The sequence below is a fragment of the Protomyctophum parallelum genome (assembly GCF_964188405.1).
Source record: "Protomyctophum parallelum genome assembly, chromosome: 4".
Lineage (NCBI taxonomy): Eukaryota > Metazoa > Chordata > Actinopteri > Myctophiformes > Myctophidae > Protomyctophum > Protomyctophum parallelum.
Window position 1 is genome coordinate 53,568,067 of NC_139700.1, and position 288,358 is coordinate 53,856,424.

General features: G+C 43.1%; 5 protein-coding genes across 5 annotated transcripts in view; 1 reads left to right on the forward strand and 4 right to left on the reverse strand.

The window, feature by feature from the left end:
* The window catches only part of LOC310857558 (cytosolic 5'-nucleotidase 1A), a 17,096-nt gene extending 13,192 nt beyond the window's left edge, over positions 1-3,904 (reverse strand). Inside the window, exons 1-4 of the mRNA XM_083763271.1 lie at positions 3,654-3,904; positions 3,439-3,555; positions 3,047-3,176; positions 2,168-2,290 (exon numbers count right to left, since the gene is read on the reverse strand). Of these exons, the coding sequence (XP_083619397.1) occupies positions 2,168-2,290; positions 3,047-3,176; positions 3,439-3,555; positions 3,654-3,695 (412 nt within the window). The 5' untranslated portion in view covers positions 3,696-3,904. The remainder of the gene's footprint in view (positions 1-2,167; positions 2,291-3,046; positions 3,177-3,438; positions 3,556-3,653) is intronic.
* A 98,958-nt stretch (positions 3,905-102,862) lies between these two features.
* On the reverse strand, positions 102,863-147,162 carry lamb1a (laminin, beta 1a). The gene is made up of 33 exons (XM_083763275.1): positions 147,005-147,162; positions 146,261-146,430; positions 144,245-144,383; positions 141,419-141,492; positions 139,532-139,720; positions 139,324-139,387; positions 138,558-138,757; positions 136,059-136,179; positions 134,531-134,719; positions 131,993-132,169; positions 131,439-131,551; positions 129,843-129,922; positions 129,302-129,437; positions 128,040-128,198; positions 127,253-127,380; positions 126,413-126,533; positions 125,689-125,887; positions 122,005-122,148; positions 120,716-120,947; positions 119,957-120,132; positions 117,610-117,834; positions 116,522-116,739; positions 115,767-115,863; positions 110,998-111,367; positions 110,237-110,421; positions 109,350-109,591; positions 108,800-109,006; positions 108,173-108,317; positions 107,293-107,500; positions 106,130-106,271; positions 105,311-105,487; positions 104,640-104,799; positions 102,863-103,977 (listed from the first exon to the last, which is right to left on the reverse strand). The coding sequence occupies exons 1-33, from the start codon at positions 147,030-147,032 to the stop codon at positions 103,838-103,840; spliced, it is 5,355 nt and encodes a 1,784-aa protein (XP_083619401.1). The 5' UTR covers positions 147,033-147,162; the 3' UTR covers positions 102,863-103,837.
* A 5,164-nt stretch (positions 147,163-152,326) lies between these two features.
* lamb4 (laminin, beta 4) lies at positions 152,327-204,213 on the reverse strand. Its single transcript, XM_083763274.1, has 36 exons — positions 204,118-204,213; positions 199,055-199,105; positions 196,513-196,682; positions 194,202-194,337; positions 191,737-191,810; positions 190,412-190,600; positions 190,126-190,189; positions 189,263-189,477; positions 187,000-187,123; positions 185,753-185,941; positions 183,889-184,044; positions 180,918-181,030; positions 179,939-180,018; positions 178,859-179,647; positions 178,201-178,294; positions 176,654-176,788; positions 175,131-175,316; positions 173,900-174,012; positions 172,067-172,187; positions 170,989-171,169; positions 170,040-170,183; positions 168,770-169,001; positions 164,256-164,413; positions 163,366-163,593; positions 162,307-162,524; positions 161,675-161,771; positions 159,934-160,303; positions 159,012-159,172; positions 158,183-158,388; positions 156,889-157,092; positions 156,527-156,671; positions 154,988-155,195; positions 154,562-154,697; positions 154,107-154,277; positions 153,814-153,967; positions 152,327-153,185 (listed from the first exon to the last, which is right to left on the reverse strand). Exons 2-36 carry the CDS (start codon positions 199,089-199,091, stop codon positions 153,049-153,051), a joined length of 6,135 nt encoding a protein of 2,044 aa, XP_083619400.1. The 5' UTR covers positions 199,092-199,105; positions 204,118-204,213; the 3' UTR covers positions 152,327-153,048.
* Positions 204,214-208,611: 4,398 nt separating this feature from the next.
* Positions 208,612-209,448, forward strand: LOC310857269 (fructose-2,6-bisphosphatase TIGAR B-like; the record flags this gene model as incomplete). The annotated part of the gene is made up of 1 exon (XM_083762880.1): positions 208,612-209,448. The coding sequence occupies one exon, from the start codon at positions 208,612-208,614 to the stop codon at positions 209,446-209,448; it is 837 nt and encodes a 278-aa protein (XP_083619006.1).
* Positions 209,449-210,078: 630 nt separating this feature from the next.
* irx5b (iroquois homeobox 5b) lies at positions 210,079-222,912 on the reverse strand (the record flags this gene model as incomplete). The annotated part of the gene is made up of 7 exons (XM_083762881.1): positions 210,079-210,102; positions 211,130-211,374; positions 215,340-215,419; positions 217,477-217,484; positions 220,651-221,342; positions 221,597-221,984; positions 222,661-222,912. The coding sequence occupies 7 exons, from the start codon at positions 222,910-222,912 to the stop codon at positions 210,079-210,081; spliced, it is 1,689 nt and encodes a 562-aa protein (XP_083619007.1).
* Between the last annotated feature and the right edge of the window lie 65,446 nt (positions 222,913-288,358).

The following is a 288,358-nucleotide window of genomic DNA, read 5'->3' on the forward strand; positions in this document are numbered from 1 at the left end:
AAGTGGGAGGACGCCGCTGGACTAAAGAACTGCAGGCCTTTTGTCGTACATACAGACCTACAATGAAAGAAGTACTTGACATCTGTGCCAAGAATATGGAACCTTCAAAAATGCAAGCAGTCCTAGATGTCGCCCAAACGTATCAAGATGAGAGGCCTGTCCTTGTACAATTTGAGGACAATCGCAGATACATGACTGCTGTGGATGCAGTGTGTGAGAAGATTATTACACTCTTCCCAACGATATTAAATCTGACTGAAGTGCAGAACTGTAAACAGGGCAAAGATGAAACGATCAGTCAGTTCCGCCACCGCCTGGAGGAATCCATACTCATCCACGGAGGAGGAAAAGACCAGAACGACCCGTTTGCCAAAGCCTTCCTGGTCAGCCAGCTAATAAACAACATGCATGAAAAACTCTCTAAGCGAGTGAAACAATCTCTCATTGGCTACAGAACAGCTGATCCGGCCGACATCATCAAGCATGCAACTCATGCAGAGGACGTCGAAAACGAGATGAACGAAAAAGAGAAGAAACAGGATAAAAACAAGGCCGAAGTCCTTCAGCTTGCAATGATGAGCGCTGTCACTATGCTGTCAAAAGACAAAGAAGAAGACTGCGACAAGAACGAAAACAGAAGACATCTGCAGAGAGAGGACAGTAGGGGCTATTATGACCAACGCAGACAAGTCTACCATTCATCATCCGAGGGAGACCACAGGGATGAAGAAGATTTTGGACACTGGGGGTAGTGGACAGGAAGGGACTACGCTTCCAGACAAGACTACAACCGCCGGTCCAGGTTATGCCCCCATTACAACCCCCCCTGGAGGACTGTCCTACCTGTCATTTGCTCCACTAACCACACACACACACACACACACACACACACACACACACCTCCCCCTACAAAAAAAAAAAAAAAAAAAAAAAAGTGTGGGTATCACTCGACCACCTGGAAAGAAAATATTGTTTGAATATATGATGTTTTCTGTTTATTTGTTATGTTGCTGTGCTAAATACAGGTCAAATTGATTCAACAGGGTACTGTATTAGTATCATTTTTAGGGATTTCTTGGTTTATTTGATTGCCTAGCCACGATTGTTAAACCCATGTGTCATTATTTTGCTTAGCTCAAATATGTTACAAGTACTCCTATTTTTTATGTATTTTCTTCAAATGTATTATGATGTATTATTTTGATATTGATGGAAAATTCACAATTATTGTTTAATTAAGCTGTTGTTTAATTAACAAGAGGAAGGATTTGACGAGGAATTTCCATATTCTAGACTCATTTGAAGATCATTTGAATACATTTAAATTAGTCTATACAGACCGAGCTTTGAAGCTCTGAACCATGCTGTGAGAACGACAGAACTCAACACTTGACTCTGTTGTCCTGGAACAGAGTCCTTTTCACCTGTTCCCCCCCCCCCTTCCCCTCTCACCTCACTCCTTCTCATCCTGTCCCTCCCCCCCCCCTTCCCCTCTCACCTCCCACCCCCCATCTTCCTGTATCTGCAAGCAAATGGTCAATTCATCGATTCTGTGTTCTGCCTCTGGGTCCACCTTGTGGGTGGGACTAAACTGCTATATAAACTGTAACTCTGTGCTTGTATGGTTATGCTTGCCTGGGAGACCTGCCTGCGTGCTGCAGCATCCGTGTATACTGGTGTGCACGTTAAATAAAGATCAACAAAGGGAACTTGCTTTCCTCCTGATTCCTCTTGACAGACCTTCAAGCCTGGTGATTCCTCACGCGTTTAGAGTGTGTAAAACTGCCATTTCACTATACTAACAAAAAAGCAAAAATAGCCTCACAACACACGCAGCAACATTGTGAGCTTGTAGATCAGCCATTTCCATTGCATGGCAAAAGAAGACAGCATGTCTTCTATCTATGGAATCCAAATGACTGAAATCGGTCGTGGCGACTGAGAACTTTAATCCATGAATTCATAATGCACTTTTGCCACTTATTCACTTCCTAGAAATGTCAGCAAAGTACAATATGTCTTTGAAATGTAGTATCCAAAAAATACAAATACTCAAGTAAAATACAGACCCTCAAAACATGTACAGTACTTGGGTAAACATACTTTGGTACTGTCCTCCACTGATGAATTTCATTTCATTATGGATAAATACCACATCCATACACACCTCTTTGTAATGCCGTCGACACATCCGCCGTGTCTGTCGACAGGAACAGGTCGACCCGATTTGATAGCAGAGTGTCCATGGTGTCCTCTCTGCCGCAGAAACAAAATCTGCCAATCTCAAGACCTGTGAGTGAGAGATGTGTTGGACACTATGCAACGCATTGAGCGCATCCTATGGTAGCCATGGTTCACATGATGCTCGTACTTCACGAGCGTCATGGCGCAACTGCCTCCTGTTTTGCGCGATCGCTACATTTACAGTCCAAACGTGTATATAAACATATAACATATATAAAGTACTCGCCACATGTGCCACGGGTGTTGGTGGTACAGCGATTAGCATTGCTGCATCCCGCGTTGTTTAATAAAAAGCATTTTTATCCGAGCTGTTATTTTGCCATTGGCTTTCAACTACGTGCCCCTATCGGTCGGGAGAAGGGTGGCACTCGGTGTGTTCGATATAGGCACGCTGACCGCACTGCCAATACAGACTAATAGGCGAGTGCGCTCCCGGTGTGCAACTGTGGATTTCCCAAACGAACCCTGTTTGAGAAAAGTAGCCGGGTGTTTGGATAAAAATGCTTTTTATTAAACAACGCGGGATGCAGCAATGCTAATCTCCGTACCAGCAAATGTCTAACACCTGTGGCACATGTGGCGAGGACTTTATATTTTAAATCGGAATGTTTATATACACGTTTGGACTGTAAATGTAGCGATCGCGGCTGCAGTTGTGTCATGATTCAGGGCTAATCCTATGGTAACTTTATAATCCAGCATTCAGCCATTCTTCTTTGACGAGTAAATGTACAGTACGCACCCATGATATGGACGTGCTAAAAGTTCTTTATACAACTGACTGGTCTGAACTCTGGCCTACCATAATGCTTGGTGCTGGCAATGATCCGTGATTGATTCTCCTCACTGTCACTGGAAAGCATGATGACATCAAACAGCTGTGTTTCCTGAGGATTCTTGTCCAACAGTTTCTTATTTACATTCTGTATTGCCTTCGGAAAGAAAGTTGGAAAGAAATATGAATTCAGCCTTTCTCAGTCTAGTGTACATATAGTGGTGTCGAAATCACGTATGCTAATTATAATAAATGCATGCTTATCAAATGCAAACTCTCAGATTAAACTGAAAAATGTATGAGCTATCGTCTACATTCATCAGTCACACAGCAATGCATGGGTTCCTTTGGTTTAAGATGATGTATTCACTGTCTGTAAAGGTGGCAAAACAGGTTCTGAAACAGAAAAACAGGCTCACTTGAATGAGAGGGAAGGCAGCACCCCTTCCAAAAGGTTCACTGCTGCTCTGAATATTTTGGTTTGACCAGACTGCGTGTGTAGTCACTGCAATAACCACAGCATTATCCGCATCTCTCTGTAGAAGAGAAGGGTTTGTTAGACAGGTGATCGTGTGTGTTGTGTTGACCAAGCATATCGTCCTAAGCAGGGCAGTTGAATTTGGCTCAATCTTACCTGGTCTACATCCGTATTTCGCACCATTGAAACCATGTTCATATTGCAGTCAGGAAGGCAGCTGCTCAAAATAACCGGTAACAAAAAAATAATAATTACACAATACGATTAGAGGCTGACCTGAACTTTATCAAAATACATGATCTGTGCTTAGTTTGCTTAAAGACATCGCTATTCGCTATATGGTTAGAACTGTCTCTCTAACAAAGTAAGAAACTATTCATAATTCATTTATTTCTAGCCGAGCTCCTCCTAAAGCCTACTTGCCAACGGACTAACGGAGGCGTTTTGTTTGTTTTTGCAAATCTGAAAACACACATCGAATTCCGGTTCAACCGACGTGTCACGAACCGGAAGTCGATGTGTGACAATGTCTCACCGAGTATGCGCCGCTGTCTCTCTGCTGCCACCTGGTGGAGGAGGTTTGTAGCCGTTACTGAATACATGATGTAAGGATGAATGATGGACTGCCTTCGACTAGCTTCAGGAATAACATGAATGTTAAACAATGTTACTGAATACACGGATAGTGATTGATGATTGACATTCTTTATTTTAAATGTATAGGAATAATAAACCCTTATCTCGTTTAAAGAGCACACCACCAATAAGCCATGAAACAACAGGTAACACAGAGTCTCTTACTTTCTCATCAATAAGCCATGAAATGTTGTACTTTTTATGACGAGATGTGAACTGCCTCTCCACGTTTCCTTTCTTTGCAAAGACGCTGACTTTGCATATAAGGCAAACGAAGTTGGAATGCGACATTGTGAAAATATAATCTTCCCACTCTGCATGGAAGTGATATGTTTTAGGCTTCTTGCCGCGCACATCTTGATATATTTGATATCCTTTTAATTTGTTTAATCGTTAACAACACAACAGACCATCTAGGAAAGTTAACCCAAGGACCTTAAAATCAAGCACCTAGTACCTACCCCATCTTCTTCCAACGAGGGACCCACTTCTGATATGAAGGCCAGCCCGCCTCCCCCCTCCTCCAAACAGGGGGACACTGCCTCCACTCTCGTACTGCACTACTGGTACAACTTACTGCTAGCCAGCAGAGACAAGAGACTAACCTTCTTGCTGGGAATCGACCCCTTATGCACCGTTCTATTAGGAACAGACACCGTAGGAACCGTTCTGACTCTTTTGCTTCATGCTTTCCCGTTTAGCTGGGGTCGTCCTATCGTATCACATGCTGCCGTGTTGTTCGCTGCCATATTATTGTTTACTGACAGATGATAGGTAGGGAGTGCCGGGGCGGAGTGGGCAATATTGTTCCATTTATAATATCCGTAATTTAAAAAATAAAACGGTAGGCCTACAGTCGTGACTATAATCTAGTTGATTATAGATTAGTTTGATATCTTGTAGGCCTACAAATAATAATACAATAAAATAAACACTATTCCACTAGTTAGTAGCCTACAACCCACAGCGCCTGGAGCCTCCTATTGTCACCAACATCTCCTCAGCCATCTTCCCCGACTGTCTGTCTGAACCTGAATTGGGATTTGGGGGCATTGGAAACATCAGTCATGAATGTCATAGATGTCAGGATAGTAGGCTATGCAGTATATTTATATTAGTGATTATAGTGATTAAAAAGGTTAACCGTTAAATTAAGGATGAAAATTAAATCAATTAGATGTGATATTGTGCAATAGAATTAGCCTGGCCAGACTATTATCACTGACCAGGGCTTCTTCCTCTGGTCCAGAGACCACCAGTGGTCCTTGAGGGGGTTCCAGGTGGTCCAGGGACCACCAGTCCGTGAGGGGGTTCCAGGTGGTCCAGAGACCACCAGTGGTCCTTGAGGGGGTTCCAGGTGGTCCAGTGACCACCAGTGGTCCTTGAGGGGGTTCCAGGTGGTCCAGAGACCACCACCTTGAGGGGGTTCCAGGTGGTTCAGAGACCACCAGTGGTCCTTGAGGGGGTTACAGTTGGTCCAGAGACCACCAGTGGTCCTTGAGGGGGTTCCAGGTGGTCCAGGGACCACCAGTGTAGAGCCATATGAAATCCGTTTTATTATTTTCCCAATTCCGTTTTATTTTTTCCCAAATTCAGTTTTTTCCGTTTTAATATTTCTGAATTCGGTTTTTTGCTTTTTATGCAATTTCTTTACCGGGAAAAAAAAATTAGTGATCGACCGATATGGTTTTTGGCCGATATTTCCGATTACCGATTAGTGGAGAATCAAAAAGCCCGATATAACCAATATTAATTTAAGTAAAACTTTTTTTTTTACAGTAACATAAATTCTAACACAATAATTCCTTTAAATGCATTGGAGAACATTTATTGCTTATAAAAAGTTAGTGCAAGAAGCACCAACATCGTTTTCAGTAACAACCCCCCCCCCCCCTATCAAATGCAGCTTTAATTTAATTAAAGTGCAAACATGTACTGTGGCAGAATATGGAACATAGTGCTGTATGAGGTGCAGGCACAGGCTTAAAACATTTTTTTTTTAGACAAATACTGACAATGCTACTGATTGGTTCATTCTTCATTGGCTTGCAGTTAGTTATTGCACACAGCCAAAATGCAATAATAATAATAGGCTGGTCAGGATGGGGGAAAAAAAGTTGTCCTTTAGAAAACATTCAGAGTTGACTCGTATGCATGCGCGCGCACACACACACACACACACACACACACACACACACACACACACACACACACACACACACACACTGCTGTAAGTTTGCAGCGTTAGCATAGGAGCTAGCGTTGGCTAATGCAGCCTTGTAGGTCTACCACTTACACCTTCTGTCCCTCTCAGTGTGGATTTTATTTTTGTTAATGCAAGATGAAAACAGCAATGCTTATGGTTACAAGGTTAGTATTACTCCTAGACCTGGTCCTCTACTCCTCTCTCTCTTTACATGCAGTCTCCGTGTGTGTGGAACTGGGAGGGAGCCGAGGAGCAGGCAGAGAGAGCGCTGTGCTCTCTGTCTACTCCTCCTCGGCGTTACAGACACGCAGCTAAGCTATACATCCCCTTACAACCGTACTCTACCGGATTTTCAATGAGAGTAGAGTGGTTGTTGTACTTTTTTGCGCATTTATGACAAAATATAATAATCGGCCGTCTTCACTTGATTTCTGAACAAACCTGACCACTGAATCATGTTCTATTTTCTCCCGAAAACTGAATTTCAGCCCAGATTAGGGCCAATTCCGCAATATTCCGCGTTTTATTCCAATTCCGTTTTTATTGGTCATTTCCGCGATTCCGTCCGCGATTCCGTTAACACGGATTCCATATGGCTCTACACCAGTGGTCCGTGAGGGGGTTCCAGGTGGTCCCTGGTTCAGTTTATGCTCTGAAGAGTTACAATATTTTAATATACCGGTAATTGTTATTTTGATCATGTTCCTGTTATCGCTCCTTTGGTACACATCAATACAGCATGGAATTGTGGACAGAATCATATCCAACAACAAACAAAGTATTCTTTAGTTTTGTGTCTGAGGCTTAATGTCGTCAAATGGTGGTCTGTGGCTCAAATGCTGAATACCTTGATAATGAACAGGGTTGAAAACCACTAGTCTAAACTTAATGAGACCTAGGGTGATCACTGGCACAGGGGAGGGTGATCACTGGCACAGGGGTGGGTGATCACTGGCATAAGTGTGAGAGAGGACATGTATTTTAAAATAAAATAGTTAATTCAATTAAGTGAGCTTAAGTGAGCTTTTGCATCATCTAAAAAAGGAAGTGGTTCACATTGTTATCTTCATTCAGGTGTAGATATAATAATTAATCAACTTATTAAAACCTTCAGCAGTTTTCAAAAATAATAGATCTACAAGCTCACACTGTGTGTGTGCACGCGTGCATGCACTTGTTCAGATTTCCCCCGATGCTGACTGGACCAACAGTCACCGCTAGTCATGGCTCCAAGCGGTAACAAAAACAACAACCACCACGACTCTAATAATATGAATATTCATAAAATGTGTAAAAATTGTGTAAAATGAATACTTACTCATGTAACCTGTAGTAACATCTTAAGCACATGGTATACAGGCTGTAAATTGACTATTGTTCACAGTAGTTATGGGGTAAAAACAACACATCTTTGTCTGATACCATTTCTGTAATGATAAAAAACACACAGTGTAGTGTTGAAACCTTTATTAAACCAAGAAAGCTAAAACATCAATATTTCCATCATCCTAACCCAGGTATAAAAGGATTTCTTTAAAGGGACACTTGTGTGTAATATGCACACATAAAGACCCCCAGGAAAGTGTTCTAAATCTTCTAAACGTCATTTAGTTATTAAACCCGTTAAATTTAGAAAAACCCTCAATGAAGACACTAATTTCTGTAGACTATAAACAATCAAAGTAATAAAAAACTAACTCAACCGTCTCTGGAATCGACCATATTATGTACTATGATAATGTAATAATGTAATATTTATACCATAGTATGTACTATGATTATGTAACAATGTAAACAGCACACGTCAACACACAGTGAACAGCTACACAAACCCAGCAGCTTGTCAGCACTTTAATGCACCATCATGCAAATATTTATTGCATGAATATGACTTGTTAAAATCCTGACCAATGTGGACACACACAATGATGCTCATATTGTACTACCAGTAACCTATGAGCTGGAGGGAATAATGCAAGATGAAATGAACATGAAATTCCACAATGTTGAATAGAAAATAAGATCCATACACAAGATAAAACAAAAATACATCACAAGGAACTATTAACGTGTGTTTTATTCAGTCATGTTTGTCAGATAATGTAATTCCTCTGCTTTTGAATCATTGTCATCCTGGATTAGACTGACTGATCATGTCTTAAACTAAAGGCTTTCCCCTGTATGAGTCCTCATGTGTACTTTTAGACTACCCTTCTCAGTAAAGCCTTTACCACATACTGTACAAGATTAGGGCTTTTCACCTGTATGAGTCATCATGTGTTTTTTTAGATGACCAGTCTTAGTAAAGCCTTTACCACAAACTGTACAAGTATAGGGTTTTTCGCCCGTATGAGTCCTCATGTGTCTTTTTAGATCACTCGTATTAGTAAAGCCTTTACCACATACTGAACAAGAGAAGGGCTTTTCACCTGTATGAGTCCTCATGTGTACTTTTAGATGACCCGTCATAGTAAAGCCTTTACCACAAACTGTACAAGTATAGGGTTTTTCACCTGTATGAGTCATCATGTGTACTTTTAGACTTCTCGTCTCAGTAAAGCCTTTACCACATACTGTACAAGGACATGGTTTTTCGCCTGTATGAGTCCTCATGTGTACTTTTAGACCACCCGTATTAGTAAAGCCTTTACCACATACTGTACAAGAGAAGGGCTTTACACCTGTATGAGTCCTCATGTGTCCTTTTAGATTACCCTTCTCAGTAAAGTATTTACCACATACTGTACAAGAGAAGGGCTTTTCACCTGTATGAGTCATCATGTGTTTTTTTAGATCACTCGCCATAGTAAAGCCTTTACCACAAAATGTACAAGGAAAGGGCTTTTCACCTGTATGAGTCCTCATGTGTCGAATTAGATTACTCCTATCAGTAAAGCCTTTACCACAAACTGTACAAGTATAGGGTTTTTCACCCGTATGAGTCCTCATGTGTAATTTTAGACTACCCGTCTCAGTAAAGCCTGTACCACATACTGTACAAGAGAAGGGCTTTTCACCTGTATGAGTCATCATGTGTTTTTTTAGATTACCCGTCGTAGTAAAGCCTTTACCACATACTGTACAAGAGAAGGGCTTTTCACCTGTATGAGTCCTCATGTGTACTTTTAGACGATCCGCCAGAGTAAAGCCTTTACCACAAACTGTACAAGGAAAGGGCTTTTCGCCTGTATGAGTCCTCTTGTGTACTTTTAGAAAATGCCCCGTAGTAAAGCCTTTACCACATACTGTACAAGTATAGGGCTTTTCACCTGTATGAGTCATCATGTGTACTTTTAGATTACTTATATTAGTAAAGCCTTTACCACATACTGTACAAGAGAAGGGCTTTTCACCCGTATGAGTCCTCATGTGTACTTTTAGACTACCCTTGTCAGTAAAGCCTTTACCACAAACTGTACAAGTATAGGGTTTTTCGCCTGTATGAGTCCTCATGTGTACTTTTAGATTACCCGTAATAGTAAAGCCTTTACCACATACTGAACAAGAGAATGGCTTTTCACCTGTATGAGTCATCATGTGTTTTTTTAGATGACCGGTCAAAATAAAGCCTGTACCACATACTGTACAAGGAAATGGTTTTTCGCCTGTATGAGTCCTCATGTGTACTTTTAGATCACTCGTATTAGTAAAGCCTTTACCACATACTGTACAAGAGAAGGGCTTTTCACCTGTATGAGTCATCATGTGTTTTTTTAGATCAGTCGCCAGAGTAAAGCCTTTACCACACACTGTACAAGGAAATGGCTTTTCGCCTGTATGAGTCCTCATGTGTGCTTTTAGACTACCCTTCTTAGTAATGTGTTCAGTTGAGGTGCCGGCTACAGGCTCTGTCTCTCTGTTTTCATCATCATCTTCACTTTTCACTGCTAGTAATGTCAACGTTGACCCACCAGCCTCTTCTGGTCTTTGAAGTAGCTCCTCCTGTTCCTCTTTAATGTGTGGAGGTTGTGGTTCCTCCTGGACCAGACTGGAGCTTCTCTCCTCTTCAGGTGGAGCCTCCTCATTACACACAGGGACGTGCAGAAAGTCTAGGAAACATAGAACATTGAAATGTGACGGTGAACTGACTGCGCTCTGTGCTGTAAATAGTGTGGCCGTTGTTTGTTTACATTGCAGCGCTCTCATTGAAGATGTGAGACGAGCTGAATGAGAGGTAGTCAGAGAAAGGCTAGATGTGGAGGGTAGATGACTTGCCCCCGCTGCTGGCCAATGGAGAGTGACGTTATAGAAAGGCTAGATGACTCACACCCGCTGCTGGCCAATGGAGAGTGACGTCGCCGCATGGCGGCCATCGTCCTAAAGGTAGCTCGCCCACTCACAGCATTGTGTCTGTGTAGCATGTACATTTTTAATAACCATAACTTGCTCAATTCTCAACTTATTTTTAAACAGTTTGGTTTGTAATAAACGTCAGATGATGATGCATACTTATAATGGACTTTCATATAAAAAGGATTTAAGCAGATAAGCATCCTGAATCATAGCCATGTTGATGACGTTTGTAATAAACCAACCCGTTTGTAAATCTGTCAAGATTAGTGTGTGTGTGTGCATGCATGCATACATTTTGTGTGTGTGCGTGCATGCAGGGCTGTGTGATGCGTAGTGCAGTAGAACTGTAGTGGTAGTGCTTGTAGTTAGTGCATGCTGCATGCTGCTTCTGCTTGCTACTCTGCTTTCAGCTACTGCCGCCGGCTAGCCCTCCTCGCGGGGGGTGAAAAGAGGAGCTGAGTTGCGTAAGCCTCCTCCTGCCGGTACACAGCCTCTCCACCGCCAAGACTTCTGCAGTGCCTCCTCGTGGCCACACACGGTAACTGGGTACTTTGCGGTCCCAGGCCAAACTGTAGGGGATCTCGGAGCAGCAGTGGGCCCCAGAGGTAAGGCGCGCAGGCCCACCGGTGTGTGGACACGCCCTGGCGCCTGCCAACCACTGTCCCAGCTATGGGCAAATAGCATGGGCAGATGGGGCTCATAGCCGTGGAAGGCAAGGCAACCCATCTAGGAGAAGGACACTCTGAATTAAAACCAGGACTGTGAGGAGTTGCGCCCCACAGTCCTTAATTAGCATCGTAAAGCCAACCATGGAGTACAAAGTCATTTCAAATCCTATACTTCCAGCGGCGGGAGTCCGCAGGAACATCGCAGTGGATGGTGGTGCTGGTCCTCCTCCCGGAGGACACCATGACGATAGGACCTTAAACCCGCAAGGGAGGGCCCTGTCCGATCACAGCACCCCGTCCAAAGCACTCTTGCGTTGTCGGAGACCATTTGTAATGGGAACCTTCAATGCATGCACAGTGAGAGAAGAAGCTAGACTAGTGGAGCTAGCACACTGTGCTGAGAAGCATGGGGTGGAGATTCTGGGGATCCAGGAACACAGGAGAGTGCACACTGAAGACCGGATCGTTTACCGCAGAGTGGAGAGATGCACGCTCATCACTTCATCTGCGTGGCGAAACGAGGCCCAGGCTGCAACAGGGGGCGTAGGGCTAATGCTGGGTTCTCTGGCACGTAAGGCTCTCCGTCGGGTTTACCACCATACCGATAGGATCCTCATCGCAGAGTTCTCAGGCAACCCAGTAACAACAGTCATAGTCGTGTACTCACCCACCAACGTGGCACCATCTGAGGAAGTGGAGAAGTTCTATGAGGACCTTGCAACAGCGGTCCGAGACGTCCCAGCACACAACTTCCTAGCAATCCTGGGGGACTTCAATGCAATGCAAGGCTCGGCCCAGAGGACGTACCCTTCCCATACCACGACTCTACCAACCGAAATGGCACACACCTCACCGCCCTCCTCATGGAACATCAGCTCCTGGCAGCGAACACCATGTTCCAGAAAAGAACAGGCAAGAGATGGACCTTCCGAGACCGAGCCACAGGTACTGTACGTCAGCTGGACTACATACTTGTGAGGCGAAAGTGGAGGAGCTCCATCTTAAATGCTGAACCGTTCAGCACTTTCAGCTCTGTGGGCTCTGACCACCGCGTGGTCTCCATGAGGGTGCGACTTAGCCTCAGGGTCCCCAAGCCAAGCCCCAAGATCCGGCACGACTGGAAGGCATTCGCAGCCGACCCAGGCCTGCAAGCCAGGTACACGGAGGAGGTTAGGAAGCGCTTTCGGCAGCTGGACAGGGGAGCTGAGCCCAGCATCGAATATGAGAGATTCGTTGTTGCGAATGAGGAGGCGACCAGGCTGTGCGTGCCAATGCTGGACAAAGCCAGAGTGTCCATGCGGTCCAGACATCCGGAGGTTGTAGCTGCACGCAGCAGGGTGGAGGAAGCACGGCTCAACTTTGAGCGCGAACCAACTGTGGAGAGACGTGTTGTACTGAATGAAGCCAAGCAGTTTCTCTTCAGCACATACGACACCATAAAAGGAGAGGAACTGATGGAGAGTGTACAAAGAGTGCAGGCAGCGCATGGTGAACGGCAATATGGGGAGGCCTGGAAAGTCATCAATGAGATGACTGGGCGGAAAAGAGCTAAGGAGGGACAGGTGGAGGGACACAGCCCAGAGGACAGGGTGACTACCTGGTTCGGCCACTTCCAGGGGCTCCTGGGTACAGCAGAGGATGGAGCTGAGGAGGATGTGCCGGCAATCCTCCAGGGCCTGGACATCGAAGATGGTCCCTTTACGACCAGTGAGCTTGCCAAGGCGAAATCCACAGTGAGGGAGGGCAAGAGTGCTGGGCCAGATGGCATACCCCCAGAGGTCCTAAAGAACTGTGACCTTGATGACCTCACCCTGGAGTTTTGCAACCTGTCACTAATGAACAACAAACAGCCTGAAATATGGTCTCTGTCCAACATCATTCCAGTGCCTAAGGCTGGGGACCTCTCAAAGCCAGACAACTACCGAGGCATCAGCCTGACTTGTATCACTGCAAAGATTTACAACAGAATGATACTAAACAGGATACGGCATGCCATCGACCCTCTCCTGAAAGAGAACCAAAATGGCTTCAGAGAGGGGAGAACTACCGTAGCACAGATCTTGGCACTGAGGAGAATGATTGAGGAGGTGAAGAAGGATAACTTGACTGCTGTACTCTGCTTCATCGACTTCAAAAAGGCGTTTGACTCGATTCACAGAGGCACAATGGTGAAGATCCTTCAGGCCTACGGTGTCCCCTCCAACTTGCTCCGCGCAATAGAGTCCATGTATGCAAAAACAAGGGCCAAGGTGGTGACCCCAGATGGTAACAGTGAGGAGTTTGATATCCGGGCCGGGGTAATGCAGGGGGATACCCTAGCCCCTTTCCTCTTCATCATAGTCCTGGACTATGCACTCAGGAAAGCCATCAGTGGACGAGAGCAGGATCTTGGCTTCACCCTAACACCAAGGAGGTCAAGACGACATCCCAAGGTAGTCCTGACAGATCTGGACTATGCGGATGACATCGGCCTGCTCTCTGACAGCGTGGAACAAGCTCAGGAACTCCTGAACAGAGTGGAACTGGAGTGTGCCAAAGTTGGCCTTAGGCTAAATGCCAAGAAAACTGAGGTTATCACCTACAACATCTCACCGGAACATCCACCTCTCACAACAACAGGAGGCACGGTGCTGAAGGAAGTCAAGGACTTCAAGTACCTGGGCTCATGGGTCAACTCAACCGAGCAAGATCTGAAAGTGAGGAAGGCACTTGCATGGAGGGCCCTGAATGGCATGACCAGTGTATGGAACTCCAATCTCCCCCGACAAATCAAACTCAGCTTCTTCTACGCAACAGTGGAGTCTGTTCTCCTATACGGCAGTGAATGCTGGACCCTGAAGCCAACCCTGCAGAAGTCCCTTGACGGGTGCTACACCAGAATGCTGCGTGCAGTGCTTAACATCAGCATGAATGTACATGTCACTAACAAGACTCTGTATGAGGGATTACCAAGGGTGAGCCAGAAAATAGCAGCCAGGAGAATGAGACTAGCAGGACACTGCCAAAGGTGTCAAGAACTGCCAGCCAGCAAACTGGTGCTCTGGGAACCAACACACGGGCATCGATCACGAGGACGCCCCACGCTAACATACGTGGATGTACTCAAGAGCGATGCAGGAGTGCAAAGTACCAACGAACTGGCCGGATGTATGGAGAATCGGGATGACTGGAAACGACGATGGAGGGCTCGTCTGAGGACGACCTAGAGAAGATTTCAGCGAGTTAAGATTATTTTTGTTTGGGCTGATTACCAGCTATGATAGAACATACCAGAAAAGTTCACTGTAGCAAGATGGCCGACTGGTGAACGATGCCTTTTTTCTCACCGGTACCCGTTCCAGAGACCATATTACACCAGTCCTCCGTGACCTTCACTGGCTCCCGGTCAAACAAATAATCCATTTCAAAACACTCCTGACCAACAACAAAGCACTTGACAACCTGGCTCCCCCATACCTCTGTGACCTCCTCAAATGTCATGTCCCCTCCCACTACCTCAGGTCTGGTGATGCAAACATCCTTGACGTCCCCAAGACCAAACTCCGTACCTGGGGCGACAGAGCATTCGCCTTTGATGCCCCAACCCTGTGGAATGCCCTCCCTAAAACACTCAGAGATGCCCCCACCCTCCAAACCTTCAAAACCGGCCTCAAAACACACCTCTTCAACAATTTGCTTTCCCCAGCTAACCCTTTTCACTGTTTTAATGTTTTTAGCTCTTAGTGTTTATTTCTTTTTCCTAATAAAGTTGTTTTCATTTTTGTTGTTACCCCTGCCCCCCATGTAAAGCATATTTGGGTACTCAGAAAAGCGCTATATAAGTTTGAGATATTATTATTATTATATGTCTATGGTCATTATTATTTATTCCATCTAGCCTTTATGTCTATGGTCATTATTATTTAGAAAGTAAAAGTAGTAGTAAAAGTTAATAGTAAGTAAGCCTTGCCGAGCCATGAGGCCTATGGGCAGTTTTCCTGTTTCTGTAGTGTGATGTACAAGTACACCCCCTGGACATGACGCTAGTATATCGCAGGGAGACTCACCCCAAATCCAACCCTTGATGCAGAGTGCCAAGGAGGGAGGCACTGGGTCCCATTTTTATAGTGGTGTGACCCGGCCAGGGATAGTTAATAGTATACTGAAGTAGAATTAACTGCAAAGCTTCAGTGAACACATTAATACATTTACAACCAAACCATCGTCCCATTCAAAATACATTTAGATCAACGCATCGATGTAGTCACATTGTTAATGCTTAAGTCGATAATCGATTCATATTGGTTCATATTGGTGTATATTTACACCCTCAGTACCGACCCACTTTCACCAATAAAATAAATAAAGACATCTTTACACCCTCAGTACCGACCCACTTTCACCAATAACATAAATAAAGACATCTTTACACCCTCAGTACCGACCCACTTTCACCAATAACATAAATAAAGACATCTTTACACCCTCAGTACCGACCCACTTTCACCAATAAAATAAATAAAGACATCTTTACACCCTCAGTACCGACCCACTTTCACCAATAACATCAATAAAGACATCTTTACACCCTCAGTACCGACCCACTTTCACCAATAACATAAATAAAGACATCTTTACACCCTCAGTACCGACCCACTTTCACCAATAACATAAATAAAGACATCTTTACACCCTCAGTACCGACCCACTTTCACCAATAACATCAATAAAGACATCTTTACACCCTCAGTACCGACCCACTTTCACCAATAACATCAATAAAGACATCTTTACACCCTCAGTACCGACCCACTTTCACCAATAACATCAATAAAGACATCTTTACACCCTCAGTACCGACCCACTTTCACCAATAACATCAATAAAGACATCTTTACACCCTCAGTACCGACCCACTTTCACCAATAACATAAATAAAGACATCTTTACACCCTCAGTACCGACCCACTTTCACCAATAACATCAATAAAGACATCTTTACACCCTCAGTACCGACCCACTTTCACCAATAACATAAATAAAGACATCTTTACACCCTCAGTACCGACCCACTTTCACCAATAACATAAATAAAGACATCTTTACATCCTCAGTACCGACCCACTTTCACCAATAACATAAATAAAGACATCTTTACACCCTCAGTACCGACCCACTTTCACCAATAACATAAATAAAGACATCTTTACACCCTCAGTACCGACCCACTTTCACCAATAACATAAATAAAGACATCTTTACACCCTCAGTACCGACCCACTTTCACCAATAACATAAATAAAGACATCTTTACACCCTCAGTACCGACCCACTTTCACCAATAACATAAATAAAGACATCTTTACACCCTCAGTACCGACCCACTTTCACCAATAACATAAATAAAGACATCTTTACACCCTCAGTACCGACCCACTTTCACCAATAACATAAATAAAGACATCTTTACACCCTCAGTACCGACCCACTTTCACCAATAAAATAAATAAAGATAGAGTGCTTTAAACTTACTGGGATCCATATGGTCTTCAGGTTCATGTTTAAGGTAGTCTTCAGGTTCCTGTTTAAGGTGGTATTCAGGTTCCTGTTCAAGGTAGTCTTCAGGTTCCTGTTTAAGGTGGTCTTCAGGTTCCTGTTTAAGGTGGTCTTCAGGTTCATGTTTAAGGTGGTCTTCAGGTTCCTGTTTAAGGTGGTCTTCAGGTTCATGTTTAAGGTGGTCTTCAGGTTCCTGTTTAAGGTGGTCTTCAGGTTCCTGTTCAAGGTGGTCTTCAGGTTCCTGTTCAAGGTGGTCTTCAGGTTCCTGTTTAAGGTGGTCTTCAGGTTCATGTTTAAGGTGGTCTTCAGGTTCCTGTTCAAGGTGGTCTTCAGGTTCATTTTTAAGGTAGTCTTCAGGTTCCTGTTTAAGGTGGTCTTCAGGTTCCTGTGTAAGGTGGTCTTCAGGTTCCTGTTTAAGGTAGTCTTCAGGTTCATGTTTAAGGTGGTCTTCAGGTTCCTGTTTAAGGTGGTCTTCAGGTTCCTGTTCAAGGTAGTCTTCAGGTTCCTGTTTAAGGTGGTCTTCAGGTTCCTGTTCAAGGTAGTCTTCAGGTTCCTGTTCAAGGTAGTCTTCAGGTTCCTGTTCAAGGTAGTCTTCAGGTTCCTGTTTAAGGTAGTCTTCAGGTTCCTGTTCAAGGTAGTCTTCAGGTTCCTGTTCAAGGTAGTCTTCAGGTTCCTGTTCAAGGTGGTCTTCAGGTTCCTGTTTAAGGTGGTCTTCAGGTTCCTGTTTAAGGTAGTCTTCAGGTTCCTGTTTAAGGTGGTCTTCACGTTCCTGTTTATGGTGGTCTTCAGGTTTAATAGAACCAGTCGTGGCTGGAGAACTGATCTTCACCTGCAGACTGGACTCCACACACTGCTCTAGAATGAAGGAATACAATAAATACTTTAAAAATTTGTATTTTTCCAGTTTGTATGTGTCTATGAGGTGACAGTACTTTATTAGACCCCCTGGTGTGTTTTTTATGTGCAATGGTGTATTCCCTTTGAATTTAGGATTTCTTCCTGGAGGCTGGAACCCTTGACAGTCAATGAAATAAACACTGATGTGTGTCGTAAGTGTGACATATAATTAGCGCACGCACCTCCCCCTATATTTTTTATACAACAACCTCTGTGGGTGGAGCTATCACATACACACGTGTGCATTTTGAACATGGCGGTGGCAGGGTGCTCTGAGTCTGTACCAAAGTGTGTGACAGCTGTCAGTCATTTGATTTTGACACATTACCAGCCGACAGCAAGCTTGAGCAATGGCTGAATTAAGCAATATTACACGAGAGGGTGTTCTTTATGTACGCCTGCGGTGCCGTAGGAACTCGCCAGAAATGTTGTTATATACCTGCGAGAGTGTCACAGCTCATCTCCCAGTCTAGTAAGGTCAATGATGACACATCAGCCTCCTCCTCCCGTCTCTCGTTAATGTGTGGAGGTTGTGGTTCCTCCTGGACCAGACTGGATCTCCTCTGATGTTGTGGAGGTTGTGGTTCCTCCTGGACCAGACTGGATCTCCACTTCTCATATTCAGATGAAACCTCTTTACACACAGACAGAAGGAGGAGAGAAGGTGTTAGCATCAGCTCAACAACTCAAATGCTTTTTTATCATTAGATGCCATGGCATTTATTCTCATTTATTTGCTTGACAGGATGACCATTGTTTAAAGAACACAAGTAGAGGCTCCTGGAATAGGCAAGCCGTCGCCTTCATCTGAACATGAACAGGTATTTTAATCCCGTTTGTGAACAAGCGCCATTTCCCCCTCGTTTACTTCCTGTTAACATTGTGCGTAATTCACTAACACCATTGGGAACTTCAGACAGAATCAGCCATAAAATACCTCTTTATTGAAAACTACAGACTAACATTTGGGGCATCAGGGGAACCTTATATTTTACATTCATACATGTTCGGAGCTCTAAGGGCCGATTCATACTCCTATTTTACAGCTGTTTCGGCGCTGTAGTGCCGAAATGATTTCGGCTCGTCAAACATTTTCAGTAGCACCGAAGAGCCGACTTTAGGACGGTACCCGCCCCCCCCCCCGAACCTAAAATGACGTCACATTGTAGGCTCTACAGAGCCCAACCGACTTTTATTCGGCTCTAAAATAGGAGTATGAATCGGCCCTAAGGGCTCAGCTGGTGTCTCTGCAGTGACCACAGGGCAAAGAGCACTTGATAGTCTAAATCTTAGGCTACCCCATACACACGCACACACACAGCTTGGTCCAAATCGGTATCAACCTCAGGTGAAATGCTTGGCTACGGTGTGTAGTACCAGCATTCAAATCCGAGGGGGGTGAAAAAATGTCTGGCCTTCTTTGGCCAGACATTTCCGAATAAAATTGGCTTTGAAAGTTGCCTTGAGAAGTTTCAAAAGGATCATCTTAGATGTACAGTCCAACATCTGCACAAGTTTGGATATGTACTAGCCTATGTTCGAGCCTACATATTTATTATTTCGGTTTAGATTTTGTATATTGTGTATTTTGCCCTGCTACTATAAGATTAGGACTTTGGTGATCTGTTGTATTTATTTCAAAGGTACTTTGAGGTGTATTATGGATGTTTTATTTATTTGCTGTTCCAAAATGGGGCATTTATGATGTGGTATTGAAGTGTCATTTTATTTCTGCCTCTTGGCCAGTTCCCACTTGTAAAAGAGAAGCAGTCTCAATGTGTCTTTACTGGTTAAATAAAGGTTAAATAAAAATGATACCAAAAAAGAAAACACACACACACACAGTTTTTGTGGCGAATATAGCAGATCTACAAGCTCGTAGCGCAGCTTGCAGATCTGCTAGTTTTACTCTTATGTAAGATATAACAAACAACTTTATTTTTATCCCATGATTTTGCAATCAATTTTTTCACCCAGTGTCAATTATCTAATGCAGCGGTTCCCAAACCTTTTTGGCCATGCACCCCCTGTTACCTCCTGACCTAGCTGACGCACCGCCCCCCACATGGAAATATACATTGCATAAGTTATATAGGGACATACATTTCCTATGTATCCACATATAAGCACATATATTAACCTGAATATATGGCTTATATATGCAGCTATATTCTGCATACTTGCCATATATTGGCATAATATTTTAATATATTATTTAAAATAAAACCATAGCACCACCATTAGCCTTTTCATGTTGCGCACCCTAGCACCACAGTTTGGGAACCACTGATCTAATGTAATCCTGGGCGCTACAGTCCAAGCTGCTTCTTTTCACATGAGAGGGGGTTTCCCCGGTGGGACGTAGCACGTGGAAGGAACACGTTATTCCAACCAGTTCCTTTCCCCTCCATCAAGGCCTATTTATAGTCTGGATTTTCGGTGGTGAGGTGACCACCGGAAAGGCCTATTCATAGTCTGGATTTTCGGTGGTGAGGTGACCACCTGTGTGACGTCATGTTGTAGTTCGGTGGTCACCCCACCACCGTAAATCCAGACTATGTATGAGCCTTCAGGCTGGGCAACAAACAACTTAAGCCACTGGGAAATGAAGTTCAGCCAGATTAACGCTACCTGTAGCGGAGCTAGTGTTGTTCAGAGTTTACTAACCTGCAGTGTGTGTACACAGTGTACACAGTGCACACACACACACACACACACACACACACACACACACACACACACACACACACACACACACACACACACACACACACACACACACACACACACACACACACACAGTAATCCATTATCCATAGCTCTAATGCGTTGCATAATTGCATTTAGAGCTATGTTACTCTCGACTTCCGAGGCTCGCATGAATGCAGACCAGCCTCTCGTCTTTAGCGTAAATACAAATTTTAACTAGAACTAAGATGAGAGAACATATTACTCCAGTTTTGGCATCAATGCACTGGCTCCTGGTTGTTTTTAGGATTGATTTTAAAATTATTTTACTCGTCTATAAAGCTCTCAATGGTCTCGCACCTTCCTACCTACATGACTGCCTGCCTAAATATGTCCCAAACCGCCCCCTAAGGTCTTCCACTGCTGGCCTGCTCGCTTTGCCTAAAAAAATGGCAACTAAAAAATACGGGGAAGCAGCTTTTTGCTTCTACGGGCCGTCGGCATGGAACAAGCTCCCACTGTACCTTCATCAGGCAGCCTCTGTAGACATTTTTAAAGCTCAGCTCAAGACCCACTTCTACAACATTGCTTTTAATTGATCTTTTATTTTGTATTTTTTGTTATTCATGTCCTCACTGTATTGCATTACTGCTTGTTTTTTAATGTCGTTGCCTTGCTTTTCTTTTATTCTCCATTATTCTGTAAAGCACTTTGAGCTGCATTTCATGTCATGAAAGGTGCTATACAAATAAAGTTTTATTATTATTATTATTATTATTATTATTGTTGTTATTACCTCTGTTGACAAATGTAGACTTTCATATGGCCCATATAGTCTTACACTGTCATTGTTATTACCTCTGTTGACAAATGTAGACTTTCATATCGTCACCTTATTAAACTAATTGCCTAAGTCATTTTTTGCCAAATTTTGTTTTGGGCCTAAATCACCACCTGGTGATGCTGGCCACCTCTGGTAAAATCGCCCGAGCCCTAATGTAAAAGGCCTTCCTGTTACACCCTATTAAAACAAGAGGGAGACTTAGGCCATATTATTTTGCCTAAGTCATAATAAAATGTGCCATTTTAACACACCTTTCAAAATGGGAGTGAATGGGACTGAATGGGAGGTACTGTTACTATGGGACTGATAGAATGGGAGTGAATGGGACTGAATGGGAGTGAAAGGGAGGTACTGTTACTATGGGACTGATACTATGGGAGTGCATGGGAGTGAATGGGAGGTACTGTTACTATGGGACTGATATAATGGGACTGAATGGGAGTGAAAGGGAGGTACTGTTACTATGGGACTGATACTATGGGAGTGCATGGGAGTGAATGGGAGGTATTGTTACTATGAGACTGATATTATGGGAGTGAATGGGAGGGAATGTGACTGAATGGGAGGTACTGTTACTATGGGATTGACACGATAGGAGTGAATGGGATTGAATAGGGTGTACTGTTACTATGTGACTGAATGGGAGTGAATAAAAGTGAATGGGAGTGAATGGGGGAGTGAATGGGACTGAATCGGAGTGAATGGGAGGTACTGTTACTATGGGACTGTCACTCCCATTCACTCCCATTCAGAGTGAGAGGGAGTGAATGGGAGTGAATGGTAGGTACTGTTACTATGGGACTGTCACTCCCATTCACTCCCATTCAGAGTGAAAGGGAGTGAATGGGAGTGAGGGAGTGAATGGGAGGTACTGTTACTATGGGACTGTCACTCCCATTCAGTCCCATTCACTCCCATAGTATCAGTCCCATAGTAACAGTACCTCCCATTCAGTCCCATTCAGTCCCATTCAGTCCCAATCACTCCCATTCAGTTCCATAGTATCAGTCCCATAGTAACAGTACCTCCCATTCACTCCCATTCAGTCCCATTCAGTACCATTCACTCCCATTCAGTCCCATAGTAACAGTACCTCTCATTCAGTCCCATTCACTCCCATTCACTCCCCTTCAGTGTCAAATGTCTTTGTTCTCTGATATTATTTTAAACCCTCTGTGGCTGACCCTAAACCATGGTTCATTAAAAATAATTGGAATAAAACATTTTGCCTAAGTCACTTACTGCAGAAGTAATTTGGCCTAAATAACGTTTATAATTGCCTAAGTTAAAATGGCATGTTCAGATATTGGCCCAAGTCATTTTATCCTTACATGTTACATGATTGACATTTTTCATATTTTTAATTTAATTAGTTTAATAAGGTGACGATATGAAAGTCTACATTTGTCAACAGAGGTAATAACAATGACAGTGTAAGACTATATGGGCCATATGAAAGTCTACATTTGTCAACAGAGGTAATAACAATGACAGTGTAAGACTATATGGGCCATATGGAAGTCTACATTTGTCAACAGAGGTAATAACAATGACAGTGTAAGACTATATGGGCCATATGAAAGTCTACATTTGTCAACAGAGGTAATAACAATGACAGTGTAAGACTATATGGGCCATATGAAAGTCTACATTTGTCAACAGAGGTAATAACAATGACAGTGTAAGACTTTTCTCACCAATATGGGCCATTATTACATTATGAACTTTTATTACATTATGAGCTGCCTATTAAGGCAACTCATAATGTAACACGTCTTTTTTTGAAAAATCTGTTATTACGTTATGCGCTCATGATTTTATTACATTATGAGCTGATTATTACATTATGAGTTTTTATTACATTTAACTTATTACATTATGAGCCTCTTTGAGCCCTTATTACATTATGAGTTGCTATTACATTATGAGTTGCTACAAGGCCTACCATGTTTTGTGCTCGTGTGTGTGTGTGTGTGTGTGTGTGTGTGTGTGTGTGTGTGTGTGTGTGTGTGTGTGTGTGTGTGTGTGTGTGTGTGTGTGTGTGTGTGTGTGTGTGTGTGTGTGTATACCTGTTGTGTCTAACACATACCTGCAGTGTATTGATCGATGTCCATATCAAAATCAATGTCCAGCAGTTTGTTTTGTTTCTCCAGCTGAGTTTCTAGTGTCTCCATCTCTCTCTGGAAGAGGCTGCACATCCACCCCGCGGCCACACGGAGGCGCTCCAACACAAACACTCTGAAATGATCATCAAGCTTCACACAACAAACATCAGCACCACGCTGCTGTTTGTCCAAAACACACAATATGTCCTCTCCCACCACTGACGTCATATGTTCATGTATCTTCAGCCGTACAGACTCCATTTGACTCGTTTTACCTCCTTTAGGAGACATTTACAAAACCAAAGAGACTCTCTTCCAAACTACCGTTGTTTCCTTGGGTTCAACGCCGACAAATTGAACTCGATGCTGGGCTGAATGAAGGAGAAAATACCGCTGGAGTGCCAAGAGTTGATTTCGGGTCGTCACGTTTCAGTGGCACAGAATAACCGAATGTGTATTAAATATATACTTATAACTTATAGGCTAGTGTGTAAAATGTCCTCCATTTGACTCGTTTTACCCCCTTTCGGAGAGATTAACACCAAAGAGACTCTCTTCCAAACTACCGCTGTTTCCTTGGCTTCAACGCCGACAAATGGAACTCGAAGCTGGGCTGAATGAAGGAGGAATTAAACACCGCTGGAGTCCCGAGACCGAGATGGCTTCAGTTGTTAAGACCCGGCCGTATCATGTAAATGTAATTCACAGACAAAGGAAAGAACTGCACCCCCTTTTCCTCTCCCCTCGCTTACCCCATTCCTCCCTCCTCCTCCATCTCTCCAAGTCCCCTTCCTCTCCCCTTCTGCCATGTAACGATGTTCAAATATATCTTACAATAAAGTACTCATGTTAAACCTTGCTGGGCTGTCTGAATTGTCCTATAGTCCCTCGACGGTTGGCATTCTGACCATAACAGATACAACAGGGTGATAAACGTTACGCTGTTAAATATACTTAGAACTTATAGAATGTGGAAAATGTCTCTTTTCTCTAGATGAGGATCAACAGCTGTCTCCGATTAGGCGAGGGGGGCTGAAAACTCAAAACAGGCACTGTTTTTCTGGCAAATCTAAACTATCAAATTTAGATCTCTTCAAAATAAGAGTATGCCTAGTCTAGAATATTGAAAGAAATATTAATTTGCACATTAAACTATAAACTAAGAATTTAAACGATGCTATAAGACACATTATGTAAAAATAAGTAATGTTTCTGTGTAAAGATAAGTAATTAAAAAGTTATCTAAATGGATAAATGCTATTCACTGGAGTGCATGGACTTTATGAAGTAGACTGGGGGGGGGGTGATTGTTGGTTTCTGGGGAGGTGGTGGTAGGAGTGCGTCATGAGTTGCCTGTGAGGGGTTGATATAATCCTTGGCAATGACCTTGCAGGTGATAAAGTGTGGGCTGAGGCTCAATCACCTGTGGGCACACAGGGTCCTTAATCGCAACCTTTACGTTCAGAAAGGTTGAAAATAGGGGTGTCTGAGCCTTTAAAGTGCACAATGAGTCCTAGGAAAGCGTGTGGTCAACAGGTGAAAGCTGATGCCAAAACCTTTTCAATACCTGTGCCTCTTAAGTCCATTTCCAGGATTGACTTAGTTCAAGAACAAAGGTCGGATCCATCTGTCTGTTCCTGCTGCAATTTGTGTAAAAATAGAATTGGTGTTGACAGCTGCATGGGAGCATATGGTTGATCAAGGGGTCTTCAGAGGAACAGTGAACACGCCTAAATTCTCACCTCAGTTTGTGAAACTGTACTTAATTCCATGACATTCAATGTAACTGGTCATTCTCCCCGACGGCGGAAGGCCGTCGGACCTATGCTGTTTGCTTTGCGGTGTACTCTGAAATAAACAGGAAGGGACATCATCTCGTCGTCTGTCTGCCGTGCACATTTACTCTCCTGTATGGTATTTTAATATACTACACTTGCACCTCCCAGTTTTTTTGGATGTGCAGGAGTCCCTTTTTTGTGTGGAGAGAGAGAGAGAGAGAGAGAGAGAGAGAGAGAGAGAGAGAGAGAGGATAACAATTATGGCAGATTATTTTAGATTTCTTGTCCTAATTAATTCCAACAAAGCTTAAACTGTGCTTAGTATCTAAATGTAATAGCACAGTGACATGCTACACAATGTGCTGTGCAGAAGCCTCAACCTTTACCTGTCAGTACATTACATTCACAAAATGAAGTCATCCATAACCTAGGTGATGAGTGCACAGTATATTTTGGTTACTTATATCAAACGCATTGTACTTGAAAGACTTGAAAGATGGAGCAAAAGAAAAATAAATAACAGAAGCTGTGTCACAAATTCTTCCATGGGCAAACTTTATTAAATATCAATTGAGTTTCAAGTTCGTTTGTGTTTGGTCTAATCGGCTGCACAAGATGGCATAGAAAAATACAAAAAGTAAAAAATGAGGTAAACAGCTTTGCAGTTGTAACCCTTGTTCACCTGTGAGTCATCTATACCATCAATATCTGGGGTTCTATGCATCAAATTCTCTAGGTTCAATAAGGAGATTGGTAGTAGCAACTCTGTATAGAGCAGTAAGACCCCCAGCACACAAAACACACACACACACACACACACACACACACACACACACACACACACACACACACACACACACACACACACACACACACACACACACGCACTCTTCCACTACAGTGAACGGCAGAGTGACTGATGTTAGTTTGCCTCAAACTTTACTCCTTTACCTGCTTTTTTACTAACACTAACATTACAAAGATGCCCAGAACATCGATATGAACCTGTGTAGTTTATGGCTGCTCCAACAGTAGTGGCAACATAAAAATAAAATAAAAACGGAATGTCTAATATCCACCGCGGTGGCGGAGACCAGAGCCATTGAGCAATGGTTGAGACAAAGCAGTGAAAGATACATAACGCCAGTCTTACCCAATACCAAATATTTCTGTTTTATTAACACAAGGCTGCTGTACTTTATACCTCATACTTTAAATGCTTAGTATGAGGTATAAAATACAGCAGCCTTGTGTTCATAAAACAGAAAGATTGGGTATTGGGTAAGACTGAAATTATGTATCTTGCAGGATTCTTCACTGCTTTGTCTCAACCATTACTCAATGGCTCTGGTCTCAGCCATCGCGGTGGATATTAGACATTCCGTTTTTATTTTATTTGTTATGTTGCCACTACTGTTGGAGCAGCCATAAACTACACAGGTTCATCTCGACGTTCTGGGCATCTTTGTAATGTTAGTGTTAGTAAAAAAGCAGGTAAAGGAGTAAAGTTTGAGGCAAACTAACATCAGTCACTCTGCCGTTCACTGTAGTGGAAGAGGTGCGCCTGGTGAGGGTTTTACCCCCGCAGCTACGTCGAGTCCGCCTACAGGAAATACGTAGGCTGCGACCATGAAACCGGTACGGAATCGGTCTATAGGGACCGTCTCTGCTGTGGGAGCTCAGGGAGCGTCTACAAAGGTCTACATTTATAGGGACCGTCTGTAAATTAGTTTGAATGGTCAGGCTCCTACTTGGCCTCACCCCCCGAACCCACCTCACCCCTGCCCACTTTGACAGGCTGGGATGGCTTAGGGTCGACGACAGAGTACAGCATCTTTCAATGGGTCTGGTCCACAAGATTCGATACACCACCAAGATACCCATGTACCTGTCTAAATACTTCCTTAATGTAAACAAAGTCCACACCCACAACACCAGAGGGAGTGCAACAAACCATGTACAACCCAGATTCGGCACAAACAAGGGACTAAATTATTTTCGCTCCTATGCCACCAAAATGTGGAACGCCCTACTAACAGTCATTAAGACATGTGAATCCCTTGACTCCTTCAAAACCGCTCTCAAAGGGCACCTACGGAGGGCTGCAATTCAAAACTGGCCTCTGTAAAATCTGAATCCCCCCCACCCTCCCCCATTTTCCCTCACTGTATATTGTATCTTTTCCCTTTTTTGCTTCCCATATGATGAATTCCTGTTCTGTACTTTAGCTACATAGAAATGTCTATTTGTATGTCTCTAAATGTTTGTATGTCTTTAAATGTTTTGATGAATTGAACAATGTGGACCCTGTTGTAAACAAGTGTAATGCTTAATTGGGTCGTCCACTCACAGTTGACAGTCTTTGTATTGAGTTTGTGCTTAAAATGTACTGTAAATTCTACAAACTGTTAATAAATATTTCAATCAATCAATCAAAATGAATAACTAGGGTTACACACAGTCTCATGGTTAATAAAACATAGGTTAAACCTTATACATTCACGCTTTCAGCCCTTTTAAAACTTTGGTTTAAAAGCTTGGAAAACAAAAACAAATGACATCAAAGGACATTCTTAGTTGAATGTGATGGGGTGGGGTTGGCTGTTATACTGTATACAACATTGAAATACATTTATAACAACTTTTCTTTTAGAGATTAAATGGAATGTGTATGTTTTTTCACTTGTTTTTTCACTTATGTAGACCACCCTTTTTTTTTACTTGAGAGCTACTTTCAAAATGTGGCAATTTATAATGCTACCAATGTTTGTGCACAGCAACACTGAAAACAAAATGTTGCATTGTGGATTTGAGGTGACAGGCGCTTTTTGATGTCAATCAATCAAGTCACCTTTAATTCAAGTGGCAGATGCCAAGAATGTCTTTTATATATTTAATTTAAATATTCTTTAGGGGCATGCCATGTGATCTACCTGCACAGCCGTTGTGATCTACTGGTAGATCGCTATCTACCTTTTGGGCACCCCTGATGTAGACAGAGCACAGAGGCCATTGGTTGAAACTTCTCAAGTTCTCAAGTTAGCTTGTTTTCATGATAGATCTATGACTGGTTGGTTCAGCTCAGTAGGCTATATGTAATGAATGATAATTCATAATTAATATAATTAATAATCAGCCATGATCATTTTGGGTCTCTTTAAAATTTCCATGACCTTTTCCAAAGCGATAGATTGTCCAGGAGTTTATTGTCTGCAGTGGGAACCCTAAACACTTCATAATTCATAACTTTTGATTTGATGCTACAAATTATCTCTCTCTCCCATAGAGCGAATATCTGGCACAACAGTGTTCTAGAAGAGACAGGTGCTATATATGGTGACTTTCTGGCTGATTTCCTCCAGCAGTTCCTTCACGGCCTTCTCCAACTCCACGAGCTGGTTAGCCTTATCCAACATGGTCCTTTGGTTGTCCTCATAGGACTGCTCTAGATCTGAACCAAACAGAACAGAACACAGAGTGCCGGGGGCGGCGGTGGCTCAGGGGTAGAGTGCCTGGATGGTAACCGTAAGGTTGCCAGTTCGAACCCGGGCTCCCCCAGAGTTACTGTCGAAGTGTCCTTGAGCAAGACACTGAACCCCTAATTGCTCCCGATGTGCTAGTTGGTGCCTTGCATGGTTTCCGCTGCCATCGGTGTATGAATGGGTGAATGTAATGCACAATCTCTGTAAAGCGCCTTGGATAAAGGCGCTATATAAATGCACCATTTAGAATCAAATCAAACTTTATTTATATAGCACAACCGAAGCTGACCAAAGTGCTGTTCACGTTAAAACAAACATAACATCAACAGCGCCAGCGCCCATCGGCGCACAGACAAATGATCCATCCATCCATCTTCAACCGCTTATCCGTAGTCGGGTCGCGGGGGCAACAGCTCCACCAGAGTGCTCCAGACTTCCCTCTCCAGAGCAACATTAGTTACTTCCTCCTGGGGGATTCCGAGACGTTCCAAGGCCAGTGAGTCGATGTGTTTCCTTCAACTGTGCCTTGGTCTGCCCCGGGGTCTCCTCCCAGTGGGACGTGCATCGAGGACCTCCTTAGAGAGGCGCCCGAGAGGCATCCTAACCAGATGACCGAACCACCTCAGCTGACTCCTTTCCAGGCGAAGGAGCAGCGGTTCTACTCCGAGTCTCTTTTGTGTGACTGAACTTCTCACCCTATCTCTAAGGGAGATGCCGCAGCCACCCGTCGAAGAAAACTCATTTTGGCCGCTTGTATTCGCGACATGTATGCGAGTGCATACATGTGTAATTATATCTGTGACCTCTTGTATAATGTAGTGTATAACGCTTCAGTCTCCTCTCTGTTCTCACAGACGTGTGGCAGTCCAGCGGGCCTGGAGGCCTGCTCTGACTCTCCGTGCGGAGGTCTGAGCTGTGTGGACTCCGAGGGGAAGAGGCAGTGCGGCGGCGAGGGATGCGACGGCCTGGTCACTCTGGCCCACACCGTGTGGCAGAAGGCCACGGACTTTGACCAGGAGATCGTCTCTGCCATGGAGGAGGTGGAGAAGCTCTCAAAGATGGTGAGGAAGTGAACACAACCTCTGACGCATCATCACAGTGTTTTACCCTTTGTTTTCTCTGTTTTATCTGAAAGTTATTTTTAGTTTCATTCATGTATATAATATGAGGAAAACAACAGCCCCTGCGTCAACATCAATTTCTATATTTTATATTGTTAATTTTTGCTGTTCAAGGCAAGCTAGCTAATTTGTTTGCTCAGTTTTTTAAATAGTTAGCATAGTTTTACTGAGGTTAGGAACTGTCAATCACAGCGACTACTGGCCCCAATCATAGCGGGGCTTTCCTAGAACTGCGGTGGGATCCATAATAACGCGCCAACCCCACCATGCTTTGTGTGTGCACAGGTGTCCGAGGCCAAGGTGAAGGCGGACGAGGCCAAGCTGAGTGCCCAGGAGGTGCTGCTGAAGACCAACCAGACCAAGCATGCTGCTCCATCCACATGCTGCTGTGTTGTTCGCTGCCATATTATTGTTTACTGACAGATGATAGGTAGGGAGTGCCGGGGCGGAGTGGGCAATATTGTTCCATTTATAATATCCGTAATTGAACCCCTTTTGACCTGGGAACAATTATATAAATGTCTTCTAAATCCTGACAGTTTTCTGAAAAAGCTATCTTTCTATGTCAGTCATTCTTCGATTTTTCAAAAATAGCAGATCTACAAGCTCATAGCGCGCCACCGAGTGGCGCGCTATGAGCTTGTAGATCTGCTATTTTTCAATAGCTAAAGCATAACATGATGCGAACACCAAAAGGGGTTTCCGCCCAAAATGGGGTAAAAAATAAAACGGTACAGTCGTGACTATAATCTAGTTGAGATTATTTTGATATCTTGTAGGCCTACAAAAATAATAATACAATAAAATAAACACTATTCCACTAGTTAGTAGCCTACAACCCACAGCGCCTGGAGCCTCCTATTGTCACCAACATCTCCTCAGCCATCTTCCCCACTGACTGTCTGTCTGAACCTGGATTGGGGGCATTGGAAACATCAGTCATGAATGTCATAGATGTCAGGATAGTATGCAGTATATTTATATTAGTGATTATAGTGATTAAAAAAGGTTAACCGTTAAATTAAATCAATTAGATGTGATATTGTGCAATAGAATTAGCCTGGCCAGACTATTATCACTGACCAGGGCTTCTTCCTCTGGTCCAGAGACCACCAGTGGTCCTTGAGGGGGTTCCAGGTGGTCCAGGGACCAGCAGTGGTCCTTGAGGGGGTTCCAGGTGGTCCCTGGTTCAGTTTATGCTCTGAAGAGTTACAATATTTTAATATAATTGTTATTTTGATCATGTTCCTGTTATCGCTCCTTTGGTACACATCAATACAGCATGGAATTGTGGACAGAATCATATCCAACAACAAACAAAGTATTCTTTAGTTTTGTGTCTGAGAGGCTTAATGTCGTCAAATGGTGGTCTGTGGCTCAAATGCTGAATACCTTGATAATGAACAGGGTTGAAAACCACTAGTCTAAACTTAATGAGACCTAGGGTGATCACTGGAACAGGGGAGGGTGATCACTGGCACAGGGGAGGGTGATCACTGGCACACTGGCATAAGTGTGAGAGAGGATATTTTAAATAAAATAGTTAATTAAATTAAGTGAGCTTAAGTGAGCTTTTGCATCATCTAAAAAAGGAAGTGGTTCACATTGTTATCTTCATTCAGGTGTAGATATAATAATTAATCAACTTATTAAAACCTTCAGCAGTTTTCAAAAATAATAGATCTACAAGCTCACACTGTGTGTGTGCACGCGTGCATACGCTTGTTCAGATTTCCCCCGATGCTGACTGGACCAACAGTCACCGCTAGTCATGGCTCCAAGCGGTAACAAAAACAACAACCACCACGACTCTAATAATATGAATATTCATAAAATGTGTAAAAAGAGTGTAAAATGAATACTTACTCATGTAACCTGTAGTAACAGCTTAAGCACATGGTATACAAGCTGTAAATTGATTGTATTGTTCACAGTAGTTATGGGGTAAAAACAACACATCTTTGATACTGTAAGGGCCAAATGTGTACCAAGGTCAAGCACATTCATGTAACCTTGGGGTGGCGCTGTTGGTTACTTGAGTGTCAAGTTCACGGGTATGGTGAGAGGGAGGATTGACCCGGAAGGGGCAAATGGTTTCGACCGCAGGTATGCTACCACTGTCAAATGCTGTGTGGAGAAATGCCTGTCAGAGAATATTCGTTAATTGTTTGTGTTTATACTGATTTATTGTTTCATTTTGAAATCGCAGATACTGATGCCATGCTTGGAAATAAATGTGTCAAAGGCAAGAGCTGCCTGCCTGTGTGTTTATTACCGCATTGTGGGGCTGACACACAGAGCAAACAGTATGGCATTTAAACAGCGCGTCGACCAGTTCAACTACGGGATCAACTCCTCGAGAGCTAAGACGGGGCTCTCACATTAGTCGAAACCACAGCACCAGTTGGACCTTCGATTCAAATCGTTTGTGCTGCGGGGGCTTGGCTGCGTTCACGACGGGCAGAGGCGACGCGAGAGGACGAACGAGCCAACGAGTGGATCGAGCTGCGGTGGCTGTCAGAGTTTTTAAGTTTCTACTGTTCACTGCTACGCCGGCCGCCGGGGGAACACGAACCGTATGCAGCCGTTCATGGTGGTAAAGAGGGGCTGCGGGGATGATCCGACGTTTTGGCTGTGAGGCTGGAGCACTGAGCAGTATCAGCAAGGACGGGAGGTATGTGTAGCTACACGGTATATGGCCATTTAGTTTGTGCGCGCACATTATTATAACTTGGGGGAGGATAGCATAAATCCATGGTTGCTGAACATAATTGACATTGACTTTTATCGTTGCGGGCTGATTTTGCACTGACTTTGTTGTGCGAGCTGCGAACTATCTCTCGACTGAATTGACTCACACTGACTATTTATCATGAGGAAGGGCAGTGTGGCGTCGTGCGTTGCCGTGGATACGGCTGCGCGCTCCGCCGTTAGTGGTGATGTCACGAGAAGTATTGCGCCACAGGCACAAAGTGATATTGGAAAACGGGTGGTGAAACCAACTGCAAAAGCACTTGCATTAAAATGTGAAAAGTATCAAATGGGCAGAAAGGCTAAGCTGAATATAGCAGCCAAATTAAGAGATGCTATTCAAGGTTTCATGGTCAAAAACGAAGTCACAAATGTACAAAATGCTCTCACAGAACTGATGCAAGTGTGTAATGAGGCAAAGTTCATGCATATCAATCTGTTGGGGTTTATGCCACCTGAGGAAAAGGATAAGCATGAAATATGGTTTAAAGCCAAAATGTTATCCAACAATGAGTGCATTTCAGAAGCAGGTATGTGGGTTTCAAACAATGAGGTTGATGATGATGATGATGATGATGATGGTAATGGTATGCACAATGAAAATGGTACAAATGAAATTTATGCAAATGAAATTAATGGTACAACAAATGAAGGTGTTTGTCATTTGATTGATGATGGTATTGGTCCTGATGATAGTGTGTCCAATATTGTCAGTGGACATTCAAAGGGGAGTGCAAAAAGTGGGCGTTCAAGTACAGCCTCTGCAAAGCTAATTGCAGCTGCTGATAGAGCTGCACTTGTTACCCGCGCTGCGGCACTTAAGGAGCAACATGCCCTGGAGGAGGAGGAACAAAAGCTGAGAAGGAAAAGAGAGCAGCTGGCTGTGGACGCAGAATTGGCTGCAAACTATGCAAGGATGACTGTTTTGCACTCAGAAAGTAAAGGTTCCTCCCATGCATCCTCAAAGGGTTCAAAATCAAATGCCATGAATTCCTATTTGGAGAAAGCTATAGGGAAAAGAGAAAATGTCCATGTACTGAATCCACAAGCAAAACAATTTCAACCTGGAACATCAATGCAACCAAATAAACCAATGCAATCAAATAAACCAATGCAATTTTCAATGCCATCAATTAACCAATCAGACGCAAGGCCAAAGGAATGTGGCCAATGGAACACTGCTGCTGCTAACCATATACCTCATCACAACCACAAGAAACAACAGGGAAGTAAAATGGGAACACCACAGCATGTGAAAGGTCAATCAGCAAATCAAATGAATCATGTTCAAACCAATCAACCTGCAACCCTACTAACCATTATGGAAAAACAGAATGAAATAACCTCTGCCTTGGTGCAACAGCAACAGTTAAGATCTCTACCACCAAGAGACATTCCAACATTTCAAGGTGACCCTCTCCAATACAGGGCATTCATTAGAGCTTTTGAGCAGGGAGTGGAAGAAAAGGTGACAGAGGCAGATGCTTTGTACTACTTGGAGCAGTTCACAAGAGGACAACCACAGGAATTGGTGCGTAGCTGCCAACACATGGCTCCTGAGCATGGCTACACCGTGGCAAAGGCTCTTCTAAGTGAACATTTTGGAAACCAGTATAAAGTAGCAAATGCTTATATGCAAAAGGCCTTGGAGTGGCCAACAATTAAATCGGAGGATGTTAATGCACTCCAGGCCTACGCTTTATTCCTGCGTGGCTGTTGTAACGTCATGGAGGAGCTTCAGTACGTGCAGGAAATGGACATGCCTGTCCATATGCGAGCCATAATTGCAAAGCTGCCATTCAGGATGAGGGAGCAATGGAGGACAGTGGCTCATGACATCATGAGGAACACCGATGGAAGAGCCCACTTTTGGGACCTTGTGGTATTTATGGAGCGGCGTGTCAGTATCCTTTCTGACCCCCTGTTTGGGAACATTCAGGATCCCATATCCGGTGTGGTTGGCACAAAGGCTCCCACCAAGTTTTCATCATATCCATCAAACAGGGTGAAGGAAAATATTGTCGCAACAACAATAACTTCTGACAGAGATAAGGAGCTGACGTCGGTAACATCAGATTCGGTGGCCTGCCTTTGCTGTACTCGCAGTCACTCACTGGAGGAGTGCAAACAGTTTAAGGAGAAGACGCACAAGGAGAAAATACAGGTCCTGAGAGAGAGGGGCGTTTGCTTTGCTTGTTTATGCGTCGGCCATGTCAGCCGTTTTTGTGAAAGGCGCTTGACCTGCAAAGTCTGTGGTCAAACTCACCCCACTGTACTGCACATCAAAAGGCAACCACCAGCTTCAGAACAGGAACCATCCAATGAACAGCGGACTTCACAAACATGTGGACATACAGGGGCCGGTAAGGACCGGTGTGTCTTATCTATTCTCCCTGTATGTGTGAAAGCAGTTAAAGGAAACCATGTAATCCGAATCCAACAGCCACGGGAATGGCCCGTATGCGAGTAGGACGGTGCTAGGATGGGTCGTTAACGGTCCACTGAAAGGAAGGAATGGCGTAGAGGAAGAAGAGTTTCCCTCCGTTACGGTGAACAGAATCTCTGTGTCCAGATTGGAAGAAATGCTGGCCAATCAGTACAATCACGACTTCAACGAAGTTGCGGGGAAGGAGAATGAAATGTCCAGAGAAGACCTACAGTTTCTGGAAATTGCGGAGAGTTCAGCGGTACTTCATGAGGGGAGGTACTGTCTGAAGCTGCCCTTTAAGAACAAGGAAGTCTGTCTGCCCAACAACTTTGCAGTGGCTAGGCAAAGGATCCAGGGTTTGAAGAAAAGGTTCCTCAATAACAACAGCTTGCAACAGGAGTATTCAGCATACATGAATAAGCTCATAACAAACAACTATGCAGAGCCAGTACAGCCACAATTGCAGGGTCAGAAGGGGAAAGTGTGGTACATACCGCACCATGGTGTCCACCATCCCAGGAAAGGAAACCTCCGTGTGGTGTTTGACTGCGCAGCCACGTTTCAAGGAGCATCTCTGAACAGTGAACTTCTGCAGGGTCCGAACCTTACCAGCTTACTGCTTGGAGTTCTAACTCGCTTCAGGGAGGAACCAGTGGCGTTCATGGGTGACATTCAAGCCATGTTCCACCAGGTGAAGGTTGCAGAGGAGGACAGGGATTTTCTGCGCTTTCTCTGGTGGCCAGATGGAGACGTCACTAAGGACCTTGTGGAATACAGGATGACTGTGCACCTGTTCGGTGCTGCATCATCTCCTAGTTGTGCGAGCTACGCCTTGAGGAAAACTGCTGAAGATAACCAGTCTGAGTTCTCGGATGAAGTCACACAATCTGTTAAGCACAATTTTTATGTGGACGACTGTCTGAAGAGCTCGGCCACTGAAGGAGAAGCTATCCAGACGATAACTGAGCTTATTGCACTGTGTCGCAAAGGGGGCTTCATTCTGGAAAAGTGGATCAGTAACAGCCGTGGTGTTTTGCAGTCCATCGTAGCAGAGCAAAGGGCCAAGGATCTAAAGGAGTTGGATTTGGACAGAGACAAACTTCCTATGGAAAGGGCTCTGGGCCTACTATGGTGTGTGGAGACGGACTCTTTCAGATTCAAGTTGGAGTTGAAACAACAGTCTCTTACCAGGCGTGGTATGCTGTCCATTGCCAGCTCAGTATACGATCCGCTAGGGTTCCTGGCACCAGTCACTTTGCGTGCAAAAATAATGCAGCAGGAACTATGTAGAAGAGGATGCGGGTGGGATGACAACCTACCACAGGACATCCTACACCAGTGGAAAGGATGGTTGGAAGAGCTGGAGCAGCTGGCTGCCTTTCAGGCAAGTAGGTGCATCAAACCAGTGGCCTTTGGAAAGGTTAGACAGGCCCAACTACATCATTTTGCTGATGCTAGTGAAGATGGATATGGAACCGTATCATACATGCGGATGTCAAATGAGGAAAACCACATCCAGGTCACCTTTCTGCTTGGCAAATCCAGAGTAACACCACTGAAGGCTGTAACTGCTCCTGCTCCTCGTACAGTGAGGACGCTTCGCCGCTCTCGCCTGTGCTTGCATTCCTCAACTGATATCGCTGTTTTATTTTATTTTTTTATCTCTACAAATGGATCCTAGATACTTGTAAACCGATGGGACTGTTTTTGTTCTTTAGATAGAAGTTTTTGCCTACTTCAAAATACCCTTTTTTTACCTTCTGTGACTGGGCACATAGCTAGCTACATTGCTAACTAGCTCTGGACATTTGGCTAATAGCCAGCCATGCCCCCAACAATCTCCTCAGAGGACATTCAGAAGCTGCTTCAAAAGATTGCTTTGTTGGAAACGGAATTACACCTATTAAAAGTGAACCTGGGAGTAAAACACGGGAAGGAAAATCTCACGCAGAATGACGCATCCGTCTGGTTTACTCGCGGCGCAAGGCCAAAGGAAAAAACTGTGAGTAACGGGCAGGCGGTGAGAACCCCACCACCTGCAATAACAATAACACCAACTATCTCTACAGTGATTTCTAACAGAGATAACATGATAGGACGGCTAAGTGGGAGGACTCGGAGCCCTGATAAGACCAGGCCTGGGCCCCCAGCCCGACCCAAAACCACCCCTCCGCAGTGGAAAAATGCGAAAGGAAAATCAAAATACACACCTCCCCAAAGTGAGAATTTACGGCTTACCAATAGGTTTAACCCACTGCTGACTCAGCCGCTGAATGCGGCCGAGTCTAGTGGCTCTATGCGGCTGACAAACAGGTTTAGCCCTCTGCTGAATGTTGCTGACTCTAATGGTCAATCAGATAACCGTGTTAACGCCACTCCGAGCAGGGTAGCTAATGGAGAGCAAATGATTGAATGTCTGATTGTCGGCGACCAGGCTGTAAAATATGTTAAAAGCAACAAAAAGCGAAAAGCTACAGTATTATGCTTTCCCAATGACACTATCTCTGATATGGTGGAGAGAATCGATAAGATTATTGAGGCACACCCCATGGTAAAAACGCTGATATTGCACATCGGTGCACGTGATGCAGAAAAACGAGAAGAAGGCAACCTAAAAAAGGATTTCAAAGCCCTACTGTTCACTCTGAGTGAACATGGTGATATTGACTTCTGGATTTCCGGGCCTCTACCTCCGATGGCAGGGTGTGAGCGTTTTAGTAGGCTGTTTGCATTCAACGAATGGCTCTCAAAGACATGCACAGAAGAAACACCCTTGCAAAAATCATTCAATTTTATTGACAATTTAAAAATTTTCTGGGACAGAAGGCATCTTTTTGTAGACGCAACACACCTAAACAAGTTGGGTGTTAAATTATTTTTCACCAACCTCTTTCATAACATGGAGCGTGGAGCCACAGCGCCCCCTGGTGGAGAGAAACGCACAGAGCGTGGAGCCACAGCGCCCCCTGGTGGAGACACAGCGCCTCCTGGTGGAGAAAAACTCACAGAGCGTGAAGTCACAGCGCCCCCTGGAGGAGAAAAGATCACAGCGCATGCCACAGCGCCCCCTGGTGGAGAAAAGATCACAGCGCATGAAGCCACAGCGCCCCCTGGAGGAGAAAAGATCACAGCGCATGCCACAGCGCCCCCTGGTGGAGAAAAGATCACAGCGCATGCCACAGCGCCCCCTGGTGGAGAAAAGATCACAGCGCATGAAGCCACAGCGCCCCCTGGAGGAGAAAAGATCACAGCGCATGAAGCCACAGCGTCCCCTGGTGAAGAAAAGATCACAGCGCATGAAGCCACAGCGTCCCCTGATGGAGAAAAGATCACAGCGCATGAAGCCACAGCGTCCCCTGGTAGAGAAGAAATCTCAGAGCATAAAGTCACAGCGTCCCCTGGTGGAGAAGAAATCTCAGAGCATAAAGTCACAGCGTCCCCTGGTGGAGAAAAAACCACAGAGCATGAAGAAATCTCAGAGTCACAGCTTCCCCTGGTGGAGAAAAGACCACAGCGCAGGAAGCCTCAGCATCCCCTGGTGAAGAAAAGACCACTGCACTCGAAGCCACAGTGTCCCCCGGTGGAGAGAAGATTACTGCGCTTGAAGCCACATCGTCTCCTGGTGGAGAAGAAATCTCAGAGCATGAAGCATCCCCTGGTGGAGAAGAAATCGCATGAAGCTACAGCGTCCCCTGGTGGAGTAAAAATCTCAAAGCATGAAGTCACAGCGCCCCCTGGTGGAGAAAAGATCACAGACCATGAAGCCACAACATCCATCAATTGGATCGGAGAAAAATTGGAAGTAGTTCGACAGGCGATGGAAGCACTGTTGATGAGGCCCCTCACCAAGGAAGATGCTCAACGGTCGATTGAATCTTTGTTGCTGAATCAAAGTGATGATGATGACTGTGTGACTGATGAAGAATTTCTAACACCCTCACCAGTACATCTCTCTTTCACCCCGGACATGGTGGAACGGATGAACATTGGATTAAAGTCGACCCCCCATACCAGACGTTGCCTCCAACTGTCACCAAACCCAGCTACCGATTTTCAGATTTCTGATTATCAATTTACACTTGACAACTGATATGAACAGGGTCCATTATGCGCAGCAACAATCATGTATGGACCCCATGCTTCTAGAAAGCCTGGTGTTTCAATCACTGTACAGGTTGAGGTGCACAACATTCCTACTGTTATTTCAAATAGATTGTCCAACACAAGGAGTGGTCTGAAGAGAGAATGCTGTTTGGTTAATGTACCTCTCAGGCATCACAGCCCCCAAAAATGTGATAACAAGCTTAATCTTGCCTTGTTTAACATCAGGTCACTAACAAATAAGTCCTCCTCTGTAAAAGATATAATCTGTAAAGAGAAGCTAGATATAATCTTTCTAACAGAGACATGGCTGGGCTCAGATGGAGCTGTTCTCCTAGCGCCAGCCTGTCCCGCAAACTACAGTTTCATTCACTCTGTTCGCGAGGCTAAGAAAGGAGGTGGACTGGCAATAATTTTTTCAGACACGTTAAAATTCAAGGCTCTGACCCTTGGCAGCTTTACATCCTTTGAATACCAGGCCACTATACTACATGGTGCCTCCATGCCAATGATTAGCATTTATCGCCCGCCAAAATGCAGTAAAGCAATATTTCTAACAGAAATATCAGAACTTCTATCTATCTGCTCCACTAACTATGACAGAACTCTTATCTCAGGTGATCTTAATCTTCACCTGGATGATGCTACAGATGCTATGGCTATGGGTTTCCTAGAGTTATTGCACTCCTTTGATTTTATCCAACATGTTGTTGGGCCTACACATAAACATGGGCACACTCTGGACCTGGTGATTTCTAGAGGGCTGAACATCACTGTGGAAAGGACTATTGAAAGGCCCGAGCTGTCAGACCACTTTCTGCTGTGTTTTAATATGACTGTCTCTGATCTAGAGAAAAACATCACTGAATATACCATAAAAAAGCGTTTTTTTAGCTCTTCTGCTGCCGACGAGTTCTCTCGTCACCTGGGTCCCCCATTGCCCGATACCCCCCCAGTGAATGATATGGTTCAAATTTTTAATCTTAAACTAGAGTCAGCTCTTGATATAGTGGCTCCCTTGAAAACAAAAAAGAAACATAATACCAGAGTAACACCCTGGATAAATGAGCTTTCACGCTCACTGAAGCAAGAATGTCGAAGAGCTGAGCGAGCTTGGAGAAAAAACAAACTCACCATCCACCTAGAGATTCTTAAAAAGTCAACAGTCGCCTATAACAAAGCCTTGCGTTTAGCAAGGCAGGCATATTTCTCTGGCATTATTAACGAGAACAAGAAAAATGCTAGAGTCCTATTCTCTACCATTGATCGACTTGTAAACCCCCCCCAGTCCTACAAGCAGTCATTCCCGGCCTCTAAAGCTAAGTGTAATGAGTTTGCATGCTTTTTTGACAACAAAATTTCAAACATTAGAGCCGATATTATGAATGGTGCTGCTGCTAGCGCAAACCGTCAAACAGCAGCAAATGGTCCCAGGGTAGATCTCTCCAGGGGGAGCCTATCATCGTTCTGCGAAATTGAGGAAGACGAACTCCGCAAAACTATATCACAGATGACATCATCCTCCTGTTCATTAGATACAATTCCCACCAACTTTCTCAAAGAAGTCTTAGACAGTGTGATTGGAGATATCCTAAAAATTGTAAACAGCTCTCTACAATCAGGCGTCTTCCCAGACTCACTGAAGACTGCTGTAGTTAAGCCCCTTCTCAAGAAACACAATCTTGATCCCTCTGTTTTGGGTAACTATCGACCCATTTCAAATCTACCCTTTCTGGGCAAGGTTTTAGAAAAATGTATCTTTCATCAATTGGATGTGTTTCTACAGAACAATAATGTACACAACAAATTCCAATCTGGCTTTAGGAAAGGCCACAGCACAGAAACAGCACTTGTAAAAGTAATGAATGATCTGAGGGTGTCTGCTGACAAGAAACATGTATCCGTTCTCTTACTTCTAGATTTAACGGCTGCATTTGACACGATTGATCACTCAATTTTAATACAGCGTCTGGAGCACTGGATAGGCCTGTCTGGTACGGCCCTGTCCTGGTTTTCCTCCTACCTATCAAACAGAAGTTACTTTGTCAATCTAGCCGAGTTTGACTCAGACAAACACGACATCAGTTCTGGTATTCCACAGGGCTCGATTCTTGGCCCTCTGCTTTTCTCCTTGTACATACTGCCACTGGGCGAACTCATTGCCAATCACGGAGTCAATTTTCATTTCTATGCTGATGATACCCAATTATATCTATCTGTGGCTCCAGATGATCCCTGTGCTTTAGACCCGCTGCTTACCTGTCTGTCTAGCATCAAATGTTGGATGAGTGAGAACTTTCTCAAGCTAAATGAGGACAAGACAGAAGTTCTCATAATCGGCTCTAGTGAGCAGAAAGAATCAATATTAAGCAGACTTGGCAACCTGACTGTAGACAGTAACAGTACAGTAAAGAACCTGGGGGTTATTATTGATTCCGAATTGAATTTTAATTCACACATTAATCATGTTACCAAGATTGCCTTTTTTCACCTTAGAAATATTGCACGAATCAGAGCCTATGTGTCCTTGGACGATGCAAAAACGCTAATCCACGCCTTTGTTTTCTCTCGGCTTGATTACTGCAATGCACTTTTTTCAGGACTGCCTAAGAAAACAACTGACAGATTACAACTTGTCCAAAATGCAGCAGCCAGAGTTTTAACTAGAACTAAGATGAGAGAACATATTACTCCAGTTTTGGCATCACTGCACTGGCTTGTTTTTAGGATTGATTTTAAAATTCTTTTACTTGTCTATAAAGCCCTCAATGGTCTCGCACCTTCCTACCTACATGACTGCTTGCCTAAATATGTCCCAAACCGCCCGCTAAGGTCTTCCACTGCTGGCCTGCTCGCTTTGCCTAAAAAAATGGCAACTAAAAAATACGGGGAAGCAGCTTTTTGCTTCGGCATGGAACAAGCTCCCTCTGTACCTTCGTCAGGCAGCCTCTGTAGACATTTTTAAAGCTCAGCTCAAGACCCACTTCTACAACATTGCCTTTAAGTGATCTTATATTTTGTGTTATTCATGTCCTCACTGTATTGCATTACTGCTTGTTTTTTAATGTCGTTGCCTTGCTTTTCTTTTATGCTTTGCTTTTATTTTATTCTCCATTGTTCTGTAAAGCACTTTGAGCTGCATTTGATGTCATGAAAGGTGCTATACAAATAAAGTTTTATTATTATTATTATTATTATTATTATTATTATTATTTATTATTTATTATTATTCCTCGGCTGGAGTTAACCGCTGCCGTCCTTGCTGTCAAAGTGGACGTGCTGTTGAAGGCGGAGCTGAAGTTCCAGTTGGAGGAGTCAGTATTTTGGACTGACAGCACTTCAGTGTTGAAGTATCTGAGCAATGAAGACAGGCGTTTCCACACATTTGTGGCCAATAGGATCTCAACCATCAGAGAAACATCTGAACCCTCACAGTGGAGACACGTCGGTTCCAAAGACAATCCAGCTGACGATGCGTCAAGAGGAGTGAGGGTCTCAGACTTCCTGAATTGCAGCAGGTGGCTTGAAGCTCCTGCATTTCTTTGGAAGCCAGAGGAGGATTGGCCCAAAACTGTGCTGGACGTCTCAGTGGACTCAAGTGACCAGGAAGTCAGAAAGGAGGCAACAGTAAATGCCATAAATATAGGTGACATGTCTAGTCCTACATGCCAACTTATGACCTACTTCTCAGACTGGAAGAGGCTGCAGAAAGCCGTTGCCTGGTTCCTCAGGTTGAAGGCCAGGTTGTTGGAGAGGGGCCGTCTAAGAAAGCAGGCTGAAGGTCAAAGGCCCACGTCAACATCCTGCAGTGGTACTTTGACGCTGGATGACCTGCAGGGGGCGGAGGTTGCCATCATTCACTACTGTCAGCTGCAGAGATTCAGTGAAGAGATTGCTGCTTTAACATCCGGGAAGGAAGAAGTGAGTCGACAGAGTCCCATATATAGGCTGGATCCAGTCCTTGAAGATGGGCTCTTGAGAGTTGGAGGACGATTGAGCAGAGGAGCAATGCCAGAGGAAGCTAAACATCCACTCATTCTCTCAAAGGACCAGCACGTTTCTACACTCATTCTCAAGCATGTACACCAGAATTTGGGACATGGTGGAAGGACGCACACACTGTCCAAAGTGAGGAAGAGATTTTGGATCACCAAGGCCCATGCGGCTGTCAGGAAGATCATTACTGAGTGCAGTTTTTGCAAACGTTATAACGGCAGAGCAGTGGAGCAAAAGATGGCGGATCTTCCAGCAGACAGAATCCTTCCTGACCTACCACCTTTCACCAACACAGGGGTAGATTACTTTGGTCCAGTGGAAGTGAAGAAAGGAAGATCAACCTGTAAGAGGTACGGAGTCATATTTACTTGTATGGCAAGCAGGGCCATCCACCTGGAGGTCGCCGTTTCATTGGACACCGACGCATGCATTAATGCTATAAGGCGTTTTATCAGCAGGAGAGGACAAGTGGCGCATCTACGGTCCGATAATGGTACCAATTTTGTTGGGACAGAAAGAGAACTGAAGGAGGCTCTGGCAGCTTGGAATCAGGACAAGATTCATGGAATTCTGTCACAGGCTGGCATTTGTTGGAGCTTTAATCCACCAGCAGGATCACATCATGGTGGTGTCTGGGAACGGATGATCCGTCTGGTGAGAAGGGTTCTCAGTTCTGTCCTACATCAGCAGAGGTTGGACGATGATGGACTTCATACAGTGCTCTGTGAAGTGGAGGCCATTTTGAATGACCGTCCAATAACCAAACTATCAGATGACCCCAACGACCTGGAGCCACTTACACCAAACCATCTTCTTCTCTTGAAGGGTAAACCAGCCTTACCACCTGGAGTGTTCGACTCAAATGACCAGTACGTGAGAAGACGATGGAGGCAAGTACAGTATCTCTCAGATCTTTTCTGGAAAAGATGGGTACGGGAATACTTGCCCTTGCTCCAAGAGAGGCAAAAGTGGAATCAGAAGAAAAGGACTTTGGCAGCTGGAGATATTGTGGTCATCATGGACCCTGCAGCCCCCCGTGGGTCCTGGCCACTTGGCAAGGTTCTCGAGGTCTTTCCAGACAAACACGGTCTGGTGCGCTCTGTGAAACTGCAGACTAAAAGCAGCACTATTGAAAGGCCAGTGACAAAATTGTGTTTAGTTCATGAAACCTAACATGTTTGGCCCTTGTTTTTTCTTTTGTTTTGTTTACTGTTTGAATTGTTATACCCGCCTTAACAATTAGGGGCCGGTGTGTAAGGGCCAAATGTGTACCAAGGTCAAGCACATTCATGTAACCTTGGGGTGGCGCTGTTGGTTACTTGAGTGTCAAGTTCACGGGTATGGTGAGAGGGAGGATTGACCCGGAAGGGGCAAATGGTTTCGACCGCAGGTATGCTACCACTGTCAAATGCTGTGTGGAGAAATGCCTGTCAGAGAATATTCGTTAATTGTTTGTGTTTATACTGATTTATTGTTTCATTTTGAAATCGCAGATACTGATGCCATGCTTGGAAATAAATGTGTCAAAGGCAAGAGCTGCCTGCCTGTGTGTTTATTACCGCATTGTGGGGCTGACACACAGAGCAAACAGTATGGCATTTAAACAGCGCGTCGACCAGTTCAACTACGGGATCAACTCCTCGAGAGCTAAGACGGGGCTCTCACAGATACCATTTCTGTAATGATAAAAAAACACACAGTGTAGTGTTGAAACCTTTATTAAACCAAGAAAGCTAAAACATCAATATTTCCATCATCCTAACCCAGGTATAAAAGGGTTTATTTAAAGGGACACTTGTGTGTAATATGCACACATAAAGACCCCCAGGAAAGTGTTCTAAATCTTCTAAACGTCATTTAGTCATTTAACCCGTTAAATTCAGAAAAAATCTCAATAAAGACACTAATCTCTGTAGACTATAAACAATCAAAGTAATAAAAAACTAACTTAACCGTCTCTGGAATCAACCATATTGTGTACTATGATAATGTAATAATGTAATATTTATACCATAGTATGTACTATGATAATGTAACAATGTAAACAGCACACGTCAACACACAGTGAACAGCTACACAAACCCAGCAGCTTGTCAGCACTTTAATGCACCATCATGCAAATATTTAATGCATGAATATGACTTGTTAAAATCCTGACCAATGTGGACACACACACTGATGCTCATATTGTACTACCAGTAACCTATGAGCTGGAGGGAATAATGCAAGATGAAATGAACATGAAATTCCACAATGTTGAATAGAAAATAAGATCCATACACAAGATAAAACAAAAATACATCACAAGAAATTAGTGTGTTTTATTCAGTCATGTTTGTCAGATAATGTAATTCCTCTGCTTTTGAATCATAGACTGACTGATCATGTCTTAAACTAAAGGCTTTCCCCTGTATGAGTCCTCATGTGTACTTTTAGATTACCCTTCTCAGTAAAGCATTTACCACATACTGTACAAGAGAAGGGCTTTTCACCATGAGTCCTCATGTGTGTTTTTAGATCACTCGCCAGAATAAAGCCTGTACCACATACTGTACAAGAGAAGGGCTTTTCGCCTGTATGAGTCCTCTTGTGTACTTTTAGACCATCCGCCTTAGTAAAGCCTTTACCACAAACTGTACAAGTATAGGGTTTTTCGCCTGCATGAGTCCTCATGTGTCCTTTTAGATTACCCGTATCAATAAAGCCTTTACCACAAACTGTACAAGTATAGGGTTTTTCACCCGTATGAGTCCTCATGTGTACTTTTAGACTACCCGTATTAGTAAAGCCTTTACCACAAACTGTACAAGTATAGGGTTTTTCGCCTGTATGAGTCCTCATGTGTACTTTTAGATTATGCTTATCAATAAAGCCTTTACCACAAACTGTACAAGTATAGGGTTTTTCGCCTGTATGAGTCCTCATGTGTACTTTTAGACTACTCTTCTCAGTAAAGCATTTACCACATACTGTACAAGAGAAGGGCTTTTCACCTGTATGAGTCCTCTTGTGTACTTTTAGTTTAGTCGCCAGAGTAAAGCCTTTACCACAAACTGTACAAGTATAGGGTTTTTCGCCTGTATGAGTCCTCATGTGTACTTTTAGACTACTCGTCTCAGTAAAGCCTGTGCCACAAACTGTACAAGGAAATGGCTTTTCGCCTGTATGAGTCCTCATGTGTACTTTTAGATTACCCTTCTCGGTAAAGCATTTACCACATACTGTACAAGAGAAGGGCTTTTCACCTGTATGAGTCATCATGTGTTTTTTTAGACCATCCGCCAGAGTAAAGCCTTTACCACATACTGTACAAGGAAAGGGCTTTCCACCTGTATGAGTCCTCATGTGTCCTTTTATACTAAACGAATGAGTAAAGCCTTTACCACATACTGTACAAGAGAAGGGATTTTCACCTGTATGAGTCCTCATGTGTACTTTTAGACTACCCTTCTCAGTAAAGCCTTTACCACATACTGTACAAGAGAAGGGCTTTTCACCTGTATGAGTCCTCATGTGTACTTTTAGATGACCCGTATTAGTAATGTCTTTACCACATACTGTACAAGAGAAGGGTTTTTCACCCGTATGAGTCCTCATGTGTCGTTTTAGATTACCCGCAGTAGTACAGCCTTTACCACAAACTGTACAAGTATAGGGTTTTTCACCTGTATGAGTCATCATGTGTCCTTTTAGCTGACCCGTCGTAGTAAAGCCTTTACCACAAACTGTACAAGTATAGGGTCTTTCGCCCGTATGAGTCCTCATGTGTCCTTTTAGATCACCCGTCGTAAAGCCTTTACCACATACTGTACAAGAGAAGGGCTTTTCACCTGTATGAGTCCTCATGTGTCGTTTTAGATCACCCGTTGTAGTAAAGCCTTTACCACATACTGTACAAGTATAGGGTTTTTCGCCTGTATGAGTCCTCATGTGTACTTTTAGACTACTCGTCTCAATAAAGCCTTTACCACATACTGTACAAGTATAGGGTTTTTCGCCTGTATGAGTCATCATGTGTACTTTTATACTACACGTCTGACTAAAGCCTTTACCACAAACTGTACAAGTATAGGGTTTTTCGCCTGTATGAGTCACCATGTGTACTTTTAGTTTAGTCGCCAGAGTAAAGCCTTTACCACAAACTGTACAAGTATAGGGTTTTTCGCCCGTATGAATCCTCATGTGTACTTTTAGACTACTCGTCTCAGTAAAGCCTTTGCCACAAACTGTACAAGAGAAGGGCTTTTCACCCGTATGAGTCATCATGTGTACTTTTAGATGACCCGTATTAGTAAAGCCTTTACCACATACTGTACAAGTATAGGGTTTTTCGCCTGTATGAGTCCTCATGTGTCCTTTTAGATTATTCGCCGAAGTAAAGCCTTTACCACAAACTGTACAAGTATAGGGTTTTTCGCCTGTATGAGTCCTCTTGTGTACTTTTAGACTACGCTTCTCAGTAAAGCCTTTACCACATACTGTACAAGAGAAGGGCTTTTCACCTGTATGAGTCATCATGTGTTTTTTTAGATGACTCGTCCGAATAAAGCCTGTACCACATACTGTACAAGGAAATGGCTTTTCGCCTGTATGAGTCCTCATGTGTGTTTTTAGATGATCTGTCCGAGTAAAGCCTGTACCACATATTGTAAAAGGAAATGGCTTTTCGCCTGTATGAGTCCTCATGTGTGCTCTTAGACTACCCTTCTTTGTAATGTGTTCAGTTGAGGTGCCGGCTACAGGCTCTGTCTCTCTGTTTTCATCATCATCTTCACTATTCACTGCTAGTAATGTCAACGTTGACCCACCAGCTTCTTCTGGTCTTTGAAGTAGCTCCTCCTGTTCCTCAGTATTGTGTGGAGGTTGTGGTTCCTCCTGGACCAGACTGGAGCTCCTCTCCTCTTCAAGTGGAGCCTCCTCTTTACACACAGGGACGTGCAGAAAGTCTAGGAAAAAGATAATACAAAGAGACTCAATAAAAGGTTTGAATCTTGTACCACAGAGTAGTGGCTGTAAGAAGTATCAACAGAGTGAAACATTGAACATTGAAATGTGACGGTGAACTGACTGAGCTCTGTGCTGTAAATAGTGTGGCCGTTGTTTGTTTACATGGCAGCAGCGCTCTCATAGAAGATGTGAGACGAGCTGAATGAGAGGTAGTCATTATCATAGATATGAGAAAGGCTAGATGTGTAGATGACTCACCCCCGCTGCTGGCCAATGGAGAGTGACGTTATAGAAAGGCTAGATGACTCACCCCCACTGCTGGCCAATGGAGAGTGACGTCGCCGCATGGCGGCCATCGTCCTAAAGGTAACTCGCCCACTCACAGCATTGTGTCTGTGTAGCATGTACATTTTTAATAACCATAACTTGCTCAATTTTCAACTTATTTTTAAACAGTTTGGTTTGTAATAAACATCAGATGATGATGCATACTTATAATGGACTTTCATATAAAAACTCCGTACCTTGGGCGACAGAGCATTCGCCTTTGATGCCCCAACCCTGTGGAATGCCCTCCCTAAAACAAAACACTCAGAGATGCCCCCACCGTCCAAACCTTCAAAACCGGCCTCAAAACACACCTCTTCAACAAATTGCTTTCCCCAGCTAACCCTTTTCACTGTTTTAATGTTTTTAGCTCTTAGTGTTTATTTCTTTTTCCTAATAAAGTTGTTTTCATTTTTGTTGTTACCCCTGCCCCCCATGTAAAGCATATTTGGGTACTCAGAAAAGCGCTATATAAGTTTGAGATATTATTATTATTATATGTCTGTGGTCATTATTATTTATTCCATCTAGCCTTTATGTATATGGTCATTATTATTTAGAAAGTAAAAGTAGCCTAGTAGTAAAAGTTAATAGTAAGTAAGCCTTGCCGAGCCATGAGGCCTATGGGCAGGAGCCTATCTCCTGTTTCTGTAGCGTGATGTACAAGTACACCCCCTGGACATGACGCTAGTATATTGCAGGGACTCACCCCAAATCCAACCCTTGATGCAGAGTGCCAAGGAGGGAGGCACTGGGTCCCATTTTTATAGTCTTTGGTATGACCCGGCCAGGGATAGTTAATAGTATACTGAAGTAGAATTAACTGCAAAGCTTCAGTGAACGCATTAATACATTTACAACCAGACCATCGTCCCATTCAAAATACATTTAGATCAATGCATCGATGTAGTCACATTGTTAATGCTTAAGTCGATAATCGATTCATATTGGTTCATATATTTACACCTTCAGTACCGACCCACTTTCACCAATAAAATAAATGGACATCTTTACACCCTCAGTACCGACCCACTTTCACCAATAACATCAATAAAGACATCTTTACACCCTCAGTACCGACCCACTTTCACCAATAACATAAATAAAGACATCTTTACACCCTCAGTACCGACCCACTTTCACCAATAACATAAATAAAGACATCTTTACACCCTCAGTACCGACCCACTTTCACCAATAACATAAATAAAGACATCTTTACACCCTCAGTACCGACCCACTTTCACCAATAACATAAATAAAGACATCTTTACACCCTCAGTACCGACCCACTTTCACCAATAACATAAATAAAGACATCTTTACACCCTCAGTACCGACCCACTTTCACCAATAACATAAATAAAGACATCTTTACACCCTCAGTACCGACCCACTTTCACCAATAACATAAATAAAGACATCTTTACACGCTCAGTACCGACCCACTTTCACCAATAACATAAATAAAGACATCTTTACACCCTCAGTACCGACCCACTTTCACCAATAACATAAATAAAGACATCTTTACACCCTCAGTACCGACCCACTTTCACCAATAACATAAATAAAGACATCTTTACACCCTCAGTACCGACCCACTTTCACCAATAACATAAATAAAGACATCTTTACACCCTCAGTACCGACCCACTTTCACCAATAACATAAATAAAGACATCTTACACCCTCAGTACCGACCCACTTTCACCAATAACATAAATAAAGACATCTTTACACCCTCAGTACCGACCCACTTTCACCAATAACATCAATAAAGACATCTTTACACCCTCAGTACCGACCCACTTTCACCAATAACATAAATAAAGACATCTTTACACCTTCAGTACTGACCCACTTTCACCAATAACATCAATAAAGACATCTTTACACCCTCAGTACCGACCCACTTTCACCAATAACATAAATAAAGACATCTTTACACCCTCAGTACCGACCCACTTTCACCAATAACATAAATAAAGACATCTTTACACCCTCAGTACCGACCCACTTTCACCAATAACATCAATAAAGACATCTTTACACCCTCAGTACCGACCCACTTTCACCAATAACATAAATAAAGACATCTTTACACCCTCAGTACCGACCCACTTTCACCAATAACATAAATAAAGACATCTTTACACCCTCAGTACCGACCCACTTTCACCAATAACATAAATAAAGACATCTTTACACCCTCAGTACCGACCCACTTTCACCAATAACATAAATAAAGACATCTTTACACCCTCAGTACTGACCCACTTTCACCAATAACATAAATAAAGACATCTTTACACCCTCAGTACCGACCCACTTTCACCAATAACATAAATAAAGACATCTTTACACCCTCAGTACCGACCCACTTTCACCAATAACATAAATGGACATCTTTACACCCTCAGTACCGACCCACTTTCACCAATAACATAAATAAAGACATCTTTACACCCTCAGTACCGACCCACTTTCACCAATAACATCAATAAAGACATCTTTACACCCTCAGTACCGACCCACTTTCACCAATAACATCAATAAAGACATCTTTACACCCTCAGTACCGACCCACTTTCACCAATAACATAAATAAAGACATCTTTACACCCTCAGTACCGACCCACTTTCACCAATAAAATAAATAAAGACATCTTTACACCCTCAGTACCGACCCACTTTCACCAATAACATAAATAAAGACATCTTTACACCCTCAGTACCGACCCACTTTCACCAATAAAATAAATAAAGACATCTTTACACCCTCAGTACCGACCCACTTTCACCAATAACATAAATAAATACATCTTTACACCCTCAGTACCGACCCACTTTCACCAATAACATAAATGGACATCTTTACACCCTCAGTACCGACCCACTTTCACCAATAACATAAATAAAGACATCTTTACACCCTCAGTACCGACCCACTTTCACCAATAACATAAATAAAGACATCTTTACACCCTCAGTACCGACCCACTTTCACCAATAACATAAATAAAGACATCTTTACACCCTCAGTACCGACCCACTTTCACCAATAACATAAATAAAGACATCTTTACACCCTCAGTACCGACCCACTTTCACCAATAACATAAATAAAGACATCTTTACACCCTCAGTACCGACCCACTTTCACCAATAACATAAATGGACATCTTTACACCTTCAGTACCGACCCACTTTCACCAATAACATAAATAAAGACATCTTTACACCCTCAGTACCGACCCACTTTCACCAATAACATAAATAAAGACATCTTTACACCCTCAGTACCGACCCACTTTCACCAATAACATAAATAAAGACATCTTTACACCTTCAGTACCGACCCACTTTCACCAATAACATAAATAAAGACATCTTTACACCCTCAGTACCGACCCACTTTCACCAATAACATAAATAAAGACATCTTTACACCCTCAGTACCGACCCACTTTCACCAATAACATAAATAAAGACATCTTTACACCCTCAGTACCGACCCACTTTCACCAATAACATAAATAAAGACATCTTTACACCCTCAGTACCGACCCACTTTCACCAATAAAATAAATAAAGACATCTTTACACCTTCAGTACCGACCCACTTTCACCAATAACATAAATAAAGACATCTTTACACCCTCAGTACCGACCCACTTTCACCAATAAAATAAATAAAGACATCTTTACACCCTCAGTACCGACCCACTTTCACCAATAACATAAATAAAGACATCTTTACACCCTCAGTACCGACCCACTTTCACCAATAACATCAATAAAGACATCTTTACACCCTCAGTACCGACCCACTTTCACCAATAACATAAATAAAGACATCTTTACACCCTCAGTACCGACCCACTTTCACCAATAACATAAATAAAGACATCTTTACACCCTCAGTACCGACCCACTTTCACCAATAACATAAATAAAGACATCTTTACACCCTCAGTACCGACCCACTTTCACCAATAACATCAATAAAGACATCTTTACACCCTCAGTACCGACCCACTTTCACCAATAACATAAATAAAGACATCTTTACACCCTCAGTACCGACCCACTTTCACCAATAAAATAAATAAAGACATCTTTACACCCTCAGTACCGACCCACTTTCACCAATAACATAAATAAAGACATCTTTACACCCTCAGTACCGACCCACTTTCACCAATAAAATAAATAAAGACATCTTTACACCCTCAGTACCGACCCACTTTCACCAATAACATAAATAAATACATCTTTACACCCTCAGTACCGACCCACTTTCACCAATAACATAAATGGACATCTTTACACCCTCAGTACCGACCCACTTTCACCAATAACATAAATAAAGACATCTTTACACCCTCAGTACCGACCCACTTTCACCAATAACATAAATAAAGACATCTTTACACCCTCAGTACCGACCCACTTTCACCAATAACATAAATAAAGACATCTTTACACCCTCAGTACCGACCCACTTTCACCAATAACATAAATAAAGACATCTTTACACCCTCAGTACCGACCCACTTTCACCAATAACATAAATAAAGACATCTTTACACCCTCAGTACCGACCCACTTTCACCAATAACATAAATGGACATCTTTACACCTTCAGTACCGACCCACTTTCACCAATAACATAAATAAAGACATCTTTACACCCTCAGTACCGACCCACTTTCACCAATAACATAAATAAAGACATCTTTACACCCTCAGTACCGACCCACTTTCACCAATAACATAAATAAAGACATCTTTACACCTTCAGTACCGACCCACTTTCACCAATAACATAAATAAAGACATCTTTACACCCTCAGTACCGACCCACTTTCACCAATAACATAAATAAAGACATCTTTACACCCTCAGTACCGACCCACTTTCACCAATAACATAAATAAAGACATCTTTACACCCTCAGTACCGACCCACTTTCACCAATAAAATAAATAAAGACATCTTTACACCCTCAGTACCGACCCACTTTCACCAATAACATAAATAAAGACATCTTTACACCCTCAGTACCGACCCACTTTCACCAATAACATAAATAAAGACATCTTTACACCCTCAGTACCGACCCACTTTCACCAATAAAATAAATAAAGACATCTTTACACCTTCAGTACCGACCCACTTTCACCAATAACATAAATAAAGACATCTTTACACCCTCAGTACCGACCCACTTTCACCAATAAAATAAATAAAGACATCTTTACACCCTCAGTACCGACCCACTTTCACCAATAACATAAATAAAGACATCTTTACACCCTCAGTACCGACCCACTTTCACCAATAACATCAATAAAGACATCTTTACACCCTCAGTACCGACCCACTTTCACCAATAACATAAATAAAGACATCTTTACACCCTCAGTACCGACCCACTTTCACCAATAACATAAATAAAGACATCTTTACACCCTCAGTACCGACCCACTTTCACCAATAACATAAATAAAGACATCTTTACACCCTCAGTACCGACCCACTTTCACCAATAACATAAATAAAGACATCTTTACACCCTCAGTACCGACCCACTTTCACCAATAACATAAATAAAGACATCTTTACACCCTCAGTACCGACCCACTTTCACCAATAACATAAATAAAGACATCTTTACACCCTCAGTACCGACCCACTTTCACCAATAACATAAATAAAGACATCTTTACACCCTCAGTACCGACCCACTTTCACCAATAACATAAATAAAGACATCTTTACACCCTCAGTACCGACCCACTTTCACCAATAACATCAATAAAGACATCTTTACACCCTCAGTACCGACCCACTTTCACCAATAACATAAATAAAGACATCTTTACACCCTCAGTACCGACCCACTTTCACCAATAACATAAATAAAGACATCTTTACACCCTCAGTACCGACCCACTTTCACCAATAACATAAATAACTAGAACTGCACTCTGTCGAGTGCATACTTGCTTGTTGCACACTAGTAGGCCATAAATGGCCAACTAGTGCGCAAGCAGAGCGCGCAAGTAATGTTTTCGCCCGCTGTAAACTGTCAAATCTCAGTATCTCTGTGAAGGAACGTTTGAAATGATTAATGTTTAGATGTAACTATTTGCTACCTACTTTATACATATAAACATCTAGTATTATTAAGTATGATTCAAGTTTCTATCTATATAAGAAATACTGTTTTATCGTTGTAGATATATTCTGGATCCCTTGTTAGTTTTTCAGATACAAATAAATCATTTATATGTGTTGAAAAAAAAGGTATATAAACTGAATTAAAATATGTTATACAGTATACTTTTTCTGTAAACGGTGGAATCTCAATATCTCTGTGAAGGAACATTTGAAATGTCTAATTATTAGGTGTAACTATTTACTACCTATCTACTTTATGCATGTAAACACCTATAAAAAAAAGTATATAAACTGAATTAAAATTTAATTTTAAATTTTAAATCTATTTCATGTTGGACTATAGTGATATTAATACTAAATCATGATCAGAGTAATATGTGTCTCTAACTTCAATTTCTTTAATAATACTTTCACATTTGTTAAAATATACATGGTCTAAAATATTTCCGTAATCTGTAGTTGGATTTGTATTTAATTGTTTAAAGCCTAATTTTGACATGTAGGTCTTTATACTTCTTTCTATCTCAGTATTATGGTCTTCATTGAAATCTCCTATTATCATAATTGCAGAAGTCGGAGATGATACATACACAGAAATGTGTTTAATTTTGAAAGGTCTGTTTTAGGTGATCTGTACATAAGAATGATATATAGATTTTTATCTTTTACATGTATACATATATGTTCTACTTTCTCTAATATCCTGCTTTCAGTTTGATTTTTTTCAATGGAAATATCTTCTTTTATAGCAAACATAACTCCCCCACCTATATCTTTTTCTCTGTCATTCCTCATTGTATTGTAATTTGTGTTTGTTGTTTTTAATTTAAAAGTAATGTTATTATTTTTCTTTAAGTGTGTTTCAGTAAAAGCTATTAGATCCAACATTTCGAGTTGGGAATCTGAGTTTATATCTTCTAAATGTGTTAGATAACCTCTGACGTTCAATAATCCAATTTTTAATAGTATATGCCTATATACTATATAGTATATATATACTATAGTATATAGGCATATACTATATACGTATACATATATACTCTCTATACTCTATACTGTATAAAGTGTGTAGTTGTAAGTTGATTAGCGGTATACTGTGGTTACTTTGCGCCAAAAACCGTGACAGCTGTTCCGCCATTTGATGTTTATGCAAGAAAACAGCAAATCTGTGCCTGGTTTGCTGGGGCAAATGACCACAAATGACCAAATTTCTTACGTCATCATTAAGAGCTAATCATACACACCACGTACTCTGGTCCCAGCAGATCAGGCACAATTTGCTATTTTATTTTTTACTGATTATGTATATACTATACGTATATGCCTATATATAGGCATATACTATATACGTATACATATATACTCTCTATACTCTATACTGTATAAAGTGTGTAGATGTAAGTTGATTAGCGGTATACTGTGGTTACTTTGCGCCAAAAACCGTGACAGCTGTTCCGCCATTCGATGTTTATGCAGAAAAACATCAAATCTGTGCCTGTTTTGCTGGACCAAATGACCACCAAATGACCAAATTTCTTACGTCATCATTTAGAGCTAGTCATACACATACACACCACGTACTCTGGTCCCAGCAGATCAGGCACAATTTGCTATTTTATTTTTTACTGATTATGTATATAGTATACGATGACGTAAGAAATATATATAGTATATATATAGTATATAGGCATATACTATATACGTATACATATATACTCTATACTCTATACTGTATAAAGTGTGTAGTTGTAAGTTGATTAGCGGTATACTGTGGTTACTTTGCGCCAAAAACCGTGACAGCTGTTCCGCCATTTGATGTTTATGCAAGAAAACATCAAATCTGTGCCTGTTTTGCTGGACCAAATGACCACCAAATGACCAAATTTCTTACGTCATCATTTAGAGCTAGTCATACACATACACACCACGTACTCTGGTCCCAGCAGATCAGGCACAATTTCATCATACGTATAGTATATACATAATCAGTAAAAAATAAAATAGCAAATTGTGCCTGTCATTTGGTCCAGCAAAACAGGCACAGATTTGATGTTTTTCTGCATAAACATCGAATGGCGGAACAGCTGTCACGACGAAAGTGACCAGGCGAAAACATTACTTGCGCGCTCTGCTTACGCAAGTAAAGACATCTTTACACCCTCAGTACCGACCCACTTTCACCAATAACATAAATAAAGACATCTTTACACCCTCAGTACCGACCCACTTTCACCAATAAAATAAATAAAGACAGAGTGCTTTAAACTTACTGGGATCCATGTGGTCTTCAGGTTCCTGTTTAAGGTGGTCTTCAGGTTCCTGTTTAAGGTGGTCTTCAGGTTCCTGTTTAAGGTGGTCTTCAGGTTCCTGTTTAAGGTAGTCTTCAGGTTCATGTTTAAGGTGGTCTTCAGGTTCCTGTTCAAGGTGGTCTTCAGGTTCCTGTTCAAGGTGGTCTTCAGGTTCCTGTTCAAGGTGGTCTTCAGGTTCCTGTTTAAGGTGGTCTTCAGGTTCAAGGTGGTCTTCAGGTTCCTGTTTAAGGTGGTCTTCAGGTTCCTGTTCAAGGTGGTCTTCAGGTTCATGTTCAAGGTGGTCTTCAGGTTCCTGTTCAAGGTGGTCTTCAGGTTCCTGTTTAAGGTGGTCTTCAGGTTCCTGTTTAAGGTGGTCTTCAGGTTCCTGTTCAAGGTGGTCTTCAGGTTCCTGTTTAAGGTGGTCTTCAGGTTCCTGTTTAAGGTGGTCTTCAGGTTCATGTTTAAGGTGGTCTTCAGGTTCCTGTTTAAGGTGGTCTTCAGGTTTAATAGAACCAGTCGTGGCTGGAGAACTGATCTTCACCTGCAGACTGGACTCCACACACTGCTCTAGAATGAAGGAATACAATAAATACTTTAAAGATGGAGTGCCACAATATTTGTATTTTTCCAGTTTTTCATGTGTATATGAGGTGACAGTACTTTATTAGACCCCCTGGTGTGTTTTTATGTGCAATGGTGTATTCCCTTTGAATTTAGGATTTCTTCCTGGAGGCTGGAACCCTTGACAGTCAATGAAATAAACACTGATGTGTGTCGTAAGTGTGACATAATTAGCGCACGCACCTCCCCCTATATTTATTATACAACAACCTCTGTGGGTGGAGCTATCACATACACACGTGTGCATTTTGAACATGGCGGTGGCAGGGTGCTCTGAGTCTGTACCAAACTGTGTGACAGCTGTCAGTCATTTGATTTTGACACATTACCCGCCGACAGCAAGCTTGAGCAATGGCTGAATTAAGCAATATTACACGAGAGGGTGTTCTTTATGTACGCCTGCGGTGCCGTAGGAACTCGCCAGAAATGTTGTTATATACCTGCGAGAGTGTCACAGCTCATCTCCCAGTCTAGTAAGGTCAATGATGACACATCAGCCTCCTCCTCCTGTCTCTCGTTAATGTGTGGAGGTTGTGGTTCCTCCTGGACCAGACTGGATCTCCTCTGATGTTGTGGAGGTTGTGGTTCCTCCTGGACCAGACTGGATCTCCACTTCTCATATTCAGATGAAACCTCTTTACACACAGACAGAAGGAGGAGAGAAGGTGTTAGCATCAGCTCAACAACTCAAATGCTTTTTTATCATTAGATGCCATGGCATTTATTCTCATTTATTTTGTCAGGATGACCATTGTTTAAAAAACACAAGTAGAGGCTCCTGGAATAGGCAAGCCGTCACCTAGAAGAGGGTCTGTCTGTGTGTCCGCGCTTGTTTTGTTTTTTTCTTCATCTGAACATGAACAGGTATTTTAATCCCGTTTGTGAACAAGCGCCATTTCCCCCTCGTTTACTTCCTGTTAACATTGAGCGTAATTCACTACCACCATTGGGAACTTTAGACAGAATCAGCCACGAACGGGATTAAAATACCTCTTTATTGAAAACTACAGACTAACATTTGGGGCATCAGGGGAACCTTATATTTTACATTCATACATGTTCGGAGCTCTAAGGGCCGATTCATACTCCTATTTTACCGCTGTTTCGGCGCTGTAGTGCCGAAATGATTTCGGCTCGTCAAACATTTTCAGTAGCACCGAAGAGCCGACTTTAGGACGGTACCCGCCCCCCCGAACCTAAAATGACGTCACATTGTAGGCTCTACAGAGCCGAACCGACTTTTATTCGGCTCTAAAATAGGAGTATGAATCGGCCCTAAGGGCTCAGCTGGTGTCTCTGCAGTGACCACAGGGCAAAGAGCACTTGAGAGTCTAAATCTTAGGCTACCCCATACACACGCACACACACAGCTTGGTCCAAATCGGTATCAACCTGTCTAAATACTTCCTTAATGTAAACGAAGTCCACACCCACAACACCAGAGGGAGTGCAACAAACCATGTACAACCCAGATTCGGCACAAACAAGGGACTAAATTATTTTCGCTCCTATGCCACCAAAATGTGGAACGCCCTACCAACAGTCATTAAGACATGTGAATCCCTTGACTCCTTCAAAACCGCTCTCAAAGGGCACCTACGGATGGCTGCAATTCGAAACTGGCCTCTGTAAAATCTGAATCCCCCCCACCCCCCCCCCCCATTTTCCCTCACTGTATATTGTATCTTTTCCCTTTTTTGCTTCCCATATGATGAATTCCTGTTCTGTACTTTAGCTACATAGAAATGTCTATTTGTATGTCTCTAAATGTTTGTATGTCTTTAAATGTTTTGATGAATTGAACAATGTGGACCCTGTTGTAAACAAGTGTAATGCTTAATTGGGTCGTCCACTCACAGTTGACAGTCTTTGTATTGAGTTTGTGCTTAAAATGTACTGTAAATTCTACAAACTGTTAATAAATATTTCAATCAATCAAAAAAGGTGAAATGCTTGGCTACGGTGTGTAGTACCAGCATTCAAATCCGAGGGGGGTGAAAAAATGTCTGGCCTTCTTTGGCCAGACATTTCCGAATAAAATTGGCTTTGAAAGTTGCCTTGAGAAGTTTCAAAAGGATCATCTTAGATGTACAGTCCAACATCTTCACATGTTTGGATATGTACTAGCCTATGTTCGAGCCTACATATTTATTATTTCGGTTTAGATTTTGTATATTTTTCCCTGCTACTATAAGATTAGGACTTTGGTGATTTGTTGTATTTATTTCAAAGGTACTTTGAGGTGTATTATGGATGTTTTATTTGCTGTTCCAAAATGTGGCATAATTATGATGTGGCCTCTTGGCCAGTTCCCACTTGTAAAAGAGAAGCAGTCTCAATGTGTCTTTACTGGTTAAATAAAGGTTAAATAAAAATGATACCAAAAAAGAAAACACACAGACAGTTTTTGTGGCGAATATAGCAGATCTACAAGCTCGTAGCGTAGCTTGCAGATCTGCTAGTTTTACTCTTATGTAAGATATAACAAACAACTTTATTTTTATCCCATGATTTTGCAATCATTTTCTCACCCAGTGTCAATTATCTAATGCAGCGGTTCCCAAACCTTTTTGGCCATGCACCCCCTGTTACCTCCTGACCTAGCTGACGCACGGCCCCCCACATATAAATTGCACAAGTTATATAGGGACATACATTTCCTATGTATCCACATATATGCACATATATTAACCTGAATATATGGCTTATATATGCAGCTATATTCTGCATACTTGCCATATATTGGCATAATATTTTAATATATTTAAAATAAAACCATAGCACCACCATTAGCCTTTTCATGTTGCGCACCCTAGCACCACAGTTTGGGAACCACTGATCTAATGTAATCCTGGGCGCTACAGTCCAAGCTGCTTCTTTTCACATGAGAGGGGGTTTCCCCGGTGGGACGTAGCACGTTAAAGGAACACGTTATTCCAACCAGTTCCTTTCCCCTCCATCAAGGCCTATTTATAGTCTGGATTTTCGGTGGTGAGGTGACCACCGGAAAGGCCTATTCATAGTCTGGATTTTCGGTGGTGAGGTGACCACCTGTGTGACGTCATGTTGTAGTTCGGTGGTCACCCCACCACCGTAAATCCAGACTATGTATGAGCCTTCAGGCTGGGCAAAAACAACTTAAGCCACTGGGAAATGTAGTTCAGCCAGCTTAACGCTACCTGTAGCAGAGCTAGTGTTGTTCAGAGTTTACAAACCTGCGGTGTGTGTGTGTACACACACACACACACACACACACACACACACACACACACACACACACATTATCCATAGCTCTAATGCGTTGCATAATTGGCCAAAAGGGGATTTTGTTTCCACCGGGAAACACGCCTACCATGTTTTGGGCTTGCTTACTGTAAGTCGTGTGTGTGTGTGTGTGTGTGTGTGTGTGTGTGTGTGTGTGTGTGTGTGTGTGTGTGTGTGTGTGTGTGTGTGTGTGTGTGTACCTGTTGTGTCTAACACATACCTGCAGTGTATTGATCGATGTCCATATCAAAATCAATGTCCAGCAGTTTGTTTTGTTTCTCCAGCTGAGTTTCTAGTGTCTCCATCTCTCTCTGGAAGAGGCTGCACATCCACCCCGCGGCCATACGGAGGCGCTCCAACACAAACACTCTGAAATGATCATCAAGCTTCACACAACAAACATCAGCACCACGCTGCTGTTTGTCCAAAACACACAATATGTCCTCTCCCACCACTGACGTCATATGTTCATGTATCTTCAGCCGTACAGACTCCATTTGACTCGTTTTACCTCCTTTAGGAGACATTTACAAAACCAAAGAGACTCTCTTCCAAACTACCGCTGTTTCCTTGGGTTCAACGCCGACAAATTGAACTCGATGCTGGGCTGAATGAAGGAGGAAATACCGCTGGAGTGCCAAGAGTTGATTTCGGGTCGTCACGTTTCAGTGGCACCGAATAACCGAATGTGTATTAAATATATACTTATAACTTATAGGCTAGTGTGTAAAATGTCCTCCATTTGACTCGTTTTACCCACTTTCGGAGACATTTACACCAAAGAGACTCTCTTCCAAACTGCCGCTGTTTCCTTGGCTTCAACGCCGACAAATGGAACTCGAAGCTGGGCTGAATGAAGGAGGAAACACCGCTGGAGTCCCGAGACCGAGATGGCTTCAGTTGTTAAGAGTTAAGACCCGGCCGTATCATGTAAATGTAATTCACAGACAAAGGAAAGAACTGCACTCCTCTTCTCCCCTCGCTTACCCCATTCCTCCCTCCTCCTCCTCCATCTCTCCAAGGCTCCAATTTCCCCCTTCGTCCTGGCCATAGAGTTATATATCTATAGAGAAGACACCCGAGTTCTCCTCCCATCCACTTGCATTAAGTTGCTCAAAAGCGCATGAGGCGGATTCACTCCTCCTTCCTGGTAGGAACAGTGCATTCTGGGACGGATTGCAATGGTGAGTGGCCTCAAACACATGAACGCGCTGCCGTTGAACGCGCACGAGCGTCGTCCGTAGTGAACGTGTACAATGTTAGTCAACGGACAGCGCGTTCTAGCCCTGGAACATGACTGCCATGATAATTATCATGACAGTCATGCAGTAACTTTGCCCTGTTTTTTGCAGCCGCTGCATTTACAAGATTTCCGTATATTTAAACATTCAGATTTCAAATATAAAGTACTCACAAAGTTTCCCACGGGTGTTAGTTAGTAGCAGCGCGAGCGATTAGAATTGCTGCGTCCCGCGTTCTTTAATAAAATGCATTTTTGTCCGAGCTCTCCGGCTACTTTTTTCAAACGGGGTTCGTTTGGGAAATCCACAGTTGCACACCGAGAGCGCACTCGCCTATTAGTCTGTATTGGCAGGGCGGTCAGCGTACCTATATCGAACACACCGAGTGCCACCATCCTCCCGACCGATAGGGGCGCGTAGTTGAAAGCCAATGGCAAAATAACACCTCGGATAAAAATGCTTTTTATTAAACAACGCGGGATGCAGAAATTCTAATCGCTCGCGCTGCTACTAACTAACACCCGTGGGAAACTTTGTGAGTACTTTATATTTGAAATGCGAATGTTTATATATTTTAATTATTTGTAAATGTAGCGTCTGCAAAGACCAGGGTGAAGTTACGTCATGACCCTCGTATGAATACGAGGGTCATGTTTACAGGGCTAAGCGCGTTCATGTGTTTGGGGCCAGGCTGCAATACCTTCATTCGGCCACTATGTCCATTTCGCCTCAAGATTTCCTCTAGGTGCCTTCTCTATTCATACTCTAAGGCCCAATCCCAATTCATTTTTTAACCCTACCCCTCAGCCCTTGCCCCTTCCCCTTGTCCCTACATAATGAGTGTCAAGGGGTAGGGAGATAAATCATCCCCCTAGGGATTGGAACGTCCCTAAATATTGAACATCCGTTGTAGATATTGATATACAACCTTTTCTCAGAAAATAGCTGATCTGCAAGCTCACTACAGGCCAGTGGTCCCCAAACTTTGATGGCATTTCTGTCTCTAGGACCCCCAATTTATATTGTAAAATCAATGTTAATTAACTCTGAGAGTGTACAAACTATCATTTAGCCCATAACCCACTTTGGAAACTACTTTCCATTTGATTTAAGCTGTAGAGATGGAACGTAAATATAACATTGCTGTGTGGTTATGATGAAATAAATATATTGTAATTTTGTCTCATGTTGGTAGCCCACCATGCAGAATGTAATTCAGCTAGATATAGCTCATTCTGACACCTGCTCAGTTGTAGCTGATTCATTGATTATTATTGTATTAACAGTTTGTATAGCATGGGTACAGATATATATACAGGGTTAGAAAAAGGAAAAACAATTTACAGTATAGAAAGAAGGGGCTGTGGTCACTGTTCATTGTTTTTAATATCATTAAGAACAGAGTCATTTTCTATCAATGAAAATGCCATCGTGATTCATCTCCATCCAATGTACAGTCTGTACAGCAGCTTGCAGTCTGTTCCATAGCTGGTTTGCCTGTGGAAAAAACAACACCAATGCTAATTAGTTATGTAAGTTTTGCAAGTTTGCAACTTGTGGGGATTAGCTTAACATTGGTCATGATAAAACCATAGCTATCACTGCAGCGAGTAGCCAGCGTTATGTAGGTACAGTAGGCTATTTCACGGCTTTTAAGAGCTCCAAAACTGCAGAATGTTGACATATCGTGGTCTGGGGGGTCGGACTGATGCCTGCTAATGAGCTAGCTTGCATCCGAGTTGTATCACCGGCGCACCGGCGATAAATAAAAAAGAATAAAGCGCCGATGCGGCGCCAAATGAATGGGTAACGTTGTATGAATGCAACGCCGTATCATATCGTTAGTTCACGTGAGGTAACGTTAACCTTTGCTAGAGATTGCGATATTTTTGGCGATGCAGATTGTTAATACATTCAAATAATATTGGTTATTATAATATTTTTCCATAATAAAGGACATAAAAGGCTTCTTACCTCGTCCGCCTTTCAGCCCTCAGTGATGTTGCTTCGTTTGAAGTCCCGTCGAGATATCCCTTCAAACGAAGGGGATTCTAGCCCTCGCCCTCTGCCCTACCCCTCCATCCAAAGACAATTGAGATAACCCTTCCCCCTCACGTGAACGCGCATAAGCAAGGGCAAGGGCTAAGGGCCAGGACGAAGGGAGGAATTGGGATTGAGCCTAAGGTCCTGGCCCTTAGCCCTTGCTTATGCGCGTTCACGTGAGGGGGAAGGGTTATCTCAATTGTCTTTGGATCGAGGGGTAGAATCCCCTTCGTTTGAAGGGATATCTCGACGGGACTTCAAACGAAGCAACATCACTGAGGGCTGAAAGGCGGACGAGGTAAGAAGCCTTTTATGTCCTTTATTATGGAAAAATATTATAATAACCAATATTATTTGAATGTATTAACAATCTGCATCGCCAAAAATATCGCAATCTCTAGCAAAGGTTAACGTTAACTCACGTGAACTAACGATATGATACGGCGTTGCATTCATACAACGTTACCCATTCATTTGGCGCCGCATCGGCGCTTTATTCCTTTTTATGTATCGCCGGTGCACCGGTGATACAACTCGGATGCAAGCTAGCTTATTAGCAGGCATCAGTCCGACCCCCCAGACAACGATATGTCAACATTCTGCAGTTTTGGAGCTCTTAAAAGCCGTGAAATAGCCTACTGTACCTTCATAACGCTGTCACTGCATAACGTTGGCTAGTAGGCTACTCGCTGCAGTGATAGCTATGGTTTGACCAATGTTAAGGTAATCCCCACAAGTTGCAAAACTTACATAACTAATTAGCAATGGTGTTGTTTTTTTCCCCAGGCAAACCAGCTACGGAACAGATTGCAAGCTGCTGTGCAGACTGTACATTGGATGGAGATGAATCACGATGGCATTTTCATTGATAGAAAATGACTCTGTTCTTAATGATATTAAAAACAATGAACAGTGACCACAGCCCCTTCTTTCTATACTGTAAATTGTTTTTCCTTTTTCTAACCCTGTATATATATATATATATATCTGTACCCATGTTATACAAACTGTTAATACAATAATAATCAATGAATCAGGTACAACTGAGCAGGTGTCAGAATCAACGACGTAGAGTCTGTGGGGGCCACGGGGCCACAGCCCCCATGAAGATTCCCAGGGCCCCTTTAGGCACCCATGAAGATTTTCGTGGACATTTTACATTTACATTACATATTTTCTGGGAATTCCGAACATTTTGGACCTCTCCGCCGGCAATCAGAGAATCCCATCGTCAAATATTCGGGAAAGCAGCGCCTCCCCTGTTGTTCCTCAGGCAACAGTCTGTCTTGAGAGACACCGGCCGTCCAAGAGGTGTTAAAAAGTGCTAATCGGGTTTCTTTTGTAGTTGTTCTTGAGTTGTGACATAATAACACTGATCAAGAATTCACCAAAGAGACCTAACCTGAGGATTGATCAAACTCTTCGGCTCTGGTCCAGACTATTATCACTGACCAGGGCTTCTTCCTCTGGTCCAGAGACCACCAGTGGTCCTTGAGGTGATCCAGAGACCACCAGTGGTCCTTGAGGTGGTCCAGAGACCACCAGTGATCCTTGAGGGGGTTCCAGGTGGTCCAGAGACCACCAGTGGTCCTTGAGGGGGTTCCAGGTGGTCCAGAGACCACCAGTGGTCCTTGAGGGGGTTCCAGGTGGTCCAGAGACCACCAGTGGTCCGTCAGGGGGTTCAAGGTGGTCTGGGGACCACCAGTGGTCCTTGAGGGGGTTCCAGGTGGTCCAGGGACCACCAGTGATCCTTGAGGGGGTTCCAGGTGGTCCAGAGACCACCAGTGGTCCGTGAGGGGGTTCCAGGTGGTCCGGAGACCACCAGTGGTCCGTGAGGGGGTTCCAGGTGGTCCAGAGACCATGCACCAGTGGTCCGTGAGGGGGGGTTCCAGGTGGTCCAGGGACCACCAGTGGTCCGTGAGGGGGTTCCAGGTGGTCCAGAGACCATCAGTGGTCCGTGAGGGGGTTCCAGGTGGTCCAGAGACCACCAGTGGTCCGTGAGGGGGTTCCAGGTGGTCCAGAGACCACCAGTGGTCCTTGAGGGGGTTCCAGGTGGTCCCTGGTTCAGTTTATGCTCTGAAGAGTTACAATATTTTAATATAATTGTTATTTTGATCATGTTCCTGTTATCGCTCCTTTGGTACACATCAATACAGCATGGAATTGTGGACAGAATCGTATCCAACAACAAACAAAGTATTCTTTAGTTTTGTGTCTGAGAGGCTTAATGTCGTCAAATGGTGGTCTGTGGCTCAAATGCTGAATACCTTGATAATGAACAGGGTTGAAAACCACTAGTCTAAACTTAATGAGACCTAGGCCCTTTCTGAAACCAGTCCCTTGACTTGAAGTGCTCTCGGGAGGTTCCCTCGTCAGAAAGTGCCCCTCCAGCTGAATCAAGTTCCCTTGATTAGGGTGCTGGGTATAAAAAACTGTTTGGAGATACACTCACCCTCCTTGTGAAGAAACAGGAAACAGACACCATTCGTTGCCATGGTTACCATCATGCAATTGTTGTTATTTTGTTTGTACAGTTATATTGCATTGCATCGTGTATGTTTGTGTGACATGTGGATTTCATTAATATGGAAAAAGGAAATACAGCATGACTGTCAAAAATGAAATATACATCCATGGTGTTTATAAATCATTGTGTTAAAAGTTGTTTTGTTTGTGTGGTTTCATTTATAGTTTTTCACAGTGGGGTAAATAAAGAGCCCTTGTGAACATCAGTTGGAGCGTTGTCTATTCTGCATCAGATGAAGATTGTTTAGGAGTTTATTTATCATTTATTTGTAGTGGTACTTCCATTTGTAGGTCGCGGTTTCCATGCGGACAGAAAGCAGGGCTGCACAAGGCAATCGAGTCTAGATCGGCACAGACTCGCTCTTGAGGGCTTTATAAGCCACTTCCACTCAAGGCTGCTTGGTTTCGGACGACACTTAATATGGCGCAGCCTCACGTGAACGCGCATATCGAGGGCAAGTGTGTAGGCCGGGCGAGTGGCGAGGAGCTGGTTTCAGAAAGGGGGCTAGGGTGATCACTGGAACAGGGGAGGGTGGTCACTGGCACAGGGGTGGGTGATCACTGGCACACTGGCATAAGTGTGAGAGAGGATATGTATTTTAAAATAAAATAGTTAATTAAATTAAGTGAGTTTAAGTGAGCTTTTGCATCATCTAAAAAAGGAAGTGGTTCACATTGTTATCTTCATTCAGGTGTAGATATAATAATTAATCAACTTATTAAAACCTTCAGCAGTTTTCAAAAATAATAGATCTACAAGCTCACACTGTGTGTGTGCACGCGTGCATGCGCTTGTTCAGATTTCCCCCGATGCTGACTGGACCAACAGTCACCGCTAGTCATGGCTCCAAGCGGTAACAAAAACAACAACCACCACGACTCTAATAATATGAATATTCATAAAATGTGTGAAAAGAGTGTAAAATGAATACTTACTCATGTAACCTGTAGTAACAGCTTAAGCACATGGTATACAGGCTGTAAATTGACTATTGTTCACAGTAGTTATGGGGTAAAAACAACACATCTTTGATACCATTTCTGTAATGATAAAAAACACACAGTGTAGTGTTGAAACCTTTATTAAACCAATAATAAAACATCAATATTTCCATCATCCTAACCCAGGTATAAAAGGATTTCTTTAAAGGGACACTTGTGTGTAATATGCACACATAAAGACCCCCAGGAAAGTGTTCTAAATCTTCTAAACGTCATTTAGTTATTTAACCCGTTAAATTCAGAAAAAAACACCTCAATAAAGACATTAATCTCTGTAGACTATAAACAATCAAAGTAATAAAATAACTCAACCATCTCTGGAATCGACCATATTATGTACTATGATAATGTAATATTTATACCATAGTATGTACTATGATAATGTAACAATGTAAACAGCACACGTCAACACACAGTGAACAGCTACACAAACCCAGCAGCCTGTCAGCACTTTAATGCACCATCATGCAAATATTGATTGCATGAATATGACTTGTTAAAATCCTGACCAATGTGGACACACACACTGATGCTCATATTGTACTACCAGTAACCTATGAGCTGGAGGGAATAATGCAAGATGAAATATGTGTACTTTTAGACTACCCTTCTCAGTAAAGCCTTTACCACATATTGTACAAGATTAGGGCTTTTCACCTGTATGAGTCCTCATGTGTTTTTTTAGATGACCAGTCGTAGTAAAGCCTTTACCACATACTGTACAAGTATAGGGTTTTTCACCCGTATGAGTCCTCATGTGTACTTTTATACTACACGGATGAGTAAAGCCTTTACCACATACTGTACAAGAGAAGGGCTTTTCACCTGTATGAGTCATCATGTGTTCTTTTAGATTACCCTTCGTAGTAAAGCCTTTACCACATACTGTACAAGAGAAGGGCTTTTCACCTGTATGAGTCATCATGTGTTTTTTTAGATTACCCGTATTAGTATAGCCTTTACCACAAACTGTACAAGTATAGGGTGTTTCACCCGTATGAGTCATCATGTGTACTTTTAGACTTCTCGCCAGAGTAAAGCCTTTACCACAAACTTCACAAGTATAGGGTTTTTCGCCCGTATGAGTCCTCATGTGTACTTTTAGATCACCCGTATTAGTAAAGCCTTTACCACATACTGTATAAGAGGGCTTTTCACCTGTATGAGTCCTCATGTGTACTTTTAGATTACCCTTCTCAGTAAAGCCTTTACCACAAACTGTACAAGAGAAGGGCTTTTCTCCTGTATGAGTCCTCATGTGTCCTTTTATACTACACGGATGAGTAAAGCCTTTACCACATACTGTACAAGAGAAGGGCTTTTCACCTGTATGAGTCCTCATGTGTCCTTTTAGATGACCCGTCATAGTAAAGCCTTTACCACAAACTGTACAAGTATAGGGTTTTTCACCTGTATGAGTCATCATGTGTACTTTTAGACTTCTCGTCTCAGTAAAGCCTTTACCACATACAGTACAAGAGAAGGGCTTTTCACCTGTATGAGTCATCATGTGTCCTTTTAGCTGACCCGTCGTAGTAAAGCCTTTACCACAAACTGTACAAGTATAGGGCTTTTCGCCCGTATGAGTCCTCATGTGTCTTTTTAGATCACTCGTATTAGTAAAGCATTTACCACATACTATACAAGAGAAGGGCTTTTCACCTGTATGAGTCCTCATGTGTTTTTTTAGATGACCCGTCAAAATAAAGCCTTTACCACATACTGTACAAGTATAGGGTTTTTCGCCTGTATGAGTCCTCTTGTGTACTTTTAGTTTAGTCGCCAGAGAAAAGCCTTTACCGCAAACTGTACAAGTATAGGGTTTTTCGCCCGTATGAGTCATCATGTGTACTTTTAGATGACTCGTCCGAATAAAGCCTTTACCACATACTGTACAAGGAAATGGCTTTTCGCCTGTACGAGTCCTCATGTGTGCTTTTAGACTACCCTTCTTAGTAATGTGTTCAGTTGAGGTGCCGGCTACAGGCTCTGTCTCTCTGTTTTCATCATCATCATCTTCACTATTCACTGCTAGTAATGTCAACGTTGACCCACCAGCCTCTTCTGGTCTTTGAAGTAGCTCCTCCTGTTCCTCTTTAATGTGTGAAGGTTGTGGTTCCTCCTGGACCAGACTGGAGCTCCTCTCCTCTTCAGGTGGAGCCTCCTCTTTACACACAGGGACGTGCAGGAAGTCTAGGAAGAAATAATACAAAGAGACTCAATAAAAGGTTTGAATCTTGTACCACAGAGTAGTGGCTGTAAGAAGTATCAACAGATTGAAACATAGAACATTGAAATGCGACGGTGAACTGACTGCGCTCTGTGCTGTAAATAGTGTGGCCGTTGTTTGTTTACATTGCAGCGCTCTCATAGAAGATGTGAGACGAGCTGAATGAGAGGTAGTAATTATCATAGATATATATGAGAAAGGCTAGATGTAGAGGGTAGATGACTCGTCCCCACTGCTGGCCAATGGAGCGTGACGTTATAGAAAGGCTAGATGACTCGTCCCCGCTGCTGGCCAATGGAGAGTGACGTTATAGAAAGGCTAGATGACTCATCCCCCTGCTGGCCAATGGAGCGTGACGTTATAGAAAGGCTAGATGACTCACCCCCACTGCTGGCCAATGGAGAGTGACGTTATAGAAAGGCTAGATGACTCGCCCCCACTGCTGGCCAATGGAGAGTGACGTCGCCGCATGGCGGCCATCGTCCTAAAGGTAACTCGCCCATTCACAGCATTGTGTCTGTGTAGCATGTACATTTTTAATAACCATAACTTGCTCAATTTTCAACTTATTTTTAAACAGTTTGGTTTGTAATAAACATCAGATGAGGATGCATACTTATAATGGACTTTCATATAAAAAGGATTATGGGCAGGAGCCTATCTCCTGTTGCTGTAGCGTGATGTACAAGTACACCCCCTGGACATGACGCTAGTATATCGCAGGGAGACTCACCCCAAATCCAACCCTTGATGCAGAGTGCCAAGCAGGGAGGCACTGGGTCCCATTTTTATAGTCTTTGGTATGACCCGGCCGGGGATAGTTAATAGTATACTGAAGTAGAATTAACTGCAAAGCTTCAGTGAACGCATTAATACAACCAAACCATCGTCCCATTCAAAATACATTTAGATCAATGCATCGATGTAGTCACATTGTTAATGCTTAAGTCGATAATTGATTCATATTGGTTCATATATTTACACCTTCAGTACCGACCCACTTTCACCAATAAAATAAATAGACATCTTTACACCCTCAGTACCGACCCACTTTCACCAATAACATAAATAAAGACATCTTTACACCCTCAGTACCGACCCACTTTCACCAATAACATAAATAAAGACATCTTTACACCCTCAGTACCGACCCACTTTCACCAATAACATAAATAAAGACATCTTTACACCCTCAGTACCGACCCACTTTCACCAATAACATAAATAAAGACATCTTTACACCCTCAGTACCGACCCACTTTCACCAATAACATAAATAAAGACATCTTTACACCCTCAGTACCGACCCACTTTCACCAATAACATAAATAAAGACATCTTTACACCCTCAGTACCGACCCACTTTCACCAATAACATAAATAAAGACATCTTTACACCCTCAGTACCGACCCACTTTCACCAATAACATACCGTAAATCCTCCAATAAACTCCTCCTTTCTATTAATTACCGGGCCCCTATTAATCACAGGGAATGGCGTTAAGTAATTAATTCCGGCCTCCTTTTATGAGCCGGGGTTTTTTGTGTTGTTTTTTCCCCCAAGTGCCGTATCTGTTACTTTCGCTGCTCTGGCTGGCTGTGCCTGTCACGTCAGCGTCCACTGTCCAGATGCCGTGGCCGCGGTGCTCGGCTCGCACACAATACAACAACAAAGTTAACTTCGGGAGAGAGCCCCCACAGATCTGCCCTTCATGCAACGAACGTTGGTTCTATACACGGCAGATCGATGAGCGCATGGGGGGTTTTGCAGCCTGGCGCACTGGCGCAGCTCCATGCGCGTTGTGGATCTCTCATTTTATGGAACGAACGTACCACCGGTATGCTGTTAGCTTATTGCTAACGGGACCCTGTTATATGAAATAGCCTATCATACATTTTATTTTTATGTTATTATTTGCATCTGAACTTGTCAGTAGCCTAACTGTAGGCCTTTACCACAGTACTGTGGTAGTCTATCTCAGTTGAAGTTATATACCGGTATATTTGTGAATGTGACCAGATTTGACTGAGGGACTGCCATTGTATTTTTATTTTTTTCATGTCATATGAAAGCAGGGAATCATATAGCTTCAAATGACAATGACATTGGTTATTCAAGTTAAATTGATGTGTTGATTATTATGGTATTTACCATAGGCAATATGCCAATAATGGAAAAACAGTTAAAACTAGAACTGCACTCTGTCGAGTGCATACTTGCTTGTTGCACACTAGTAGGCCATAAATGGCCAACTAGTGCGCAAGCAGAGCGCGCAAGTCCTTTCGACCGCTGTAAACTGTCAAATCTCAGTATCTCTGTGAAGGAACGTTTGAAATGATTAATGTTTAGATGTAACTATTTGCTACCTACTTTATACATATAAACATCTAGTATTATTAAGTATGATTCAAGTTTCTATCTATATAAGAAATACTGTTTTATCGTTGTAGGCCTAGATATATTCTGGATCCCTTTTTAGTTTTTCTAGTCATACACATACACACCACGTACTCTGGTCCCAGCAGATCAGGCACAATTAGCTATTTTATTTTATACTGATTATGTATATAGTATACGTATGACTAGCTCTAAATGATGACGTAAGAAATATATATAGTATATATATAGTATATAGGCATATACTATATACGTATACATATATACTCTATACTCTATACTGTATAAAGTGTGTAGTTGTAAGTTGATTAGCGGTATACTGTGGTTACTTTGCGCCAAAAACCGTGACAGCTGTTCCGCCATTTGAGGCTTACGCAGAAAAACATCAAATCTGTGCCTGTGTTGCTGGACCAAATGACCACAAATGACCATATTTCTTACGTCATCATTAAGAGCTAGTCATACACATACACACCACGTACTCTGGTCCCAGCAGATCAGGCACAATTTGCTATTTTATTTTTTACTGATTATGTATATAGTATACGTATGACTAGCTCTAAATGATGACGTAAGAAATATATATAGTATATATATATATAGTATATAGGCATATACTATATATGTATACATATATACTCTATACTCTATACTGTATAAAGTGTGTAGTTGTAAGTTGATTAGCGGTATACTGTGGTTACTTTGCGCCAAAAACCGTGACAGCTGTTCCGCCATTTGAGGCTTACGCAGAAAAACATCAAATCTGTGCCTGTGTTGCTGGACCAATGATGACGAAATGACCATATTTCTTACGTCATCATTTAGAGCTAGTCATACACATACACACCACGTACTCTGGTCCCAGCAGATCAGGCACAATTTGCTATTTTATTTTTTACTGATTATGTATATAGTATACGTATGACTAGCTCTAAATGATGACGTAAGAAATATATATAGTATATATATAGTATATAGACATATACTATATATGTATACATATATACTCTATACTCTATACTGTATACAGTGTGTAGTTGTAAGTTGATTAGCGGTATACTGTGGTTACTTTGCGCCAAAAACCGTGACAGCTGTTCCGCCATTTGAGGCTTACGCAGAAAAACATCAAATCTGTGCCTGTGTTGCTGGACCAATGATGACGAAATGACCATATTTCTTACGTCATCATTTAGAGCTAGTCATACACATACACACCACGTACTCTGGTCCCAGCAGATCAGGCACAATTTGCTATTTTATTTTTTACTGATTATGTATATAGTATACGTATGACTAGCTCTAAATGATGACGTAAGAAATATATATAGTATATATATAGTATATAGGCATATACTATATATGTATACATATATACTCTATACTCTATACTGTATAAAGTGTGTAGTTGTAAGTTGATTAGCGGTATACTGTGGTTACTTTGCGCCAAAAACCGTGACAGCTGTTCCGCCATTTGAGGCTTACGCAGAAAAACATCAAATCTGTGCCTGTGTTGCTGGACCAATGATGACGAAATGACCATATTTCTTACGTCATCATTTAGAGCTAGTCATACACATACACACCACGTACTCTGGTCCCAGCAGATCAGGCACAATTTGCTATTTTATTTTTTACTGATTATGTATATAGTAGGCCTATACGTATGACTAGCTCTAAATGATGACGTAAGAGATATGGTCATTTCGTCATCATTGGTCCAGCAACACAGGCACAGATTTGATGTTTTTCTGCGTAAGCCTCGAATGGCGGAACAGCTGTCACGACGAAGGAGACCGGGCGAAAATATTACTTGCGCGCTCTGCTTGCGCAAGTAATGACCATTGAGCACCTGCAACTGCACTGTTCAATATTTCATGAGGACTTGGTTTCAATAGGCTACATGAGCCCAATACATTTTACTGTGTTCTAACTGACCCAAAATGTGATTTGTTCATTATGATCAGTTTGAAAATTTGAAATAAATCCCTCCTTCTTATAGCTGCCACCTTTCAATAAAAGCCCGGTATCGGGATCGGTTGAGACAAATAATAGGATTTACGGTAAATAAAGACATCTTTACACCCTCAGTACCGACCCACTTTCACCAATAACATAAATAAAGACATCTTTACACCCTCAGTACCGACCCACTTTCACCAATAACATCAATAAAGACATCTTTACACCCTCAGTACCGACCCACTTTCACCAATAAAATTAATAAAAACATCTTTACACCCTCAGTACCGACCCACTTTCACCAATAACATAAATAAAGACATCTTTACACCCTCAGTACCGACCCACTTTCACCAATAACATAAATAAAGACATCTTTACACCCTCAGTACCGACCCACTTTCACCAATAACATAAATAAAGACATCTTTACACCCTCAGTACCGACCCACTTTCACCAATAACATAAATAAAGACATCTTTACACCCTCAGTACCGACCCACTTTCACCAATAACATAAATAAAGACATCTTTACACCCTCAGTACCGACCCACTTTCACCAATAAAATAAATAAAGACATCTTTACACCCTCAGTACCGACCCACTTTCACCAATAACATAAATAAAGACATCTTTACACCTTCAGTACCGACCCACTTTCACCAATAACATCAATAAAGACATCTTTACACCCTCAGTACCGACCCACTTTCACCAATAACATAAATAAAGACATCTTTACACCCTCAGTACCGACCCACTTTCACCAATAACATCAATAAAGACATCTTTACACCCTCAGTACCGACCCACTTTCACCAATAACATAAATAAAGACATCTTTACACCCTCAGTACCGACCCACTTTCACCAATAACATCAATAAAGACATCTTTACACCCTCAGTACCGACCCACTTTCACCAATAACATAAATAAAGACATCTTTACACCCTCAGTACCGATCCACTTTCACCAATAACATAAATAAAGACATCTTTACACCCTCAGTACCGACCCACTTTCACCAATAACATAAATAAAGACATCTTTACACCCTCAGTACCGACCCACTTTCACCAATAACATAAATAAAGATAGAGTGCTTTAAACTTACTGGGATCCATGTGGTCTTCAGGTTCCTGTTTAAGGTGGTCTTCAGGTTCCTGTTTAAGGTGGTCTTCAGGTTCCTGTTTAAGGTGGTCTTCAGGTTCCTGTTTAAGGTAGTCTTCAGGTTCCTGTTCAAGGTGGTCTTCAGGTTCCTGTTCAAGGTGGTCTTCAGGTTCCTGTTTAAGGTGGTCTTCAGGTTCCTGTTTAAGGTAGTCTTCAGGTTCCTGTTTAAGGTGGTCTTCAGGTTCCTGTTCAAGGTGGTCTTCAGGTTCCTGTTTAAGGTAGTCTTCAGGTTCCTGTTCAAGGTGGTCTTCAGGTTCCTGTTCAAGGTGGTCTTCAGGTTCCTGTTTAAGGTGGTCTTCAGGTTCCTGTTTAAGGTAGTCTTCAGGTTCCTGTTTAAGGTGGTCTTCAGGTTCCTGTTCAAGGTGGTCTTCAGGTTCCTGTTTAAGGTGGTCTTCAGGTTCCTGTTTAAGGTGGTCTTCAGGTTTAATAGAACCAGTCGTGGCTGGAGAACTGATCTTCACCTGCAGACTGGACTCCACACACTGCTCTAGAATGAAGGAATACAATAAATACTTTAAAGATGGAATGCCACAATATTTGTATTTTTCCAGTTTTTCATGTGTCTATGAGGTGACAGTACTTTATTAGACCCCCTGGTGTGTTTTATGTGCAATGGTGGATTCCCTTTGAATTTAGGATTTCTTCCTGGAGGCTGGAACCCTTGACAGTCAATGAAATAAACACTGATGTGTGTCGTAAGTGTGACGTATAATTAGCGCACGCACCTCCCCCTATATTTATTATACAACAACCTCTGTGGGTGGAGCTATCACATACACACGTGTGCATTTTGAACATGGCGGTGGCAGGGTGCTCTGAGTCTGTACCAAAGTGTGTGACAGCTGTCAGTCATTTGATTTTGACACATTACCAGCCGACAGCAGGCTTGAGCAATGGCTGAATAAAGCAATATTACACGAGAGGGTGTTCTTTATGCACGCCTGCGGTGCGGCGCCGTAGGAACTCGCCAGAAAGCAGCAGGTCATAACATGTCGCTTGTTAGATTGTAGCAACTGCCACACAAGTTAAAGATGATTTATTTTTATATCAACATTTAAAAGTACCTGTTGTATTATTTAATATCTCTGAATTAACGCCATCTGTCAAGGGTAAGGTCCTATATATTTCTGTGCTGTCTATTGTGTGATTTTGTTATTATTTGGGGGGGTTTTAAACACTATGCTTAGGACTTGATATATTTTGAGTGGGTCTGGAGTTGGACTGACGCCCATAAAGTAGGCGTTGGTTACCGGCCTGGACCTGACGGAGAGAGACAGACAAACAAACAGGGAGTCTACGAGGGACCTGGACACGTTTGTTCTCTAAACATCTCGTTAACTAAGCTATAGCTACAAGAACGATTGCGCTCCCTATATGAGGAGGCTCGAGACTTTCTTCTACTGGTGAGATCGTTCGTCTTTTATTTATTTATTTACTTCAACGTCCCGCGAGGATCCGAGGGTTTTCTTCCTCTTCGTTTGGAGTAGCAGATACCTGGATTACGTTCGCTACGGGGATGGATTACGTTCTTTTTATCACCTTTACTTTACTTTGGAGGGAGTTTTACGTTGTGAAAGGAACTCTGGGGGCAACAGACTTTGGTTGTAAACATCCACGGAACGATAAGATATAGATATAGATATAGTGTGTAAGATACAGTATATGTAAGATATAACAAACAACTTTATTTTTATCCCATGATTTTGCAATCATTTTTTCACCCAGTGTCAATTATCTAATGCAGCGGTTCCCAAACCTTTTTGGCCATGCACCCCCTGTTACCTCCTGACCTAGCTGACGCACCGCCCCCACATGGAAATATACATTGCATAAGTTGGTTGGTATGGTGCAAAAAAGGGGGGGGTCATTAAACTATTTTTTGAGCCTGAGGGCTTGGGGGGGGGGGGGGGGTTGTACAACTTTATTTTGCTGAATTTTGTATTTAAAAAAGGTTTTGATTATTTTGTTTTTCATAGTGTTTTACTCTTATCTATATAAAGTTTACCCTGTGTGGCGAGTGTACTTGGTATCTTCCATGTGTGCGCAACTGCGCAAATAGAACAGATCTACAAGCTAACAACGTGTTGCTTGGTGACACGTTGTTAGCTTGTAGATCTGTTCTACCACCAAAGGTCCCTCCCCCGGCCGCTGATGTAGTTTGCCCCGTCTGACTTGTAGCCACTTCAAAACAGCGCGGGACAGATTGATTCTGCGTTCATAACATTTCCAGTAGAAAAAGTGAAAAATGTTTCAAGCTATGAACCGCAATGTTTGAATTGCGGGCCAGCAGCAAGAGCCAAGAGCCAGTGTTTGTTGTCGGTCAGAGAGGAGGAAGGCGAGGAGCAGCAGGTTGACAGCACCGCTGTTGAGGTTGCGGTGGTGTGAGGTGTCTCGGTGAAACCCAGCTCTGGAAATATCCTCTTTAATGAAACTGCGGGTGCTACCCCCATCTAATAGGCACCTGGCTACTTGGCTTTGCGTTGGTGCATCTATCCTTAATGGTAGCTGTCTGCAGTAATACTATTGTCAGAGTTGCTTGCTACACTACTAACTGCATCTGCAACACTGTGGTCAGCCTGTCTGTCGTTGCCGTGGTCGGCGCGTCTATCATGCGCTGTATATTGACTGGCTGTTTGGTTGCAAACTGTTTTGTGGTGTCTGCGCCCGCACTCTTCAGAGTGAATGCCCTGCGTTCTATAATTACGCGCAACATGCAGCCTGCCTAGCATTTTAATGGCATTGTCATAATTCTGGTGTGATAATGCCAATCCCGCGTCTACATAGCCGCTCTGCCACTTAAGAATACTCACTTTAAATATGTGAATTTATCAGACTTACTGAGACTCGTGTTTTTGTCTATTGCTGTCTCAAATTGACTCCAAAAGCTTTGCCATTGACTCACATCTCCAGTGAACTTCTCCATGGTCAGTTTAGGCAGTTTGACGGTAGGGCTGGTCAAAAAGCATGCAGCTGTCTAGCCCTAGAACGGCTCTTGTTGTTACATACAGTATGTACAGTACATGAAATTAAATGATCACAGGCATTCTAGGTCTAGCAGCTGTTATGTGCATCTCTGCGCACTCGCATTGCAATGGTGGATTGTTGGTGTGTGCGTCACAGTAGCCTACTTGTGTTTTGTCCGCGGTGCCATGTACTTTTGTCTGCGTATGTGGTTGTAATAGATTAAAAGAAAGAGTTACACTATTCGGTGGTGCCTGGCTGGCTAAATGAGCCGAGCAGGCAGTTGAACGTTGGTGTTGCGCAAATTGTGCTTTTCTCTGTGGAGTATGACGCTGTAGTATTATGGTATGCGACTGCGTGACATATTTATTTAGCATTCATTCATTTTCATCATCCTGGGCTTGGGCACAGAGGCGAGGGGTGCCCACTGCCTTGGCAGCTTGGCTATAGAATGACTTTACGCACGAGGCTCACCTCAAAAATAGCCAATCTAAGCTCACAAATTTGTGTCGCGTCATCAGCATGTTGTTGTGAGCTTGTAGGTCTGCATATGCTATATTTAAATATTTAGTTGGAAGAATGCAATGGCATATCATCAGTGTTGAGTGTTGACCATAATGTAATGACGGATATGGAACCAAATGAACCCCAGACGGCCGCCGCCTAATAAACGATCAGCGTTTACTTTATGCTGCTATACTGTTGGTGTGAATATAAAATAAATATAGTCTATGGTGTTTGGGGGGGGGGGTCATATATATTCTTCCAGTCCCTGAGGGGGGGTCCCGAAAAAATATTTGGAGGCTGGGGGGGGGGATGAGGAAAAATAAAAGAATGAAATCACATCTGCACCGATCAGTCCCTTATATAGGGACATACATTTCCTATGTATCCACATATATGCACATATATTAACCTGAATATGGCTTATATATGCAGCTATATTCTGCATATACTTGCCATATATTGGCATAATATGTTAATATATTTAAAATAAAACCATAGCACCACCATTAGCCTTTTCATGTTGCGTACCCTAGCACCACAGTTTGGGAACCACTGATCTAATGTAATCCTGGGCGCTACAGTCCAAGCTGCTTCTTTTCACATGAGAGGGGGTTTCCCCGGTGGGACGTAGCACGTGGAAGGAACACGTTATTCCAACCAGTTCCTTTCCCCTCCATCAAGGCCTATTTATAGTCTGGATTTTCGGTGGTGAGGTGACCACCGGAAAGGCCTAATAGTCTGGATTGTCGGTGGTGAGGTGACCACCTGTGTGACGTCATGTTGTAGTTCGGTGGTCACCCCACCACCGTAAATCCAGACTATGTATGAGCCTTCAGGCTGGGCAACAAACAACTTAAGCCACTGGGAAATGTAGTTCAGCCAGCTTAACGCTACCTGTAGCGGAGCTAGTGTTGTTCAGAGTTTACTAACCTGCAGTGTGTGTACACAGTGTACACAGTGCACACACACACACACACACACACACACAGTAATCCATTATCCATAGCTCTAATGCGTTGCATAATTGCATTTAGAGCTATGTTACTCTCGACTTCCGAGGCTCGCATGAATGCAGACCAGCCTCTCGTCTTTAGCGTAATACAAATAACTTTTTTTCCTACTCACCAAAACAAAGGCGGGTTGTGTCATTAGAAAACCTACTTTCCTTAGTGGAAGCACGCTGAGCCCCCCACCACACGTATAAACGGTACTTTTTGGCCAAAAGGGGACTTTTTTTTTCCACCGGGAAACAGGCCTGTAGTAACTCATAATGTAATAGCAACTCATAATGTAACTAGACAAAGTGCCAATCGGCACAGGTCTCCACCAGGGCAGGTCAGGTTGTGGCCTCATGGTGGCGCTATAACAGGCTGTTGAGGAAGATTTGGGCCGGAGGTTCGTGTTGGAGGGATGCAGGTACAATGTTTTTCCATGTGTGCATACATAAGTTGTATACAGATCGATGCAGTTATAGCTAAAAACAGGAATTGGCCTGTTATAGCGCCACCGTGAGGCTGATTTTGAGGAAAAAATTGTGGCATGTCGTCCTCGGCCTAGTGAAAATGTGCGTGTATAATTTAACGGAAATTGCACACTGTGTTTGTGATTTGTGGCCTTTTTTCGAAATGGACGAATGGTGTGAGCTTTGGAAGCCAATCTTAGCCAATCAGGATGGAAGATGGGAAATGGTGCCGCTCCGTGTTGATCACATGACTATGGAGATAGTGTATACCGATTTGCATGAAATTTGGATAAAATCTGAAGGAGTAATAATAGAAAATGTGTTTTACATATGTCGGCCTCATGGTGGCGCTATAAAGAGCAGATGTGAAAAATTCCAGGCAAAGGTTTTTCCTTGGCCTCTAGGGAGTTGGCATACAAAGTTATCCACAGATCCGTGCAGTTAGAGGTAAAAACACTTTTCGGCCAGTTATAGCGCCACCTTGAGTCTGAGTTGAAATTGTTCATGTGGCATTTCGTCCTCGGCCTAGTGGGAATGTGGGTGCACAATTTCAGGGAAATCACGCGATGTGCTCATGATTTGCAGCATTTTGTTTGAAACTGAGCATTCCTGTGAATTTTGGAAGCCAATCTTAACCAATCAGGATGGAGTGTGAGAAATCTGAAAGACCGGTTTCGTTGAATGGCTCTAGAGAGACTGTGTACCAATTTGCGTGATGTTTGGACAAAATCTGTAGGTGTACTGTGCAAAAACTTGTTTTGCACAAAGCGGCCTCCTGGTGGCGCTATAACAGGCCGTTGTGGAAAGTTTGGGGCAGAGGTTCATCGTTGGCATCCAGGGAGTGTGTGTGCAAAATTTGGCATCGATCGGGTTAACGGTGGCCGAGATTAGCTGCTCACGGACGGACGGACGGACGGACGGACGGACGGACGGACGGACGGACGGACACACGGACACACGGACACACGGACGGACGGAGTGCAAAACATACTCTCCCCACATGCCTTCGGCCTGGTGGAGACAATAAGGGCTCAAAAAGGCTCATAATGTAATAAGTTAAATGTAATAAAAACTCATAATGTAATAATCAGCTCATAATGTAATAAAATCATGAGCACATAACGTAATAACAGATTTTTCAAAAGAAGACGTGTTACATTATGAGTTGCCTTAATAGGCAGCTCATAATGTAATACATTTTCATTATGTAATAATGGCCCATATTGGTGAGAAAAGTCTTACACTGTCATTGTTATTACCTCCGTTGACAAATGTAGACTTCCATATGGCACATATAGTCTTACACTGTCATTGTTATTACCTCTGTTGACAAATGTAGACTTCCATATGGCCCATATAGTCTTACACTGTCATTGTTATTACCTCTGTTGACAAATGTAGACTTCCATATGGCCCATATAGTCTTACACTGTCATTGTTATTACCTCTGTTGACAAATGTAGACTTCCATATGGCCCATATAGTCTTACACTGTCAAAAGTGTGGTTGCCCCAAAAGGGCCACAGCGAGCACACAATAGTTATTGCAAGTCTATATTTGTGGGCTCGCCTCAGCGAGCACACAATTGTTACTGCCAGTTTATATTTATAAGTTCCGCCACTTTTTTTGGCACCTCACTACTTCCACATACTTTATGCTAGAAATTTAGTTCAAACTTCAAACTGTTCAGCTCTTTGCAGTGATGTGTGCTTGTATTTTTATTTTTACAAAGTTTTATACTTTTTATACTTTTTAACTTTTTAACTTTTTTTTACATTCTTTATAGTGAGAGTCGATGGAAAAAAGGTCCCATTTTTAGCAGTTAACTTTTTTGAGCTCTTATTACTCCGTCATACTTTCACTTTGAAACTTCATTCAAACTTTATAATGTTCATCTATCTTTGAACTTTCATTGGTGAAAAAGTTGTTTTGAAAAAGTTTATACTTTTTAAAATATTTAACTTTATTTATAGTTTTTTCCTCCCATTGACAATGTATGGGATTTATCTCTAATTCAACCTCACTTTTGCAGCCTCATTACTCTGGCATACTTTGTCGTAGAAACGTGATTTAAACTTTAGAAAGCTCACACGTCTCTGGACTTTTTCGTGGTTCAAACCGTATTCGAATACGTTAAACGTTTTTTTCCGAAATCGCAGTTCAATCGCAGGCCGTTTCGCCTAATTAGTGCCAACTTAGAGTGCGGGGCTTCTTTCACTAGAGTGCGGAGAACAGAAAATCTTTCCTTGAAAATTTACCAAACAAATTGTCGTCCTGGCCAAAATATTCATTTTACACGCATGTTCTTTGGTCATTTTGTAGCCACACATGTCCTCTTTCACACAATGTGACCACCAAAGCACAGAGACATACAGAATGTGAACTACGGCCTTTTAAGTGACACAAATACAGTCAAGCTGCTCATTGACCTCCATTGTAAAATTCTTACGAGGACATTATCGCGATGACAATTCTTAACTCGCTCTTATAACCACATTTTCGATCGTACCAACACCACAATCGCACATGGTGTACCTCAATATCTCAGGCCACTCACAGCGAAAAAAATATTTGCATTCGACTTTTACTTTTTGCGATAGAGTTGCTCTGCGATACATTGTGGGCTTGTAGGTCTGCTATTTGTGCAATTGGATGGCCTTTACACAGCTCTCGCAAGAGCACGCACGCACGCACGCACGCACACACACCCTGTCATCCTATTGGCTGGCCTTTACACAGCTCTCGCAAGCGCACGCACGCACGCACGCACGCACGCACACGCACACACGTTTATAAAAAAAGTACTTTCATAAAAAAATTTAAAAAATTAAAAAAATTAAAAAAATTAAAAAAAATTAAAAAAATGAAAAAAATGAAAAAAATGAAAAAAATGAAAAAAATGAAAAAAATTAAAAAAATTAAAAAAATTAAAAAAATTAAAAAGAATGAAAAAGAATGAAAAAAAATGAAAAAAATGAAAAACATTTTTTAAACTTTTCCTTCAGCTTTAATACATTTTCTACTGTACATTATATACATTGCGTCTTTTGGCGAGCCCACGCAGTTTCTGCAGGGAACTGCTTTCTAGTTGTGGGCTCGCCACAGCGAGCACACAATAGTTATTGCCAGCCTATATTTATTTATTCTTTATTCCACCCTTTTTTTGTGACCTAACTACTTCCACATACTTTACACTAGAAATGTAGTTCAAACTTCAAACTGTTCAGCTCTTTGCAGTGATGTGTGCTTGTTTTTTTATTTTTACAAAGTTTTATACTTTTTATACTTTTTAACTTTTTAACTTTTTTTTACATTCTTTATAGTGAGAGTCGATGGATGAAAGGTCCCATTTTTCACAGTTAACTTTTTTGAGCTCTTATTACTCCGTCATACTTTCACTTTGAAACTTTATTCAAACTTTATAATGTTCATCTATCTTTGAACTTTCATTGGTGAAAAAGTTGTTTTGAAAAAGTTTATACTTTTTAAAATATTTAACTTTATTTATAGTTTTTTCCTCCCATTGACAATGTATGGGATTTATCTCTAAATCAACCTCACTTTTGCAGCCTCATTACTCTGGCATACTTTGTCGTAGAAACGTGATTTAAACTTTAGAAAGCTCACACGACTCTGGACTTTTTCGTGGTTCAAACCGTATTCGAATACGTTAAACGTTTCTTCCGAAATCGCAGTTCGATTGCAGGCCGTTTCGCCTAATTAGTGCCAACTTAGAGTGCGGGGCTTCTTTAACTAGAGTGCGGGAACAGAAAATCTTTCCTTGAAAATGTACCAAACAAATTGCCGTCCCGGCCAAAATATTCACTTTACACGCATGTTCTTTGGTCATTTTGTAGCCACACATGTCCTCTTTCACACAATGTGACCACTAAAACACAGAGACATACAGAATGTGAACTACGGCCTTTTAAGTGACACAAATACAGTCAAGCTTCTCATTGACCTCCATTGTAAAATCCTTACGAGGAAATTATCGCGATGACAATTCTTAACTCGCTCTTATAACCACATTTTCGATCGTACCAACACCACAATCGCACATGGTGTACCTCAATATCTCAGGCCACTCACAGCGAAATAATTATTTGCATTCGACTTTTACTTTTTGCGATAGAGCAATTTGTTCGGGCATAGTTTCCCCCCATTCAGGATCATTGTAAAATAGCCGATCTTCAAGTTCATATCGCGCCGCGCCACTCCCAGTCATAGTGCTGGCAGTTCTTTACACTTCCACAGCTGAGACATATAAGGGCTTAATTACAGGGCTGAAATTAAAGTTACAAGATCTCAATGAGTTGCTCTGCGATACCTTGTGGGCTTGTAGGTCTGCTATTTGTGCAATTGGATGGCCTTTACACAGCTCTCGCAAGAGCACGCACGCACGCACACACACACCCTGTCTTCCTATTGGCTGGCCTTTACACAGCTCGCGCAAGCGCACGCACGCACGCACGCACGCACGCACGCACGCACGCACGCACGCACACACGTTTATACAAAAAAAATTAAAAAAAAAAAAAAAAAATTAAAAAACAATTAAAAAATTAAAAGAAAATGAAAAAATTAAAAAAAATTAAAAAGAATTAAATGTCATACTTACTTTTTTTTTTTTTTTTTTACATTCAAAGAAAAACTTTTAAAAACACTTCTACAACTTCCACATACTTTATTATGCTTAAACTATAGTTTTTACAAATTTTCATACTTTTTTTTTACTTTTACATTTTGATTATGGATTTAGACCACCAATGGTAACACCATTACTCCGGTCCCCGAGTTTCAAACTTGACACGGCAATAACTTTATACAAAGCATTTTACGCGAGCCCACGCAGTTTCTACAGGAACTGCTTTCTAGTTAGTGTGGTTGCCCCAAAAGGGGCAACCAGACTCTAGTAATTGTAACACTTTATTATTGTGGGCTCGCCACAGCGAGCACACACTAGTTATTGCCAGTCTATATTTGTGGGCTCGCCACAGCGAGCACACAATAGTTCTTGTCAGTTTATATTTATTGTGGGCTCGCCACAGCGAGCACACAATAGTTCTTGTCAGTTTATATTTATTCTGCTTCTTCTTCTTCTTTATTCCACCCTTTTTTTTGCGACCTTATAACTTCCACATACTTTACACTAGAAATTTAGTTCAAACTTCAAACTGTTCAGCTCTTTGCAGTGATGTGTGCTTGTATTTTTATTTTTACAAAGTTTTATACTTTATATACTTTTTAACTTTTTAACTTTTTTTTACTTTCTTTATAGTGAGAGTCGATGGAAGAAAGGTCCCATTTTTCACAGTTAACTTTTTTGAGCTCTTATTACTCCGTCATACTTTCACTTTGAAACTTCATTCAAACTTTATAATGTTCATCTATCTTTGAACTTTCATTGGTGAAAAAGTTGTTTTGAAAAAGTTTATACTTTTTAAAATATTTAACTTTATTTATAGTTTTTTCCTCCCATTGACAATGTATGGGATTTATCTCTAAATCAACCTCACTTTTGCAGCCTCATTACTCTGGCATACTTTGTCGTAGAAACGTGATTTAAACTTTAGAAAGCTCACACGACTCTGGACTTTTTCGTGGTTCAAACCGTATTCGAATACATTAAACGGTTTTTCCGAAATCGCAGTTCAATCGCAGGCCGTTTCGCCTAATTAGTGCCAAGTTAGAGTGCAGGGCTTCTTTCACTAGAGTGCGTGAACAGAAAATCTTTCCTTGAAAATTTACCAAACAAATTGCCGTCCCGGCCAAAATATTCACTTTACACGCATGTCCTTTGGTCATTTTGTAGCCACACATGTCCTCTTTCACACAATGTGACCACCAAAACACAGAGACATACAGAATGTGAACTACGGCCTTTTAAGTGACACAAATACAGTCAATCTGCTCATTGACCTCAATTGTAAAATCCTTACGAGGAAATTATCGCGATGACAATTCTTAACTCGCTCTTATAACCACATTTTCGATCGTACCAACACCACAATCGCACATGGTGTACCTCAATATCTCAGGCCACTCACAGCGGAAAAATTATTTGCATTCGACTTTTACTTTTTGCGATAGAGCAATTTGTTCGGGCATAGTTTCCCCCCATTCAAGACCATTCAAGATCAAGACCTTCAAGTTGCGGGCCACTTGTTTGTCTTTTACACTTCCACAGCTGAGACATATAAGAGCTTAATTACAGGGCTGAAATTAAAGTTACAAGATCTCAATGAGTTGCTCTGCGATACCTTGTGGGCTTGTAGGTCTGCTATTTGTGCAATTGGATGGCCTTTACACAGCTCTCGCAAGAGCACGCACGCACGCATGCACGCACGCACACACACACCCTGTCTTCCTATTGGCTGGCCTTTACACAGCTCTCGCAAGTGCACGCACGCACGCACGCACGCACGCACGCACACACACACACACACGTTTATAAAAAAATATTTAAAAAAAAAAAAAAAAAAAAAAAAAAAACTTAAAAAAAAAAAAAAAAAAAAAAAAACTTAAAAAAACTTTAAAAAAATTAAACAAATTAAAGAAATGAAAAAAAATGAAAAAATTGAAAAAAAATTAAAAAAATTAAAAAAATTAAAAAAAATTAAAAAAAATTAAAACTTAAAAATATTTTTTTTTCTTTTTTACTTAAAAAGAAAAAACTTCAATTTTTTAGATTTTTTTTTTTTTTTTACATTTAAAGAAAAACTTTAAAAACACTTCTACAACTTCCACATACTTTATTCTGCTTAAACTATAGTTTTTACACATTTTCATACTTTTTTTAACTTTTACTTCAGCTTTAATGCATTTTCTACTTTTCTTTACAATATGCTACAGTCCCGAAATTTTGATTATAGATTTAGAACACCAATGGTAACACCATTACTCCGGTCCCCGAGTTTCAAACTTGACACAGCAATAACTTTATACAAAGCATTTTACGCGAGCCCACGCAGTTTCTACAGGAACTGCTTTCTAGTTATTCGTAGTATTATTCCACTGGAGTAGTCTTTTTTTTGTCGCGTTATACCTCCCACACTGTACGCTGTACGCACTTGAGCCATATGTCAAATTGACCGGAAAAATCGGGAATCGTGTGCTTGTATTTTGTTAAGAGAAATGTTGTATAGTTTAATTGATATGAATTTATTAGTGAATTAAATTTCCCCATTGACATGAATGGGAAAAGGCAAAAAATCACATTCAAGTATTTTTTCCTCGGAGACTGTAATCAATATAGTTACAAAACTTTTAGGGATATTTCTTAATTATGACTAAAATTAATTAAAATTATAATTTTATAGGTCGGCCTCATGGTGGCGCTATAACAGCCCACTTTACCTTTTGGCTTATAACTCTTGAACCGTAGGTCGTAAAATCAAAATTATTTTTTTCCCTGGATTCCTTGGGTCATGACGCATCTCCCCATATAGGCCACGCCCATTTCCGCCATGATGGATTTTCCGCCATTTAGAATTTTGTCCAAAACAAACTTTTTGCTTTTCCTCCTACATATTTTGTCCAAATCTCACAGAAATCGGCACACATGATCGCTGGACATATCCGATTAAAACACCAAATGCAGAATTTTGGTAGTGCGTATCGTTCGGCCGTAATCGTCTTCCGAAGTTAGTAGGAGGGGCCTATATCACAAAAATGCCATAAATCACGAACGGAATGTCCAATCCATCCCAAATTTGAATCACATGTCCGGGGTGGTTCAATCAACCAAGTTCTAAAAATTCCATTTTCATCCATAGGGGGCGCCGCAAATGCGAGAAATGTAACCGTTTGTCGCAAAAACATGAATTTCGGGGGTTAAATCCCCTCCGAATTACTTACGCATGATCTAAGGCGTGACTTGAAATTGTAATTGGCTGGCAATATTAGTGGGAGGGGCATATGTAAGCCACTGCGGCAACCACACTCTGCAATTTTTTTAAATTGCGAATTTTCTAGTTGTTATTACCTCTGTTGACAAATGTAGACTTCCATATGGCCCATATAGTCTTACACTGTCATTGTTATTACCTCTGTTGACAAATGTAGACTTTCATATGGCCCATATAGTCTTACACTGTCATTGTTGACAGATTACAACTTGTCCAAAATGCAGCAGCCAGAGTTTTAACTAGAACTAAGATGAGAGAACATATTACTCCAGTTTTGGCATCACTGCACTGGCTTCCGGTTGTTTTTAGGATTGATTTTAAAATTATTTTACTTGTCTATAAAGCTCTCAATGGTCTTGCACCTTCCTACCTACATGACTGCCTGCCTAAATATGTCCCAAACCGCCCCCTAAGGTCTTCCACTGCTGGCCTGCTCGCTTTGCCTAAAAAAATGGCAACTAAAAAATACGGGGAAGCAGCTTTTTGCTTCTACGGGCCGTCGGCATGGAACAAGCTCCCACTGTACCTTCGTCAGGCAGCCTCTGTAGACATTTTTAAAGCTCAGCTCAAGACCCACTTCTACAACATTGCTTTTAATTGATCTTTTATTTTTTGTTATTCATGTCCTCACTGTATTGCATTACTGCTTGTTATTTAATGTCGTTGCCTTGCTTTTCTTTTATTCTCCATTATTCTGTAAAGCACTTTGAGCTGCTATACAAATAAAGTTTTATTATTATTATTATTATTATTGTTGTTATTACCTCTGTTGACAAATGTAGACTTTCATATGGCCCATATAGTCTTACACTGTCATTGTTATTACCTCTGTTGACAAATGTAGACTTTCATATCGTCACCTTATTAAACTAATTGCCTAAGTCATTTTTTGCCAAATTTTGTTTTGGGCCTAAATCACCACCTGGTGATGCTGGCCACCTCTGGTAAAATCGCCCGAGCCCTAATGTAAAAGGCCTTCCTGTTACACCCTATTAAAACAAGAGGGAGACTTAGGCCATATTATTTTGCCTAAGTCATAATAAAATGTGCCATTTTAACACACCTTTCAAAATGGGAGTGAATGGGACTGAATGGGAGGTACTGTTACTATGGGACTGATAGAATGGGAGTGAATGGGAGGTACTGTTACTATGGGACTGATATAATGGGACTGAATGGGAGTGAAAGGGAGGTACTGTTACTATGGGACTGATACTATGGGAGTGCATGGGAGTGAATGGGAGGTATTGTTACTATGAGACTGATACTATGGGAGTGAATGGGAGGGAATGTGACTGAATGGGAGGTACTGTTACTATGGGACTGACACGATAGGAGTGAATGGGACTGAATGGGAGTGAATAGGGTGTACTGTTACTATGTGACTGAATGGGAGTGAATAAAAGTGAATGGGAGTGAATGGGGGAGTGAATGGGACTGAATCAGAGTGAATGGGAGGTACTGTTACTATGGGACTGTCACTCCCATTCACTCCCATTCAGAGTGAAAGGGAGTGAATGGGAGTGAATGGGAGTGAGGGAGTGAATGGGAGGTACTGTTACTATGGGACTGTCACTCCCATTCAGTCCCATTCACTCCCATAGTATCAGTCCCATAGTAACAGTACCTCCCATTCAGTCCCATTCACTCCCATTCAGTCCCAATCACTCCCATTCAGTCCCATTCAGTCCCATAGTATCAGTCCCATAGTAACAGTACCTCCCATTCACTCCCATTCACTCCCATAGTAACAGTACCTCTCATTCAGTCCCATTCACTCCAAATTCAGTCCCATTCACTCCAAATTCACTCCCATTCACTCCCCTTCAGTGTCAAATGTCTTTGTTCTCTGATATTACTTTAAACCCTCTGTGGCTGACCCTAAACCATGGTTCATTAAAAATAATTGGAATAAAACATTTTGCCTAAGTCACTTACTGCAGAAGTAATTTGGCCTAAATAACGTTTATAATTGCCTAAGTTAAAATGGCATGTTCAGATATTGGCCCAAGTAATTTTATCCTTACATGTTACATGATTGACATACACCTTTATTTGTATGTCAATAGTCATATTTTTTCATATTTTTAGTTTAATTAGTTTAATAAGGTAACGATATGAAAGTCTACATTTGTCAACAGAGGTAATAACAATGACAGTGTAAGACTATATGGGCCATATGGAAGTCTACATTTGTCAACAGAGGTAATAACAATGACAGTGTAAGACTATATGGGCCATATGGAAGTCTACATTTGTCAACAGAGGTAATAACAATGACAGTGTAAGACTATATGGGCCATATCGTTAGCCTCATAGGATAAATGCATAAGTCATTTTTTATGATTTTCGGATAATAAGGAAAAACACATTTTCTCGCAAGTATGTAAGAGTTTTTAATGCAGATTTTTACAATGGTTTCCTGAGGGGTTAACAAAATGTTTTTTACAAAAAGATAAACATGAGAGTCATTCCATAACAAAAAAAAGTGACTTAGGCCATTTTCAAGAAAATAATCTGTGACTTAGGCATTTTTTAATACATGTCTACTAAACACCTGGGGGTCTATTAGAGTGATGTTAACTCCATACTAAACACCTGGGGGTCTATTAGAGTAATGTTAACTCCATACTAAACACCTGGGGGTCTATTAGAGTGATGTTAACTCCATACTAAACACCTGGGGGTCTATTAGAGTGATGTTAACTCCATACTAAACACCTGGGGGTCTATTAGAGTGATGTTACCATACTAAACACCTGGGGGTCTATTAGAGTAATGTTAACTCAATACTAAACACCTGGGGGTCTATTAGAGTAATGTTAACTCCATACTAAACACCTGGGGGTCTATTAGAGTGATGTTAACTCCATACTAAACACCTGGGGGTCTATTAGAGTGATGTTAACTCCATACTAAACACCTGGGGGTCTATTAGAGTGATGTTAACTCCATACTAAACACCTGGGGGTCTATTAGAGTGATGTTAACTCCATACTAAACACCTGGGGGTCTATTAGAGTGATGTTAACTCCATACTAAACACCTGGGGGTCTATTAGAGTGATGTTAACTCCATACTAAACACCTGGGGGTCTATTAGAGTGATGTTAACTCCATACTAAACACCTGGGGGTCTATTAGAGTAATGTTAACTCCATACTAAACACCTGGGGGTCTGTTAGAGTAATGTTAACTCCATACAGAACACCTGGGGGTCTATTAGAGTGATGTTAACTCCATACTAAACACCTGGGGGTCTATTAGAGTAATGTTAACTCCATACTAAACACCTGGGGGTCTGTTAGAGTAATGTTAACTCCATACAGAACACCTGGGGGTCTATTAGAGTGATGTTAACTCCATACTAAACACCTGGGGGTCTATTAGAGTAATGTTAACTCCATACTAAACACCTGGGGGTCTATTAGAGTAATGTTAACTCCATACTAAACACCTGGGGGTCTGTTAGAGTAATGTTAACTCCATACAGAACACCTGGGGGTCTATTAGAGTGATGTTAACTCCATACTAAACACCTGGGGGTCTGTTAGAGTAATGTTAACTCCATACAGAACACCTGGGGGTATATTAGAGTGATGTTAACTCCATACTAAACACCTGGGGGTCTGTTAGAGTAATGTTAACTCCATACAGAACACCTGGGGGTCTATTAGAGTAATGTTAACTCCATACAGAACACCTGGGGGTCTATTAGAGTGATGTTAACTCCATACTAAACACCTGGGGGTCTATTAGAGTAATGTTAACTCCATACTAAACACCTGGGGGTCTGTTAGAGTAATGTTAACTCCATACAGAACACCTGGGGGTCTATTAGAGTGATGTTAACTCCATACTAAACACCTGGGGGTCTATTAGAGTAATGTTAACTCCATACTAAACACCTTGGGGTCTGTTAGAGTAATGTTAACTCCATACAGAACACCTGGGGGTCTATTAGAGTGATGTTAACTCCATACTAAACACCTGGGGGTCTGTTAGAGTAATGTTAACTCCATACTAAACACCTGGGGGTCTGTTAGAGTAATGTTAACTCCATACAGAACACCTGGGGGTCTATTAGAGTGATGTTAACTCCATACTAAACACCTGGGGGTCTATTAGAGTGATGTTAACTCCATACTAAACACCTGGGGGTCTGTTAGAGTAATGTTAACTCCATACAGAACACCTGGGGGTCTATTAGAGTAATGTTAACTCCATACTAAACACCTGGGGGTCTGTTAGAGTAATGTTAACTCCATACTATTACTAAACACCTGGGGGTCTGTTAGAGTAATGTTAACTCCATACAGAACACCTGGGGGTCTATTAGAGTGATGTTAACTCCATACTAAACACCTGGGGGTCTATTAGAGTGATGTTAACTCCATACTAAACACCTGGGGGTCTATTAGAGTGATGTTAACTCCATACTAAACACCTGGGGGTCTATTAGAGTAATGTTAACTCCATACTAAACACCTGGGGGTCTATTAGAGTAATGTTAACTCCATACTAAACACCTGGGGGTCTATTAGAGTGATGTTAACTCCATACTAAACACCTGGGGGTCTGTTAGAGTAATGTTAACTCCATACTAAACACCTGGGGGTCTGTTAGAGTAATGTTAACTACATACTAAACACCTGGGGGTCTATTAGAGTGATGTTAACTCCATACTAAACACCTGGGGTCTATTAGAGTAATGTTAACTCCATACAGAACACCTGGGGGTCTATTAGAATAATGTTAACTCCATACTAAACACCTGGGGGTCTATTAGAGTAATGTTAACTCCATACTAAACACCTGGGGGTCTGTTAGAGTAATGTTAACTCCATACTAAACACCTGGGGGTCTATTAGAGTAACTGTTGTTTGCTGTGTATGCAATGTAAAAATGCCCAAGTCACACAAAGTGAGTTAGGCGGCAACGTAAAAATGCTCAAATCACACAAGTGACTTAGGCAGATCATCATTTTTGAAGATTGTGAGCTTTGTGATTGGCTGAGGACATAGGCGATGATCCAGAACGATGCAGCAGCCCCAGGAGATCACCTGTATGCAGAAATCTCAATTTCGCCAAAAAATGACTTAGGCATTTATCCTATGAGGCTAACGATATGGAAGTCTACATTTGTCAACAGAGGTAATAACAATGACAGTGTAAGACTTTTCTCACCAATATGGGCCATTATTACATTATGAACTTCTATTACATTATGAGCTGCCTATTAAGGCAACTCATAATGTAACACGTCTTTTTTTGAAAAATCTGTTATTACGTTATGCACTCATGATTTTATTACATTATGAGCTGATTATTACATTATGAGTTTTTATTACATTTAACTTATTACATTATGAGCCTCTTTGAGCCCTTATTACATTATGAGTTGCTATTACATTATGAGTTGCTACAAGGCCTACCATGTTTTGTGCTTGCTTACTGTAAGTCGTGTGTGTGTGTGTGTGTGTGTGTGTGTGTGTGTGTGTGTGTGTGTGTGTGTGTGTGTGTGTGTGTGTGTGTGTACCTGTTGTGTCTAACACATACCTGCAGTGTATTGATCGATGTCCATATCAAAATCAATGTCCAGCAGTTTGTTTTGTTTCTCCAGCTGAGTTTCTAGTGTCTCCATCTCTCTCTGAAAGAGGCTGCACATCCACCCCGCGGCCATACGGAGGCGCTCCAACACAAACACTCTGAAATGATCATCAAGCTTCACACAACAAACATCAGCACCACGCTGCTGTTTGTCCAAAACGCACAATATGTCCTCTCCCACCACTGACGTCATATGTTCATGTATCTTCAGCCGTACAGACTCCATTTGACTCGTTTTACCTCCTTTAGGAGACATTTACAAAACCAAAGAGACTCTTCCAAACTACCGTTGTTTCCTTGGGTTCAACGCCGACAAATTGAACTCGATGCTGGGCTGAATGATGGAGGAAATACCGCTGGAGTGCCAAGAGTTGATTTCGGGTCGTCACGTTTCATTGGCACCGAATAACCGAATGTGTATTAAATATATACTTATAACTTATAGGCTAGTGTGTAAAATGTCCTCCATTTGACTCGTTTTCCCTCCTTTCGGAGAGATTAACACCAAAGAGACTCTTCCAAACTGCCGCTGTTTGCTTGGCTTCAACGCCGACAAATGGAACTCGAAGCTGGGCTACCGAAACGGGAACTGCCCATATAGGCCGTATTGTGAGGTCCCTTTTCGTTCAGTTCCGTTCCCACGGAAAAGAGATTTATAGGTAGAAAGTCCAGTTCGAGTTCTACTCGTGCCCTCCTGCAGTTTTTTTTATAATCCGTGATCGAAGACGGGACAATTTCTTACAAGGCATAATAATATGTGCAAGGGGAGTGGTATGGTTTTGGTCACGTGGACCAATCGCGTAGCCGCTTTATTCCCTTGAGTATGCGTGTGACGTCATCGTATGCGGAAGAACTTTTTGTTGTCCATAGCAACCTAGCAACTCACTGTTGCGACGCTGTTTTCATTCACTCTAAACTGGGAAAATGGGAAAGAGCCGTTGTGCGATTGACTGTACAAACAGATTAAAAAAGAACTCGGAGCTATCCTTTTACAGACTGCCAAAATGTAAAGAAAAAATCACACCGTGTGAAGTGAGTGTTGCAACTCCGTGTGTGGGTCCCCAGGGGGTCCCCGGAACTTCCAGACCCACAGGAACGAGCCCAGGGCGCTGGCCCGGTTCCGGCGGGCCGCCCGCGTCCGAAACAGTTGAGAAACAGAGTTACCATGTGGGGGTCCCCAGGGGTTCACTGTACTGTAATGTACTGTACTGTACTGTACTGTACTGTACTGTACTGTACTGTACTGTACTGTACTGTACTGTCCCACCCGAGGACATGTGTGTTACCCATCTTTTCCATAAGGAGCTTGAGTCCAGCAGTGGTGTGCTAGTGGATTTCAGACTGGATGGAAACCTTTTTAATATCAGGAGGCTACAGGCAAAGACCAAACTGTCCACAGAGCAGGTCATTGAGTTGCAGTATGCAGATGACTGTGCTCTTGTGGCACACTCCCCACAGGACCTCCAGTCCATCCTTGCTGTGGTTGTCAAGGCCTACAGCAGGATGGGGCTGTCTGTCAACACCACAAAGACAGAAGTGGTCTGCCAATGGAGCTCCAGTACCCACACACCCTGCCTGCCTAGGGTTGGGATTCGTTAGGATTTTAACGGTTCCGAATCCTTCCCGGATCCGGTTCCGGTTCCTAACGGTTCCCTTAACGGATCCTAATATTATTTTTCCTCTTTTTTCTGATATTAATTATGCTTATATTACTAACCTAACCAAGTACATAATAAAAACAAATTAATTAATTCAATTATTGAAAATGCACTTTACAATTATGAGGTGGCACTATATTTAAACTTCACCACCACCACCAGATAGCCACCACAACAATATCATTGTTGCAATTTGTACTGTATATTGCAAGTTGCTGTATATTAAATACAGTACACATTGCAATTGTTGTCTTTAATGTTCAGATTAATTTAATATGAAGGACCCCTTACCCTAATGGAAACAAATTGGATGGATTATGAAATCCTTTTAGCAGACCTTGTATTGAACTGTAGGCTACGTTCCTGTGCTTTTTTCTGCAAACTGTTTATAAAGTAGGCTAATCAATCTATGGAGGTAGCCTATATGCACCTAAACGCTGGGCTCTCAACAGTCACGCGATTAATTTAGAACCAAATCAAAAGCAGTTGAGTTGCTTATAAGTAAACATAAGTGCAGACAAATTGATTTGGCGTGATTCATAAAATATCAGACAGAAAGACGTCGAGACATTGGCGTTCTGAATTAACACCATTAACAACAGTTGTACAATACACCTAATGAAAAGCTCTGTAGACATTAGTAGTTTTTATTTTCTATTACGTTACTAGCCTGTGGAAAGTGAACCAGCCTTGTGTGGCAGGATGGGCGTGAGCGTTCCCACGCTGTCACGGCCCGTCCTCCGCCCACTGATTAGGGCTTGATGAGTGTCCTAGCTGGCTTTATAAGGTGACGTGTCGGCCGTGTTTGTCAGCTGTCAGTCTCTCTCTGCCACACTGCTGGTGGGTTCCATGGCCAGGACAGGAGTTATTCCGCCGCATTGAGGTGATCATCCTTAAAGGACAGCATTCAGGTTGTATTTTGTATGAATAAACAATGTGGGCCTATGGCACGCTGCATGCTCTCGTGGTCGTCTCACAGGTTTAAAGTTGTACGGTGCTGGTCCGTCATAATCCCTCTCGTTGCCAATTTGCCATGTCCATCATTTTCCTCAAGAGCGTCCATGTTGGAGCAAGGAAATGGCTCTCCGCACTAGTCAAACTCCGCGCTAGTCAGACGAGCAGTGGGAAGAAGTAGCCCATGTGACGTCACGCGACTGACAGCGCTCTGAAGGATTTTGATTTGTGCATACATGTAATTCGTGCGTGGACATTTGTTTACCTTTCTGAGCGGAATTTCCGGCGTCACTTGAAAAAAACAAACGTTGAAATGAAATACCAACTATGTTTACTACATATCATTGAAGAGTAGGGTTTAACCTGAATGTTTACCTTTAACAAAGCTGTCCGTGATGGTGTCTGTGATGCCATGGGAGTATAAACATGGGCTCTTGTTGTTTACAGTTGTATTCTTTACCTGGCTACGGCTGCAGTGGGTACAACAACGGTGCACGTTGGCCTCATTGAAGCGGGTGAGTTTGTGTGTCTTGCTGTTCCTGCCTCCGTGACTAGTAGTATAAGAGTAGCCTCGATACCCAGGCTTAGTATTTTAATACAGCCGTTGTGCTTTCAGGGCCAGCACTACACCTGCTGCTTTGCTGAACGTAACCATTCTACACACACTCGTACTGCAGTGGTTGAGAGGGCTCATCACACGGCCACGAGTGGTCCGTTCGTTGGTCGCCTGAATCGGTGCCCTGGTTGATAGTAGCCCATATCAGGCGCCATTATCTATATTCCTCCTGTATTATATCGTATTCCTCTTTATCCTTGCTGGTGTATGTATAGATACGGACAAAGCGTTCCCCGGGTCTAACATGAACGTAAAATGAAGCCTGAAATTCCTTGCACTCTAATGCACTGTAATCTTTCTTGATCCGTTCTGGTCCAGCTGGCCATTGGCTGGCCCAGACAACGAGGCGGGACTTCCCCCCTTCTTCTCCGTTGGTTTTTATTTTGACTCGAGTGGGTGGGGGATCCCATTCATAGGCCCAATCCCAATTGCCTCCCTCAAGCCCTGAGCCCTGAACCCTCATTGACTTTAGTGACGTCAGCTGTAAGTGCTTGAGGGTGAGAGGCTGCAAGGGCTTCAAATTGTTGTGAAAGAAATGGGACAGCACTTTGAAGATGAGTCCGCCATTCATGACACTTGCATCACTTATACAAACTGTCCTCATTCACAGCCAGTGCCTACCTACATGCTTAGCCTATTTATACATGTCTATCATGTCTATTTTAGTATTTAAGATGATCGTTTTATTATTAGTTTAATAAATACACTTTCCTGTGTGATATGAGTTGTAATATTCATATATAATAATGTGTATTATACATTTCATTTCCATATTATTTTACTTTGCTCATTAGTCATTTCTCATCATGTTTCCCTTAATATTATTATTGTTATTAAATATATAGCCTATATCCTGCACTCCGTCTCCTTTTGAGAACAGTAAGAAAGCACTATTGTGTTTGTTGACATTCTAATCGCGATACATAACTAATTTGCATACCTAAATTATTGACGTTCGGAGGATCCCCCTCATTCCACTGGTAACGCTATGAACTGTGGGTAATTTATTTGCCAAAGTCAGCCTAAAGTCAGCATCGACGCTGACTTTGGCAAAGGGCACATAAAGGGGCGGGGCTGAGCCCTCACTGACTTACCGATTTCAAATGGGACATCCCTCAAGCCCTCGCAGACTTCACATGAACGCGCAGCTAAGTCAGTGAGGGCTCATTGAGTCAGCAAGGGAGTGGATTGGGATTGGGCCATAGACTGTAACGGTAGCCACGCCCCTCAGAACATACGCGACTTTATGGTAATTTATTTTATAAATGGGACCATCATTTTCCAAAAAAAATATTATGACATTAGAAATGAGACTTTAAACTAGTGACTGGAAGCAGAAAGTATTCATGACCATGTTTATTACGGTAATACAGTATAGGACTCTAGGTGAAGTTGGGCCCAAATACATGGGCCTCTATGGAGCTATGGGGCTTTTTGGGTCCAGTCCAGCGCCACACAACAGGCCATTATATGAACTTTCAGGAAGTCCCGATTTCAAAAGAGGCTTCACGAAATATCTGGCTGACTGCCCCCCTGATATATACATCTAATCTGGATACGACTGGGCCCTAGGCCCACTATAGGCTGGAGAGAGTACTGTCATTATTATTACCCTGTATCCTACCCTAGCCTGTGAAGTGCTTATATATATATATATATATATATATATCCTTCTTGCAGGATATAAGTGGGCGTATCCTCCCGACCCCACACACTCCTTTAGGTGGGGTCACCTCAGGCTCTGCTTGCATGCATGCACATTGCACAGACACAGCGGAGCTGCGGAGCTAAATGACGACTGATGAGAACCGTTTGGGGAACCGTTAATAAAACACTACACACACACACGTGCGACTACACACACACACGTGCAATACCGCACGCACGCAGCGCACGCAGCATGGCACGCGCATTGTACACACACACGCGGACATTGCTGGCCATTGTTGGTTTCACGCATGCGCACACCACTCGTGCTCACGGATACACACACAGGTACATGGACATTGCTGGATGTAGGAGTGGTTGCACCACTCAAAAATAAGTAAATGGATCGCTGCACTTCGCCGATGTAGTCATGTTTCAGGGCTACTGGAATCCATGGATTTGCGGGTGCCACTTTCACTTTATTTGTGTCAGGTATGTTGCTTTTTTTTGTAAAACCATACGTTCAATGTAAAAGGGCCTTTTCACACAATGTCCCGTTTTAAACTAACCTAACGGAGTTCTCTTCTTGTGGACCAAGAAGTGGATTAACATAGTCCGTTCCCCTGAAAGAGATCTGGTCAGGAGTAATTACTCATCAACATGTTACGTGAGTCCGTGGAAAGACTTGATGTTAATGTTCTTATTGATCAACACACCCAGTTACTGAATGTTAAGTCTCCATGGTTTTCCTCAGAATATCGTATGACACTGATTTATATGACACATTAAGAGTCCACTGATAACCACTACAGTGGTTTAATATCAAACTTTTTTTTGTTTTTGTTTTTTCAAGGACCCACATAACTTTTGATTGTTATTGCACAAATGGATCCTTAAGGTCTGTAACTTACTCTGAGAGTGTACGAATGGAACCAAATGGACCCATAGTGTCAGAGTTACAGACCTGCATGTGTCCATTTGTACACTCAGGCTGTAAGGGTCCATTTGGTTCCATCTCTCAGAGTTACAGACCTGTAAGGTCCATTTGGTTCCACTCTCACAGACCTGTAGGCTTAAGGCCTAAGAAGGGTCCATTTGGGGTCCAATGGGGTCCATTGGTTCCATTTGTACACTCAGTTACAGACATGCAGGCTAATCCTCTCTCACTCTAATGCCAGACTGGCATTAGAGTGAGACACTGGCATTGCCAGTGTGTGCCAGTGGTCACCCTTGGCACCCGTGGTTAAAGCTGCCTACCCCTGCTCTACACCAAACTTATTTGCCAAAATAGCCGGTCTACAAGCTCACAATGTTGTGAGCTTGTAGATCTGCTATTTTCTGCAAATGTTCCCTCCAGAATAGGGATGCTATTGTTCTAGTGGTTAATGTAAAAAAATAATCTCACAATGATTTGGCAGCCCCGTCCCGGATGAGTTTGTTTTGAGGCTGATGTCTGAAACAGGACATATGTGAAAACACCCCATATATGTAAACAAATTAATATCATATTTCTAGTAAATGTTTTTGTTATTTAAGGGAAAAAGAGTGATGATCCTCTACATCCTGACTACGTGACAAGGTTATTTGGTTTCACCTCCATCACTGATCGAAGTACAGCAGAGGTACAGACTGTTGTTGAAGTCCCAGGCATTGGGGTCCAGACAGAGGAAACACAAAATGACATTGCCTCATTACATGAACAGATTAAATCTTTAAATGCTGAATGTCAATCACTTAGGGATAAAGTCAACAAATTAGAAAGTGAGTTGAAACATCGTACTCTTGATCCTTCAGAATTTGATGACAGCAAAATGAAATTCTTCACAGGACTACCAAATGTAGAGACTTTGATGTTGTTGTTCAATTTTGTGTCACCAAGTTTACCACCTCCTGCAAAACAGTCACTTAGTGATACTCAGAGACTTCTGCTTACAGCCTTACACTGATGAAGCTGCGCCTCAATCTGTCTGAGGAACTTGAAAAGCCGGTTGGCCCGTGATTTCCCCGAGCTGGTGAATCATCTACTAAGTATCTTGAAAAAAAGGAACAGCCCCGTCATCGAATTTGCTTCCGCGATCCCAGATCCCAATAAGCTGTGAAACAAATTTGTGTAGCAAGCTTCTTGGATCTGGCAGCGTCAGGTTAGTTTCACAGCCCTGCAACGCGCAACATCCCCGAACTGGTTTTTGTTGAAACATTATCAGCAGATACACTGTTAGACAGGCTACCTCATCCATCAGACATGACAACAACTGAGTCAACCGAGGTAAGCCAAGCAGGTTCATCTTGGCAGCAGTTTTAACCTTGACCAGTCAACTTTCAACGCAAATATGTGTGCCACCTGTATGGCCAATCATCTGCCAAAAACGTGAATGATGCAAGGTACAAATCATTCTGTACGGCATCATCAGCTTTGCCAGAACTGTCCATTCCCCCAACAAGTGATGCTCTCCACCAACATTGCAAAAGGGCAAACTACCAAGCAGCAGTGATGAGACGTTCTCTGACTAGTAGGATGTGTGCTCCTTCATCCATTGGCAGTGGATGGGGCATGGAGGATGGGGAGTTAACAGTAACATGGATGACTAGAAATCCTGCCCCTGATAGTGTGTTGCAGGTAGTCCACTGCAATTGTAAAAAAAAAAAAAAGCAAATGTGAGACTGAAAGATGTTCATGTATGTCTGCAAAACTGTCTTGCACTGATTTATGTCACTTCCAGGACTGTGAAAATGTGTCAAAGGAAACATGCATTGAATGAGTAGTTCCCATGACATGGAAACAAAACTCATTTTCTAAGCACTTTTTCATGGGTCCCAACACGGCCTACATGTAACGATGTTCAAATATATCTTACAATAAAGTAGGCTACTCATGTTAAACCTTGCGACGGATGGCATTCTGACCATGACAGATACTACAGGGTGATAAACGTTACGCTGTTAAATATACTTAAAACTTATAGGATGTGGAAAATGTCTCTTGTCTCTAGATGAGGATCAACAGCTGTCTCCGATTACGCTGAAAACAGGCACTGTTTTTCTGGAAAATCTAAACTATCAAATTTATATCTCTTCAAAATAAGAGTAGGCCTAGTCTAGAATATTGAAAAAAATATTAATTTGCACATTGAAACTATAAACTAAGCATTTAAACGATGCTATAAGACACATTATGTAAAAATATAAAAATAAGTAATGTTTCTGTGTAAAGATAAGTAGGCTAATTAAAAAGTTATCTAAATGGATAAATGCTATTCACTGGAGTGCATGGACTTTATAAAGTGTGTGTGTGTGGGGGGGGGTGATTGTTGGTTTCTGGGGAGGTGGTGGTAGGAGTGTGTCATGAGTTGCCTGTGGAAGGGGTTGATATCATTCTTGGCAATGACCTTGCAGGTGATAAAGTGTGGGCTGAGGCTCAATCACCTGTGGGCACACATGTGGTCCTTAATCGCAGCCTTTACGCTCAGAAAGGTTGAAAATAGGGGTGTCTGAGCCTTTAAAGTGCACAATGAGTCCTAGGAAAGCGTGTGGTCAACAGGTGAAAGCTGATGCCAAAACCTTTTCAATACCTGTGCCTCTTAAGTCCATTTCCAGGACTGACTTAGTTCAAGAACAAAGGTCGGATCCCTCTTTGAAGGCTTTGTTTGACTCCATCATTCATTTTGCGTGTCTTAAGTACCAGGTCTTATTCCCTAACTTGAGTAAACTAAAGACCTGGAGGCGTGATCAATGCCATTTGGCTATTCTGAGTGGCCAAAGAGCATTGATCACGCCTCCAGGTCTTTAGTTTACTCAAGTTAGGGAATAAGACCTGGTACTTAAGACACGCAAAATACAGCCCTATGCCTGCTAACTAGCTAGACTTGTGTGGTATCCATTTTAGTCCATATATGCAAAATACTATGTCAAGACTATACATTCTGTGTTCGTCTCCAAGGCCAGCTGTCTTTGTTATTCAAAGTTGGGGTGTCGATGCGGTTTGCTGTCTGTTCCTGCTGATAACAATTATGGCAGATTATTTTAGATTTCTTGTCCCAATTAATTCCAACAAAGCTTAAACTAACATGTCTGTGCTTAGTATCTAAATGTAATAGCACAGTGACATGCTACACAATGTGCTGTGCAGAAGCCTCAACCTTTACCTGTCAGTACATTACATTCACAAAATGAAGTCATCCATAATCTAGGTGATGAGTGCACAGTATATTTTGGTTACTTATATCAAACGCATTGTACTTGAAAGACTTGAAAGATGGAGCAAAAGAAAAATAAATAACAGAAGCTGTGTCACATATTTTTCCATGGGCAAACTTTATTAAATATCAATTGAGTTTCAAGTTCGTTTGTGTTTGGTCTAATCGGCTGCACAAGATGGCATAGAAAAATACAAAAAGTAAAAAATGAGGTAAACAGCTTTGCAGTCTCATGGTTAATAAAACATAGGTTAAACCTTATACATTCACGCTTTCAGCCCTTTTAAAACTTTGGTTTAGAAGCTTGGAAAACAAAAACAAACATCAAAGGACATTCTTAGTTGAATGTGATGGGGTGGGGTTGGCTGTTATACTGTATACAACATTGAAATACATTTATAACAACTTTTCTTTTAGAGATTAAATGGAATGTGTATGTTTTTTTAATTGTTTTTTCACTTATGTAGACCACCCTTTTTTTTTAACTTGAGAGCTACTTAAAAAATGTGGCAATTTATAATGCTACCAATGTTTGTGCACAGCAACACTGAAAACAAAATGTTGCATTGTGGATTTGAGGTGACAGGCGCTTTTTGATGTCAATCAATCAAGTCGCCTTTAATTCAAGTGGCAGATGCCAAGAATGTCTTTTATATATTTAATTTAAATATTCTTTAGGGGCATGCCATGTGATCTACCTGCACAGCCGTTGTGATCTACTGGTAGATCGCTATCTACCTTTTGGGCACCCCTGATGTAGACAGAGCACAGAGGCCATTGGTTGAAACTTCTCAAGTTCTCTGTAGCTTGTTTTCATGATAGATCTATGACTGGTTGGTTCAGCTCAGTAGGCTATATGTAATGAATGGTAATTCATAATTAATATAATTAATAATCAGCCATGATCATTTTGGGTCTCTTTAAAATTTCCATGACCTTTTCCAAAGCGATAGATTGTCCAGGAGTTAATTGTCTGCAGTGGGAACCCTTAACACTTCATAATTCATAACTTTTGATTTGATGCTACAAATTATCTCTCTCTTTCTCTCTCTCCCATAGAGAGAATATCTGGCACAACAGTGTTCTAGAAGAGACAGGTGCTATATATGGTGACTTTCTGGCTGATTTCCTCCAGCAGTTCCTTCACGGCCTTCTCCAACTCCACCAGCTGGTTAGCCTTATCCAACATGGTCCTTTGGTTGTCCTCATAGGACTGCTCTAGATCTGAACCAAACAGAACAGAACACAGAGTGATTATAATCAAATCAAATCAAACTTTATTTATATAGCACAACCGAAGCTGACCAAAGTGCTGTACAGGTTAAAACAAACATAACATCAACAGCGCCAGCGCCCATCGGCTCACAGACAAATGATCCATCCATCCATCTTCAACCGCTTATCCGTAGTCGGGTCGCGGGGGCAACAGCTCCACCAGAGTGCTCCAGACTTCCCTCTCCAGAGCAACATTAGTTACTTCCTCCTGGGGGATTCCGAGACGTTCCAAGGCCAGTGAGTCGATGTGTTTCCTCCAACTGTGCCTTGGTCTTCCCCGGGGTCTCCTCCCAGTGGGACGTGCATCGAGGACCTCCCTAGGGAGGCGCCCGAGAGGCATCCTAACCAGATGCCCGAACCACCTCAGCTGACTCCTTTCCAGGCGAAGGAACAGCGGTTCTACTCCGAGTCTCTCTCGTGCGACTGAACTTCTCACCCTATCTCTAAGGGAGATGCCGCAGCCACCCCGTTGAAGAAAACTAATTTTGTCTAGACTACACAATGACATTCAATTCAGCCAATGACATTGTGTGATGCCTGTGAGGTAACGGGTCAGGATAATAACATGACCTCAGTGAGACAGAGAGTGAGACGTGAGTACACTGCGTTACCTTTAAGCAGCTTTAGCTTGTCACTGGCCTGTAACAGCAGATCCTTCGCCTCCTGCTGCAGGGCCGACGCCCTCTTCTTAGCATCAGCCAGGCCCGCTGCCTTCTGGGAGATCAAGTCTTCTGCTGCTGTGTATTTATCAGAGAGGTCTGTGTCCAGGTCCTGCGTATATTCATTCATACATGAAAAGGCATGAGGAACTATTACAAAACAAAAATGTCCCATGTAGCACTTTAGCACTTACCTCCAAGTGCTCAAAGCGCTTTACAATGGTTCATTCATTCATACATTGGGAGGTGAAGCGGCGAACAGTCGACGCCAGCGTCCTCACTTCCCACATTCACACACCAATGGTGGCGAGCTCACACCGACCGACTCATTGGAGGCAATGTATAGGGTTCAGTGTCTTGCCCAAGGACACTTCGACATGTGGACAGGAGGAGCCGGGATTCGAACCGCCGACCCAGGGATCATTGGACGACCTGCTCTACCTCCTGAGCCACAGCCGCCCATAATCATAATCAGTCAATTATGATTGATTATGATAATGAAAATTGTTATTATTATGTACTATACTTAAACTGTACTTAAATTTAGAAAGCCTTTACAAAGCCTGACAATGCCAAAGCAGGTACGTGGAACCTTACAACAATGAACAAATAATGCCACGGACCTTTTTGATTTTCTCAGCCAGCTGGGTGATGTTTTGTGCGTCTTGTTGGGTTTGCTCCACACTCAGCGAGGTGTTCTGGGCGCTGTCTCTCATCAGTGACACGTCCTGCTCTAGCCTCAAGAGCCTCTGGGTGGCGTTGTTCAACTTGAATTCAGAATCCGCCGTCTCAGACTCCACCTGGTGGTCACCACAGAGAGGTACAGGATAGTTCAAAGATCATACTGCCAGTTGGTCGGGCACGTCTATACTATTTTGGGGCGGCCATATAGCTGAGCGTTTAGAGGCCATTTGGGAAATAGAAGGTCTCATTGAGTCGGGTCCCGACTATGTGTCCCTGAGCAAGACATGTAACCCAGCTGGGCGAAGCTTAAAGTGAATTCCCTCTCAGGACTTAATCTCTTTCCCTCCCATTGACAATGACTCTAATGTTCAATGATTCCAGACGCTTTTAACCCATTTTTGGTGTTAGCATTATGTTATGCTTTAAGCTATTGAAAAATAGCAGATCTACAAGCTCATAGCGTGCCACCGAGTGGCGCGCTACGAGCTTGTAGGTCTGCTATTTTTGAAAAATCGAAGAACCACTGACATAGAAACATAGCTTTTTCAGAAAAAACTGTCAGGATGTAGAAGACATTTATAGAATCTGATCTCAGGTCAAAATGGGTTAAACGTTTATCTTTCATGGACCTTTTTCTAGATGTAATACCGGTATTTGTTGCAAAGATTGTACCCCCTATTGTAGCACCTTGAGCTTGGCTTTCAATGTAAAGTGCAATATGAATAAGACAATGTGCCTAGTGTACAGTATCCACTCACAGAGGAGAGCAGGTTGTTGGTGTCCTTGATGTCATCGGTGGCCTGTTGGATGGCCTCGCTGGCGCTGGCCTGGGCCTTGTGAGCCTGGTCCAACGCCTGCTTCACCAGCTCTGCCGTGTCCCTCACGTCGGTCGCCTCTTTGCTGTGGGAGAGACGCACACGTTATTTATTTTATCATTATGTCATAATGTCCCTCACGTCGGTCGCCTCTTTGCTGTGGGAGAGACGCACACGTTATTTATTTTATCATTATGTCATAATGTCCCTCACGTCGGTCGCCTCTTTGCTGCGGGAGAGACGCACACGTTATTTATTTTATCATTATGTCATAATGTCCCTCACGTCGGTCGCCTCTTTGCTGTGGGAGAGACGCACACGTTATTTATTTTATCATTATGTCATAAAAAAAATACATACAAATTACACTCGTGTGAAGTGAGGGACGCTCTTCAACTTCAAAGAACTTCATTTTTCCTTTCGGAAACTTCTTTTGTGCAGTGCTCTTATCATCATACATCCTCACATTCCGTGCTCAGCCAATCAAATCATCACATTCCGTGGTGCACGCACGCACGCGCGCGCACGCGCACACATGCACAAGCACACACACTCAAAAATGTTGCAGATCTTTGACCTGATTGCTATTATTCTGCTCTCAATGTGCTGTCAAAACGCTGCCATCCTACGGAAAACGGCACATTTGACATGGGCTGGCAGCTTAGTCAATGAACTGTCTGATTGAACATAGTAGTCTGTGTCTATGTCTGTGAGTGCATCTTTGGGTATTTACCGTACAAGCGTGGTTGGTACCGTGTATCACAGAGTGCCGGTCATTCACCCTGCATTCACATCTAGAAAATACCTAAATATAACCTGGCCGACAAAGTGTGCATTTAACCCATTCTGACCGGGCACCCATTTTGGTGTCAGCATCATGTTATGCTTTATCTATTTAAAAATAGCAGATCTACAAGCTCATATCGCGCCACCGAGTGGCGCGATACGAGCTTGTAGGTCTGCTATTTTTGAAAAATCGAAGAGCGACTGACATTTTTAGAATCTGATCTCAGGTCAGAATGGGTTCATCAGACCAGTGTGTGTCCGGCGGAAACCTCGTATGAATCTGATCTCAGGTCAGAATGGGATAATTCCCAAAAAGGTACCTGGCTTTGCGTGCCTGCTGCAGCAGGCTCTCGGCCCTCTGTATGTCGTCAGCGCTCTGGTTGAGTATGTCCTCCACGTGGCTCAGGTCTCCCACCCTCTCCCTGATCTCGTGGGTCAGGTTCTGCAGCTGGCCCGGCGTGGTGGGCATCTGCATGGCCAGAACCTCGTTGGCCACGGTCTCGATGCTCTCCAGGTCGGCCGCGTCCTCTAGAGGGCGCCACAGGACAACGTTCACAGTTCATCGTTAGACCACTGGTTCCCAAACATCCAACATTTGTGGGTCAGCGGACCCTTTATCTTCCTACATTTTGTATTTAATTATTATTCTTTCAAAACATGGAGAAAAAAAACAGTCCCCAAAAAGAAAGTTCATGAATTAAAAACACTTCTCACTTCAAGAAGTAGTGAAAATAGCCGATCTACAAGCTTATAGATCTGCTATTTTCACTAGTTTGGGTCCGACGCAAACGTCTAATTTCTCTTTTGGGTCACGGGCTAAAACGTTTGAGAACCACTGCATTAGACTACTACGAGTACAGAGAGAGGGTCCTTGAGGTGATTTGAAGGGAGTCTCAGTTCAAATGGGGAGACGATTTCTGAGTGTGTCTAAATTCTCATTATGTTCAGATGATGAGACGCAATGAGAGAATCTATGAGAACAAGGTCTCTCTTTCAGGCTAGGTGTGGAGTTCCATATATCTCACAATAGAAGAATGTGGTAACAGCGACATAAAGTCATCAAATGTGGATGCACTAAGTGACTAAGAGATATAGCTGATGTATAAGAGCTATTACAAATTACAATACAATAACCAATAGAACCCACCTACACTACACAGGTAAATTAGACGGTAGAATAATCTGGGGAACCAAACGTACGTGTGAGGAAGTCCCTGATCTGTTTGATGAGGTTGCGGAGCTCCTCGTTGCTCTGGTCCACCCGCTGCTTGGTCTGGTTGGTCTTCAGCAGCACCTCCTGGGCACTCAGCTTGGCCTCGTCGGCCTTCACCTTGGCCTCGGACACCTGTGCACACACAAAGCATGGTGGGGTTGGCGCGTTGTTATGGATCCCACCGCAGTTCTAGGACAGCCCCGCTATGATTGGGGCCAGTAGTCGCCGTGATTGACAGTTCTCGTTTTTTGCAACCATGCCTAAAACTTACCCTAACCCTACACCTAACCTCAGTAAAACTCTGCCTAAACCTACCATGCGTAAGTGTATGGTACAGAACACTGAAGACCTTAAACCAGAAACCTAAACCTATCCTCAGTAAAACTATACCAGTCTATTAAAAAAACTGAGCAAACAAATTAACTAGCTTGCCTTGAACAGCAAAAATGAACAATATAAAATGTAGAAATTGATGTTGACGCAGGGTTTTCTTCATATTATATACATGAATGAAACTAAAAACTTTAAATTTAACAACAACTTTCAGATAAAACAGAGAAAACAAAGGGTGAAACACTGTGATGATGCGTCAGAGGTTGTGTTCACTTCCTCACCATCTTTGAGAGCTTCTCCACCTCCTCCATGGCAGAGACGATCTCCTGGTCAAAGTCCGTGGCCTTCTGCCACGCGGTGTGGGCCAGAGTGACCAGGCCGTCGCATCCCTCGCCGCCGCACTGCCTCTTCCCCTCAGAGTCCACACAGCTCAGACCTCCGCACGGAGAGTCAGAGCAGGCCTCCAGGCCCGCTGGACTGCCACACGTCTGTGAGAACAGAGAGGAGACTGAAGCGTTAAACACTACATTATACAAGAGGTCACAAATATAATTACACATGTATGCACTCGCATACATGTCGCGAATACAAGCGGACAAAATGAGTTTTCTTCGACGGGTGGCTGGCATCTCCCTCGGGTGAGAAATTCAGTCACACGAGAGAGACTCGGAGTAGAACCGCTGCTCCTTCGCCTGGAAAGGAGTCAGCTGAGGTGGTTCGGGCATCTGGTTAGGAGGATGCCTCTCGGGCGCCTCCCTAGGGAGGTCCTCGACGCACGTCCCACTGGGAGGAGACAGCTCCCTAATGCGGTGTAACGTCTTAACTCCTCACCTTCTCACTGAGTTGGGACAGGTCCAGGGTCTCCAGCTCTCCGGCCAGGTCGTCCATCCTCTTGGCATGCTGCTTGTGTCTCCTGAGGAACTCTTCCTTGGTGCTGTTCATCTTGTCCTCTGTGGCTTGACGCAGGGCGGCAGAGACCTCCACGGGGCTGCCGGGGTCGCTGGTGGAGGCGTTGGCGCGAGCCTCCGCGGCCTCGGACTGACGGTAGTATTTGGTCACGCTGTGTGCTGCTCCTGGGAACAGACCGAAAGCACACGCAGACATGATAAGCACACACGCAGACATGATTTATAAAGCTGGGTTCATACCATACCGTATGGTGGCGTCACCAGTGGTGGAAAAAGTACTCAATACTGCGATATAGAACTACTTTGTTACCACCTGGTGGTGCCTAAATCAAGGCTGAAGCTCAGAGGGAACCGGGCTTTAGCAGTGGCAGCTCCCATAAGCTCTGGAATGAGCTGCCTCTGCACATAAGACAGGCCCCATGCACCCTTCAGGTGTTTAAATCACGCCTCAAGACGGATCTTTATTCTGTGGCATTTCCAAGCATAGTATGAGCTGTTTCTGATGTTGAAAGTGAAACTGTGTACTGTATGTTGTTTGTTTTTAAATAATAATTTTACAACATTGTTGTTATTTAAATGTGCTATATAAATAAAGATGGTGTGGTATGGTATGGTATAAAGTAAAAGTCTGGAATTCAAAATGTACTTGAGTGAAAGTACAATAGTACATATCTACAGATGGTAAAAACCTTATATTCTGATATACTGTAATTTACAAGTAAATTTAAATCAATGACTCTCTCTGCCGTATGTCTGAATGAAAACAAAACATCTCGTTTGTATTGAGCTACCTCTGTGTGTCTTCCTTACCCCTGATATCAGAGTTCTTGATGAACTCCACTTGGTCCAGCAGCTCTTTGACGGTACGCTCCAGCTTCTGTGCATCTTCTCTCAGAGCGTCCAGCTTGGTGTCCGTGCCGTTGTCCTCTTCGGTGATCTGGGACAACGTCTCCTCTGTCTGGTTCAACTTGTTACTCATCTCAGACATCAGGTCACTGTGAAGCAATGAGATATACTTGAAATAAACAATAGAAAAAGCACATCACTGACCCTCTCTCCTTTAGCCACTTTACCACCCTAACCATAACCCTTAAAGTCTTAAGCCCTATACAGTATAATCTATTCGCTGAAAGTTGCAATGAATGTTCCAGAAGACAACAACCAGAGAAACCAAATAACATCCACATGGCAAATGTTGTATGATGATGGGGTTGTGTGACGAAAATGGATGATCTCTATAAGATAGCATCATGACACATTGGCCCCTTTTCCACCAAAATCATTTTGGTTCTAGAACCCGTTTTGTTCTAGATTCTTGGAACTTTGGGTGCTTTCACGGAAACAGGACCGGCGGCCATTTTGTGGTTCCAGTTCCAAACCAAATTTTAGGGTTCTGAACCAATTCATCAACACACTGAACCGGTTCAACCCCGGTGGAAAAGGGGCCACAGTGAGCTTGTAGGTTATTCTTTTTAACATTTTCAGATGTTTTTATTTTATATGCCCAGAAAAGGAATGGCAGGCTGAATGTTGTTTTTACAACATTATTTCCCACCAGGAGGTTGACTCACGTTGCCTGTTCCAGCAGCTCCTGGATCTCAGACAGTGGCTGAGTGGCCGGGTTCTGGGCCAGGATGGTTCGGACCTCCCCGGCGCTCCTCTCCATGTTCTCGATGGTCTGCTTGTAGGGGCCGGTGACGCCGCTGGCCTTGATGGCGTTCACCTTGTTGACCAGCCGGTGGGTTTGGTTGGCCAGCTGACCCACGATCACGTCCCAGTCGGCGAAGCACTGGTGGCAGCGTTGGCAGTCCGGGAACGTGCCGGAGTAGCCGCGGGCGCAGACGTCGCACCGGGGCCCCGAAACGCCCTCCACGCACACACAGTGGCCGCTGGCTTTGTCACACTGCTGCTCGGCGATGCCCCGGTAGTCACAGTCGCACGCTGGAAGGCAAACATTGTAAAGAAGAAAAAGAGGGGTTTTATAATTCAAAGTGAGGCGGTGGTTAGATGAAGGAAATGACATTGTAAACACACTTAAGACTTTGTAAACGGGGTCACAACGGAATGTGACCGGAGACAATAGTTTTTATAGAGACAGAAATGGCTTAATAGATGGCATTCTGGGAAGAAACCTTTTTTTATGATTTGATTACACTGCACTCTTGTAGACTGCACAATTTGCATAGTGTCTGTCCGAATAATGTCACATTTTATTGTTTCCCTGCTCCCCAATGACAGAAAAGTCTCTGCAGTGAAGTCTACGGATGGACACCTTTATTTATACTCAAGAAAATTACACCAGCACGTATTACTGGTTTACCTTTTTATCCAAGCCACATATTCAAAAATCACCAGTAAAAAACTAAAAACACACAAAAATTATTTGTTTCCAGAAAAGTTGGTTTTGTAATCAACCACTTCTAGGTGAAAATGTTAAGTTACAGCTTGCCATGTCGCACACGCACGCACACACACACACACACACGCACGCACACACACACACACAACCTCCATAACCCCGCTGGGGGTCTGCAGGCTTCAGTGAATGGGTGGGATGGGGAGAGGAGGAATGGGATGAAAGAGGATGTTTGTTCAGTTCAAAGGCAGTGTGTGGAGTGTGTCAAACAAAAGACTCCGTGGTCTTAACAAACACAACTCTGAGGAGCATCGGTGACAAGTGTCCATGACATGTCATGTTTGCACATGCACACAAGACCTCCTCACAGACAAAGGACAAAAGGATATCTTAAATCCATTCCTCGTTTGAGGACACTACTAACAGCCATCTAATAAATATAATATCACTGTATAGTACTTGGTTTACTAAAAGGTATAGAAATATTAAATAACTAACAAACGTCAGCAAAATAAACTTGTCAGCTAAATGTCCCTCCTTCTCATAACTAAAGAGAAGAGAGGCTCAACTCCTTAGACTTAGAGCAGGCATCAAGTGCAAATATGCAGTGAATTTGACCTCCAGGAACCTGCGCTAATGTCCCCCCGAGGGGTGTTCGCTTCGCTCATCATCGCTTATCATGCCGTCAGGCCCCTTCCTCGGCACACAAGGGCCCCAACAGCTCCGGCACTTCACCTGAATGTCCCCCTTTCACACACAACAAACCCCCACCCCCCCCCCCTCCCCTCCAATTTGACAGATTAAAGCACAGACTGTGTTTGCACCGTGGAAGAGCTTTTGACACACAGAATGACCACAGAGGCCAGGTGCAAAGGTGGAAGGGGGAAGCTGTGTTTATCCCTCTCTCTCTCTCTCTCTCTCTCTCTGTGTGCTTGACAACCCAGCTAATGCCCCTGAGAGCAGACTAAACATTTGTGGCAAGGCAAATGTTACTGAGGTCAAGCAGTATAATGAAGACAGGTTGCCAGGTTTGATGGAAGTGTGATATTATATGAATGAATGAATGAATGAATGAATGAATGAATGAATGAATGAATGAATGAATGAATGAATGAATGAATGAATGAACGAACGAACGAATGAATGAATTAATTAATGGTTTATATCGATCTATTCAGTTAGACAATTACAAAACTAACAATTCTTTAAACACGATCGAAAAGGAATAGGCAGAAGCTTATTTAAAGATAGCTTCTTTATGACTGTATGAAAGACTGAATTAATGACCTTTAGTTCCATGTCTTATCTTACGACCTAGCCCTTTTATTTATAAGACACCAAAAACGCTGTTATGAAGCATTATATTCATTAATCCAAAATACTATACTGTATGTAATATAAGTGTTCCTAGAAATATCGGTTTGCCTTGCAAAACGGAAATTACTCCACTGACTTTGGCTTTTAAATGTTTATTATGTCATGCCTAGTTGCTTGCAAACAGAATAGGAAGGGACTTTGAACTAGGATAGGCAGGTTTGCTGCTATGCCGTTTGAACATCTCGGGAGTGGAAGTGAAATAAAAAATGACAAGGAGACCTTCCGCCGTTTCCGTTTGACGAACCATCTGGTCTGCATTATAGCAGATAAGTATAAAGGGGAGGAGGAATGTCAGTCTCTCCGCAACATCTATCTCCCATCTGGCTTCTATTGGACTGTCTGCGAGGTGGGAGGGGGGGGAGTGGTGTACAGCTGACGCAACCGTTTACCAAAGCTCCAAGACATGCAACACTGCTAGTGCTAATGGTCTGGAACTGACCACTGATAGTCCACAGGCAACCGCCATGGTGACCTCAAGACTCCATAGTTCTTTTTAGGTTTTGAAGTAAAAAAAGATGCTTTGACTGCAAAGACAGAAGACTGGTCCTCAAGTGGGGTTGTTTTCGAACAGCCTTTGCCAGCCTTGCCATGCCATGCCATGTCAGTGAAATTCAAATGCACTTAAAGACACATTTGTGGCAGAGAAACATTATAGTGCGGTGTCTTGTAACGTTTAGTAGAGTCATGTAAAAGCACATTCCACAATGCATTTCTGAGGTTTTTAAAATGGTGATGATTTAAAGTGTGGTATATCATTAATATAATGGTAGGAGAAAACTACATCCACAAAGTGTCCACCAGTTTCCCAGCATTGGAAACATTGGAATCAGCAGTACGTTAGTACAAATGAAACCAACATCAGGTCATCCTCCATGAATCAGCAGTACGTTAGTAAAGATGAAACCAACATCAGGTCCTCCTCCATGAAGGTTTAGAGTGCCATTTGCTTGGCCGTCCCACGGCCACTCATTCAGAGTCGGGGGTCACCGCCGGTTGAGAGGAGGGAGGAAACTCGATATTGGGGGAGCAGTAGGGAGACTTCCTGCCTCGTCCTGCCATTCCAAACAAACAGTCAGGACTCCTGTCAACACGGGCCCCTCTGTCCTCCTCTCCAGAAAACACAAACCCTGTCGTCTTACAGCACTCCCCCCCCTAGCTGCTACGGGCCGGCAAACAAACCAAAGGTCTGGGAAACAACGCTCACCGCCATGGAATCTAATGTTGTTTGTTACCGAACAGTTGGATAGACGCAACACCGAACACCGGACGGAGGCTTGACCATATGGGTGACGAGATGAAATGGTGTGAGAAAGTCTCATGCCCTTTTGGAATGGCGCATTAGGACAAAAGTACACATTTCCAGTTGCTATATCACAATATATAAATGTATGCAGCTGACTTTTTAGAAAAATCTAAAACTATGATTTCACACAAACGAATCCACTGAAGCTGGCCGGCCTCTTGGAGGTAACAAACCCATTCAATCAGTCTATAGCCACGTTGTCCTCATGTGCTTATTTCGGTAGCTGAATGTGGCCTTTGAGATAAATCAGCGAACCGCTGCTCCACTCAGCCAGCCTTCAGATAGCCTTGAGAAAAGAACAGAGGGTCCTTTTTTTTTCTTTTTTTTTTTACAGCAGGCACTATGCTGGACACCCGTCTCTCATGTATAGGAGACCCTGCTATAGAAACAAAGGTGCATTGTGGGGGACAGCGTGATATTGGAAGGCTCAGACAGATCCCCTGCCTGCAGTGCCCGGTCGTCGTGGCAACGTAGCCAGCGGGTGAAAGGAGCACATCTGGCCTCAATATCGCGACGAGCTGCAGACGACTGTTAACACATTCTGACCTGAGATCAGATTCATACGAGGTTTCCGCCGGACACACACTGGTCTGATGAACCCATTCTGACCTGAGATCAGATTCTAAAAAAATGTCAGTCGTACTTCGATTTTTCAAAAATAGCAGACCTACAAGCTCGTAGCGCGCCACTCGGTGGCGCGCTATGAGCTTGTAGATCTGCTATTTTTAAATAGATAAAGCATAATATGATGCCAACACCAAAATGGGTGCCCGTTCAGAATGGGTTAAGATGCTGGGAGTTTGGTCCTCCACAGCTGCCAGGCACTTTCCCACGATAGACTATTAGACACCGAGTGGGGGGGGGGGGGGAACCAACCAACTACTGCTGATAGGAAAGGTATCTAGCGTGGGCTGAAATGTTATCTGTTAAACCATATACAGTACATCCCTAGATTCTGGTGGCATGTCTACAAGCGCACATGTCAACAAGTTGTGAGCTTGTTGTAGACTGGCTATCTTCAGTGATAAGATTTGGTGCAGGGGGGAGAAAAAAGGAGCAAACCAAGTATAGAGCCCTGGCGGAGACGCCAGTCAACTAAGTACAGAATGTAGGGTTTGAGATCCTGCAACACAGACAGAGAAATGGACAAACACACACACACACACACACACACACACACACACACACACACACACACAACGCACACACACACACACACACACACACACACACACAACGCACACACACACACACACACACACACACACACACACACACACAACGCACACACAGGCATGACATACCGTTGCATTTGACCTCCGGTTCGCCCCAGAACAGCTCTCTGCACTCCCTGCAGGTCCGACCTCCAAATCCTGGCATACAGGAACATTGACCGCTTATCTGGAGAGCAGAAAATAAACAAAAACAATTCTTTAAAATTCAACACAAAGGGAGGGAACGTTAGGGAAAACACTAAACAATACCACACGACTTAACATATACCAGGAATAAGCTATAAAGCCAGGCAAGCACTAAGACTAACTGATGTGTGGGTTAAACATGTGGCGACGTTCTTACGGGATGACGTGTTCTAAACACTGCCTTTGACGTTAAACACCATCATGATATGACCCACGCCCCCAGTGTCCCTTTTACTTTTCCAACAAGTACTGTTAGTAGTAGTACTCGAGTCCTTGACTCGTCTCAAGTCCGGCCTCGAGTCCACACTTTCATTTACTCCGTCTCGTCTCGGCCTCGCACATATCATTTTACTTGGACTTGACTCGGTCTCTGACCAAGGGACTCGGAACTCTTCCCCCCCAGGAGTCCACTCGAGTCACGAGTCACAATGCAATATGGAATCATTTTATCATACCCATATTATGAGGAGCCCATATAATTAACATTATAAGTCTGGTGCTTATAGACAGCTCTCAGTCTCGATTCAGACTCGACCCCCTCCCCACACGTACTCTGTCTTGACTCGGACTCGCCCGACCACGGACTTGGTCTTGACTTGGACCCGCTTTAGGGTGGACTCGACTACAACAAGTCTCACCTCGTTACAGGACGTCCCAAAGGAGTGTGTGGGGTCACAGCCGCAGGCGTCGCAGCCCCTCTGGCTGGGCAGGTTCCAGTGGTCGGGGGCACACAGGTCACAGTACTGGCCCACCACGTTGGGAAGACACTGGCACTGCCCGCTGCTGCGCTCGCAGTGGCACTCGCCCGCCGACGGGCAGGTGGCCGGGTTGGTGCCCAGGTGGTTGCACACGCATCCTGAGTGGGCAGAATATATACATTACAATGCAGGCAGGAATGATGGTTATTTGTGAATACTAACTAAGTAGTGCTGCACATTCTCTGCTCAAATGTGAATCTTGATTTTTTTCCTCCGCAAGAATTGAGATCACAATTCTCATTTTTTTTCCATGTAAATATTTATTGTCTTTTAGTCTGTAGTTGCTGCACATTACTACATTCAACATGTGGCACCTGGAGCCATAACTACTGTGGCTTTAACCCATTCTGACCTGAGATCAGATTCATACAAGGTTTCCGCCGGACAAACACTGGGTCTGATTAACCCATTCTGACCTGAGATCAGATTCTAGAAATGTCAGTCGCTCTTCGATTTTTCAAAAATAGCAGACCTACAAGCTCATATCGCGCCACTCGGTGGCGCGATATGAGCTTGTAGATCTGCTATTTTTAAATAGCTAAAGCATAACATGATGCTGACACCAAAATGGGTGCCCGTTCAGAATGGGTTAAACACCTGTGCTCGACTTAACACCTCTCTAAAAAGTCTCTCTCTTGTAGCTAAAACATAAAGAGTAACTAAGATTTATCGGACAGCCACCTAGTGCAGCACGATTCCGGCTCAAATTTAGAAATGGTATCTGAATCTAGATCTCGATTATTATTTATTTTCGATTAATTGCGCAGCACTACTACTAGTAAGCGTTTCATTACAATGTGATGTGTGTGCATTGTGAGAAACATTTCCATTTCTCATACAGCATCACTATTTATATCGTAACACACCTTTGCGGCAGTGGAGGTGGCTTAGTTTGCACCCCACAAATATGCCATAATGGCCGGCATCATCTGCATGCATACTTCAACAACAACAACCGAATAACTCACGTCTGCAGTTCTGCACCAGAGCGTCTCCGTAGTATCCCAGCTGGCAGCTCTGACAGGCGTGTCCCTCCGTGTAGTACAGGCAGTTGAGGCACTCCCCCGTGTGGGCGTGGCAGGAGCCCGGGTCCAGCATGTCGATGTTGTTGTTGCACTGGCAAGGCTGGCACTGCCCGCCGATCTCACTGGGGTTGCCGTGGTAACCCGGGGAGCACTCGTCACACCTCGCGCCTGCAGAAAGAAAGAGAATCGAAGAAAGAGTGAAGAGGATTGATAGGTTTAACGTTTAACATATTGTATAATGACACAAAGGTTTTGATTTTCACAAGGCAATTGCCAGACATGTTTTATGGGAGGGTAATTCACATATTATTGCCCTGCTACTGCCTTAAAATGGGTCCCTGCATTCTAAAACGTGTGACCACAGTTTTCTGTGGAATCCAGAGATTCAATCGGTTTATAGTGACAACTCATGAATCAATGATGATCCAATGTGTGTGTGTGTGTGTGTGTGTGTGTGTGTGTGTGTGTGTGTGTGTGTGTGTGTGTGTGTGTGTGTGTGTGTGAGCTGTTTTATTGGCCTTGTTGAGACTGGCACACCCTGTAGGGTCAGTCACAGGCCCCAAAACACATGATGAATAGGCATAACATCATGCTCTCCCAACGCATAAACACAGACTCTAAATGTTTAGGGTGGAATAAATGTCACCATTTCACAAAGAAGCTTTGAATGTCCTGATAAGAGTCATTCCATGGTTACCAATCTGGTACCAGGGAATTTATTAATTCAGAAAATACTTTTAACCAATTTAGACCTGAGGCCGATTCTAAAAATGCCCAAGTTTTCGGAAAACCTTCAAATTCTTATTCAGAAATTAAAAACATGGTGCTACTTGTATAGCAACAACTAATGAGACACAGAGGTGTCGCTCAACACAAGGTATAACAACGTATAGGCTACAACAGGTCTAAAATGGGTTAAAATAATCTATCTTGTATTTTGCCTGACTAGTACTGACTACACATGGCTCTCAGCCCATTGGTAAGAGAAAAATCCTCCCAGCGAGAGATAATTAAGTGAATAAACCAGATTAAGACGTACTAGGAATCACAGAAACCCAAGACAAGGAAACGGAAGACGGAAGAGAAAGTGCATTAATTAATTCCTTTCACACGTCCAACGTGTCACTCTGCACACACAATATTACACCTCAGCTCAGCCCCTAAATAAAGATAAAGAACAAAGGTGAAAGCATAGCCATTATGCAGTTCAAACACCGCAAAGACACTCTCTCATCCAGAGAAGGATCAAGTCTCACCCTCCTAAACCCACGCAGTAAAATTAACGACTACCTCCACGTTTCCTGGCATAATAACACATCTCATCAGATGCAGCCTTATATCTCACATTCCACAGTCAACCCTCAGTGTGTTTACATCACAGGAAAGGAAAACCACAAAGCCTCCGTCAGAAACCAACCTCACACACTCCGCATATATCCGTTTTCCTGGAGGAATAAACAAGTTCCAGCGTGGCTAAAAGTGCTGCCAGATATGTAATCACAGCCCGTGGTGTGTGGATGTTCAGAGGGGTTCTGTTGGGTGAACGCGGTTAGTAGCAGCTGTTTGATGCCACCATGCTTTCCTTCCAGCCTTACCTTAACCCTCAACAACCAGACCCCCCTCTACCTCTCTGAACTCATCAACCGCCATGCCCCCTCCCGCTCCCTCAGGTCAAGCACTGCCAACCAACTGGAACCCCACAAATCCAACAAACGGACATGGGGAGACAGGGCCTTCGCAGTGGCTGCCCCTTCTCTTTGGAACTCACTCCCAACTCACATCAGAGCTGCCCCCCCACCTTCGAAATGTTCAAAAGCACACTCAAAACCCACCTTTTCAAACTGGCTTTCCCTACATAACCCCCCCCCCACACACACACCCCCTTCTTGTTTGACCCTCTTTTGATTTTGATTTCTAGTTTTTAACCTTTTTAAATAGTTTTCTAATAAATATGTCTGTACTTCTTTCTGTAAAGCGACGTTGGGTACCCAGAAACGCTATATAAATCGTATATATTATTATTATTATTATCCCATTCTGACCTGAGATCAGATTCATACGAGGTTTCCACTGGACACACACTGGTCTGATGAACCCATTCTGACCTGAGATCAGATTCTAAAAATGTCAGTCGTTCTTCGATTTTTCAAAAATAGCAGATCTACAAGCTCGTAGCACGCCACTCGGTGGCGCGCTACGAGCTTGTAGATCTGCTATTTTTCAATAGCTATAAAGCATAACATGATGCTAACACCAAAACGGGTTCCCGTTCAGAATGGGTTATTATTACCTCTGTAGCCGGCGTTGCAGACGCAGAACACCGTGTCCTGGTACTCCCCCCCCAGGCCGCCGCGGTAACAGCCGCCGGAGAACTGCCGTCCGCTGCCGGGGCCGTCGGGACACATGCACGGGCGGCAGTGGTCCCCGGACCCCAGGACGGGGTCGCCGTAGTAACCGTCCAGGCACCTGGGAGGATGACAAGAGGATTTGGGTTGCATTGAGTCATCATGATGCATGATGGGAGTTAAAATGGCATTAGATTTAATGGGGTGTTGAACTTTATTGTAAACCTTATATTGTGCAGCTACTTGCCCGTAATATAAGTCTGGAATATGGTCAATCATCGCATTTTAAGTATAGTGATTAGCGTATATTATAAGATTGACCTATTGTCAGTAGTCAAACGTCAACAGTCATTAACACACTGCATGAATGCAAAAATGAATGAATGAACGAATGACATTATTTCCGTGTCTGGCTGCCTTTCACAGCTCATCCCTTACGAGATTTTAAAGTACATAATATTTCCTGTGCCAACACGCTGATACCTAAATAATAAACAATAAATCAGAAATAAATCAATATCACACAATGTATACAAGACTCTGATCAAGAGTGCATTCAAGTACCGGTAGTCTGTGAAAACAGAACAACATGTTACAGTGCAGATCTTTATAGTTCTCATATATTATGGGCGGACAAGCAAATGACCAAACGCCCCCGATCAACCCCATCGTCTGACTCTGAGTGCATTAACGTGCTGACCGACCTTTCACAGTTGTGTCCCGTGGTGTGCGTTCTGCAGGTGAGACACTGTCCGCTGCGCGCGTCGCACTCCTCCGTGTGCCCGTTGCAGGTGCACGGCCGGCAGTGGGGGAAGCCCCAGTATCCCGGCAGGCAGCGCTCACACTGGCGCCCGTACGCCCCCGGAACGCACTCGCACTGGCCCGTGAACGCGTGGCAGAAGAGGTTCTGGGATCCCTGTGGGTCACACTCACAGGCTGCGTCGTGGGGACGGAGAGGAATGGAGGGAGGGAGAGGAGAGAGGATTATTTAATGGGGAAATAATAGAATGCAATATACAGTAGGGATGTGTAAAAGTGGCCAAAATGATAACCGATTAATATAATTCAATATTCCACAACCATTGTGGGGGGGGGGGGGGAAACCCTGTATTCTGTTATACTTCCACATAAATGTTGCCTCAATCAGGCTAATGATAACCGATACCATTACCATCAATACCAATAATGCAGGAACACTTTGGTCGGCCTGTAGCCCTGCACTCAACATTGCGATTTTGATCCAATTAACGATGAATCAATTAATCTCCCTAATATATATACCTAAAACCAAAGAAATATGCTCACAATGGGTTCCCATGTCAGGTTTTCAACTTCATATCATGGGTGTTTGAGTTCCATCATGTTTTGATCGATGGCAATTACATGGTCCGCAGATAACATCTCAACCGTGAATTTTGTAGCCATTATGTGCTTTTTCAAACTTAGTAATAGTAATAGAGCGTATGCTATGTGCATGACATCATCATCATACCCAGAAGCTATGCGGGAACGCCTACTGAGTGTCCTATCTGATTGTATTCAACGACATTAAACAATGTTAAACTCACTAGATTTATGCATCCATCCTCTATTGCCTATGTCGTTCAAATTTGTTTTAACCCATTCTGACCTGAGATCAGATTCATACGAGGTTTCCACTGGACACACACACTGGTCTGATGAACCCATTCTGACCTGAGATCAGATTCTAAAAATGTCAGTCGCTCTTCGATTTTTCAAAAATAGCAGACCTACAAGCTCGTATCGCGCCACTCGGTGGCGCGCTACGAGCTTGTAGATCTGCTATTTTTCAATAGCTAAAGCATAACATGATGCCGACACCAAAATGGGTTCCCGTTCAGAATGGGTTAAAGTGTGTTTAATTCATGAAGATCATATTGTTCACCAAAATGTGTCAATAACATCATAAGCCTGTGTTTTGCCACAGAGATGTCTAGTGTCTACACACTTGGTTCCAGTTGAAGTCACTCACCTCTGCAGCCGTTGGGTCCAAACTGGTACGTGGAGGGAACACACGTGTCACAGTTCCTGCCCACCACGTTGGGACGACACTGGCACTGTCCACCGTTAGCGTCACACACCGTACTGAGGGATCCCTGAGGGTCACACTGGCATGCTGGGAAATGGAGTCAAAACGAGACGACACATGTTATATAGAGAGGAAGAAATGATGAAATAACAGTACAGACTTAACAATAATAAAACGCCTTTATTCATGAATGGAGGACAAAACAATGACGTCGGCAGCAGCTTTATAATATTCCTTCCCACCGACAACAGCACACTAAACCCCTATAGACCCTAAACCCTAAACCCCTATAGACCCTAAACACTAAACCCCTATAGACCCTAAACCCTAAACCCCTATAGACCCTAAACACTTGACTAAACCCCTATAGACCTGTCAAAGGAAGTGTGGAAAGCAAGATGGAGAGAGTGGGGGGTAACTGTGGAGGAGTGACTGCAAGGTCAGTGTAGAGGAAGGTGGCTTGAGGCAAGTGTGGGCAAGTGTGGGCAAGTGTGTGTGTGTGTGTGTGTGTGTGTGTGTGTGTGTGTGTGTGTGAGGGTGTGTGTGTGTGTGTGTGTGTGTGTGTGTGTGTGTGTGTGTGTGTGTGTGTGTGTGTGTGTGTGTGTGTGTGTGTGTGTGTGTGTGTGTGTGTGTGTGTGTGTGTGTGTGTGCAAGCTGTGAGCAGATATGTTATTCTCGCTATTTTTCGTTTTACCCATTTTTTCTCCCATGAACAAAGGTCACCTGGGTTGACAACGTGGTTAACTGTGTTTTTGGCATGTGTCTATACAAGCACGACTATCTTTTGTGTGTGTGTGTGTGTGTGTGTGTGTGTGTGTGTGCGCTCCTGTCCACTGCATGAATGAATGGTTCCTCATTACAGTGTGTGAGTCCTGATGTTTTATCTCCGTAAACAGCCCCTAAGCAACTTCCTACCCAACAGGTATTCACACGTATAGCTCGCTTCTCTATGTCCTCATGGATGTCACAGGCTAGCTCTTGTCTTACTCCAGTGTAGTAAACATGACAAAGTTTGCTTTAATTTCATTTCAGCGGCCACCTGTGTGCCCTCGTCTTAATGAGAACATTTGAAACGGTTCTCTATTTAATTCTGTTCCATTCTGTTCTTTTCTGGTATGTTCCGTTCTTCTATTTAGTGTCTAACCGCTTTTAAGCTACATTATACTTTGCTCAGTTTTCTGCACAATAAATAATGACAATATCCAATATACAAGCTCACAATATGTTGCATGGAGATGGGGAACTCCAACAAACTAGACATAACTTTATGCAGTGTGGACTGATTTGAAAAGTCTAGATATAAACAGTCCCCTGGGATTTTTTCTTTTTTAATAATTAATTAATTAAATCAATGAATGAAAGTCAAACATTCATGTCATGTAACACATCCTCATAATTAATAACATGATATAATTCAGGTTACAAACGGCTAAAGACAGAATCTTTCTTTTTTTTATTGCCAGATATGTTTGCTGAAAACATATCCAAACCACCCATTCTATTCTGTAGGTTAAAACGAGGACGCACAGGACATGAGACTAATGCAATCAAGGGGTCTGCATTATTTATGTGGGTTTAATTATCATTTAAACACAAATGACAAGCTTAAGTTGGCCTAGAAAGGAGACACAAGGACTCCATAACCGCATAGAGTCTTTGTGACAGGTTCACAGTGTGACGGCTTCACAGATGAATGTCACTGATAAGGTTATTCTCAGGAGAAACTCAAAACAAAGCCCAAAGCAGCTAATTGAGATAACACGATCGTGTGCGGCTGACGTACACTTTGAACCTGCCCTGGCTCTGAGCATTCCTAGACAGTGAATACATCTAATTGGGATTTCCAATAGCGATCGCAGACGCAGACATGGCAATTTGATTACTTATTACCTGCAGAGACACGACAAAATGTGCTTTAATTTCATTTCAGCGGCCACCTGTGTGCCCTCGTCTTAATGAGAACATTTGAAACGGTTCTCTATTTAATTCTGTTCCATTCTGTTCTTTTCTGGTATGTACCGTTCTTCTATTTTAGTGCCATCTCCAGTTCTCAGATCTCTGAATGTCCAGTTAAATTACAAGTAGGAATATCTCTAGACTTTGTAACACTGCCCTAATAAAACAAACTGCCTCGGGGGAAACGTCTTTTTCCCTCGGTGTGACAAAGCAAGGCGAGAGATTTATGATCCAGGCGGATCAAGAAGAAAGTTCCTTATGGCTGCATCTCAGGAAGAAGAACACAGTTCTGCAGCAGTATGTAATCACGCCGCAGGCCCCAATAATGCATGTCCATACATGAAGAGCACACACACACACACACACAACACACACACACACACACACACACACACACACAGAGAGAGAGACATGGCGTAAGTGACCGAGAGACTGAGAGTGATGAGTGAAATCGGTCGGACGAAGAGCACATGCCTAAGACACAGTCAGGAAGGAAGGAAGGGGGCCTGGATGGTATGTAATGACATAAGACTGACTGGAGGGGACGATGACAACACAGATGGAGGAAACAACAGCAGACGATAACAGAAGACTGGAGATGGAATGGACAGGAGAGGACAGGACAGGACAGGGAACATGTAGGAGGAAAGGTTGACGTGTCAGGTGACAGGACAGGGAACATGTAGGAGGAAAGGTTGACGTGTCAGGTGACAGGTATAGGGTCAGCGTCGGAATGACATTCCGTCACTTCCAAAAACACGTCGACTGCAGCTCAACTATTTCATTGGCATGTTCTGATTTATTATGGGATGCAGTGGCTCAGGAGGTAGAGTGATTTATTATGGGATGCAGTGGCTCAGGAGGTAGAGTGGACGCTTGAACGCTTCTGAACCGGAAGGTTCTCAGTTCTATCGCGGGCTTCCCCAGAGTTAGCGTCGAAGGGTCCTTGAGCAAGACACTGAGCCAAAGTTGCCGCCATCGGCCTATGAATGAATGAATGTGTGTGTGTGTGTGTGTGTGTGTGTGTGTGTGTGGTCACAACGCTTGTAGATCGGCTATTTTCAGCGTAGTGTAAAATCAGTCATTATGACGGCATCAACGCCCGCCAAAATACTCGACTAAATCAACTGTAGATTTAGTCGACTAAAATCTTATGATATTTAGTCGACTAAAACTAGACTAAAACATTCCAGGTGACTAAAATGTGACTGAAACTAAAATGAAAACTATTGAAGAGACTATAGGACTAAAACTAAAAATCTAAATGTGCAGCAGAAACAAACACTGGTACCTTTGGCCCCCTGGTGCAGCAGAAACAAACACTGGTACCTTTGGCCCCCTGGTGCAGCAGAAACAAACACTGGTACCTTTGGCCCCCTGGTGCAGCAGAAACAAACACTGGTACCTTTGGCCCCCTGGTGCAGCAGAAACAAACACTGGTACCTTTGGCCCCCTGGTGCAGCAGAAACAAACACTGGTACCTTTGGCCCCCTGGTGCAGCAGAAACAAACACTGGTACCTTTGGCCCCCTGGTGCAGCAGAAACAAACACTGGTACCTTTGGCCCCCTGGTGCAGCAGAAACAAACACTGGTACCTTTGGCCCCCTGGTGCAGCAGAAACAAACACTGGTACCTTTGGCCCCCTGGTGCAGCAGAAACAAACACTGGTACCTTTGGCCCCCTGGTGCAGCAGCGCGGACACGCTGAAGATGAAGTTGCGGCAGATGTCGGTCATGGGGGTTTTGACCACGCTCATGCTGTCCTCCAGACAGCGGTAGCGCTGGAACGTTTCCCAGGCGTTGCTGGAGTCTCCTTCTCTGTCGGAGCCCGAGAAGATGTCCAGGTTCCTGCAGTGAGGCATCAGGACGATCTGGGGACACAACGGGGGACAGAGGACGTTGTTGAGCGACGCTATACCGTCGACTGGCTCGTGAGACTAAATATACACCAGCTTAAGACCTGGAACGTGTCTTTAACCATTTGAACAATTATTTTAAGCTTTAGCTGTGGAAAGATAGCAGATCTAGATCTGCTATTGTTGAAAAATCATGAAAATGTCATGTGTTCAAATCTTTGAATATATATTTCAGAGCGAACATTTTAACTAAAATATTGGCTTCTGGAACTACATATTTTGAGATGGGGGTCCGTGGCCCAATAGAGATAATTCTGGGCGTCCTTGACATGAAAAAGGTTGAGCACCACTGACATAGAAACATGGGTTTTTCTCAAAAATATATTCTTTCACAGTGAACGTTTTTAACTCAAATATAAATATCTGCTTCGGGTGTGTGTGTGTGTGTGTGTGTGTGTGTGTGTGTGTGTGTGTGTGTGTGTGTGTGTGTGTGTGTGTGCGTGCGTGCGTGTGTGTGCGTGCGTGCGTGCGTGTACTCACGGAGTCAATCAGTGTGTACGGCGACTGCACGTCACTGCCAGCGGAGTAGAGAGGAAGGCTGAGACGAAGGGTGTAGTTGAGGCCCGTCTCGAAGCACACCGGCCTGGGCAGAGCCACATAGCTGTGGAGAGAAACGCAGACATGAAGACCATGCACTGTTTATTCGCTAGGGCTGTGTTTATGCAGCCTAAACACAGGTGGACGCAAAGAGCCACTGTGTAGACTCATCATCATCACACAGTCAAACATTGACTAATATCTACTTGGCATCAGCTGGAAAGGGAGATGCCTATAGGCTAGCTAGCGTGTACGTGCAAGTGGCCCCAAATGGACCTGCACATGCTGATAGTGTACAAGTTTAGCAGAGTGGCTCTCAGACTCATTCTGATGGCCTCAAAAGTCTAATATCTCCCCTGAGTCATGGCGATATCGCTTTGGATTAGTGGTTAAGATGTTGGCTTTCCACGCGGGAAACCCAGGTTCGATTCCCGTGCATTACACAAATATAGCCAAATGTATGCTGGAAAAAAAAAGAGTACAAATGTAACCAAATGGACCGATAAGGGCAGAGTTAGTTACATGTGTACACTCTCGGCAGAGGTACCCATTAACCCATTCTGACCGGGCACCCATTTTGGTGTCGGCATCATGTTATGCTTTAGCTATTGAAAAATAGCAGATCTACAAGCTCATATCGCGCCACCGAGTGGCGCGATACGAGCTTGTAGGTCTGCCATTTTTGAAAAATCTAAGAACGACTGACATTTTTAGAATCTGATCTCAGGTCAGAATGGGTTAATACTGGAGACGGAGTGAGAAAGCAGACGTGGCCTCTCGTACCGTGAGCCGGGGTGGAGCGAGGTCATCTGGTTGTCGTCGTCAGGCATGGTGTTGACACAGCGGCTGTCTGCCGTGATGACGCCCGGACGCATCACTGTCATCAGGACCTCCTCCCACTGCTCGGGCAGCTGAGCAGACAGCACACAAACAGCAGGTTAGGGAGGTGGTACATTAACTTGCGTGAGCGTACAGATACAGCATAAACAAACACTTCACATCTGTACATTTCTTGTTAAAAAATTAAAGCAATAAACCACAAGAGTCTGTGGGATTCACAGCAGCTATGTGAGCACGCAGTGAACTGCGATGCGTAGCCTGGCTTTCACGGTAACTACGGCCTCACGTGGCTTATTGCCTTTTTAAATTAAAACACTGGAAGGGGCCCTATTTTTTATTTAAAAAAAAAAGCAGTTCTGCTATTAATCCAGAGCGAGTTACAGTAAACAAGAATAACACATAAAGATTGTCATCAAGAATCATAAGGAAGCTATAAGAACCTAGCATCTGTCTAACAGTAGAAAAACTGTACAGTAAAGCTATGAGTATAGACTGATTATAGAGTGTGCTATGTCTACACAAAAAATAAACCAGCTCAGTGGCCTTGTGGTTAGAGTGTCCGCCCTGAGACTGGGAGGTCGGGGTTCAATCCCCGGCCGGGTCATACCAAAGTTGAGCCTTTGCATCCGCCTGTAAGGTTGTCGAGGCTAGTGCTACCTCAAAAGCTGCAGGCTAAGATGGAGTCTGAAGTTGTTGAGTGTAAATATTACAGAAGAGGCTTCATTCACACCTGTGGCTCGTAGCGGATGATGATGTCGTACTCCATGGAGTGGGGGAGGTTGTCGATGGAGAACTCCAGGTAGGCGCCCTCTGGGACGTTGACCAATCCTGTGCCAGTCCAGGTGGGGTTACGGTCCTGTGGGTGTGGCCTCGGTACCAGCGTCACTCCCTGAAGGAAGAGGAAGAAGAGGAGTCAATGGGCTATATGCATACACGCCATTTTGGAAAGAACTTGGGCCACTTCCTTATACTTCCTTCACAGATGTTACAGATGATACTAATGAAGGCTCTGTAACCATTACGGTCAAACAGAGTCAGGGTTGCTGCTATAGAGGGTATGCGCATGCTTAAAGTGAATGACACATCGAGTGGCAAAGCAACAGGCAAAGTGAGTTTAACATTGTTTAAGGTTGTTTAATGCAATCAGACTTTTCTGTGTGTATGTTTGGGCTATCAAGGCCAGAAAGTAGTTTTTTGCCTGTATGGGTTACACACTGTACGCGTCTTTAGGTGTATAGCGTGTATAGTGGAGGACAAAATAAGATTTAGCATTGAGTAAAATAAAAATAAAAAACACACACACACACACACACACACACACACACACACACACACACACACACATCGCAGTGACCCTGCCAACAAAAGCCAACTCTGGACTTCATGAACAGCCAGAGGAACTCTTCTGCACTCTGACTCGCATGTAATTAGAAACTCTATAGCTGGAGGCCAAAACCATGCACTGCTTTCAAACGTATCAGTACAACTCTAAGAGGAATCCTAGAACAAACAGTCAGTCAGCGCAAGGAGGCTGAAGGACATGAACATGACATTAAATCATTCATTTATAACTAAGAATTGCAAATGATTGGTATATTATAAGAACCACTTATTTTGTGTCACATGAAAATAGCAGATCGACAAGCTCACAACAGGACACAATGCAACACTTTGCGAGCTTGTAGATCTGCTATTTATCACAAGATTTATTATGTTGCCTATAATGTTGAAATTGGTTTTAATCTCCCTGGTAGAGAACTGGATTCGCGTTCTGGATTTCTCCAATGCAGTTTACCCAAAGAATAACGCCTGAATGCTGATTGACACCGGTCTTAAGCACTAGAAACAAGATGAAGGTTGAGGCTTTGGTCATGAGAAGAAAAAAATAAAAGTTTTAAATTGTATTTGGGGAAATAAAAGCACTGCGTGGGAAACTTATAAGTAAGTCTGAACCCGTTTTCAGTTAAACAACGGTTGAAATGAAAAACTCACAGGTCCAAAGTGTGCGAACTCTCCCTCGTAGGTGTAATGGTCCAGAGCGATGAAGTAGAAGCCCGATTGGACCTGGTCGCAGCGCCGGCCAAACATGTGGTCCCGGCACACGCACTGACCCGTCTCCTGGGAACAGCTGGGAGGACAGAGAGAGAGAGATAAGATTTATTCCTGTTTCCTCCATTCTGACCTGAGATCAGATTCTAAAAATGTCTTCTACATCCTGACGGTTTTCTGAAAAAGCTATGTTTAAAAAAAAAAATAGCAGACCTACAAGCGCGTAGCGTGCCACTCGGTGGCGCGCTATGAGCTTTGTAGATCTGCTATTTTTCAATAGCTATAAAGCATAACATAATTCTAACACCAAAAGGGGTTCCCGCCCCAAAATGGGTTTTAACTAAGGGCCTTCCTTATAGGCAGTAATTTCTCAATCTATCGTGTATAGTATGATTATTTTAACATTAACTATTTCACTATGATGAGATCTAAGACAACTGGCTCAGAAGATGAAACCGTTGAAACAGTCAAAATATGAACTCACTCGTTGTTAAACGCTCCTCCCGCATCACAGTCACATGGTCTACAGCCGTCCATGTCGTTGCTCAGACCCCAGTGCTGAGGCTGTAGAACACACACACACACACACACACACACACACGTATCGTTAAAAAACAAAACAAGGCCTTCAATGATGGCGTTATTGCCGGCCTCCCACCATGTTCCACTTTAAAAACCAGTGTTAAGGATGTTCTTTGAGGTTGGGATGGTTGAAGGGGTGGTGTGGAGTGGAGTGGGGTGGAGTGGAGGGGTTTCATGACCAGAGATTTACAGCCGCAGCAGGGGCGGGACACTAAGCGAGGACAGCCAGCAAACCAATTAGCGGTTACACCAAGCTGAGGTAAAGCCTCAACCCAGGAAAGATGGATTATGGTGTGTTATGATATGAGTAATGTGTAGGCTACACACGAGAACCCAGGACAAATCGTATTAGGAAATTATTCAAGGGGAGAATGCATGTCGATACAAGACCGGCCAACATCAGTAGCATAAAGGCTCATTCATAGTCTGGATTTTCGGTGGTGAGGTGACCACGGCTCCGGTGGTGAGGTGACCACCGCTCCGGTGGTGAGGTGACCACCGCTCCGGTGGTGAGGTGACCACCGGAGCTGAAATAAGGTTGAGCGGTGGTGAGTAAAAACAGAGAGAAGGGCGGTGGCGGTGATTTGCTCTTCACAGCGGCTCGTGACGTCATGTTGTAGTTCGGTGGTCACCTCAGTGACGTCATGTTGTAGTTCGGTGGTCAGCTCACCACCACCAATAACGCTTAATAGTACAGATAACTTCTCTAACCATGGCAAATGAACCAGCTTTACTGTGTTACAATACTTTTCCATACATATGGATACAATAGTTATTTAATAATACAAAATAAAATAAATCCTGTATTCAAATTCAAATTAATTTTTTATTTAAAGCCCAAACCACACTAAAGGGTCGCCATGCAACTCCTCCCAACCAAACGGTTGATGGTATGGTTTGGGCCATTGAATTGAACCAGTTGAATCGCTCTGGTCGACGTGCAACAGGATGAATCACACCGCTGGGGGACGGACGCTAAAACCGCCTCGTCCCGTCTCGACCCTTTGGTGTGGTTTGGGCTTTATAAACTCACCAGACATTGGTCACAGTCCCTATAAACTCACCAGACATTGGTCACAGTCCCTATAAACTCACCAGACATTGGTCACAGTCCCTATAAACTCACCAGACATTGGTCACAGTCCCTATAAACTCACCAGACATTGGTCACAGTCCCTATAAACTCACCAGACATTGGTCACAGTCCCTATAAACTCACCAGACATTGGTCACAGTCCCTATAAACTCACCAGACATTGGTCACAGTCCCTATAAACTCACCAGACATTGGTCACAGTCCCTATAAACTCACCAGACATTGGTCACAGTCCCTATAAACTCACCAGACATTGGTCACAGTCCCTATAAACTCACCAGACATTGGTCACAGTCCCTATAAACTCACCAGACATTGGTCACAGTCCCTATAAACTCACCAGACATTGGTCACAGTCCCTATAAACTCACCAGACATTGGTCACAGTCCCTATAAACTCACCAGACATTGGTCACAGTCCCTGCCGGTCACCAGAGCTTTGCAGTAACAGTCTCCTGTGTCTGAGTCGCAGGGACTTCCACCCCCTCTGGTTCCCAGAGGGTTGCAGGTGCAGGCTGGAGTGAGACAAGGTCACCATTAGTTTACAGTACATTTGCAATGGATTTCAGGCATGTTTTAGTAAGTCATGCAAGTCATACAGACAATATTACAATGTGTTCCCCTTGCATACTTTGGCATGAAGCACAACAGAAAATATGTGATATTACATATCAATAATACATGAAGATTCCAAGAACATAGGAATATCTGTGATTATCTGATCTGTTTCTTTAAGCCTTAAAGAAACAGATCAGATAATAACCAACAAGACTACAGATCCCTTGGGGTCTTGTTGGTACACAGTTTTACTCAAATTCAATTAACCTTTTGATTTTGCTGCGATTTTCATTGTTTGTGATTCAGGAATTTTGATTACCTCATTTACCTGACACACTTATTAAGTTAATTCATGCACATTTACAACAGCGTGCATGTTGGTCGGTCAGTCATCTTACCCTGGCAGCCCAGTGGGAGGTCACTCAGGCCGTAGAAGGCTGCTTTGCATTGGTCACAGCGCTCGCCCTCCACGTTGGCCTTACAGCGACACTGGCCAGCGATCAGCCCCGAGTGCACGTCCGTCATCCTGTCACACACGCCGCCGTTCTGAGAGCCCACCGGGTCACAGTCGCACGCTAAACAGACACACACACAGATGGACAAAGGTCAGAGCTTTGAACACGGACAGGTGTCAATTATTAGTAGTATGCTATGCTATGCTCACTGGGATTCAGGTATGAACCTGTCTGCCTGTCTATGTACTGGATACAGTTATGCATATCTATTCCAGTGCTACTCAACCTGCGGCCTGTCACGGTCATACCAATAAAAGTATCATTGGTTATTTTCATTGTTTTGAACAGGATTGTAGGTATAGTATCGTTTGTTCCAAGAGAAAGTGATATGGCCTGATGTCAGCTGTGTATCAACCACTTACTTATTTACCATATAATCTGTTCAATATGTATGTTCTCTTCACATTTTGTGAATGAAGCCTCGTTTTGTAACTTCATCATTAATCACAAATGTTTTTGTTCATTGAGGTTTGGCCTTTATAGATGGAAATGTGGCTTTTTACTCGGTTTCCTCCATTTTTAGACCAGTCGTGCTGCAAGTCTTAAAAATAAAATAATACTGACATTTTGTAGCTTGCTTCGACTGTTTGCTGAGTGGCCCCTGAGCCATCCTAAAGTTGATTAGCCCTGATCTATTCAATGAGGCATAGGACTAAAATCAACAAGTCACTCAATCAGTTAGAATCCAAGAGTATATGGCAGGATTCAGATGTTCATGGAGTGACAGAAAATAGATTGATGAGACGAGAAAAGCCAGGTCCTTATAGCCACAATAAACAATGCCTAACAAAGACACTCTGCTCTTGGTTGTAGTTGAAAACAAAGGAAAGGAAACATCCAGGGCCCCTTACAGAACGCACGTCGCATCTGAACCCAGAAGCAGGAAACACTGTGTGCTCCTTTTATAAATATATATTCTCAAGGCAATCCTGAACGTCACAGGAAAATGTCAAGCATTCGTGTTTTCGTTACTTCACACGCAATAGACAGAGGGTAGCGAATGCAAGTGAGAGCTGTAGCGAATCACAGAGTCTAACGCTACAGGAGGTCAAAGCTGTAGCGAATCACAGAGTCTAACGCTACAGGAGGTCAAAGCTGTAGCGAATCACAGAGTCTAACGCTACAGGAGGTCAAAGCACCCTGCAGGCGAAAAGGCCAAAGCATGACCTGATAAGGATGGCACAGAGAGGAATGACAACCATGCACCAGTGGTGATTTTGGCAGCACGATTTCATTTTAGTTAAAGTCATATAGTCTTTGGAATAAAACTTTATTTAGTTTTAGTCATCTGAAATGTTTTAGTGTTAGTCTAGTTTTAGAGGACTAAATATCACACACACACACACACACACACACACACACACACACACACACACACACACACACACACACACACACACACACACACACACACACACACACACACACACACACACAAACTTCCAATGTTTGGGACATACAAGGATTCCACTCGACAGCGACCATAGGAGCCTCAACGCAACCGCTAACCGCGCCTCTCAAAACCCAAAACACAGCGGCGAGCGCCTGCCGACACACACACACACACACACACACACACACACACACATGCTCCCCTCACCACACATTTCATGACAGGGGTGGGGGTGCCCCTCAAGGCCTCATTAAGCCCCCTGTGTTTCAACCACCAGGGGGACATGAGATGATATATGAGCTGAGGTTAGGGTCGGTACAAAGAAGCCGATAACGCTTCAAAGCCCAGGTGTTCTCTCTCTACTCCTGACCACAGAGGTCTCATCAAAGAGAGGAAAAGAAAATATATGAGATAAGTGCTAAAAATAAAAGGGTTGTCAGTTGTGGAAAGATGAGAGGGTGGTTTTTTTTGTGTGTGAAAGAGGGAAGGGAACACACACTGATTCTTGCTTACTGTGAATCGCTCTGGATTAAGTTGCTAAATTGCAGACATTAAAGTTTTACGGACTTCGGCTTTAAACGCTGAAGATTTTGACTGTGTACGTTTTCCCTGGCATCATCAAAAACAAGAATGACTATCATAACTGCTAGGTGCAACAAGCTCTTTATAGTTTCTGATGTTCTGTTGTTGGTTCACTCGCTGTGTTTTGTTATGGCATTCCTCTAGCTTCAGTCAGCTCATAACATTAGCTTCTGCTGCCACTCGCTCTGCATTGTTCAGGAGTACAGGTTTTTATGCCGTTCAGACTATGGGTTTTATGGGTAAGTCCCCCATTGGCTTAGAGGCAGCTTAGAGGCAGCGTAGAGGCAGCGTAGAGGCAGCCAATCATGAAAAAGTGTCCAGAGCGGTCGTCTTTACGGTCGTCAGTAGTGGTGCGTGCAAAATGTAGTCCAGGCGCATTTCAAGCACCTGGCAAAAAACTAAACATCAGGCAAGAGCTTTGCACTGGGGGGGGGGGGGGCACTCACGTTCACAGACGTTGGGGTCCCGGATGTCCCTCTCGGGGTGCTGGTAGAAGAAAGGCTTGCACTGTTCACAGCTGTAGCCCATGGTGTTGTGCAGGCAGTCGTCACAGACCCCTCCGCTGACGTTGGCCGAGGTCAAGTACACCGCCATGTCGAAGTGGCAGGAGGTGGAGTGATGGTTACAGTTGCACTCTGTGGGGGACGAGAGTAAAGGACAGTGTGAGAGAGGGCAGTGGTGTACATTTACTTAAGTACTGTACTTACGCACAATTTTGAGGCATTTGTACTTTACTTGAATCATTTCCATTTGCCAGTACTTTGACTTCTACTCGACTACATCTTGGAGGCAAATATATGTGCACTTTTACTCCAATACATTTATTTGAAAACTTTAGTTACTAGTTACTTTGTAGATTTTTATTGTTATTACAAAACATACATTAACCACTTCAGCCCTATACTGTATATATATATATATATATATATATATATATATATATATATATATATATATATATACACACATTTCAACCATTTGAAAATAGCCCATCTGCTATTTTCAAAATGAAATGAGACTATTTTCAAAATGAAATGAGACATTCTGCATGATGAGTACTTTCACTTTTGGTACATTATGATACTGATACTTAAGTCAAACAGTTGAGTACACTTTCCACCATTATCAGAGGGTGGGTGTGGCCTGTTGACAGTGGGGAGAACAACAAAAAACCCTCATTCATTGTTTACAGCGGCCAGATGTTGTGCTGTAAAGTGTAAACAATGGCTAGCAGGCAATGCAATTACTCTTGTTTGCTGAACAAATAAAACAAATCCCGGCGAGCTGAAAGGATTATCTGCAGACAATGACAAGCATCTCGCCTGCAGTGATGGCTATTCATTCATTCAAGGGGTCGTTGAGATTAAATAGTTTGAGAACCACTGACAGAGACATAGGTATTTTTTTTGAAAACTGACTTTCTGTATTTGACGTACAACAACGTACTTGAATTACCCTATTGTCGCACTTCCAAACATCAATCTTTCATCAAATTTAGAGGCCCTCATCTATGGAATTCCCTAGATGCTTCACTTAAATCCTCATTATCCTTGCCAATATTCAAAAAAACATCTAAAGAAATATCTTATTTCTTCCTCTCTGTAGATTACATGTTTTACTTCGATGCGTTATATTTTCTTTTGTTTGTTTGTTGTTGTATTGTTTATTTCCGTTTTTTGTGCAGTCTGTGTTTTTATTTCTTTATTGCACAGCTGCCCCCCCCCCCTTTGCCAACTTGTAGACTTTTTGTACTGTTCTTAATGAACTTTTAATCTGTTTAAACCAATGACCTCTTCCTACAGGAAAGGATTCCAAATAAGCCAGCTGGCTTCTTCCCTTCCTTGCATTGTATTTTTGATCTTTGATATTATGTTATTGTCTATTCTTTTGTACTACGTGCTAAATAAATGAACCTAAAACCTACTATGGGTGACGTGACGTTTTTTTCCGTCCTAAATAATAACGGGTACTGACTTTTGCAGGCGTTGGTGTTGCGCCCCTCGGCGGGCCTCCAGGGCAGGTCGTGGTAGAAGTCCTGGCACTTCTCACAGTTCAGCCCCTTGGTGTTGTGGTTGCACATGCAGTGACCGTGCACCTGAGAGAACACGCACGCACGCACACACGCACACACACACACACACACACACACACACACACACACACACACACGCACACACGCACACACACACACACACACACACACACACACACACACACACACACACACACACACACACACACACACACACACACGCACACGCACACGCACACGCACACACACACGCACACACACACACGCACACACACACACACACACACACACACACACACACACACACACACACAGGTCAGAATCATCTGTATTGTCACATCACAGTTTTAAAGCTAGAAAGTGGGTGAAATTAGTTTTTGTGCATATAGTTTCCATCGTGTTATTTTCCCCAAGAAACAAAGAATGGGAAGAAGAGGTAAAGATTTAAGCTCGTTCCACGCATGCACGCACGCAGGCACACACACGCACACGCACACACACACACACACACACACACGTAGGGTCTCTCTTATCTTATTTACAATACAAATACGTTTCCACATAATATACACTGGCTTGTGTGAGTGTGAGTTATATATAATCTTGACCAACTAATTTTGATCACAGAACATTGTCATCAATGAACCCCAAAAGCAGAAAGAGGCAAGAAATGAACAGCTGATGGGAGCTATATGTACTGTACTGTACTGTACTGTACTGTACTGTACTGTACTGTACTGTACTGTACTGTACTGTACTGTACTGTACTGTACTGTACTGTACTGTACTGTGTTAGGCTGTGCAGCAGTGACACCTGAACAAACGCTATATCGCTATTTCCATGCTGGGACAAAGCCAGGGACAGACCCAGGGACAGACCCAGGGACAGACCCAGGGACAAAGCCAGGGACAGACCCAGCCACACACATAGCTGTCTAGTGTCTACCACTCAAAAAGCATGGTGGGAGAGCCCAGAAGAACAATATGAGAGATATTTTCATTCCAGCCCCATCTAACCCCTCTGAAATGGAGCAGGAAATGTTTACATGTTTGGTCAGCCTCACCACATCTGGTCTGTGTTAGTTAGTCTGTGAGGACAATGCAGACATGCTGGCCCAGTGACTCAGAGGTGCTACATATAATAATGACCACATGGAGCTTCCTTGGACAATGAATAATAATACAAATTGGTAATAAAAGAGACACGAATCTAGGGCTCCATTTCCGTCACCGCTAAACCCCTTATCCCTAAACTTCTTTGCCTTTTTTTTATACTATTTTGCAAAACATTTTTGAATAGTTATAAAATGGCCAGTCTACAAGCTCACAACGTGTCAAGATTGGCTAGTTGAACTATTCAAAAATGTTTTTCAAAATAGTAAAAAAAAGGAAAAGAAGTTTAGGGATAAGGGGTTTAGCGGTCCATGCCTAAACGTCTTTGCCTTTTGTTTTCACTAGTTTAGGGATAAAGGGTTTAGCACTGACGACGAGAATAGGGCCCTAGCAGCCTGTTTTCCAAAATGTATTTGGAAAACACAAAAATCATGGAAACAAATCAACGCCTAATAGGTTTATGTTTCTCTTTGCTTTGGGAAAGTTTGGTGTTTGAAGTTGTGTGTGTGTGTGGTGTGTGTGTGTGTGTGTGTGTGTGTGTGTGTGTGTGTGTGTGTGTGTGTGTGTGTGTGTGTGTGTGTGTGTGTGTGTGTGTGTGTGTGTGTGTGTGTGTGTGAGACACAATTCTGAGACCTATTTACTGTAGGCTTTGTACAGAGTAGACCTCCCTCATTTCATACTGAGCTTTACGGTCACTGTATAAACCAAACAGGGGATAACACTAGACTAAACAGGAACCGCTCTGTTTGCTCTTCTCTTCCTTCCTTTGTCAATACTCTCTCACACATAAGTATGAATAAACAGAAACTCACGTCCAGCTGTCTACAGCCCAGCTAGGCTCATCAAAAATAAACACAATATTGGATGATGACTAAGACACTAAGTAACACCAATCATATTTAGTTGCACTCACGCAGACACGCACGTGCACACACACACACACACACACACACACACACACACACCTAAAGGCCCCCTGACACACCAAGCTCAAAAGTGTTGCGTGAGGAAGTATAAATTAAACGTTAATCTCTATGCCGCCGATGGACATACTGTGAAGCCCTTTGCTTTGTTAGCATTATTTTATGCGTTAGCTATTGAAAAATAGCAGATCTACAAGTTCATAGCGCGCCACCAAGTAGCGCGCTACGAGCTTATAGGTCTGCTATTTTTGAAAGATTGAAGAACGACTGACATAGAAACACAGCTTTCTCAGAAAACTGTCAGGACGTAGAAGACATTTGTATAATCTGATCTCAGGTCAAAATGGGTTAACTGCACCATGGTGACCATGAACCGGTCTTCCACAGGACAGAAGAAGGACTCACCATGCCCTCCACTGCCAGCGCCCCGTCCACGGGGGCACACTTGGAGGCGTGCCCGTAGCAGAAGCAGTTCCCGCGGACCACCATGTCGTAGATGGAGTAGTAGTACTTCTCCTTGATCTCCACCCGGGAGTCCAGGAGGTTGTCGCCCAGCGTGTGGAGCCTGGTGAACTTCACCCGGAGGTTGGTGATCTTAAGCATGTCTGATGGAGAGAAGATGTGGGTTTAGAGGTTGGTGATCTTAAGCATGTCTGATGGAGAGAAGATGTGGGTTTAGAGGTTGTTGATTGGTGGAGCTTTCAACCTATATATATACCGGTATATGGTCCCAGTCGGGGGCAAGAAGAAACGGTGGATCTCCAAATGTCTACTTTCTTTCTTTCTTTACCTGTGCCACCTTAGCTTTGAACCACTTTTAAACATTATTTAAAACACACACACACACACACACACACACACACACACACACAAGCTGTGAGCTGTGAGCTTGTAGATCAGCTATTTTCAGCATGCATGCATTCATCTGTAAAATTACTTACTGCTGTCTGGATCTCTTGTCCACTAGTACCTTCCTAAAGATTTTGTCTAGTTTTTAGTTGTTGACAAATTATTGTCAATATATTTAGTATTTAGTTTTAGTCATCATAGCTTAGTATTGATTTAGTTTCCATTTAGTTTTCGTCAGTGAAAAAAGGTATTCGACGAAAAAAGAATTGTCATTTAGTATTAGTAATTAAATCAATCAACACTGGAAGTCACCAGGACATACTTTGGATTCTGGGGCTGTACGGGTCATCGATGTAGAACGCCGGGTCCAGAACACGGAAAATGACCTGAAACAAGAACACCATGTCAAGTCAGCATATACTGACACCTGCATACTCATCCACGTATCCTAAAACAAGTTACATGAAACTACAATAATAACGGTAATAATGACTCCGGGTAGCGTTCGCTAACGCTGAAGACGAACGCACCTCTCCTTCGGTGGACGGCTCGATGTCGGAGTAGTGCGAATCGCAGATGATGTCGTCCACATTCTGCATGGGACCCTGGGAGACTTGGCGGAAGGCCGCCTCGCAGTCGTAGGCCAGGTACCGGTACACCTGCCAGGTCTTCCCGAAGTCAGACGAGCGCTCAATCACCATGGCAGCTGGTCGGAAGGTCTGGCGGGGGGGAGGAGGGAGAGGGGAGACAAAACATACTGTTAACTCTTACGGTCCATTTTCAAATGAACACTCATTTTTTTGCACCCGAAGAAAAATACTTTTAGTTACTCCACTGCGCCCTCTACCGATACTGCCATAGACAAGATTGTCCCTTCTCTGGGCAAAGACTGCATTTTATACGTGTGGCGGGGTGCTCAGAGTGCGTCCACCGGGGAAAGGAGTCTTTCTAATGACCAAAACCGTCTTTGAATTGGTGAGTAGCGAAAATCTATTTTTATTTTTAGCAGAAGTATAATAAATATTGTGAAAATATCTACAAGCTTGTGAGCTTGTAGATCGGCTATTTAAATAAAATAAATGCCTCTTTCATATATTAGACAATTGTGTCAGTCTTTGAACAGGTGCTATAGTATAGTGCAATAGGAAATGAATGGTTTGACACAGTGCTGACAGTGCTGCAAACACAGCCTAACGTTAGTAAGCTAATATAAATGTGTTTGTTTGAGTAAACACAGGTGTTCGTTGACTTCAGTGCCAACTCTGAAGTGTGTGGCACTGCCCCATCATTACTTACATAATCTATAACACAGAATTAGGAGTTTGAGTCAACACAGGTGTTGTTGACATCCACACACACACACACTCCCCACTGGCATTTGTCCAGGTACAGCGCAGATGTGGTCTGTCTTGGGGGTTGAAATATCGCTGATCGTCTCGGGAAGACATAAAACATCCATTTGGCCAATACCGTAATTAAACGTGTCCCAGTCCCTGTGTGCCCGTGCAGTGTGCACACAGTAAAATACTGTTCATTTATCAATTATTTATAACTCAGCGAGTTACAAATGTATAGCCTCGCTGAGTTCAAAGGTAGTGTAAGTGATTTTCTTTGGTTACAATAAGTGTTCTAAAAAGTAATAGTAGGCTACTCATTGCTGTGTAGAGTGTCTGTGCAGTAACAGGAGTTTCCATGTCTCTCCAGCTTTTTATTAAACTGAAAATGCATTTTCAGAAACTGAAAATGAACCTGGGATACCGATTTTATCCAATCAGGATAGAGGATAGACGATCTAGAACAGGTCTGCCGGTACAGTACAGTACAGTATGTCTGACTGTCTTGTCTTTGTGGTTCACAGCAGCACACACTGTACAGTATTGTGTGAATGAATGTTGCACAGCTGTTACACTTCAACGTGAACCTGATGACTTCACCCAGAGTTGAGCCTAGCTGGCGGGATTCTGTCTGTATACGTGACTTTGTACATTAAATAAATCCTCTGGCAGCTAGCCTCTACCTCTTGCTGAGTAAAACGATACGACCCAGACGTACAGAGATCATAGCCTAAGACCCGTCCCCCCCCCCCCCTCCACATTCCACAAACTCACCCACAGCTGTATATGTGTGCGTTGTGATTGTGTGTGTGGGAGTAGAGAGAGAAACACATCAGACAGACAGAGAGTGAGAGAAAGAGAGAGACACAAAGTGCGACGCAGAGAAAGAAAGAGAGTGAGAGAGAATAGACCTCCCAGGGAGAACCGGCTAATCTGAAGTTGGACCCGGCATCCTCTTACCCCCCCCCCCCCCCCCCCCCACCCACCCTGCTGTGGGCCATCCGGCCCCTCACGCCCTCCCCCCCCCCCACCACCAAGGCTGGACTCCAGACTGCTTCAAGTTCCCATTGGTTGCAGCCTTACCTTAAAGGTCATGATAAGGTGGGTGAAATGAAACTCGGCCTCCAGGTCCAACTGAATGGTCACATTCTCCTTGCCTGGAAATGAAAGGGAGGCAGGAAGTAGTAGAGGGTTTAGTGTGTGGGCTTTGTCACAACGGGGACGCGTAACATGTTGTATTCTCATTTTGCTTTGCTCTGTGCAGTTCACTTTCTGTTTGCTGCAACGTGTTGCTGCTGCACACCTTTTACGTTTTAATTAACTCTTTTACTTTGTTACTCTAAATCAGATGCATTGCCTAAAATGACAACTTTAACAATATTCTCTGAGTTAAATTAACACTAAACACTTTAACTGTGCATGCAGGATAAAATGAGGAGAGAGGGCAAACAGAAAGAAACAAGTGAGTGATGAAAGACAAGTATAGAACATATGGGAGAGAGTGAGATGGAGAGAGAGAGACAGATAGAGAGAGAGAGACATTTCAAGAGATAATGTACTCTTAAAAAGTGGGACATGGTCAAACTATAACAGGGAGAGGAAGAGAAGAGGGAGAAACGAAAACATCAACAGCGAGCTGGATTTTCCCCAGGCCAAGAAAAACAAGTGATATAAATCAGTTATCCACTCCTGACCGCTTCACTATCCACTAATGTAAATTAATCTATTGGATAGATAGATGATTGATAAGATTCCTCAGCTTGACTCTTTCTGCTCCTCTGTTCCAGATTGCAATGCATGTCGGCAGGGCTTTTACGCAGCTGTTAAACAAATGAGCCCATCAAATCTCTTCGGGAGTCTCAATGCTCATTTCAAACATCGTTAGTTTCCGCGTCGAAAGAAAGGCTAATTACAACAAAGGAGCTTGCTGTGCGTGTGCAGGGCTTAATGTTCCATGGTGGGATTATATTGGTGCTATATATCCTTGAATGAACTTTTAATTCCCACAGTAGCGAGGAAGACATTCAGTCTGTCAGAGTTATACGTTCCACATGAATTGAATCCATTTCCAGTTGCCTTTTAAGCCCAAACCACACCAAAGGGTCGGGACAAAACGGTTTTAAGTTAAAACCACACCAATGCAACTCCTTGCAACTCAGTGAGTTGCATTGGTGTGGTCTACCTTAAAAAACCTTTCATCCCAAGTCCCAACCAGACCCTTTGGTGTGGTTTACCTTTTTCTTATCTTTTTTTACGTTTCGTCCCAACCCGACCCTTTGGTGTGGTTTGGGCTTTGACCGTACAGAATTGGTGTATCTACTACTAGGTCAGAGTTGGACTGCAATAGTAAACTCTCTGTGAATGAATGAAACATTCCTCGCCTCTATTCCTCATGTCTGTCTGGCAGCTAAACTCCACTGAGAATTAACATCGCTCCCGTTCTTCCTGAGGAATCTCCCCAGCGCTTTCCTACCCCCCCACCCATCCCCCCCAAAATAATAAAGACCTCCCGAATGAATTACTGGAAGGCAAGTCACCCTGGATTCATGTTTTTTGGGTTAGAAAAACTAAACAACTTCAAATGCATGTCTCTCTCTCTCTCTCTCTCTCTCTCTCTCAGTATGGCTCATATATTTGATTACAATGTCTTTATTGGATTCAGTGTATCCGGTTTGATCCAGAAACAGAAAACATAATTTTATACACATAAAAACATACATTAAACATACATTAAAGTAAGTATGTAACATTTATTTCCAAAACCAGCATGAAACTGCGAAATCCACGAGCATTCATACTCTGAGAGACCCAAAAGAGATGTTTCTTTTCTCTCTCCCGGACACCAAACTGCATTAATAACGTTAATAATAGTGTTTTCCAGGGATATTTACAAGCCAAGCTACATCCTGACATCATAAAGGTAATCATTCCCAAAGGGTCAGCCCTATAATTCCAGCGTTCACAGCCAGGTCACGGTGTCTAGCTGGTCAACCATTACTGGGCTTTCCCTTTGATGTTATCTGTCCTCCTATTGGGATCTTTGGTTACGGGAACGCAATCTGTGTCACCAAGAGCTTTTAACCACTTTTAACCATTATTTTAAACTTCAGCTGTTGGAAAATAGCAGATCCACAAGCTCATATAGCGTGGCACTCGGTGCGGCGCTATGAGCATGTAGATCTGCTATTTTGGAAAAATCGTGAAACTGTGGCGCAAATCTTTCAATATATATTATTTTACAGCAATCGTTTTTTAACTCATATATTTGTTTCTAGGGGGGGGGGCTGGAACAACATATTTTCAGATGGGGGGGGGGGGGGTCCATGGCTAAATACAGATCATTCTAGGGGTCCTTAACATGAAAAAGTGTGATAATCAGTACTGACATAGAAAAATAAGGTTTTTCAGAAAACTTTCATGTTCGATTTAGATTAGAAGACCATTTTTGTAGAATCTGGTCCTCGGGTCTTAACCCATTTAGACCGGAGGACGATTCTACAAATGTCTTCTAAATCCTGACAGTTTTCTGATAAACCTCATGTTTCTATGTCAGTGGTTCTCCAACTATTTCATGTCAAGGACCCCCAAAAATATATGTAATTGGCCGCCGACCCCCTTTTGAAAATATGTTGTTCCAGGGACCTCCCAGAAGCAAAGATTTGAGTTACAAACGTTCACTCTGAAATAATATATATTCAAAGATTTGAGGCACATTTTTCAATAGATAAAGCATAACATAATGCTTAAAACACCAAAAGGGGTTCCCGTCCGAAACGCGTTAAATCTAGATTGCGTTTTCTTTGCGTTCCCTTCCCTTCCCGCCACCACCACAACCAGGACGTTTCCTTACCGTTCTCTGACTGCCACCATGTCTTCATTCCCACCACCACAACCAGGACGTTTCCTTACCGTTCTCTGACTGCCACCATGTCTTCAGGCGGTTGGGGCCGTAGATGGTGACCACGTTCTCGATCAGGTGACCGCTGCTCTGGTCCATTCGCTCCCCACGGTTTAGCCGGGAGTCACACGTGAAGCATTTCTTCTCCTCCTGGGTTAGGGTGAACGGGGGGGGGGGGGGCAGAGAGACAGGGAGAGAGGACGGGGAAAGAGAAGGGACTATTGTCAAGAGGAATTCCTCTGATGCCGTGCTGATTTCTTCCAGTGAATGGAAGAGGAGGAGAGGAGATAAGGATTGGACTTTGAGGAGCTCATTCATGCATGGGAGTCTATCTTCTTGACTTTGACACATGTAAATGAATCACATTGTATTCTTCCCCTAGACTAAACACAGAACAACATAGGCCTATATTTAACGTGTGTGTGTGTGTGTGTGTGTGTGTCCAAATATAGGTGATAACGTCGTTATTTATTTAAGGCTAAACACGGGGCTAGTGGGAAAAAACCCTCCTTCAACGTGTTGTTCATTTCAGTGATAACATTAGGATAAATTAAGTTCTAAAAGGAGAGTACTCAGGCCATGCTCATTGCTGCATACTGATTTAATTTGAGGCTCTCTGCAAGGACCAAAGCCTCTCTGTGTCTAACTTTCCTTACAGTGAATTCTTGGGTTTTTTTGTATGAACTTATCTGATAACTAGATAAGTATATTGGGAACTGAATGGAATAAGAAATAATGTGTGTTAACACAACAACATCTGGTTGCAATTTCGTTTAAACCATAAAAGGGAATTAATCAGAAGAACCAACAAACATTGTAGGATAAAAGTCTTTTTGAAGTTCAGCCCTTAAACCTCTGGAGAGGTTTGACTCTGTCTGTACTATGGGCTGTTTAAAACCCATTTTGGGCGAGAACCCCTTTTGGTGTTAACATTATGTTGTGCTTTAGCTATTGAAAAATAGCAGATCTACAAGCTCATAGCGTGCCGAGCTTGTAGGTCTGCTATTTTTGAAAAATGGTGAAAATGTGTTGCAAATCTTTGAATATATATTATTTCAGAGTGAACATTTTTAACTCAAATCTTTGCTTCTGGGGATCCCTGCAACAACATATTTCCAGATGGGGGTCGGTGGCCAATTACATATAATTTTTGGCGTCCTTGACATGAAATGTTTTGAAAACCACTGACATAGAAAAACATGAGGTTTTTCAGAAAACTGTCAGGATTTAGAAGACATTTGTAGAATCGTCTAAAGGTCGGGTCTAAATGGGTTAAACATTTCAGCAGCCTCTTCCATCCATGCGTCTGTCTGGGTGAGAACAATAAACCCACATCTGTAGCAGATGTTTGACAGAACACAAATTAATTTCAAGAAAAGCCTTTTGTTGGTCGCCATCATCAACCTCAACTATTCTTAATAGGGGTGCCTTTCATTTTGCAGGCAGAGGAAACAGTCTAGACAAGTCAGGGAGAGAGGGTCCTGACATTCAAGAACCACCATCCCTCCCTCCACTCTTCTTGCTGCAGTCACACTCCTCCTGGCTACACTAGCCTACACTGACAAAGGCGTTCAAAGAAAAGTTGGAGATTGTTTATTCATAAATTCCACCCCCATGGAGTGGACCATGTGCTGAACTATAAACCTTTCATTAAATGTAATAAAGTGAATGCCAAAATGCCAACAACAACAACAACAAGGGGCAATTTAAGTTAGGGAACTGTGATGAATATTAGACATGGTTGGAATCTTCTGCTTAAATAGGTTAATATGGAGTGGGCTTAATAATTGCTCTTTTCTGGACTGATTTGTGGAGACAATTGTGAAAAACCGTACTAACCTACATGGTCATTATTAAATTGTTAACATTAGCCTTAAACTGGCCAGTCATGTCAGACAAAACACAAAACGCCTATTTTGTATAGGGGAAAAAACAAAAATACATCCCACGTCCACGACAGTTGTAGTCAAGAAAGCAATGGTTTCCCCTTTGAGACTACAGCAGCAGCACTTCCAGCACAGCATTACCTGTAAGTGGCTGACGATACAGAAAGGTTCCGGTTGTTTGACTCCACATGTTGAGGTGCTGTGGAGCTGGTGGGCTCTGCCGATGAGGAGGTCTCCTGTGGCCGGGTAGCAGCTGCCCTTTGTGCACTGACCCGGGTCCTCCTGCGCAAAGACGCACGACCACCCTACCGCTGCGAAAGGGGAGGCATTTCATTTAATTCAGTCATATATAGGTTTCAATACTTTCTCCCAACAAGTTATAACTTATACAGTATAGCCTAGTTTTACTATTCGACATAAATTCAACTGTATAGCTATAGCTTTGAAAAGGTTTTCTGGTCAAACTTTTTCTCGGTCTCCCCAAAATGGCCAAATTAATAAAGTTCAAAGTAAACACAATGCCAAAACGTCTCCCCTCTCATGTGGCACAGTACGTGGGCCCTAACAAGTACCATTCCCATTTCCCACGGCCATGTTAGTTTGATTTAAATCAATGTCACATGAACGCATTCTCCATCCATGACTGCTAACAAGAACAATATGTTGTAATTGCAACATATGTTACAATGTAGACTAGACTACCATAGCAACAGATCAAAGAAAAGCCCCAGCTATTTATTATTATAGAAATAAACACACAATTTGATATATAGTTAAAATGCAATATATAGCCTTCAAATCCTAATTAAACAATTTCAAATAGATGTAACAGTCACATGTGCATTTAAAACGCCGTTAAAATGTAAACCAAAACATTCAACTTACATAGTAGGGCGGCTAGAAGTATCGACATAGTTTGTTGTAATGTGTGTAGCCTCTGTCCTCCGTGCGTCGCTTCTCCAATCTCCTCCGCGCGTTAGTGACCGTTACGTGTAGGCTACTGTAGTGTCTGTTGGGCAGCTGGCGCTCCCACTGTACCAATCCCAAACTCTCCACAGTCCACACTGATGTGAATGAATGTGATTATGCGAGCACAGCTTTTCTGTCTTGTTCTCTCCAGTTGTTAAGCATGCGCACACATTCTTGCGCGCCCGCCTCCCCTCCCCCCAACACGCAGCAAGATCAACCTTATTTCTCTTCTTGGGAAGAAGAAAGTTTCCCCGACAACATTCAGTGAGTCAATCAATCTAATCTATAAAACCTAAAAGGATTGCATCTGATTAATTTAGCCACTCACTCACTATTTGAGGGTGATAAAGATGTAGAGCTGTTAAGTATAGTGCGATCACGCATGCAAGCACACTTTTATGAGATTTAAACGGAATATAGTGGCCACACTTGTGTGTCTGACTGTGTGCTTGTACCAACCCCCCACACACCTCTCCTTTCATGAAACAAAAGAAATTCCACCGTGACCCACCCACCCACCGGGGAGAGACCCCAGCCATGTCCCGCAGGGCTCACAGGTAAGCGGGAGGGAATGCCTGCAAAGCCCTACTAATTTGCAATACTCTCTATTACTCTGGTCAAATGTGGAAAAGGCAGGCTTATTATTTGTAGCATGTTCTTCCACAGTGAATCTCCCCTTCATTCACCTTTTACAAGAGGGAACCACGCAGCCATGCCCTGTTATTGAAGATAATCAATAACAATTGCAGTGCTGTTTTCCTGTGCATGTGTTAGTAATGACAGATCAGCTTCAAAGACAAGACTGAACTTTTACACCTATTAGAAGTTGGAACTGTGATGTGTGTGCAGTGCACTGGGCGTGTGTGTGTGTGTGTGTGTGTGCGTGCGTGCGTGCGTGTGTGCGTGTGTGTGTGTGTGTGTGCGTGTGTGTGTGTGTGTGTGTGTGTGTCTGTGTGTGTGTGTGTGTGCAATGAGGGCGGAGGTCCTAACTTTAATTATCTACAAACCAGAGGGGGGGGGGGGGACTCTGAAGACTTCTTGAACAAAAAAGATCTAAAATGATTCAGATCTGTGCACATGATGCAGCCACATGTGTGCACAATTTAAACCACACCACATACAGCTGACAACTAACTGTCTAACACTTGTATTTATACGAAACAACTCCCAACTATTAAAACAAAAATGTTGAATTATTGTTGTTTACAACAAACCCCACAAGCTTTCATTTTCATGCAAGCTCTAGTCTAGCACGAACCCTTTTCAAATGTTACCATGCATAAAAACTGCAGTAGGTAATCTGACTCCTCCTAATCCAACTGACCAATTGACCCACAATTCAAGCCTAATGATCATCAGAGACATGCAGTGTTTCCCGTAGGTGAGGCTAAAGTCACGTCTGGAGGGCAGGGTGGGAATTTCACCCCCACCTAGGGGGGTGAAGATCGAAGGCACATTCTTGCAGCCTGCACTGCATCATGGCCTTGGCCATGCTGATAATGTGGATTCAATTTACAGTCACAATGTAGGGCATTTATTTAGACGCTCTGAATGCAGAGCGGCATACAGTAAGCAAGAACAACAACACTCTTGGGCATTGTGACGTTACTGTAGAAATGGAAATCTTTAACTACCGCTATAATTTGTCCTTTACCAGTGGCTGTCTCATGCAGCCATCATGATGATAACTCTGCATGCAAGGCTTTCAAACTTCTTTGAAAACCAATGGGCAATATCTATGTCAAAACGAATGGTGTATTCATAGGCTAACTAAAATATTCGATCTACAAGTTCACCACAAGTCGCGTTGCGCTATTGTGAGTTTGTTTAGCTATAGTATTTTTGCTAATTTTTGGAATGTGTGATAAAATAAATAGCCTTATATATGACATTTTTCACCTACAAATGACATTCCCAAAATCGAGATGTCAGGTTTAAAGTATAGCCTCGGAGACCCATGGCAATTTTCTCTGGTTCAAAGTTGCTATATAGATATTTTTTGGGTACAGAATTTGAAATGAGTCAACAAAAAGTACTGATGTAGTAAACTAATAACACATTTTTGTATAGTGGGGAATTGGGAATTGTGCATGACATCATCATACGCATAAGTTATGTAGGAACGCCTACTGAGTGGCAAAAAAATACTAAGAAAGGTCCTATATCTGATTGCATTAAACTGTGTTAAACGACATTAAACTCACTCTGCCGCTCAATTTGCCACTCACTTTATGCCTTCGATGCGCAATAATAATGTGGTTGTCACAAAATGCCCAATAAGGCACACCGTGGACTTGTCCAACCACTGCACTAGAACCATAGGTCTATGCTAGGGATGCATAAATGGTAAATGGTAAATGGTGCATTTATATAGCGCCTTTATCCAAGGCGCTTTACATAGATTGTGCATTACATTCACCCATTCATACACCGATGGCAGCGCAAACCATCCAAGGCACCAACTAGCACATCGGGAGCAATTAGGGGTTCAGTGTCTTGCTCAAGGACACTTCGACAGTAACTCTGGGGGAGCCCGGGTTCGAACTGGCAACCTTACGGTTACCATCCAGGCACTCTACCCCTGAGCCACCGCCGCCCCTGTCGGGGGGATGCATCTCTTCACATGCATGTTTAGCATCAGCGTTGTTTTGGACAGCAACTTTTGACTGAATCAACACCGTTTAGCATGGGGGGGGGGGGGGGGGTCCACATTTGAATGTTTGAATGTGTGAATGTTAATGACTCTGTTTAGCTCCGTGGGCCACCGAGGCACTGACGCATACAAGGACATTCAGGCTGGAGATTAATGAGTCTCCACTCTCTGTCTGTGGCCAAAACATGGCCCGCTGAAACGCTTCAACTTGATCAGCCTATGTGTCTGTGGCCAATACATACATGGTCCACTAAAACACTTCAACTTGATCAACCTATCTGTCTGTGGCCAATACATACATGGTCCGCTATAACGGTTCAATTTGATCCGAAAAATATGGATCCAAGGACATCCCTGGATGTCACACATTCCAAAAATTAATAGCAAAAATACTAGCTAAACAAACTCACAACAGTACATCGCGACTTGTGGTGAACTAGATCGAATATTTTAGTTAGCCTATGAATACACCATTCGTTTTGACCTAGATATTGCCCATTGGTTTTCAAATTATAGTGGTTGATCCAGAATGGACGATTCATTATAACGGAAACAACGGTAGTTAAGTATGGTGATTTCCATTACTACAGTAACGCCCAAGAGTGTTATTCTTGCTTACTGTATCATGCCGCTCTGTATTCAGAGCGTCTAAATAAATGGCCTACATTGTGATTGTAAATTGAATCCACATTATCAGCATGGCCAAGGCCATGATGCAGGCTGCAAGAATGTGCCTTCTTCATACTGGGGGGGGGGGGGGGTGGGGGTGAAATTCCCACCCAGCCCTCCAGACGTGACTTTAGCCTCACCTACGGGAAACAAAGTAATCTGTAATCCAGGGATGTCCTGATATAGTGTGACTCACAAGCTGGAGCCCATCTTCATTTGAGGACCGGATGTACACGAACACCATCTTGTTTGTTGCCTTACTTACCCCCTTATCCATAACTTTAGTAGCCAAATTTTACTATTTTGAAAAACATTTTGAAATTGTTCAACTAGCCAATCATTAATCAAACATTGACACATAGATACATAGCTATTTGAAATATTTAAAATAAAGTTTTGAAAATCACACCCGTGTGAAGTAAGTAAGTGGTGCAACTCCGTGTGGGGGTCCCCAGAACTTCGCCCAGGCTGCCGGCCCGGCCGCCCCGCGTCCGAAACGGTAGATAAATTACAGAGTTACCGTGTGTATTGATGATTTGAGGTGTAACAGTACAGTACTGTACTGTACTGTACTGTACTGTACGGTACTGTACTGTACTGTACTGTACTGTACTGTACTGTACTGTACTGTACTGTACTGTACTGTACTGTACTGTACTGTACTGTACTGTACTGTACTGTACTGTTACACCTCAAATCATCATATATATAGCCTACAGTTAATATGTATGCACAACAGTGACACTTGGTTTTGAAAACCGTGCTCGGACACAGACAGCCAGCCAGCCAGGGACAGACCCAGCCAGGCAGCCAGAGATACACAAAAAGCTCCTTAATGAAGTGGTTGCACCACAAATAAACAATGGCAAAAAGGTTTAAGGGGATGTGGCAAGATGGCCCTTAGTGAGTATAAATACCGATATGGAAATTGTTCCATATCAAAACAAAAGTGTCCCAGCTTGTGGCTGTGGTGTGTTTTGTTCCCACCCTAAATGGAAAGTCCATTAGGCAGCGTGTGTTTCCACAGCTAGTGAACCGGAACACAATGGAACATGCAGTGGAATTAGACATGCTGCTTTCCTCAGGCTAACGGGGTTAGCAAAGGTTGGATTTAGGATGGAACGGGTGCACCTTAAACCTAACCTCCCACAGGGCAGCACACCTAAACCTAACCTTAACCCATGTCTAACCAATGACTAGTCTAAACCTAACCTCCCACGGGGCAGCACACCTAAACCTAACCTTAACCCATGTCTAACCATTAACCAATGACTAGTCTAAACCTAACCTCCCACAGGGCAGCACACCTAAACCTAACCTTAACCCATGTCTAACCAATGACTAGTCTAAACCTAACCTCCCACGGGGCAGCACACCTAAACCTAACCTTAACCCATGTCTAACCAATGACTAGTCTAAACTAAGTGATGGAAGATTTCAAATTTCAAAAGTTATTTGTAAAAAACACACATTTACAGAATTTATGATAGATGGAAGCCTTTAGGTAGTTTGTGAGTTACATCAAAGTGAGAATTCGCAATCACAGACAGTACACTTCACACCCAGGAGTGATATGAACGGAAAAAAGAACAAATGGATGCTGACATTCCAAGCCCGTCAGGGAACCCATTCCAAGACTAATTAATCTTATTACGTCCACTTCTATGATTACTTTAGTAGCTGAGGTTACCCAGGCTAGTGGAGCGCCACACCTACCGTCACGACTCGCTGCACCAAAGCCGTGCTACTCATTGGCTGAGTTGGCGGTGCCCGGGATCGAACCCATGGCGAGAGCTCTACCGATTACTTTAGTGCGCGCTATGAGCTTGTAGATCTGCTATTTTTCAATAGCTAAAGTATAACATAATGCTTAGTTAAAGGGGCGGGGGGAAAAAGAAAGAAAAAAAGACACAGCCTAATGTCAAAATAATACAATTTTATATTAAATATTGCATACTTTAGAACATTAGAGGTATTATAGCTGAAGCCTGAAATAAAGCTTATAAATGTTATAAGGTAACATTTCTGTAGCCTGTTAAAACATTTATAGTTTGGCATGAAAGGTGGCTGGAACACTGAGGGAAGTGTATGGTCAACGCATGCCCCCTTGTGGTAACACTGAAAGATTACAGTCTGGATTATAGCACAATCAAAGGATATTGAAGATAAATATACTGTTATTTATATAATAATGTTATTATTTATAACCCTGTCCAATATCAAATAAGAATAGAATGTGTTTCTGGAAGCTAAAACTATCCAGCATGCCAAACGGGGGGAAAGAAATTCACAAAACTTCTAACATTCTACGTTGGTTCAATGTTATTATGCCTCCTTTACAATAAAAACAAGTTATCTCTGTGATGGTTTTGCAATATTGAATACATCAAAAGCTTATCTTTGGTATATTATGGCATAATTTAACGTGCTTTCATTATAATTACTCATTTCCTGAATTCCCCATATTTGTTCCAGGCACAAAATGCTGACTGGAATACTATCACAATCAATACTGTGAATAATATAAAACATATTTTCTAATATGTGTCAGCTTTTGTCATGATTTCGTCTGACAAACATACCATTAGAATCTGCAGCAAGTTCAAGAGCTCCATGTGTGTGTAGAGAGATTCTAACTCTACACGCATTGAGAGTAGCCTTCTGCCCGCCTGGCGATCTCGTTCCGCAGCGCTTCCACCTCCGCCAGCATCTCCTCAATTTGATTCACAAAGGCTTCTTTCTTCTTGAGTGCCTCTTGGATCTTTTTCTCCAAATCTGGGTAGACAGAGGGGGACTATAAGTAGACTATAAGTAGTACTCCATAAAATAGCTATAGACTGTGACACCACGCTAGACAGGAACGCCCACAAACGTCACATCCGGTTTTAGCCCGGGGTAAGAATGTTCTATGGCTGCCAATGCAACTTGGTCCAATCCTTAATCACATACAGACAAACATCTATGGCGATAATATCTAACTTGCGGAGGTAGCGTGCCTTGTCCACGGGCAACAGATCTTTCAACGTATATGGCATTGCAAATACGTTTGATAATCGCTACTCTGCGCAATATTGTTTTAGAAATGCCGCAAATTGCATTGCAGTGAACGAGATCAAATCACAACTCAAGTCACAGCTTGACGCTCTGAATACGCGCCATGGTGTCAGTGTATTCTACTAACTGACTTTCTCTGTTACTTTGGAAGACCTTTGAAAGTTTTTTGAAAATGTTTGCCTGTAATGACAGTGGGATGCCAGGTTGAAAACGGTTAAGTCTGTCTGTAGATTTTTATAAACATCTAATTAATGAAAAGTATTAACAAGAGCGTGTGACTAATTAGAGAGTCTAACTAGAGAGTCTAATTAGAGAGCAAACAACAAATCAAAGCTTTTGAGAGGTCTACCTTCAATTCTTTTAAGTTTATCCTCCACTTGTGTCTTTAATTTCTCTGCCTCCATCGTTATGTTCTTAAGGCGTTCGTGGGCGTCGTCCTGAAGGGTCTGATTGCCATTTTTCTCCTTCAAAATGTCAAGCAGGTTCGTCACATTGGCAAGATCCTGTTGGAAAGAGGTATCAGACACAAACTTACTTCAGAGTATAAAAGAGGCTTGAAAATAATCATTAATTATCATTATAGAGAGACAAAAAGGTGTATTTGTGTATCAAAGTAAGAATGAGAGTGTGTGCGTTGCTTACGGCCTGGATGTCTGTAGTGTTAGCTAACGCTGCGTCTGCGACCTCTTTGGCCTGGTTGGCCTGCTCTCCATTCATCTCCGTCTTGTTCTTCAGAGCTTCGATCTCATCCAGCAGAGTCTGAGGTCGGCTGCTGTTCAGCTTGTTATCGATGTCGTCCAGCTTCTCCTTGACCTATGATGGGACAGAATGAATCATGGAATCAACCCCAAACCACCCCCGCGAGACATGGCCAAAGCATCTCCGGGGGTCCCCAGCCAAAAACGTTGAAAACGTGTGTGTGTGTTAGGCTGCGCTACAGTGACACTTGGTTGTGCAAACAAACCAAACGCAATTTTAATGCCAGACACAGCCAGCCAGCCAGGAACAGACACACATAGATTTCCAATAGGAGTGGTTGCACCACTCAAAAATTAGACAACAAGATGCAAATAGACACAAATAAACTGTGCACTTACTTCATTGAGTTGCTCCTTCGCCTTGTCAATGTTGTTTTCGGCATCCTCCAGATCATCGTTAGCGTCGCTCTGGATTCGCTCCGCGTCGTAGATCATTTTCCTGATCTCGGTCACATCGATGTCTTTGGTCCTGTTCCTAAAAAAGGAAGATCAGTAATCTAATCGGCATGTAATATTAGCATTCTTTGTGGACGTGCTCATGACGAAACAGCAGTTTAAATGAACACAAACTTAATCACACAAAATAACACCGGAGTGACATTTTAGTACAGTGGTTCTCAACCAGGGGTCTGGGGACCACCAGTGGTTCTAGGTGGTCCCTAGCTAAATGGTGGAAGAGTTGGTATCCAAATAGACCCTTATTAACATGAAAAGGGTTGAAAACCACTGCTTTAGTAGACACTAGTGTCAACAAAACATTCTTACTTGAGATCCAGTGCTTCGTTCTTCAGGTCCTTGGCGACCTCGGCCTGTTCCTGCAGCATCTTCTGGTCCACCTTGAAGTCGGTGGCGTTAGACAGCAGGTCTCTGATCTTGTCGATCATTGAACGGATCTCGTCCGGCGAGCTCGGCAGCTGGATGGCCAGCACGGCCCTGGCCATCATCTCAACGTCCTCCGGTGGAACCATCTCATCTGGTTTAAAAAACAAACAAGATGCTAGTAAAGTGACTGGGTAAACCGACTGTGAAATTCTCTTGTGTGAATTCTGACAATAGCATGCTATTACACGTTAACCCATTCTGACCTGAGATCAGATTCTAAAAATGTCTTCTACATCCTGACAGTTTTCTGAAAAAGCTAATGTTTCTATGTCAGTCGTTCTTCGATTTTTCAAAAATAGCAGATCTACAAGCTCGTAGAGCTTTGAGCTTGTAGATCTGCTATTTTTCAATAGCTAACGCATAACATGATGCTAACACCAAAAGGGGTTCCCGCCCAAAATGGTTTGTGAGTTGCACGAGTCTTCAAAACAATTTCATATTTCTTCAAGACACTGCAATGCATATGAGTGAGTGTGATGCAATGATGAGATGAGACACTTTCATTAGTCAATCAAACCCAACCATATGTACTTAGTTGATGGAGAGAGAGAGAGATTGTCTGAGTTATTACTTTTGCTTAAAGGTAGTGTAAGTGAGTTTCTTTGGTTAAAATAAGTGTTAAAAAGCTCTATATTGGCCCAGGCCGTAGCGTAACGGTCTGGGCACCGGACTGGTGATCCAGTCGCAGTGTGCCGCGGGTTTGACTCCCGGACCCGACACGGCCTTTACTGCATGTCATCCCCCCATCTCTCTCCCGTTTCCTGTCAGCCTACTGTCTGTCCCTTCAAAAATCAATAAAAGGCGTAAGCCGCAAAAAATATCTTAAAAAAAATAAAAAAATAAAGCTCTATATTGTGATAGTACTCATTGCTATAGAGTGTTTGTTCAGTAACAGGAGTCTCCATGTCTCTCCAGCTTTTTATTAAAGATGAATAGAGAACGCAGTCAGGTTACAGATTAAACAAGTGGATTTGTAAGTGATGACACAGAGGAAATGAGCAGACAATTGCAACTGGAACGCTATAACAATTAAGCTGATAAATGGCTACTCTCTCCTGATTGGCTGAAAATGTGTCTGTTTAGTAAAAAGCTGGAGAGACAGTTACTTAACCCATTCTGACCGGGCACCCATTTTGGTGTCAGCATCATGTTATGCTTTAGCTATTGAAAAATAGCAGATCTACAAGCTCATATCGCGCGATACGAGCTTGTAGGTCTGCTATTTTTTGAAAAATCGAAGACATTTTTAGAATCTGATCTCAGGTCAGAATGGGTTAAACACTATAGCAATGATTACTATCAGAATATAATGATCACTTACCCTACCATTAAGTGTCCATAAAATGTTAAATCACGAGGAGAAAGTGCACGACCACATAACCAGCATCGTGATGATTGGAATGTGTCTGATTAGATACGAACCCATCAGGTAGTCCTTGACCCGTTTTATCAGCGCCTTGGTTTCATTCTTCTCTTTCTCAAACTTGTCCTTGTTGTCATTAATCTTGTCTTGAAGTTTGTCCGCGAGGTCCTTTGTGTCCAGAGCCATTTGTTTGGCATCGCTAATCTGAAAGGCAAGCAAGTGGAGAGCTGGCAAGAAAAATCGACTTGCAGTTGGCTCACTAGATGTGTGTCTGCGTGTGCGTGTGTGTGTGTGTGTGTGTGTGTGTGTGTGTGTGTGTGTGTGTGTGTGTGTGTGTGTGTGTGTGTGTGTGTGTGTGTGTGTGTGTGTGTGTGAGTGACTGTTTGGGTGTGTTGTCGATAGAATCTAGGAAAACACCTGCCTTGTTCTTGGAGTCCTTCAGTTTGTTCAGGAGATCGCTAATCCCGTCCTCCACCTTCTTGGCGTTCCCTGTAGCGTTGAGGCTCGTAGAGAGGATTCCGTCACAGGCGGGCCCGCCGCATATTCTGTTTCCCCAGAAGGTTCGACACAGGGCGCCCCCACATTTCGACTTGGAACATTCCTGGTGGCCTGGTGCCCCGCAGATCTAGATGTGAAGAATTGAAAAGTGTTCTCAACAACAGTGCAGTGAAATAAATCCGTCCCTCTTCATTTCAGGACCATGGTTGTGCGATGCATGAGAATGTGAGTGGTGTTGCAGGATGCTGCGATATCAGTGTAAATATGCACAGCGAGTCCTCTCAGTGAGATGTATTTTTCAAAGTGGGTATATATATATATATACATTTATAAATATATATACATTTATATATAAATGTATAAATAAAATGCTTGTAGATTATTTATTTTAGGTATTTACCTCCCCCCCCTTTTTTTTAAAGCCATTTCGCAATATGGGGGCCACAGCACAGCCCTAGGTTATGGCTGTTTGGGGGTACTTGGCATGGAAAAGTCTTTAAAAAAAGACTCAAATAAAACTCATAAAGAGAGAGACAGTGCTAGACATGTAATTCAATTACAGTCAATTAGGTAATCCTGCTATAAATGAGAGAAATGTCTGTCTGACTAGACTGGCCTGGATTCCATATTTGGGCATGAATGACTCTGAACTCCATATATGAGCATAAAAAGGACACAAGACAAACCGATGGGTACAACGGGTACTTTGACAACGCGCACATGACGGAAAATGTTTGTCGACGAAACTGACGAAAACTAAATGGAAACTAAATGAAAACTAAGCTATGATGACTAAAACTAAACTATATTGACAATTTCGTCAACAAATAAAAACTAGACTACAATGTTAGGAAGGGACTAGTGGACAGGAGATCCATAAGTCATTTTACACTTGGTTGCATGCTGAAAATAGCAGATCTACAAGCTCACGACGCGCTGTGAGCTTGTAGACCGGCTATTTTCAGCAAGTGTAAAATATGTCAGATACGACGGCATCAAGGCCAGCCAAATACATTTTAGTTGACTAAATCAACTGTAGGGTTTACTGTGCACTAAAATCTTATGATATTTAGTCGCCAAAAACTACTAACACTAAAACATTATTTCCAGGTGACTAAAATGTGACTAAAACTAAATTAAAACTATTCAAGAGACAATGACTAAACTAAAATCAAAACTGTCTGTGAAAAAAATCAACACTGCTGCTCAACACTCACCTTTTCATTGAGATCCTTCACACTCAGGCCTAGGATCTTCTTCTCTTCCAGCTGACTGGCGTTCCCAGTTCTCCCGCAGGTGGCAAGCTTCCGCTTCACCTCCTGACGCATGTCCATGGAATCCTCCAGGGCCTTGTTCGCATTCTTCACTTTCTTCTCGTCGTCCATGAAGTCTTTATGGAGCTTCTTTATCTCGTCCATTAGGTCTATGAAGGAAGCATACGTACTGTATTTTAGATCAGAACTCAACAGCAGTCATTGGGATTTGAGGCAGTAGTAGGTTGTACTTGTGGGATAATTTCAGTTAGGGCATGTTGTCTGTCTCCAAACATATTTCCCTTAACAAAAGGCAATATAAGAGGTGGTATTCCCAGGGGGGCAGTGAAGCCAATAGTGTCTGAAGCCAGTAGGAAATCCTGACTTCCTGAAAGTTCATATAATGGCCTGTTGTGGCGCTGTCATTGGGCCCAAAAAAACCCATATCTCCATAGAGGCCCAGTGTATTTGGGCCCAATTTCACCTAGACTGTATTAACTTAATAAACATGGTCACGAATACTTTCTGCTTCCAGTCACTAGTTTAAAGTCTCATTTCTCATGTCATAATATATATATATTTTTAAATTATGAAGAAAATACCATAAAGTCGAGTATGTTCTGAGGGGCGTGGCATGGGGAGAACGCTTTGTCCATATTTCTTTACAGTCTATGCCCTATGGGTATTCCACAGTGCAGGAAATCAAGGAGTTCCCGACTACACATACAATAAGTAATGTTAGATGTCAAATGTCCAGACAACGACAAGTCACTTCCAGCATAGTTTGACATACCTTCCATTTCGGCTTCATTAAAGTCTGGTTCATCAAAGGGCATGTCTCTCAGTTTATCCAACAGCTTCTTGAACTCCTGGCGAACGTTGTCAATGTCGTTGTCCAGGAGCGGCGAGGGGTCAATCATGATTAGATTGGGATCAATGCTGTCTTTGAGCCTCCTGGGTGGGTATAGAACAGTTCAACATTCAGAGACATGCATCGAAGTGAAGATTTGAAATTATTTCAAAAGAGCATTCGCACCGGTGAATGAGAATGACCTCTACTGTCATGTGTACATCACATCTCACTATTTAATTTAGTTTAATGATAATAATAATAATCCTATTATAAATGTGCAAATGCTCTGTCGTGCGACTGGTTGTCTGCAGTTCCCATATCTTGACTACCCACCTCCAATGAATGACCTCTGGTGAATGACGGAGGTTACTCCGTGGTGGGAATTAAATATCGCTTGGTGTTGGCATTGCCTTGGGGGGGGGGGGTAAAAATGTACTATTCTGTCCATATCGCAACTCAAACAAGGCTGAGGCTGTACCGAACTTCGCAACGCTCGTCATGGCAACTCACCTGCTTTAGCACGCTCGTTGGTCTCTCTCTCACAACGCGAGGCATTGTGAGCCTGTAGATCGGCTATTTTCTTTTTCTTATATTTTTTGACAATTTGGCCAATGTTTTTTAGCATAGATTGTTGATTACTTTTGATACAGTACACTGATACTTTTCTTTGAGGGTCTTACAAGTCCTTAAATGATCACTTCACTGTCATCTGGGGGACCCCCTCCAAATCATTCAGCCCCCCCCCCCCCCCCCCCCCCCCCTGGGGGTCCCGACCCACAGGTTGAGAACCCCTGCTTTACAGATACAACACAAATCTGAAGATGGAAGGAAATGGCAAAGATACGTTTTATATGAAACGTACCCGAGTTTCAGACACAACTTCTCCACGATGTCTATCTTGGGGAGGGACTTCCCCGTCAGGTTGACCATCCAGTCCAGCTTGTTGTGCATCTCCTCCATGCGCCGCCAGCGCTTCCTGTAGGCGGGCTCCACGTCGTCGCCGTAGCGAGGGATCAGCGTCTGCATCTTCTGGGCGGCGCGCTGGACGTCCGAGACGTTCCCCGACCAGAGGGCGGAGCAGGCGTGGCAGGGCACGCAGGCCGGGAACTCCGAGTCGTAGCCCGGGGCGCACTCGTCGCAGAAGATGCCCGTCACGCCGTCGCGGCAGAGACACTCGCCGGTCTCGGGGTCGCACGAGGGACGCTCGGTTCCTTCCAGGTTGCAGTCGCAAGCTGGGAGTATGATGGAGAGATAATAGTTACTACTAGGTATAGTGTTTGATTTTGCACGGCAAATTTTGATTTGGTTTTAGTCATAGTCATTTGAATACATTTTCATTTAGTTTCAGTCACATTTTAGTTAACTTAAAGGTATATTCAGTGATTTCACTTAATTCAAATATCACTTATTTTTTTGTTTTGTTGTGATAATCCTCCCTACTATAGAGTGTGCTGGCCATATAAGGAGTTCCTCCCTGTCCCCAGTTAACCCCTGGGGGTCAAAAAACCTTAGGTTTCGTTTTTGACTCTCTATCCTGATTGGACGAAAGGCTGGGTCCCACAGCCAAAAACGAAACCTAAGGTTTTTTGAGTGAAATCACTGAATATACCTTTAAATGTTTTAGTGTTAGTCTAGTCTAGTCTATATCTATAGTCAACTAGATCATTGATTTTAGTCAACTGAATATACAATTGATTTAGTTGACTAAAATGTATTTTGGCAGGCCTTTATGGTATCTTAATGACTGATTTTAGACTTGGTCGCATGCTGAAAATAGGCGATCTACAAGATGTAGATCTGCTATTTTCAGCATGCAAACAAGCATAAAATCGTTTAGTTCTCTCTTCTCCACTAGATCCTCCTTAACATTTTAGTTTAGTTTTTATTTGTTGACGAAATTGACAATATATTTGGTCATAGTTTTAGTCAACGATGTCTACACACGCATGTCAGTGGACAAAACCTGGCCTACTGCAAATCTGTTCTGTGTGTGCGCATTTCATGCGGTGGGCATTAATACAAATTCAATATTTGCTGACTACCGGTAATTTGAAAAATATTAAAAAATTCAGGTCCTTTTCGCAAGTGAAAGCCACATAGTCGGTGCGTTGGAATGCCACTCTGTCCCTCATGGACACACATGTACTGGTGTGCATTCCAGAGACACGAGAATTAGAAATGAGAATACAGTTACTTTCAGCAATTAGACTGAAAGTCCGGTGACACAGCACAGATTGAACTGAATTGGTGTTTTAATAGGGACTCCCCTTTTATATTTACACATGTACGTCTATGACATGTATGTTTATTTATTTATTATGCACTCATACTGTATCAGTCATATTATGCACTTTATGCTCTCCTATCTCTATCTTTTTTTTTTTTTTTTTTTTTAATTTTTATCCCACAATTTTGTAACCCAGTTTTTCTTTTCACCCAGTGCCAATTATCTAATGTATTCCTGGGCACTACACTTCCTCTCCTATCTCTATCTTTTAACTGCAATCATTAGCCTTGCACAACTAAGAATTTCACCCACCTTACTTACTTGTAATGCGATGTGACAATAAAGATTGATTCTGATTTTAATAGTCATCACTTACATATACACTGCAGGTCAGGATTCCCAAAGTGATTTTCACCACATTCGTCACACTGTTTTCCTCCAAACTCAGCACGGCACGGACAGTCTCCAGTCTCCTAAAGACATCAGTTTGACAATTTTCCGGTATGACAATTGTTCTTCAATTCAATACAGGCTGCAGTGTGGCTGGCCTTTCTTTATACGTATGTTTCTGTAGCCTTAGCTGAAGCCCTAAGACAGCAAATAGTAAAATAACCAATTTACAAGCCCAGAACCTGTCACATTAGTGATTCGTTGTGAGCTTGTAGATCTGCCTTTTGTTTGCAGAAATGGTTATATGCAAAATGTTTGCTCATGACACTCCCAAAATATGGATGTCCTGGCCCGAGGCGGCCTAGCGTTCTGGGCAGCTATAGGCTGCTAATCCAGCCTGACAGCGTGTCGCAGGTTCGACTCCTGATCCTGACGACCTTTGCTGCGTGTCACTCCCCATCTCTCTCTCCCCATTCCCTGTCACCATACTGTACACTATGCAATAAAGGCCCCAAACAATCGTAAAAAAAAAAAAGAAAAAAATCACACCCGTGTGAAGTGACGGGCACTCTTATCATTTTTTTTACATCTTTTTTGATGGCAAACAAACAAACAAACCTTGTCACATATGTTGCTGAGAGAGTTGGTAGGGTCACAGTTGCAGGGCTGACAGCCGGACGCCCCGGCGATGTTCCAGTATCCGTCGTCACACTCGTCACAGAGCACGCCCACGGCCCCAAACCTGCAGGGGCACTGTCCCGTCTGGGGGTCACAGAAACATGGGCTCCGCAAGGGGCACTGGGTGACCTCCGTACCGCGGCGGTCACAGGAGCACTCTGGTAAACACACACACACACACACACACACACACACACACACACACACACACACACACACACACCGGCCACGTAAGTCCCCTAACCTCATATCAGTCTTAACCGGCCACGTAAGTCCCCTAACCTCATGTCAGTCTTAACCGGCCACGTAAGTCCCCTAACCTCATGTCAGTCTTAACCGGCCACGTAAGTCCCCTAACCTCATGTCAGTCTTAACCGGCCACGTAAGTCCCCTAACCTCATATCAGTCTTAACCGGCCACGTAAGTCCACTAACCTCATATCTTGATAAATGTTTTTATGTGATGTATTCTCATGCTTTTTTGTTCTTGCTTAATGTAAATCGCTCTGGATTAAGAGCGTCTGCTAAATGCCTAAATTGCTAATTGTATATCAGTCTTAACCGGCCACGTAACTCCCCTAACCTCATATCAATCTTAACCGGCCACATAATTCCCCTAACCTCATATCAGTCTTAACCGGCCACGTAAGTCCGCTAACCTCATATCAGTCTTAACCGGCCACGTAAGTATCCTAACCTCATATCAGTCTTAACCGGCCACGTAAGTCCCCTAACCTCATATCAATCTTAACCGGCCACGTAAGTCCGCTAACCTCATATCAGTCTTAACCGGCCACGTAAGTCCCCTAACCTCATATCAGTCTTAACCGGCCACGTAATTCAGATTCACAATGTTTTCGCTTCGGCGGCAGTACTAATTTCACTTCCGCGTTTCCTAATCGGCTCGATTGCATTCGAGCATAGAGATAAGTATAACCTACTGGTGATTATTATCGGTTGATAAAATTCGAAGCGAAGCATCACCATCCATAATCCATACCTTTGCAGTCTTGAGCCAGAGCGTCCCCATAATAGCCAGTCATGCAGTCCTGGCAGCGAGGCCCAGTGGTGTTGTGGAGGCAGCGGAGACACTCGCCGCTCACGCCGTCACACGCGCCGTGCTCGCTGGGATCTATGTTGTTGTTGCACGGGCACTCCTCACAGCCGGCGCCGCCCGGTACCGTCAGGTTGCCATAGAAACCAGTCACGCATTTGTCACAGTGGGAGTCTGAGAGAGAGAGAGAGGCGGAGAGGAGAAACCATCAGTGCTTCTGAAACGTTCTTTTAAGCATTATGTTATGCTCATTTTCGGGGGTTTATGATAACATTAACATTAACTTACGTCATGTTGTTGTAACTGATTTGTAGTCATCAGGAATAAACCGGAATAAGAACTAAATAATAATATCTCAAACTTATATAGCGCTTTTCTGAGTACCCAAAGACGCTTTACAACTAATAAGAAGTACCGGTATACCCCACATTCCCGTGATCAAGGGCATCGTAATTTTAGGGCCTGCCCAATAAAGGCATTAATGTGGCGTATGAATCCGACACGTTTCTTCAAGTACTTCTTGGAATAGTTTGTTTGTTATTATCCATATTTTATCAACTGGCGAGACTAAAAACAAAGCGACGCCGAAAAAGCCAGAAACCACAAACGGGAATAAGAGATATTTTGTTTTTGTTTTTTTAGATTTTACCATCCGGTCTATAACAGCGATTTAGAAACACAGACCAGGCTTTCCTCCGAGGTGAAAAGCCATGGTGACGCGAGGTTAGGTGATTCCAGGTTCTTACCAGTGTGTCTGGTTGACGCAAGGTTAGGTGATTCCAGGTTCTTACCAGTGTGTCTGGTTGACGCAAGGTTAGGTGAATCCAGGTTCTTACCAGTGTGTCCAGGCAGGCAGTTACAGCTCAGACCGGCTGATCCTGGGTTCTTGGCGCAAGAGCTGGCGAAGAACAGCCCGCTGTCTTTGGTGTCTGGACACAGGCAAGGCTCACAGGCCTCCCTGGAGACCGGGTCACCATAGTAGTTCTCCTCACACCTGCATGGAGGCAAGGTGTTTGCAATATGCTTCATACTGACACATATATGATACAAGGACAGTGTGTACAGTGTGACATTGTGCCAGTGTCGATTTTGACACCAGATTTTGGTCATGGTCTCTTGAATGGTTTTCATTTAGTTTAAATCACATCTTATAGTCACCTGGAATGTTTTAGTGTTAGTCTAGTTTTAGTCGACAAAATCTACAGTTGATTTAATCAACTAAAATGTATTTTGGCGGGCCTTGATGCTGTCGTAATGATTTTACATGTGCTGAAAATAGCCGATCTACAAGCTCACATCGCGTCGTGAACCAAGTGTAAAATGACTTATACTGGACCTCTTATCCACTAGTCCCTTCCTAACATTTTAGTGTACCGTAGTTTTTATTTGTTGACGAAATTGTCAGTATATTTAGTCTTAGTTTTAGTCACCATAGCTTAGTTTTCATTTAGTTTCCATTTAGTTTAAGTAAAAAAAAGGTAGTACACCTTTCATCATAATAGTGCAGTGGTTTCATCATAATAGTGCAGTGGTTTCCAAAGCTTTTCTGGACCAGAGCCCACTTTGAAAGTCTCAATGTGGTCCACCCATCTGTCCACTCACCATGCCAGCCCAACTAGTGCATTCTCACAGTACTCCCAGACAGTAGCGTCACGCAGTGTTGTTTTCGTCGACTAAAACTATGACGAAATTGTCTCGTAGACTACCTTTTTTCACTGACGAAAACTAAATGGAAACTAAGCTGTGGTGACTAAAACGAAGACTAAATATACTGTCGATGTTGTCAACAAATAAAAACTAGACTAAAATGTTAGGAAGGGACTAGTGGAGTAAAAGACACAAGTAATTTAACACTTGGTTGCGTGCTGAAAATAGCAGATCTACAACCTTGTAGATCGGCTATTTTCAGCAAGTGTAAAATCAGCCATTAGACGGGCATCAAGGCCTGCCAAATGCAGTAAGGCATCAATTATACTATAATAATGCTACCCATACATTAGTTCACCCTGCAGCAACAGAACACATTACTGATACCAAGTTACAGCAATGACACTACTGCATGGGGTCTAGTCTATCTACTTTGTTATAGCAAATGCTCCACAACAACACAGTGAACAGTGAAACATTCCTTTAAATCCTGACATGCCTTCATGAATCACTCATCATGTACTTAATTATCTGTTTTGAATCTCAGGTATGTTTCCATTGCATAGTTGTCTCATCAACCTAGAGTACACACCTTAATGAACTGACACCAACTATTTAAGCTACGTTGACAAACAAAACTGGTTTAGCCTGTAGAACTTCCTGTCTCCTCATGTCCCCAAGTAACACTGTCCTCTGAAAGGCCATCTGCAATAATTCACCATTCACCTTTGCAGCTAAGGGTCCCTTTCTCGGACTGCAACTGTACTTACTGTATAAGACCCAATTATTGAAATCCCAAACATGGAATATACTTGGACCATGCATTATGCCACATATAATGCCTTGAACCCTTGAACCTTGATATATCAAATCCTGTGTTGAGGATCTCACAAGAATAGCATGCACTTTATGAACAAAATAACACCCAAACCAGACAATTAATTAAAAGGTTTCATAATTACAGTCTGCTTGAGGTGTAATGCCGCTTTAAACAAAATAGCAGACAGTGGCACTGGTACATATTATCTGAACTCATCTTCTCCTCCTACAGTGCATGTCAACCACATTACCACATACCAATCGTTGCATAGAAGCAGCATGGTTTTGTTATGCGTACACACCCTTGGTACTGTGCCAAGATAACTCACAAATCAAGATAAACGCACGCACACGCATGCAGTCAAGTTGTCTACCGATGTTAACCATCTCAAACCCTCACCCTAACCTAACCTCCCACGGGACAGCACACCTAAACCTAACCTAACCCTTAACGCTCACCAACCTTAATCCGGTCGTCTTAACGCACCCCACACCAACCTTATGTCTAACCAGAGGATGCCTCCCGAGCCACTTCCAATGTGATTGAACTATAGGCTCTGGGGCTGACAAATATTAGCCCCAATGTTTTTTTTTATTTTTATATAATTTTTATCCCACGATTTTGTAACCCATTTTTCACCCCTGTGTCAATTATCTAATGTGATCCTGGGCTCTACACACCCTCCGCCAACCTGGGGAGAGCAACGGACTTGAACTCATGCTTCCTTCATGCCTGAGTGTCCAAGTCACTCCTTTACAACCTGACAGGGGGGAGTTTCCCTGGTTGGACGTAGCGCGTGGAAGGAACACGTTATTCCAAATTAGCCCCAATGTTGAGTAAATCAACAAAGGTGTGGCAGCACCAGGAGAGTGTGACCCAACTTAATGTGTTTTAAGAGTCTGTTTAATTATTTAATAATTTCGTTTTATGAAGGTTTACAATTAATACTGTGAATTAATTGCACTAGCAAAGTGTAACATGCAGTGAGGACGGAACATTTGTTCTAGCCCAGGTTCTCTGGGGTCCCAATATAAGGAGCGCAGCTTCCGGTTCCCCTCAGTTACATTGTGGAAAGAACACTCATTGCTCCGTCTTTATCCCCGTTTATTCAGGTTCAGTTTTATTAATGAGGTACTCAGCAGCCCTGAGACCCGTAACAGAGGCTTGTCATGTCAGCTGTCAATCAATCAACTCAATGAAGGCCAATGGGAGACGATTTATTGGGCTGTAAAACAATATGCCCATTTTGACCCATTTTGTTTTCCTCGCAAATATTTGATGCTGCTGCTTCCAGCAGAGGCCCACAGCAGAGCATATGGCAGCACCCTGGGTCCTAAGGCCTTCAGGAGGCTGAAACCCTGTACTGGCATAAGCCAGTTGGATGGCCTCCTGCACAATACACCGGGAAAGCCATACTTTAGTAATAGGGTTTCCTTTAGCTCTGGTACCCCATGTCACAAATACCCATACCCTTCCTGAAGGGAGATGTCTTGGTCATGTACAGTCTGAATATTTCATATCTTTTGTCAGGTGTGCGGCACTGTGCGCTGTGAACAACAAGTGTGACTCAGCCTTTTTACACATTACCACATTTAACCAGACAAGGAAGGTAATATATATATATATATATATATATATATATATATATATATATATATATATATATATATACATACAATTACATACAAGGAACAAGGAACAAGGAACTGAAAAATTATACTCTGGGAAATCGAAACAATAAAGTTCCTTTAAGGACAGTTCCGTGAGTGCTGGTATTCTCTTGTTTAACAGGTTCTTCCCAGACTGCCTGCTTCCTTGATGCGTGGTGAGACGAGAAAAAAGGACGAGACGAGAAAAAAAATGCGATGAGAAATAAAAGACGAGATGAGAGAAAAAAAGACGAGACGAAACGAGACGAGAAAAATAAGACGAGACGAGAAAAAAGATGAGGAGAAAAAAAGACGAGAGGAGCTGTTTTGGGGGGAAATAGTATACCATCTAATGGCAATTTCATTGGGAAAAAAAATGCTGTCTGTATTACTCTTATTACACTATTACACTATTATACTATTAGGGGGGAACATAGGGAACATAGGGCTGAGGGAACATAGGGTCTGTTTTGAAATGGGAGAACATACTAGGGCTGAGGGAACATAGGGCTGAGGGAACATAGGGCTGAGGGAACATAGGGCTGAGGGAACATAGGCATGACCCCAAAGAGGGACGAGCAGACGGGAGTATAGGGAGTCTCAGTACTTTACTTCCAAACAACATCAAGAACACACAGGTAAGGTACTTCCTCTATGCACCCATAACCAACCACCAGTGTCCATTCGGAGGTGAGACACCTCCATCTAGTGTCCACCACAAGACTGACTAAAACTAAAATCTAAATTTGCTGCCAAAAACAACACTGGCGTCACGAAGATGCAAGCTTAGAGCAGGCGTCTCTTCCGGGCTTTAAAACCGCTGGGGGACGTGCACACATAGACATCAGAGGGGGCTTCTCACTCAGCCCCTTGCCCTTTTACCCGTCTGTAAAACAACTGCCCTTTTACCCGTCTGTAAAACAACTGCCCTTTTACCCGTCTGTAAAACAACTGCCCTTTTACCCGTCTGTAAAACAACTGCCCTTTTACCCGTCTGTAAAACAACTGCCCTTTTACCCGTCTGTAAAACAACTGCCCTTTTACCCGTCTGTAAAACAACTGCCCTTTTACCCGTCTGTAAAACAACTGCCCTTTTACCCGTCTGTAAAACAACTGCCCTTTTACCCGTCTGTAAAACAACTGCCCTCTCCAGACCTCGAATGCAGCATTTTACTATAACCAAATGTTAACAGAAACACAGGCGGTACAGTATAGGTATCCATAAAGCGTCTACCTCTCACAGTTGGCCCCAGCGGAGTGCCCTCTACAGTTCAGACAGGCTCCGGTCCCCTCGTGGCACAGCTCCGCCTGGCCGTTGCAGTCGCAGGGTCGACACAGAGGGAAGCCCCAGTAGCCCGGCTGGCAGCGCCCGCAGCGGCGGCCCGCCACCTCCCTGCGACACGGACACTGACCTCTGACCTGGTCACACAGCTCCGACACGGAGCCGCGCAGGTCGCAGTCACACGCTGGACGGATGGACGGACGGACGGAGGAGAGCACGATAGCACACAGAAATAGATACAATCAGTGGCGTGCACAGACATTTAGAGGGGCAGGTGCTCAAGTGAAAAAAAAGGGCACCTTTTTGCAGCGCATTTTGGGGCGGGAACCCATTTTGGTGCTTTAGCTATTGAAAAATAGCAGATCTACAAGCTCGTAGCGCGCCACCGAGTGGCGCGCTACGAGCTTGTAGATCTGCTATTTTTTTTTAATCGAAGAACCACTGACATAGAAACATTAAGCTTTAGATTGTGGGGGCCTAAATAATATAGTAGAAGCGTTTTTTTTTTTATCAAGATTTGATCAATGGTCCACACACTACAAATTAAGAAAAAAAAAAAAACTTTTTTTCCCCACTGTTTAAGTGCCAAAACCGTATTTTTTTTCTTTTTCTTTTTACAATTTCTTTTTTTTTTTACACTTTTTTTTAAACGCCCTCTCTTTTTTCATAATGGGAGAAATGGCACTCAGAGCCTAAACTGGTGACCACCAGGTGGCACTGAGCAAAATTTCCAAAAGGGCAGGGGGTGCTCTAGCACCCCATAGTGTCTATCTGTGCACGCCACTGGATACAATTACAATGAATGTAGGCATTTAGCAAGATGGTTAGAAAAGTTAAAGTCCCTCCACCTATATTTCTATACTGTACACGTTTCCCTTTTTTCTAATCGTTTCTTTATTGCATCGAAATAGTGTATATTATATTTGCATGTCATCTATGTTCTGATTAATTGAAAATAGAGGACACTTATGTAAGCATGTCTTAAGCCCAAACGACAGCGGTAGTGACTCCTTGAACACCTGTACTTTCCTTGAACTGTACCCATTCTGCAAACGGTTAATGCAATGTTCGATCAATCAATCAATCAATCAATGGTTGGGTCACAAGTTAAGCACAGATCACTATTTCCACCCCTGCTCTGAGACCATTTTATGTCTTAGTTTTCATTAACAGGGTAAATAAATAGCAGATATGACTATATACTGTAGGCATGGTAACGTACGTGTGCAGCCGTCGGGTCCAAAGCCGTAGGTGAGCGGCGCGCAGGTGTCGCAGCATCTGCCAATCACATTGGGCTTACACTCACACAGACCCCCGAATTTACTACAGGACGGCCCGTGTGAGCCCTGCACGTTACACCTGCAAGCTGACAATACACAAACTCACTTAGACACAATTTAACTAAACACAACAACAAAAACAACAATTAGTGACTAAAGCAGTGGTTTTCAGCCAGCTAAATGATGGAGAGTTGGTAACAAAATCACAGCTAAGCATAACATGGGTTAGACCAGAGTGTAGAGTAGGAGAGTAGCAACATGCTTTGATCTCGCCGCAAAGCGGGTGCCTATGGGCTATAGTTCCAAACATTGCTCCTATATGGCTGGAACTATCCCATTGAGATAGAATGAGCACTTCCACATTCCATTGATACAATGGGAGCCAACGCTAGTGTCGCCACTCTCTTACTAGATTACTCTGGGACCGGGTTAGACAAACCTCTCCACCAATAGTTTTCCTATATGATAAAACATTGTTTTAAAAAAGAAATGTCACACACATATTTTTCCAGTGCATATGGCAGGCCTTGTTGACGGATTTGGAAGAGATTTGGTTCCAAAAATGAACCAGTATTTAATGTGTAAAATCCATGATATTTACATTGGAATGAATGAGCCCGGCTGGAAAGTGTCCAAGTGGGAGAGGCCGGGTCTTAGCTATAGGTGAATTAGATCTTTAACTCTTGAGAGCGTAAAATTAAACCCAAATGGACCAGGTAACAGAGGATGCATGCACGGCCAAAAAGGTTTGGGGACCGCCACTCCAGTCTAAAGAAAGGCTACTCGGTAGGTACTACTCACCCACGGCCCCGTTGTGGATAGGGGCTGACATGCTGTACTACTCACCCACGGCCCCGTTGTGGATAGGGGCTGACATGCTGTACTACTCACCCACGGCCCCGTTGTGGATACGGGCTGACATGCTGCCCACCAGGCTCTCACACACGTCAGGCAGAGAGTTCTGCTCGGCCAGGTCGGCCGACAGGCCCAGACAACGGAACCGCCGGAACGAGTCCAGGTCGTTCTGAGAACAGAAGTCCTGCACCGACTCTAGACTGGGGATCAGGCCCATCTGGAAAGGAAAGGATAGGAGGAGGATGGGTATGGAGAGCATGGCTCGTGAACTTTGGGAGTTCAGTCAGACAACTCACGGAATAGATTTAACCAATATTTATTATAGAATGAGAATACAAGTCTGCATAATGTAGACTTGCAACATAAACATTAAGAGCAGGGAGATAGATATACAATGAACCCCCCCATGGGGGACATAAATAACACAGCCCATCGGTGGTGATGGGGTGGTGGTGGGAGCAAACATCACATAACAACCGGGAACCATATGCAGAAGGAAGGCAGGAAGCGCTAGTGCGCTTAAGTAGCCCGCCCAATTGGTCAGCTGACTGCCACATCAGCGAATGACGTGTGGGACTTGCACACACTTATACACCCACATAGAAATTCAGCATGTTAACCCCTTGAGTATAGAATGCGCCTTTGAGCATGGCATGAACCCCCTCGAGTATGTCTGAATTAAAGGTATATTCAGTGATTTCACTCAAAAAACCTTAGGTTTCGTTTTTGGCTGTGGGACCCAGCCTTTCGTCCAATCAGGATAGAGAGTCAAAAACGAAACCTAAGGTTTTTTGACCCCCAGGAGTTAACTGGGGACAGGGAGGAACTCCTTATATGGTCAGCACACTCTATAGTAGAGAGGATTATCATAACAAAACAAAAAAATAAGTGATATTTGAATTAAGTGAAATCACTGAATATACCTTTAACTAATTCCGCAAGCTACGTGTAATTTATGAAACTGCCCTTGATTGGGTTTTCCTCAATATTTAATTTAATATTCTGTAATTGTGTTTATTGTGTTTTTTTATTGTAATGTCAAATTCAGAAGAGTATTGACATCTAGAACTGGCTACATTTCATCAAAATTAAAAGGAAAAAAAACATTCCTTACAGAGTCAATCAGGATGTGAGAGCTGGACCTGTGGTCAAGGTTTGGCTCTTTGTTGAACACGATGTCCACAAAGTAGCGTCCTCCTGCATTCAGACAGACGGTTGTATCCAGGACTGCACCCCTAGAGCACAATTATTTATTTGTTATTGCTTATAGCAGCGTTAAGGGGGTTTAAGGCACTGACAAAAATAGGGCCCCATGTCTTCCTTCTGAGATTAAATGATACAAAGCCAGGTGAGAAGCCATATTAAGTGAAACGTGATTAGACCGTTAACATGGACTTTACACTGAATGAAAGCAGGACAGAGACTAAGATGGCGTTCCCTGACAGGGTGAGAGTGGTGCTTTCTAACCTGTCGTTCCCTGACAGGGTGAGAGTGGTGCTTTCTAACCTGGCGTTCCCTGGCAGGGTGAGAGTGGTGATTTCTAACCTGTCGTTCCCTGACAGGGTGAGAGTGGTGCTTTCTAACCTGGCATTCCCTGGCAGGGTGAGAGTGGTGCTTTCTAACCTGGCATTCCCTGGCAGGGTGAGAGTGGTGATTTCTAACCTGTCGTTCCCTGACAGGGTGAGAGTGGTGCTTTCTAACCTGGCGTTCCCTGACAGGGTGAGAGTGGTGCTTTCTAACCTGTCGTTCCCTGACAGGGTGAGAGTGGTGCTTTCTAACCTGGCGTTCCCTGACAGGGTGAGAGTGGTGCTTTCTAACCTGGCATTCCCTGACAGGGTGAGAGTGGTGCATTCTAACCTGGCATTCCCTGGCAGGGTGAGAGTGGTTCATTCTAACCTGGCATTCCCTGGCAGGGTGAGAGTGGTGCTTTCTAACCTGGCATTCCCTGGCAGGGTGAGAGTGGTGCTTTCTAACCTGGCATTCCCTGACAGGGTGAGAGTGGTGCTTTCTAACCTGGCATTCCCTGGCAGGGTGAGAGTGGTGCATTCTAACCTGGCATTCCCTGGCAGGGTGAGAGTGGTGCTTTCTAACCTGGCATTCCCTGGCAGGGTGAGAGTGGTGCTTTCTAACCTGGCATTCCCTGACAGGGTGAGAGTGGTGCATTCTAACCTGGCATTCCCTGGCAGGGTGAGAGTGGTGCATTCTAACCTGGCATTCCCTGGCAGGGTGAGTGGTGCTTTCTAACCTGGCATTCCCTGGCAGGGTGAGAGTGGTGCATTCTAACCTGGCATTCCCTGGCAGGGTGAGAGTGGTGCATTCTAACCTGGCATTCCCTGGCAGGGTGAGAGTGGTGCATTCTAACCTGGCATTCCCTGGCAGGGTGAGAGTGGTGCATTCTAACCTGGCATTCCCTGGCAGGGTGAGAGTGGTGCTTTCTAACCTGGCATTCCCTGGCAGGGTGAGAGTGGTTCATTCTAACCTGGCATTCCCTGGCAGGGTGAGAGTGGTGCTTTCTAACCTGGCATTCCCTGGCAGGGTGAGAGTGGTGCTTTCTAACCTGGCGTTCCCTGACAGGGTGAGAGTGGTGCATTCTAACCTGGCATTCCCTGGCAGGGTGAGAGTGGTGCATTCTAACCTGGCATTCCCTGGCAGGGTGAGAGTGGTGCTTTCTAACCTGGCATTCCCTGGCAGGGTGAGAGTAGTGCTTTCTAACCTGGCATTCCCTGACAGGGTGAGAGTGGTGCATTCTAACCTGGCATTCCCTGGCAGGGTGAGAGTGGTGCATTCTAACCTGGCATTCCCTGGCAGGGTGAGAGTGGTGCTTTCTAACCTGGCATTCCCTGGCAGGGTGAGAGTGGTGCATTCTAACCTGGCATTCCCTGGCAGGGTGAGAGTGGTGCATTCTAACCTGGCATTCCCTGGCAGGGTGAGAGTGGTGCTTTCTAACCTGGCGTTCCCTGGCAGGGTGAGAGTGGTGGTTCCTGTTGGGTCAACGGGACAGCCATCGTCGCCCGGCGACAAACGGATGATGGTGATGGTGGCCATCCAGTCAGCTGGGGACTGAGAAGGAACACTGTGTGAGCGAGAGAGATACTGCAGTCTTGTTGTTGTGTTAACTTATAGAACCGACTGCAGCATGTCCTTTCACCATGAGTCCTGCTTTTTCTATTTTGTTTTCTAATGTTTTTACCCAGTTTTTACTGTTGTAACCTTGTGTGACCACAGACCAGGCTTTACACCTGGCCAGGAGGAAAGCCTGGTCTGTTTCTAAATCACTGTGTGATCCGGTCTAGAACAGATAAAAAATAAAAACTCTAAAGGTGGTTGCACACTGGGCGCGTTTCTTCCGGAAAACACGTCCAGTGTGCACGGACCTTTATTCCCATTTGTGGTTTCCGGCTTTTTTGGCGTCACTTTGTTTTGGTCCCCCCCTTGTTTAGTCTCGCCAGTCGCTACGAGGTGGAATAAAAATAAATAGCAAATAATTTATTCCAAGACGTACTTGAAGAAACATGTCGGATTCATACGACGCATCAAGGGTTTTTGACTACAAATCACTGACTACTAGTAAGATACCATCCGCTCCCGACCGGAGCATGAACCCGAAAAGGAATGCTTCCCAGGCTACGGCTGTTGTACCCTGGCCCACCTGCCAGTGAGGAGGCCCCACCAGGAGGAGGACATAGTACTTCTGTTCAACACCCACCCGCTGACAGGTGCCGCCCCCAAGCATGTGGCAGTCACAGCGACAAAGGTCGCCCTCCCTGCCCTGGCTTCCATCACCAAAACACGGCCAACTGTGTTCTTATAAATGCCTAGAACTAGAACGCTTGTAAATGGTAAATGGTAAATGGTGCATTTATATAGCGCCTTTATTCAAGGTGCTATAGATTGTGCATTACATTCACCCATTCACACACACATTCACACACCGATGGCAGCGGAAACCATGCAAGGCACCAACTAGCACATCGGGAGCAATTAGGGGTTCAGTGTCTTGCTCAAGGACACTTCGACAGTAACTCTGGGGGAGCCCGGGTTCGAACTGGCAACCTTACGGTTACCATCCAGGCACTCTACCCCTGAGCCACCGCTCACCGCTCACTTGTTATAAAACTAAACATATTGTACATGTATGACTATGCACATACTCTGCGTTACGTAAGTGAGGTCATTACCTCAGGCTCGTAGCGAATAACCAGCTGATAGTCAATGGATTTGGGTACGTTGTCAACGGTGAACCGTAGCCCCGCCCTGTCCAGGGCCCTGACGAATCCCGGTCCCGTCCAGGTGATTGGCCGGTCTGCTGTCCTCTGCCGGGGGACAATCTGCAGCGCTGATCCGGGGTCCAGGGGAATGGCCATCTGTGGTGAGTACAGTATAAGGACTTATAGGAAGGATGCACTGCATCATGGATCTGAACACTAAGTTACAGGTCAGTCTGTCTATGAATGGGCTCTCTGGCATAGCCGCCATTTTGGAATGAACTTGGGCTCCTTCCTTTCTTCCTTCACAGGTGATACTAATGAAGGCTCTGTTCCATTCTGGTCAAACACTCCTTCACAGGTGATACTAATGAAGGCTCTGTTCCATTCTGGTCAAACACTCCTTCACAGGTGATACTAATGAAGGCTCTGTTCCATTCTGGTCAAACACTCCTTCACAGGTGATACTAATGAAGGCTCTGTTCCATTCTGGTCAAACACTCCTTCACAGGTGATACTAATGAAGGCTCGGTTCCATTCTGGTCAAACAGAGTCAGTGTTAAGGCTCATACATAGTCTGGATTTACGGTGGTGGGGTGACCACCGAACTACAACATGACGTCACGAGCCGCGGTGAAGAGCAAACCACCGCCACCGCTCCAGCCCTTCTCTCTGTTTTTACTCGCCACCGGAGCGGTGGTCACCTTACCAGCGAAAATCCAGACTATGAATAGGCCTTTAGTCAGGCGTGCTGCTATTGTGCATGTTGGCTCACTGGAAACACTTCTCTAAAGTGTCCTTGAGTGGGTTCCAAATGGCTCTGTATGGGTGTGCAACGCTGAAAGTGTACAAATGGAACCAAATGGACCCCTATACAGGTCCATTTGGTTCCATGTGTACACTCTCAGAGTTACAGACCTGTAAGGGTCCATTTGGTTCCATTTGTACACTCTCAGAGTTACAGACCTGTAAGGGTCCATTTGGTTCCATTTGTACACTCTCAGAGTTAGGGGGGGGGGTCCTTGAAATGACAAGTTTTGAGAACCACTGCACACTAAATGTGAGGGAAGTAGGGAAGCGGCCCGGAATTATTATTATTATTATTATTCTGTAACTTAACCCATTTTGCGCGGGAACCCATTTTGGTATTAGCATCATGTTATGCTTTAGCTATTGAAAAATAGCAGATCTAAAAGCTCATAGCGCGCCACCGAGTGGCGCGCTAAGAGCTTGTAGGTCTGCTATTTTTGAAAAATCGAAGAACGACTGACATAGAAACATGGCTTTTTCAGAAAACTGTCAGGATGTAGAAGACATTTATAGAATCTGATCTCAGGTCAGAACGGGTTAACCACATGTATCCTAGTAGTAACGCCATTCTGGGGAGAAACCTCTGCAAAATCTGCAGATCTACTAGTACTGTAGTATTCTAGACTCTAGTACTGTATATAGGGATTAAGTGTGTAATCAGAAGATTATTGATTGACTCGTCCAACCTGTTCAGCCTGTCTCCTCGTCCTTGCATGTCTTCTGGTCCGCCTCATCAACACCATACGGCCATTCTGGTACTTGACGTCGTAGCCCTGCTCCCTGAAGTGCTGCTCACAGCCAGGCAGGAGGCCTGGCTTCATCTGGAGGAGAGATTCATGTTCAAACAAACATATTCATTACAGTCACTACAGCAGAGTTCAGATGAATAGATACAAACACAGCCCTACTGCGTGTGTGAAAGAACATAGACAGACATAGAGCATAGCAAATACTCCTCATCCAGGTCATTACTCATTATCATTTCAGTTTGATTCTTTGTCAAGCCATGAGGCGTCGCTGTCATGTAAAAACTAATTCTGAACAAGTCTCACAAGGTAACAATGTAACTATACTACCGTAAGTATAATTACCATGCTCAACTACCACTACCGTTCTCTATTACCATGCACCAGTGTACACCACGATCTAGTACCATACTATGTACAATTTAGTCATTTAGCAGTGGTATAAAAGTGGTATGCCACTTTCACAGAAATAGTCATGAAAGATAATAAGCAAGCATCTGTCTAAGAGTAAAATATCTGTACAGTGTAATCTAATTTACATAAGTTTAGCCTTTGCATACGCCTGTAAGGTCGTGAAGGCTAGTGCAAGTGCTATATGGGCTAAGATGGAGTCTGAGTTTTTAGACTACGGTGGAAGATTGGGAGTGAATCTGATTGGAGTAACAGTACCATATTATTGTATCAAGCACCAGTACCAGTCTAGTACTGTACCATGTAGGGATGTTAATAGTTCATCGTTAATCGATTAATCGCAGTTAAGAAATTAGTCCGTTAAACTTAACAGTTCGAAATCGAACTCGAAATTTTGAAAATCATCATTGAAAATGATGCGTTCTATCATTGGGTGGTTTTTGGTGAATGTAATGCTGTCTGTGCGCGCGCGAGGCCGAGGAACACATACAAAGAGGCCATTGCCTGGCCCTGTATCGTCAATGGTCAAATAAATATTTCATTAAGAAGGAATATAATAATGCCTTTTGTATTATTTCCGTATATCAGCAAAATGTAGATTTGTATGTACGCTGCTTATCACCTAACCGGTTAATCGATCGATTAGATATCAAAACGTATCAATTAACTATGAGTGCATTAATCGATAATTCACACAGTACCGTGTTATAGTACGTGGACAAGGATAATATTGTATACAGTGGCTCCTGAAACTGTGTATCCTTTAACCCATTCTGACCTGAGATCAGATTCATACGAGGTTTCCACTGGACACGCATTGGTCTGATTAACCCATTCTGACCTGAGATCAGGTTCTAAAAATGTCAGTCGTTCTTAAATTTTTTCAAAAAATAGCAGACCTACAAGCTCGTATCGCGCCACTCGGTGGCGCGATATGAGCTTGTAGATCTGCTATTTTTCAATAGCTAAAGCATAACATGATGCTAACTCCGGTCAGAATGGGTTAATCACTCACAGCCACTGGCTTCCGAACTATAGTAGGGGTCATAGGTCATGCATGACACTGACAGACACACCTGGGATGCAGCGAACTCGTTCTGGAGGTAGTATGGGTCCACCACTTCCTGATTCCCTCGATCCACTGGATGCTCTGGACCGGGAGTCGGCCACCTTTTGGACATGAAGTGCCATGCTTTTATTCTCTTGCTAGTCAGTGGAACATATCGACATTACGTTGAATTATGACACCACATCAAAATGTAATTATTCCAACACATTTTGATTGTCCACATACATAACATGCATTTTCAAGAAATTGTAATGATCATATACTCATTATATGCAATAACCGGACCTATATCTCCCAGACTGCCACCCCAACTTATTCAATCAGTCAGAGTTCAGAGTTTTTCATGACAGACACGTCATTGGCTTTTTTGCCATTGCGTTCTCTGAGCCAGGCAGAACTGTGTGATTGCGTAATCTTTGCGACCTGGTATCATGTGAGGTAGGCTCACGTAGGCTACATGCTCCCAGGTGTACACAAAGCTAAATAGTATAGGGTGCGTGAATAGGATTAAGGGTTATGTGCAGGAGATAATTTGCATTACAGATGCGAGGGGACTTAAATTAACTCAAATTTTATTTTTAAAATCAAAATCCTCTCTCTCACACTTAGTGCCAGTGATTACAGTCCCCATGCCAATGGTGGCACTCGTGTCTAAGGTTACCTACCGATACTCTGGGTGTGGAGGATACCCTGGGTACTCTGGATACTCTGGGCGTTCTGTAGCCTCGGGAGGATGAACATACTCTGGGTACTCTGGGCGCTGAGGGTACCATGGGTCTTCTGGGCGTTCTATATTCTCTGAATCTTCTGGACGATGTGGATACGCTGGATACTCTGGGTTCTCTGGATGTTCTGGATTCTCTGTAGCTTCTGGACGTTGTGGGTAGTACTCTGGGTACTCTGTATTCTCTGGGAATTCTGGGTGCTCTGGCTCCTCTGTAGCCTCGTCTGGACGCTGTGGGTACTCTGGGTACTCTGTGTTCTCTGGGTACTCTGGGCGCTCTGTATTCTCTGGATACTCTGGGTACTCTGGATGCTCTGGTTCCTCTGTAGCTTCTGGACGTTGTGGGTAGTACTCTGGATACTCTGTATTCTCTGGGTACTCTGGGCGCTCTGGCTCCTCTGTAGCCTCTGGGCGCTGTGGGTACTCTGGGTACTCTGGGCGCTGAGGATACTCTGGGTGCTCTGTATTCTCTGGATACTCTGGGTACTCTGAATGCTCTGTAGCCTCTGGCTCCTCTGTATTCTCTGGGTACTCTGGGTACTCTGGCTCCTCTGTAGCTTCTGGGCGCTCTGGATTCTCGATTCTTGGTTGTTGATTTTGCGGGGCAGCAAACTCTGCCTCGTACAGGAAGTAGTCGAGGGCAGGCAGGAAATGACCAGTCACAGGCTCAGAACACCTCCTTCCCACCATGTTGGGCAAGCACTGACATTGTCCGCCGTCTGGAGAGCACCTGCGGAAATATATCAAAGGGTAGTGGACGTGTCAATTAACAGTGTATTAGAGTAGGGCTCTATTTTCGCCAGTGCCCCTTACCCCTTATCTCTAAACGTCTTTACCTTTTTACTATTTTAGAAAAACACGTTTTGAAATAGCCAATCTATACAAGCTCACAACGTGTCGATGTAGATTGGCTAGTTGAACAATTTAAAAATGTTTTTGCTTTTAAATATAAATCTTCACCTATACTGACGTGCCCAAAGTAGTGTTGCCTGGTTGAATGGGATTAAGATAATGTACGTACATGGTGCCATGTGCGCCTCCCACATCACAGTCACAAGGGGTGCATCTGTGCGCCGTGTTCCCCAAACCCCAGAACCCAGGCTACAGGAGAACAAAGACAAACCAGTCAAACAAATGGCTCAATGAAACACAATAGTTATTGCCTGCTAATACAAATAAGTACAAAGATGGTAAATGGACAGTCTACTATTTTTGCATAATGTGCAGTTATACATAATGTTAATAATAATAATAATTAATTTATTTGTATAGCACTTTAAAACATTGTTCCAAACTTCACACAATATAACATATCAAGACAAAAGCACACAAATAAATAATATAGAAGGATAGAAGTGTACACAAAACAGGATATAAACCGTAAAGTGTGGTTTTATGATAACAGAAAAAGAACAGGAGTGGAATAGACAAAAGAAGTCAAAGTAGAAGCAAGGTTACTTGCGTGTTGAAAGCTAGAAATCTACTCAAATTACAAAAGTAGAATACTTTTTTGTATACTACACTGACCGTACAAAGCATTTATACTTAAGGCATTTAAGTTACTTCAGACAACTTAAATGTTACATAAGGTCACATCCTTAATGTTTCAATATGAATACATATTATATATACACAGTATCTTTTGCAACAATTTCAAAACACACTGTGAGCTTGTAGATGGGTCATGTTCACTATTCACCATGACGATTTAACCCATTCTGACCGGGCACCCATTTTGGTGTCAGCATCATGTTATGCTTTAGCTATTTAAAAATAGCAGATCTACAAGCTCATATCGCGCCACTCGGTGGCGCGATATGAGCTTGTAGGTCTGCTATTTTTGAAAAATTGAAGAGCGACTGACATTTTTAGAATCTGATCTCAGGTCAGAATGGGTTAATCAGACCAGTGTGTGTCCGGCGGAAACCTCGTATGAATCTGATCAGCTAAAGTGGTAAGTAACTATAGTCGTTAAATTCTACCGCTATAGAAAGACCTACCAAACACGTGTCACAGGAGGGTCCAGTCGCCAGGCGGTCACACACACACTCGCCTGTCTCTTGATCACATGCTTCAGCACTCTGGACGCTGCCCAGGAGGTTACAGCTGCACTCTGACGCCAGGACACATGAAGAACATGTGATAGAGCTCAAAGTGTCACAGAAACACATGAAGAACATGTGATAGAGCTCAAAGTGTCACAGAAACACATGAAGAACATGTGATAGAGCTCAAAGTGTCACAGAAACACATGAAGCACATGTGATAGAGCTCAAAGTGTCACAGAAACACATGAAGCACATGTGATAGAGCTCAAAGTGTCACAGAAACACATGAAGCACATGTGATAGAGCTCAAAGTGTCACAGAAACACATGAAGCACATGTGATAGAGCTCAAAGTGTCACAGAAACACATGAAGAACATGTGATAGAGCTCAAAGTGTCACAGAAACACATGAAGAACATGTGATAGAGCTCAAAGTGTCACAGAAACACATGAAGCACATGTGATAGAGCTCAAAGTGTCACAGAAACACATGAAGCACATGTGATAGAGCTCAAAGTGTCACAGAAACACATGAAGCACATGTGATAGAGCTCAAAGTGTCACAGAAACACATGAAGAACATGTGATAGAGCTCAAAGTGTCACAGAAACACATGAAGAACATGTGATAGAGCTCAAAGTGTCACAGAAACACATGAAGAACATGTGATAGAGCTCAAAGTGTCACAGAAACACATGAAGAACATGTGATAGAGCTCAAAGTGTCACAGAAACACATGAAGAACATGTGATAGAGCTCAAAGTGTCACAGAAACACATGAAGAACATGTGATAGAGCTCAAAGTGTCACAGAAACACATGAAGAACATGTGATAGAGCTCAAAGTGTCACAGAAACACATGAAGAACATGTGATAGAGCTCAAAGTGTCACAGAAACACATGAAGCACATGTGATAGAGCTCAAAGTGTCACAGAAACACATGAAGAACATGTGATAGAGCTCAAAGTGTCACAGAAACACATGAAGCACATGTGATAGAGCTCAAAGTGTCACAGAAACACATGAAGCACATGTGATAGAGCTCAAAGTGTCACAGAAACACATGAAGCACATGTGATAGAGCTCAAAGTGTCACAGAAACACATGAAGAACATGTGATAGAGCTCAAAGTGTCACAGAAACACATGAAGAACATGTGATAGAGCTCAAAGTGTCACAGAAACACATGTGATAGAGCTCAAAGTGTCACAGAAACACATGAAGAACATGTGATAGAGGTTACAGCTGCACTCTGAAGCCAGGACACATGAAGCACATGTGATAGAGCTCAAAGTGTCACAGAAACACATGAAGCACATGTGATAGATTATTTTAATAATAATTATAATAATTGTGAGAAACAAATCTGAATTCTATTATGTTTTGTTTTACAATACATTCATTTTAGAGTAGTCATCATGTCACATTATCTTATCTTCGTAATGACTTGCGACGGCAGTGAGTCAGTCAGTCAGAGAGGGTGGAGGTGGCTTCTGCACCTCGGTTTTGAAAGGAAAACGATACTTAAAGAATCATGGTTACTCTATGGGAGGTAGAGGCAGCCGCCCCGCCTGCCCGCCGCACCCCCAGCAGAGCAGTCACAGCGGCCGGCAGAACAACCATGAACCACCGTGTCCGGGCAGCTTGGACACAACAAACCCGCCGCCCCCCCCCCACCTTCTATTACAAGAATCATGCGTGGATGGAATATTCGGTTTTAAAGGATGCAGTCTTTTGTTTCGGCTGCACGCTTGGCAGAGTGTTGCACAGTATTTTGTATATGTTTGGTAGCCTACAGTAACCTGGTCTAGTAATGGAGCAGCAATATACTTGCTGTGGTCTTTTTATTCTAGTATTCCCTTCTTTATCTTTGTCACTTTGTCAATGATTAAGAGTAAGATGCGCAGCAGTAGTTGGACTGTGTGCTGACGTCAGTTAAAAATGAAACCCCGTAGTGCTGACACCAGGGGGGCAGTCAGCCAGATATTTCGTGAAGCCTCATTTGAAATCGGTAGTTCATATAATGGCCTGTTGTGGCGCTGGACCGGACCCAAAAAGCCCCATAGCTCCATAGAGGCCCATGTATTTTGGCCCAACTTCACCTAGACTGTATTACCTTAATAAACATGGTCATGAATACTTTCTTCTTCCAGTCACTAGTTTAAAGTCTAATTTCTAATGTCATAATATTCTTTTTGGAAAATTATGGTCCCATTAATTAAAAAAATGACCATAAAGAAAAAGAACCATCGCGTATGTTCTGAGGGGCGTGGCTACCATTACAGTCTATGATCGGGATTCCCCTCCCACTCGAGTCAAAATAAAAACCAACGGAGAAGAAGGGGGGAAGTCCCGCCTCGTTGTCTGGGCACCCAATGACCAGCTGGTATACAAAACGGAGCCAGCCAATGGCCAGCTGGTACCAAAGATGGCGACTTACATCAGGAATTAGCATATTATTACAGGCTTCATTTTACGTTCATGTTAGACCCGGGGAATGCTTTGTCCATATTTTTTACAGTCTATGGCTGACACACTGTGTGTGCTGCTGTACTACCTAAATAACAATTTTGTAGGAGTTAGGGCATTGTAAAAACGGTAAAAGAAATTGCGAGCGCACGCTTCGCGTGCGTCTTTCGCCATGCGTCGCACCCCTGGCGTCAAGTTCAAGCTACGCCCATGAGCATGAGACACACACACACACACACACGCACTTGCACACGCACACACGCACACACACACACACACACACACACACACACACACACACACACACACACACACACACACACACACACACACACACACACACACACACAATAATAACCCTTCGGCCTGGCCAACAAGTGCCAGAAAACTTGACACTTAATTAAGACTTAATTTCAATTATATGTGGAAAACTTAATACCCATATATCCTTACTTTGGCAGCCTGCGGGGTCCTCTTGCCGGAAGCCAAAATATCCATATTTACAGCGGTCGCAGCGCTCTCCCTCCACGTTCTCCTTGCAGACGCAGTGACCGGTCTCAGGGTCACACAAACCACCGTCTTTTGAGCCCATAGGGTCGCAGTCACAGGCTGGTGTAGAGGGAGAATTAATGTTCAATATTTACATCTTTATCCCATTAAGACCTGAGAACACTTTTATGAAAAACCTATATGTTTCTATATCAGTGGATTTCAAACTATATTTCATGTCAAGGACCCCAAATATTATATGTAATTGGCCACCGACCCCCATCTGAAAAGATGTTGTTCCAGGGAATATATATTCAAAGATTTGCGCCACATTTTCACGATTTTTCTAAAATGGAAGATCTACAAGCTCTTGTAGATCTAGCAGAGCTTGTAGATCTGCTATTTTCCAATAGCTAAAGTCTATCTATCTATAAAAGCACCGAAAAACGTCTGTCTGTCACTCTGTCTGTAGCCTACACTTCCTTATATTAACCTGACTCCGCCAGATGGGGGCAGTAGAGAGTACTCTCTACTGCCCCCATCTGGCGAACATCATATTGCTGTTCATATATTCAGAACGGATATTAAAGAGTGACTAGTAATGCTTGAAACACCAAAAGGGGTTCCCGTCCTGAATGGGTTGAAAGTGGCATGGAACCCAGCTATGCTGATTTAGTTTTTTCCAGTTCAGGTTCAAATCCACAGCAGATTAAAGACATCAGACTGGTACAAGCAACGCAGCTGTGGCTAATAAAATAAATAACGGGTGGGCGTGTTACATTTAGACGTGCCCAGGTCCATGCGGGTGTGCCAACGTTCAAGCCCAGTCAAACCCTCTCTTAATTTCTCCTCGTAAATCATATACTGTTGGACGGAAGAGGCGAAGGAGTAAAAAGAGGATCGGAAATTTGGCTAATAGTCAACAAGGATGTCATTGTTTGCACAATTGACACACCTAAATCTAAAAGTGTTGCTTACCTTACAAAGTAATTCAAATGTTTTACCTGAACTGGAAAACAAACCTCAAAGTCAGCTTTAACTCATTTGAGTTAAGTAAAGAATATAATATTCAAAGATGCACACGCATTTTCATGGTTTAAAAAAGAAAATAGCAGATCTACAGTGCAAGCTGGTAGCGCGATCTACAGTATACAAGCTGGTAGCGATGAGCTTGTATATCTGCTGTTTGTCAATAGAGGGTATGCACGTGACATCACCATCATACCTGGAAGTTAGGCGGGAACGCCTACTGAGTGGCAAAAAATACCTACTTTCTGGCCTCGACAGCCCATATACATCCAAACAGAAAAGTCCTATCTGATTGTATATTAAACAATGTCAAACGACGTTAACCCATTTTGTTAGCATTATGTTATGCTATTGAAAAATAGCAGATCTACAAGCTCATAGCGCGCCACCGAGTGGCGCGCTACGAGCTTGTAGGCCTGCTATTTCTTTTTAATCGAAGAACGACTGACATAGAAACATAGCTTTTTCAGAAAACTGTCATTTTCTTTTTTTTTAAGATATTATTTTGCGGCTTACGCCTTTTATTGTTTTTTTGAAGGGACAGACAGTAGGCTGACAGGAAACGGGAGAGAGATGGGGGGGGGGGGGGGGAGACATGCAGTAAAGGCCGTGTCGGGCTCGGGAGTCGAACCCGCGGCACACTGCGAATGGATTACCAGTCGGGTGCCCAGACGGTTACGCCACCGCCTGGGCAAGAAAACTGTCATTTTCAAACAGACATTTTTAGAATCTGATCTCAGGTCAAAATGGGTTAAACTCCCTTTGCCACTCGTACGAAATGGAGGTCTTGTAAACTCACGGATGCAGCCGTGGTGGTCCTCAGCAGACTTCTGGGGGTCCTGGTAGAGGTACGGGCGGCACTGCTCACACTGCGGCCCCGTGCGCTCATGCTGGCAGAGGTCACACACCCCGCCGCTCACCTTACCGCTGGCCTCGTAGCGGGCCGCGTCGAAGTGACAGGTTTCAGAATGGCCGTGACAGTTACATCCTGGAAAGAGCAACGCAGTGCATCAGAATCATTTCATTTCATCGGGTGTCAAGACAGTAAGTGTACAGTGTTGATTTCGTCGACTAAAACTAAGACGAAAAATGTTCGTGGACTTTTCACTGACGAAAACTAAATGCAAACTTCAAAAAAAACTAAGCTATGATGACTAAAACTAAGACTAAATAGCCTATACTGACAATTTCGTCAACAAATAAAATGTTAGGGAGGGACTAGTGAACAAGAGATCCAGTATGTCATTTTACAATTAGTTGCATGCTGAAAATAGACGATCTACAAGCTCACAACGCGTCGCAGTGCGACACGTTGTGAGCTTGTAGATCGTCTATTTTCAGCAAGTGTAAAATCAGTCATTACGACGGCATCAAGGCCCGCCAAAATACATTTTAGTCGACTAAATGAACTGTAGATTTAGTCGACTAAAATCTTATGACATTTTAGTTGACTAAAACTAGACTAACTAAGTTGACTAAAACATTCCAGGTGACTAAATGAAAACTATTCAAGAGACTATGACGACAACCAAAATCAAAATGTGCTGCCAAAAACAAGACCGGTTTCAAGATAGTTAAGTGTACAATACATGCCAGACAGGGTAGAGAGATGATAGCAGGGCAGGTGGTGCTCTAGCACCCCCTAGTGTCTATCTGTGCACGCCACTGCATGCCAGACAGGGTAGAGAGATGATAGCAGGGCAGGGAGGGACTAGCCTGGTTAATAAACCAGACCGAATCAGCCGTTGGCAAAAATAAATTGCCTACCGGCGGATTTCGGTCTGGAGAGGCTCAATTGTACGCCCATTTTCTACACACGAGAACGTGTGCGCCCAATAGGGACACGGTATGCAATATGGGCGGGCTTTGGTACAGTGACGTTCAATGCTTGAGACCTTTGACTGACAGTAGCTCTGACCAATTGCGTCAAAGAGAAAATGTTTCCCTGGAAATTAAATCCAAACTGAGCCTCCCCAGACTAATATCCCGCGGATCCGTGCGATATTAGTCTGGTTTATTAACCAGGCTAGGGAGGGACAGCCTTACTTCTGCATGTGTTCTGCGAGCCATGTTCGCCACCTGGCCTCCAGGGGGCGTCGTTGTGAAAGTCCTGACATATCTGACAGTTGTCTCCCATTGTGTTGTGTTGACACAAACAGCGACCATGGACCTATAGATCGATAAAAACAAACAACATGTGGTCTATTCATATTCACAGATGGCTTTAAAACATTATCACAATTCCCCCAAGATAAATAAACATTTCTCCAGCTTTTACTTTAGTATCTCACCCTATACACTGTATACACTACATTATAGATTATTAGTCTACAGTATTTTTGTCATACTATACAGGTGAAATTAATATTTCTGTCTGTGCCGTGACATTGCATAAATGGACAAAATGACCCACACTCGCTCAGTAAAGTGAACTGAAGATGTGTATTAATTAACTGTTGTATACAAGCTGACGGTGATGACAAGATCACTTAATCAAATGAGATCAACCACCTGTTGGGTCTCATCCCCATCAGCCAGGGAGACTGATTGGTTGTTGTCAGTGGTGGAGAAAGTACTCAATTGTTTTACTTAAGTAAAAGTACCAATACTGCCATTTAATTTGTAATCATTGTGCAGAATGTGCAATGAGTACATCACGCGATGGAGGGGACGCTAATTTGCTTTGCCACAGGAAGCAAATGTTTTATAAGTGCCTTCATTGTGGGGTTTTTTTTATCCCTTAAATATAAAAAACTAAGAAATTGTGACTAAATAATAACTATACTAGATTAATTTGAACACGGATGCAGTTTTCCTTTTCCTGAAGAGTAACGGTTTCTTTTGGACATACTGTAAACTAAAGGGTTTCTGACAGTGACGGAGTACTCCGGCCATCACACGAGGATAACAAACACCTGCCAAAAATAACACATCTACAAAGCTAACAATGACATCTTCACTTACTGTACAAGTGTACAGTATGTAGAGCTGTTCTTTTTGGCAATCGACGGTACAGTGTTGATTTTGTCGACTAATACTATGACAAAAAATGTTCATCGACTACATTTTGTCACAGACTGAAAAATAAATGGAAACTAAATTAAAACTAAGCTATGATGACTAAAACTACCGGTAAGACTAAATATATTGACAATTTCGTCAACAAATAAAAACTAGACGAAAATGTTAGGACTGGACAAGAGTCATTTTACACTTGGTTGCAGTGTTGAAAATAGCCGATCTACAAGCTCACAACGCGTTGCAGCGCAGATCTGCTGTTTGTGTGAGTGTAAAATCAATCATTACGATGCCATCAAGGCTCGCCAAAATACATTTTAGTCGACTAAATCAAGTGTAGTTTTAGTCGACTAAAACCATATGATATCTAGTCGACTAAAACTAGACTAACACTAAAACATATCAGGTGATTAAAATAGGACTAAAACTAAATGAAGTTTTATTGCAAAGCACTATGACTAAACTAAAATGAAAATTTGCTATACCAAAATCAACACTGCGACGGTAGAAGGGGTCTCAAGGCTCATTCATAGTCTGGATTTTCGTGGTGAGGTGACCACCGCTCCGGTGGTGAGGTGACCACCGCTCCGGTGGTGAGGTGACCACCGCTCCGGTGGTGAGGTGACCACCGGAGCTGAAATAACGTTGAGCGGTGGTGAGTAAAAACAGAGAGAAGGGCCGGGGCGGTGGTTTGCTCTTCACCGCGGCTCGTGACATCATGTTGTAGTTCGGTGGTCACCTCAGTGACGTCATGTTGTAGTTCGGTGGTCACCTCAGTGACGTCATGTTGTAGTTCGGTGGTCACCTCAGTGACGTCATGTTGTAGTTCGGTGGTCACCTCAGTGACGTCATGTTGTAGTTCGGTGGTCACCTCAGTGACGTCATGTTGTAGTTCGGTGGTCACCTCAGTGACGTCATGTTGTAGTTCGGTGGTCACCTCAGTGACGTCATGTTGTAGTTCGGTGGTCACCTCAGTGACGTCATGTTGTAGTTCGGTGGTCACCTCAGTGACGTCATGTTGTAGTTCGGTGGTCACCTCAGTGACGTCATGTTGTAGTTCGGTGGTCACCTCAGTGACGTCATGTTGTAGTTCGGTGGTCACCTCAGTGACGTCATGTTGTAGTTCGGTGGTCACCTCAGTGACGTCATGTTGTAGTTCGGTGGTCACCTCAGTGACGTCATGTTGTAGTTCGGTGGTCACCTCAGTGACGTCATGTTGTAGTTCGGTGGTCACCTCACCACCACCGAAATTCCAGACTATGAATGAGCCTTCAGACAGATGGACACTCACCATGCCAGGCGCGTTAAAGACGTCCCCTCGGCTGCCGCCCACGGGCACGCACTGGCTGGCGTGTCCGTTGCAGAAGCAGCTGCCGCGGACCACCATGTCGTACAGGGCGTAGTAGTACTTCTCCTCGGGGTTCCTGCGCTTGCGGCCCAGCAGGATGTCCCCCAGGGTGAACAGGCGGGTGAAGTTGACCCGGATGTTGGTCATGGTGATCAGTTCTGAGGATAGGACAGGCCCAAAGGTCAATGTAGGACAGGCCCAAAGGTCAATGTAGGACAGGCCCAAAGGTCAATGTAGGACAGGCCCAAAGGTAAATGTAGGACAGGCCCAAAGGTCAATGTAGGACAGGCCCAAAGGTCAATGTAGGACAGGCCCAAAGGTCAATGTTGCATTTATATATAAAGCGCTTTTAATCCAAAGCGCTTTTCATAGATTGTGCATTACATTCACCCATTCACACACACACACATTCACACACCGATGGCGGAGGAAACCAAACCATGCATGCAAGGCACCAACCTGCACATCGGGAGCAATTAGGGGTTTCAGACTAGAGTCTTGCTCAAGGACACTTTGACACTAACTCTGGGGGATCCCGGGGTCGAACTGGGAACCTTGCGGTCCCATCCGGCCACTTTACCCCTGAGCCACTGCCACGTGGAAAGGTAATCACATTGCGGCTGTTTCATGACAATTGATATATATATTGCTGTGAATATAGGACAGTTTAACACTTGTTTGAACAAAAACAAACCACTTACACCCCCTAATGGATAGATCAATAAAACTCTAGTAGTAACAAAAAGAGAAGAAATTATTAATGGAAATGCAGCCTAATGAAAAAATGGAACAACACTGAATCAAACCTTGAATATGGGGTGCATACGGGTTGTCTATGTCAAAGGTAGGATCCAAGGCCTTCAGCACAACCTGTTATGGAAATAGACAAAAATAATCAAACATGCTTTTTGTCATAATAAAATAATGTGTGTGTGTGAGTGAGTGAGTGAGTGAGTGAGTGAGTGAGTGAGTGAGTGAGTGAGTGAGTGAGTGAGTGAGTGAGTGATTGAGTGCGTGCGTGCGTGCGTGCGTGCGTGCGTGCGTGCGTGCGTGCGTGCGTGCGTGCGTGCGTGCGTGCGTGCGGCTAATCACCTCTCCATCAGTTGACGGGTCAGGCCCGGAGTACCTGCTGTCACAGACAACGTCGTCCACACTGTCGCCAGGCTTGTCCGACACCCCGGGGTAATGAACAAGACAGTCCTCTGCAAAGTAACGGAACACTTTCCACGTCCGCCCGTGGTCTTTGGACCTCTCCACCAGCATGGCATCCGGACGGTAACTCTACACGGAGAGGAATGGGGGAATAGCGTCACATATTAACCCATTCTGACCTGAGATCAGATTCATACGAGGTTTCCGCCGGACACACACTGGTCTGATGAACCCATTCTGACCTGAGATCAGATTCTAAAAAATGTCAGTCGTTCTTAGATTTAAAAAAAAATAGCAGACCTACAAGCTCGTATCGCGCCACTCGGTGGCGCGCTACGAGCTTGTAGATCTGCTATTTTTCAATAGCTAAAGCATAACATGATGCCGACACCAAAATGGGTGCCCGTTCAGAATGGGTTAAAGACAAAGCGATCAAAATCGATCAGCATTTCGGTATACATTTTATTTGCATTATTATTATTATTATTATTATCACTATTGAAACTGTGGAATCATCACATTATATGTGCTGATCTATAGCCATGGGCCTTTTGCCTACGCCCACAGCACACACAGTACTAATATCTCAATATCTCAGGGTGCAGATTGTGTAGATTCTTCTTCCCTTTTTTACACTATCACTATGCTTACCGTATGTGTTCAATTTCACCTAAAGCATGGTTGGTTATTTGATTTCAGTAGTTCGCCCATAGGCTGAAAAGGCCTAGATTGTCAGACTACTAGTACAAGTAAGACGCGCAAACGCGGGAAGCGAACGCAGCTCGTAAATTGCAATAACAACAATTAGAATAAATTACGTACTTTTTTTTTCTTTTTAGTTAGTAATTTTTTTAAGTTTTCTACTGTGTGTGTGTGTGTGGTTGTGTGTGTGTGTGTGTGTGTGTGTGTGTGTGTGTGTGTGTGTGTGTGTGTGTGTGTGTGTGTGTGTGTGCGCTACAGCTGCGCCCTCTGGTGGCGGGCGGGTGGTGTCACAGCGGGACAGACAGACAGACACACAGACAGACACACAGACAGACACGATCTGCAGGGTCTCATAGTTAGTGCTCACTGCGTTCGCAACTATACACATCTGCTATATTGCCCCCATATACGACTTCATCTGACGGTAAGTTTCACAATTGTGAATGCAATGAGAGATATAGCAGGTAGGGTTTCACACTGATGGGATTGGACAGAGGATGTTTTCAGGAGTAAACCTTTGACAATTAGCAGGGTGGTCTCAGCATCCATCGTTGATTCGTTACCTTAAAAGTGAGCACAAGGTGACTGAACTGGAACAGGGTCTCCAGGTCCAACTGTATGCTGACTTGGTGAACTCCTGGAAAGGATATTAAGGATATTACTTTTCAAGGTGAAACTCAGATTAACCCATTCTGACCTGAGATCAGATTCATACGAGGTTTCCGCCGGACAAACACTGGGTCTGATTAACCCATTCTGACCTGAGATCAGATTCTAAAAAATGTCAGTCGTTCTTCGATTTTTCAAAAAATAGCAGACCTACAAGCTCGTATCGCGCCACTCGGTGGCGCGATATGAGCTTGTAGATCTGCTATTTTTAAATAGCTAAAGCATAACATGATGCTAACACCAAAATGGGTGCCCGGTCAGAATGGGTTAAGGATGGGACGAATTATGAAGATTACACGTCACGATAATTGTGGCATAAATAATAGTGAATAACTATATTATCACGATAATGCTTAAAACTTAAAATGTCACTTTTGTTAGCCCCCAGCACCCCTAGGAAGAACGTTCATCAAAAATAGCCGATCTTGCATTGGACTGAAGTGATGGAATTCAATGTTGTTCTGCCCCGTAATGTCATCTAATTAATGTACCTATGAATGTTTGACATGTGTATATTGTATGTATGTTTATATTGTAAAAATATCAGAAATGTTTTTTAGACTTGATTGTGATGTTGTTTCTGTCCTCGGAGTGCCGTGTTGTCATCAGCCTTGTCAGTTATTATTTTATTGTTTTTGTCTTTTTCTTTGAGTTATGTTTTGTCTCTTTTTATTGTAAGTCTTGTTTGTATGTCTTTTGCTATTTTTTGTCCGATCTGTAATTTTCTGATGAATCATTATTGAAATGCCTTTATGCCAAAAATCATAATAAACAGATGTTTAAAATAAAAAAAAATAGCCGATCTACAAGCTCACAGCGGTTGTGAGCTTGTAGATTTGCAGAGTGCACCAGATGCGGTATTTACAGGTATAGAGGATTTAAGTGGGGCTGAAATTGCAGCTCAACAAAAGCAAATTCATCCTAGTGAATTCATCCTAGTGTATTCCTCCTAGTGAATTCATCCTAGTGTATTTATCCTAGTGTATTCATCCTAGTGTATGGCGGATGCCAATTTCAAAATCTCTGTGATACGATTATTGTGAGCGTTTATTTTATCACAATAAACGACAATAACGATTATCGTCCCATCCTTAACTCTGATACTGATACTGTAGTCATACAGTGACGTCGTCTGTGTAGTTACAATATGCAATCTACAGAAGTATAAATTGCTTAATATACTTTATATCAAATCGATATTTCTTGAAGTCTAGACATAACTATTAGGTTTAGATATAGATCAAACCCATAATGACCAGCAATCTGCCTTTGCAAAGAGACACCTACATTTCACGACATGGTAGGCCTAATGCTGCAGCTGTTTTATGCATAAAGCCCTGCACCTACATACTATACTAGCGTTAGTTAGTTGGCAATATGTATGAAGGCTAGCCTATATGGTTCTGTTATCCCATTCTGAACGGGCACCCATTTTGGTGTCGGCATCATGTTGTGCTTTACCTATTGAAAAATAGCAGATCTACAAGCTCATATCGCGCCACCGAGTGGCGCGATACGAGCTTGTAGGTCTGCTATTTTTTGAAAAATCGAAGAACGACTGACATTTTTAGAATCTGATCTCAGGTCAGAATGGGTTCGTCAGACCAGTGTGTGTCCGGCGGAAACCTCGTATGAATCTGATCTCAGGTCAGAATGGGTTAAGTTACATACTGTAACATAACAGTTTATGTACGAAGCTCCATACATGTTGTATAATACAGTACATATAGTTATTGCTGCATAATAATACATCTAGGGTTATACAGCGGTAGGCTCTGTAATAATGGCCCCTTACAGTCTATCGTAATAGCCAGTAGTCACTATGGTTACAGTATAGGTTCTGCAAATTATAGCAAACATTATACAGCATGTAGTCTGTATACCATGACAGCCTACAGTACATCTATGGTCATTGGTAGCCTACATATACAGTTTGATACATCTATGGTCATTGGTAGCCTACATATACAGTTTGATACATCTATGGTCATTGGTAGCCTACATATACAGTACGATACATCTACGTAGGCTGTGGTAGCCTACATATACAGTACGATACATCTACGTAGGCTGTGGTAGGCTACATATACAGTACGATACATCTACGTAGGCTGTGGTAGGCTACATATACAGTACGATACATCTACGTAGGCTGTGGTAGCCTACATATACAGTAAGATACATCTACGTAGGCTGTGGTAGGCTACATATACAGTACGATACATCTACGTAGGCTGTGGTAGCCTACATATACAGTACGATACATCTACGTAGGCTGTGGTAGGCTACATATACAGTAAGATACATCTACGTAGGCTGTGGTAGGCTACTACAGTATGTATAGGCCATAGAGCAGCACCATTCTCTGACTGCCACCATTTCATCCTGCGCTCGGGGTCAAAGGTGGTGATGACGTTGTCGACGCGGTGGCTGTCCGGGTTGCTGTCGCTGTTGTACGGCAGCCTGGAGTCGCACGTGAAGCACTTCTGTTCATCCTGACGGGCGTTAAAAACAAACACACACACAAGTTGACACTTATGGCACAATATGTATGGTTCACCAGGACAATTACAAATAAATTAGCCACACACTCACCACCACAATGGATTGCAAATCTGCTTTGGCCTAAATCGGCTTACAATTAGCAGCAGCAACCCACACACTTGCGCGGTATGATCGAGAACAGAGATTGGGAAATAATGGAACAAACCCAGACTTGTGCAGCCACTAGTCAAATAGTATAAATCACAGTTCAGTGCACATGGAAGCTCCTCCGTGTCCTGCTGCTATCCAAGCATGTGAAGACATGCTTTCTTTTAGCAGAGTAGGTACAGTGAGGCAAATCTCTCTCATCCTGCAATATGAACTGTACACACTGTACACCCCCCCTCTTTTCCCTCCTTTTCTTTTTTGTTTCGTTGATAAGCCCACTTGCCTTTTGCCAACCCCCCCCCCCCCCCAGTGACAGTGTAGGAAATGTATAGGCCTAAGAAATGTGGCAAACAAAGACTCAAACACGTGGCTGGCTATAAATCTGGATGACGGAGGTACAGGGGAGGAGGAGATGTGTGTGTCGCGTGCCAACAATGGCCGATAATTTGATACTCAACTTAATTTGATCTACAACCTCGTAGAGAGTCGCAATATTGGAGACATGAAGGGCTGGCAAGAGACTAGGGCGAGTGGAGCGGAAAGAAGGGGAAGAAGGGAATGCAGAAAGAATGGCCAAAGGAGAGCTGGAGAGCATAAAGTCGTCCCCCTAAGCGCTGTGAGGGGGAAAGCCAACGTAATGACCTATAAATGAGGCGGATCAAGACTTGTCTCTACAGGGCGAGACAGCAAAATGTCAATCAAAGCCCCGGGGAGCTGTTGCAAGAAAGCCTTTATTTAATCACCTTGTCCTCCCAGCTTAGAGCAATCTTTATGGAAGTTTATTGTATATTGTTTTTACAATTTATACAAGCTATCCCTGTGAAAATGACAGATATATATATGAAAGGTGTACACTAGTGTACACCTTTGATATATCATGTGTTGTCTTTACAGCGGAGACACCTGTCTTCTCTTTCAAAGCATGCTCGGTGGATTTCCTTCGTTTTGAAGTACAGGAATTCAAAAGGGAACCCTTTGAAGTATTACACGACTATACCAAACAATATAGCACTATAACAAGATTTGAATTTCAATAACTTGAAAGTCATACAAATCAGTATAAATAAGTGTAATTTCGGCTCAATGTGTCTAATTAGATTCAGGACCAAAAGCACTTTGTACTCTTCTGGTCCTCCAGAATCCAACCGTTTATATGTAACCCCTGAAGCAATCCTTTTCGGGTTCATGATCGGGTCGGGAGCGGATGATCTCTTATATCAGGCCTGAACCCTCAAAACCGGAAAATAAGAAATACCTAAAATAATTCCCCGCGATCAAGGGCATCATCATTTTAGGGCCTACCCAATGTCAAAAGAACCGCCGCTCATCCGCTGAAAAAAACGTAAGAGAGGTGCTGGAGCCATACAAAGGGAACATGAGAAAAAATAAAGGGAAGCTCCGCACACTCAGACCTGCGCACAATCAATGTATTTATTTAGCAAGCTTACAGTCTACTGACCTTCTTCAGGCATGAAGAAGGCCTACCCAATGAAAGCCTTGATGTGGCATATGATTCCAACACTTGGAATAGTTTGCTTGGTATATCCATCTTTTATTCCAACTCGTAGCGACTGGCGAGACAGACGCGACCAAAACAAAGCGATGACAAAAAAGCCAGAACCCTTAAACAGGGATAAGAGGTTTTGTATTATTATTATAATAATGTTCTTATCATCCGGTCTAAACCACGCCTAGACCAGATCACACAGCGATGTAGTAACACAGACCCAGGCTTTCCTCCGAGGTGGAAAGCCATGGTGACGCGAGGTTAACACCCATTTTGGGCGGTAACCCCTTTTGGTGTTAGCCTTATGTTATAATATAGCTATTGAAAAATAGCAGATCTACAAGCTCACAGCGCGCCACCGAGTGGTGTGCTACGAGCTTGTAGGTCTGCTATTTTTGGAAAAATCGAAGAACGACTGACATAGAAACATAGCTTTTTCAGAAAACTGTCAGGATTTAGAAGACATTTTTTTAGAATCTGATCTCAGGTCAGAATGGGTTAAACCGCTGACCTCCAGGTATCCGATGATGCAGTAGGACTGGGGTCCGTCCAGGCCACAGGTGGACGAGGCGGAGAGCTGAGCGGCGCGGCCCACCATCAGGTCACCCAGGTGGGGGTTACAGGAACTCCCCTCGCACTCGTCCTGCGTTCGGGCCCCAGGCGCCATCATCATCATCATAACTACACAGAGAGGATGGAAGAGGGGAAAGAGGTTGTGTAGTTGACAATACTATGTCATCGCTGCACGGACGAGAAGGAATTAATAGTGTAGCAACATGACGCAGGTATGTACTGTATGCTGTGTGCGCGCCATGTCTGTCAGTACTGGACTGTTATGTGAAGCTTTTCAATGTCTTTGCTTCGGTACACTTTCTATTCACGTTTTTCCCCGCCAAGGCACTGGGGCTCCTTGTGTGTGTGTTTTGCTTCCTTCAGGCCGTGTTGCCATGTCTGCTTATTATAAGCAACCTTTGACTTGTTTTTTTCTGTAAAGTCACTTCATTATTATTATAAATTATTGAACATATTTTGCCTTTTTTATTAAAATATTTAAAAAAAATATTCAAAATATCTCGATTTATTTTCAATGTGTTTTTAAATAACAGATGTACAACCTCACAATGTGTCGCTGTGAGTTTGTAGATCAGCTATTCTCATTTGTGGTTGTTTTCATAGACCTGGTCACTTGTTTCTCTTTTGCGAAACTGGCAACACAGCAAGAGAAAGAGGAACTTCTGCACACACAAACGCAGACACTATGGGCCATATGAAAAAGGTGAATACTTGGTGAATATAGGAAGCATGTACACAGTATATATACCCACCATTGTGCACTTTATGAGAACTCAGGTTTATCCTCTCTGACTGAGAGGCCAGATAAGCATTGGCACCTATTTTTAAAGGTTTTATGACATTCATTTTCATTTATTTTTATTTTTATTTTTTATTTTAGGTTTTATGACCTCAATTACACCCAAAAAACCTGAACTTTGAACATTCACTGGATTTTCTGTGGTCTGAAGTTTTCTTTGGGGTTTGGAAGCCTTTTGAGCTACAATGAAAACAGGCAACACAGTGAAACAGTGACATCTGCTGGCAAATCCCATTGACATATATGGGATTTGCAGGGTCTTACATCACTTACTGCCGGCAAATCAGAGCACCTGTTTGAGCCAGAAAATCCCAGATCACAGAAAATCTACTGAATGTTAAAAGTGCATGTTTTTTGGGTGCAATTTGGGTACAAAAATAAGAACAATTCCAAAACCTTTTTTTTTAATGTCACAATCCCTTTAAATTAAGCCATTGCTGGGATGCTCCCTGACTATATTTGTTCCATGTTGGAATAGAACAATAGCATGTACTGTATCAGACCCGCTCTAGTGATTCTTTAAGGCTCAAGGTTCCTCAGGCTCAGACAGAGTTGGGCAAGAGAGCTTTTTCTGTCAATGGCCCAACTTCGTGGAATGAACTTCAAAAACGCCTTAAAACTGAGCTCCCTGCCAGCCTTCGGTCAGTTCAAAGGAATGCTCCAGCACATTTTTTCACCGTGATATTGCTCCTGCTTCAATTGATTTATTTTACTGGTTGTTCTGCATTTAAGGTCCTTTGTAATTTATCCAGATTTATAACGTTGTGTTTGATGTATTGTTTTTGAATCGTAACCTTGGCTACAATGAGAATGAGGGCTTGCCCTCAACTGTATTTCCAAGCATAGATAAAGGTGATGATGATGATGATGATGATGATGATGATGATATGATGTGGCGGGGTAGAAGTCACAGTCAAGTGTACTCATTTTACTATATACTGTATAAATGATGAGCTTTGGGGTAAAATACTGTTCTTCATAAACTGACAAAATGCCAACCCACCATAATCAAATTTACATGAAAGACTATACAGTGCATACTGAGCTTTGAATGCTCCTGATTGCATTCAGACACTGTAATCATAGCATGGCTAGATGCGCCAGAAAGAAATCTAACATGCTTGATTGCACATCTTGTGATTTTAAGTTGCGCTGCAAAAAAGTCTAACGTGAATGAAATAACCACTGCTTGGGAAATGAATCGCTTTGACGATTATCAGTTGCCTACAGAGTTGCTGTGTAGAGTTTATGAGATATATTTAGATAGATTCATTACTGTATACCTTCATATGTACTAGCTATTCATTCTGAGGTGCATTGTATCTTGTAGTACAGTCTGTGTCAAAACTTGACACATGAAAACAGAACAAATGGCTACTGTAAAAGGTCCATTTATACTGGTGAAAATATGCGAACAGAACAGGACTCTGGAAAGCAGCAAGTGCCGGCAAGTGGAAATATTCTCCCAGCGATGCTCAGCAAGTGTTCACACGTCTCAAAGGGAGAGGATTCGTCAGCTAGGATGGCAACGAGTCAGCCTCCCGCTAAAAGAACCTCGACAGCTTAATCCTCGCCGTGTCAGAACAAATAGCATGTGGAACATATCTGATCCATCCGTGCTGCTATTTGCCTGTCACCAAACCATGCTATGCCAAGCAGGAGATGAATGACTTGAACTCACTCAGTAGTAGGAGGAGAGAGACCATCTTTAGGGTCATCTGCTGGCAAAACTCTGGGGGGGTAGACAGAGAGAGAGAGGCAGAGATTAAATACTGCACAGCTCATTGAACTGCTGTTTGTGGCACACGGCGTGTCGCACACAAGCACGCACGCACACACAGTTACAAAAAGAAAGTCACACAAGAAAGACTCATAGACAACAGCATAGGAGACAGATAATAACAACAAGGCTCAATAAGGCTGCATTCTAACGTGCAGGCTCTCAAATAAGCAAAAGCCATGGTTTATTTTTGTTTTTAAGCTGTGTTTTGGAATGCTGAGCAGTGCTTTGACCAAGGAGGCGATGCATTTGGTCATCTAGGGAGAGAGTAGTTCTGATTGTATTATACGACGCTAAACTCACCAACATTGTAGCTGTACTTCATAAGAATCATTCATAGACATGCTATGAGCTACTTTCTGTCTAGAAATTCCATTCTATTATTTGCTTGGAAGTGCTCGTTTTCAATAACGCAGCGTCTTGCTGCCTCCTGCATTGTGTGCAATTTAGAAACAGGTGGCACACAGGACCGCAGAGTGATTTCCAACGAGCGCTTCCAAACTCCAACGCTCCATGCTGGGGGGGGGGGGGGGAGAGTAACATGTGCACACACTAACATTTTAAGGGGAAAACCGGAAACACTGCACTAGTGTGAAAATGCATGGGATACAAAAAGAAGAAGAAGAAGAAGAAGAAAAGAATAACAGTTAAAGTTTACAAGAAGTGACGCACGCACGCACGTTGCCTGCAATGTTTCTCCTTGCATGCTGTGAATAAATCACCTTGAACCCTAAAGGACGTTGCTGAGTATAACCAGTTCCAACGTAAAGCAGTGATTCTAAGTTCTAACTGATTATTATCAGTGACAGCTATAGGCAGCAAAGGTGTTGCCTTGATAACCCTCGATGACATATTTATAACCTAACCGGACAGTTATACACATCCTGATGGCAGGGGTGCATTTATGTAACTTATGGTGCAGTTGTTGAGATACCTATATAACTCTGTTACTGCAAATATCTGAGTCCATATCTGAGCTCCTTTTCTTCTGACGATGCAAGTAGGCCGGGCGCAGCGCACGCTTGCGACCAGCAGCAATAAGTTTGGTTTGATGTATATGTGTTTCAAGCCTTATGACCTGCTGTAAAACCTTTTGCCCTTCGGGGACACTAATAAACAACCTTGAACCTCCTCACTGTCTCAATAAACAAAGAAGCATTGCTCCGTCTACTACACAAGTAACTACACAGTAAAACACTCAATACTCTGAGAGCGTATAAGGGCCCGTAAGGGTTCCATTTGTACACTCCTGGAGAGTTACAAAATGTATGAATTAACATTGATGATTTGACTGCATATACTTTTTTTTAAATCTAAGATAATTACTCAGTTTAATTCAGATTCATGGTTTACGTGCATGCTCGTGCTGGATGCTAAGGTTACAAAAACAATAGGTGTGGAGGAAGGCGTGAGCTCAGTCATTTACAGCACATACCAAGAATTTTAAATGGATTCTCCACTGGCAGCTATTCAACACCGCTGATCTGCAGACACGCTTTGCGGTGGCCATATTTCTCTGACAGCACACACCCCACAAAGTGCCCAACAAAACTAATGTGCTGTATTGTACTGACTCAATGCTATACTGCTCCTGTAGAATGGACTGCATGTTTAGAAAGGTGCTATGCAAATAATGTAGGCTATACAATGTAACTAAACTGTCTAAACTCTTCCTCGGTCCATTCAGAGGAAGAGTTAAATGTCTTTCTTCGGTGCAATAAAGCATGGGCCGCATCGGAGCCCTGCAGTGTGCGAGAATGTATTTATTTTCTCTTTAAACTGTTCCTCGCTCAGCACCTAGAAGTTCGGGTTTGGGGATTTGCATGTAACTAAAGCATATGCCTCTACAGTAAAACCTTTGAATCCTACAAATATGTAGTCCTACTTGTGCTTTTAAATATTAAAAAGAAATAAAGCTTTCAACCTGGCATCCCTATTTTGCTCATTTCAGATTACAGAAAAATATAACTATAAATTGCAGATCTACATCCTCAATGCTTGTCACAATGCGATACAATTATGAGCTTATAGATCTGCTTTTCGCTTAGTTTGAAATAGGCCAGTTGTTAAGGTGAAGCCTGTTGTTAAAGGAGAATTCCATACTAAAAGGCTTTCTTACCTTTCTTTGTAGTCGTTACGTCCCCACCAAAGAGGTCCAGGTGTTATTTTGTGCAAAAGCTCCTTATTGGCTATTTCCCCTACCATGAGCCCTACATGAATTGCATTGAATTGAATGGGAATTGAATGGGGCTATGGGGTGTTGTGCTAATTCGCTTATTTCCATCGCTCAAAATAATAATTTCTTTGTATATATCCTCTCTTCATAATGTAAATAATATCCCAAGCGGCACACTTTACTACTTCTTTCGATGGAAATAAGCGAACTAGCATAACACCCCATAGCCCCATTCAATGCAATGCAATTCATTGAGGGCTTATGGTAGGGAAAATAGCCAATAAGGAGTTTTTGCACAAAAAAACACCTGGACCTCTTTGGTGGGGACGTAACAACTACAAAGAAAGGTAAGAAAGCATTCTAGCATGGAATTCTCCTTTAAGATCCAATTGACCTATAAACTACTGGAGGGCGTGTGTGTGTGTGTGTGTGTGTGTGTGCGTGCGTGTGTGGGCACGACCGCACGTGTGCGTGCGTGCCCATGTGCCGTGACTCATACGAGGTGCACTGTACACTGTAATTTGACGATGGGCCACCATTCACGATGCATTGTGTGTTCCATATTCTCTGCTCTATTGTGCGATATGCATGGTGCTTTTTGGTGAGATAATGTGCCCCAGGCGGTGCGCAGGAATGTACGGTTATGAGCCGTGCAGCTCCGCATGCGAGTGGTGTGTGTCCCTGAGTGGTGTGTGTCCCTGCAGGGGCTGATGAACTTCAGGGGGAATGCTCGTGGGCCCCACCAGTAATTGTACAGGGATTTACAGTGTGAAGCCTCAACTCAACAAGCTATATGGCCTTTGAGAACTCGACGGAAACCTGCAAGATGGACGGTGTTACGTAATTTCTGTACGATTTATCAGAATAACACAGAACTACTTACAAGTGCGAGATCATAGTACGTATGAACCAACAACAGGGTAAATGGTCATTTTAACCCATTCTGACCTGAGATCAGATTCTAAAAATGTCTTATACATCCTGACAGTTTTCTGAAAAAGCTATGTTTCTATGTCAGTCGTTCTTCGATTTTTCAAAAATAGCAGATCTACAAGCTCATAGCGCGCCACCAAGTGGCGCGCTATGAGCTTGTAGATCTGCTATTTTTCACACCAAAAGGGGTTCCCGCCCAAAATGTGTTTTAAGTAGTCAATGAAAAACAATTTAGTGAAATGATACCATGGGTAAACGTCAAAACAACTATGCTATCTAAATAACGTTAATTTAACATATCAATAATGCATGCTGGGTATGTGTAGTGTGTGTGTAGTATTAACATGTATAATATGTATCTGCTATGGTTTTTTATATCGAATTCGGTGCCACTGCAATAATGCACTCCAATTTACCCTTAAATTAACACGTTTAGATAAAAAAGGAAGATCTCGTGTTGCATTTCATGCTATAGCTTTCCCACTATAATCCAACTAAACAAAGTCTTGACTAGATGAGACTTGACTGGGTGCCTCAAGTGAGGCCAACATACAAACAAATGAGCATTATGTACACACTGTAAATGTAGAGTAAAATACAAACAGGATTAGTGTCATGCTGTAACCTGCATTGAAGAGGAACCCTTATTTAGAGGAATTTACTGTAAACTTTACTAGTATCTTGGGAGGTATTTAGCAGAGCGACTTAAATTATTTATTTGTATTTCGAGAATGTACAGAATCTTTTTGTGGTGTTTTTGAGGGGCACTATATAGCCCCTAGGTTTAATGAATTCCTGTTCTGTTCTTTGACTATATAGAAGTGTCTATTTGTACGTCTCTAAATGTTTTGATGAATTGAACAAGGTGGACCCTCTTGTAAACAAGTGTAATGCTTAATTGGCTCGTCCACTCACAGTTAACAGTCTTTGTTTTGATTGATTGATTGAAATATTTATTAACAGTTTGCAGAATTACAGTACATTTCAAGCACAAACTCAATACAGAGACTGTTAACTGTGAGTGGACGACCCAATTAAGCATTACACTTGTTTACAACAGGGTTCACCATGTTCAATTCATCAAAACATTTAGAGACGTACAAATAGACACTTCTATATAGTCAAAGAACAGAACAGGAATTCATCATAAAGGCAGCAAAAAGGGAAAAGAAACATATACAGTGAGGGGGGAAAGGGGGTGGGGGGATTCAGATTTTACGGGGGCCAGTTTCGAATTGCAGCCATCCGTAGGTGCCCTTTGAGAGCGGTTTTGAAGGAGTCAAGGGATTCACATCTTAATGTCTTAATGACTGTTGGTAGGGCGTTCCACATTTTGGTGGCATAGGAGCGAAAATAATTTAGTCCCTTGTTTGTGCCGAATCTGGGTTGTACATGGTTTGTTGCACTCCCTCTGGTGTTGTGGGTGTGGACTTCGTTTACATTAAGGAAGTATTTAGACAGGTACATGGGTATCTTGGCGGTGTATCGAATCTTGTCGACCAGACCCATTGCAAGATGCTGTACTTGTATTGAGTTTGTGCTTGAAACGTACTGTAATTCTGCAAACTGTTGATAAATATTTCAATCAAATCAAAAATGTTTGTCTTATCTAGACAAACATTAAAAGCCATTAACAATGAACAGAGATTAATGTTTGTTTTGTCTGTCACTGAACAAATCGGCATATGATGTTATGTTACGATATTGCGACGATGTAAGCTGATAAGGGTTGGTAAAGCTCCCCTTGCTTCACACAGGTGTGACTTTTTTTAAATGACAAACGGCCTCATTGAGGACATGACATTTCTGTGACTGCAGGGTGTATGGGAGCTGCATCTGGGCTTTTTTCACATACCTCGTTGGTGTGAAAGTGTTCCAGCGGTATATTTGTTTTCTTCTGGTTGCCAGCTGACGTTCAACTGATGATCCCACAACAGTCGTGGTGAGTTCTTGCACTACAGAGGCAGAAGTACAAGACCGCTTCTTATCAGGCTTTGCTTGTTGCTTTAAATAGTTTTTATCCCACAATTTTGTAACCCACCTTTTTCACCCAGTGTCAATTATCGAATGTAATCCTGGATGATACACTTCCTCTGCCAACCTGGGGGGGGGGGGGGGGGGCAGCGGACTGACCTCATATGCTTCCTTCAATGCATGAGGAGTCCAAGCTGCTTCTTTACACCTGACAGGGGGGAGTTTCACCAGCCGGACGTAGCGCGTGGAAGGAACACGTTATTCCGACCAGTTCCTTTCCCCTCCATCAGGCGCCTCGGCTGGCCAGGGGGAGGCAGTTTAGAGACCAGGATTACTGCATGTTTTTTGTGAGGGTACCTACCCTAGGGGACACGGGGAGAACATGTGAGGGTACCTACCCTAGGGGACACGGGAGAACATGTGAGGGTACCTACCCTAGGGCACACGGGGAGAACATGTGAGGGTACCTACCCTAGGGGACACGGGGAGAACATGTGAGGGTACCTACCCTAGGGGACATGGGGAGAACATGTGAGGGTACCTACCCTAGGGGACATGGGGAGAACATGTGAGGGTACCTACCCTAGGGGACATGGGGAGAACATGTGAGGGTACCTACCCTAGGGGACATGGGGAGAACATGTGAGGGTACCTACCCTAGGGGACATGGGGAGAACATGTGAGGGTACCTACCCTAGGGGACACGGGGAGAACATGTGAGGGTACCTACCCTAGGGGACATGGGGAGAACATGTGAGGGTACCTACCCTAGGGGACACGGGAGAACATGTGAGGGTACCTACCCTAGGGCACACGGGGAGAACATGTGAGGGTACCTACCCTAGGGGACACGGGGAGAACATGTGAGGGTACCTACCCTAGGGGACATGGGGAGAACATGTGAGGGTACCTACCCTAGGGGACATGGGGAGAACATGCAAACTCCACACAGAAAGGCCCTTTCGCCAACCCCGCCTCTTGCTTGTTGCTGATAATAAACCTATCGGCAGTAAAAGTGTCAATACTACAATGTACTCCGTTACAAGTACAAGACCTTTATTCAATATGTACTCAAGTAAAAGTACAAAATTATCGACATCAAAATGTACTTAATAGTCCTAAAAGTAAAAGTACTCATATTGCAGAATGTCCCGTTTTCAGTTCAAAATGTGTACAAAATCTTTTGAAAATAGAATCGTCTATTTTCAAATTTGTTGAATTGGTTAATTATGTTTTTGAATGAAAATTTACATTTCCAAAGTAACTAGTAACCAAAGTTTTCAAATAATTGTAGTGGAGTAAAAGTAAAATGTTTGGCTCTGAGATGTAGTAGTGGAGTAGTAAAAAGTAAAAAGTACTGGGAATCTCAAGTAACTACTCAAGTAAAGTACAAATTCCTCAAAACTGTTCCTCAAGTACAGTACTTACGTTAAGTAAATGTACTTAGTTACTTTCCACCACTGCCTTTCAGCATCTTCATACTGTATATGACGGAACATAACTGTAAGATGATGTCACCGGCTTTAAGCAGATGTGTATATAGATATAACACGTTCAGAACCATTTACTGTACCTCCTACTGTACTATATAGCCAGGTGTAACTCAAACACTGCGTATAACTGTATAGCATTCAGGTATTTGCTACTACTGCCTACTATAGTACTTTTTGACCCCACAAGATTTTGAATGTTACTTTCCACAACTGTGCCAGACTGCCAGTTATAAAACATAAAACATTATTATGCCAACAACAATACGAGAGCCAGTTTTCTGATGATAAGCACTCAGAATCAATATAACTCCAACAATAACTATTTTAACATAACATGTTGAGGTAGAGGAATACCAAAACTAATATAGTAGTACTTTATTCATTTTGAATGAAAATGTTCCTTTTTTTTAACTAAATTGCAAAACTGCTATTCTACCAGGCTGTTAATTTAATGTAAGTGAAGGATGTACAGTGGCCTTATTGAACCAGAGAAAACAGATAATTAGCCGATATCTGGTCATTACAGTAGCCTACATCATTACAGTAGCTAGCAGCTTCACCAAATAAGGCTATCTCATTCAGGATGGAGTTAACCTATTACCACCATCAGCAATGACCATTTAATACCCACATAGTTTAGCAGTTGTCAATCTGCTAAAAACAAATAAGTCAAGTTGGGTACAGAGTAAAATCATCATTTTAGCTAAACTAACCGAATACAAATGTTACCACATGGACCCAGGTTTGTTTGGTTCCAATTGTAGGCTATACATTCCCTGACTAAAATGAACGCTGGATTTTACAGTTTAGTGAATTATCTAAGGCTGCAAATATCGATTAGCTTTAGCGATTATTGTGTAGATTACTTCTTCAATGAATCGAATAAAACAATCAGTTTTACTTTTTAGGCATACTTTTCTTTTTTTATTAGCAAATAAACGTGAAGAAATCATTTCTTTTTCTTCTTATAATGAAATAAATGGATTAGTCTTATTAACCTTATTAAGCCTTAAGCCATATTAGCCTTATTATAAGCCTTATTTTCTACTTTGTTGTACAACGGTGTCGCACAAAAATAGTGAAATGTTATTTCATTCAAAAGTACATTATTCCTTTTAAAAGTCGATTAAACCAATGAGTTGAAGAATGAGTGCAGAAGCCAACAGAAGCCATTTGCCTACCTGTCTCTGCTGCAGCCTCACTCACTGCACGCCCAACTACATAATGACTGGAGAAGACACAGCATGTTGGAGAGGCAGCGCACACCTGAGCTGAAAACCTAGCCTCCAGCTGTGTGTGTGTGTGTGTGTGTGTGTGTGTGTGTGTGTGCTCGCGTGCATGTGTGTGTTCATCCTATACAAGAACAAAAAAGAGAGTGAGAAAGAGAGAGAAGGAGGGATTATGTTTCTTTAGTGTGATGGCGTAAAGGGGTGTTTTTTATCTTCACAAACACATGAACTATACATAGAACTGAGTTGTGAGCTCTCAGAGTCTTCACTGACACAATAACAATGAGAAGATAGTATACCAACAACAATACAAGTAGTTTTCAATAGTACTTTTAAAACCTTAATAGTAACTTTTAAAGAGTGCTTTCTTTGGAAGCGAACTTTCCATTCATACTATGCACCACCGTCCACCAATGTGATTTCTTTTTAACCAAATAGCAAGTGTAAATAGTACTGTACACATGACAAACAATTTCTGCATTCGGATATGAATATAGGCTTACATGATCACATGAATGTTGTGTGATCATCAGTAGTGGAAAATGTACTAAAATGTTTTATTTAAGTACAAGTATCAATACTGCAATGTAGAAATACTCTGTTACAAGTAAAAGTGTGGAATTCAAAATGTACTACAAAAGTATTCATTGTGCAGAATGTCCCAGTTCAAGTTTTCAAATGTATATAAAAATCTCTTGAAAATAGCAGATCTACAAGCTCACAATGTGTCGCATCACAGTGCATTGTGAGCTTGTAGACTGACTATTTTCAAATGGCCGAAATTAAGTCAATGTACTTTACACCACTGTTGATCATGTATGTATCTAGTCTTGAGTGATTCACACAGACGATATAGTACAGAATGGAAAGAGACAGCCTACATACAGTAAGCACCGAATGGAAAGAGACAGCCAGGAGCGTGCCAGTGAATTCCAAGAAAGAACCTTAACCTGATGTGACTGACGTGGCACTCCATCTAGTGTTGGATCAGTTCACCATTGCTTGAAAATGGGGGAAAGAAAGGTTAAAAAAAAAAAAAAAAAAACATACAGATGCAAACACACGTTCAAAATATTAGCCTACGTATTCTTCCTTGTATTTATCGCACAAATTGACAAAAGAGAATAATTATGATTTATTACAACAAGATATGACTTACTGACCTATTTCACACATTATCCAATAACACCTATAGGATATAGTGTATTATGAAACTGATGATGTTATTGAGAATATCAGGAATTAATCAAAGTAGTAGGTCGGGAGTGGCTTATTGTCGGTATCAGCCGGTAACACGCGGGAGTCTAGCTGTCCCCGTTACAATGTGCTAGACCCCTGAGAGATGGGTTGCTGAGGTGGAGCGCCACACCTACCATCAGCTCCCAGTACTTCCCGCACGACTTGCTGCACCAAGGTCCAAAGGTGAGAGCTCTACCGACTGAGCTACCCGGACACCAAGGTTATTGATTGTGGACTGAAATGAAAATGGTCAGTATATCAGTAAATTATGTCAGTGATGATTCAGCCTTAAATAAATCTTAATACAGCCGTGTTATGATATGCTGATATCATGACGTCATGAGTGACGTGGCCAATGACCCCAAACAGGAAGTACATTGTACGGCACACAGTCACCCAGCCGACTGGGCGAACATGTTTACCTTCAGCCTGACGTTGGTCCGGCATGGAGAGACACAGCACAACAGAGACAAGCTGTTACAAGGCAGCGTGGACACGGTGCTGTCAGAGACCGGACTCCGACAGGCGGAGGCAGCGGGACGGCACCTCAGAGACCTCCGCTTCCACAACGTGCTCGTCAGCGACCTTCAGCGGGCCCGCCAGACCGCCGAGGCCATCCTGAGGAACAACGCTCACTGCTCTGACGCCGAGATGCTTCTGGACCCTTTGCTCAGAGAGAGGGCTTTTGGCATAGCTGAAGGACGCCGAATACAAGACCTGAAGAACATGGCCAACGCCGCTGGCCAGTCGTGTCGAGACTACACCCCCCCCGGAGGAGAGACCTTGGACCAGGTGAGGCTGCGATTTGAGAAGTTCCTCAGAGTCTTGTTCCGACGGCTGGTCGACGAGCACGGCTGGGACACGGGACACGGTGACACCGCCGCGCCAGAGGAAGCAGCGGGAGCCGCGGCGGACCGCCACCCCGATCCTTGCCCTGACGACGAGGTCCTCCCCGCCGGCCTCCCCGACGACGGGCTGGGTGGCGCGCGGGTCCACGCCCTGGTGGTGAGTCACGGCGCGTACATCGGTGTGGCCATCAGGCACCTCGTGGAGGACCTGCACTGCTCTCTGCCGCCGGGGCTGAAGACACACCAGGCGTTCGCTCCCTGTCCCAACACCGGCGTCAGCCGCTTCGTCGTCATGCTGAGCCGGGACGGGGGCGACGCCGGGCCGCCGCCGCTGCTGTCCTCCGTTCGCTGTGTGTTCGCCAACAGGAAGGACCACCTGGCAAAACTCAAAGACCTTCAGTAGCGGTGCAGGCCCCTAGAGCGGCTGGCCAACGTTGAAGCCACCAATACCCTACTGGCCAAAGCTGGGACTGCAGGACGTTCCGAGACGTTCGTGGAGATGGACGGACGTTCAGTGATGTCTTGACGCAAAAGTGCATCAAAAGTGCAAACCGTTCTCAACTTCGAGCCAACCATAGAGTTATAATGGTACTTCGGGCAGACTTCCAGTGACAAGAATAGCCGTGGGCGGGGTGGTCCGGTCTCTAGATTATATATAACTCTATGGTGGTACGGCGACAGTCACCAGAGCAGTCGGACCGTGCCAAAGTGTTAGCCCCACCCCCACCCCCAGAGTGTGCAATCAGAGAGCTCAGCGGCCGGTGTCACTCACAGTACCCTCCCCCTGCTGGGCAGACTAAAGTGCGACTTTACATGTCACATGGCAGCGCTGGTGGACGCTGTGCTGATATCAGAGGGTCTGGGTCATTTTGCCGACCCCTGCCTTCATCGAGGTGGCGAAGGTGGAGGAGGCGGACGAGCGTGACATGACAGTCGAGGAGATGGAGCACGCCGTCGACAACATCCTCAACGGGAGTGGCAACGCAACTCTCCCCCCCCCCCCAACCCCACCTGGCTATACATTATTTCATTATCACGAGTCGACACAGAAGCCTGCCTGTGATTGGAGGAGGGTGCAGAGGAACAGTGGCCTATTGGACGTGTGAAAAAAGGGAACCTTGTGCGGCGCTTGCCTCAATAGTGTGATATTTATAGATTTTGGGCCATAAATTATTATATTATTAGAAGCTTTTAATCCAGAATTGATCGATGTCACCATGGGCCACATACACTGTCCAGAGGACAGGTGCTCTAGCACCATCTAGTGTCTATCTGTGCGCGCAGAATGGCACACCTTCAGCCAATCACAGCGGCAATTTTGCCACCATACATAGTAATTTGTCCGTCCAATCACAGCACTAATTTCCAATTTTCGTCTAATCACAGCACCAATTTCAGTCCTCAAATTTGGCAGGCCTCAAATTTTGAGGACACTATTAAAATTATTAATTTGAAGATTATTACTATCTTAATTACTATCACAATTATATCCGTTTAGAATTGTTGGTAGGCCTTTTACAGTTATTATGCAGTATTTGCCATATAGCATCATTTATTAAAACGCTTCTTCTGTCCACAAACCCCAGGACATTTTAAGCTAAAGGCCATGGTCCAAGCCGTCCCCTATTGCTCTGGCCCTATCTGCTCTTCCATGTGGCAACCCACCATTCCACCTGGCCTCAACAGTCTTCTCCCATGGCTTGCCAATGGTGGAAAGCCAGCAGATTTCCTGCTCCATTGACCTCCCCAACATGTACCCCTATTACACACTAAAACAAAAGTCCTGTTCAATAAACCTTACAATATCAATCACACAATATATCTTGTTCTAATGTTCTCACACAAGTTGACACAACCCCCCTGTATTTTGAGAACTATCTGTATTGGAAGTAGCTAGGCTAAATTAAGCTTAATTTATAGCCTAACCCTAAGTAAGCCTACTCCATCGCAAAATTAGGCATTTATTGACGATAATAGAGAGACAGCCAGGCAAGGTGGTGCTCAGCACTATTAAGGGACGGAGACCAAAAAAGCCCTGCACTCCAACAGCGATAACAGCTGAAGCTAGGCTGGAGGAATTTCACTGATTGAGCTGGCACGGGGGAGGAGAGGCTGCCCTGGCAGTTCATGTGTGACACTGTCAACATGCTATCGCTGCCTCGCTTCTCGGGGCGACCGGGGAGACCTGGTGGTGTTCCCAGCGTGCCGTTGACTGAAGCAGGTGAAGCGTGAGGCCGGGCCGTCTGCTCAGGGGAGGCCCTAGCGCCGCATGGGGCTCCCTCCTCCTCGGGACTGTCAGATGCAACAAGATGGTGCGCCTGGCTGCCGCCTGGGAACACGATTATAAAAAGGTTCTTAATAACACATTTTCTTAATGCTTACCTGTACCTTAATGTCAAAGGTGTTGCCTTTACCGTCATGGCTTCCTGGCTGCTCCGTGCTGTCTTGTCCAAATTAGGAAAGAAGCGAGAAATACAAAATAGTCACAATTTAAGTTTGATAAATAATTAACACATTTGTCCACTAGGTGGAAACAGAGACCACCGTGCTCTGCTGGAGAGTGTGTTAGCAGCACATTTGCAGTTATACACTATCCTGTGACAGAAAAGGCCTGTTCAACTAAGGAAAAAAAGAGAGAAAATTGTGCAATAGTATTGAATGTGAAATTAAAGAATTGTAAAAAAGAAAAGAAAAATCATGAATTCATTCAAATTCAGTGTCAGTGCGTGTGGGGACAAGATGACGTACATTTTCCCTTCATTGTCAATGGCATTTAATGTTTGTGTTGCGGACATTTTGTGGGGACAAAAACTGTATTTAGGAGGGGAAGAAATCACACCTGTGTGAAGTGAGGGGCGCTCTTATCATTTTTTTTTTTTTTTATACGAATATTGCTCATCTACATATATGACGTAAATTATCCATTCATTGTCAATGGCATTTCAAGTTTGTGTTAGGACAAAAATCTACACTGTAGCTGAATATAGGAGGAATATAGGAGGATGTCATCATGAGCATAATGGGACCGAAAGCTTTTAAACTTGGCATGCACCCAAAGTAGTCGTGGATCTCCAAAATACATTGATAAAACCTCAAATCCATAATGATGTCATCAATATGATGTCATTGTAGGCTACTGATGGCATAGACAGGAGCTCTGGCATAGACATGGGGCCAGTCCAATGGCGGCTCTTCTACATAGACTTCTATTGAATGGGGACAACCGGAAGTATTGAATGGGGACAACCGGAAGTTTACGGAATGCATTGCAATCTATGTCTATCTTGCCTGGACTCCATATGGAGTCAAGGCAAGTATATGCCAGTTGCGATATTGAGGGGGCAGAAAACAGCCCGGTCACGTGGTTCATGTACTCGCGCGAGCCCATAGATTGCAATGCATTCCGTAAACTTCCGGTTATCCCCATTCAATACTTCCGGTTGTCCCCATTCAATAGAAGTCTATGTAGAAGAGCCGCCATTGGACTGGCCCCATGAAGTGAACGGAGTTTGCGTAACTCTGTCTTACTAAATGTTATTTAGGCATGCCTGACACGGACCGCATGAAGGAACACTGATGGACAGATGGGTGCAACGGGTAGCCTGCAACGGGTTTGCATAACCTGGTGGGGCTGGGGCATGATGCATTTTCAACTTGCATCGTTCCCGACTTTCAATCGTTCACTAGGTACTAGTACTCAAAAGTCACCTTACAGCTCCATATGCCATATCCAATGGGTGAGCGGTATCAATTGTGCTTTTGTATAGAGATGTAAAGATTAAGCTATATTATAGGTTTGCCACTGTACACTATGCATTAATGCCACACGATTCAATTGAATTATAGGCCTATTACTTAAAGGAGAATTCCGGACTAACCATTTTCTTATGTTATTATATCCAATAACGAGTGGCACAGGTGAAAATGTACATGACTCCGTCCAGAGCGCATCGCTAAATCGCTTATTTTGAATGCTTTATTTATTTCTTTATTTTTTCTGGACACCCGTCTTTCATAATGTCCAGATATGCTACACAGTCTTTTGTCCCAAATGCCGTAAAAAGGCAAACTAGCATAAGACCCAGCGTGCATGCTGTGAGCTGCGGTGCACTCTGGATGGAGTCGTGTAATGTTTCACCTGTACCACTCCTTCCTGGATTTAGGATCAGATTTTGGATCAGATTAAGGTATAGAAAATGGTTAAAAAGAGTTTACAAGTAATTTAAAGCTCTACGGTTATTTGTGTTATTGATGCATTTAAGGATATATATAATTAATTTGGAAGATCGGTTGAGTAGGTTGGCATTGGCATCAGTGGCCAACAGCGCTGCAGTGAGAAACTGAAGATGACAGAATGCATCAGAGCAAAACACATGGAAGGCTGCGTCCCACTGTGTGATATTCAACAGCAAGGGTCACTGGAGGTATGACTGCAAGCAAACGGCACCATCTGCCACACACCTAGCTAAATCTCCTAGGCCTAGCAGGGTGAAACAGGGAAGTGAGCGTGTTTCATCCTCTGTGTATCTCCATTGCAAAATATTATCCCCGGAATTGTCACCTGATCTGAAAAATACTTGGAATGGAATATTATAATTATTGTGATTAAAGTGTAGGATGGTTGGTTACTGAAGTGATACAAGGTACTTCACACTAGCAATCCTTTTGTACTATTGCTGCCAAGTAAGATCAACATCATTAGATTTTTATTTTGTTATATATTTTTACTGTCTTGCATTTTGTTAAAACATAATGCAAAGAGATGTGTCAGCATGCAGAGCATACAAAAAATAAGAGAAAAAAAGAGAACAAATCCCAAGTGGTTATTGGCAGAGTAGAAAGAATCCAATAACTCATATGACTGTGTACTTGTATAAACTTTGGACTTGACTTGATAAGCCAATTAAATATACTAGCGGTGCCTGTTGGGCACTGGCCTACTTGGAACGATGCAAGTTGGAAATGCATGCCCCACCCAGTTATTATGTCTGTGTCCCTTTTATGCCCATATATGGAGTTCTTTGTCAGGCATGCCCAAATTAGGAGTTTATGCAGATGTCAGAACCACCAGTGTGATGTCAGAACAGGCCAGATCTGTCCAGAGCTGGGGCAGAGGATCTTATGCTGTTTCCGGACAACCGGCAATACGACGAACTTGACACCGGGCACTGCATTCCCTGTGGTGGTGTGGAACGTGCGTGTCGGTTCGGGAAAACAATTCTTGAGTTACGTGGATTACAGACGTACGTACACACAGAGACTTAGATAGATAGATAGATAGATAGATAGATAGATAGATAGATAGATAGATAGATAGATAGATAGATAGATAATAGAGCAGTGCCTGTGCATATTTGATTGCACTAGAGCGCTTGCCGGTTTTGACTGGGCCAGTTCTGGAGAACCGCTCACCCGTTTGACTTCAGACTTGGTTGGGGCCCTTAGTAATACACCCACCAAGTCCATTGGATGAATGGTTCTCCAGATAGCAAGGATAGACAACATACAGACTCAGAGATCCCTAATACTGGATGCTTGTGACACTAGGTGGTGCTCAAGGCAAAGTGAAGGCATATAAAGATCTCTCAAAGATTTCTCAAGTGTCTCAAGATAGTTTACCTATAATGAGCTAAAGAGAATTAATTCATTCTCTTTAGCTCATATATTACCAATTATTTACTTAGAGTAATAATAATAATAATAATACAATATAATGATAATAATAATAATTATTATTATTATTATAATAATATTAATTATAATGCACGTTTTCATCCATCTATTACCATGTGCATTTTACAAGGTAACGTCACCCATTTTGAAGCATCGCTCCCCTGTTCATCTTAAGGACTATATTAATGTCCACTATAGTACTTGCTTGTCTTCTATGTATTGCAGTAAAGTAAATGATTGAAGTGGTTTGAATGGATTACATACAGTAGACCTACTGTATTACTCAACCAGCACTATCTGCAGTTCACTTCATCAGTGGCACAGTTTCCCTATCATTTGTGGGTGGAAGGCAATACAGGCAAATGAGCCAATGTAACATTAAAGGTCTTTTATAATCTTAAAGCACATCCGAGGGTTAGCTAATGTCTTACCTTCATTCAGTTTTGACACTTGATGTACACACACAGTGCTTCAAGTTTTTAAGCAGAACCAGAAGGTCATTAATGGTCACAAGAAATTAAGAATGAAATGTAATAATACAAATTTAAAAGGTTTTCTTTCAGCCCCAATGGCTATACGTGTCACCAGGGAAGCGGTTTATTTCGGGGGACAGTGTATTACCTTCCTTCCACTGAGAGCGTCCTACGGTGGTCCGGCTGTGAGAAGCCAGCGCTGTGAGCCCAGCTGTTGTATGGGTGGTCCTGGGGAGAGACAAGCAAAAGAGGGCAAAGGAACTGCCTGGCAGGAGGCCTGAGTGGCATCAGCAGCAGACATCTGCCAGTCCTGTGGGTTGGCCGGTGGCTGCAGGGCTCCGTGCTGCTCCAGTCACATGCTCGACATTGTCTGACAGTGTTTAGCTTGGTGTAAACACACAGCTGGAAGCAAAAGGCTTCAGGGACCCACCCAGCTCTACAGAGGTGTTGGTTATCCCATTCTGACCTGAGATCAGATTCATAAGAGGTTTCCGCCGGACACACACTGGTCTGATGAACCCATTCTGACCTGAGATCAGATTCTAAAAATGTCAGTCGTTCTTTGATTTTTTTCAAAAATAGCAGACCTACAAGCTCGTATCGCGCCACTCGGTGGCGCGATATGAGCTTGTAGATCTGCTATTTTTAAATAGCTAAAGCACGACATGATGCCGACACCAAAATGGGTGCCCGTTCAGAATGGGTTATACTGTAGTGCAGGTTTTGAGTAATGTAGCGCATGTGTGCGAGGAAGCCTTCTACACAGAAATAAATCCTCATTGTTAATAACTTAATTTAAGATTTAAAATGTACACATACAGTAGGCCTATAACCATTTGGTTACATTTGTATAGTCTCAAAGAATGACAAATTAATACTTTATTACTGATGATTTCTACTGTGTAAGAGAGAAGTTATGAGAGATCCTAGTGTCACATTTTGAGGGCAACGTGTAGGCTATTGTGGAAATCATTTGAATTATGTTCATTTGTATATTTAGGATTATTTTCTTTATCTATCTGAAGTTCTGATGTTCCTCAGATTCATGGGAAAAACATAAGCCAAATAATACATTTCCAAAGTAATGCAATTATGGTTGTTTGTATCTATGAATGATAGAAACTACCGTTTATCCAAAGATGTATATTCATAGGGAAAGAATATTCAGAATAATAACTGTTGACATGCCTGCTGGCTGGAACTATATTTCCAAACATAAGGCCTCAAATAGCAGTAGGCTACTTTCGTAGAGGAGAAATGCACATTAAGATTCAACCCTAGCCATAGGCACATGCATAGACTCCACATTGAGTGTGTGCAGTTTGCACTACCACTTACAAAGAATACTCCTAGAATATGATCATTCCCGTATACAGTATATTATTGTTTATTAAATGGATCCATAATTTGGCTAACGCCGGGCCGACAGCTAATCTCCCTGGGGTCCAATAATAACAAATAATCAATAATACACTATAGATACGTCTGGGAGTAACAAATATATCACTAAAATATTTAAATATATATCATAATTAAATAGTTACAAATGAGGTTACAAATCTGCTTTGGCAACTGCCTCCCAAATTGTTTGCACGCTACACTGCAAAATCCTGAATGTTAATGTAACTCACTCAAGTCTCAGAGATACAGAGTATAAAGCCTAAAGTCCAGGAAATGTATCTATGATTAAATACAGTATTGGGGCTGTGCTCCTCCGTAAGGGTCCATTTCTACACTTTCTAACCACCCTCTTCTGGGAATTCTGGGCATGTCATGACAGGAAAACATTTGTAAACATATTTGGTGAAAATAACAGATCTCCAAGCTCACAAATGCATCACAACACGACAACGCAAAGAGATTTGGTGTAGTAAACGTAACAAAATGAGGAGGGCCAAGTACAGATCCCTGGAGGACACCGGTCAACAAAGTCTATATGGTTTAAGTGGTTAAATGAACATTGGAGATTCTACAGTGTATATCCTCTTTCAAGCTGATGACACAACCCTGATCGTGCTCTGTGTCACATTGATTGCGGTCACTGCTGTGATTACAGAAACAGGACACAGTTATCTTACATAATACTTTTGGGGACTGCCTGTATTCTTTCTTACTGACTGACTGCATGCTGAGATCGGCCTTCGGAGTCGATCGTTCCAGGTTTATTTAAGCTGATCGATATAAGCGGTTTCATTATTTACTCATTATTGTCAGTGGCACTCTGTTGTCTCAGATCATGAATTATTGACGGCTGTTTGCCAGACACAATGCACACGTTTACTTACGTGCACACCTGCATGCACGCACACACAAATACACACGTAAACACATTAACACTTTCTTATTCACATTGTGGATCAATATTTCCCTGTGAGTGCAAGGTGGCAAGCTATAATGTGAAGTTAAATGTCAGACTGTGTTTGGCTGCCTAACAGTCGTAAGGCTGCAGGTGAAGGACTCTGCGAGAGGTACCGGTGGATGACCACCCTCAGTAATACTGTAGTAACGTCCCTGATTAGAGATGACCACCCTCAGTAATACTGTAGTAACGTCCCTGATTAGAGATGACCACCCTCAGTAATACTGTAGTAACGTCCCTGATTAGAGATGACCACCCTCAGTAATACTGTAGTAACGTCCCTGATTAGAGATGACCACCCTCAGTAATACTGTAGTAACGTCCCTGATTAGAGATGACCACCCTCAGTAATACTGTAGTAACGTCCCTGGTTAGAGACCGACGTTGTATGTCCCTCATCCAGGGTCTGCCCTCAGTTTGCCGTTTCTCTCTAGGCCTACTATCCTGTCTAATCCATTTTGGACTGAGGTCGATTAAAAAAAAAGGCTTCTAAATCCTAACATTTTTCTGAAAACCATGTTTCTATGATCAGTGGTACTCAACCATTTTTATGTCAAGGACCCCCAGAATTATGTCTATTGGGCCACGGACCCCCATCTCAAAATATGTAGTTACAGCCAATAGCCAATATTTTAGTTAAAAATGTTCGCTCTGAAATATATATTCAAAGATCTGTGCCACATTTTCACGACTTTTCAAAAATAGCAGACCTACAAGCTTGTAGCGCGCCACTCGGTGGCGCGCTATGAGCTTGTAGATCTGCTATTTTTCAATAGCTAAATTATAACATGATGATGTTTAAAACACCAAGAGGGGTTCCCGCCCAAAATGGGCTAAATGAAGCCAATCTGAGAACCCATGGTCAAAAAATAAAGGAAAAACAGCACCCTCTATTTCCTTGAATTTGAGTCAACCGTCTGTCTCGAGAGACTAAAATAAAGCAAACACTTCCTAAATATATCTCTGTACCTAGAATGGTCACGCTATACAGCAATATGCTCGTGAGCAAGGCACTTAAATGTTATATATACCTGTGTCTGCCTTTGGTAAGGAAAGATATCTGAATTATTAAACACTGCTGTGATCCAAAGTAATGGCAGCTGTTTTATTATATGCTTCACCTGTCCTTAAAACCAATTTTGGGCGGGAACCCCTTTTGGTGTTTTAAGCATTACGTTATTCTTTAGCTATTTTTGAGAAATCGTGAAAATGCGGCACAAATCTTTGAAAATTGAACATATATTCTTTCAGAAGACTTTTTTTTATTTTGACGTCAGGCCTACATAAGCTATAAATACTATTAGCCACGGCATGGTTGAAATGACCATCCACAGTAATAGAAATGAAGTGCGTGGGCGTGAGTGTGAGACCGAGAGTTGCGTGCAAGTGTTCATTTATCGCAGTGAAAATGGGCCCTTCTAGTCTTAACACAACATAACTCAGAACAAATATCAGAAGTATTGGAAATGTGTTAAATATCATCCGGTGGAATTAACGTCTTATGTTCAAAACCTTTACTTTTCATAAAATGGAAGAAAAAACCTGCGTTCCTTCCAATGGATCAAATGTAGTTATTATTATTTAGTCAGCTCTTGCTTATACTTTGCATTGGTTCAATATGTATAAAACCCATACAAACGTAACCATTTAAAAGAAATAGCAGATCTACAAGGTCACAACGTGTCGCAATGGCACGCGTTGTAAGCTTGTTGATTGGCTATTTTCATTACTTTAGTGTGACGCTGTATTATGACGAAGTAAAAAAGTTGGATAATTTTTTTTGGAGATAAGAGTTTTCGGCCCGACAGTGATATGAAACATTTTAAAAGCATGAAACCATGTCCCGGGGACAGACAGACAGACTGAAAGGCGTGCTTACAGAGCAGAAGTGCGTGGGCGAGTGCACAAAAAATGCACACAGTAAAAATCCTCGGAGTGAGAATGTATACGATTTGCAACCAAACGGGTCCACTTTGGTTACATTGGTGCATCCTCCCGAGTTACAGACGGATAAAGGAACACAGAGGAGTTTACTGTGTGTCATCGCATCTAAAGGCATTCTCGGGGGCATTACAATCCCATAGCACATGAAACATGTTCTCGTTTCACTACAGCACGGTGCAGATTACACTTTCATTCCCAGTTATTGTGGAGTGTGCACACAGCTTAGAGACTGATATGATTTTCCTTCCCATGTTTGTTGCTCCTGGGATCCGCAGAATATACAGGATCAGAGCAAATCCCCCGTCTTCAAAAGAAAAACCAACTAGATCTGAAATTTACACAATTAATTCCTAAAAGATGCCCCAAGAAAGTGTAAGCCTCTTAGCTGTTGATATTTGTCCAGGAAGGTTATCTGTGATTAAATATGGGGGCCGAGCTGTAAAGAAACTGAATGTCACAGTTTTCCTGTTTGTCAGAACAGCGAAATTGTAAGCTGTGAACTTAAGTCCCTTATATTACAGAAGGCTATAATCATTTCTTTGACAGTGAGTGACTCGAGTGAAGATAAAAGGCCAACATTTTGTATTATTTGTCTGCTTGATTAAATGGTCATGGTTTAGGATGACTCTGTAGACCTACAAGGCTTACTGCACTCTTTGGTTTGTGTTCCTGCAAGGCCTGTGGAAATTATACATTTGGCTTAGGCCTAGTCATAGGCCACCTGTGGGAATTATATTAGTATTTTAAGTTATTCTGATGAGGTGGTGGGAGGGGGGGGGGGGGTGTCATGAATCAGGCCAGCCCATTCACTTCACATAACACTGCAAAAATAATTGCTTAAGTAAAAACTGAGAGTGGTTACTTACATATTCATAAAACTAGCCTTTAATGAGTAACTTGCGTTTTGTGCAGAAATGCACTACAAAGATTACATCTTTATGAACATAGAAAAAAATGCAGTCTAAAATTGTATAGTCATGTCACTAAATAATAGTCTGTGGCCTATGTGGGCTTCTCCTTTTTATTAATAGTCAAATCTTTTTTTAGAATTCCAGGCCATGGCAGAAGGGCATCCCACAAATAGGCTACTTACTGCACGCACGGTCCAAATAAATAAACGTCTGCCGCCCCTTCAAATGTCCCTCAAATCTTTCACATTCATCATACCTTTCTTGAGTTCGTGGTGTGTTAAATCTTTACAGATATCTAATTGAGTCTGGCCTCTCAGTTTACTGTCCCTGGTCATTGCCTCTGCTCTCTGCAGCATAGTCTGATGTAATCCGTTTAAACACGCTGCCGAGCCCATGTTTGATCCGGGGCCGTTGCTGTGCAAGTGTCCGAAAGTGCCATAGTTTGAGTAGCCGGGAATAAACGGAGACGTGTAATAGAGGTGTCTCGACAGGGCGGCGCTGTGAGGGAATTGGTTCCGCGACGATGAGGAGGTTATGTGCGCCGGGCCCGTAACCGTTCCCATGGCGTGTGAACTTTCACTAGATCCTTTGCATTTGTTGTCCGAAGAAGTTGCAATCTCAGCGAGTGACCACAATTTTGGTTTGGGAGCTGGGTTCTGCGAGTGTATGACTGTGACAGAGGTGGTGCTGTTGGAAACGTCGGAGTCGTTGGTGCGCTTCGATGCCGGACTCGGTGTGCGGTCTGACTCTTGGACTCTGAGGATCCCGAGTTGAGCGCTTTGGGGAGATGCTCCAGCAGTGACGGGCCCCGACGCTTGGGACATTCTCTTGTCCCCCCGGTCCTTAAAATCCGGATCAGTTAAGCCCCGTTCCACGTCACCGCCGCTGCCGTTGTCCTCATTGTATTTCTCGCAAGGGTTTGTTGGATGTTGTCCAGCTACAGAATGGAGCAGGCCAAGAAGATTAGCATATTTTAAGGTCAAAAGATGCAGAGTAACAAACACGCACACACAGCCTATATGCTCGAACATGCTCATAAAATTATCTCTGAGTGACTAAAACGAAAAAAAATAAGATACTATAAAATAGTATGACAAACACTAACAATAGCATATGCCAACTCAAATTTAAAAAGCAGATTAGCAAAAAGAAAATTAAAATTATAAATAAATGAATTAATAATCGACGCACCAGACTCATTCTTTGATGCCAGCTCGCTGGACGACTTGATGGGCTCGTCCTCCTCGTCGTTCCTCTCCAGGTCAATGTTGTCGTCCTCCTCCTCGTCCTCGCTCCTGTTCCTGGGCGTCCACGTCATTTTGTTCTCCTTCTTCAGGCGCCGGCGGGCGTTGGCGAACCACGTCGACACCTGGGTCAGGGTCATCTTGGTGATGATGGCCAGCATGATCTTCTCTCCTTTGGTGGGATAGGGGTTCTTGCGGTGCTCGTTGAGCCACGCTTTGAGGGTGGCCGTGGCGTCCCTGGTTGCGTTCTTACGGTAGGCAGGGTCTCCGTACGGGTAAGGCCCCAGGGCCCCTCCGAACGGGTGATAGTCCATGGACGGGTCGTACGCAGAGCCCTGGGAAAGGGAACAGTTTGATGTATTTTTGGTATCAGAACATCAGAACATGTGTCCTTCTTCAGACACTATAGGCTACATATGTGGAGTGGAGTGCTGTGAAATCATGAATTAGCCTATATAATTTTGTAAAGGCCTTCTGGTCTTAGCAAAATAGCTTAAAACATGTATAGGCGTAACTCAGTGCCCATTATACACTTTTAATTAAATGAATGCATAGACATTAATTAACACAATTTTCAGAACTATTGGAAGAATTGTATATAAAGTAAGTAAGTAAGTAATAAGGTATATGCTATAAAATAAATAAAGTAAATAAATACTTGAATATGCCTATTTTCTGTGTCTCTCAAAATGTGTTGCAATTTGGTTTCCTTGGATAAAGTTACACATTTGTAAGAAAGAAAGAAAGTAGCCTATGGCCTATAAAATTAATTCAAGTTTGACCAGATTTTTGTAAAACGACCTTGGTATAAAATGGTTTATAATATCAATTGATATCAATAATCAATTTTACGGTTTCCACTACAGTATGTGCACAGCTCAACAATAACAGAGGACACCTGCATGTCTTCATCTGCACGCACTTTGCGGGCACTTAGCAAACAAAACACATCACACAACTCCCTTCAGTCACCCCCTTTTCTTAACTTCGGTACTACTTCGCTATACTTACCACGAACGAGCTCAAAGTCGCCGCCGCGCGGGGCTCTCCGCCGTACGGCAGGTGAGAGTTGAAGCCGGGGGAAGGAGAGCCGCTGAACGGCGCGGATCCCGCGTACGGCGCGAAGGCTGACCTGGAGGACGAGCGACCCAGTTCCTCCGTCCTCGGTCCTAAAATCACACCGGAGCTGAACGACCCCGGCGGGCAGGAATGAAGAGCCAGCGAGACCGACGGCTGGAACAGAAAACCCTGAGGATACGACATGGCGATAAAAAATAAAATAAAAAGTGGAGGGAGGGGGGGTAAAAAGTGAGCCACTGGGACTGTGCGCTTTGCTCGGGAGACGCGCACAGAACAAATGAGGAAAGAATATAAAAAATTCACATCTGGGAACGCAAGTTTCCCACAACGGAGCGCGCTTTTAGGAGATGCGTGTCATCCCGTAACATATTGCAAGTCGTTCAGTGTGTTGTCGTGACTCTTTACTGAGTTGAGTTGTAAAGATAGTTGGGTGGTGCTTGGCTTGCTTTGCCGCGGCAGGGCAGAACGAGAGAGAGTGCCTGCCTATCAGCTGTGCGTGCCGGATCCCGCACTGCACATGGGCATGGAGAACTGTGCGCGCAACGCGCCCCTCGCTGAAAGGGGGAGGAAATCGGTGGGAATGGCAACTCATTGTGTGATTGTCAGCTCAGCTCCACCCCATAAACACATGTGCGTATTAGATATGCGCATGCACGCGCGCGCACACACACACACACACACACACACACACACACACACACACACACACACACACACACACACACACACACACACACACACACACACACACACACACACACACACACACACACACACACACACACACACACACACACACACACACACACACACACACACACACACACACACACACACACACACACACACACACACACACACACGACACACCTGGTGTTTGCTCAGGTCATTAAATGTATTTAGGCACAATAGGCAGTAAGATGCTTGTAGTGGAGTGATTTCCAAAAGTTTTTATATAAATGGTAATAACTGTTTGCTATACGAATGCTATACTACGAGGATCCTATATTTTCCATGTAAGGACAAGTCCCATAATATTGGCAATACATGACCTATGCTATTACTGTACCTCGGCCTACTGTATAGTGTATAGGCTATCTCAACTGTACATTTTTTGCAGTCAGTCTGTCTTTGTCACTTCATTGTTCATGATGTCACCTCCCTGTGCTGTGTGTGAATGCCCTAATATTGTAGTTATTATCCAATCCTTTCACTGTGCTGTGTCAGATTGCATGTGATTGCTATAGTCATCAATAGCTTATTTTTAATGCTTTATAGCCTACCAGGCATGCTGGTTTACTACAGCATAGGAGTGTCCATGCACATCTCTAATCTCAGCTAATCTTGTTTGCATGTTGCTGTACTTAGTGGGTTACCTTGCAGTGTGAACAAGGCGTTGCAGACAGTGTGTTGCCGTCAGTGACAATAAATGAAACAGATAGCCTACCCCTAGGTTTCTTTGGTTTGTTTGTTCTTTTTTTTCTCCATCTTTTTGATGATGGCATGCTCCTGCAAAACACTGCAGGTCTTTGGACAATAACAATCTCAATTTATATTGCAGGAGGGGAACAGTAGGCTACTGTATATGGCAGACATTTCCAGGTAAGAAATGTACTCTCGATCACAAGCTTGCTTGTGTTGTGAGCTTAATGTTTCATCCATTTCTGTCCTAATTATTATTCCAATGTCAATGTATAGGGAACCTGTTTAACAGTTATATGTCTCAATATCCATGGTCAGTTGAAAAATATCTAAAGATATTTACAACAAAAAACACTTACATATGTATATATTTGCCCATCCGAAACATAACGTATTCTTTTCCTGGGATTATATCGTTTTCTTTTTAAGCAATAACAAACCACACAGTAGATATTTTCTGCATGAAAAAGAGCTTGGAACAATATTATTGGTTGTAACGACAGCGCTTATCCGAGCCGTGCGCAGGGGGGGGGGGCTGGAGGGACTACCTTGAAGTGTATAGGGCTATAGCCTGGGCTATATAACCTCAGCTGCTAAACGAATATTGATTTGGCATAATGAAGCCTGAGTAATAGGAAAACGTTCTCCTTAAGGAGTCTCGCTAAGCACATCACGGGCATGAATGCATTTATGGCAGCAGGGTGAAATGATGCAGGAGAGATGAGCAGACTGTTTCTGAATCACTGGCTGTTTTTAAGCCCTTCTGGGCGGGAACCCCTCATTCTGTTCTACTTTAGCTATTGAAAAATAGCAGATCTACAAGCTCATAGCGCGCCACCGAGTGGCGCGCTACGAGCTTGTAGGTCTGCTATTTTTGAAAAGTCGTGAAAATGTGGCACAAATCTTTGAATATATATTTCCGAGCGAACATTTTTAACTAAAATATTGGCTTCTGGGGGTCCCTGAAACTACATATTTTGAGATGGGGGTCCGTGGCCCAATAGAGATAATTCTGGGGGTCCTTGACATGAAAAAGGTTGAGGACCACTGACATAGAAACATGGGTTTTTCAGATTTTCTTTTAGGATTTAGAAGCCTCTCTTTTATCGACCTCAGTCCAGAATGAGTTAAGCTGCATTTTCACGCTTTTTTAAGCATCATTCATTAAAGCACTCCACTGTTTGGCAGGGGCAATTTCACCCCTTATTCTACTACCTCACCGTTGAGACTCAAGAGGGGCATTCTCTCAGGGCTGGATGCAAAATATTGCATGGATTATGGTGGGAATCTCAAATGATTTCATCAGCTCAGAGACCCCAACAGGCATGCCCACAGTCTGACACTGTGGTGCGTTTTATGCTATCAAAAAGTTATGTTAACGATTTGCATGTACAAAGTTGAATATTCACGGAAATATACAGTTCAGCTCCCCCGTATTCTCATGTGGCACTCGCTCTTTTGTTGGGATTTTCACATAAAAGGATCGCTCGTTTGTTTTCCCCACCAATATTCCATAAATTAGCTTAGCCCGCAGGGCAAATGTCCAGAGGTTACTTAAAGACGGTGTTTAATTAATTGGAAAATACTCATTTTAATAGTTATTAATCCAAGTATGAAAATGTCTGCTTTCTGTGCTCAAACATAATTGCCACCCATGGGATTTCCATATTAAGTGTTAGAAATGCTGGGGCATTTCCTATGCGAGTGAAACAGATTCAGATGACAGGGGTAAGAAAAGGGTATAGCAAATGAGATGTGCTTACTGCAGTGCTTATATACTTTAACTGGTGATCAACAGTATTTTGGCAAGCTTCTCGTTTATGTGTAGGCGCTTGGAAACACTTTTTCTGGCAACTGATTGAAAAGAACCTTCCTGTTTTTTTTTCTCCATAAATCAAGTAATATTTACTCTCATGTACAGATAACATGATGTCCCATGAGCCTCTTGTGACCCTACCGCCACAACAGACCGAGGATGGAATCCCTGCGTCTCTGAGTCACCATACCACTGAACCCCGTCTCTCCCACAGTGAGGTGACAGAAGATGCCGATGCGACCGGCGTGGATCCAATTCAAGACCAGGAAGTGCTTGGTGTCGTGCAGCATCACGTGACACAACACCAGGAAGTACAGAGTATAGTCCAGAAGCCACCGCCACCAGGCAGGGAACCGATGTGTTCGATACATGACTCCACTAAGGTCCAGAAGCCACCACCACCAGGCAGGGAACTGATACATGACTCCACTCAAATCCAGAACCCACCGCCACCAGGCAGGGAACTGATACATGACTCCACTCAAATCCAGAACCCACCACCACCAGGCAGGGAACTGATACATGACTCCACTCAAGTCCAGAACCCACCACCACCAGGCAGGGAACTGATACATGACTCCACTCAAATCCAGAACCCACCACCACCAGGCAGGGAACTGATACATGACTCCACTAAGGTCCAGAACCCACCACCACCAGGCAGGGAACTGATACATGACTCCACTAAGGTCCAGAACCCACCGCCACCAGGCAGGGAACTGATACATGACTCCACTCAAATCCAGAACCCACCACCACCAGGCAGGGAACTGATACATGACTCCACTCAAATCCAGAACCCACCACCACCAGGCAGGGAACTGATACATGACTCCACTCAAATCCAGAACCCACCGCCACCAGGCAGGGAACTGATACATGACTCCACTAAGGTCCAGAACCCACCGCCACCAGGCAGGGAACTGATACATGACTCCACTCAAATCCAGAACCCACCACCACCAGGCAGGGAACTGATACATGACTCCACTCAAATCCAGAACCCACCACCACCAGGCAGGGAACTGATACATGACTCCACTCAAATCCAGAACCCACCACCACCAGGCAGGGAACTGATACATGACTCCACTAAGGTCCAGAACCCACCGCCACCAGGCAGGGAACTGATACATGACTCCACTAAGGTCCAGAACCCACCGCCACCAGGCAGGGAACTGATACATGACTCCACTAAGGTCCAGAACCCACCGCCACCAGGCAGGGAACTGATACATGACTCCACTCAAATCCAGAAGCCACCGCCACCAGGCAGGGAACTGGTACATGACTCCACTCAAATCCAGAAGCCACCGCCACCAGGCAGGGAACCGGTGTGTGCGATACATGACTCCACTAAGGTCCAGAAGGCGCTTAATCGCCGTCGGACGTGGCATCAAGAACATGGCCAAGACCGTCAACCATCTTCACACCAACGGAATCAGAATTCACGACCTCCCATCATGGATCAAAGTTCTACTCGGGATCAGGACCTAGTCGGTCCTCTGCAGGAGGAGGGCCGTGAGGCCTTCTTCTGCACGCCCTTCACCGCGACCCAGGGTCTAACATCTGGTGCAGCTTGTTGTGAGGATGGCGCTCGGGAGGCAGGCGGCCACATGATCACTCAGGCAGATGAGGTGAGTACAGAGACATTCCCTGAAGAAGGCCGAAAGGCCGAAACGTTGGTAACTAATAAATATACAGCATCGTGGCCACGAGTGTGCAGCCTTTTTCTCTTTTTTTTACCCGAGTACAGAGACAATGCCTGATGGGAAATAATATGCACACCACCTTCTCTAATATAATATTCATGGGTTTCAACTGTTCCAACTCCACTCCGATGCTGGCGATGGCAAATGTCTTCTCTTCCTCAACCTCTTTGTTTTCACAACTCACAGGTAGCCCTTTCTTCTTCATCTTTGCCGGCTTTGTTCTTTGTTTAAGCGATATCTCTGATCAAGTTCAAAGCTGCGCTATCCTGTCAGTCCCCCCCCCCCCCCACCCCCCCTCCTATCTGCTCTATTTTTTCTGCTTCATCAAAACCATTTTCCCAACTCAACTGTACTGTATTTTCTCTGTTTTCATATTTTTACAGGGGTTTGTAGGTTTATAGTCAGAATTATGCATGCATGTCTTCCTTCCACATGTCACATCTCAGGTTTGTGATTAACGGAACATTTTCAATAGTGTCTTTTTCATCTTAAACTATTCTAACTGTTCTCATTTCCCAGTGTTCTGGATATCAGGAAGGTAAAATATATATATATATATATTTGAATCATTCGACAATAATCATGGGTCATCTGCACACCAGCATAAATGACTATAGGTTTTAGGAACAGACCATGCCCATATACAGTATGACTAAAAGAAAATGAGAACAAAATTACTTAATATAAATCCATTTTACGTTTCAATATTTCTTTCTTTTATTTTCCTTCTACCAAAGGGAACACAGAATAGAGTAAAGGCATTTCTATTGAATAAAAATGAATGAAATTAATTTACCGGTATTATGTGCAAATGATCGAAGTAATTCTTGAGCACAAAGCGCCTGGAAGCACATGAAAACTGAATGTATTTATATTTCCAAATCGGCAAGGCTTTAAAAGCCATATAGTGGAAGATGTGGAGGGGGTAAACATCATGGGAGAATTTAACTCTCTTCCAGAGCTCCTCTATCCTGTGATAGATTCCATTACCCGCCCTTGTGTGTACATGTTCAGTGATCCGAGCCGCCTCCAAATAAGTTTCCTCAGAACCCCTCTCCTGACACGCAGCGGAGGAGCACTTAAACCAAATTGACTTCACCGATCTGAATTATGAAGATACTGATATCATGCATAAAGTTATTTACCCCTCAGAAGGATTCGAATAAGTAATTCCCTCAGATCGCGATACGGGGGGAACTAATATGAATGCAAATAGGATTAGGCTACTGCATTAGTGTCTGATAAACAATTTACAGGCCTGAGTGTTCAGTGGGGGATATGCAGCGGCGCGCTCTGCTCCCCTGCATGGGGAATGGGGGGAGATGCCAATCCAGGAGAGAGAGAGAGACTTTATTCCTCTGCTCCTCCCAGCAAAAAAGAAAAAAAAAACATCTTATCATGATTAACCACTTAAGCCCTAGCCAATCTACAAGCTCACAACACATCGCATCATCACGATGCGTTGTGAGCTTGTAGATCTGCTATTAAACGTTTTTATTAATATATTCATGAAACTTGTGAAAAAGGTTATTGAACATTTTGGATTATTCTTTGTATATAACTTGCCCAAAATATGGATGCCAGGTTGAAAGTGTTTAACCCACAATTGGGACAATCGTTGTAGCATACCCCAAAGCTATACATTATTTATAGAACTACGTTGTCATTCCCTGACATGTAGTTCAAAGCAAAAGTTATCCTGTAAAAGAACCAAACATGACCTTTAGGGTAAGGGTTTGTGCACTGTTCATTTTTCAGATCTGATTTGGATGTGTGATGACATGTGAGAGATTTACAAGTCAGTTAAAAACACCCTTAATTGCCCGGGGTTATTAAACCATTAAATTATAGCGTCCAGTCGATTTATAGCAACGGAGCACTTTTACCGACGGACCGGATGTTGGCTGTAGCAGCTAGATGTAGCCAAACCACTCTAGAGCCGATCGACAGCAACGGGAGGTAAAGAATAAATCTATCGCGACTAGCGACTGGACAGCGGAGGGCCGTCTAACACAGGATTGCGCAACAGGCGCTCCCAGGCTGTGGAGCGGTGTGATCCGTTTTCATATCAATAACATCTTTTGGATAAAACTTCGTCTTGGGCGTCGGGCGTTACTAATAGAAAGGACAAAGAACTTCGTCCTGGGCGATGGAGGTGTTCATTTGGAGCCCGCCATTAGGGTGAATTTGTGTCATTTTGTGTTAGTCTGGCCCAACGCCATTGACGTAGATTCACGCCAATTGGTCTTTAATAGTGCTTTTGATCGATCGATGGATAGATGTTTACAAAAATATTTATCTTAAGCCAAGAATCAAGCTATCCAGGATGCTGGTGAATCACGACCATAACACCTTTGTTTTTGTGGGGAAAAAAAGTTTAAATAATCAATTATATGATATACTACATTTAATAAATACCCCTTTACCCCATAGATGATTTGATTGGTTGAGGGCTTAAAAAGTAAGTGAGAACGCCAAAAGTGATTGGCCGGAATGTGATGATGTATGATGATAAGAGCGAAACTCACTTCACACGGGTGTGATATCTTTTAGCGTTTGGCCGGAATTTATACTTGATTTTATTACCGTAGTAAATATTTTTTATGATATGCGTTTAGTAAATGATGGTCGTGTGGGTTTGTGTGATGTTCGTTTAGTAAATGATGATCGTGTGGGATCGTGCGACGTTCGTGCCCAAACTTGTTGTAACTTGTAGTCAGAGACTCAGAGTACGGTCCATTCTCAGAGTAGCCCCAGTGCAATACCCACTGCCATACGACCGACTGACTAAATAATATGGAGCTACAGGGATCCCTGATGTCATTCAAATCTACTGACGCGTTACTGGAGTTCCATGGTACACTTATATTGGCGCTGTCGCAGAAGCGTGACGCAAAGCTCAGCCAATCCTTGAAGCCGATGGGTGTTAGGTTGGTCAAATGAGGGACGATGATGGACGGTGCCAGAGTTATGCCCGCGGCCAACACAACACACAGGCACAGGTTTTGTGAATTTGTCAAGACAGTAATAACCCGGGTTCGGGCCCAGCAAATGCTTCACAAGCTGATAATCTGCTCGCATATATTTCTGATTACATAAATTATGTTTACATTTTTTTCACACTTGTTTTGGCAATGTCAACGCACGTTTACCATGCCAATAAAGCCCCTTTGAATTGAAATTGATTTGAGAGAGAAAGCCATTGTGCGCGTGCATGCATGTGTGCGTGCGTGCGTGCCTGTGTGCCTGTGTGCCTGCGTGCGTGTGTGCGCGTTTTGCGACAATGGCTGGAGAGCTATAATTAGCTCTCTGGGGACGTCGGTTCTCAACAGTTAAAGCACAATCAGAGCTCTAGATGTTAAACTGCCTCTGCTGTCTGTTGCCAACTGGGGCCTAATTGTCCTCAACAGGCCCAGGCAGCCAATTCATTTTGTTACTACCTGCACGATAAAGATGAACACTACTTTCGGGGGGAGGCAGACGGACATTTTGTTGAGTTGTAAACACTCTCTCATATGCTAATTCGGTGGCACCCTGAAGCCATTTGAGAGACACGGGCCCAGATTGAATCTGATAAGTCGTATAGTTTGTATCACAAACAGAGCTTCACTGGGAGGGTTTGTGTGTTTGTTTTGTGATTATATATTCCTGGGATATCACCTTCATTCAAGTCTAACAATAAATCAGGTACGGAGGTTTTGCTCGTTCCTGTATTGCGTCATACCTTATTTATATCACCCTGTGTGAAATAATGAGAATGATTACAATGGTGTTCTAACTGGACATTTAAGATTATATACCCTGACACATAACATTAATGAAAAGCGTAATGATTTGATGGTGTTTTGACTAAACAGAATCACGAACAGACTGAACATCCTTCCTTGGCTCATGAGTGCGCAATGTACTGTATATATGATGTATTTTTTAGTTGTAATTCTTCTATTTATAGTGACTCATAGGAATAGACTATGTGACAACCAGGTATAGTCTGGTGACCACCGGAGAGACGGGTGACAGCCGGAATGTAGACGGCACCCGGGGGAGCAGTATGGGTTAGCGCCCCAGCCTGTGTCCTCCGTGAGGAGGAAGCCCAAAAACCCTCGGTGAGGCCATGCAAGCAGCAAGCGGAGCCGCAGCACCATTGCCCTGCGGAACCATTGCCCACACTCCTGAATGAAGTGTCTGGTCCCGGGCCTGGTGAGAGCAGGAGTGGAGGACAGGAGACAACCCACAGAGCCTAGTCCTTCCATGCGCCATCAGTGTACTGTACCTCCCAGCCCTGGCAGAGTAGTTCTGGAGTAGTTCCAACGGATTGTGTGGCCCTGGTTTTGCCCTAGTGGGACTGATTGAGGGTAGCTACTGGGACGTAAGTCGGGACTTGATCACCCCGGCTGGGTCGCCTGAGTGAGGGTTATGATGTCGGTAGACCCGAAACCCCGTTGACCTGGAAACTGCCCATAGATCCGAAGTCCCGTTAGTCCGAACATGCACTGCTCCCGTGCTTGCGGTTAGGTTTAGGTTTGCTCCCGTGCTTGCGGTTAGGTTTAGGTTAGGGTTAGAGATGGGGATAGTAATTTCGGAACAATGAACCTTCTGACTAATGACACGGCACCGTTGACCTCAGGATACATCACTGAGGATACGTCTCAGGTGCATCCATGCGATGTATTTTTTAGCTGCATGCCAGTCGGTGTGTGTGCGCATGCGCGTGTGGGTGTGTCAATGGACGGGGGTCAACGGCATTACTCCGACGGCGCATTACTAACCCTGTCCCTAACCACACGCGAAGCCACGTTGTTGGACTAACGCACCATCGAAATTACGAGAAGTACCCAAAAGGATACAAAAATATGTATTTTTGCAATGAAAAGAACAGCAAAAATCTACCTTCTTGAGAACTTTACTGTGTGTACAGTATATGTATACTAATGGCATGCACATGGGAGGGTACACTGGTAGTGGTAGATGATTGTTAGTAGGTAGATTGTTAGTCCACGGACCACATGACGTAAGGCCCAACATTTATATATATATGTGTATTTTGCTTTATGTCATGTCAGCCCCTACGACCACCACTGGCCCAACCGGAACAAATACTGTTGCCACCAGCGCCAATTCCACCAAAACAGAGGCATGTTGCAGAGCTGGCAACCCTGCTGCTGTCCACAGGTCCCTTCAGCTCCAATGAGGGAGGAGACAGCATGACCTGCTCTGATGACCTCCTGTCTCTAAGGAGTGACAGCGAACCGGCCTTCTCCAGGAAGGTGAGTGTGAACCATGACTCTGCACTGACATTATAGCAATTAGCTTAAAGTGATATTTTACACTTAACTGCAGAACATTTTAATTTCATTAGTGGACGTAGGGGACTTCCTAGGACTTTATTAAGGGTCAAGTGCCACGGTCGGCTGCTCTGGAGAACGGTGCTCACCGTCTATCCCACGTTACAGTAGAGTAGAAGTCTAGAAGATACCGTTTGTGGTTTGCACTGCAACACTTAAATAGATAGATTATAGAAACACAAGGTATTAGTAGTATACTTTTCTATTATCATAGGCTGACCGACGTCATCCGACGTCGGAACCGAAGTAGTCTTTTGGTGGAGAGCCACCGTTAATTGAATGTAATTTAGTGGGGTCTTTTCCTCCGCAATTTAGTTGTTCCTGCCAATTCCAGTCGAACAATGAACTTACTACACTACATAGACAGACCTTGTCACTGCTATTGCAGTCTTGGTCTTGGGGAGGGTGTAGCCAACCAACCACGCACCTCCTCTGATACACATGGAGTCACCAGCTGTTTGTTACCTGACAGTGTGGAGGAACGTACGTGGTTGAGCAAGCTCCACAACCAGTTGGAGTCACAGTTTGATTTAACTGAATTTTATTCGACATGGCCAAAAAAGAACTCAGCATTGTTTGTGACCCTTGACCATCCATGGCCTTGCCCCAATCACCTCAATCATCATATATAAATGTAATTGTTAAGAAACAAACAAACAATCAGCCAACAGATGAAAACAATGCCCTTCCCCTGGGGGTCGGCGGTATCATTATCCTGCATGCTATGCTACTCCAAAACATTGACAGAATTGTCTATTGGCTAAGCACAAATCAGGCAATCTTCCAATCATGCATCACAAATCCAGCATTGTTAGATCACGATAAAAACCACGATGAACGAAGATGGTATGATATTGTATATAGACAAGTTGACTTTGCCACCTCAAAAAACAACCTTGTCCTTGATCAAATCTTTATTGCTCCTCAGTCAATCATGACAGGTCTTACACACAATACATTTTGCGTTAAGTCCTATTGGTCTAACTGAAGCCAATGGCAAAGCCACGAGGAATATAAGTGAAGCTCTCAGACAGAAAAAAAAAAGACCCCCATCTTGTCAAGATGAACCCCCTGAACTGAACAACACAGATACTCCCCTCTTAACAAAACATTCATGTTCCTCTGCAGGGCTATCGAGTTTCATTATCACAGAGAAAAAGGACCGCGTTCTCGAGGAGGGGGGGGGGGATATGGAACCCCAGTGAATGAGCGTCAAGGCTGTAAGCGTAATCATAATTTCCTTGACCTCCCGCGACCCCGCCGAGGCTTTGACAACGCGGGGCACGGTACAGAACAGGCGGCTTCTTTCACAACCGGCCGGCGGCCGCCCGCTCCAAAATGGCTTTTTCATTTCTCCAACAATCATAATGCAGAGACTCTGAATGGAAGGGGCAGATTACATAAGCCGGGGGGGGTTCTTATTGGGCCGGGATAAGTGCTTTTGCTGCAGCAGAGACATGGCATCTTATTCGTGTGACATTATTGTTTGACGAAGCCTGCCATGTCTGCCCCATAGACTGTAAAAAATATGGACAAAGCGTTCGCCGGGTCTAACATGAACGTAAAATGAAGCCTGTAATAATAATGATGTAAGTCGCCATCTTTCTAGATCCGTTTGGTACCAGCTGGCCATTGGCTGGCTCCGTTTTGGACCAGCTGGCCATTGGCTGCCCAGACAACGAGGCGGGACTTCCCCCCTTCTTCTCCGTTGGTTTTTATTTTGACTCGAGTGGGAGGAGAATCCCGATCATATATTGTAACGGTAGCCACGCCCCTCAGAACATACGCGATGTTTTTTTTTCTTTATGGTCATTTTTTTAATTAATGGGACCATAATTTTCCAAAAAGAATATTATGACATTAGAAATGAGACTTTAAACTAGTGACTGGAAGAAGAAAGTATTCATGACCATGTTTATTAAGGTAATACAGTCTAGGTGAAGTTGGGCCAAAATACATGGGCCTCTATGGAGCTATGGGGCTTTTTGGGTCCAGTCCAGCGCCACAACAGGCCATTATATGAACTACCGATTTCAAATGAGGCTTCACGAAATATCTGGCTGACTGCCCCCCTGGTCCACCCTCATTGACTGTACTGTATCTCTGTCCACCCTCATTGACTGTACTGTATCTCTCAGACTAAAAGTCTTACTTCATAATATAAATCAATAAAACAAATTAAAAAAAAGCTCGAAAAATTTATAATATTTTCGTGTGAACATTAAAGGACCACTTCACCACTTTTCAACCTATCTTCATATAATAGGTCCTCACTAATAATCATGATAAAATGGCACGATTTTTTTCTACTCCGTCTGTGTCTCATAGGAGGGCTGTGGGCAGTTTAGAAACAGTCTTCCAGTGACATCATCATTAGGCAGATTATTTTTTAAACAAGATTTTTTTATAAAAATGTTTAGATTTTCATTATCGTGAGAACGACGTCTTCCATTTTCGCATTGCAACTTTTCAGGACTAGAAAGCCTGCAGTTTTTATTAGCTTGTATTCCCCATCAATGATGTCACTGGAAGACGGTTTCTGAACTGCCCACAGCCCTCCTATGAGACACAGACCGAGTAGAAAAATATTGCGCAATTCTTTCTTGATTTTTAGTGAGGACCTATTATATGAAGATAAGTTGAAAAGTGGTGAAGTGGTCCTTTAATAAAAAAACTTTGATCAAAAAAAAATATATAAATCAATTTACAAAATGCCTTTTTGGGTGAATGTATTTTTTTTTCATTAGTTACCGCTTAGCGGCATCACTTCTATATTAATACTATTATAATGTTATGATACACATACTGTAGGTAGGCTGTTAACGTTCTACAATTCGTAAAAGACCTACACATGTTTCTTTATAAACAACAAGATAACCCTTAATTTAACCCTTAATCTTCATCATCGGTCATGACATATATTTACGTTGGCATTACAAACATCAACTGGAATTAAGAAAGTACAGCAAAAGGGGCTCCGTTTCAAAATATTGAACCAAATGAATCTGTTGGAATGGGATTGAGAAGTGGAGTGTGCTCTTAAGTGGTATGGCTTAGTCCCGCCTCAGTGGAGGAGACTCCATCGGCCGTCATTAGAGGGTATGAAGAAACTTCTCACTTAATGCATCTCTTAATGGGTTTTCTCTTCGTCTCACTAGACTGTTTAGGAACATTTAATTTTCAGACGGAATCACCGAGTCTTGACTGCAGGGGCTGCCGTTTGATTGGAGTCGGGTAATTAAAGAGGAAGTCCTGTCCTCATGGGTTTTGGCTCGTTACAATAAGTCATTTATCGCTGGAGGTGTTCCCTCTGTAAACGCCTCAGACATGGAAATTTGACTACAAAGATTATAGAACAGACACTAACTGGTACAACATCCCTTTAGTTTAATCTATGAGAACTGCCCTTTTCTCATTAATGTCACTAATAACCTTAATCAAAAGAGCTGAAAGCACAGTTGATAGATAAGACGGCTTATCAAATTGATTGGCCGATCAAGGGGGATTGCCTTTTGAGGCGCTTGATGAAACATTAACTTTGTGGGGAACAAAGATTAGGCCTATATGTTGTTGTCTAGTAAAGTACTCAGGTTTTTGTGTCTCTCTTTGTGTTTCTAATTGAACGTGGTGGCTACAGATGAATAATTAAGGAGATAGGTGATTGATGTTATCTCTGCTTGACGCGATTATGAGTGAGGCTTCAAATAATTATTTTGATTGAAGGGTTAAAAGGCCTTCATTAAACGAGTAACGATGCGGAAAATTACGTCACTGGATAGCCTGTCATCGCCGTTATTCAACGCAGGCCATTGTCTCCGTCTCTCTTTCCTCTTCGAGCCGCTCTTCAGTTTTCCAGCTATTCTACAAACTCTGTCCTTTTAAGTTGCATCTCTTATACGGGCTCAATGCACCATGTAACATTTCACTGCTGCCAGTTTGACGGAGTGGCCCGTAAACGCCACCAATTAGGATGGGAGATTGTTCTACAAAAGGGACACCCCTGAATGGCCATAAGAGGTTGGATACCCCCAAACACCAACTCCCTCCCCTCAGGTCCCCTCCTGCGGTAGCTGTCAGTCGAGGGGTTGGGGGGGGGGGCTCATTGTGTAGTAGGCGATGGAAAAGAGGGCGAGATGAGAAAGGGAAGGGAAAGCGAAGCGTCCATGTTTTGACAGGATGAATAGGCGGAGGAGTTGAAGTGTCGGGGCAGCCTGGGAGAGGGCTTTGTTATGCTAAGAGATGGACACTTTGTTCCAGAGGGCAGAAGAGCCTATTCATGTCCCCTCAACACGGAATAAGTTGATTTTATTATCTTGTTGCCTTCCTTCTATAGCCAAGGTTATGAAAGAGGTAGTGGATGGCACAGGGTGGTGGTTAGGGTGCAAGAGGGCAGAGGTCACCGTGAGTGGGTTAGCTCTGCATTCCACTGTATTGAGAATAAACGCCCTTCTGCTGAGAATGGGCCTAATGATGCCATTATAAACCATCGCCCTGAAAACTGCACTTTTAACATAGTTGTGCATTTTGCGTGTGGTGATGTTTTACAAACTTTTAGCCGAGACAAATGCTCTATAGGGTTTAGCTTTTACTGCCACAGTGCCCATTCCACGTGCTGTTAGTTTATAATGTCAGATTGTAGCCGTTTGACAAAGAGACCTTAGCGTAGGTGTTTTCAAACTTTGCATCGCAAACGCCCAGATTGACTTGACTGGACTCATTATGCTATGGACCCCAATTTCAAATCACTCCGTCATAATAGTCCTTGATATCAAAAGGCATTTTGGTTATATAAAGGGATTGTGACATAACAAAAAACGTAATTTCTTTTAGGTTATCTGAGCTCAATTTCACCAAAAAAAAAAACTGAACTTTTAACATTCAGTAGAGTTTCTGTGGTCTGGGGTTTTCTGGCTCAAACAAGTGAGCTGATTTGCCTGTGGACTGTGAGGTAAGAGTCCACAAATCCTATATATGACATAACAATTTGCCAGCAGATGTGTGATGATGAGGGATTTTTCCTGTTTTCATTGCAGCTCAAAAGGCTTCAGAACACACAGAGAAAACCCCCAGACAACAGAAGCCCACTTAATGTATAAGGTTAATGTTGTGTGGGTGTAATTGAGCTCATAAAATGCGATTTTTTTTAATAAATGAAAATGAATGCCATGAAACCTTTAGAGACAAGTTTCACGTCCTCTCTCGCTCTCTCGCTCTCTTGCTCTCGCTCTCCAGGGAATCCTTGCCCCTCTCCTCGACAAAGCATTGCTATTGTGCCCATTTCACACAGTGAGCAGGTGTCCATCACAACACTGGGGTCTCTCTGTGTCTCTCTGTGCAGTGTTGATTTTGACAGCAAATGACAGTAGTCTCTTGAATAGTCAAATGTTTAGTCACCTGGAATATTTTAGTCAACAAAATATCATAAGATTGTAGTCGACTAATGACTGAGTTTACACTGAAAATAGCCCGATCTACAAGCTCGCTCTTGTGAACTTGTACATCTGCTATTTTCAGCATGCAACCAAGTTTAAAATTACTGTATCTCTTGTACGCTAGTCCCTAACATTTGAGTCTAGTTTGTATTTGTTGGTGAAATTGTCAGTATATTTAGTCTTAGTTTTAGTCATCATAGTTTAGTTTTCATTTAGTTTCCATTTAGTTTCCGTCATTGAAAAAAGGTACAGTCTACTAGTCAACGGACATTTTTCCTCATATTAGGTGCAGGGAGAGGAACAGCAAAGGAGTAGACTGGAGAGCAAAGCTGGGTCAGGGTGAAACAGACAGACAGTTTTTCGTCTTAGTTTTAGTCGACAAAATCAACACTGGCTGGGTGATACAGACAGTTGTCTTTTGAAATCATTCTCAGAGTTTGGTCTCACCAGTATAGTACTAGTTTTGTGTATTTCTACCACGTACCGGACAAAACAAAGGAGTACTAGAAAGTTTAGAGACCATCGAAAGTTAAATTAATTATATTGTCTCCCCCCCAAGACTGACTGCTTGCAGAGAAGATTGAATTGTACATTCTGTTTCACCCATTATGCCTTCCAGAGAAGGCCAAGGACTAAACCCACATCACTTCACTCTCCTAGAGCTCTTCACTCGTTGCCCTGTAGTAAAACTAACTTTCCCAAGAAAGATCAGTGTTGTCAGATTGTGTGAGAGAAATAAGCAACAGGGTCTATGAAAACAAGCCCAAAAGAAGCAACGAGGCCATTTGAAAATAGCCGATCTACAGGCTCACAATGTGTCGCAATGCAGCGCGTTGTGAGCTTGTAGATCTGCTATTTAAAAAAATATATAATAATCTTGGAAAAAAGTGACAAATGTGGAATATTTTTGAAAGTTCTTAACAACACAAATCTGGCACAACATATTCTTTAGATGTACAGTAGGGTGATTAGGGTCCTTGGACAAGTACATTAACCTGTGGAGCCTTGACATGAAAATGTGTGAGAATCACTGGTTTAAAACGACATTATGAAACGCGCCCAAATAAGCAACTACACTTTAGAAACAAGCCCCCCCCCCCCCCCCCCCCCCCCCCCGAAAGTAAAAAAAAAAAAAACGCAACCCGCAACTGCCAATATTTACAAGAAACGTACAAACAGAAAAAGAAGCCCAGAGTCGCTTATAATAAGCAGACATGGCAACACCATGCCCATGGGGTCCAAAATATACAGACTGAGGCACAAAATTTTTTCCAAATCCTCCATATGTCTCACCGTGAGCCCTCCGTTCTAACACAAGCTGTGTGGTGGACTATCCGTTTCCTGTTTTTTTTCCATCACTGAGAGAAATCACACACAGAAATGCTAATTGTGAAACAGGGAAGTGCATGCAACGAAGGAGAAACCGGGAGACAATGACTGTGAGGAGGATATACAAACATGAAAAGGATTTATTCATGTATCCAGTGGAGAAAATGAAAGCATAAATCAGACACATCGAGCACTCCTCATTAACACCTTCTGGACGGGAACCCCATGTTGGTGTTTTTAAAAGCATTATGTTGTGCTTTTATCTACTGAAAAATAGCAGATCTACAAGCTCATAGCGCGGCACCGAGTGCCGCGTTACGAGCTTGTACAGTAGGTAGCTGTAGGTCTGCTATTTTTTTTTTAATCGTGAAAATGTGGCGCAAATCTCTGAATATATATATTCTTTCAGAGCAAACGTTTTTTTAACTCCAATCTTTGCTTCTGGGAGGTCAGTGGCCAAATACATAGATTTTTGGGGACCTTGACATGAAAAACTGACATAGAAACATAGGTTTTTCAGAAAACTGTCGGGATTTAGAAGCCATCTTTGTAGAATCGTCCTCAGGTCTAAATGGGTTAACAAGTTTAGGACGGAAATGCATCCGTGTCGCTTTATAGCGTTTAACCACTGCATCCATTATTTTTTAACTTTAAGCTGTTGAAAAATATCAGATCTACAAGCTCATAGTGCAGCACTGATGTGTTACTTTGTGCTAAATCGTGAAAAATCGTGTGCAATCGTGTGCAAATCTTTGACGTTCACAGTGAACGTTTTCAACTGATATCTTTGCTTCTGGGAGGTCTCTGGAACAAAATATTTTCAGATGCAGGGGTACGCGGCCAAATACAGAAAATTCTAGGGGCCCTTGACATAAAAACATAGGTTTTTTTTAGAAAACTGTAAAGGATTTAGAAGCCTTTAAAAAAAAAATCTGCCTCAGGTCTAAATGGGTTAACAAGTTTAGACGAGACCTTTGCAATCTGCTAAGACTGGCAATGGAAGGTAAATAAAGATGTCAGGTTGTTAGATGAAAGGAGCCGCAGCTTCTGAAGTGTGTTTTAGAGAGCCTTTGAGAATTCCCACAGTCTTTTTGGGATTTTTAATTGATTCATTGTGTATTAGCCCTTACCTCTCCTTTGGGGAGGCGCACGCTCAAGTCTTCGGAAATCTTATATAATGACTCACGTACGTCACTCACGGTATAAAGAACAATTACATGACAAGAGGTTTCATTAAGATGATTAGACTGTTGTTTGCTGCCCCAAAACGTACAGCGCCATCGCCATGTTTGTGTGATATCCATTCTATAGAATGTGCGGATTAGAAAAAGAGTCTGTGACACCACATTTGCATCGACCATGTACAATACAATACAGTCCTCTATTGAAGTACCAAAAATGTTCTAGCTTGTCAGAACGGATCGTGACGCGGTTTTGTGTGCAGACCCATTGAGTCAACTGCCCATGGTCCCTTGATCACCATGCACTAACTCAAGTTACAGTGGCGTGCACGGATAGACACTAGGGGGTGCTAGAGCACCCCCTGCCCTTTTGGCAATGTGCTCTTTAAAAAAAAAATGGTAGTGTGGACCATGTGAACATTGATCAAATATTGATAAAAAACGCTTCTACTATATTATTTAGGCCCCCCCACAATCTAAAGCTATGTTTCTATGTCAGTGGTTCTTCGATTAAAAAAAAATAGCAGACCTACAAGCTCATAGCGCGCCACTCGGTGGCACGCTATGAGCTTGTAGATCTGCTATTTTTCAATAGCTAAAGCACCAAAATGGGTTCCCGCCCCAAAATGCGCTGCACAAGGTGCCCTTTTTTTCACTTGAGCACCTGCCCCTCTAAATGTCTGTGCACGCCACTGTCAAGTTATGTAGACTACTTACGTAACATTTTGAGGTACTTTTACTTTACTGGAGGATTTCCAATTTCCAATACTTTTACTTCTACTCCACTATACATATCAGATCCTATAATATTGCACTTCTACTCCACTACATTCATTTGAAAACTTTAGCCATACATTAGCCGCTGAATTTCAACCATTTGAAAGTAGCCAATATACTTAAGATACATACCTGTAGATCTGCTATTTTCAAAAGATATTAAATATTATACATTTGAAAACTTAAAATGGGACACAACAATAAGTACTTTTACTTTTGGTGCTTCAAGTACATTTTGATGCCAATACCTTTGTACTTTTACTCACGTAAATTGTGAATATCCGGACCTTTACTAGTAAGGGTTTCTACATTGCATTGCGTATTGATACTTTTACTCAAGTACAGTACTGAAAACTGCAGTTACCAGTTACTTTATACATTTTGATTACCGGTATTTATTGCAAAACATACAGTAACCACTTCATCCCTGTATATATATATATATATATATGTTTCGGGGCATTTGAAAATAGCTCACAATGCATCACAAATGCGACACATTGTGAGCTTGTAGATCGGCTATTTCTTTAGTACTTTTTCCATCACTGTTGATCACCAAAGTGATGACTCTCCAGAGCTCTTTGAGGCGTCCATTGATAATGAAAAAAATATAAATAAGGGGAATTGCTCCGCACACTCAGATCTGTGCACAATCAATGTATTTATTTGCAAGCTTTCATTCTATACCTTCTTCAGGCATCTTCAAGGTCAGTATAGACCGAAATCTTTCAAAGAAATAAATTGATTGTGCAGATCTGAGTGTGCGCAGCTTCCCTTATTTATTTCCTTACCTTTCTTAAGTGTTTTCAGCAGATGAGCAGTGTTTAAAAACACAGGCGTCCATTGATAACCTTAACTGTTGTTGTGTTAATGCAGAGTGGAGAAGGCCAGGACGACGACGCCACAAGTGTTACCGCGTCTTCCGTCACGTCGGTAAGATAAAAATAGAAAACTACAAAAAAAACTGTGTGAATGCCATATGTTTCTGTTTATTATGTATTAGATATAATATGGGAGGGGGGGGGGGGGGGGGAGTATGTTGACAGGAATGTATGTTTTTCTGTTTATGTGTGCGTGTGTGTGTGCGCGCGTGCGCGCGTGCGTGCGTGTGTGTGTACATCTGTAGGTGTGTGAGAGTTTGCATGTGTTCTGGTGGGATTATGGGTGTGGGAGCATATATGTTTTTCTGTTTATGCGTGTGTGTGTGTGTGTGTGTGTATTAATGGATACAGTATATACATGTATGTGTGTTGTTTACATGTGTGAGAAGAATGCCTGTTTGTGTGTGCCGCTCAATGTGCCCGTGTCTGACTCTGCACAGGGAGCGCCCACGCACACACACGCACACACACGCACGCACGACTTGCACGTGCATGCATTAGCGCACGATTACAACTCCCAGCAGTCGCAATGTGTTAGCACCAAGATGCGCATGGGAGGGCCATCATCAGTAAACACACAAACCAGGATGAAATGGAGCCTCCACCCCACACACACACACACACACACACGCACACACACACGCACACGCTGTTCCCATGGCGATGTCCCGTAATCACTGCCGTCCTCCCGCATGGCGGGACACAGAGCCGTTTGCTTATTGGCTGTGACAGCCTCCTACGAACGGCTTGACTGGAGGCAGCAGGGGGTCCGAGAGGAGAGGAGGCTGTTGGGTCCGGGAGGAGAGGAGGCTGTTGGGACCGCCTGCCATATTTTAACAACGAGAGGAGAGGAGAGGAGGCTCTCAGAGCCGGGGGGGGGGACCGCCTGCCATATTTTAACAACGAGAGGAGAGGAGAGGAGGCTCTCAGAGCCGGGGGGGGGGACCGCCTGCCATATTTTAACAACGAGAGGAGAGGAGAGGAGAGGAGAGGAGGCTCTCAGAGCCGGTGGGGGGGACCGCCTGCCATATTTTAACAACGAGAGGAGAGGAGAGGAGGCTCTCAGAGCCGGGGGGGGGACCGCCTGCCATATTTTAACAACGAGAGGAAGCTCTCAGAGCCGGGGGGGGGGGGACCGCCTGCCATATTTTAACAACGAGAGGAAGCTCTCAGAGCCGGGGGGGGGGGGGACCGCCTGCCATATTTTAACAACGAGAGGAAGCTCTCAGAGCCGGGGGGGGGACCGCCTGCCATATTTTAACAACGAGAGGAGAGGAGACTCTCAGAGCCGGGGGGGGGGGGACCGCCTGCCATATTTTAACAACGAGAGGAAGCTCTCAGAGCCGGGGGGGGGACCGCCTGCCATATTTTAACAACGAGAGGAGAGGAGACTCTCAGAGCCGGGGGGGGGGGACCGCCTGCCATATTTTAACAACGAGAGGAGAGGAGGCTCTCAGAGCCAGTGGGGGGGGGGACCGCCTGCCATATTTTAACAACGAGAGGAGAGGAGGCTCTCAGAGCCGGGGGGGGGGGACCGCCTGCCATATTTTAACAACGAGAGGAGAGGAGGCTCTCAGAGCCGGGGGGGGGGACCGCCTGCCATATTTTAACAACGAGAGGAGACTCTCAGAGCCGGGGGGGGGACCGCCTGCCATATTTTAACAACGAGAGGAAGCTCTCAGAGCCAGTGGGGGGACCGCCTGCCATATTTTAACAACGAGAGGAGAGGAGGCTCTCAGAGCCGGGGGGGGGGGGGACCGCCTGCCATATTTTAACAACGAGAGGAGAGGAGGCTCTCAGAGCCGGTGGGGGGACTGCCTGTGCATTTATGAGCTTTTTAGCTTAACTAGAAGAAAGATAAGGAGGAAGAGAGAGATGGAGAGAAAGTGCGTCAACTCGGCAGGTGACAACTCATGACAATAAACACAACGTTTTGGGCCGAACAAATAATTAGAAAGACGAAAAACTAAAACAAAAAGTGTAAGTGTTGTACTCTGCCCTTTCTCTTTCTAATTTCTAATTATCTGTTCGGCCCGAAAAAATTTGTTTATTGTCATGAGTTGTCACAATAAGAGTTGGCTTTAAAGGTCTTTAAAGGTCTTTAAATAAATACTTTTTGAAACGTCTATGGGGAAAATGGGTGTATATCAAACAAATACATTTTATATACACCCAGATAACACTTATGATGCTGCCAGAGTTCTTCAGAATAATGGCGCTATAGAGTGCCAAGCATATATGGGCAGCTTTTACTCTGAAAAGCCCCGCCTTCCATTTCCCCCCAAAACAGGGAGGAGTAATGTTCCATTACTACCTAGCAAGTCTGATCTCTCTCTAGAAGTGTTAATATTCCAAACGAGATGCTTGGTTACGTCAGAAATTAGGACAGAACATCGGCATTCTGATCAAAACCATGGAGAGCGCCGTAGATTCAGAGATATGAACATTTGTCGGCCCGTAAACCAAGGTCTTTTTAAAGAGGCCAGGAAGCCAAGACACGTACGATGGACTCCATCTTGCTTTGAAGTCCTCGAAAGTATGCATGTGCAGTAAGAAAGACCCCAAGTTGTATGTGCACAATTTTTTTTTTTTTTAAACATATGTTTATTGATTTTCTTTAAAGTACAAAGAAGTATTTTCAGAACAATTTACATATATTCCCCCCCCCCCCCCCCACATCCCCAAGGCAGCACAAATACAAACAAAAACTTATCACAAAATGATTTGACAATAAATACAGAACAAAAATAATAATGACAAAACTAAAAATAAAACGAAAATAAAACACATTACATACAGTTAAACTAAACACATTACATACAGTTAAACAAACAGATGCACAGTTCCCTACCCCCACCCCACAGCTGACTACTCCAATTAACCACTATACATCCAAAGCCTCTTCAATATCACCTCGCTTAATGAAGTCCAAGAACTTCTCCCATATCTTATAGAATACCGCAGGTTTCTTCCTAATTACATATGTTAGTTTTTCATGTGCCAAACTGGTTGTTAAGTTCCTCAGCCAAAAGCCGATCGTAGGGGCATTTGTATGTGCACAAATGGCCCAGCAGATGGCATGAGGCCGGCCACTGAAATGAGGGATGCTTTTCATATCTCACATCATGTGATATCCTGATCATGTGATCAGTCTTTCACGTGTGATCAAAGCAAGATGGAGTCCATCGCTTCCTGACCTTGGAGTATATATGAATAGAGACGGCACCCGGAGGAAACCCTGAGGCCAAATGGACATAGTGGCCAAATTTGGTATTGCAGCGCTGGGCCCAAACACATGAACGCGCTGGTCCATTGACTATCATTGCGCACGTTCATGATGACACGTGAACGATGTTTCATATATGTGAACGCATGATAGTCAATGGCAGCGCGTTCATGTGTTTGGACCCAATCCATCCCAGAATGCACTCTGTTCCTACCCGGAAGGAGGAGTGAAATCGCCTCATGTGCTTTTGAGCAACTTAATGCAAGCGGATGGGAGGAGAAACCCGGTGCCGTCTCTATTCATATATACTATAAGTTCCTGACACCTTTAAAAAAGACCTTGCCGTAAACAAGGAAGTGAACAGCTTTGAGCATGAGCAAAACATGTCCAGGAGCGCTGCACAAGGCGCTGCCTAGCAACGGGAGCTGTCAAAAAATAGATTACAGCGACCCCGTTTTATATCATTAAAATACACGTTTTTAGCATCATAGGTGTTAACAGTTGCAGAGTCAGACCTTTGCACCGGCGATGTGACATGGTTTACCAACGTCTCTATCTGACTGAAACATCACAGAAGTTCCTCACAGCGATGAACGCACAGCCAGAGACAACGTGACAGGCTTTTATTTACTCTGTTTTTTTTAAAGTTAATATGAAGGCACCCCAGTGACCTTGTTCATTTACACTATTTCCCTTCTTCTTTCAGCCCTTTATCATCTCTCTTCCTCTTCCCACTGTCTGTTTTCCCCCTCTCTCTCTGTGTGTGTGTGTGTGTGTGTGTGCATGCGTGCGTCTGCTCATTGGTGTGCGTGTGCATGGGTTGTCAGGCTGAAGGACAGCCTCCCCCTGCGAGTGGTTGAGGCTGTGTAATTAACATGGAGGTATCATCAGGTAAACAGCCAGGGCTGCATGGCCTGGCAGGCCTCTGATTAAAGGCATTGGGTGGCGCTTCACAGCATCCTGCTGGCCAATAAACACCACTAATGGCATCAGGAACCCCGCGCGGCGCCCGGGACCCCGAGGGCCTGCCGGGCGCCACACCTAGAGGACATCCAGGACGAAAGTCGATTTGTTGAATAATGCCAGCTCACGTTGCAACGCTTGCGGAGGACATTAGTGTAAACTGTACGGCGTGGGGCTGGCACGAGGCATTGATTAAGGTTGCTCACTGTTCAGTGGCTGAAACTATATAGCTCAGGGCCATGTGGGCGAGATATTTATTCAAAGGGTGTTTCCTCAGAATGCTGTAATGTACAGTAGTAGCCTACGAGGTGAAGTATACTGTAGCTATAGCTCTTTCCTTCTCACAATGCCCTGAAGAATGAGACATCCACTGCATTGTGGAAAATAAAAAAACCTGTCTTATACTTCATTGTATACAATGAATGTGTCGCACAGGAGAGGCGAGGGACAGCTGGTTTGGACAAGAGGAGGGATTAGGGGTAAATTGGGAGAAGGATACTGATGATGGAGGCGACAAGAGGAGGAGAGGGAGGCTGAAGAGGGGGTTTAGAGAGAGAGGACATGCATGGGTGGCTGCACGGAGTGACCCAGGAAGATTAGGAAGACAGAAAATAGACGATGGAGAAGCTCACGGTGCGAGGTGCTGTGGACGGCTATTTTCGGAAAACACAACACCGCCGTACGATTGAGTAGGCTATAAATTAAGCGATAAAAGACGGCATTGCATACAAAGGCTTTACTAAATCTGACTCCAAACATCATCTGAATTTATTATTGACTTGACAGTCAGAGGGTTAAAAAAACAACAACAAAAACAGCTATCACCTGTCCTGTTCCGTTTCCTATAATGGTATTCACCCTCGCCAGTGGTGTAAAGTAACTAAGTACATTTACTCAAGTACTGCACTTAAGTACAATTTTGAGGTATTTGTACTTTACTTGAGTATTTCCAATTTCCAACACTTTTACTTCTACTCAAAATGTGTACTTTTACTCCACTGCAATAATTTGAAAGCTTTAGTTATAGTTACTTTGGAGATTTTAATTTTGATTAGAAAGCATACATTAAACACTCTACATTTCGGCTATTTGAAAATAGTCACGATGCGACGCATTGTGCGCTTGTAGATCAGCTATTGTCAAAAAACTGTACACATTTTGAACTTCTGAAATGGGACATTCTACAATATGAGTATATACCTTTAGACACCAAGTACATTTTGTAACGGCGTACTTCTACATTGCAGTATTGATACTTTCACTTGACTTAAGTAAAACATTTGAGTACTTTTTCCACCACTTAACTTACCCTAGCGGTCTTATCTTCTCTCCTCCGCTCTGCTCTTTCTCTCCTGCATCCTCAGTCCTTGTTCCACAGGGTGCAGATGGACCCCGTGGAGAAGGCCTGGCTCCGGAGCTCCGTCCTGGGAGACATCACCACACAGCGCCAGCTCCTCACCCAGGACCCAGGTCTGGCCTTAAAGAAGGTACAGTCAATTCAATTTAATTCAATTCGCTTAAAGTGTCAAATCACAACAGTAAGACACTTTACATGTAGAGCAGAGAACCGACAGAGATCCCCACCCTGAGCAAGCAATATTGCGACAGTGGTAACGAAAAACTCCCCCTTTAGGAAGAAACGTCAAGTAGAACCCAACTATAGGGTTCTAGGGTTCTCCATCTGCTTCGACCGTGTATAGGGAGAGACAGAGAGAAGGAGAGGCATTTTTATGTAGACATATAGCACTATAAAGTATACATGCATAAGATTGTAAAATTGTAATTGTAAATTGAGAGACAGAGAGGGAGATACAGGTGCAGTAATAAATGTAGCAGTATGGTATAACAATGACAATGATTTTAGATAATATATTGTGGTATAGTACAAGGATGTTAAGATAATATACGGTGTAGTGGTATACTGTAAATATAATATGGTAGTGGTCCATGGTCATGCTCTGTGAAGAGGCCTTGTCCCTGTGGTCACAGGCTATAACTACTGCTTAAACATACTGAAATATTCTCTCTAGCTAGTAAGGGGAGGTTGCTGGCTATGTACCTGTGCACCTCTACACCAGCATGTCTATTAGAGGACATGGACCAGACAGTATTGACATGTCACAGAGATTTATTCAGGCTTTGCAGATACATTATGGCAATGGTGAATGACAGATGATGGATGAGGATTTTAACTGAACAAGAAGAGAGTCAGTAGTGCAAACAGTAGTGCAACAGTCTTAGATATAAACAAATTAAAATACAAGCAAACGTAGGCATAAACACATTAAGCAAATTAACTACTCAAAAGGGCATTTGGCAAATAGAAAGGAAACTTACGAGTAATGCATCAATATAGGCACAGAGGTGCTACCATTACCTCTCCAGTAAGGCACAAATGTTTGTCTGTGGCTTCTAGTTTGCCTATAGTCCCCAGGTGTGCCAGTTGGTGGCCCCACCCACCACCAACGAGTCAACCTGCTACTGCTCTGCCCCACTCTCAGCTAGAGTGGTGGGGTTTTCTATAGACCGATTCCGTAGCGGTTTCATGGTCGCAGCCTACGTATTTCCGGTAGGCGGACTCGACGTAGCTGCGGGGATAAAACCCTCACCAGGCGCACCTCTTCCACTACAGTGAACGGCAGAGTGACTGATGTTAGTTTGCCTCAAACTTTACTCCTTTACCTGCTTTGTTACTAACACTAACATTACAAAGATGCCCAGAACATCGAGATGAACCTGTGTAGTTTATGGCTGCTCCAACAGTAGTGGCAACATAAAAAATAAAATAAAACGGAATGTCTAATATCCACCGCGGTGGCTGAGACCAGAGCCATTGAGTAATGGTTGAGACAAAGCAGGGAAAGATACATATCGCCAGTCTTACCCAATACCAAATCTTTCTGTTTTATGAACACAAGGCTGCTGTATTTTATACCTCATACTAAGCATTTAAAGTATGAGGTATAAAGTACACTGGCGTTATGTATCTTTCACTGCCTCGTCTCAACCATTACTCAATGGCTCTGGTCTCAGCCACCGCGGTGGATATTAGACATTCCGTTTTATTTTATTTTTTTATGTTGCCACTACTGTTGGAGCAGCCATAAACTACACAGGTTCATCTCGATGTTCTGGGCATCTTTGTAATGTTAGTGTTAGTAAAAAAGCAGGTAAAGGAGTAAAGTTTGAGGCAAACTAACATCAGTCACTCTGCCGTTCACTGTAGTGGAAGAGGTGCGCCTGGTGAGGGTTTTATCCCCGCAGCTACGTCGAGTCCGCCTACAGGAAATACGTAGGCTGCGACCATGAAACCGCTACGGAATCGGTCTATACATACTGTCAATACAGTGGCGTGCACAGATAGACACTAGGGGGTGCTAGAGCACCACCTGCCCTTGCCCTCTGGACAACAATGTGCCCTTTTGAAAAAAGGGAGGGGAAAAATACAGTATACAGTGTTTGGACCATGGTGACATTGATCAATTCTTGATTTAAAAAAAAGCTTCTAATATATTATTTATGCCCCAAAATCTATAAATCTCACACTATTAAGGCAACCGGCCGGTTTCCACACGCTGCACAAGGTGCCCATTTTTCACTTGAGCACCTGCCCCTCTAAATGTCTGTGCACGCCACTGTGTCGATACCGTCCCTAAAGAAAGACAAATACTGAAGACTGTAATACTATTACAGTATACACATGAATATATACAGTATACACATGAATGTATCAGTATTAACAGGGGAGGGAAGGCTGGTTCCTAATACCAGTTATGACCAGGTTGTTGCAGTCATCTAATGGGGTCTTTACTTTTTTGTGTGCAACACCAGTGTTACGAATACGATGAATTTTAATCATATATTTTGGATAATGCACCCGCCGCAAGCCCATCTCCACATACATATGCACATGCGCAAAACAAATGCATAAACTCACACACTGACACACACGGAAGCATGCACACTCACGTATATGCACGCACGCGCACACCTACACACAAACACTAGTGCCTGTGTACTGACACTCTGCAGTGCTTCAGAATCAGATAAGAGGCCCCCGCGTTGATGAAGAATTGATGAGGATCTAGGCAGGGCCATTGAGATGGGACAACACTGGACAGCAAAGGTTAGCCTGAGCCCTTATCGGTCAATCACATTTAGCTTTGTCACTTTGTTATGAATTGAACCGGGTGACCAGGACCCGTGCAGACATGCCTAGGCCGTCATGTCATCACTTTTTGCAGACATCACTTCCTTTGTAGACCAATTCCACCTCTAGGAGAGCGGTTAGATTGAGGTGGATGATATCGCTGACCTTGTTTTTTGATGCTGTTCGGATTTAAGGAAGAAAAGGGAAAAAAAAGGATCTCTAAAAGATTAGCTTCTGGTTTATTGGTTATTGAGCTGTTGGTTTGTGTACTTGTTGTTGTTAGGTTTGATTATTGTTAAGGAACAATTGTATTATTAGACACTATGCCACGATTAGATTGGATTAAAAGCCCAGCACAAAAAAGGGTTACTTTAAGTATAAGAATTAACCCATACATACAAAGTGTCCATTTGTACACCTGAGTGAAGTCAACACTCTTTTACTGCTAGACTTTTTGGATTATGTAGTACACATAGTAACCGGTTTTGACATTACAGCTGTCCCTCGATTCTGTAGGTTTACAGTCTATAACGTTCAACCCAGCTCCTTATCCAGTCAAAACTTGACTATTGTAACTCCCTCCCTGTAAAGCAGGGGTTTTCAACTGATTGTGAACCAGGGACCACCACCCTGACTTATATCAACCTGGGGACCACTATTGTGTTGGGTGGGGATATGGGCTAAGATGAGTGCTTTTGTAAGATAACACTTGCTATGCATCCCATGTGTATACATCCCACTGTTTCTCAAACGTTGACTACTACTGGTAAAATGCCCTAATAATAATGACTCAACCAGACAATCCGGTGCACTTCCCCCTTCTTGAGATTCTAACTCCCTTTTTCTGTTGAATTTCTTGAACTCCAACTTGTCAGTAAATGACTACATGGATGGACTCATCATAGGTCACCAGGTCATTCAGTTCACGGTTTCTCAACTAGTGGAAAGAACATTTAAAACAAATCAACAAATCCTACATTACTAAATGCATGGTCAGGGACCACATGCAATACCTCCACGGACCACCAGTGGTCCACGGACCACCTGTTGAAAACCCATGCTGTAAAGCATCCAAAATGCTGCAGCTCGCTTGGTCTTCAACCAGCCAGAATTCTTCTCCGCTCCCTCCATTGGCTCCTGGTCGCTGCCCGCACAGAATACAAAACGCTGATGCTGGCATAGTGGCATTCAAAGCAACCAAAAGTATGGCACCCCCATATCTTGCAAGTCTGATCGAACCCTATACAAACCCTCCCGCGCACTCAGATGCAGCCAACTCAGGGAGGCTGGAAGTAGGCCTACCTTCACTAAAAACGCCGGGACACCTCTCCACACGTCCCAAACTCTTCTCCCTTCTGGCTCCAAAACTATGGAATGCACTTCAGAACTGCAGACAATCAGAACTGCAGACTCACTCCCAATCTTCCGCCATAGTTTGAAGCCAGAAGAACATATTTCTTAATGGGCATATAGCGATGTAGGGGCTGGAGCAGAGCCAGGCTATTTCTGCCCAACAGCAATGACATTACTGTAGACAATAACGCATGGCTACTGTAGACAATATTGCATGGCTGGTAGTGTTAATAATTATAGTGTTTGTTTGTCTGTTTGTACTGTTTTTGATGCTTTACGAATGTAGTGCTTTCGCTTGTAACATCCACCCTTTCTTGGTTTTTGCACTCCTAAGGATTTTGTCACTGTAAGTATTATGTCTTTATGTTCTTATACGCACATACCAGATACTCAAGGAGGTTCAGGTTTAACACAACACACGTCTTGAGGTCTGTGTCTCTGACACAGCAATTTCAACATATTACTCAAAGGCTACTCAGTTAACCCATTAAAAGGGACACACAGTTATCTGGGGTACTGTACTATCAGGCCTACAATGATCTGGGGTACTGCAAGGCGGTACTTTATTTGAATGGGAGTGGTAGATATTTTGATGCGGTGTGGGGTGGGGTGGGGTGGTGTGGTGTGATGCTAAAGCTGCAGTCGGGCTTTAGACTTCCATAATCTGCCAACAGGTTTGTGTTAATTCCACCTCCACTGGCCTGCTGGGCTGGTCAAAATCGACCCCTCACCATGCACTGGAACACAGCATACATAACAAACAACACACCTGAGAGTTGAGCAGTTAGCTGGACAAAAATCAACGGTCTTGGAGGAATTAAAATGCTTGACAGCAGTAAAACAAAATGTTGGTAATCTATAGAAATAAATGGAGGGGAATGAGGAGAAGAGATGTGACAGGGAGGGTGTGTGGGTGGGTGGAGGGTCTCAGTACTTCCATAAGGGAAAGTAATGATCCTATTAGTTTGGAATAAGAGGATGGTGATGATGATGATGATGATGATGAGGAAGATGGGTTAGATATATAGCCACAACAACAACTCCGCATCGGGAACAAAGGCGAGAACGGATGCAAGTCCAGAGGACATGCATTAGGCAGATCATAATATGCATTGGGCCCATTTGATATGATTTGTATATCTAAGATATACAAATCATGCCCAATGCATATGCCGAGATATGAATGCATACCGAGATATGAAATGTTGTCCATATCGTAAGTTGGACCCTCCTTTTTTCACATACTCCAAAAGTGAAAATAGCCAAACTATGATATACTGTATATATCTACACCAAACTACTATGATATACTGTATATATATATGGTGCATTTATATAGCGCCTTTATCCAAGGCGTTTTACATAGATTGTGCATTACATTCTCCCATTCACACACGGAAACCATGCAAGGCACCAACCTGCACATCGGGAGCAATTAGGGGTTCAGTGTCTTGCTCAAGGACACTTCGACACTAACTCTGGGGGAGCCCGGGTTCGAACTGGCAACCATGCGGTTACCATCCGGCCACTCTAACCCTGAGCCACCGCCGCCCCTACACCAGATTCTACACCAAAATACTATGATATACTGTATAATATATCATATGATATAACACATTGCATCTGTGTATTGTGCTTGAAATGTACTGTAATTCTCCAAAACTGTTAATAAATTATTCAATCAATCAATCAATAAATCAATCGTTTACCTGCATGGAATAAGGCATTCTAATGACATGCAGCAAGCTCCCATGCATGTAAGTGTGCATCCGAGCAGACTTGAGTAAGAGCCTCAAGGCCCTCCACATTATTCACTGACAAAAAAAGATTAGTGAATCAGACTACTAATGTGGGATGTTTGGAAAATTACTTTACACACAAAATATGGGTGTAAATGCATTAGTGAACCCATTGTCTATAGTATATGTGACCGCAATAATAGTGATGATGATGATGATGATGATGATTGGATTAAGGGACACGTTAGATTTGCTTTAGATGTGCTCACTTCCTTCTTGGACTACAATTCCCATAATGCTTTGGTGCACTGCTCTTCCTTGTGGATAGGGTTACTGAGACAAGCGGTTAAGGTTAGGGTTAGGTTTAGGTATAGTTTAGGTATAGTTTTACTGAGGTTAAGGTTAGGGTTAGGGTTAGGTTTAGGTATAGTTTTACTGAGGTTAAGGTTAGGGTTAGCCTTAGGTATAGTTTTACTGAGGTTAAGGTCAGGGTTAGGTTTAGGTATAGTTTTACTGAGGTTAGGGTTAGGGTTAGGTTTAGGTATAGTTTTACTGAGGTTACGGTTAGGATTAGGTTTAGGTATAGTTTTACTGAGGTTAAGGTTAGGGTTAGCCTTAGGTATAGTTTTACTGAGGTTAAGGTTAGGGTTAGGTTTAGGTATAGTTTTACTGAGGTTAGGGTTAGGGTTAGGTTTAGGTATAGTTTTACTGAGGTTAGGTTTAGGGTTAGGTTTAGGTATAGTTTTACTGAGGTTAAGGTTAAGGTTAGGGTTAGGTTTAGGTATAGTTTTACTGAGGTTAAGGTTAGGGTTAGGTTTAGGTATAGTTTTACTGAGGTTAAGGTTAGGGTTAGGTTTAGGTATAGTTTTACTGAGGTTAAGGTTAGGGTTAGGTTTAGGTATAGTTTTACTGAGGTTAAGGTTAGGGTTAGGTTTAGGTATAGTTTTACTGAGGTTAAGGTTAGGGTTAGGTTTAGGTATAGTTTTACTGAGGTTAAGGTTAGGGTTAGGTTTAGGTATAGTTTTACTGAGGTTAAGGTTAGGGTTAGGTTTAGGTATAGTTTTACTGAGGTTAAGGTTAGGGTTAGGGTTAGTTTTACTGAGGTTAAGGTTAGGGTTAGGTTTAGGTATAGTTTTACTGAGGTTAGGGTTAGGTTTAGGTATAGTTTACTGAGGTTAAGGTTAAGGTTAGGTTTAGGTATAGTTTTACTGAGGTTAAGGTTAGGGTTAGGTTTAGGTATAGTTTTACTGAGGTTAAGGTTAGGGTTAGGTTTAGGTATAGTTTTACTGAGGTTAAGGTTAGGGTTAGGTTTAGGTATAGTTTTACTGAGGTTAGGGTTAGGGTTAGGTTTAGGTATAGTTTTACTGAGGTTAAGGTTAGGATTAGGTTTAGGTATAGTTTTACTGAGGTTAAGGTTAGGGTTAGCCTTAGGTATAGTTTTACTGAGGTTAAGGTTAGGGTTAGGTTTAGGTATAGTTTTACTGAGGTTAGGGTTAGGGTTAGGTTTAGGTATAGTTTTACTGAGGTTAGGTTTAGGGTTAGGTATAGTTTTACTGAGGTTAAGGTTAAGGTTAGGGTTAGGTTTAGGTATAGTTTTACTGAGGTTAAGGTTAGGGTTAGGTTTAGGTATAGTTTTACTGAGGTTAAGGTTAGGGTTAGGTTTAGGTATAGTTTTACTGAGGTTAAGGTTAGGGTTAGGTTTAGGTATAGTTTTACTGAGGTTAAGGTTAGGGTTAGGTTTAGGTATAGTTTTACTGAGGTTAAGGTTAGGGTTAGGTTTAGGTATAGTTTTACTGAGGTTAGGGTTAGGTTTAGGTATAGTTTTACTGAGGTTAAGGTTAGGGTTAGGTTTAGGTATAGTTTTACTGAGGTTAAGGTTAGGGTTAGGGTTAGTTTTACTGAGGTTAAGGTTAGGGTTAGGTTTAGGTATAGTTTTACTGAGGTTAGGGTTAGGTTTAGGTATAGTTTTACTGAGGTTAAGGTTAAGGTTAGGTTTAGGTATAGTTTTACTGAGGTTAAGGTTAGGGTTAGGTTTAGGTATAGTTTTACTGAGGTTAAGGTTAGGGTTAGGTTTAGGTATAGTTTTACTGAGGTTAAGGTTAGGGTTAGGTTTAGGTATAGTTTTACTGAGGTTAAGGTTAGGGTTAGGTTTAGGTATAGTTTTACTGAGGTTAAGGTTAGGGTTAGGTTTAGGTATAGTTTTACTGAGGTTAAGGTTAGGGTTAGGTTTAGGTATAGTTTTACTGAGGTTAAGGTTAGGGTTAGGTTTAGGTATAGTTTTACTGAGGTTAAGGTTAGGGTTAGGTTTAGGTATAGTTTTACTGAGGTTAAGGTTAGGGTTAGGTTTAGGTATAGTTTTACTGAGGTTAAGGTTAGGGTTAGGTTTAGGTATAGTTTTACTGAGGTTAAGGTTAGGGTTAGGTTTAGGTATAGTTTTACTGAGGTTAAGGTTAGGGTTAGGTTTAGGTATAGTTTTACTGAGGTTAAGGTTAGGGTTAGGTTTAGGTATAGTTTTACTGAGGTTAAGGTTAGGGTTAGGTTTAGGTATAGTTTTACTGAGGTTAAGGTTAGGGTTAGGTTTAGGTGTAGGCTGTCAATCACAGCGACTGGCCAGTCACAGCACACCCTCTACGTCACTCTGTACTCAAACAGAGGACGGAACCATGCTCGCCTGAGACAACATGTAGTCCAAGGAAGCTCTTAGAAGGAAGTGAAGTGGTCACGTGACTGGGCTGTGCCATGACACTTTCATGGACACTTTCATGGGAGCCAAACTCACACCAGTAGTGCAATGAATACATGGCAGTGAATGGAGCCGGCTGGACCAGCTCATAACAAACATTATACATGAACGATTGCGAGCTTTGTCATATAATTGGTTCAGGAATATGAAAGAAGACATAAGTGATATCACACGTTTTTTCCGAGTGGTTGTTTTTCGACTTAATAACTATTTATTTTTATTGAGGTATTTATAGAAGAGCACATAGTAAGTTTTCTGCCTGGGCTGCTCTCTGCTCTTTGAAAAAATAAATCACATTAAGTAGTATGCACATCAAAAAATAAGACAGCCTAAAATAACGTGTTATATATATTATTTTATTTTCCAGAAGCGATCACTTTACAAAAGGTCTCAGTCACTCATAAATAATGTTTGTTCATGAGCTGGTCACTGAGCTCTCATTGACTCCAATGCATTCTGCCGAACTTCCGGGTGTAGTTTGGCTCCCGTGAAAGTGTCCATGAAAGTGTCATGGCGCAGCCCAGTCACGTGACCACTTCACTTCCTTCTAAGAGCTTCCTTGATGTAGTCCAGGAAGTAAATGAGCCCCGGGGGCACGGTGGCACAGTTGGTAGTGCTGTCGCCTCACAGTTAGAAGGTCCTGGGTTCGATTCCCGCTCGGGACGCTGTGGGTGCTGGCAGCTTGTTTCCTCCTCCGCGTCATCAGTGCCCATACCCGAGGCGAGGTTGGCGAAATGGCCTTTCTGTGTGGAGTTTGCATGTTCTCCCACGTATATAATATAACATACATTAGTAAATGGATGATGATGATAACAATTTAATGTCCTTTTCCACATGTTAATCCGACGTCCCTGTGGAATCTACGCCGTGCTGTATGCAAAGGGGGTAAGTTGTCTTTCGTTTTTTTCTTCTTTTGGCTGTGTTCAATGCATACATCATCTAAATGCAGAAGGAACACAACAACAATTATCCAGAAAGTACAACACTGCTTCACCTCACCTGTGAGTCATACTTGTTTGCGCATTCATTCATTCATTGTGTCGCACACTGAAAACAGCCGATCTACAATCTCACACAACTCGTCGTGTTAACTCGCGGCACATTGTGAGCTTGTAGATCAGCAATCTTTGGTGTGCAACACCGGGGTGCGACTAAGTATAAATCCGACTTCAGTATAAATATTGCTTACGGTTCTAGAGACTTGCTGCATGGTGTCAGATATTAGGATGTCTATTTCAGGCTTTAATAAACAAACCAAATTAAAAAACCCAACAGATTAACAGAACAGCAACATTTCCTCACCATCTAATGCATGTTTAAAAACAGTTTGCAGACACTTGGGGGGTATAAAGTCTGCAATCAAAGATTTAAATTGACCGTTAAATTTAGACACGCGGGATGTCTTCATTTCTGGCAACAACAATATACTTTGCAAAGGCATGTGAGCCGTCTCTCCAAACGAACGGCACGGCATATATGATTGGTGCAGCCAGACACTTAGCTGTCTACTCACACTATTCCAGACACTGTCCTACGCGCGGCACAATGTCGCTTCTCAGTCCAGACAGTGTGGCGGTATTTTTAACATCCAGCTTTTTTTTCTCTCCCTCTCTCCCCGTCTCTCTCCAGGCGTTGGTATTGAGTTAATATTAGCGGTTGGCCGCTAAGGCAGAGGGAAGTATAGAGCCCATGCTAATTAGCAAATTGTGTGATTTCAGCTGTTGATGTGTCCGAATAGCCCAGACGATGGCTTGGGAATGTGTAATGATATTGTAATTACATGGTAATTAATATTTTGAGCAAACACTCACCCCTCTCTCTCTCGGCCAGAGGGGAGGCACATATATAGCTTCCCTGTTTCTCCTCACCAGATTGAAAGTACTGATAATTTCTCCACGGAAACAGCTATGAAACCATTATGTCCGTCCTCTTGTGTATTAGGGGATGCGGCCCTGTTTTGTGTGCGTGTGCGTGTGTGTGCGTATGCGTATGCGTGTGCGTGTGTGTGTGTGTGTGTGTGTGTGTGTGTGCGTGTGTGTGTGTGCATGCGTGTGTGCGCACGTGCACACTTGGAGAGCTGATTTCACAGTTTGGGATTGAGCATCGTGAAATTAGTCTGGGGGGGGGGGCCGGGCGAAGTACTATTGTCCTAATTCAGGCAACACACCAAGATGGTGGGTTTACAAATCTGTGTGGCTTCAGCTCACAGTATTTTCCCTATTGATCCGTGCAGTTTATTTATTTACTTATGGGAGCCATTTGAGAACCGTTTACCCAAGTCCCCAACATATGGTCTTTAGATTCATTGTTAAGTGAAAGTCTGATTTTACACGCAGGGAAAAGAGGTGGTATTTCAAACCAGCCCCATATGGTAGTACTGTTGCAGGCTGCGCGGCGGCTTTGGAAAAAAAAGAAACTCCTGACTGAAGCCAGAACAGAATTTCACACGGGCATTGAGCGAGGCGACATAGTGGCTCTAAGCCTTTCTATTCAAGAGCTCTCGCAAAAAAACGGGACCCCTCCATATGGCCTCTCCTAATGCGCCCGCCTCCAGTTTTTGTGTAGCCCCCCTATTAGCTGCATGGACCTCCCCATGCAGAAATAACAACATCAATGGAGTAACCCCCTCGCACCACTTGAGAGTATTACACTCCTTTTCATGCTTCACTTGATCAAAACGGAAGGAGTGAAATTTATGCCTTTTTGATGTGCGTTTCCCCGCTGCTTTTAGAAGGAGCGGCGCTAAGTCATTCTGCCCGTCCGTCACTCCTATTATGCCACCCACCAAAGGGCCAGCAGATGCCCGTCGCACGGAGGCAGACTGTCGGTTGGCTGTTGCCAGTTTGTGCCAGGTCACTGTCAATATGCCCCCCTGGATGATGGTGAGGGGGGGATATCCACTTGCTATAGTGTGTGTGTCATTCTCGGAATTCATGGACACTTGACATGGCTTCCCCATTGAGACAGACAGGACATGATATGTCTGCTGTAATTGTATTATAAGGACAGCTTGTGCGGCTCATAATATCTGAGCCTGCGCACATAATATTTGAGTCACAAGCACATTGAGACACGATGTCTACATTTCAGCTATCGGTTTGTTTTCTCTGTGTCCACAATAAACTCTTGGCATTTGGCAGCTACGAGTGTACGAGTGTGCGGCTATACACATTTTGTCCTTTTCTACGTTTCAGCTATGTCACAATTTAACCACGTATACGGCCGAGATAATTAAACATCGGCTGAAAGTGAACGACGAGTATAATGTGAGTGAACTCACCGAAGCATCAATTAGGAAGTGACTACATAGTACTTACACGTTCTCATATAGCTATGCCGTCAAGTTTGGATTAGACGCAGAGGTGGTGGTGCTGGGGGGGTGGGGGGGCAAACAGTCTCAGTGAGCGACGGAAGACGGCAACGGGTGAGGCAGAGTTCACTTAGCACCTTCTAATGAAAAACGCTGCCGTTAAAACAGCTTGGCAGCCACAAATCCCCCCCCCTCCTCCTCCCAGAGCTCTGTGGTCAGTCTGCATTAGCAACACCAACATAGGGGCAGCCTGCCCAAACAACTTCCATTACTATTCTTGGCTGGAATAACCCCATGTCTAGTTTTTCTTTTCTTTTTTCTTTTTTCTTCACACCCCGCTCATGTGCTCTGCTAGATTTTCAGATGCACAGTTGTTGGGCTAAATGCGAACAAAATCAGTACAACGTCATTAAATGGGAGTACAGGCTAGGGTACAACAGTGTCCTATTTGTTTTATCTAATTTACAGTAAGCACAACATGAGTAGTGACAGTGTGAGGGAGGATCGAGGCATGGTTTGGGGAAAAAAAGACAGAAGAGATTGGATTGGCTACACACACACACACACACACACACACACGCACACACACACACGCGCACACACACAGACACACAGACACACACACACACACACACACACACACACACACACACACACACACACACACACACACACACACACACACACACACACACACACGAGATGGTGAGGGGGGTGGGGGGGGGGGCCTTATGGAAGCACAGACTGAGCCAGTTTTCACAGGCACGCTGTTAGAAGATACAAAGACTCAGTTGACGGGACACAGAGATTATGGTTACTTATGGTTACTATAGTCCCCTTGGCTCTGAAAAGGGGCCATCTTAATCTTGAAAGGCAGATTACAACAAGGCTGATGTTTACTCAAGGCTCAGTTTAAATCCAGGCCAAATCTGGACAGAATAGGGCCAAAGGTGTCAATGGAATGAATGTGTCATAGAACCTGCCACATCAAAAGCGTACCTCGATGCGTTACACTTTGATCAGCCGATGTGTCAGGATTGGAATAAGTAATGTCGCTGGTCCCGGAACAAATATGACCGTTTGAATCGTAAGAATAGATGCAGAAACTTGCGCAGCTGCATTTGAAGTGCATTGTCTGTCCTCAACCTACTGTAGACTGCTTTCGTGCTTCATAGCCTTTGTTTTTTCTATGATTCGTTATCGGCCTGTGAAGATATGGAGGGTTTGATTTCCAAACGAGATGTCTACTTATTTGACAAAGAAAAAAAAATCAGACACCCATACTCGGAATCCTACATTATATAGCAATACTTTTGACAAATAGATGATTGTGAACATAATCTCCTAATGGATATACCGTTGTACAGTTTTGCAATGAAATCGTTGTTGTTGTTGTTGTTGACTTCATTGATGCTTTCTCTTTTTATAAATATGTCTCTTCCAATCTCTTGGACATCCAGTTTGTAAGTATATCAGTGTTTACTTTGTGTGAATTTTTTATTTTAGTTTTAGTCATAGTCTCTTGAATAGTTTTAATTTAGTTTTAGGGTCACATTTTAAGTCACCTGGAATGTTTTAATGTTAGTCTAGTTTTAGTCGACTAAATCTGCAGTTGATTTAGTCGACTAAAGTGTATTTTGGCGGGCGTTTCAACACTGGTAATACAGTAGCATTGATTCAGTAGCTGCCAACAGAGCTGTAGTGTTGAGGGATAATGTTTAGGACTGTGTCCTGCCTGTGATTATAGTAGCTTGACAGCGATAGCTACTGTACATATTTCAAAGCTACAATCAGGCTTATTTGAATGAATAAAAGGTTATTTTAACATAGAATATGTTAAAAGAATATGTCTTGAGTGTACAGGGTTTGATGAGGGCCCAGGTAGGGCCGGGCCTTAATTTTTTTCAGGCCTGTTGAGAACTCTAGTTTTTGCCGGCTGCCGGGCGCACTAATAACTTTGCACTAATAACTTTGTGTCTAGAGTTTGAATGGACAGGTATCAGTCAAAAGGGAGACATCAAAGAGGAAGGACGGGTGGGGTAGGATCAACATATGGAATGTCGGAACAGGTCATCTCCATATATGGAGATCTAAGGGTTTGAGGTCAGATGTAGAGTTGCTGGCCAATATCGATGACATCAGGGATCTCCATATATGGGCATTCCCATATATGGGAATATGGGGATGGTGTAACGTGATGTCACAAGGCATGACCATATATGGAGGCGTGGGGTGACGGACGGACGGACCGACTGCCGGAAATGCCCGTTTTCATAGTAAATGTGACATGAGGTCGCAACAACAGCACATTGAGAAATGAATAACCCACCTGGAATTTGAAGGGGTTACAGAATTATATTGTGGCCTCTTCTCCTCCACACATTTGAACTTATGCAGATTGATTGGAATACATTAACTAATGTGATTAGCGACACGATTTAATACAACACAATGGCAATGGGATAACTGTCCTTGAATGTGGCTCTTTAGCGGGGAATTAAGTCGTACTGGATTGAAATGAAGCCCATATTTATACAAAGCATTCGCTGTCTGGTTGCACACAACCAAGTCGTTTAAGCCTAATTAAGCGTGAATTAATTCAGTTCAAAGTAAGGCTTTATTCAAATTAGTCTAAAAGCCATTGCTTGCTGCGTGTCTCTCTTTCTCTCTCACCGTCTATCCCCCATTCAAGACCGTATACCCCTAAATGTGTCTCTCTTTCTCTCTCACCGTCTATCCCCCATTCAAGACCCTATACCCCTAAATGTGTCTCTCTTTCTCTCTCACCGTCTATCCCCCATTCAAGACCCTATACCCCTAAATGTGTCTCTCTTTCTCTCTCACCGTCTATCCCCCATTCAAGACCCTATACCCCTAAATGTGCTTGCACACTGACTGCACAATGATGGCCGTCTTACACGATCATGACATGTCACACTGTGCAATGTGATTATGTGAATATGTGTGAGGTGAATTGAGTCTACCTGTGTCACACACTGTGCCAGAAAATATGATCAGCTGATGTATGTATGCCGGGACGATGTTTTACCTCGAGAAAACAAAAAGAAAACGGGACCGATGAAACTTTGCACCCCATCTTGAATTCATGGCAAAATAATTTCCAAATGGAGCTGATAATAAGCTACATTTTCACATAATGTTCTGCACATAAACAGGATTTAACACGTGAAAATGGTACATTAGCCTAACAATTTCTCTGTTTGTATTAGGCTACTAGTCATAATGGACTGGCGTTGACTATTGTCGTAGCGCCGGCCACAAGTTCTGATGCCGTGTTTGCACTGGCAGCGATAAAGCCTACAAGTCAGCCAAGCGTGGTCGGCTACATTGCTGCCATGTCTCCATAGCAAGAACGAGTTTACTTTGATTTACGTAACGGAGTGTGCATTGTGGGCGAGAGCAAAGGGGGAGTGGAAGTGTTGAAAGAAAGTTTAAAGGAGAAATCCACAGCAAAACACATGCCCCCTGAATCAGCCTCTAATCCTGTCCCAACATACATGTTGGCCTTGAATTGTTTCATAGATGCCCCCTGTTCTCCATGCCCCCAACCCTCCCACAATAAAATGCAGCTAGGGTGGTAGAGCGCTAGTTGTCTTCATTCTAATGCGGGATTTTAGTAGCTTTTTAACAATTTACAATTTACAATTTAGGCATTTAGCAGACGCTCTTAATCCAGAGCGACTTACATTTAAGCAAGAACAAAAGCATGGGAATACATCACATAAAAGCATCTATCATGAAACATGCGTAAGCTAAGAAGGTAACAGTGGAATATCTATATGATGAAACTATACATACACTATACATAATAAACTATACATATTCACTACTATGCTATACATATGTACTATGGCGTGCTATGACTATATACAATACAATTATAGTGCTGTCTACATAACATGCTATAAGTCTGTGTCAAATGCTATCTAAGCCAACAGAAATGCTATCTAAGGGGTTAGGGTAAGTGCTATGGGCCATGATGGAGTCTGAAAAGGTGGGTTTTCAGGCTACGGCGGAAGATTGGGAGTGATGCTGCAGTTCTGACTGCAATGGGAAGTGCATTCCACAGTTTTGGAGCCAGAAGGGAGAAGAGTTTGGGACGTGTGGAGCGTTGTCCCGGCGTTTTTAGTGAGGGTACTTCCAGTTTCCCTGCGTTGGCTGATCTGAGTGCGCGGGAGGGTTTGTAGGGTTCAATCATACTTGTAAGATATGGGGGAGCCATACCTTTGGTTGCTTTGAATGCCAGCATCAGAGTTTTGTATTCTGTGCGGGCAGCGACCGGGAGCCAGTGGAGGGAGCGGAGCAGGGGGGAGACATGTGAGAATTTTGGCTGGTTGAAGACCAAGCGAGCTGCTGCATTTTGGATCAGCTGGAGAGGCTTAAGTGCACATGCTGGTAGGCCAGTAAGGAGGGAGTTACAATAGTCGAGTTTTGACAAGACTGTTGTCTGGATTAGGAGCTGGGCTGATTCCTGGGTGAGGAACGGTCTAATTCGTCGTATGTTATAGAGTGTGAACCTACATGATCGAGTGACAGCTGTGATGTGAGCACACATCGTCTATTAAACACAATCGGTGCCGGGATGCCTTCAAAATAGCAGCTCTGGGGTGCCAGAAAGACATGGCCGCTTTTACTCTGAAGCAGTGTGAATAGTGTGAATGCAGCATGCCACTGTCCAGAACACTCTGAATGAGCCAAGACGCTGAGACTTCCATGCAAAGTTTTGCAATATATTTAAAGCAGTATTTCCCAAACAATGTGTCCGGAGTCGGGACCCATGTTTGGGTTGCATGTCAACTATACCCACTGAGCAATAGCCAGCCAGCTATTAGACGTGCGTCTAAAAATGCGAAAAAAAACGTCTAAAAATGAAAGTTTTTTTTAGACGTCTATTCTTAGATTAGACGTTGATTAGCAGTTGTTTAACCCATTCTGACCGGGCACCCATTTTGGTGTCGGCATCATGTTATGCTTTAGCTATTTAAAAATAGCAGATCTACAAGCTCATATCGCGCCACCGAGTGGCGCGATACGAGCTTGTAGGTCTGCTATTTTTTTTTTTATCGAAGAACGACTGACATTTTTAGAATCTGATCTCAGGTCAGAATGGGTTTAATCAGACCAGTGTGTGTCCAGTGGAAACCTCGTATGAATCTGATCTCAGGTCAGAATGGGTTAAACGTCTGACGTCGTCTAATCAACTGCTAATCAACATCTAAAATAGACGTCTAAAAAAACTTTCATTTTTAGACGTTTATCGTTTTTTTAGACGGCCCTTTAGACGAATATTAGACGTCTATTAGACCAAAAAATGCTCAGTGGGTACTGTATACCGTGTGCTTTGGAAAATGGCAGTCAGTTGTAACGTCAAGTGCTGTATACCGCGGATGCTTTTTTTTTGTTGGTTCATCCTACAGCAGGCGTGTGCACAACGCATGCACGCACGTTCGCGTGTCTGTTTTGTTTGTTCCATGTATTTATTTATTTGTTTGTTCTCAGACGGCGCTCCACTGGGCAGCCAAGCAGGGCCGGCTGGGGGCGGTGGACATGATGCTTCACGCCGGCGCGGACGTCAATGTCAGAACGGTGAGTGGTGACAGGCGGCTGCCTGCCCGCCTGCCGTAACCACACCGTAGCGTAACCCGCAAGCTAGCTGCCGGTCATGCACGGTCGCAGTCACACAATGCGCTATGAATTCATATTATGTTTCTATATATGCACAGACGACTGAAAAGTGAATACAAGAAAAGGATAAAATACCCGATAGTTTTAAAAGTCGAGGCAAATTTAAGGATGAAGTGCTTCCTATACAAAGTTATGAGTTGATTTACAAAACGGGGAGGACACGGAAACATTATCGAACAATACGTTTTTAGTTTGTTCTGGATTTTGTCAAAGCACGACAATACACTTATTGTACGCATGCACGCAAACACACACAGATGCATGCATGCGCACACCATCATCGTCTGAAACCCGTGGGCGCTTTTTGATTACCCAATTATAGCATCCGTGCTCTCGCTTAACCCTGAGGTTATGTACAGTGGACTCCCCATGTGGTCTTTCCCCTCCAATTACTCCATTTACTGAGGAGAGCCCTCGCCCCACCTCCCCTCTCAGACGCCAGACACTGTATGTGTTTGATGAAGAAGTTCATAGCATTAACCTCCATTTGGCCCAAAGGCTATACGACACACTCTAATTCCTGACCCCGAATAAAACATCAGCTAAGCATTGTTTACCTCCCCCCTCCTTAGCCCTATACCGCTGCCAGGTATGACAGCACAAAATATTATTCACAGGTTTCCATGTTATTTATTTTTCTTCTTTTGGTTTGAAGAAGAATTTCACCGGCTCACTCTCGCTCACTCCTTCACTCACATCCAAGCCTTTTTAGCAATTCATTTTTTTTGGGCTATGGGTTTATATATAGGGCTGTTCATTCTTTGGGCTATGGGTTTATATATAGGGCTGTTCATTCGATTGTCTCTTTCTTCTCCTTCACTCTGCCTGGGGTTGACTTTGCCTTCACAGTCAATAAAAATGGAAAAATATGCCTCTTGACACGCACGCACGGCACGCACGCACGCACACACGCACAGGCACACACACACACACACACAATCACACACACACACACACACACACACACACACACACACAAACTGGTGGTGTGCAGTGGATTGATTCGAAAGGGGCAATGTTGTGATTACTTAATGGCTTCCCAGACAGCCATGGGCCTGGAGAATTCAATTTAGCGTCTGCCTCTGTGAGTGTTAATCTCCTCTCTCCTCACTGCCTGCCTCTCTGGTTATGATGTGCACACTGGAGATAATGTTTAAGCCCCACCAGAGCAAAGCAAAGTAGACAAGTCACTTATTGGCTCCATAATTACATAATTAACTTTTTGTCTCTAATCGTTACGGGGGTAATGGCTCCGATAAAGAGGCCCCTCAGCCAACAGCAGCAGGGAAAATCAAAAATCAATAATCCATAGAATGGCATTAACGGGAGAAAGAGAACGGCCCGGGTTTTCACTGAACAGTTTGGATTCACTGGGGGTTTTCTCTTCAATGCTTTATTTAATGGATTTCACACGAGACCTGTGGAAGTGCTGTCAATTTTCTTTTATTAATTTAAAATATAAAATAAAAACTGCATTCCTAATATAGAAAACTGATGAAAAAAAAAAGTTCAGTTGGGAATTTATATCATGCATTATTAGAAAAAGATTTTTTTTTTGTCCCGATTTAGTCCCTAGAATAAGCAGTCCCAATTTAGCTCGTCTTGTGAAATAAAGTTCAAAATGTATGTATACTTACTAAACTTATATGACATTCCAGCTTATTTTTCTATACCCTTTCCTCAACCTTTGCGCCGGACTTCAATCACCAAAACAGCATGTAAGTAACTCTGTGGCAATAGAAATCCTGTAGCTACGGCCTGTGGGCCGGTTTAGCGGTCCAGGCACCTTGGCTGGTAATCCAGCACCACAGCGTGTCGCAGGATCGAGTCCCAATCCCGACAAACTTTGCTGTGTGTCTTCCCCCTATAGGGGGTGGCGGTGGCTCAGGGGTAGAGAGCCTGGATGGTAACCGTAAGGTTGCCAGTTCGAACCCGCGCTCCCCCAGAGTTACTGTCGAAGTGTCCTTGAGCAAGACACTGAACCCCTAATTGCTCCCGATGTGCTAGTTGGTGCCTTGCATGGTTTCCGCTGCCATCGGTGTATGAATGTGTGTGTGAATGGGTGAATGTAATGCACAATCTCTGTAAAGCGCCTTGGATAAAGGCGCTATATAAATGCACCATTTACCATTTACCCCCCATCTCTCTCCTAGTATCCTGTCTACCTACCGTACTGTACTGTACCTCTATCAATAAAGGCAAAAGAATATATATATATCTTAAAAAATAAAAATCCTGTAGCTACAAATCCAACTCAAAGCTCATGCTTCTCAGATACATAAAGCGCAGATACGTATTTACTGTGCGGTCAAAGCATCACTAGTGGTGGTGTGAAATTAAATGAATGTGCTGCCTGCCCTCATCTACTTGTGTCTTCATTTTCTCTCGCCTCTCACCTCGCCTGCCGACTGGACTGAACCACGTGGCTACATCTGATCTGAAGGGGGTAGGTCAGACGCATCTGGCTGTATATTGGCCTATTATGCCGACAACAAAATACCCCATGTGAGCTTGTAGATCTGCAATTTCCCCTATATTGTCGATATAGGGATATAGGGCTAAAGATGGCTATAAAGAGGTTGATTTGCGATGCGAATCCAAAATGCAATTCACATAGCATTTCACATTGCATTCACATTCCCTTTATGTTCTCTCTTTATTCTCAATATTTTTTATCTTTTTACATTATAACGTTAAAACTTTCTATTGCAAAAATAATTCCATTGCATGCTGAAGAAGATGTATACCGTTATTGATCCCTGCATGTGGGGAAATTCAGTGAAAAATGAGTGGAAACACATTCTGTACCATCGGGGAGCTACAGTACCTTATGCAACTGATAAAGCATTCTGTACCATCGGGGAGCTACAGTACCTTATGCAACTGACAGAACATTTCACGAAGGTTAACCCATTTAGGCCCGACGTCGAAATTAAAAAAATGTCTTCAAAATCCTGACAGTTTTCTGAAAAATCATATGTTTCTGTATGTGGTGCTCAATATTTCATGTCAAGGACCCCAAAAATTATTAGATGCCTCCACCCCCCCCCCCCCCCCCCCCCATCTGAAAATATGTTGTTCCAGGGACCTCCCCAGAAGCAAAGATTTGAATTAAAATAATAATAATATATATTCAAAGATTTTAGGCATATTTTCACGATTTAAAAAAAATAGCAGACCTACTGCGGGCGCAGCGCACGCTTGCGACCAGCAGCAATAACTTTGGTCTGATTTTCAAGCCTTATGACCTGCTGTCAAACCTTTTGCCCTTCGGGGACACACAATAAACAACCTTGAACCTTGAACCTATACTGTACAAGTTCATAGCGCGGCAGATCTGCTATTTTTCAATAGCTAAAGTATAACATAATGCTTAAAGGTATATTCAGTGATTTCACTCAAAAAACCTTAGGTTTCGTTTTTGGCTGTGGGACCCAGCCTTTCGTCCAATCAGGATAGAGAGTCAAAAACGAAACCTAAGGTTTTTTGACCCCCAGGGGTTAACTGGGGACAGGGAGGAACTCCTTATATGATCAGCACACTCTATAGTAGGGAGGATTATCACAACAAAACAAAAAAATAAGTGATATTTGAATTAAGTGAAATCACTGAATATACCTTTAAAACACCAAAAGGGGTTCCCGCCAACAATGGGTTAAAGTGATGTACCGTACCTGTCTGTCAGCTCTGTGGGTATTGTACTGAAACATCCTAACATCTTTAGATGGGGGTTGAATCACAACCAAAGCCATGCCTTGATCTTCAGTCTCAGCACCCCCTGGTGAAATGGCCTTTACCTCTGATATGAGGCTCAAAGTGCATTTGGAAACACATAAAAGGAGCTCAACCTTTCAACAAAATGTCAAATACTCTGCAGTTTATGGGTTCAGGGATAATATGTCTGTTTTTCGACAGCCGCGCGATGTGTCAGAGATATACCAATACTTAAAACGTCTACTCTCGAGTGTGTCTATATGCAAAAGTACTGTACCTAGAAAGCTAAATTAAAAGTAAAAGTATTGCTCTTTATTGAGGCTATCAAGGTATTTAATTATAGAACAGGTGTGTTTCTGTTGACCAGTTTTGTGAAGTACTGATAGAAGAATATTAGCTGGAATAATTTCCCCCCTCAAAATGGAGAGCAATTATTTAAATTAATTGAGCAATTGATAAACATTATTTGTATAGCAGTGCTGCAAGACGTTATGAAGTGCTACAGAGTGATTTTATTTAGCCAAATATTCCTCGAGTATAAGACACTAGACATTTTCTGCCACAACGTCAATAATCCATTGTTTACACATGGAAAACACATAGGCTACCGCACCGCTTGTAATCATTTCAATTTTCTTCTCACTCAAGTAAATGCATACATATTTCCATATATACCATAGTATATATTTTCTTTTAATAATTTTCCCTTATTTCTGACAGATGGAAAATGAACAACAACATCTATGTCTTATTCGTAAACCATGTAATAATGATAGAAAACGACAAGACAGGGGAAGCGTGTAAGGAGTAGACAGTGTGTATAGTGTTTCGACGAACGATGTTAGATATATCTTCTTACTGTATATACATGCACATCAAAGAGCCTCCGGGGCCCATTAAAGTCACTGATAAGAGTTTAGCTCACTGGCAGCGCCGCGGCAAAACACTCTGTAAACTATAGAGCCATTTCTTTAATGAACACAGACATCAAAATGTCTCCTAGCACTTCTTTACTGTCACTTAACTTGCACCCTAACTGGGGAAAAAAAGGGGAAAAAAGAAAGGAAAGGGCCCAGTGTGACAGTGTGTTGACTGCACTGCGTTGCGTGTTATGGGATAGTGACGGTTGAAGGAACTCAGAATGAATGGCAGGTGATCCGTTGGGAATTGAGACAGGGACCGGTGCTAATGCGTACAAATGACTGGCATGCTAGCGCCACAGCGGGCACCGCAAAACCATGCTAGCCAAACAGCGGGCGCCGCAAAACCGCACGTAAAAAGCCCACTCAGGTGTCAAGTATAACATTTCTGTTAAGTTGGTTATGATGATGTCTGACTGTGCAGCCTAGACGTCGAGACGCTGACGGGCGGGTTCAGAAAGACAAAGCAAAAAGGAGAAATTAAATGTTTATTCTCCTCATTTCTTGCTTCCTCCATACTGCATAAAAGTCTAAAGACTCATTTATACTTGGTTGAGTTGCGTGCATGCCCGTGTCAGGCTCCCAAAATAGCCGATCTACAAGCTCACATAATCACATTAACACTGGCACAAAACGGTGACTTACTTAAGCAATGTCCTGATTTTTTTTTTGTGTATAACAGAAATACTGAATTGATGAGGTCTAGACTTGTCTCATATCATAGTATAGTATAGTGTAGATTAGAACATCTTGAATAATTACCCTGCCTATGACCGGACTAGATACTGCAGTGTAGAGTGTAGAGTGTTGTGTGGCACTTGTGCGAAATGTTTGTAACCTCGTCTAACCCTGTGTACATACAGTACTCAGAGATGGGCAGTATTTGAAATACATGTATTTGAAATACGTATTTGAAATACTTTTTTGTATTTTGTAATTTGTATTTCGCTGGGATGGAAGAAATGAGATGTATTTTGTATTTAGATACATTTTTTGACCCAGTATTTGGGTATTTTGTATCAAAATACATTTTCAATGTATTTTGCCCATCAGAGATGGGCAGTATTTGAAATACATGTATTTGAAATACGTATTTGAAATACTTTTTTTGTATTTTGTAATTTGTATTTCGCTGGGATGGAAGATGTATTTTGTATTTAGATACATTTTTTGACCCAGTATTTGTATTTTGTATCAAAATACATTTTCAATGTATTTTGCCCATCTCTGACAGTACTCCACATTATGGTGATCTCTTAATACTTTTGTACTTTATACAAAATAGGCTCCAGAGTACTTCCCAAAAATAACTGGTCAGGCTACTACTTGGCCTCACTCCCAGAACCCACCTCCCGGAGCCTTTTTGATAGGCATGGACGGACGACAGAGTAAACTAAAGCGTCTTGCAATGGGCCTGGTCTACAAGATTCGCTACACCACCAAGATATACCCATATGTATCTGTCTAAATGCTTCCTTAATGACAACCAAGTCCAGACCCACAACACCAGAGGGAGTTCAACAAACCATGTGCAACCCAGATTCAAACAAGGGATTCAATTAATTATCCTATGCCACAAAAATGTGGAACGCCTTATACCAACAACCATTAAGAAATGTGAATCCCTTGACTCCATCAAAACCGCTCTCAAAGAGCACCTACGGACGGCTGTAATTCAAAACTGGCCCCCGTAGAAATAAAAATAAATTACTTTCCCTTTTTGTAGGCCTACTTTGTTCATAATGAACCAGGTGGTTACCGGCTAAAAAAGAGAGTTATAGGAACCAAATGGACCCTTTCATTTTTGGAACTATATAAATGGAACCCAATGTGGGTTCCATTTGAGAGGCGCTCTTATCATGTGAGAGGCGCTCTTATCATCATATATCATCTCATTCTGGCCAATCACAATTTGCGTCCTCACTTTTTTATCCTCAATACATACTTTACTCAGCCAATCACATCATCACTATGATTCAAACAAACACACAAAACTGGGCATAGGAGTGGCTATAGCGCCCCTCAAAGAATATCTGTGTATATGAGTGACATACTGTATACTGTATACATACTGTACTGATTGTACCTGTTCTCAACTCCACAGGGTTACACGGCACTCCACCTGGCTTCCATCCACGGTCACGTCCATGTTGTACAGGCCCTGGTCAACACTCACTGTAAGTTCTATATATTTATTATCTATCTAATAATTTAGCGATCGCTGTCTGTCTGTCTGTCCGCTTCCGGGTCACCAGTGAAATGCATGTTGGGATGGCTTCCGGGTCACCAGTGAAATGCATGTTGGGATGGCTTCCGGGTCACCAGTGAAATGCATGTTGGGATGGCTTCCGGGTCACCAGTGAAATGCATGTTGGGATGGCTTCCGGGTCACCAGTGAAATGCATGTTGGGATGGCTTCCGGGTCACCAGTGAAATGCATGTTGGGACTTGGGACGGACACAGATTAATACTGGGACACACTTTTCCGCGTAACAGACCCACACAGAGAAAACAACTCGGACGGGGCATGTTAACGTGAACACACGCGCTGTTTCGACACCACACTGAACATCATTTGCTGTTCATATATTCAGAACGGGTAAGGACTATAGTAACTTCATATTTATTATAGAATGAGAATAAGTGTGCATATGATATTCCATATGAAACATTAAGAGCAGGGAGATGGATATACAATAAACCCCCCCCATGGGGAACATAAATAACAGAGCCCACCGGTGGTGCTGGGGTGGTGGAGGGAGCAAACATCACATAACAACCAGGAACCATATGCAGAAGGAAGGCAGGAAGAGCATGCCGTCTAATGAGCTTAAGTGGCCTGCCCAAGCATTAGGTCAGCTGACTGCCACATCAGCGAATGACGTGTGGGTCTTGCACACACTTATACACCCACATAGTGATGCAGCATATTAACCCCTGAGTATATGTACGCGCCCTTGAGCACGGCATGAAACCCCTCGAGCATATCTGACTGAACTAACTCTGCAAGCTACGCATCATTTCTACACATGTTGTACAGGTCAACAATCACTGTAAATTACAGTGTACTGGTCAACACTCACTGTATAAGTTTGTCGTGTTGTAGTCGCGTCCACCTAAAGCGACTTCAAGCCAAGACCAAGTCCGAGGGCAGGGGGGGGGGGGGGGGGGGGGAATTAAAAAACTTCAGTGCACTGTGCCTACACATGTTGCGACTGCATGTGTAGGCACAATGCAAGGAATAAATGCATTCGCCATGTATCCAAAGGAAGTCTGATCCAATCATTTTTAGATTTCTCCAGTTTAATCCTGAGTTTAAGATTTGTTGTGTTCAAGATCTGATTTTAGGCATGTTTAAGCCTCCAGGAAAATCCGTGTTGAGGTTCTTAATCCACTGTTTTTCATGAAAGCGTCTTTGTCCTAAAAACTGTCCAGTTGGGATTGTGTTGAAGTCCAGCGCATTTTAGAGCTTCAATGCCATGAGCCAGGAAATGTTGCACAAACCTTGTGGTTGTCTTTTTTCCATTGTTAATATTGTATCTGTGTTGTCCCAGCCTTGTACCTATTGTTTTACCCGTTTCTCCGACATATTGTAAACCACATTTGTCACATGTGATTAAGTAAATGCAGTTGCTGGTTCTGGTTGTTATTTGTTGTTTAATCTCTAACATGCGTTTTGTAGTTCTATTTTTGACTAATTGTTTGGGTTTGAAGTATTCTGGTCCCTCGCGTGCTGGTGTGTTGATTTCTTTTAGCTTGCTGTGTACTAGATACTTTTTAAGGTTTTTGTTTTTTCTGTAGGCCGATATAATTTTATAATCTTTTAGAAGATCATCCGTTCGGTTCTCAAAATTCCTTTTTATTCTGTTGTTGGCTAGTGTGCTCTGTGTTGAATAACTGGTTATCAGGGCCAATTTAGGACCTGGATCTCGCACTCTTATTTCTAAGAAGGTACTTTGAGCTTTCCGGAGGAATGTCCTAGTGTAACCTCTTAGTCTGAGGGCCTTAAATAGTGTTTTACAAGCTATTTTGAAATCACTTCTTTGCGTGCAAAGCCTATGGAATCTTAGTAGTTGTGATTTGACTATCCCTGTGTAGGGAGGCAAGACCGAGTCGAGACAGAGACCAGAAAACACTGTGAGAGCAGCAGGCGTGACACTCCGTTACTTACTTTGGGCGGGAACCCCTATTGGTATCTTACCCCCTCAGGCCGGGCACCCATATTTGGGTTCTGTTACAGTATGTACAGTATTCAAAAATGTAATTTTTTTGATGCTGCTATATGAATATTTGAAGTTTTTCAGAAACCTTAGGTCAGGATTTAGAGGCGTTTTTAGAATCGGCCTTAGGCCTAAATGGGTTAACAAGATACTGTAGCTGAGAGTTAACTTCACACTGGTGTGTATACATTATACTGTAATGCTTAATCTATAGTCAGTCATTTAATTCCCACAAGGTGTATTAAGGTTTAGTCTTGAGTTGATTTTTTTCTTTTGGGGGCACGGTGACACAGTCGGTAGTGCTGTCGCCTCACAGCTAGAATAACATGTTCCTTCCACGCGCTACGTCCAACCAGGGAAACTCCCCCCTGTCAGGTGTAAAGGAGCAACTTGGACAGTCATGCATGACGGAAGCATGAGTTCAAGTCCGTTGCTCTCCCCAGGTTGGTGGAGGGTGTGTAGAGCCCTGCAGGGTCACATTACATAATTGACACAGGGGTGAAAAATGGGTTACAAAATCATGGGATAAAAAAAAAAGAAGAAGAAAATAATCTTTTTTGAATCTTTGAAAACGATGCACTGGTTCCTTATTCGTTAACCGTCATAAGCTTCAAGATGTTAATTATTATTATTTGGGTATACCAAATCCATAATAATTTATTATAAAAAATAAAATAAAACACGGGGGTAAAATAAGTGAGTGAAACCCTCTTGTGGCCCCACCCCCAAGAAAGAAAGAGGCGATATGCAAATGGCCTTCACCAGACAAAGGGACGGACGGAGCACCCAAAAACATCCAGATTGACAAGGCCTGGTCCCTCTCGCCCAAACAACAAAAAAGAAGAACACTGACAAAAGACGACTTCCCCCCCCCCCCCCCCAGCTCGACCCCCCCCCCCCCCCCCCCCCGATCCTCAGTCCTAGCTGCCTCCCCATAGGAAGAGGAGAGGAGAGGCGGGGAGTGCATATTGCTGCTAATGAGGCACACCCCAGAGCTTAAACCAATGGGGCAATTCATGATCAGATCTTGATGATCCCTGCAGAGAGCTGGCAGGTCCCTGGACTCCCGTCTGAATGCGCACGTGCGCGCACACACACGACGCGCGCACACACACACACACACACACACACACACACACACACATACACACACACACACACACACACACACACACAACACAGACAGACAGCCATATGCTTGGGATCAGCGTGGACTATTCAGTGCAGACACATGGTCTTCAGGGTCACTGTCTCTAGACGCTCTTTTTTCTTCTCTTTTTTTTTGTACACAAAAGCATGTTTCCATATGGTCAACGAGGAGGGGGAACTGTGGCGTCGTGCCAGAGAGAAACAGAAGAAGAAAAGAGAAACTTTCTTTAATATTTTGGCTTTGTTTTAGGCTGGTGGTTCTCAACCAGTGGTCCGTGAGGGGGGGGGGGACCACCAGTGGTCCGGGGGGGGGAATTAAAAAACGTCAGTGCATTGTGTCTAAACATGTTGCGACTGCAGGTCGCAACATGTTTTAGGCACAATGCAAGGAATAAATGCATTCGCCATGTATCTGGAGGAAGTCTGATCCAATCATTTTTAGATTTCTCCAGTTTAATCCTGCGTTTAGGTTTTGTTGTGTTCAAGATCTGATTTTAGGCATGTTTAAGCCTCCAGGGAAATCCGTGTTGAGGTTCTTAATCCACTGTTTTTCATTAAAACGTCTTTGTCCTACTGTCCAGTTGGGATTGTGTTGAAGTCCAGCGCATTTTAGAGCTTCAATGCCATGAGCCATGAAATGTTGCACAAATCTTGTGGTTGTCTTTTTTCCATTGTTAATATTGTATCTGTGTTGTCCCAGCCTTGTACCTATTCTCCACTGTACTCCACTCCACTGTACTCCACTGTACTACACTGTATTGTACTCCACTGTACTCCACTCCACTCCACTGTACTACACTGTACTGTACTCCACTGTACTCCACTCCACTGTACTGTACTCCACTGTACTGTACTCCACTGTACTCCACTCCACTCCACTGTACTCCACTGTACTGCACTCCACTCCACTGTACTGTACTGTACTCCACTGTACTGTACTCCACTGTACTCCACTGTACTCCACTGTACTGTACTCCACTGTACTCTACTGTACTCCACTGTACTGCACTCCACTCCACTGTACTACACTGTACTGTACTCCACTGTACTGTACTCCACTGTACTCCACTGTACTCCACTGTACTGTACTCCACTGTACTCCACTGTACTGCACTCCACTCCACTGTACTACACTGTACTGTACTCCACTGTACTCCACTGTACTCCACTGTACTGTACTCCACTGTACTACACTGTACTCCACTGTACTGCACTCCACTCCACTGTACTACACTGTACTGTACTCCACTGTACTCCACTCCACTCCACTGTACTGTACTCCACTGTACTCCACTGTACTCCACTCCACTGTACTCCACTGTACTGTACTCCACTCCACTGTACTGTACTCCACTGTACTGTACTCCACTGTACTGTACTGTACTGTACTCCACTGTACTGTACTGTACTGTACTCCACTGTACTGTACTGTACTCCACTGTACTGTACTGTACTGTACTCCACTGTACTGTACTGTACTGTACTCCACTGTACTGTACTGTACTCCACTGTACTGTACTGTACTGTACTCCACTGTACTGTACTGTACTGTACTCCACTGTACTGTACTGTACTCCACTGTACTGTACTCCACTGTACTCCAATCCACTCCACTGTACTCCACTGTACTCCACTCCACTGTACTCCACTGTACTGTACTGTGTGTTTAACAAAAGTTATATTTGTACAGTAAATATGACAGTTGCGTGGATGCAATGTAGTGCAGCTGGATTCTGGGAGTGTGCAGATTTTATTTTGCATGGCGAGAGATGTGTGCCAACAGTGTGGTTTGGTAGGAGCAGGAGCACGGATAAACGGCCATGTGCTCGTGTACCCCCTGTGTCTATTAGGGTGGAAGGACAAGTACATTTTGAAGTCCAGACTTTTACTTATAACAACAGTAGTATTTCTATATTGCAGACAGTGTTCATACTTTTACTTCAGTAAAAAATGTGAGTACTTTTCACACCACAGTTCGACAGCACAGGGGCTGTTCTGTAGCGACAGCACTGGGGCTGTTCTGTAGCGACAGCACAGGGGCTGTTCTGTAGCGACAGCACAGGGGCTGTTCTGTAGCGACAGCACAGGGGCTGTTCTGTAGCGACAGCACAGGGGCTGTTCTGTAGGGACAGCACTGGGGCTGTTCTGTAGCGACAGCACTGGGGCTGTTCTGTAGCGACAGCACAGGGGCTGTTCTGTAGGGACAGCACAGGGGCTGTTCTGTAGCGACAGCACAGGGGGCTGTTCTGTAGCGACAGCACTGCAGGGGCTGTTCTGTAGCGACAGCACAGGGGCTGTTCTGTAGCGACAGCACAGGGGCTGTTCTGTAGCGACAGCACAGGGGCTGTTCTGTAGCGACAGCACAGGGGCTGTTCTGTAGCGACAGCACAGGGGCTGTTCTGTAGGGACAGCACAGGGGCTGTTCTGTAGCGACAGCACAGGGGCTGTTCTGTAGCGACAGCACAGGGGCTGTTCTGTAGCGACAGCACAGGGGCTGTTCTGTAGCGACTGACTGACTGACAGGCAGATGTTTTTGTTGCTCTCTTTCTCCGCTTTATTATGTGCTTTTATGTTTTTATGACCTCTGAGATTATTGCTATACGACCTTTTTTAATTTTACAGTACAGTGAAGTAGGCTATATAGGGTTGTCCTGATATCAGTACCAGAATGTCACATCACATCATTGATAAGATAAGCCAGTATTGATCCTCAGAGGCAAATTCAGGGAAAGTCAACAACAATCTGCAGGGCTGCCTAAATGTCACCTCACTTGATATAAAAGAGCGAGAGAGCTTGTACGGATCCCAGAAAGTGATCAAATCATCTTGCAATCCAAATTGCAAGATGAATCCTTCATTCTATCTCATCGTGCTGCTGTCTTGTGGACTAACTTTGGTGCGACCCGTACAGCCTGCTGAAGAAGACCAAACAGAGTTAACCAAACAACAGATACTGGACAGGAACGCGGGGTGGAAGCTGTCGGTCGACGAAGTGCTGGACACATTTTTCCAACTGATTGAAAGAACGCAAGCTCTGGAAAAACTGGTGGAGAAGTTGACGACGCGAGGTGAGGTGTTGTTTGAAACAAGATGTTCTTTGTTGCTTTTGTGTCTCACACAAAAGCATAAATATTTGCTCAAATGTAACAGTGTTGGACATAATGAGGTTTAGGGATGGAGCTCGTTCATTTCCATTGATAACGAGCACCTTACCGATCAGGCTTATCTAGCCGGGTTCAAAAGCCACTATCAAATTGTGAACAGAACCAGTATCTTTTACTATAGGGCCTTCAAATACAGTACACTGGTTTTAGACACTTTTAACCAACATGTTTGTGCCAGCATGGATGGTTAGATTTATTTCTTGATTGCACCTTGTCTTGATTGAAAATGAAAATTCGTCAAAGCAACCTGACATGAACGTTCTCTTTCTCAACAGTTGCATTTAGTGTAACCAACCCTACGCCTACCGTAGCCGGTGACAATGATGTCACACTCATGTATGGAAAGGAGCTCACCAAAATTGGAGCCGACTACGATCCATATACAGGTAATTTCATTGCCAATTAATATGTCAATTATGTTTCATCATGAAGTAATTTAATATGTTTTCCCCAGCTATTAAAACAAAGCTGAAGAGAACGACAAGAGTTTATTTTAATTACTTGTGCTTACAGCAAGGGTTCCCAAACCTTTCAGGCCATGATCCCCCAAAATAATTATATTTGAGATATATAATATATATATATATATATATATATATATATATATATATATATATATATATAGAGCATGTTTTGACATGACATGAACAAAGAGAATACACACATTTATCTTTAGAAGTGTAGCGATATGGAATGGAAAAGTAATTGGACATTTCTTCTTCTTAAAATTGCTAAATACATGTATAATAACCCCCCCCACACACACACACACACACACAACAACGAAAAAAAGAGAGGGAAATTTTAAATAGGTAATAAATCCCCTCCAACCTCATATTTCCATATAACCTCAAAAGTCTGCATATATATATTGTCACATAGGCCTATCTGCCATGTGACATGGGGCAGATATGCGATTCCCAAACATTTAACAGATCTGATAATAAACGTTGTGAGATTGTAGTTTGAATGGCATGTGTTTTCTTTGCTAACAATTCAATTCAAAGGAGCATTATTGGCATGAGAAAACATACGTTTACATTGTCAAAGCCAGTGTCAAAATTCATACTGCAGTTTTAGGTGATAAGGTGACCACCAAAACGGTGGTTAGTAAAAACAGAGAGATGTGTTTGGGTGAGGGTGAGTCACTTACCACCGCGGCTCAGTAAAGTCATGTTGTAGCTTTAAGGGGTCACCTTATCACCTAAAACAGAGTATGATTAGGCCTTAACAATGTGTTGGATCATCATCAACAGGCATCTTCACGGTGGACACACCAGGCTTGTACTACTTCACGTTCTTCTTTCACACGACGAACAAGAAGTTCGGCGCCGCCGCTGGCCTCGAGCTTCACGTCAACGATGGTCAGAAAGTCAAGAGCATCGAGCAGATCGCCGGGGCCGACTACGGCGACAGCGCCGGCAACGCGGTGATCCTGGACCTGGCCAAGGGTGACCTGGTTAAAGTGGTCCTGAAAGAAGACATGCGCATTAAGGACGAGGCTTTACTGAACACCTTCACCGGCTTCTTACTACGGCCTTCCTTCGCTGCCGATGCACCAGTTCAACCTGGTTAGAGATAGATTCTTTATGTGACGCTACATAGCTTAAAAGGAGATTATTTATTTATTATTATTATTTATTAGATTAAAGGAGATTATTTATTTATTTTTACTGAAATTCTATTCATAATGTGTTTATTACTTGCGCAAGCAGAGCGCGCAAGTACTAGTTTCGCCCAGGACGATATTCGATGAGTATGCACCATCCCAGCACTCTTGATGCGTATGCACCGTCCCAGCAAATTACGTAATGACTACTTGTACGTTCCTTCACAGAGAAGCTGATATTTGACAGTTTGTAGCGGTCGACAGTACTTGCGCGCTCTGCTTGCACACTAGTAGGCCATAAATGGCCTACTAGTGTGCAACAAGCAAGTATGCACTCGACAGAGTGCAGTTCTAGTTAACTCTATAATTGCGCCTAGCTGTTAGCATAAACCCCAGTTCCCAGTGCCAGCATACGCGCACACTTTACGTATGTCCCATGACGTGATGAAGATATGTACCAATGCCAGGGTATAATTCGTTTGCAATTTTTAAAAATTTCAACTTTTATTATTATTAGTGTGGTTGACTATAGTCAACCACAATAATCGAACTTCCGCTGTGATTGGCCGAGCTTTGCATAACGTTTGTAGCAGCTAATTGGCTGTTGTTGGTTACGTAACCAATCTATGTTTACAATCGTTTATAACTATAGTCTGTTAATATATATAGTCAGCTGATTGGCTGTTGTTGGTTACGTAACCGACATGAAGTTCGATTACTCCGGAAAAATAAAAAAAGTGTCACAAATGACTATAGTCGGTTTGCCCTTTGGGAAACCACACTATGGGCTGTATTTTGCGTGTCTTAAGTACCAGGTCTTATTCCCTAACTTGAGTAAACTAAAGACCTGGAGGCGTGATCAATGCCATTTGGCTATTCTGAGTGGCCAAAGAGCATTGATCACGCCTCCAGGTCTTTAGTTTACTCAAGTTAGGGAATAAGACCTGGTACTTAAGACATGCAAAATACAGCCTAAATAAAGTCTTCTGCCCTTCAAGGGAATTCATGTCTTTATAAACGATTGTAAAACATAGATTGGTTACGTATCTATGTTTTACAATTGTTTATAAAGACATAAAAAGAAAAAATATAATCTCTTGTTTCTCGTGAATGGCACAGACTTTACCCTGTGGGATTAATAAAGGTCTACATTACGTAGTAAGTTGTTATTGGTGACTCCTGTAGGACTACACCATACAATGTTATCAGTGGCTTAGGATCAATAACCTTGTATGAAAAGGTATTAAATAGACCTGTCCAAAATGTAATTTTAATGGCCCTTTTGTCAATAATGACATTGTAATTGGCTGACAATATTAGTGGGAGGGGCCTATGTAAGCGACTGGGGCAACCACAATTTGCAATTTTTCAAAATTGCGACCTTTCTAGTTATTATTATTATTATATTATTATTTAACTTTTTAATATGTGTTTATGCTCTTATTTTCACTCAGTTGGATCAGTGATAAGGCTGTATGACGCGTCACACCCTCTAGTCGACGCTAAAGACCTCTGTACAGGCACACTAGAGGTCTTCCATGAAGAAGAGGGCGCGTGGGGGACGGTGTGTGACGATGGTTGGGATATGAATGATGCCTACGTGGTGTGTAGACAGTTACACTGTGGATTGGCTAGGCTCGCATTGATATATGCAAATACCGGAGAGGGCGGTGGGACCGTCTTGTACAGTCGCTCCGCCTGTACAGGCAGTGAATCAATGCTCTCAGAGTGCAGCCATGGAGACATTGGAGACCACACCTGTGACCACAGTCGAGATGCTGGCGTCGTATGCGAACGTAAATATATATGAACACTGTACATGTAGCATTATGGACGGAGATATTAGTAGTATGTGGGTTGCCATCACTAAACCTGAATTTACATATATTTTAAGTTTTTTTTAAAACACATTTATAGTATTATGACTGTTCATATTCTTTGTATTATTAGTTGAAGTAGTCATTACTACATGGTCATTTTAATTGAGAGAGTAGGAAGGCTGAGAGGGAGACAGTCTGTTAGGAAGTTATCAGTTTATATTCATTAAGTCAGTGAATGCAAGTGTTTTAACGAGGCACGGTACCTTTCTGTTTCAAATTAAACACAATGATATTCCATTGACATAACAACAGGGGTATCCTCTCTCACTTTGCATTTTATGAAATGTTATTTTGTGGGGTTACATACCCTCACAAAAAAATGCAGTATTCTGGTCTCTATACTGCCTCCCCCTGGCCACCCGGGGCACCTGATGGAGGGGAAAGGAACTTGTTGGAATAACGTGTTCCTTCCACACGCTACGTCCAACCGGGGAAACCCCCCCCCCTGTCAGGTGAAGCATGAGGTCAGTCCGTTGCTCTCCCCAGATTGGCAGAGGGAGAGTGTATAGCGCCCATGGATTACATTAGATAATTGACGTTGGGTGAAAGAAATGGGTTCCAAAATTGTGGGATAAGAAATATAAAAATATTTTTTTTTAAATGAAGAAAATAAATAAATAAAATTATTTTAAATACATTTAAATAAGTTCTGGGTTGCAGCTTTAAGTAGGCTATATTTATCTCACATGGAATATTAACCATTTCCCTTTTTATTCTTTTTTGTCCCAGATGAATTTCCTACCGAGTAAAATGTGGCCGACTGAAACCGAGGGGATTCTTCAACGATGCAAGGAGTCCCAAATTATATTACTAAGATTTTAGATTTCTGTGATTCATATGAATACTTGCTTTTAAATCATGTTGTTTTGTCAACATCTATACAAATGTTCCTTATGGTCTCCTTACCTATAACATCTTTTCTATATAATATTTGACAATCAAATCCCAATCAATCAATAAAATACTTGAGCATTAATTGATGCCTTTTTGTGTTTCCTCATAGTGTGTATAAATGCAATATATCTGTATTTCAAAGTCAAATAATTAAAAGGAGATATTAAGTAAGTCAAAGTCAAATAATTAAAGGGTAAGACCACTTTTTGAGAGGTTTGGGTTGTTTTCTTACCTTATTATGGTCAAACTATTCCATTCCATGAGTTATTTTGCTCCGTTGTGTTGATTTTTCATTGACTTCCATTGTAACGGGGAAACAGCTCTCAAAGTCACTCTTTTAGCACAGGAAAACTCAGGAAAACTCATGCGGTTTTATTTTCGTCTTTTAAGATAGATTTATAAAGTTACTATTTTAGTCGGAGATAGACTGAAGCAGTACTACGGCGTTCCCAACTCTCGCGGAGACGTCTTGCGAGGTTTCGTTTGTAAACAAAGTCTCCACGCTGTTTGAGATGCACCCAGCTGCAGCCTCGTATACGAGCAGTCCCAGACACATGCAGACACTTCTTCTAAAGAGTCTTATAATATACTTTTTGGCCAAAAGGGGATTTTGTTTCCACCGGAAAAAAAATACTTTTAGTTACTCCACTGCTCCTTCTACCGATATTGCCCAGAGAATTGCCTCATAGAGAATATTTTTCCTCCGGTGAAAAAAAATCCCTTTCTGGCCAAAAAGTACCATTTATACGACAAACATTTGCTATTTTCAAATGTTACAGTACAGTGAAGTAGGCTATATAGGGTTATAACCTTCTTTAGAATGTGTACAACAACACAGAATAATAGTAAGGCTATAGGAATGCGAGAGAGGCGTGAAATGCAATACAACCCAACTAGACTAAAGATTGACAGAGTCAAGTTCATGTGACCTTACCATAGACTGTAAAAAATATGGACAAAGCGTTCTCCGGGTCTAACATGAACGTAAAATGAGGCCTGTCAGTCCTTGTATTGTAAGTCGCCATCTTTCTAGATCCGTTTTAGCCCAGCTGGCCATTGGCTGGCCCAGACAACGAGGCGGGACTTCCCCCCTTCTTCTCCGTTGGTTTTTATTTTGACTCGAGTGGGAGGGGAATCCCGATCATAGACTGTAAAAAATATGGACAAAGCGTTCTCCGGGTCTAACATGAACGTAAAATGAGGCCTGTCAGTCCTTGTATTGTAAGTCGCCATCTTTCTAGATCCGTTTTAGCCCAGCTGGCCATTGGCTGGCCCAGACAACGAGGCGGGACTTCCCCCCTTCTTCTCCGTTGGTTTTTATTTTGACTCGAGTGGGAGGGGAATCCCGATCATAGACTGTAACAGTAGCCACGCCCCTCAGAACATGAGCGACTTTATGGTAATTTAAAATAAATGGGACCATAATTTTCCAAAAAGAATATTATGACATTAGAAATGAGACTTTAAACTAGTGACTGGAAGCAGAAAGTATTCATGACCATGTTTATTAAGGTAATACAGTCTAGGTGAAGTTGGGCCCAAATACATGGACTTCTATGGGGCTATGGGTTTTTCTGGGTCCAATGACAGCGCCACAACAGGCCATTATATGAACTTTCAGGAAATCCCGATTTCCTCAGTGGCTTCACAAAATATCTGTCTGACTGCCCCCCTGGACCTTACCCATACTATAAAGTTCCCACTTTCTCCTGAGGAAAAGTTCAGGGAAGTGTAGTTCATCTAACTTGTAAAGATGGATTGCCGTGGGCGCCCGCTGGCCTAGTGGTCCAGGCACATGCCACATATAGGCTCTGGCCTGACAGTGTGTCGCGTGTTCGAGTCCCGTTCATGACGACCTTTGCTGCATGTCTCTCCCCCTCTCTCTATCCTTTTTCCTGTCTATCACCACCTGATACTAAAAAGATGGGAGTGCCATGATTTCTTTCAGCCTAAAACATATACATATACATACTATGATTATACTAGGAGGAAGATTCTCTTCAAAAACGTGTATACAGAAAGTGTTAAAATGATGTTTTTATGTGGCCACATCCCACCAGTTCATTAGGTATAGGCCTACCTTGTTTCCACATGTTATGCTTTTAATACCACATCAGTAACGCAACCTATAACATTGATAAAAAGCCAAATGACACGTATACTTCTGGTGTAGGCTTTCCTATCAAAAATACATGCTACTTTCTGAAGTCATGTGGCTAGAGAAATAGTCGGGGGACATTTACAGGTGAATTTGCATGAGCGTAACAGGGGGGACAAAATTTAGTTCAAGGTTTTAAACATTAAAAACACATTTATCACAATTTATAACATGGTGAGAAGCATTACCACACTATATAATAAGAATTCAAAATGTAGATTTAGTTTGAATTTGATGGAATCACTCTGAGGTACAAATATTTCTTGTCTATGGTAGAAAACCTTTAGGAGTTGCTTATTTTACACAAGATATGCTGATATGACCCTGGTACACTCTGACATGACACACAAGTCAAACAGCAGGCAGGCTGCTGGGTAATTATCAACCCACTCGACTAGAGCACTTTAGCTGCATCCCAAACATACTGTATGGGTTAAGGGCAGTCCATACTGTCTCCGACTGCATCCAACTGTTCATCAGAAAGCTCCGGTACAACTACAACATGACGTCACTCGCAACTTCTGAAACGCATTGCTCCGAATTTTAGTTCTGAAAGCTGCACTCCCAGATGTTGTGACTCGCCGAACTCGACTTAGGAGAAAAAATAAAAGTCTGGTCTTTTCCGACGAAAGGTTCGGTGGTCGGAGACAGTATGGACTGCCCTTGAGTTTTTATGGGTTGTGAGAAAATAAAATATCCAGTTTTGTTATTTTAAATAGCCTATAATTTCCTACAAATAATAGAAAAAGGAAAGAAAAGAATATGAAAATATGAAATATGAAAGCAAAGTAAAAGTATTCATTTTATTTAAGCACTTTTCACCACAGCTGCTTGTTTGTTAGTTCAAACCACATTATGTGAAGAAAAAAAAAATCTGCTTTGTTTTTCTGATCAAGCTGATTGAAACCTTTGTCCATCACAATCCCACGCCATCTTTTCCTTGTCTCTTCTCTGAAAATCTGTGTTAAAAAATAATAATTATATTAAAAGAAAAGGTTTGTCCCGATTTCAGTGCCAGAATGTCACATCACATCATTGATAAGATAAGCCAGTATTGATCCTCGGAGGCAAATTCAGGGAAAGTCAACAACAATCTGCAGGGCTGCCTAAATGTCAACTCACTTGATATAAAAGAACGAGAGAGCTTGTACGGATCCCAGAAAGTGATCAAATCATCTTGCAATCCAAATTGCAAGATGAATCCTTCATTCTATCTCATCGTGCTGCTGTCTTGTGGACTAACTTTGGTGCGACCCGTACAGCCTGCTGAAGAAGACCAAACAGAGTTAACCAAACAACAGATACTGGACAGGAACGCGGGGTGGAAGCTGTCGGTCGACGAAGTGCTGGACATATTTTTCCAACTGATTGAAAGAACGCAAGCTCTGGAAAAACTGGTGGAGAAGTTGACGACGCGAGGTGAGGTGTTGTTTGAAACAAGTTGTTCTTTGTTGCTGTCAGGCTGAAACCTCGCATCTCCATATCCCTGTAAATCAACGCCCTACTTTTTTAGTATTACTTTATTGAGTCAGAAACATTGACAATTCCTTGTAGAGAAAAACGTTTTCAGTTCAAATTTGTTTTCACGTTTTATGTCACTGCTGACAGACTTTGACCCATATTTGTTTTGTGCATAATTAACGCCCTACTTGATCAAACATAATTATGCTTTTGTGTCTCACACAAAAAATATTTGCTGAAATGTAACAGTGTTGGACATATGAGGTTTAGGGATGGAGCTCGTTAATTGTTATTGCACCTTACCGATCAGGCTTATCTAGCCGGGTTCTTATCGAGCCCACTATCAAATTGTGAACAGAACCAGTATCTTTTACTATAGGGCCTTCAAATGCAGTACACTGGTTTAGACACATTTAGACCAACATGTTTGTGCCAGCATGGATGGTTAGATTTATTTCTTGATTGCCTCTGGTCTTGATTGAAAATGAAAATTCATCAAAGCAACCTGACATGAATGTTCTCTTTCTCAACAGTTGCATTTAGTGTAACCAACCCTACGCCTACCGTAACCGGCGACAATGATGTCACACTCATGTATGGAAAGGAGCTCACCAAAATTGGAGCCGACTACGATCCATATACAGGTAATTTCATTGCCAATTAATGTCAATTATGTTTTTTGTTTTTTTTGTCAAATATGTTTTTATTGAACAGATTATAAATTGTTACAAACATTATGATATGAAATACATTATTTTTTATAGAAAACAAAAAATGAAGAAAAAATACAAGACAAAAAAGATAAATAAATCCCTTAACCCTCCCACCCATACTGCTCAGTGACACTACATACTATAGAATAACTTTAAGATGATAGAAAGCTCATGGAAAACATCTGAAAGTAAAATGGCGTACAGTCAACCATAGTCAATTATGTTTCATCATGAAGTGATTTAATATGTTTTCCCCAGCTATTAGAACAAAGCTGAAGAGAACGACAAGAGTTTATTTTAATTACTTGGGTTCCCAAACCTTGCAGGCCATGATCCCCCAAAATAATCATATTTGATATATATATATATATATATATATATATATATATATAGAGAGAGAGAGAGAGAGAGAGAGAGAGAGAGCAGGTTTTGACATGACATGAACACAGAGAATCCATATGTATTCCATATGGAATGGAAAAGTAATTTGACATTTCTTCTTCTTAAAATTGCTAAATACATGTATAATAACCCCCCCCCACACACACACACACACACACACACACACACACACACACACACAAAAACGAAAAAAAGAGAAGAAAAATGTAAATGGGAAATAAATCCCCTCCCCCTCATATTTCCATATAACCTCAAAAGTC

Excerpts from the sequence above, each read along its gene's own strand:
- lamb1a (XM_083763275.1), bottom strand. The coding sequence starts at position 147,032 with ATGTCGATACTTCTAGCCGCCCTACTAT. Across the intron at positions 129,438-129,842 it reads GGAGGAGCGTTTAACAACGA|CTGTTCCCAGGAGACGGGTC; the intron begins GTGAGTTCATAT and ends CTGTCCTCCCAG. Across the intron at positions 125,888-126,412 it reads CGTACACACTGATTGACTCC|ATCGTCCTGATGCCTCACTG; the intron begins GTGAGTACACGC and ends TTGTGTCCCCAG.
- lamb4 (XM_083763274.1), bottom strand. The coding sequence starts at position 199,091 with ATGACCCTAAAGATGGTCTCTCTCCTCCTACTACTGA. Across the intron at positions 191,811-194,201 it reads ATGGTGGCAGTCAGAGAATG|GAGTTCACCAAGTCAGCATA; the intron begins GTGCTGCTCTAT and ends TATCCTTTCCAG. Across the intron at positions 172,188-173,899 it reads ACCCTGCCAGGGAACGCCAG|GGGTGCAGTCCTGGATACAA; the intron begins GTTAGAAAGCAC and ends ATTGTGCTCTAG.